Consider the following 288358-nt stretch of genomic DNA (forward strand, 5'->3'; position numbering starts at 1 on the left):
CTGAGAGGCAGTGTTCATGGAGATACCTTTCTAGGAACAAAGGAGCTGGCCATGCCATTTCCCTCCCCCACCCCTAACCACAAACACAGAGCCACCTGAGGGAAGCAGTTCACACTGGCTGCCTAACTTGCATACACCACACCCCACACTCCTGTACTCTGGTGGGACTGCCCTTCTCAGGCAGGCTTGCCTCTGTCCCAGCCTGGTGTGCCTCTCTAGAGAAGAGAAACACAAACCCCTGCCCACAAGACTTCTGACCAAAGAGTTCTGAAGGGCCTCAGTTCTGGTGAACGTGGTGTCAGGTCTTATTTCACAAGCAGACCAGAGCACACCTAGTTGAAACTCACCACATTCAGGCCAGGGACCAAACACTGCCCACATCAGGCAAGGAGAAGCTCTGCGGATGACTAGCATGAAGGATAGAGCAGCCAAAGCACAATAGCAGAGATCACACAGCACACACAGGAGACAATCCCTGAAATGCCAGGCCCTGGGTACTATATGATCTTTCTTCATAAGGCCATTACTTTCAGGAGTAGGAGACATGACTGGCTTTTCTAACACACAGAAGAATGCAGAGACTTACACAGAATGCCAACATGGAAGAATTTATCCCGAATGAAAGAATAAGATAAGGCCACAGCTGGAGATTTAAGCAAAACAGATATAAGTAACACACCTGATGGAGAATTTATTTATTTTATTTAAAGATTTTATTTATTCATTTGTGAGAGAGAGCATAAGCAGGGAGAGAGGCAGAGGGAGAGGGAGAAGCAGACTCCCTGCTAAGCTGGTAGCCAGACGTGGGGCTGGATCCCAGGACCTGGAGATCATGACCTGAGCCGAAGGCAGATGCTTAACCTACTGAGCCAACCAGTTGCCCCCTGATGGAGAATTTAAAGCAACAATCATAAGGACACTCACTGGGCTTGAGAAAAGAATAAAAGACATCAATAAGACCTTTACTACAGAGATAAAAGAGTTAAAAAAAATCATTCAGAGATGAAGAGTGCAATAAATGTGATTAGGAATAGGCTTGATGCAGTGAACAGCAGATGGGAAGAAACATGGGAACAAATTAGTGACCTAGAAGACAGAGTAATGGAAATTAATGAAGCTGAACAAAAGCGAGAAAGAAGTATGCAAAATGAGAATAGACTTAGGGATGGGCGCCTGGGTGGCTCAGTTGGTTAAGCGACTGCCTTCAGCTCAGGTCATGATCCTGGAGTCCTGGGATCGAGTCCCACATCGGGCTCCCTGCTTAGCAGGGAGTCTGCTTCTCCCTCTGACCCTCTTCCCTCTCATGCTCTCTATATCTCATTCTCTCCCTCTCAAGTAAATAAATAAAATCTTTAAAAAAAAAAAAGAGAGAATAGACTTAGGGAACTCAGTGATTCCATCAAATGTAATAACATTTGTATTATAGGAGTCCCAGAAGAAGAAGAGAGAGAAAAGGGGGCAGAAATTTTATTTGAGGAAATAATAGCTGAAAATGTCCATAATCTGGAGAAGGAAACAGACATTTAGATACAGTAGGCACAGAGAGCTCCCATCAAAATCAACAAAAGCAGGCCAACACCAAGACATACTGTAATTCAATTTGTGAAATATAGTGATAAAGAAAAAATCTTAAAAGCAGCAAGACAAAAGGAGTTCTTAACTTAAAAGGGAGAACCTGTTAGCCTAGCTGGAGATTTCTCAAGAGAAACTTGGCAAGCTAGAAGAGAATGGCATGATATACTCAAAGTGCTGAAAGGGAAAAATTTGCAGCCAAGAATACTGCATCCAGTAAGGGCTGTCATTCAGAATAGAAGAAGAGATAAAGAGTTTCCCAGACAAACAAAAACTAAAGGAGTTTGTGACCACTAAACCAGGTCTGTGGTAAATATTAAAGGGGACTCTTTGAGTGGGAAGGAGAGACCAAAAGTGACAAAGACAAGAAAGGATCAGAGAAAATCCAGAAACAATAACAAAACAAGTAATAAAATGGTACTAAATTTATGTCTATAAATAATTACTCCAGTAATTATTATACTGACAGTAATTGCTCAGTCAGTGAAGCATCTGACTTTTGATTTCAGCTTAGGTCATGATTTCAGTGTTGTGAGATTGAGCCCCACATCAAGCTCCATGCTGAGCATGGAGCCTGCTTAAGATTTAAGATTATCTCTTTCTCTCGCCCTTTGCCTCACCCCCCTCTCACTCTCTAATAATAATAATAACAACAATAACAACAACATCAACTTTTTAAATGGATTAAACACTCCATTCAAAAGACATAGGGTGTTGAAATCGGTAAAAAGACAAGACCCATCTATATGCTGTTTATAAGAGACTCATTTTAGACCTAAAGATATCTGCAGATTGAAAGTGAGGGGGTAGAGAAACATTTATCATGCAAATAGATGTCAAAAGGAAGCCAGAGTTGCAATACTTATTATCAGAAAAAGTGAACTTTAAAACAAAGACTCTAATAAGACACAAAGAAGGACACAGTATAATCATAGAGGGGACAATCCAACAAGAAGATCCTACAATTGTAAATATTTATATGCCAAATGTGGGAGCACTCAAATATATATATATTTCATTTATTTATCTGAGAGAGAGAGAGAGCAAGAGAGCATGAGTGAATAGAGGGCCAGGGGCAGAGGGAGACAGAGAAGCACACTGATACAGGACTTGATCCAAGGACCCTGGGATTTTGACACCAAGTTGAAGGCAGACTTTTAACTGACTGGGCCACCCAGGAACCTCAAGAGCACTCAAATATTTAAGACATTTAATTACAAACATAAAGAAACCCATTGATAATAATACAATCATAGCAGGGGACTTTAACACTCCACTTACATCAAGGGACAGGTCATCTAAGCAGAAAATCAACAAGGAAACAATGGCTTTGAATGACACTGGACCAGATGGACTTAACAGATATATTCAGAACACTCCATTCTAAAACAGCAGAATTCACATTCTTTCAAAGTGTACTTGGGACATTCTCTAGAATAGATTACGTACTGGGTCACAAATCAAGCCTCAAAAGTACAAAAATATTGAAGTCATATCATTCATCTTTTCAGACCACAATGCTATGAAACTAGAAATCAACCACAAGAGAAATTTTGCAAAGATCACAAATATATGGAGGATAAACAACATGCTATGTTTAATTGTTTAATTGTTTAAATAAATGGGTCTACCAGGAAATAAAAGAAGAAAAGAAAAAAATACATGGAGACAAATGAAAATGGAAACATAATGGTCCAAACCTTTGGGATGCAGTAAAAGCAGTCCTAGGAGGTAAGTATATAGCAATACAGGCGTACCTCAAGAAGCTAGAAAAATCTCAAATAAATGACCTAACCTTACACTTAAAAGAGCTAGAAGAAGAACAACAAATGAAGCCTAAAGCTGGCAGAAGGAGGGAAATAATAAAGATGAGAGCAGAAATACATGATATAGAAACTAAAACAAACAATAAAACAGATTAATGAGACCAGGAGGTGGTTCTCTGAAAAAAATAATAAAATTGATAAACCCTTAGCCAGACTTATCAAAAAGAAAAGAGAAAGGACCTAAATAAATAAAAATCACAAATTTGAGAGGAGAAATAGCAACCAGCACTACAGAAATACAAACAATTGTACGAGAATATTATGAAAAGTTATATGCTTCAAAATTGGACCATTTGGAAGATATGGATAAATTCCTAGAAACATAAATTACCAAAACTGAAACAGGAAGAAATAGAAAACTTGAACTGACTGATAACCAGCAAATAAATTGAATCAGTAATCAAATAAAAAAATCTCCCCCAAAACGAAAGTCAGGACCAGATGGCTTCCCAGGGGAATTTTACCAAACATTTAAAGAAGAGTTATAAACTATTTTTCTCAAACTAGCCCAAAAAATGGAAGAGGAAGGAAAACTTCCAAATTTATTCTCTGATCCCAGCATTTCCCTAATACCAAAACCAGATAAAGACACCACTACACAAGAGAACTAGAGGCTAATATCCCTCATGAACACGGATGCAAAAATTCTTAATAAAATACTAGCAAACCAAATCTAGCAATACATTAAAAAGAGCATTCACAATGATCAAGTGGGATTTATTCCTGGTTGCAAAGGTGGTTCAATATTCACCAATCAATGTGATACACTACATTAATAAAGGATAAAAACCATGTGATCCTTTCAACAGATGCAGAAAAAACATTTGACAAAATACAACCTCCATTCATGATAAAAACCATCAACATAGTAGGTTTAGAGGGATCATACCTCAAACATAATAAAGGCTATCTATGAAAAACCCACAGCTAATATCTTCAATGGGGAAAAACTGAGAGCTCTCCTTCTATGGTCTGGTCTGGAACAAGACAGGGACATCCACTGTCACTGCTGTTATTTAATATACTACTGGAAGTCCTAGCCACAACAATCAGACAACAAAAATAAATACAAGGTATCCAAATCAGTAAGGAAGAAATAAAATATTCACTATTTGCAGATGACATGATACTCTATATAGAAAACCCAAGACTCCACCCCCCCCAAAAAAAAATGCTAGAACTGATAAGCAAATTCAGTAAAGTCCCAGGATACAAAATCAACTTAAAAAAACGTTGTATTTCTATACAACAATAATAAAGCAGCAAAAAGTGAAATTAAGGAATCAATCCCATTTACTCTTATACCAAATACCATAAGATACCTAGGAATAAACCTAACCAAAGAGGTGAGAGATCTGTCCTTTGAAAACTATAAAATACTGTTGAAAGAAATTGAAGATGACACAAAGAAATAGAAAGACATTCTATGCTCATGGATTAAAAGAACAAATATTGTTAAAATGTCTATATTACCCAAAGCAATCTACACATTTAAAGTAATCCCTATCAAAATACCAGCAGCATTTTTCACAGAACTGAAACAAACAATCCTAAAATTTGTATGGAACCACAAAAGACCTTGATTCGCCAATCTTGAAAAAGAAAAGCAAAGCTGAAGGCATCACAATTCTGGACTTCAAGTTATGTTGCAAAGTTGTAGTAATCAAAACAGTATGACATTGGCACAAACATTGACACATAGATCAATGGAAGAGAAGAGAAAACCTAGAAATGAACCCACAACTATATGGTCAATTAATCTTTCACAAAGCAGGAAAGAACATTCAATGGGAAAATGATAGTCTCTTCAACAAATGGTGTTGAGGAAACTGGTCTACAACATGCAAAAGAATGAAACTGGGCCATTTTCTTACACCACACACAAAAATAAATTTAAAATGGATTAAGGACTTAAGTGTGAGACCTGAAACCATAAAAACCTAGACCTGAAACCATAAAAATCCTAGAAAAGAACACAGGCAGTAACTTTTTGTCATTAGCTGTAGCAATTTTTTTTTTGGATATGTCTCCTGAGGCAAGGGAAACAAAAGCAAAATAAACTATTGGGGGTACAGCAAAATAAAAAGCTTCTGCACAGTGAAGAAAATAATCAATAGAACTAAAAGATAACCTATAGAACGGGAGAAGATATATGCAAGTGACATATCTGATAAGGGGTTAGTATCCAAAATATATAAAGAATTTATTAAACATCCCCAAAATGAATAATCCCATTAAAAATGGGCAGAAGACATGAATAGACATTTTTCCAAAGAGGAGTACAGATGGCCAACAGACACATGAAAAGATGCTCAACATCGCTCATCGTCAGGGTAATGCAAATCAAAACCTCAATGAGGTATCACTTCACACTTGTTAGAATGGCTAAAATCAATACAACACAAGAAACAACAGTGTTTGTGAGGATGTGGAGAAAAGAGAACACTGCTACACTGTTGGTGGGAATGCAAACTGGTGCAGCCACTCTGGAAAACAGTGTGGAGGTTTCTCAGAAAGTTAAAAATAGAACTACCCTACAATCTGGCAGTTGTACTACTTTGGTATTTTCCCAAAGAATACAAAAATACTGATTTAAAAGGATACATGCACCGTGATGTTTATAGCAGCATTATGTACAATAGCCAAATTATAGAAACAGCCCAAGTGTCCATCAAATGATGAATGAACAAAGAAGATGTGGCATATTATATATATATATATATATATATATATATATATATATATATATATATATATATATATAAAGCCCTTCACATATATATATATATTCATTCATATATATTTCTATTCATATATATTCAGGTAGATTTCATTCTTTAAAAGAATTTGCAATAACACGGATGGATCTGTAGAGTAAAATGTTAAGCAAAATAAGTGAGTCAGTGAAAGACAAATACCATATGGTTTCACTGGTATGTGGAATTTAAGAAACAAAACAAAGGCAAAAAAAATAGGGAGACATAAACCATGAAACAGACTCTTTAACTACAAAGAACAAAGCGAGGACTACTGGGGTGGGAAATGGGTGAAATAGGTGAAAGGGATTAAGAGTACCGTTATCTTGATGAACACTAAGTAATATATAGAATTGTTGAATTGCTATCTTGTACAACTGAAACTAATATAACAATGTATAAGTTAACTACACTGGAATTAAAACAAAATAACATTTAAAATAAAACAAAACACTCTCACAGAAGCATCCAAAATAATGTTTGATCAAGTATCTATGTACCCTGTGGCCAAGCCAAGTTAATGCATAAAATTAGCCACTATAGGGTGGTACATTTTCCTCAGCTTTGAAAGTGCTCATCTCTCCCCAGCCTTTTTTTTTTTTTTTTTTTTTGCCTACAAGTCATTCTTCTAAAAAAATCTGATCTTTCCATTCCATGTTGATCAACCATTAACTATATAACTTTGTATTATTTAAATTCTAAATAATGTATATCACCTGCTTCTTTCTTGTAAAGTTCTCTCAAATCCTAACAATAGAACATTTTTTTCTTTAAATAATATCATATTTCCTTTCCACTCAATTGCTATGCATATTTCAGTGTAGAATCATCTTAACTTTTATCATAGTTCCAGATGGTCAGATCAGGAGGTGAGATTAGCACATTCTATCCACATTTTATACTTTTCAGGGTCATCTCTGGGTGAGAATTACAGTAGCTATTAGCTTACAGTGCTCTGGCAGTGTATGGATTTGAACAACTTGCTGTGACAAGTGATTTAAATAATGACTTACCTTAGCCATGATAATTGCATAGATTTAAATTGGTTGTTAATTATATCTAGAACACTGGTTCCTAAACAAGCTGATCATTAAAATCATATGAGAACTTCTTAAAAATGCAGAATCACAGTCTCTACCATTTGGATGTCTGTAATAGAATCTCCAGATTTGAGGTCCCCAAATACATACTTTAAAAATGTTACTTACTTAATTATGATGGTAAACAACTGATATGGAGAATACATAGAATTACAAAATTGTAAAAATCCCTTGATTTTTTTTTTTGATTTTCAGGATTATTTAGAAGTAGACATTATTTGGAAGACATTTCTTTTTCATAATGCAAACTAAAATGAAGAATCCATTGATTCCTTTTCTCAGATTCCTTTAATTCCAAGGGCCAGCTTTTTCCACCACCATCACTGTATTTTAGAGCACTAATGATTGTTGAGCTGGCATCTTACTGTTGACTTATTTTTTAAAAACCTTTTATTATTTTCTTTGGAATATCAAGCAGTGTTCCTTAAAGTTGTTTTAGTTGGTCTTGTGTTTTTTTGTATCTGATTTGTCTTACTTTGTGGATTTTCTTGTTTTGCTCCTTTGGCCAGTTGTACCATTAAAAATGTTATCCACTCCCCCCCACCCCCATGACCTCTTTTGCTTTGCCAGTTATCCATACAGGGATTTTGTTTGAGCACCTGGATTTCTTGATCCTTGGCACACGTTTTGCTTGAGTCTCTAATAAGGTGTTTTAAACAGTCTCCAGGTTTCTGGTAGATTATTTGTTTTTTGTTTTTTTTTTTTTCCAACTCCTTTGCACTTTTTTTCTAATATTCACATTTCGATGTAGGTCCCTTTTATAAAATTGAGTTAGCATGTGTTCAATGATTCTTGGCTTTTCTACTCTCAGCAGAATGTGAAACTTAATAATATACTGATCACTGATATATAGTGGGTTTATATAATTTCTGATTCACTTCCTGTCTTTTATGCAGAACTCAGTATATTTCCTTTCCATATGGGTTCTAAAATTACTTGATCTAAGAAGCAGTTATTTATTCCCCTCCAAAATGTTTATTTCATGTCTCTCCTCGATGAGAAAACTCCATGAATCCAGATGTGAATAATTAAAATTCTATTTGATTACCATCTGTCCTGATTTTGACTATGCACACTTAGGGTTAATATTTTTAGTACTATATATATATATATATATATATGTATATGTATGTATTTGAACATCAGATGAATAGGATTGAAGTAATCATAAATCTCAGTTGATGGTTGATGGTACATTATCTCCTTGGTGTCTCTCTTGATTAACTGATTAGCTGATCATTTCTCTTCTATCCATGCTCTCTATTTTCTCCCTCCAGATAGACAATGATGCTGAGAAGTTTAAAAAATAACTTTTTTATTGGTGTTTTTGCAAAATGTGTATTATTTTATGTGTACTTTTTTTGTTATACTTGTTATATTATAAAGACTATTTTGATAGATATGTCTTTCCCTATTAGTCAAACAATATCATATTTCCTTTCCACTCAATTGCTATGCATATTTCAGTGTAGAATCATCTTAAATTTTGGATAGTCTATGTGTATATCTAACCTGTTGCTTCTAACTGGTGTATAGTATTTCATCCATCACTCCCTTTTTGTCTCCTCTCCTGCTGATTGGTGACTGAATTAGCCTCCGACTCTCCAACATCATTTAAACCTGATTTATACCCACCACTGGTTTCTTGATTAAAACTTAATCAGAAAAGAATAATTCCCCTCCAAGTGGTTTTGCAGTAAAATGCTCATTTACATTAGTGTTTCCCAACTTCACCACTATTAACATTTTGGACTGGATAAATATTGGTTGTGGGAAGTTTTGTGTATTGAAAGATATTTAGCAGCATCCCTGCTCTACCCATTGATACAGAAGCATCCCCAATTATGATGATGAAAACATCTCCAGATGTTGTCAAAAGTCCCCTTGGGAAGGAGAGAGGACAAAATCACCCCCTTTTGAGAACAACTGTTGTAGATCTTTTAAACATTTGGATGCTACTTTTGATAAATTTTACATATTCTTAGTTATCCATTATAGCCTGCGACTCAGTGACACTATATCCTCACTTTTGTTTGTCCACTTGTTCACTGTTGTTTCAAAACGTCCATTACATATGATTACTCCTTCTTGACAATCGTTCCACTTGTCCTATCTTCTTGATTTATATAATTTTTATGTAGCCATCAGGGAAGAAAATCTTGGCTTCCCTAATAACAGAGTTTTCAGTGACTAGCTCATTTTATAATGGACTTTATATGGACTTTATATGTAATAAAACTCATTACATTTTAAAATACATAAGTCAAGCCTGAGGTTAAACAGAGATGTGAGTACTTATCTTTAATTATATCATTTCAAATTTGTAAATAACACAGGAAATCATTACTTGATTTTAATTATGAGCTGAATTGTACAACTATTTCACAGATTTGACTTTAAGCTGTTTCTGTCTCTATTAAAAGCCAAAGGTCCTCAATTAAGTGGCAGATTCATTACCAAAAGGATCCAACCATCCACAGATCTTCTCTTTAATTATTATCAAATATGAACAAGCAAACTATATGTTTAAGTTATGAAATAATGTTTTCTCTCAGTGACTTCTAAAAAATATGAAATGTTATGGTAAAACCTGTAATTCAAATGATCTGAAAGCATACAAGTGAAATATTTTTAAAAGCTTAAATGAATGAAAAGTTTACTAGATTGAAAGTCAGAATATTTGTGTGTAATAACTGGTTTGCCCATTGTGCATTGCGTGTCTTTTGGCTTAAATTCTCAAAATTGAGTTTCCTCAATAAGAAATGGTAGATTTTTTAATTTTTTAAAGATAAGATGAAATTATTATTTTTTAAATTATGTTCAATTAGCCAACATATAATACATCATTAGTTTTTGATGTAGTGTTCAATGATTCATTAGTTGCGTATAACACCCAATGCTCATCACCACACATGCCCTCCTTAATAAGTTAATGCAACTCTAAGACATTATCAAAAAGAAGGGATTATTTTATCATTTGCCAGAATTTCAGCAAAATTTTGAATATCCTCATGTTGAAGACATTATTTGTAATGGCAGGCAGAATTTCATTTGGAATCCATGAAGCTACCGGAAATATGTGGTGTTGTTGATTTTAGGCTCGTCTTTGATGGCAAGTTGATGGCTTTTGGCCTGTCCCCACCCCTGTACTCCTGCTACAGTACCACAATTCCCCAATCCCAGTTTGTCATTTGTTTCCCTCCCTATCTTAACCATCTACCTTTGGTCAACACAGAACATTTACCTATTTCTGAGTTTTGGTCCAGCATCCCTCCACCTTATCCCCCACCCCTCCTCAGATTAAATGATCTTTCTCAAGTATTCCATTAATGGATCTAGTCAAAACCTCTAGATTCATGATCTTGTATAAGGGACTCAAGAATATATATTGCCTATAAAGATCCAGCTCATAAATGAATAATAGTCATTAAAACGGAAGAATCAAGTCCAGATAGTATTAGATTCTCAGATTCTGCAGTGCCTCTAATCATTATCCCCCACTGGATTCCCATTTCAGTCATAATAAAACTCAGTGTTATTGCAGTAACATCCAATGCCCTATATGATTTGACATGTCTATACCATCTGACCTCATCTCTTCTCACTCAACTCAAGAACATTTCACTCTAACCACACTAATTTTGTTACTCATTCTTGAGTAAGTCTTGCCAAGCAACTTGCCAAGTTGCTTTTCTTTCTACTTGGAATATACCTCTTCCATGGTGCATGCTTAATAAATACGTGTTAAATGAACGAACATGAATTCCTCCACCCCCTTTCTTACCTCTATAGCTATTTTGAGGACTAAGGGTGAGAGAAAGTTCTCTACTATGTAACTTACAATGCCACCCCACCTGAATTTTATGTCTATTCCAAGTACTCAGTGATGGTTATCTATCAGACCTTTGTCCAATAATAAGTGCATAACTGTACATCACAATGGATATTTGCATAAACCTAAGAGGAGATCAGTTTGTAATAACATATTAGTATTTCTAACACAAAATACAGTAAAAGAACTCAAAATACTTTTTTTATTTGAAACCTAATCTATTTTGCAGCTGTACAAATCACATAAAGAATCTTTTGAGTTAATAATATATTAAGAAACTGAACAGTTTGTTTGCTCTCAGTTTTGTGAAAGTTTATTAGCCTCTGTAATTATTAATTTTTAAAATATAAATTAATCTTTATGGAGAATGGTTAAAATAATAAATGTAATCATTTATAACAATGTTTAAGTTTGTGGTACAAATATGACTTTTTAAAAAAATAATTACAGGAAACTGGTCCCCTGAGAAGTGAGTTAAATTAGTTTTGATTTATTCTCTCTTTTCTTGCTGAACTTTGCTAATCATATCTAACACATGAAGAAGCTGTGAGCCCAATCTTTGTTATGATCAGAACGTGTAAAGCAGATGCTGCTTTGCAGGCTTATGCAGTACTGTGTAATGTTTCCAGTCAGCTACAGTTTCTCTCTGGCAACCAGATATGTGGAAACACATCTCCTGTGGGATGAAAGAAAGAGTACACTTCTATATTCCAAATGAGCATGTATCCAATTTGAATGTGTTCGTCAATGAGAAAGACTCATACTTCATAATCATTCTTTCTTGTGCTTCCATTTCTGCCTAAAATGGTCCAAAGGAATGAGGGTAGGAAGAGACTGTCAATCATAGGTTCACACAGTTTAGATATAAACTACCTAAATGATGAACACCAACACCTACATGTTAATAGGCCATAGGCTTTGAGCCATCAATACATCTAGACCTCAGTTCTGCCATTTATAAGTGACTTTGGGCAAGTTATTTCATTTTCAGAGCTGGGTTCACAGTAAGTAGATAACATTTAACTCACGGTGCTAATTGGGAGGGTTATAGTTAGGAAACAGATTTAAAGTGCCTAGCAGAGTCATTGACACATATAGAGCACTCAGAAAATTTGGGCCCTGAAAGATCACATCACCCATTATGCAACTGATGATAGATTCAAAGCCAAATGAGCAGCACTATATTGAAGGATTTTTATATGCATTATAGTAGAGAATCATGTCTTGATTGCCTTTCTGTAATTAGGATCTTGCTCTGTGCCTCTCTCAACATTGGTAATCATTAAATGCTGATTGCTGCTGAATGATACTCAGCTGCCCACAGTAAATATGGAGGAAAAGTGTAGGGGAAAAAGAGGAAAGTGGGTCATGACCATTTATTTCCCTTTCTATCAGAGAGTTTGTTGACTCTTTCCATCCTAATGGCTTGAGTGTTCTCCCACCAATACTTAAGTTTCCCAACAGTTATGAATTTAGCAATTTGAACTTCCCTGTCTTTTACTGGCCAAATTCTAAGTTATTTCTCCCACCCCCTGGGTCATGTCCTGGGAGATTAACACTGCACCCCTTTCCTCTAGATCTCCTGCTCTATGAAGCTATACAGAGTTTTTAGAAATTGAAACCTTAGGGGAAATGGTTTCATAGTAATTTATTTGTAACAGAAGTCTGCTGTTTTCTTTTCTGAAATCAATTCACTAAAGAGGCAAGTTTCAGTCTTTGTAAAATTTTTGTGTGAGGCCCAAGGTGAGATGATCAGAACATATTGAACCAATTTAAATGGAAAAGCTTATCCTAGACATGAGTCTTTATCGTCTCTCCTGAATTATATTCTTTCTCACAAGGGAAGGAAGTGAACCAGGAAAGATCTGTCCTAACCATACTCTACCATATTAGATTCCATTAATAGAGCCTTAGGAACCTGCTTGGGGGACACATTGCACTGCACAATTCATGGTGGGTCCTGTCCAGTGCTGTTAGAAGGTCACCTGTGGTTCTGCCTTCTGTCAATAGTGTCTTCACTCCAGTTGGTGTGGGAAGAGAAGATGCTAGAGCTTTAGCAGCAACAAAGGCAGACGTGGAGTAAGATAAAATTACATTTTAATGGTGTGAAGTCTAAGAGGAAATTTTTTTGGTAGGGGGAGGTGTAAGGAGAAAGAAAGTGATTTACTGTTTTTCTGTTACTCTGGAGTTGAAATTGGTTTCAGCAGTTCACTTGTTACTGCTGTGTACAATGAAGTCTTTATTTAGGTTACCATTTGGGGATTTTAGTAGTTTTTTTTTTCATTTAAAACTGATAAGGAGAGAGTAGTATTAGTTCATGAAAGAATAATATCATCCATATCATCCCTCAAGGACATTTTTCTCTCTTTCCAGAGATCCTGGGCTTTTATATCAATTTGCTTTTCTATCTATGGGCAAGTAGACAGCTCTAGGAGACCTTTGCTTGTGGTATCATAAATGATTTTCCTTCATTTTTCACAGTGTTTGTGATTATAATATCCACTTGTAAACAAGTTGTCATGGTTGTGTATGCCTCTCCTCCAGATCAGGTTTCAAAGTGAGTCTGCTTTATACTTTGTCTCTAAAAATGCCCATTGTCTTGAATGCCAGCTGGATTAAAAGGAGAAAAAATTCATTTTATGATTTGTACAGCTGTTTCTGAGCCCATATTCTTATAAAAGGTGCCCCGGTGGCATTTCCTTACCACAAGATTGACAGACTGGGGAAAACTAAACATTTTCTTTTCTAAAGAACTATGGAAAACAGACCTATTTTCAGGATTGGCTTGTCCTTGGTAAAGAGTTTGAAACCACTGACTTGCATCATAGCCAGAAAGTAAAGAAGCTGTTCCAAAGTCTTAATTTCTAGCCAGTGTTTAAGCAGCTGCAACAGAAAAGAAAAAAAAAAAAGAAGAATTTCTTCTAACTTTCCAAGTCACTCCCAATACACTGATTTTGCTGAGAAATTTCACAATGGTTATTTCCTCTTCATGTCCAAACAGAGGTTTAGTGTCTTTAAACCCCTTTCTCTGAATGTCATATGGTACATACAGAATGATTTAGGTGTGTACATAGAATTTGAGAGAATGTAAAAAAAAAAAAAATCAGAGTGTAGGAGCATTGGAACTTTAAGTAGAATTTTTTGGGGAAAACACATATGCACATGTTTCTTAAGGAGCTGACATCATTGAGATTTAGCAGTTGGAGTATCATTTAACCTGGTTCTTTATTTTTCATGATTTTTCTTGCATTCCTCAGTGGGTTTCATTACCATTTGGAGGCCAGCTCTGCATGGGATGAAGAGGCATCATCTTCTCCCCAGGGAGGGATGGAGACTAATATAACAGAATTTGGGGGTATGAGCAACAGTGCAGAAACACAAGCCTCCTGTGAATTGTGGGAAACCAGAATGTTTTTCTTTTGATATTACTCAAACTCCAAATCTAAAGGGAGGAGCAGCATAAAACGACATGTTACAATCCAAAAGTAATATCTTTTTCCAACAGAATAAGGATATGCTATGGTTCTAATTGATAACATACTTGCACTTTTTCCCACAAACAAATCTTATTCCTAAACCTACTGGTTGTAGATTATTTTAGATGCCCTGAGAAACCTACAATTTCTTCTTATGTCAATTCAACTGAATAATTTGTTGGTAAAAACTAAGTTAAAAAAATTAATTTCTTAAAAATTTTTTTAAAGATTGTATTTATTTATTTGACAGAGAGAGAGAGAGAGCACAAGCAGGGGGAGTGGCAGGCAGAGGGAGAAGCAGGGAGCTGAAGAAAGGCAGAACAGCATGAATAGTAGGACCACCTCCTCACTGAGCAAGGAACCCAAGCTCGATCCCAGGACCCTGGGATCATGACCTGAGCCGAGGCAGACGCTTAACTGACTGAGCCACCCAGACACCCCAGTTTCTTAAAATGTTTTAAACACAAGTTGTTTTTTCTGCTTTCCCTATTGATGAAGTACTTAGTGATCTAAAATAATCATCTTAGTTTATTTATGTTTTAATTTTCCTGTCTATGCAATGGAAATTGTAAGCATCTCAATATGAATTTCAACAAAAAATGTATCTCTTTCTCAGTCCTGATGAGTGGTAAGTTCAGAAGGATGAGAGATGAAGAACAGTGAGAGAAACTTGAAGTTGAACTATTGGGCATTTAAAGTGTTGTTGACCTAAGAGAGATTAGAAATTGAAATAAGGATGTAGAACATTAAAAGAAAGAGAATTTACTGCTGAGAATAGGGAAAAGGGTGGGAAGTGGCTGTGAAATAGTGAGAACTGCTTTCCATAAACCGCTTAAAAACCCCATCCCATTACCCTCTAGACAAGGGGCATACACACAGTAAAACCTTTGTAATCTGGCATTTCAGAGGAAATGAGGTGCCAGTTAATGTCACGTTATGCTTAATAAAGACTTAGCTCATGTTGTCACAGGTGGTATCCTTCTTGTACTTCTCTTATCCTCTCCTTAAAGACTTAGACATAGGGGCACCTGGGGGGCTCAGTCGTTAAGCGTCTGCCTTCGGCTCAGGTCAGGATCCCAGGGTCCTGGGATCGAGCCCCGCATCGGGCTCCCTGCTCAGCAGGAGGCCTGCTTCTCTCGCTCCCACTCCCCCTGCTTGTGTTCCCTCTCTCACCGTGTCACTCTCTGTCAAATAAATAAATAAAATCTTAAAAAAAAAAGACTTAGACATAAAAGGCATGAAAGGGCCGTGGTTTCTACACATAAATCATCATTAAAAAAAAAAAAAAGACTTTGGTATAGCAGGGATCTACCTTCTCACTCCACCAGAATGACCACCTGGCATGGTGGTCCTACTATTCACACTGTTCTGCCTTTCTTTAGCATCCTCATCACTGAATCCTTTGAAAATAGCTACATTCATCTCTTGTTAATGGCAAGAGAAAGGGATCAATAAGCATATATGTATATGATTTCTTAGTCTTAAAACAGAACTTGACAATGTGAGAAAAGATGGGGAATAAACCCTAGAGCCACTCAATCATATATTAAGTACAACATCAACTACCACGTCTTTGACCATCTAAATTTTGGTTTAATTCTATGCGTATGAAAGTGAATAATAAACATTTTGCTCTAACATTTTGCCTAGTTCTTTTTACTTGCTGGTCTTCTCTCAGTTACATAGACATTATAAAATGTCTGTGGTCCACTGTTCTTCACAAGAGAGCAACTTTCATTCATCAAGCAATTTTTCAAGATCATGCTTTTGCTAGAAGCTATAGATCCAATTAAGACATCACTACTGCCTTTGAGGAGTTTGATATGATGGCTAGAGGCACTGACTCTCAATTTGCTTCACCCAAATGTTTAGGCTGACACTGGTCCCTCGTATATCTGATAGACCTGTCACATGACTTTAGATCTTTGTTTCTTGAGAACATTTCTCAACTTAAGTTTGAGCGGGTTTTACATATAGGATTTGTTCTGGGGCCAGGGATGATATTGTGAGTCATAAGTTCGTAAAGCTAAATATATGACAGATTATCTGGCTTTCTAAGTCTTTTTAAAAAACAGGCATTCCTATCCTTGGTTTGGCCCACCTGAATTAGATTCTTCATATGTGGGGTTTAATAGATTCTTATACAGATGAGAATCTGTACCCTAAGTGAGGTTTTCATCAGCCAGCTTGGAATCAGGTAAAGACGACATGAGTCCTACTGAATCTATATTTGTATTTTAATCTTTTTAAGGATTGTGTATAAAATATATTAAAAACCTGAAATGGGGAATTATTGTCCAGATGTGAACACATCACATCAATTTTGCTCTTCCTGGTCCTACGCAAGGTCACAAATTCCCATCATGCACAATATAGTGAAGGGGTTTCCTCTTTCGATATATTGCTGAAGGTATTGGGGAAATGCATAAAGATGCAAAAAGACAGAGTAGATTTTCTAATGCATAAACATATATAATCTGATTATGATATTTTACAGAATCAAACTGATCATATGCTATATAAACATATACAATGTGTGTTTCATCAAAGGGTCCCAAGAATATATCCACAGACAACTGGAAAATCTTAGAATATAAACAAATTTTTTCCACCTGCCCCAATCAAACACTTAAAGCCCCCAAAAGGATACATGTGGACTAAATACAAATTTGTACCTCCTGCTGGAATTGCTCAATTTTTGTAGTCCATGTGACCTCAGAAAACTCATCTTTGGTCCATGGAAGCCTAGGGATTTTAAAGGATAGTACAAGTAGATTGCCTACACCACTTTCCCCTGCTCCTCCCAACTCCCACCTTTCCCACCCTACAGAGCAGAGGGTATCAAGGTGGCAGACAGGTCCAGAGTCTCAGCCACTCCCCTAGCCTCTATGTGGTAAGCTCTGTGGGTCTTGACTGAGGATGCTCTAGCTATCACATATAGTTCCATGAATTTAACCATCAGCTTTTTCTCCTTTTCCACCTTTTCCCTAGTTTCTCAGACTTTTTGTGTTGAGGTTGGCCTCTCACATCAACGTGCATGAATCATAAAACTCTCAAATTAAAAGTAGAAAAGACCCAAAGATTTAGTTATTTGTTCACTAATAGGAATCCTTTTGTGGGTTTGCATGTCTGACTCATTTCATAAATTCTGTTTTAAAGGAATACAGGCTCCCAGACTTGTGGAGTATAGTGTGCTTGCAATAACCTCTACATGAGGTACTCTACAGAGGAAAGCTTCTGGATGAAGGCAATACTCACTGGATTCAGAGTTGACTTCAACTCACTCACATATCTCAGGGACCTTATAAGAGTCTCTCTGGCATTTATTTTTTTATCATTAAAGTGAGAAAGGGGAATCAGATTGTCTTTAAAATTATTATTTTGTTTATTATTATATTTTATAATTGTATAAAATTGTTTATGATTCCTGCTAAAAACTCTACCTTTTGTATTTTGACTTAGCTTCTTCATGTTTTATTTCATTACCATGTTCTCCCTATCTTTATTTATTTGAGTGAGAATATCCTCCTTTCTCAAAGCTTGGTAGTTTCCATTCAAATCTCTGCAGACTGATTGCAGAAGTATCCTGAAACAAACATAAGCATTGACCGGTATTTAGAAATTCCTGGCAGCATACCAAAGTTGGTTAAAGAAATAAGATGCTTTATCTCATAGGCTTAGCTAATCTGAAAGGTATGGACCGTCTCTGGATGTGAGGGCTTAATATGGCGGCAAGCTGCAGAGTAACAAATTAAAGCTGATAAGGTTGCTGTTCTGCTTCATTCTCCAAATATCCATACATTTTGAGTGGAGTCTCTCACAGGAAGCTGGGGTCATTAGGAAGATATGTTGTATATTATATTTGCTTGACAAACATGTTTGAACATGAAACATGAACATGAAATACTGGGCAAAGTTATAATCACCTGTTGTCCACATTAAAATTAAAATTTTGTATTAAGCAATTCTTCTCATGGTAGGAAAAATAAACAGATGAATAAGTGATCGTTATGTCATGAACTGGACCAAGGCTTAGTAGAGAAACCCCATGAATACCTCTTTATCACTAGTAGGACAGGTTAGGCTATAGGTGCTGGAGCAGTAAGAGAAAGCCATCCTCAAACAGCAGCCAAAAAAACCGAAAAAGAGTGTCAGTTTCTTTTTTTCTCTCTTAATTTCAACTCCTATATAAAGTCAGTAGTTATTTTAGAAAATCACATTCCATACACTTAGGACTACCATTCAGCACCCTTAGATTAAGGACAGCAGCACAAAAAGAGAATGACTCTTGAGTGACTGGCTTTTCCACAGAAATGAGAACTACGCTTGTGTTGGTCAATTCCCAGAGTCTCAGTTTTTTCCCCTACCGAACAGTGTTAAAAACCTCACTTCCTATGGTGAATTATAATAGAGAGTGTTTGCAAATCCTCTTGTTCACTTCTGGCACATAGTGATGTTATTGATACCAGTGATGTACACCTGCCAGACACCACGCATTGGGCTGAGTGCTTTACATGCGTTATCATACTTAATCTTTTTCTCATACCCTGAAGTAGGTCTTATTCTCATTTCCCCTCAATTCACAGGGAGATTAAGTCACAAAGCTCCTAAATAGCAGAACTGGACTCAGAATCCAGATTTGTTCAATCCCAAGTCTGAACTCTAAAGCACCATAGAATACCTACTCCCTAGATGTCCATAGGAGTTCTAAAAAAATTTACTATTCCCGTTTTATCTCAAAAAATAATAGTAGATTGAGTGAGTTGGAGACTCTAGAGAGTGAAGGGGGAAAATTATACACCTCTCTAACCAACATAGTCCTCAGTCATCATTAATTTATCAAATAACTTCTCAAATGGAAAGATTATGGGTTTTCCAACCTCAGTGAGAGTGGACAAAGTAAAAACAGATCTCTCTCTTGCTTGTGTTGATGTATTTTCTCTCATGTGGTTGGATTTGGATGAAATTCAGAGCCTGGCTTAAACACAATGTAAACTGGTCATAAAACCCCATACAGATGCCGCTATTCATTGCTGACAGGGTATTGACCAAATTTTCATATACGTTGGCTGCCTTATTCAGAGGCTTTAGTAAAGCCACTCCATATGGCCCATATTCTCAAGTGGTACCACTTTCCAGGATGACTAGGATAAGCTTTGACCGAATCCTGAAGGCTACCTGACTCAGAGGAACTATCTCAGAAAACTCTACCAAACTTGAAAATAGAAATAACAATCACTAAAATATATGGGTTATAAAATTGGCCCTTGTAAATAGAGAATACCTTCCAGATTTAAGGATTTGTGGCAGTAGTTTAGATCATTATTCAGGAGGTCAATGCTGTGTACGTTTGCCTCTGGTTCTCTGAAACTATTTTTGGTTTTGTCTGCTGTCTCTCTCTAGTCAATATTCCTGTTGTTACTACCTATAGACAGCCCGTGAGTTAGTACCTCTTGCCTCTTAAATGGTCAGTAGTTATTGAAAAGCTGCAAGAAAGTGTACAGTTTATATATTAACAGGAAAAAAAAGATTTTCCACAGAGTACGTAATGAGATGGAGTCCAAAAATAGAAAAATGTATAAAAAATTAAAAAGCTCATTATAGCATGCATTATTCTTCGAGAATATCTGAATCAAGGTTAATATAATGCTTTTTTGCTGCTACCTTGAGGTTTGAGTTTAGTGGTCCCATTCCTGGCATGAAAAGATGAGAATGAAATGAAGTATTATGAGGTATAACAGACCCTGGCAAAGGGTAGGATGTAAAGAATTCTACTAAAGAGTGAAGGGATGGTGAGGTTTTACTCAACTCTATAGTTTCAGAAACAAGTTAAAGCAGATGTGGCAAGAGGTGTGATTGTTTCCTATTCTGTGTATTTCTCCCTCCCCTTATTAATGACTTGGGAATGGTAGTACCTCATCTGAGGGATACTGATGAATAATTTTATTTTATTTTTTAAAAGATTTTATTTATTTATTTGAGAGAGAGAGAGAGAGAGAAACAGCATGAGAGGGGAGAGGGTCAGAGGGAGAAGCAGGCTCCCTGCTGAGCCGGGAGCCCGATGTGAGACTCGATCCCGGGACTCCGGGATCATGACCTGAGCTGAAGGCAGTCGCCTAACCAACTGAGCCACCCAGGCGCCCCTGATGAATAATTTTAAAAAGTACAGAAAGATTAAGATGAAAAAGCGATGGCAAGTCTGTTTCACAAATGTGAACTGAACATTTATATTCGTGTTTTATGTGTTACCTTGTTTGAAAAAAAAATCTATTTCCCTTTCCCTTTTCGGATTCTAGGTAGACTGCATTTTTCAGGTTCTCTTGCAGTTAAATACATCCACGGAAGTGAGTTTTAGCCCTTAGAATGGGAGCAGAAATGATTCATGACACACAGTTCTCTCCTATGAAAACTTCCCGTGTGAGATCCTCCCTACCCTTTACCCCTTGGCTTCACTGAGATCTCAGATGATCCAGAAGAGGGCAGAGCCTCAAAATCTGGAATAGCTGAGTCACTACCAGAAGAATAACTGCCAAAACCAGGAACACCTCCTTGGTCTTCTGCGAATTGTGTTTTGTTCATCTAGTGACACTCTGGAGTTTATTAGCATTTAACCTATGATCAAGTATAGATAAACCAAGTCCTTTTGAAATTCAGTAAGTGATAACTAGCTTATAGTTCTTGGAAATGTGTGTTATAAATGAAAGTCACATGCCTCCCTAAATTGTATTCAAGTGTGTCCAGTGACCTGGACCCCTAACTACAGGTACCTAATTCTCATAAAAGAAGCATGGGAATGTCTGGGAATATAGCAGAAGTTCTATAAAGTAGGAGGAGCAAGATGGCGGAGGAGTAGGAGACCTAGATTTCGTCTGGTCTCAGGAATTCAGCTGAATAGGGATCAAACCATTCTGAACACCTACGAACTCAACAGGAGATCAAAGAGGAGAGTAGCAACAACTATCTGAACAGAGAAGCGACCACTTACTGGAAGGTAGGACGTGCGGAGAAGTGAATCCGAGGCGATATTCGGGAGGATAGGCGGCGGGGGAGGGGCCTCCGCCAGCCGCTTCTGGCAAGTGCTAGAGCCGCGGAGCACAAAATCGGACCTTTTAGAAGCCGGCTCCGCTGAGGGACGTCGCTCCAGTAGCTAAGCGGGGGTGGAACCCTCGCGGGACAGTGGGGTCTCAGGACCCTCAGGGTCACAGAAAGACCGGGGGAGCCTGAGTGCACCAGAGCTCCCAGGTATCGGAGCGGGGAAGCCAGCTGCAGAGACGGAGCTGAGGCGCGGGCTCTCAGCTTGGGGTTGCCATAAACTGTGATCCGCGGCCCAGTCGGGCCACTGCTCCTGCAGCAGGGACCCAACAGGTGGCAGATCCGGGGAAACTCCCCTTCCTTCCCGGGGCGGAGCGGCGTGGGAACGCACCGCAGGGATCTGCTGGGTTTGGAGACTCCACACGGGGTCGGGTGCCAGAGATACAAACGCTCGGTCACAGGCCGGGTGAGCACGGAGAGCGGCCGGAGACCAGGGACAAGGGAGTGACTGCTTTTCTCTGGGGGCGCACTGAGGAGCGGGGCCCCGATTTCTCAGCTCCTCCGGGTGGAGACTGGGAGGCCACCATTTTTGCCCTGGTCCTCCAAGGCTGTACGGAGAGCTTGCAGGGAACAAAAGCTCCTGAGATCAAACCCGAGCAGCTTGCTTAGCCCGGACTGACAAGGGCGGGGCAATTCAGCCTCCGGCAAAGACATTTGGAAACCACAGCAACAGGCCCCTCCCCCAGAAGATCAGCACGAACAGCCAGCAAGCCAAGACCAAGTTCACCGATCAAGGAGAACGGGAGAACTCCAGCGCTAGGGGAATACTGCACATAGAATTCATGGCTTTTTTTTACCATGATTCATTAGTTCATCAAAGTTAATTTTTGTTAACTGTTTTTTTTTCTTTTTCCCTTTTTCAACCAACATCTTATCAATCTCTTTTAAAAAAAAAAAACATTTTTTATTTTTCATTTTTAGAGTCATATTTTATCCCTTCATAGTAGTTACCCTTATTTTTGGCATATATATATATATAAGTTGTTCTCTCTTTAAAATTTTGAGATACAGTTTTTTCTAACAGATAAAAATATACCCTAAATCGCTAGTGTATGGTTCTGTTCTAGTCTCCTGCCTGATCACATTATCTCCCTTTTTTTTTCTTTTTTAAATCTTCTTTCTTTTTTCAAACAACTTCTTATCTTATCAAATCCTTTTATAAAATCTTTTATAATTTTCATCTTTACAGTCATCTTCTATCCCTTCATTGTATCAACCCTTATTTTGTACATATATGTCTTTCTTCCTTTAAAATTTTAGGAGGTACTTTTTTCTAACAGACCAAAATACGCCCAAAATCTAGTGTGTGGCACTGATCTATGCATTAGCCTGATCGTATTTGATCACATTCTGCTTTTTTTGTATTGTTCTGTTTTTGTTTTTATCTTTTTTTTCTTTTTTCTTTTTTTTTTTTTCCTCTTTCTTTTTTCTTTCTTTCCCTTTCTTTTCCCCTGGTTTCAGGTCTTTTCTGATTTGTATACAGTATATTTGCTGGGGACGTTGTAGCATTTTGTTCTCTCATTCATCTATTCTCCTCTGGACAAAATGACAAGACGAAAAAAATCACCTCAGCAAAAAGAACAAGAGGTAGTACCGTCAGCCAGGGACCTACTCAATACGGACATTAGTACGATGTCGGACCTAGAGTTCAGAATCATGACTTTAAAGATACTAGCTGGGCTTGAAAAAAGCGTGGAAGTTATTAGAGAAACCCTTTCTGGAGAAATAAAAGAACTAAAATCTAACCAAGTCGAAATCAAAAAGGCTATTGATGAGGTGCAATCAAAAATGGGGGCACTAACTGCTAGGATAAATGAGGCAGAAGAGAGAATCAGTGATATAGAAGACCAAATGATGGAAAGTAAAGAAGCTGAGAAAAAGAGGGAGAAACAACTACAGGATCACGAGGGCAGAATTCGAGAGATAAGTGATTCGATAAGACGAAACAACATTAGAATAATTGGGATCCCAGAAGAAGAAGAAAGAGAGAGAGGGGCAGAGGGTATATTGGAGCAAATAATAGCAGAGAACTTCCCTAATGTGAGGAAGGAAACAGGCATCAAAATCCAGGAGGCACAGAGAACCCCTCTCAAAATCAATAAAAATAGGTCAACACCCCGACATCTAATAGTAAAACTTACGAGTCTCAGAGACAAAGAGAAAATCCTGAAAGCAGCTCGGGAGAAGAGATATGTAACCTACAATGGTAAAAATATTAGATTGGCAACAGACCTATCCACAGAGACCTGGCAGGCCAGAAAGGACTGGAAAGATATCTTCAGAGCACTAAACGAGAAAAATATGCAGCCAAGAATACTATATCCAGCTAGGCTGTCATTGAAAATAGAAGGAGAGATAAAAAGCTTCCAGGACAAACAAAAACTAAAGGAATTTGCAAACACGAAACCAGCCCTCCAAGAAATATTGAAAGGGGTCCTCTAAGCAAAGAGAGAGCCTAAAAGCAGCAAAGATCAGAAAGGAACACAGACAACACACAGTAACAGTCACCTTACAGGCAATACACTGGCACTAAATTCATACCTTTCAATAGCTACCCTGAATGTAAATGGGCTCAATGCCCCAATCAAAAGACACAGGCTATCAGATTGGATTAAAAAACAAGACCCATCCATATGCTGTTTGCAGGAGACACATTTTAGACCCAAAGACACCCCCAGATTGAAAGTGAGGGGGTGGAAAACCATTTACCATGCTAATGGACACCAAAAGAAAGCTGGGGTGGCAATCCTTATATCAGACAAACTAGATTTTAAAACAAAGACTGTAATAAGAGATGAGGAAGGACACTATATCCTACTTAAAGGGTCTATCCAACAAGAAGATCTAACAATTGTAAATATCTATGCCCCGAACATGGGAGCAGCCAATTATATAAGGCAATTAATAACAAAAGCAAAGAAACACATTGACAACAATACAATAATAGTGGGGGACTTTAACACCCCCCTGACTGAAATGGACAGATCATCTAAGCAAAAGATCAACAAGGAAATAAAGACTTTAAATGACACACTGGACCAAATGGACTTCACAGACATATTCAGAACATTCCATCCCAAAGCAACGGAATACACATTCTTCTCTAGTGCCCATGGAACATTCTCCAGAATTGATCACATCCTAGGTCACAAATCAGGTCTCAACCGGTACCAAAAGATTGGGATCATTCCCTGCATATTTTCAGACCACAATGCCTTGAAACTAGAACTCAATCACAAGAGGAAAGTCGGAAGGAACTCAAATACATGGAGGCTAAAGAGCATCCTACTAAAGAATGAATGGGTCAACCAGAAAATTAAAGAAGAATTAAAAAAATTCATGGAAACCAATGAAAATGAAAACACAACTGTCCAAAATCTTTGGGATACAGCAAAGGCAGTCCTGAGAGGAAAGTATATAGCAATACAAGCCTTTCTCAAGAAACAAGAAAGATCTCAAATACACAACCTAACCCTACACCTAAAGGAGCTGGAGAAAGAACAGCAAATAAAGCCTAAACCCAGCAGGAGAAGAGAAATAATAAAGATCAGAGCAGAAATCAATGAAATAGAAACCAAAAGAACAGTAGAACAGATCAACGAAACTAGGAGCTGGTTCTTTGAAAGAATTAACAAGATTGATAAACCCCTGGCCAGACTTATCCAAAAGAAAAGAGAAATGACCCAAATCAACAAAATCATGAATGAAAGAGGAGAGATCACAACCAACACCAAAGAAATACAAACAATTATAAGAACATATTACGAGCAACTCTATGCCAGCAAATTAGATAACCTGGAAGAAATGCGTGCATTTCTAGAGAAGTATCAACTACCAAAACTGAACCAGGAAGAAATAGAAAACCTGAACAGACCTATAACCACTAAGGAAATTGAAGCAGTCATCAAAAATCTCCCAACAAACAAAAGCCCAGGGCCAGATGGCTTCCCAGGGGAATTCTATCAGACATTTAAAGAAGAATTAATACCTATTCTCCTGAAACTGTTCCAAAAAATAGAAATCGAAGGAAAACTTCCAAATTCATTTTATGAGGCCACCATTACCTTGATCCCAAAACCAGACAAAGATCCCATCAAAAAGGAGAATTACAGACCAATATCCTTGATGAACATGGCTGCAAAAATTCTCACCAAAATACTAGCCAATAGGATCCAACAGTACATTAAAAGGATTATTCACCACGACCAAGTGGGATTTATCCCTGGGCTGCAAGGCTGGTTCAACATCCGCAAATCAATCAACGTGATACAATACATTAACAAAAGAAAGAACAAGAATCATATGATCCTCTCAATAGATGCAGAAAAAGCATTTGACAAAGTACAGCATCCTTTCTTGATCAAAACTCTTCAGAGTATAGGGATAGAGGGTACATACCTCAATATCATAAAAGCCATCTACGAAAAACCTACAGCGGATATCATTCTCAATGGGGAAAAGCTGAGAGCTTTTCCCCTAAGGTCAGGAACGCGGCAGGGATGTCCACTCTCACCACTGCTATTCAACATAGTATTAGAAGTCCTAGCCACAGCAATCAGAGAACAAAAAGAAATCAAAGGCATCCAAATCGGCAAAGAGGAAGTCAAACTCTCACTCTTTGCAGATATGATACTTTATGTGGAAAACCCAAAAGACTCCACCCCAAAACTGCTAGAACTCATACAGGAATTCAGTCAAGTAGCAGGCTATAAAATCAACGCACAGAAATCAGTGGCATTCCTATACACCAACAACAAGACAGAAGAGAGACAAATCAAGGAATCGATCCCATTCACAATTACACCCAAAACCATAAGATACCTAGGAATAAATTTAACCAAAGAGGCAAAGGATCTGTACTCAGAAAACTATAAAATACTCAGGAAAGAAATTGAAGAAGACACAAAGAAATGGAAAAACGTTCCATGCTCATGGATTGGGAAAACCAACATTGTGAAGATGTCAATGCTACCTAGAGCAATCTACACATTCAATGCAATCCCCATCAAAATACCATCCACTTTTTTCAAAGAAATGGAACAAATAATCCTAAAATTTGTATGGAACCAGAAGAGACCCCGAATAGCCAGAGGAATATTGAAAAAGAAAAGCAAAACTGGCGGCATCACAATTCCGGACTTCCAGCTCTATTACAAAGCTGTCATCATCAAGACAGTATGGTACTGGCACAAAAACAGACACATAGATCAATGGAACAGAATTGAGAGCCCAGAAATGGACCCTCAACTCTATGGTCAACTTATCTTTGACAAAGCAGGAAAGAATGTCCAATGGAAAAAAGACAGTCTCTTCAACAAATGGTGTTGGGAAAATTGGACAGCCACATGCAGAAGAATGAAACTGGACCATTTCCTTACACCACACACAAAAATAGACTCCAAATGGTTGAAAGACCTAAACGTGAGACAGGAGTCTATCCAAATCCTAAAGGAGAACACAGGTAGCAACCTCTTCGACCTCAGCCGCAGCAACTTCTTCCTAGAAATATCACCAAAGGCACAGGAAGCCAGGGCAAAAATGAACTATTGGGATTTCATCAAGATAAAAAGCTTTTGCACAGCAAAAGAAACAGTCCACAAAACCAAAAGACAACCGACAGAATGGGAGAAAATATTTGCAAATGACATATCAGATAAAGGGCTAGTATCCAAAATCTATAAAGAACTTATCAAACTCAACACCCAAAGAACAAATAATCCAATCAAGAAATGGGCAGAAGACATGAACAGACATTTTTCTAAAGAAAACATCCAAATGGCCAACAGGCACATGAAAAAGTGCTCAACATCGCTCGGCATCAGGGAAATCCAAATCAAAACCTCAATGAGATACCACCTCACACCCGTCAGAATGGCTAAAATTAACAAGTCAGGGAACGACAGATGTTGGCGGGGATGTGGAGAAAGGGGAACCCTCCTACACTGTTGGTGGGAATGCAAGCTGGTGCAACCCCTCTGGAAAACAGTATGGAGGTTCCTCAAACAGTTGAAATTAGAGCTACCATTCGATCCAGCAAATGCACTACTGGGTATTTACCCCAAAGATACAAATGTAGGGCCCCGAAGGGGTACGTGCACCCCAATGTTTATAGCAGCAATGTCCACGATAGCCAAACTGTGGAAAGAGCCAAGATGTCCATCGACAGATGAATGGATAAAGAAGAAGTGGTATATATACACAATGGCATATTATGCAGCCATCAAAAGGAATGAGATCTTGCCATTTGCAACGACGTGGATGGAACTGGAGGGTGTTATGCTGAGTGAAATAAGTCAATCAGAGAAAGACATGTATCCTATGACCTCACTGATATGAGGAATTCTTAATTTCAGGAACAAACTGAGGGTTGCTGGAGTGGTCGGGGGTGGGAGGGAGGGGGTGGCTGGGTGATAGACATTGGGGAAGATATGTGCTACGGTGAGTGCTGTGAATTGTGTAAGACTGTTGAATCACAGATCTGAAACAAATAACGCAACATATTTTAAGAAAAAAGAAAAAGAAGAAGATAGCAGTAGAGGAAGAATGAAGGGGAGTAAGTCAGAGGGGGAGACGAACCAGGAGAGATGATGGACTCTGAAAAACAAACTGAGGTTTCTAGAGGGGAGGAGGGTAGGGGGATGGGTTAGCCTGGTGATGGGTATTAAAGAGGGCACATTCTGCATGGAGCACTGGGTGTTATGAACAAACAATGAATCATGGAACACTACACCAAAACAAATTATGTAATATATGGTGATTAACATAACAATAAAAAATTAAAAAAATAAATAAATAAAGAAGTTCTATAAAGTAATATAAAGCAACAGGTAATGCTGGGGGATCTGTTCATAAAGATAATCACATATTGCTCATTTAAAGTATGTCAGGCCCTACACAGATTCTCTACATATGAACTTAATTTTAGCATTCCAGTAACCCCAAGAGTTAAGTCTTTTTCTCCATATTAGAGATGTGAAAACGGACATTTCAGAAATTACGTGATTTGACCTTAGTTAGGCAACTAATAAATGGAGAATCTTGGACACAAATCTGGTTCAGCATGGCAGCTGGGGATACTGTTCCTCAGAAAGTATAAAGTCACCAGAATTCATCTCTAGTATGCCAGATTTCAGTGGTATTTGCTCATGAAGGACATGCAGGGAAGCCTATGGGGTCTCAGTTGTCAGAGCCAGACTACTCAGTCTTCTTGGTGGAAGAGAAGGAAGGCCTAGCTATCACTGAAGGAGAGTATGAACAGGCCTGGGAAGAAAGGTCACCCAGGGCAGGAAACCAGAAGAAAGTGCTCCAAAGAGATGTTTAAGCTATTCTATGATGGGAAGAGTTTGAGAATTCCCAAACTCTTAAATTGCCTTTGTAGAAAAATCTCAATCTAGTTGTGTGTGTGTGTGTGTGTGTGTGTGTGTGTGTGTGTGTGTGTTTTCTAAGCTAATGCAGAGGGGATGTCTTTTTCTAGACTTTGAAAATCCTGTCTTGTCTAACCTGGGATGTATGTAGGCGGTCTGCAAATTGCAATGATCTGACATTAATCTAGAGTTACAGTGTCAGCTGGAGACACACTGTTTAACTGGGCCACTTGTGAATTTATAAATAAGGCTTTGTTGCAGTATAGTAGCTTGTTTTCATTAAAAAATGGTCAGAAATTGTATAAATTTTTTTAAGATTTTATTTATTTGAGAGAGAGAGACAGAGATAGCAAGAGAGAGCATGAGCGGGGAAGAGAGGGAGAAGCAGGCTCCCCACGGGACAGGGAGCCCGACGCGGGGCTCCATTCCAGGACCCTGAGGTCATGACCTGTGCCGAAGGCAGATGCTTAACTGACTGAGCACCGAGGTGCCCCAGAAATTGTATAAATTTACCCCCAAATAATAATAACACGAAAACATTGCAAAGTACAAGGTGCTCAAGAGGATTTATACAGTAATTGGTACATTTTTCTCTTGGATTGCCTTGAAATTTTGCCAGTGTTCCCAAAAGAAAGAGTAGGATATGCAGCATGGCGTTATTAGTTTGGACTGGATGTTCTCTGAGCACCCCTTTCTGTAGAAGGAATACAGCTCTCCTTATGCACAACTCTCCCTGGGACTTGATTAAGGTAGTTACTGAGAAAACATCCTCCTTTGGACATCACCATGTCTGCTGTTCGGTCTTCTGTATCATCTCTGAACCATGTCCTTGTATGAAGGACAAGTGTCTGAAGGAATTGTGGTGGTGCTTCTGTGTCTCTGTCACAGCAAAGCTGTGAAAATTACATATTAAAGACAAAGTCAAGGCTTTGGTTCAAGAGAACTGGGAATAGATTTGAAGGATGGGGGTAAAAAAAATAAGCCCACAGACCACAATGGCTACCTCTCACAAACTTCATTGAGCACAAAGGAAAAAAAAAAAAACATAAAAAAAGGACACTCCTGAGTAAACCCAAAGTTTGTACTGTCTTTTGTGTCTCAGGGACATAGTCATAATAGTTTAGGAGAAAAATGAGGCAAGAAATCTGCCAGAGATGAAAGGTTCCTAGATTTTCTTCCCTCTCCTTCTTAGAGGGGCCATGGATCACCTAGAAACATCTTGCACTGGTATGCTGGCCTCCATCTACAAAGGTCAAATAGGACCCTAGTAAATTTGTAGGGTGTACTGATCTGCAAGCCTCCATCTATTGGCCTGTGAGTAGTGATTTGCCACAGAAATGTCAGGAACTTGCATATTCAGAGTGAGATGTGACCTCTTCCATGCTTTAGGCATTCATCAGCAGGAGTTAAGTAAGAGCCCCAGAACCCCTGGCAAGTTCCCTAATCTTCCTGCCCATAGTACTCATAGACTTTCCACTTCTGTGTGCCTTAGAACCATCAGGACTTTTTTCATCAGTGTCTTTAATCATGTTTTTGTGAGTCATAAGAAGCCCAGATGTCCCAGGTCATCCTTTACCTTTTAGACACTAATTTCCATAATTTCTGTATATTACCTTCCCAATTCCCGAAACCCTTCCACTGTACTCTCTGGAATTTAAAGTCCATTATTAGCAAAATTCCCTAGATCCTCAACTTCTTGACTGTTCCCTTACTATCTGGCTGTAAGTGAAAATTCAGTCCCTCTTGAAGAGGATATTTCCCCTGCAGTTCTCACAAGTGACAGGTTGTGTCACTACTAACCCACCCCTTACTGCTTAGGCCTCTGGGTGGGTTAGTAGTCTTCTTCGCCTCTCATTCCTGCTTCCAGACCATTCTTCCTCTTTTCAGTGTCTCTCCACTCAGCTTTGAATAGTATTTCTTCTTGCAACACACCCTACTAACCCTCCTTGTTTCTCTCACTTATCAATCCTTCAGTCATTTCCCTTTGTTCTTAAAGATTCACTGTCACTCTCTCTGACTATTCTGTCATAATTCTTGGTGAGCTGCTCAGATGTTTCTTCTAGCATCTTGATTTCTTAGGACTCTCTACCCTGCTCACTGTGTTTCAGCTGCCCTGGACTTTTTTCTCTTCTTTAAACATGTCAGGCGCGCTCCTACTTCAGAATCCCTGCCCTTGATACTCTTCCTGCCTGGGATACTTCCCCATGTTTTCACTTGTGTTCCTTCCGTACTTCAGACCTTGACTAAAATGACAGCTGTTTACGACTTTCTTTTTTTTTTTTTAAGATTTTATTTATTTATTTGAGAGAGAGAGAATGAGTGATAGAGAGCACGAGAGGGAAGAGGGTCAGAGGGAGAAGCAGACTCCCCGCCGAGCAGGGAGCCCGATGCGGGACTCGATCCCGGGAGTCGAAGGCAGTCGCTTAACCAACTGAGCCACCCAGGCGCTCTGTTTATGACTTTCTATGACTAAAATTAATCACCCTTCCACCTTACTCCCTATTCTCTTCCCTGCTTCAACTTTCTCCATGTGATACACTATACATTCTATATATTTATTTGTTTATTGTCTCATTCCCTCCCAGAATGTAAGCTCCTAAAGGACAGAGATTTTTGGAGGGCTTATTGCTAACTACTCAGCATTTGTAACAGTGCCTGCCATGTATTAGTCACCCAGATGTATGCTGAATGAATAAATAGTCCTGTTACTCATAAACTGACATCAGCTAGGTCTGACATATGGGTTTTGAGGCATCACATTCTTCCTGAACAATCACTTGGTTAAATCCCTACATGACAGCATAGAAAGCATGCATGTTTACTTAGTATCTTTCCCGGAACAGGCCAGGCCATGGCTTACGATACAGAGCTCTGTGGAGAAAATAATTGAATAGGGGTCTGTATTAGTTTCCTAGGGCTGGCATAACAAAATACAACAAACTAAATGGCTTAAACAACAGAAATTTATTGCCTTACAGTTCTGAAGGTTAGAAGTCCAAGATTAAGGTAAGAACAGGGTTCATTCCTTCCGGGGGCTGTGAGCAAGAATTTGTTGTGTGTGTTACCTCTAGCTTGTACTGATTTTCTGAGACCCTCTGACATTTTGTGATATGTAGAAACAGACAAATCTCTGCTTTTATCTTCACATGACCTACTCCCTGTGTGCATATCTATCTCCAAATTTCTCCTTTATGTAAGAACATCGGTTATATTGGTTTAGGGCCCACCCTAATGACGTCATTTTAACTTGACTACCTCAGTAAAGAACTTATCTCCTAATAAGGTCACATTCTGAGATACTGGGAGTCAGGACTTGAACATATGAATTTTGGAAGGACACAATTCAACGCTTAACAGAGTTTATATCCCTAATATGGAATAGCATGCTACCAGAAGGGATAAGTGTTTAATGATACAGAAAGTCTCAGAGAGAACCAGTAACTTAATTATAAAAAAAGAATTTCCTGAGTTTAGACCCCCTGACTACTTCACCTATAATTTGCACCCTGTTATCTTACCTTCTTGAAAAAAAAAAAAAAAACTATAATAAAGATAATTAGGAGACATAATAATTAGCAAGGAACCCAGGTCAAGATGTATAATTTCATTGATTTCACTTCAAAATTAATTCCTCAGTGTGGAATCAATTTACATACAGAAAAATAATTAGAATATTTAATCCAATTTAACACAGTTTCAAGAGAAGTCTTGAGAGAGAAAGCAACAGATGTCAGCCTGACCAGGCTGACAGAAGTGAAAGCTCCCAGGAGAGACCTCTGGAATGATGAGTAATGAATGGCATACTCATTTTGTCCAAAGGCACAGACTTCTATTCCTTAAAACAAATCCAAATATAGAACTTAGTTTTTTTTCAAGGCTGAAAACATGTAACAGCTGCTGTTACCTCTGAAGTGGTGGAGGAATGGCTTCTCAGAGCTGCAAGTACGTTTTAGCAAAAGCCTAAATATAACAGTGGAAATAAAATGATGTTCACATTGTACACATAAAATGATGTTCACATAAGGTGAACAGATTTTTATGGTAGAGAAGAATGAATTCTGATTTTTGATGATTAGATGATAATGATCATGCATTTATAGAGGTAGTATTAATTACACGCCTTCTGTGTATTAGATATAAGTTATTGTCAGATGAGTAAGACAGGATTCCTGACCTCAAACAGCTCAAATCTAATGAGAGAGCCAAGAATATTATCCTTTCAATACACCGAAATAAGTGACCTAGATAGAGTATTAGGTAAATAGAAAAGAGGAGCACCTTCCTTACCCTGACCCTGGAAGAATCATGGAGTACATCCAGAATGCCTGATTTAAGCTGAGTCACTGTGCAATGCCTGCCTGGCAAAAAGAGGGTGGGCAGGAAATTTCAGGTGGGAGGAAAAGCAAGAGTTACAGAGGCACAAGGTAGAATAGTGTGTACGAAGGGCTGTAAGTAATTCAGTATGGCTGGGATTTATTTTTATATTCAAACTTTATTCTAAAAACTACAGAAAACCATCAAATAATGTAAGGCAGGAGAAAGATATTATATTTGCATCTTAAAAAAGGTTTACTCTGGCATTGATATGGAGAATGAGTTAGAGGGAAGTGAAAAAATAATCAGGACGATAAAAAGCAGAATGATCCATTTTGCAATTATTTTGACAGTGAGGATATTGTCTAAAACGATAGAGATGGAAAGGAAGAAATTTATGAGACTTGCAGAAGATCGAATCAACAGGACATGAGGAGAGTGAATTAAGTGAGAAATATGAAGAAAATAGCTTTCAGTGTTGTAGTTGAGGACTTCACTGAAGATTTGTTGAGTTTGGTGTGCCTGTGCCACATCCAGGTAAAGATACCTGCCATTGGATAGGTGGGTCTGAAACGTAGGGTAGAGACCAAGAATGGAGATAAAAACTTGAGAGCCATGTTCTTAAGAATTGTTGTTGACTTCACCGGGGAGGGTAAAATCATTTACGTTGAGAATAAAAATGGGCAAAGAACATTGTTTGCTTTTTTCTGCCCCTTAACGACCAAAAATAAATAGGTGAAGCAAAAAAACAGGAACAACAGTATTGTGTAACAACTTGTTACCAGAAGGGAAGGAAGTATCATGATATTGAATATTCTAGGGAAGGCAAGTAACAATGATGAAAATGTTCCCAGAGACTGACACATGGGAGATCATAGAAAACCCTGGTAAATAAAGTCTGTCTCAAAAGAGTATCTTAAGGTAACTGAATATGGTTAGTCTATGTGCTGGTGTTTAATTAATGTCTGCGATGGTGAAATAATAAAAAAATCACTAAGATCTCTCAGCTCATGTTCTTTTTTTTTTTTTTAAGATTTTATTTAGTTATTTGACAGAGAGAGCTATCAAGAGCAGGAACACAAGCAGGGGGCGTGGGAGAGGGAGAAGCGGGCTTCCTGCAGAGCAGGGAACCCGATGTGGCACTTGATCCCAGGACCCCGGGATCATGACCTGAGCCGAAGGCAGGCGCCCCTCAGAGCTCATGTTCTCATATAGATGAAATAGAGACACAAGGAAGTGTAAAAGGGAAAAAGGTTATGCATATATCTGCAAGAAAGGAAAACTTGTTGGGAATAGGTTTGTATTTTAATTTTTGTTTTCATATTTTCTCCAGATTATTTTATGGATGATAAAATAGTAGGGGAAAAGCAAGAATGAGAAGAGATAGATTATGATGTGAATTCATGGAGCTGTAGTAATGGAGTGGGTGTATGTCATCAGATACAGATAAAAATTTCTGGCAGATATTTCAAGCTATTCCTTCTCTTCTGTCATCTATTTTCTATTCATATTTTCTCTTTTCCTTTATCTTCTCACCCTTGGCTTTTGCTCTTCTCTGACAGCTTCATCAATAAAAGAACACAGATTAGAGGGAACACAATACAATATAGCAGTTTGGGTGAAGCCAACCTTCCACTGTAAAGCAATATGGACACAGATAAGGTGTCCAACTAGGCCCTACAACCTATGAATTTTAATGAAATAGTTCTTTACAAATCAGTGACAAAATCTTGTGAAGTGAATTTATCCAAGTGTTGAATGAGCTTTATAGTGTTTGGGCCATTTGAAAGGTGATTAAAACCTAAAAATCCACAAGACACATGCTGTCCTAAAGATGCTTATAGATTTACAGATGTACTGAGATGTTGCTTTTACAATGATCGCAGTTGCCAGCGAAAATATTTCCAATGTTAAACTTCTGTTAAATGATAGCTTATATCAAACCAACTTAGATGTCTCTAATGAAACTACTGTCCCAAAGGACTGTGAAGTCCCCCGTGCTATTACATCGTCACACTGAGATATCCTTGATCCACATTCTCCATTCCCCACTTGATGCAGACTCAATCCATAAACTTCACCTACCTCTGGCTACTTATTGGTTGCTATGATTGATTTGTGTTTGAGTTTGAGAGTATAAGCATGTCTTGAAGAGTTCTCTTTCTTACCCACCACATCCTGAGGCTCTCACCTCCATTTCTATATTAAACTTCCAAGTCTTTCTTGATAATAAAAGGAGACAGCTAAGAACAGACCAGTTTTTCTGTAATGGCAGGAAATCTTACTTCAGGGCTCTAATACTTCTAAATTCACTATTGCCACCTAAGTAAACTTTGTCTTTTCCTGCAGATAGAGGTGGAAGAAGGAAGTGGTAGAAGCTGTGCTAAATCAAAAAGGGGAATCAAAGAAAGGGTATCTTGGTTTTTCTTGGATTACTCCTAGTTCAGCCCTGTTATCCCAGCATAATTACATAATAGTACCCCCTTTCATTCTCCAATGTGTCCCACTTTGGACAACAAATTATATGGTAACACTAATTAAAGTTCTGTTCCAAGGTCCAAATAATTGTCAAAGGATTAAGTGAGGTACTCAAGACTATGGTGAGTAAATAGTAGAATCTATTTCTTCTTTTTATGATCTTATGATTTATTTATTCATTTGTTTATTTATTATTTATTTTAGAGAGAGAAAGAGAATGAGCAAGTGGTGGGGTGGTGGGGGAGGAGTAGAGGGAGAGGGACAAGCAGACTCTGCTGAGTGTGGAGCTTGACCTGGGGCTCAATCTCATGACCCTGAGATCATGACCTGAACCGGTATCAAGAGTTGGATGCTTAACTGACTGAGCCACTCAGGCACCCTGAATCTATTTCTAATTGATACTAATAAATAGTAGGGACAATTTTTTTTCCTTTTGATTTTTTATTGCCAATCTACTTTAAAAAACTTACTATGGAAAATTTCAAATATATATAAATAAATAGAATACTGTGATAAATCCATGTATTTCTATGAAGCTTCAATAATTACTGACTTACAGTTAAGTCATATTCTATAATCTTATCTATTTTTCTGTGTGATTCTTTTTCTATAAACTTTATTTTTAAAAACATATTTAGATCGATGGAAAAATTGCTAATATAGCACAGAGAGCTCCCATAGGCCCCACACACAATTTCTCCAATTTTTAACATTTTACATTAGCATGATAGTTTCATTACAATTAATGAACCAATATGGATAACTTTTTTACTAATTAAAGTATACTTTATTCACATTTTTCTTAGTTTTTACATTTTTTTTTCTTTCCAAGAACCAGTCCAGGATACCATTTTACATTTAGTTATCTTATCTCTTTAGGCTACTCTTGTTTGGGACAGTTACACAGTTTCTTTGTTTTTGATGAATTTGAGAGTTTCCAGCACTGTCAAGTATTTTGTAGACTGTCTACTGGATTTTCATGATGTTTTTCTTTTTTCTTTAATTAATTTATTTTTTAAAAAGATTTTATTTATTTATTTGAGAGAGAGAGAATGAGAGATAGAGAGCACAAGAGGGAAGAGGGTCAGAGGGAGAAGCAGACTCCCTGCTGAGCAGGGAGCCCGATGTGGGACTCGATCCCGGGACTCCAGGATCATGACCTGAGCCGAAGGCAGTCGCTCAACCAACTGAGCCACCCAGGTGCCCCTTCATGATGTTTTTCTCATGATTATACTAAAGTTATGAGTTTTGGGGAGGAACACCACAGGGTAGTGTCATTTTCATTACACCATGTTAAGGGAACATGCTATTAATGTTGACTTCCATCACTTAGGTGGGATAGTGTTTTTTTAGGTTTCAGTGCAATGAGGCCACTTTTTTTTCCTCTTTACATATTACCCTCTTGGAAATGAAGCCATTATGCATAACCCACACTTAAGCAGTGAGGAGTTATGCTCTTGAAAGAAATAACATAACATAACATAACATAACATAACATAACATAACATAACGTAACATAACATAGCATATCCTTGAAGGCAAAGTGTCTAAATAAATGATTTGGGATTCTTCTGTATGAGAGTTGAGTCTCATCTTCCTCATTTATTTATTTAATCATTTATTTATATCAATGCAGACCCATGGGTATTTATTTTATAGTTAGGTTACAGTGCAATACAATTTAATTTTGTTGTTCAAATTGTTATAGCTTTGGCTTTTGGGAGTACTTTCAGTTAACTCCTGTGTCCTTTGACATATGTCCATCACTTCTTTACTTTCTCACACTACAAGATGTTTTCAACTTATCTTGTGTATTTCCTACCCAGGTCCTAGAATGAGCTTTTTCTTGAAATGGCTGTGGGGGGGTGGGGGGCGCCTGGGTGGCTCAGTTGGTTAAGTGACTGCCTTCGGCTCAGGTCATGATCCTGGAGTCCTGGGATCGAGTCCCACATCGGGCTCCCTGCTCAGCAGGGAGTCTGCTTCTCCCTCTGATCCTCTTCCCTCTCGTGCTCTCTATCTCTCATTCTCTCTCTCTCAAATAAATAAATAAAATCTTTAAAAAAAAAAAAAAGAAATGGCTGTGGGGCCTTTCACTGGGGAAAGGAAATAGAAATCAAATTATGGAATTAGGTATGCTCATTGCCATTAGGGTGTCATTGGTTCTAGGATCTCTCAGATGGCAAAGCAAGGACTAATCTGTGCATATATACACATCTATAATATTTCTATGGATAATCATATGTATCTGTATTAAATTATATGAATTCATGTGGATAATTCCCACTGTAATCCATTACTGCATGGATTCTTCTAGCTTCCTTCCCTTACTTGTCTGAAAATTCTTTAACAATGAAAAATCTAACTCCCAGAATCTGCCATTCATTTACCTAATTATTTAATTCAGATGCACATAGAATAGTGTTAGGATTGTTAACTCATGCCTGCATGGGAATGAACTTTATCAACTGAAGTACAATACATGTGTGTTATGCAATGTACATGCAGTTTCTTTTGTCTTTACTTTTACAGATTCCATTTGTTTAAAGAGTTACTTAGATCAGCACCTCCCCCCCCAATTCCCTTAGATGAAGTTGTTTCAGATATTTATAATACAGTTAGATTATTTCATCAACCTATATCTCACTGACTTCTGAAATTTTTAAAAAATTTTCAAACAGTAAGTTTCTCTCCGTGTACTGTAAAGTTCTATGGGTTTTCACACATGCGTGAAAGCCATTTATCAAATTATCAAAAATCCCCTGTGCTTCATCTATTCAGCCCTCTCCATCTATACTTGAATGCCTCGTAACCAATGATCATTTTACTGTCTATAATTATGCCTTTTCCAGAATGTCATATAATTTGAATTATACAATATGTATCCTTCTTAGAATGGCTTCTTTCACTTAGAAATATGCAGTTAGGGGCGCCTGGGTGGCTCAGTCGTTAAGCATCTGCCTTCGGCTCAGGTCATGACCCCAGGGTCCTGGGATCGAGCCCTGCATCGGGCTCCCTGCTGGGTGGGAAGCCTGCTTCTCCTTCTCCCACTCCCCCTGCTTGTGTTCCCTCTCTCTCTGTCTCTCTGGCAAATAAAAAAATAAAATCTTAAAAAAAAAGAAATATGCATTTACATTTCCATCTATATCTTTTCATGACTTGGTAGCTCACTTTTTTTTTATCACTGAATAGTATTCCATTGTATGAATTTATCATAGTTTGTGTATGCATTTACCTTTTAAAGGCCATCTTGGTTGCTTTGAAGTTTGGGCAATTATGAATAAAACTTCTGTAAACTCACATGCAGTTTTTGGCATGGACATAAGTTTTCAAGTTAGTTGGGATTATACCTAGGAACACAATACTGTATGGTAAGACTATGTTTATCTTTGTAAGAAACTGACAAACATTTGAAGTGACTATACTATTTCAAACTGTAAATAACCGTAAGTGAGAGTCCTATTGCTCTTCATTCTCATCAGAAATTGATCTTATCTTCTTAATTTTATTTCAGGCATTCTAAGAGGTATATAGTGGTATGTCATTGCTTTAATTTGGAATTCTTTAATGCCACATGATGTTGAGCATCTTTTCATATGCTTATTCGTCTTTTCCATATATGTCTTCTTTGGTGAGTTGTCTCTTCTATTTTTTATTGAATTGTGTTCTAATTGTTGAATTCCAACAGTTCTTTATGTGCATTGGAAATATATCCTTTATTAGATATGTTTTCCAAATACTCTATTCCAATATTTTTTGCATGTATGTTGTCTTTTTTCTTAACATCATCTTTCACAAAGCAAAACTTCTAAAAATTTTAATTTAGTCTAACTTACCAGTTTTTTCTTCTGTGGGTTATGCTTTTGATGTTTTATCTAAAAACTCAACTTCAAGCCCAAGGTCACCTATATTTTTTCTTACATTTTCTTCTGGAGGTTTAATAATTTAGGTCTATGATCTATTTTGAATTAATTTTTGTCAAAGGTGTAAGGTTTACGTTTAGATTTTTTTTTACTTTTTGCATGTGGATGCCCAACTGTTCCATCATCCTTTATTAAAAAGACCAGGGCGCCTGGGTGGTTCAGTTGGTTAAGCGACTGCCTTCGGCTCAGGTCATGATCCTGGAGTCCCGGGATCGAGTCCCACATCAGGCTCCCTGCTCAGCGGGGAGTCTGCTTCTCCCTCTGACCCTCTTCCCTCTCGTGCTCTCTATCTCTCATTCTCTCTCTCTCAAATAAATAAATAAAATCTTTTAAAAATAAATAAATAAATAAAATAAAAAGACCATCTTTTCTCCATTGAATTGCCTTTGCTCCTTTATGAAGGATCACTTTGCTGTATTTATGAGGGTTTATTTCTAGGTTGTTTTTTTTTTTTTGCCCATTTATCTTTTGTGCAATGTTTTACCAATACTATACTGTCTTGATTACTATAGGTACATAGTCAGTTTTGAAATCAGGTGGTGTAAACTCTCCATTTTTTTCCTCAGTATTGTACTGACTATTCTAGGTCTTTTACCTTCCCATATAAACTTTAGAATCAGTTTACCAGTATCTTCAAAATAGCTTTCTGGGATTTTAATTATGGTTGTGTTGAATCTAAATCAAATTGGGAAGAATGAACATCTTTATAATACTATCCTTCAGTACATGAATGTAGAGTAGCAGTCCATTTATTTAGATTTCCTTTGATTTTCACAGACTTCTATGGCTTTTAGCATGTAGATCCTGTGCATATTTTGTTAGATTTGTGCTTATATATTTCATTTTTTTTGTTGTTTTGTAAATGACATTGTTATGCTCTTTGCTGGTATATAGAAAAACAACTTTTGTATACTAACTTTGTATATTGTGGCCTTATTATACTTGTTTATTATTCTGAGAATTTTTTGTTGATTTTTTTGGAATTTTCTACATAGACAGTTATGCCCTTTTTGAACAAAGATGGTTATATTTCTTCCTTTCATTTTCCTACCTCATTGCATTATGTAGGACTTCCAGGATAATATTGAATAGGAGTGATGAGAAAGAACATCTTTGCCTTGTTTCAATCTTAGGTAGAAAGCATCTAGTTTTTTGCATTAGGTATGATACTATATGTACATCCCAGGTTATTTTTAACTGACACTTTAAAAATATTTGAGAACATCTAAGATTGTTGTTAAATTTTTTTGACTTCTGATATCTTTTCTACCTTGTTGATACCAATAAACCACTTACTTAGTACCCTTCAAACTCTATGATTTTGGGGTTGTTTTTAAGGTTTTATTTATTTTTTGAAAGATTTTATTTATTTATTTGACAGAGAGAGACACAGTGAGAGAGGGAACACAAGCAGGAGGAGTGGGAGAGGGAGAAGCGAAGCAGGCTTACCACAGAGCAGGGAGCCCAATGTGGGGCTCGATCCCAGGACCCTGGGACCATGACCTGAGCCGAAGGCAGACGCTTAACGACTGAGCCACCCAGGCGCCCCAGGTTTTATTTATTTATTTGAGAGAGAGAATGAGAGACAGAGAGCACGAGAGGGAAGAGGATCAGAGGGAGAAGCAGACTCCCCGCTGAGCAGGGAGCCCGATGTGGGACTAAATCCCGGGACTCCAGGATCATGACCTGAGCCGAAGGCAGTCGCTTAATCAACTGAGCCACCCAGGCGCCCCCTAGAACTATGATTTTGTTTTAAAGCTAGGATAAGACAGGAAAAAATATAACGATATTCTGCAGAACACTAAGAATAAATAACACCTGATCAGGAACAAGCTCAAGCTGGTAAGCCACTCTCTGAGTCCAAATTAAGAAGAGGGGATTTAAGGTTTGTTTCTTGGTTAGGAGCATCTCCCTCACAATATCTGTTCTCCTCATTCCTTTGGAGCTATAGCCCATTCTTCAGAGTACCTTGTTGTAATTCTATCCCTAGGAAACATTGTTACTAATTAGTAGATGAGTCAATAGAGGTTGAGGGAGTTTGTCCATTACACTGAAATGGGAAAATGGTAAAAGGAGATTTCAACTCTCATTGCCTGGAAGGTGTGTTTCCCATACTCCAAATTGGAATTTTGAATGAATTCCACCATATTAACTATTTATATTCAGTAGTTATTTTCTCTAAAACTCTTGTTAGGATACTGTTCTACATTTCTGATGTTATACATTCATTCAACAAACATCTATGATTATGTTCTTCATGAGAAGCTTTAGAAACTTATCCAGTACGTAAATAATCCCTATGCATGCACATGTTCTGAATTCTAAATCGCTGCTTCCCATATGTAGTTTTGGATTCTGACTATCTGGATCAGCTCAGCATCATTAGCAGAGTTCTCCCTTTGCAGGTACAAGGCAAAATCATTATATAAAAAGGTCATTTTCAGCCCTTATGAGAGTAGTATCTCTGGGCTTATCTTTCCACTTTCCTTTCTGCCAGCTTATTCTGAACAATTATCTTCAGTTTCATTTGGTTATGTTACCTGGTTTGAGAGAGATAGAAGAAAGTGTAATAAATTTATAAGTCATTATGCATCCTCTTGGATTGATTTACATAAGAAAAGGCTTCTGGAAGAAGAGAAGCGATAAGGCAGACACAAGAGAAGGAAAATGCAAGAAAGATCGCAGGGTTTGGACCAGAAGGAGATAAGACTGAAAGAGAAGAGAGAGAGCAAGAGAGAATAAATCTGTCGAAGGATAGCCATGATGAGTGAGACTTTGAGAGAAGAGCAAAGGGGGATTTTGCTGTGAATTAAGCAATATAACCTCTCCATTGTGCCAATTTTAGAATGTTTAATAAATGTTTACATGAATTTTTAAAGTTTTATTATTTTTTATTTATATTATTTTTATATTATTTTTTATTATTTTATTTATTTATTTTTAAAGATTTTATTTATTTAATAGAGAGAGCACAAGCAGAGGGAGAGAGAGGGAGAAGCAGGTTCCCTGTGGGACTCGATCCCAGGACCCTGGATCATGACCTGGGCTGAAGGCAGCCGCTTAACCAACTGAGCCACCCAGGCGTCCGTATTTTATTTTATTTTTATTATCCCACTCAGATAGGTTATTTATTTATTTATTTTAAAGATTTTATTTATTTATTTGACAGAGAGATAGAGCACACAAGCAGGCAGAGAGGCAGGCAGAGAGAGAGGGAGAAGCAGGCTCCCTGCTGAGCAGGGAGCTTGATGCGAGACTCAATCCCAGGACTCTGGGATCATGACCTGAGCCGAAGGCAGGCGCTTAAACGACTGAGCCACACAGGTGCCCCCAGATAGGTTATTTAGTTACACTGCTTTCCTTCTTTCTGCCTAACACCTTGCATATCAACATTCTTATCAGACTGATTGTGATGCTTGATTGCAGCTTTGTCCCTAGAATCTATGACTCACCTGTCTCTTGATTCCAGTCCAACTTGCCTGCTGAAGCAAGCCTGTGCTCATTCATCCCCAACCCATATCCCATGTACTACACTCCCTCTTACTCAAGACTCTTAGACGGTCAGTTGTATTCCCCCCCCCAAAAAAAGCCACATAATTAAATAGAGAAAATAGAATTTTATATGGAGAATTAGCTCTAAAGCTTTCAGAGGGCTGAAAAGCCAAAGAAGGGGCAGAGATTAACAAAAGCAGGAAGCTGCTTGCATTGCTAACACTGCAAAGACATGGAAAAGATGTTACTGAAACTCAAAAACTAGGGCCATGCAGTGAAATCTCAAAACCTATCTGGGGGAGTTGGGATTATGGAGGAAACACAGCTGCTGTTAAAACACTGCAGGAACTGGAAAAAAATAGAAATACTCCGGTTTCTCTTTTTCATCTTCCATTCTCTCACCAGTGCTTCCCTTTGACCAACAGGGACCTGAGTAAGAATTTCTAACAGGACACCCTTTCCAACAGGCTTCCCATGAAGATGCACTAGTGCCTCTGCTGAGGTTGGAGGACAGCATCTGGCTTCCATTTGGGTTATTAAGATCACTGATTCCTTCCCCCCACATTATTTTACCACTTGGTACACCAGTGCTTCCAAGCTATCTGAATGATCTGTTTCTTTGATATACCACCCCCTCCCCAACCTAGAAAGCAGGCAGGAAAAGTTCTGTCCCTACACCTCAGCACTTCAGGGACCCAACTTATATTCTGTCTCTGCCCTCATTCTGAATGTACTTGTTTTGTTCAGATGACTCTCATTTCTACCCTCTTTGTGCAATATTTTACTTTCCCTGCTCAGACATTCACTGTGATATGGGTTTTTATGGTCTAATTGGATATCTGGCTTTGTAGATTTTATTCTTGGCATCTCACTCTGAAACTCACAGACCAGCTTTGACCTACCCCTATACACAGCCCAGATTCTCAGAAACAATGTGGCCAAGGGCCAGGGCTCTAGGCTCTGCTTATGTAAGAGTTCATCCTAAGTAAGGATGGACTACTTATATGCACAAAATGGTTTACACTGAATAATGCTGGCTACTGACCCAAACTCTTGATCAGAGATGGACGTATATGATTTATTAATCTTTACTTTTTAAGTGTTCAGAACTCAAATATGAACACACACACACACACACACACACACACACACACACACACACACTTGGTGTTTCTCCAATACTTTCTTTCCTTCTACCAATCATCCTGGGATGTTAATTAAGATATTGAACTTGGGGAACCAGAGTGGCTCAGTCATTTAAGCGTCCCACTCTTGATTTCAGCTCAGGTCATGATCTCAGGGTCATGAGATAGAGCCCCACTTCAGGTCCCATACCCAGCAGATTCTCTCTCTCCCTCTCCGTCTGTCCCTCCCCCGGCTCACCTCACCCTCTATCTCTCTCTCTAAAAAATTCAAATAAATCTTTAAAAAGATAATGAACTTAATCTTCTTTAAAGAGCACTAAGAAAGCCCTCAAATAGAGTTTTAATTGTCTCTGGGGTCATGTAGTTGCTTTAAAGAATTAAATATGAACAACTTTCTTTTTCCTCACCTACCAGGTAAATATTTCTATAAATTCCATCCTTGAACATTAGTTGAAAATCCAAAAAAAAAAATGTTATGAATTAAACACTTTCTTACTATAATTAGGATTGAGCCACCATAAATATACTTCACCGTCTATGATGTAATAAACTAAAACCCAAAGAAACAGTGTGAGATGTGCCAAGTTTCATTTTAGACTTGTATTCCTTGTATCTTTTTCTTAAGCACCAGTACGTTTATATTCTTTGCACTACTCACCTCTAATCCTAACTATCTAATCCAGTGTTTCTAAAATTCTAATGTGGGTATACATCACCTGGATATCTTGTTAAACTACCGATTCTGAATTATAAGGCCCAGGATAGGGCTTTAGATTCTATATTTATAATAAGCTCTTAGGTGGTGCTGATACTGTTGTTGCAGTCCACACTTTGAGTAGTAAGTATTTAATCAACTTATCCGTATCACCTAATAAGGCAGGAGAAGTATTTATTTTCTCTCAGATGTTGGCATTTTTTTCAGGCAATAAAGCAGAAGGCAAGTAGGAGATCCTGTCTGGTCGAATTTCAGACAGCAGCTCTGGCCTCATGGGAGTCTAGAGGCAATTTCAGGGGCACTTCTGGGGCAGCCCCCTGAACTCCCTCTCCATGGTTGCAGGCAAAGTAGCAGATAGTCTGGTGAGTTGCTTTTGTGGTGGTGTTCTGGTATCATGCAGATGAAGATGTTTTTGTAAGACAGAGAGTAAATTTGAAAAAAGCAAAGATTAAGATATTCTAGTCATAATACCCACTGCAAAGTTTGAACTGTTTGGGGACAGTTTACTTCCACTTGACTGTTAGGAGACAGTTACTAAGTGGCTTTGACTTTTTCACGATATTGGAAACTTACATCCTTTGCATATTGATGCATAGTACAAAAGCAATAGCTTTTGAGCCTTGTGAGAAGTATAAAAAAATATACATTTTCATATGCAATTGTTTTCTCAAATCAAAATTGTAACTGTGATAAAAGAAACACATTTCCCCACATTGGCCTAGGATGAGCAATGCCTCCACGAAAAACTACCGTCAAAGGGTCAAAGGACCAGTGCTTGGGGCCATTTCAAATCTCTTCAGGTCCTTTAGATTAGATCAGTTGTTTAATTTAAATCTTTAAAGCACTTAAATTCTGCTCTTACATTTCTCTTTCTAAAATAAAAACTCTTTGTTTAATGTGTCATTTTATCAGAATTTTACAGCAGTGATAGCACGATGCACACAGGCTTCAGTATCTCTCTTATTAGCATCCCTTAGAGAAGAATGGCAGAATTATACTTTCATGCAAGACACTAAGAAATAAAAGAATGATTTAAAAGCAATATTAAAATTAGAAATCGGCTAGGTTCTGGGACTAGATACTATCTAGAAAATGTGGTAAATCGTCCATGTTTTTCACACAGCATCACTCTGCATTGTGAGATTCCCTGGGTCTTTTGGTGTGCTGGCTACTTCTTTGTAAGTGGCTGAGTAAATTTATCATCTCTGTGTCATATGAGCTCACTGCTGGCACCGTTTCAAGAAATCTCATTATTTTTTGATGTCTGTGATGGATTAAAGATGAGAATATTGCTGGCCTAAGGCTTCGTTAGTCCCGCCTGTCATATTTGTCAGCTACAAAGCAGCTCTGCCACAGGGTTAGGAGGGCATTTGGGATAGTGGGCCATTAAAACGCGGTTCCATTACTTACACTCAGTTAGACTGAGGAAATGGAGGGTAACAAGTGTGAGAGTTGTCCCATGGGAACCATTTTTTTTATTACACACCTAAAAAAGAAAAATCAAGATGACAGCAGAAACAGCAAGAAGCTCTCTCTACATGGGATGGCTGTGGGTGAAAAGTGCTTGTTTGGGTAACCTCACAGGCAACTCTGAGAGTTCTGTGGCCAGGCAATATCCTGCATGATCAGCCCTGATTCTTATAAGGAACTGACCTTGGTTGGCTCTCTGGCCTCTTAGAGGCAGAACAAGGCTGTCTGAAGTCTTTTGAGTCCTCAGAACAAAGACTACCATGGCGTATGTTGAGAATAACCAGTAACACATTGTGATTGGAAAGATATTCTCAAGAATATTTTCAACCCCTAATAGCCTAATTTAAAATGACCTTTACTATTGTAATTTTTAAGTAGCCACTATATTCATAAGTTTTCACAAATACCGTATAGTACAAGGTAAAGCAAAATGATATCTACAATGTTACTGAAAAAATGATGATCTTATTCATGGTAATGCTTTCTGAGTTTATTTCCTTTATGTTCATGTAGGAAATAAGACATATGGGTCAGACTACCCAGGGATGTAGGTGCTTTGGGGATTTCTTCCCTGAACCCCAATAGAATCATTTATTGTACCAACTACTCTACTAGATGATAGGGAGATGGAGGTTTAAAAAGAAGGCTTACAATCTATTATGGTAATTGACATTAAATCAGCTTACAAATAAATAAATATAAACCATGCATTTTGTTCAGTTCATTTCAAGGTATTTGTGGATTTTTTTTTTTCCCAAGATACTATGTTGGGAATTCTGGCTGACATAGACATGAAAAACATCACCTTCTCGACCTGCATGATGATTATAGTCTTTTAGGAAAGAAAGACATGTAAAGAGATCATATAATACTTTGTAATATATTGTCTGAAGCTGTGATTGTCTCTGATTCTGTCGATTCTCTTTCCTTCCCTTCCTTTTCTTTCCCTTCTCTTCTTTTTGTCCTTCCTTCTATTTGATTATCCAACAAATTATTATGTTGATAATATGTATCAGGGACTACGTGCTAAGTGCAGCCAGAGAGGATCAATTGACTGCTTATTATGTGCCAGACATAATGCAAATTAGTTTATATTCATTAACGCAAGCAATTTTAAAAATGGTAGTATTATTTTCTTTTTATAGATAAATTGGGACTGAGAAATATTAAATGATTTGTGCAAATAGTCAGGTAGAAATGTTGGCTTTTGAACAAAGGTCTGTGTGATTTCATATAGTGTGTGATCTTATTCACTATACAGTTATACAGGAGATCTGTGTTATACTGTGAGATATTTTTCAAAGAAAACACAACTTTTAGCCAAAACTGAACAAAGAGAAATTATTTCTAAAAAGTGAAATTATTTATCCAAACCCTGGTCACTTAATTTTAATGCATTAACAATGTCCCAAAATCAATGAACTCACACTGATAATGTATTTCTTAATAATATGTTTTAATGCCTTTTATTAAGTAATACTATAAAATAGTGTGTATATGTACATGTATATGTATATATATACTCATAATAAGAAAAACTTTAGTAAAAATACTTTCATCTTTAAAATCTTAGTTCTGGGCTTAATGGAAAATTACTGGGACCTACTAATTGGCTGCACCAAAAACAGGGGTTGTGAAAGTTTAACTCTGAGAGAGTATGACTTTGGGCAAGTAGTGGGGTGTACTGGGAAAACATTCATAATCATCTCTATCAACTTGGCTTGCACAGCCAGGAGGGTGGAGGGAGGCAACTTGAAGTTTGATAAAGGTCCAAAGTATCTGTCTTTTACTTAACCTTCTTTAAGGCAGTAAAGCAGGATGGAAGGATTATGTTTTCTATATTCACTTGACACAGAGCACAAGATATCACACACTGGCTCTCTTTAAGCCAGGTTTTCAGTGTAGGATAGTCATGCCGCTATGAAGTGTAATGCCTTAAAGCTCTGTCAGTGATGGGAAACTGAATTTGGATATTACCTTTATAAGCCGAGCATCCTCATGTAGTGCTTCTGAGGGAGAAAATCAGTGGAAAGATAGATTAGGTGCTATTTTAGGAAACACACCCTTTAGTAGGACTAAGCTGTTACTCGACACCTGTGAGGACCACAGAGTCTGGTGAAGTGTGACATTGGCCGCTGTAATGAGTTAAGGGCCACTCCTATGTATTTAAATGCTCAGAGCCACCTTAGCTAGGCCTGTTCCTCTCCGTGCACTGTGGACTCAACTTAAGAAACAGCTCACTCACCCATGTGCATGGCTGAGCACATCCATCCTACAGGACAGGCCATTCTCATCCCTTTACCCCCACAGGCTCTTTCAGAGGAACCCAGGAGAACTGTTCACTCAAAGGAAGAATTGGATGTCTAAACCCCCCAAGAGATGTACACTATTAATTCCTTCCTTAAGGCTTTTTTGGTGCCTAGACAAAAATTGTAAACAAGCTGAAATGTGTACTTCTTACTCTTTCAGTGTCATACATAAAACAGTCTGATACCCCCAGATCTGATTTCATGCATCCAGTGTTTTAAACATTTAATCCCACTCTGCCACCTTCCATATTAATCTCTAAAGCTTTGTTTTGTTCATGCACCCCTTGTTCAAAAGTAGTCAGTAATGCACCCCCCCTACACTCCTTGTCCCCTATATATGTGACTGCTGGATGCAGCATAAAGTCTGTAGAACTGTTTCCACAAAAATTTTCATGAGTTCAAAGATTCTTGAGTTCAGGGACTATGTCTATTATTTCTTTTGAATTCCTCAGTGTGGTATCTAGCATGATGCCTTAAATATAATATGCCTTCATTAGCACTTGAAAATATTTGCCTTTTTTATATTTATTTTTTCCTATTTTCAAAGCCACATTTGACATTAGTTAAGTTGCTTATTTGGAAATAAAAGAGTATTAGCAAATGAAGATCGCTTGTCCCAAATTTTTTTTTTAATTAATGCAGTTTTAACATTTAGCTATGCTTTCTCTATGAAATATCATGTTCTGTTAGATTTTCACAATTCATTTTTGGCTATCAGTACTTTTCTAAGAGTAGGAAAATGTCTGTTGTATTTGGTACTAGTAGAGTTACTGAAGCTTAGAATTTTACACAACAGAAACATTGTCTTTTTTCTCCCCTTGCACAGCTTAGCTAGTGTTTCTTCGTATTATTTAGTCATTCTACTTTTTAAGTGCCACAGAACTACCCTCTCAGGGGTGTTTTCTCCTTACTTTCTTCACCCCAGTGCTTTCTCACCTCAAGCATAAAAAGGACAGTCAGTGTTTCCTCTGTACATTTTCCATAAGTTCCCTATGCTTTCCTTCAATTGCCATAACCTGCCCTGGCATTTTTTACATTTTCTATTGAAAAAATGAAAACTCTCAGGACACCTGGCTGGCTCAGTCAGAGGAGCATGTGACTCTCCATCTTGGGGTTGTGAGTTCAAGCCCCATGTTGGGTATAGAGATTACTTAAGTAAATAGAACTTAAAAAAGAAAGAAAGAAAAAAAAAGAAAACTCTGATAAAAAACTATTAGGTTTCTTAATTTGTTTATTTTTATAAAGCAAGGTATAATATAAATTAGATATTTAATATATTCTATTAATATCTATAATACAGTATTATAGATGTATATTATATAAAAATAGAATAAACAACTAGCTATATGCTGAAAAATTTCATGCCAAAATAAATTGCTATACTTCTGAAAAAGTTTAAATCAGGTAAGAATACAGAATTTAGAGACATTCTCTGGCATTATTTGACCAAAAATGGAAGAGGAAAAGACAGAGAGTATCATTCTGCCTCCAGACACCCACTACATGAAAGTGGCAAAATTTTACAGTGACAGAGAGGAGAAGCTGGGAATCTCCAAACCTAGGGTTACTCTAAATCTGACATTTCTTAAATATAAGAAATAAAATGTTAAAGAATAGGGGATTAAACTAAGTGCTTTATTCTCATAAATTAATGTAGCCAGAAAAACCATTTCACTTAATTTAAAACATCACCTGAATATTCAGTAGTTATACTTGTGGAATTATTATAAAAGTTATTTATTAAAAAATATTAAAAGTGTTGGGGCGCCTGGGTGGCTCAGTCATTAAGCGTCTGCCTTCGGCTCAGGTGATGATCCCAGGGTCCTGGGATCGAGCCCCGCATTGGGCTCCCTGCTCTTTGGGAAGCCTGCTTCTCCCTCTCCCACTCCCCCTGCTTGTGTTCCTGCTCTCGCCACCTCTCTCTGTCAAATAAATAAATAAAATCTTTAAAATATATATATATATATTAAAAGTGTTTATTGTAATAATTACATCTTAATAATTTCATCTTTTGAATATTATCTATACTGGATGCAGTGTGCACTTAATAAGTTTCCTAGAAATCTTGAGTGCCAAGACAAAGTGCTGAGCCCTTACTTCAAAGACAAATTACTACATTTTAAAGCTGGCATCATTAAACCAGGGAGTTGGTTACTTCTTAGTAATTGAGATGAATAAATGGATGTATGAATTAAGAATTTAGAAGTTTTCTTTCTCTTTTGGATTTTTCACATAAATTCTACACATAAGTTATATGTATAATACACCATGTAAACCCTGAAAACTTTGAATCACTCTGTATTTATGGTTAAAATCTGATTTTTTTTTATTCATGCCATCTCAAAAGCACTATAAAAACCATATGAATCAAGTCACACTATTGTCTGTAGTTCTTCACCAAACTCATTGATTAGGAACCAAGTGGTAATTTATCCCGATGTATCAGGAAATGATCATTCTGTTTCTTGTTTTGTGGTTGTAATGTCTCTATACTCATAAGGTTCCAGTATAAACATTTATAAATTATCATTGAGTAATAAGAGCAGATTATTTTTCTTTTGTTTTCAAGTGTTATGATATTTTAATTATATATACTAATAGACAGACATTAAAATACCACATGAAATGTGGAAACTACACAAATGGTAATAGCCAAATTAATCCTGCTAAGGAATATGTAGTGGCACATGTGAAAGAAAAGGGAGAAAAGAAAATAAAATTAAAAATAAGACTAACAGATTTTACTTCAAGCTAAATGAATAATGAGGTTAATAAAATGACCCTTAATATACTCAGGGAATTTTCACCAATCACTTCTTAAAGTGTCTGTAACTATAAATCAGTCGCTTATTTCTGATAGCAAATTATTGTTTGAAGGATCATGTCCACAATGACAGCATTTGAAAGCCAACATAATGGCAAGTTACTGTGTATCGAAGATGTGGATCATGCCGTCTTGAGTCTTGTGTGCAGACAGCGCTGATGGAGTTGGGGAAATGGGATTAAAGGAAGTGATTGATCCAGCAAAGGAAGCTTCTATACCTAGATAAATTATGTCCTAGGTTCTATGAAAAACTTACTAAAACTAAGTCAGCTTTCAAGGGCGTCACAATAGATGGGAAAGATATTCAAACATGGCAGAAAGAATACTGAGACACAATTTTCTAAGTGATGTAAAAAGTGGATAATTGACAGTGACCATCCCCCTAAATATTATAATAGATTGACCGATGATCTAAAGACTTAGTTAAGAACCCACTCACTGATCACTGGGAGCAACTGTGAGTTTACTAAAATCAAGTTATTGCAAATCGCTTTACTTCCTCCTTTGTTGAGTTTGTCTCAGTTGAGATAAAAGGAGAGCCTGACCAGCAGGTCTCATTTAAATCTTTGGAGTCAGAAAATCTGGGCAGAGAAAGCAAGCTGACCTCTAAGAGACTGCTGAGTAGAATCAAGTCAGACACTTTTCTCAATAAAGACCTCGTATCAATGTTGTCTCAGAACTGAGAAGGAGGATTTTACGAAGTCATGTTTTGATATTGCAAGTCACTCTTCAAAGAACTCTGTAATTTAACAACACGGAGTTGAGAAGTGAAAACGTTTGTCTTTGGCATATAAATGAGATAGTAAATTACAGATGCTATTTCAGTTCAGTTAAGAACAAAATTCTGGAAACTAGTCCATGAGGTACCATTCCTGATGAGATTTAAAAGCTGATTTTCTTTCTTTTTTCCACTAAATATACATTTTAGTAAGTTTAAATCATTTGGGGGCGCCTTGGTGGCTCAGTCATTAAAGCGTCTGCCTTCGGCTCAGGTCATGATCCCCAGGGTCCTGGGATTGGCTCCCTGCTCAGCAGAAGCCTGCTTCTCCTTCTCCCTCTCCCACTCCCCCTGCTTGTGTTCCCTCTCTTGCTGTGTCTCTCTCTGTCAAAAAAATAAATAAAATCTTTAAAAAAGAAAAGTTTAAATCATATGTTCATTAATTTTAAGATAGTTTTAGGAGTCACCTTAATTTTATAAACAGCATCATTTCTAAAAATTGCAAGATAGGGACGCCTGGGTGCCTCAGCCAGTTAAGTGGCTGCCTTCAGCCCAGGTCATGATCCCAGAGTCCTGGGATCGAGTCCCACATTGGGCTCCTTGATCAGCAGGGAGCCTCCCTCTCTCTCTCTCCCTCCCTCTGCTTGTGCTCTCTCTGTCAAATAAATAAAATCTTAAAATAAAATAAAATAATAAAATAAAATAATAAAAATTTCAAGATAATTTTTGCTGTTCTCTTACCAGTTGTGATTTCAAAAGAATCTGAAAATGATCAAGAATCATGCTGTTTATATCTTAGTTCCTCCCCACTCTGAACTCTGCAACAAATTACAGAGATTTGGGAAACTCTAGTATATTGCACAGGATTTCAAATCCTACAAAAATGGGAAGGGTTAATTAATAGAGATCCTAAAAAGCACAGAAGAGTTTGGTTACTGGCTGGAAAATGTGCAGAAAATATGCTTCAAAATACAGTGTTTAAGGCAAAATATTTACACAAACCAGCCCTAATTTTATCTGTATCAGAAAATTGTGTCATCCTTTTGATTTTTATTTGCCAGATTAAATTTCACTGAACAAAATATATGAGTACCAGTAATTTCCTCAGGAGCATTGTTATTTGAGAAAAGTCTAACTATAAAAGGACTGGATAAATGCACAATAATCAAACCCAAGCTGATTACATTTAAATAAATTTGTCAAATTCTCTCATTTTTAAATTAAGTGGTAAACTAAATGAATAAATACCTGTATGCAAATCAAGGTTTTTAAAAATAAGGACTTTTTTTCATTGACTTAAATTTATCAGATGACCAAAACAAGGAAAATATTAGACAGTAAGGAAATTTTATTTGAAGCTTATATCTCTGGACTCTATCAAAAAATATAAATCCAATTATTTATTACCATGTGTGCATAATATCACTACTTGTTGGCTTAGGCCATGATTAAAATGCAGGTTGGGGAGTAAAGGTGACCTCACCCTTGATCTACAAAACTCTTTGGAAATATCAAGGGACTAAGCCTTGGGTTTCCTTAGCCTTTCTTTCTGCTATCATCAGGAGAGGTAGAATACCTCTGTTTTGCCTCTGGTTTAGACTGAGCATTGGCAAGAATACAGAGAAACCTGAAGCCGCTATTTGGAGGAAAGCTGGAATGTTCTTCTGTAGAGTGACAAAAATTTTGTAACGCCTATACTAAAGGATCATAGCCCATTATATGTCCCTTTAAAGAAAGCTTAGCCTTCATGGATAACCTGTAAGGAGGTAACACGTGCTCTCTGAGGTCTTGCTTAATCTTTTGTAACACATGAATGTGAAGAGTGAAGAGAGATGGAAGATGTCAGAAAATGCAATTGTATCATAAATAAGAAATGAGCAATCACATGAAGAATGTTATGCTCTCTTACCTTACCTGGAGTGACACTCTGTGATTATTTTCTATCTTTCCAGTCATTCTTTTCCTATCATTGTCTCTTCTCCCTATGCTTATTACTTACTTACAGCGTTTTCCCCATTCTGTCCTTATATGGCTTCCTGTTTGAGTTGACCTTCTCTCCCTATGGAATCTCACTTACTATGCACTTTATTCTCTGTATCTAATCCCTTCCAAATCCTACACTTTGCCTTCTGTCATCCATAGTGCCTCATTTGCTAAGCCCCTCAGTCTCCCCTTGGAACATTCAGCTCACCTTCTTGATCTACAAGAGAACTGCCCCTAGGCTAAGGACACTGCTTCCCCTGCCCACCACCGAAGGAATATTCACTTTCCCTCCACCCACTGGGCCCCAGGGTGAGGTATTTCCTATTTTCCATTTTTACAACTTCTTCTTTCCCTTTCACTAGAAGCTCCTAGATACAAAAGTGTATCAGCTATGCTCTCCTGAGTCCCATGTCACAGCCCTCATTTCTGGGAGTACCATTGTCATTCATTGTAAATTTAATATACAAGTAGGTTAGCCTCCAGCACTCTCACCTCTCAATTACTTCAGCTTCTCTACTCTAATGATATGGTCACCCTCACAAATTTATTTACTCCCCCTTTGGTCAGTACTCTTTTCACCCTCCTTCAGTAGTTAAAATTCTGTTGTCATTTATTATATTTATTCCCCTTTATCTTTATCTCCCTTGCTTCTCTCTCCTTTCATGAAGATTTCTTGGCAAAACTAATTATGACAAAAGTAGAGAGGCCTAATTAGATAGGGTGGTCAGAGACCTGATATGGAGAAGGAGCCATGTGCAAAACTAATAGATGAGCGTTCAGGGCATGGGGAATAGTACTGAAAGGTACTTTGTTGGAAAGAGTTTTTACATTCAAGACTCTTAAAGTTTTTGTAGCTAGTGAACAGTGGATTGAGGAGGAGGGGAATGAAATGAATTTCGAAACAAAGGTGGACACTGGATAAGGGAAAACCTAGAAAGCTTTGGTAAGGAATCTGCATTTTATTCTTGGTTCTGTGGAAAGTCTCCAGAAGGATTCCTGAAAAGGATTATTTAAGTCAGATATTTAAACAATGTGATTCTAACTTCTATGTGAAAATCTATTATAAAGATATAAGAATGAAAGCAGAGGGACCACTATGAGATGTCCATGGGATTATTTACAGGTGGGGATTCAAATGGGCTGCTGGATATTCATATCTGGAGTTACAGAATATATTAGTCTGCTTGGGCTGCCCTAATAAAATGCCATAGATTGGTTGGCTTCCACAATAGAAATTTACTTGACTGTAATTCTAGAAGTTGAGAGGTCTGGTATCATGGGGACCATAAGGTAGGTTTCCTTCTGAGGCCTCTTCCCTTGTTCCTTAGGGGGTTGCCTTCTGACTGTACACTCACATAACCTCTTTGTGTGTACAGAGAGAGAGAGAGAAAGAACAAGCTCTCTGGTGTCTCTTCTTATAAGAGCACTAATCCTGTGGAACCAAGGCCCAACCTTCATGACCTCATCTAACCCTAATTAAACCCAAATGTTTCAAATGCAAATACCATCATTTTGGGGATTTATAGCTTCAACAATGAATTTGGGTAGGGAGGGGGGTGCAATTCAGTCCATAATACAGGTCTGGCTAAACATGTGAAATTAGGAAGGAAATTTATTTTTCACCAGAAGAAAATTCAGAAAGTGGGATGTATGAGGTTTCTAATGGTAAGAATACTAGGGCTTTCATTTTTATATCTTTATGATTTTACATAAACTCTTCCTTAGAACTTAAATCTGCTTTCTACTTTGGCTTCCATCAAAGATATTGTAATCCTTTATTGAGTACTGCGCATGTGCCAGGCACTTTATACCCATTAGCTGCCATCACAACTTTGTTGGGTAGGTATTATCATCTTCATTGCACAGGTGAGGACCGTGAAGCCTAGAAAGTGTGAAAAACTTGACCTAGTCCCATAACGAGAATTCTAACTCTGGTTTATAGGACTCTAAATTCCTCACTTTCATCTCTCTCACTTGATTCCCTAAACCATTCCCACAAACCCCAAATCAGATGTTGCCTTCTGCTGCTAAATTTTACTCACAGTTCTTTCTCAAGCTGTTTGAGTGAATTTACCCATCATTTGTGTTTATGTAACATCTTTGCACATCTCCATTTAATAGGTTTCTCATATATTGCAACTAACCTTGAGCATGACGAAACATGTGATGTAGTTTTGTACCACTCCCACCAGTAAATGAAATAAATACCCCAAAATTAATATTTAAAATTTGCAAATGAATTTTTGAGAAGATAACTTGTCTATGCAACATTTTCTTTTGACTTTATTTAATTTACTCTTTATAGATTCTACTTTTTACTTTTTAGTTATTATAATTTTAAAAATTTATCAAAATAAATACTACTTTTCCCTGAGATTTGACTTCAGAATGGGGATTTCTCCACATGTCCAAAATTTATCAAAGGGTAATGGATATGATAGTAATAATAAGCCTACAAACATGATTTACCATTTCCTCAGTTTCATCATCTGTAAAATAGCAATAAGAGTTTCATTCCTAAACAATTTGGTAAATTTATTTGGATTGCATGTTAAACATTCCAATCCAAGAGGGGCAATTACTATTAATAACCACAAAAATAATTAACTGTAAAACAAATTCTTCATTGTGTAGTGCTTACGTTCATATTATACATACACATCAGTTCAAGCATTAAAACTTAAAACATCCTACTGTTTTCAAACTTCTGAATTTATGTGTAAAGCTGATTGTTAGCTTTGAAAAAATGAATGCTCAGAGCTTCCCACAAAACTGAGTACCAAACAAATATTTTTTCTCAAATAATCTCACTCAAATGAGACAATGTGATATGGAGAAAAGAGCGATGGAATGATAAACAGAACTCTATTCTAGTCCTAATTCTGTAATATCTTTATTTGTCTCAGCTTCTCTATGACTCAATTTCTTCACCAGCAATAATTTAATTGTGTTAAAAATACATCTTAGAGCTCTGAGATTCTAATGTTCTGTGATTATTCTTTTAAGGGGGAGGCTCAAATATCCCAACCACTTCTTTTTTAAAAAAAAAGATTTATTTATTTATTTGACAGAGAGAGACACAGCGAGAGAGGGAACACAAGCAGGGGGAGTGGGAGAGGGAGAAGCAGGCTTCCCGCCGAGCAGGGAGCCCAATGTGCTGCTCGATCCCAGGAGCCTGGGATCGTGACCTGAGCCGAAGGCGGATACTCAACGACTGAGCCACCCAGGCACCCCCAACCATTTCTTTAATACAGGTGATTCAGCTTCACCTTATCCTCTTTATAGACCTTTTTGATAATTGATTAATTCATAGTGGCTTTATTGTTACGGTAGAATTATTTAAAATGAGATATTTTCTGTTCAGATTGCCATTTTTCTGTGTTACTTTGTGTAAGTCACTCGGCCTTTCTGTCTAGTATAATGTCTTCTTATCTTTAAAATAGGGATTATTGTGAGATTTAAACGAGTTTGTCCATACAAACACAGCCTGGAACATGTGGCATTTGACACGGTCAACACGCAACTAATGACAACCGTTCTGTCATTCTTATCATTATCATCAGTTGCCAAATACTGTTTCCAAACATCATTTCTTCTGTTCAGCTTTAAATGCCTCATTATAAAAATAGTATGTTTTTTAAAGAGAGAACTGAGATGCCATTCTCTGTGCCTTTCAAGTATTTTGTTGTTGTTGTTGATCTTTTTAATTTAAATTTCAGCATAGTTAATATACAGTGTTATATTAGTCTCAGGTATACAATATAGTGATTCACCACTTCCATATATTACTCAGGCTCATCAAGATATGTGTGCTCTTTAATCCCCAACCTATTTCACCCATACCCTCACCACCTTCCATCTGGGAGCCATCTGTTTGCTCTCTGTAGTTCAGTCTGTTTTTTCATTTGTCTCTCTTTTTTTCCTTTTTTCATTTGTTTTGTTTCTTAAATTCCAGATATAAGTGAAATCATACAGGATTTGTGTTTCTCTAACTGGCTTATTTTGCTTAGCATTATTCTCTCTAGATCCATCCATGTTGTTGCAAATGGCAAGATTTCATTCTTTTTCATGGCTGAATAATAATACTTTGTGTATATATACATGCATCTTCTCCATCCATTCATCTGTTGATGACACTTGGGCTGCTTCCATAGTTTGGCTAATGTAAATAATGCTGCAATAAACACAGGGGTACATATATCTTTTCAAATCAGAGTTTTCATATTCTTTGGGTAAATATCTGGTAGTGTGATTCCTGGGTCATGGGATAGTTCTACTATAAATTTTTTGAGGAACTGCCACAGTGGCTGCCAGTTTGCATTCACACCAACAATGCATGAGGGTTCCTATTTCTTCACATCCTCATCATTAAGGCCAAAAGCCTTAATATAAACCCCAAGTTCATAGTTATATCCTCACACTGCATCAACTTCCCCTCCTCTATTCTGTGCAGATACTGTATTTCAGGATCTCATTTATTACCATATCAGTGCAAACTGCTCTCTTTTGTCAGAGGTAGTAAAAAGTCTTATTTTTGCATTAACCATAATGTAACTCTCTTTCCTTTTCTTAGTTTATAATAAGTCTTCTCTCTTTTGAAACTTAAGTAGAGAAAGAAAATGTATTAACATGTAGTTCCTGAATATACTTATGGCTAGGAATGTAGCTATTTACCCTAATATTCAGAGTTGTCAGATTCAAACTGGAGGTATTTTTGGTTATATATCCACATGTATCTCTCTATATATCTTTTTAAAATCCATACACATGCATATAGATATTATATATTTGTCTGGGAAAGTTGGGAAGTGTTTGCTTTGAGTTTGCCTCAGTAGTGCAAGTTCATGATTTGCCATGTATCTGGGAAATAACATATATTCTTGAAACTGTTTCCTCCTTTGTGCCATGGCATATATAATATAAATAGTGCCTTATTATTTCCTTTTTCCAATTTCAATGGATATCCAAATTTTTCCACTTTCATTTTCACTCTCCAATTTGTCCTTTGCATATTTTCCTCTTTAGTCTCACCATGGGAAATAAGTTCAAATAACATTACTCTTTCAAAAATGTAACTCTAAAAGAAGTAGGCGCTCTGTTTATATATACCTCACATGTAATTAAACCCACCAGGCAAATCTGTCAATTCCCAGTGAACTCCCAGTGACACAGGACCTCACAGTGTATGTGCATGCTCATAAAGGCAGATCATGTCTCTAGCCATGTTGCTGTGTGTTGCCATTTCTTTGAATTACAAAGTATCTTCTTTATATTGCTTTTTTCCCTCTAGTTAATTATATCTTCAGCATATAAGCACATGGTCAAAATTTTTTTAGTAAACGAGAATGTTTTACTTGACCTCTCTTACATGTTTTTGCTAAGAATTTATAAGGAGGAACTGTGAGTCTAATTTACCACAGATATCAGCTTTTATCTCTTAACAAAATAACATAAATGACAGTAGGAAGGATTAGGAATAACATGTGGACAAGGTGAAAATGTAACTACATTTGTGTTTTCAGACAATCACACATAATTCATATACTAATGCAAAGATTTTTCAAGATAGCAACTTTCTTCTTCCAGCACCTCTCCTCTGAAATTACTGAGTGAAAATTAAAAAAAAAACACATAAAACCCCAAAACAACAATTATAATTCATATCCAGACCTATCATGTATCTCCAAAGGTGTAGAAAGGCAGGTAGAGAGTAAATAGATCTCAAATACTCTTGTCATGTCAGGTTTTTCTTACTTTGAAAAGATCTCCCATCTCTCTGGATCGTCTATCTGTGGGTCCCAGGTGTTGCTAAGATTTAGATTAATAAAGACACCTCAAGGCACAAGAAGACATTCTGAACATGATTAGTACATGTCCATTGCTTTCCTGGGTAGACAATGTATAGCCAGTCAGTTTAGGTCTGCACTAAAATGACCTCTAAGGCCCTTTGCAGTCCTGAAATTCTATATGAGGATACAATTAAACAGAGCAAGCTTCCAGTGTGTGCACCTGCTCCCCTTATCTTAAGGAAATGGCAACAATAGAGAGATTAGGCCAACAAATAGACAAGTTGAAGGTGGTATTGGCCCCATATATGAAGGTTTTGCCTCATAATTTTGGCTATTAAAAACACAGCTGGCATATAAGGGAGATTTGTAAGAACAAGTGTTTTTGGAAATTCAGGTTTGGTTTACATGTAGTGTATGAAATCATTTCAGATTTGTATATATAGAATTCTATGTGGAATGTATACAAAGATGACGTGATGTCCCAGAGGTAACATTTACTTTATTTGAAAGAGATATCCCAATATTACTAGCACTACAAAGTACCTGGAACCCTAGAATAAAGTAATCCTTGATATTTTAATGGTTGGGGCAGAAACTACGCATCTCTTTGCATGTGTAAACTGCACTTGAACCTGGAGCCTGAGGAAGCAGGTTCCCAAACACAAGTGAACCCTGTCCTATCCCTGCTCTCTGGTTATTAAGTCTGACTTGCAAAGTAGATTCAAGTGATGAATGCCTAGTCCTATCCGATGAGGTGTTCATTTTGTTGTTTGCCTAGATTCAGAGGTGACTGATGTAAAATACAAGCCAAAAGGACATATTAAAGCAAAACTGTGTCTCTCCACTGATATTGCAATTTGTGGGGCTCCTAGTCAAAGGGTAGATGACTTAAAGCATTGAACAGTAAGATGGGTCATTTCTCTAACCTTTAATATAAACTGTGGTTGAAGAATTAGCTATCAGGCCGCTGGAAAAGAGAAATGCCCTATTGTATTGTTGCTCTGAAAAATGGTGTTAACAGATTATTCACAGAAATATTTGCCAGTTGGAAGCTAGGACATCTTGAGAGCTTTCCCCCTTGTGACCTTTCACTGTGCCCATTATGGATAGCAAGGAATGTCAGGATGCACCGAGGGCAATTTCTAGAGAAAAGTCAGAAGGGGTTGATAAGAATGGGAGTTGACCTTTTCTGTAGCACCATTCCCTTTTCAGTGCTTCATAAATATAGACAAACCAAACTGCTGCCTTTCTTTCAGATGCACTGGTTTTTCCCCCTTCCAAAAATGTAATTATCACTTTTAATTTCAGTTCAGAGTTTTTAATTCTTTGTGAGGGTTAGTTCATACCAAACTGTTCATTAAGTTTCTTTGAATTCCCCTAGCATGGTCATATATATTAGAAGAAGAAGGAGGAGGAGAAGGAGGAGAAGGAAGAGAGGGAAGAGAGGGAAGGGAAGGGAAGGGAAGGGAAGGGAAGGAAAGGAAAGGAAAGGAGAAGGAAGGAAGGAAGGAAGGAAGGAAGGAAGGAAGGAAGGAAGGAAGGAAGGAAGGAAGGAAGGAAGGAAGGAAGTCATCTTTTTCCACAAGTTGTGTGTTTGCACGCCACCTACCTGGAAATTTATTCACCACTACAGATGGTCACAGTGTCACACTTGGGTGTTAATTTCTGTTCTTGCTCCAGCTGTTATTTTTCTAGGAGGGCAGAAAGTCTCTGAGAAACAAGTGCTATCAAGACATGTCTTCCCATCTGTAGTACATAAAGATGTATTTATATCTTGCTATTAAGTGTGCTGTTTTACTCAGCATCTCTCTTGTAAATTTTACATTTCTCTGGCGGAAATAGTTTTCCATATTTCATTTGCTCTATTACCATCTCTAATTCATTGAGGTAGATAATATCAGAGTGACAATTATAATGCAGATAGATCATTCTGGCAAATATGGTACAGATCTGAAACAAGTGAACATTCGTTCTATCCTACTACAGGCTTAAATCTTTTAGGTAAATTATATCTTTTTATACATAAACCCTCATAAATATCATTGACCAGAAGTATTATAAATTCTCTTTTGCTTACATCATGTTTCTAATGAATTAGTGAGATTAACAAGATGCACAAATAAAAAATCTTGGTCTTAGTACATTGTGATGATCAGGCACTCTTCAATGACGGCCAAACGGAAAATTAATTTTCCTTTTTCAGAATTGGCAAAGTGGAAAACAAGACTGGAACATCACCTCAAGGCTTGTTTAAGCAAAGTGTCTCGGGCGCCTGGGTGGCTCAGTTGGTTAAGCGACTGCCTTCGGCTCAGGTCATGATCCTGGAGTCCGAGGATCGAGTCCCGCATCGGGCTCCTGCCGCTCAGCAGGGAGTCTGCTTCTCCCTCTGACCCTCCCCTCTCTCATGTGCTCTCTCTCTCTCTCTCATTCTCGCTCTTTCAAATAAATAAATAAATAAAATCTTAAAGAAAAAAAAAGCAAAGTGTCTCATGCACTCTAACCTTGTTTCCTGCTCCATTAATGCTTTAACATGAAAATCTCTGATGTTCAACACCATCCTATTTTATCCCCATGACAACTCCCTTCTGTAATGGCAGGTTTCCAAACGTATTCTCTGGTAAGAATGCTGCCATTCAGGCTGAAACATAAGGGATATTTCCCCCAGAAGAAACAGGTAACATTACATCAGTGAGACTGTTGGCCATGAACAGAGTGGTGAGCAGCCAGTTTGCTGATTATATTAGTTTGCTAAAGCTGCTGCAACAAAGTATTACAAACTGAGTGCCTTACAAAAACATAAATTTACTGGCTCATAGTTCTAAATGCTAGAGGTCTGAAATCAAAATATTGCAGGGTGGGTTCCTTCTGAGGATTGTGAAGAAAGGATCTGTTCCAGGCCTTTCTCTTTGGCTTGTGAGTGGACATCTTCTATCTACATCTGTTCACATGGCATTTTCCCTGTGTATGTTTCTATGTCCAAATGTTCCCCTTTTATAAGGACACCAGTCATATGGAATTAGGGGCTCACCGTACTACAGTATGACCTCATTTTAATTTAACTAAGTGTATCTGTAACAACTCTAGGTCCAAATAAGGTCACAGTCTCAGATACTGGAGGCTAGGATTTCAACATATGAATTTTGGGGGACTAATTCAACATATAATACTTATGTATTTTAGGAACATTCCTCCTCCTTGCAAAAGAATGTGAGGGTATTCAATATCATATAATCTCAGAAATGAAAATTGAAGCTGTAGAGAAATACATCATACCCCACCATAAAGGCTAAGGACCCGGATATCTTTCCGTACTAGAATAGCTAGATGAGGGGGTGCCTGGGTGGCTCAGTCATTAAGCATCTGCCTTCTGCTCAGGTCATGGTCTCAGGGTCCTGTGATTGAGCCCCACATCAGTCTCCCGGCTCGATAGGAAGTCTGCTTCTCCCTCTCCGACTCCCCCTGATTGTGTTCCCTCTCTTGCTGTGGCTCTCTCTGTCAAATAAATTTAAAAAAAAATTAAAAAAAAAGACTAGATAGATGAATTGTGAGATATTCATAGTAGAACACTACCTAGCAATTAAAAAGGAAAAAAAAAAAAAACTACGACATGCAACATTAACAGTTGAATTATACAAGCTTTGGTGAGGCTCTGGAGCAACCAGACTCCTATGCATTGCTAATGGTATTCTAAAATGGTCCAACCACTCTGAAGAAATGTTTAGTACTATCTTATAAAGTCACTTATCCTATAATCCAGAAATTCCAGTCATAGATATGTACTGAAGAAAAATGAGGGCATATGTGCAGCAAAAGGCATATACAGGAATGTTTATGGCAGATTTATTAATAATACAAGAAAAATTGGAAACAGCCAACATGTCCCTATATAATAGAATGGATAAGTGAATTTTGATATGGTCAGTGGAATACTACACAGTGATTAAAAAGAACAATCTGCTACATGTAACATCATAGCTTAATCTTATAGACACAATGTTGAGCAAAAAAACCCACAACAAATAAATACATACTATAAAATCCTACTCATATGAAGTTCAGAAATAGGTAAAAATTAATAGTAATAAAAATCAGGATAAAGGTTACCTTTGGTGGGGCAGGGAGCACATGAAAGAAAATCTTGTGGTATATTTACTTTCTATATTTGATCTGGGCAGTAGTGTAGTGGGTGAATATGTCCATAAAATTTTGTCACTTTTTTGTATTTGTGTTATACCTCAAAAAAAAGCTTAAATCGCACAAAAATACAATAACAACTAAAAAAGAGATCAGATGACTTGTAAAATACTATTCCCATAAAACCATTAACACAGAATTGATAAAGCAAAAACTTTTACTAAAGACAGAATCTGGTCCTATCCTTCAGTTTTAGGGTTTTATACTTTAGCTCCATAACTTGGCTATCGCAAGCAATGGGGGCATTCCCACTTAACCTGATAAACACCCCTTGCTTCCTCCTTGTTTAAGAAGTAGGGGCAGTGTGATGACTTCTTCCTCCCTTTCTGCCCCATCCCAGCCCTCTCAGACATCATGCCCACACATTCTCTTAATTCAGTATGTATCAGGAAATTCCCATTTTATAATGGGTATTTATGGAAAATATGGGGCTCAGGGGGATGATTAAGATGTTCCTATATGTTACTTTATTTTCAGTCTTTTACATTTGAATCAAAAGTCTAGGCCCAGGCCTGGGGCATTTTCAGTTCATGCCAAAATACCAGAAGGGGAGTATTTCCATTGGAATGACTCAGGCTACTCACCAAATATTTACACATCCTTTCACACCCTTAACTCTGCAATGAAGAATTTGTGAATTTGGAAGTATTCCAGAATCATATAAATCCCTCTATTTTGAATTCAAAACCAAATCTCTTGAAAAAGAAGACTAATCCTTACTGAAAGCATCAGAAACATTGTTTAAAAATGTCAGGCTCCGCGGGAAGCCTGCTTCTCCCTCTCCCACTCCCCTTGCTTGTGTTCCCTCTCTAGCTGTCTCTCTATGTCAAATAAATAAATAAAATCTTTAAAAATAAATAAATAAAAATGTCAGGAAATAAAGATTCTAAATAATTTACCTGGCATTTCCTATGGTTCTTGGTAGAAAGAAAAATATATACCCACCAGCTTAAGAAGTTGAATCTTAAGGAACTCCACATGTTTTTAACATTTGTTGTTCATGAAGGAAGGAAACTTTTCTGGGGCCCACCAAATGATAAGCAGATATATGTTCTAAAATGTTTTAGAAAGTCCTTCTTCTTTTTCTTTGTTCTCTTAATCAATTACCTAATTAATTGCTTTCTTATCAGTAAGCCCTAAGGCAACCACCTCTCCCTCCTAGTGTAGCAGTAACTTGTAGTCTTGATTCCTCCTGAGTCATTTTTCAGAGACAAAGGGACCGACTGATGTGTATCGGGATATTTAGAGGATGAGAAAGTATCAAAAAGAATGGGTCAAAGACAATAAAAAATTTTTAAAAGATTAAATATGTCAATTATCAGGCCATTTATAACATAAAAAATAGTTTTGGTAGGGTGATATTGGAATAAAATCCTTAAGGTTTTGTTGTTGTTAAAATCTGTATAAATGACTGAAACCATTGTCTGGGCTAAGTATGAACTCCACGTAGTACTTTCAAATATTGCTGCTATATATTTTGGATCTGTTTTTCCTCCAAGTCAGTCAAGTGACCATTACCACCTTTGGTAAATACCTCTCGTCGGGATGGAATGATGGTGAGGTTTGGCCCCACCACCCTTCTATTTAGTTCTTGCTCTAAAACCTAGGAACCTACTTCTCAGGGACAACCTCCCAGGCAGGAGTAGCCCACTGTGCAGTCTCTCTGGTCTGAGAGAACATGTGCTCCTCAAATCCATTGCTTTATTAAACCCTCTCTACTTAATCTTAATTCTGCAGAAAACTAAAAGTTAGCGCCATGGGTGGGGGTGGACTAAGGTGATGCCATCCTAAAAATTTACTAATCAATTCAAATGGTCAGCCTTTCATGAAGGGATTTTAGGAACAATTTAATATTGGGGCATTCACACAACTTTAAGAGACAATTGAAAGTGAGGATCCATCTCTTTATCTCCATCTAAGCATACCATGTAACTGTTTGCTGGCTTTACTTCTCTAATGCTGGTCTTGTCTAGAGTATTAAAGATAAAAATGGTAAAAGTACAGGGCAGTGGAAATCGTCCATCAATACATGCTTTGCTTTCAGGGAATCTAGGGCACAGGGCTGTGACATTCTGGTATACCTCTGGTTTTGGCGGCTGTGGAAGTGCAGGTGGATGTCTTCTTGATACTGAGTAGATATGTTATTAAATCAATCCCTTCTCTAGGGATTTCTTCCCTTGAAGCTTCCTGTGACACATGTAGGAGTTTTATGGCAGGAAACAGTATAGAATTGGGCCCAATGGGAATACTTTTATTGGACCCAGCATGCACTGAAATAAAGTCCTACTGCTGCTGGGACAATTTGCAAACACTCTTACTTATGAGTGCATCTCTAATTCCCAAGAGCCCATCTCATTCTTCCACATGAGGCTGCCTGGGGAGAAGTCAGCTGCCTTATGTAAGTAAACCACGATTGTATTTTATTGTGCATGGTCAGTCTATTAAAGGGTAGATTCATTATGTACTAGAGATGAAGGTATTTACCCCCTCCCTCAATACTCTGACATCTGAAGCACTAACAAGGGTTTTTAAATAATATATGAGCAAGTACTGACCCTTTCCTTCCGCAAGGCTCTCCTCAAATCAGATTCTTGATATTAGAGCATGTGGAATTCCCCACTGACTACATCCCTGGACAGAACACAGAACTGAATACAACTGAAATCACTTTACTCTGCAGCTGCAAAATAATGATCCCAAAATAGTTTATCAAAGACAAAGAAAACATGGACTTGCAAGAGCACTTTAAGGGAAAAAAAAATTCTCACCATGTGAAAACTTTTAATTAAAGAAAAATATTTAGAAAATTCAAATGCTTATTTGTTCATTCTTCTGTGTTGATACTTTATCAGGACTCCTGTGGCATGGCAACTTAACAGTATAGGTATTTTTGTTGTTGTTTACCTTTTTACCATGTGCCTGAAAAATGCTGAGCAATTGAGATCATTAAGTGTCAGCCCTTAATTCACTTTATTTCTTGCTAATGATTAGATAGATAGATAGATGATAGATGATAGATGATAGATAAAATTATTGCTGTGTGGGGCAGTCAGCATATAGAGAAGACATAGGCAGCTGAGTATGTCAGTACCAAAGGTTTGGGTTAACCTTTATCGAAAATTAGTGGATGAAAATTATCATGTTACATCTATAATTTTCTGAGCTATCAATTTAGAAATAATTTCTTTGGATTAAAACACATGCTACTTTCTTTTCAGGCAGAGGAGAATGTAATTTAAAAAATGTTTAATGCTAATAGAAGCAATGTAATGAATTTGAAAACCTGTCCATTATCTTACAGAATCTACATATAGCGTGTGCTATTTGCACATAAAACAAACTCTGCCATCAATAAGATGAAAGATCCACAATCTCTGAAGCAGAAAAGGCTTAGTACAATATTGTTCTAGGGAGGAGAATAATAATTATGTGCCATAAAGAATTATGTAAAACTTACAAAGCTAGCTATGGAAATCCCTGTTTTCCCCAAAGTATTAGTCGCACACTGATTGTTGTAATGTTCTAGCCCAGAATTGTGGGAATAAGACACTTAAGGAAGCATGGAAATCTCAGAGCATATTCAAGGGAATTTTTCCATTCCAAACTTTGGAAGACTGAGAAATATAACTAGAAGAGAGGAAGATAAAAGCAGAGAGGACCCCCAGGACACATGAGTGTATTTTGTATAACACAAAATAAGGGCAGAAAAAGAATCTACTCTTAGAGCATTAAGTATTTACTTCTCAAAACAATAGTCCTGTGATTCACCAAAAAGCTAAAAACCATTCATACACTGTATTCATTGTACTGTTAATTGTGATCAGTCATATTTTGTATTCAAGTTCCTTTATTTGGCAATATTATTTTAAATAATATCAAAGTAAAATATAGTTTAAATTGGGACTGAAAAGATAAAAGTAAGTATTGTGCCAATATAATTAATTCTGTATAAATTTAATGGTATCACACCTTAAGGAATAGCATCTTAATGTAAACACGTTTGACACATGCCTTTAGTTTTTGGTATGATTTTCGCATCAAGAAAACTTTGCTTTAGAACCAAGAGACTACCCTGCTTCCAAAATCTGTCTGTAAATCAGTTAGTCATAGTTGGGTTTTTTTGTTTGTTTTGGTTTGTTTTGGTTTGCTTTGGTTTTTACTGCCATTTAACTGGAGAGTTACTGGGGTTGGTGAGGTAAGTGTAACTTTATCACCTCTGGTGGAACTTCCTTACCCAGTCCTTACTTGAATCTAGTGGCCACTCAGCCTTGTCCCTGAATTATTACTGATCCATAATTCTCACAATTATATTAAGTAGATCCATGAAGGAAATAAAAAAAACTGCTCTCAGCTTATTGGTGAAGGCATTATGGGATTATTACCTTATTTTAATGATAGGTTACCCCCCAAATTCAATAATCACGGATTATTTACAACGAAAGCAGCTGCCAATTTGCTACTACCATTCAGTGAAAAATTGCACTTACAAGGGCTAGAGGGTCCCTCAAAAGAGTGGCTCTGTGCTTATTTGAGAAACTCTAAATTATGTTGAAACTACTGCAAATGTATGTAAAAATCATAGGAATATCATGTAAAGTTCATTGTAAACACTATTGTTTTCTTAGTTTTTTTTTTAATTCCACTTATTAATACTTAACTCTGAAACAGCAACAGAGAAACTTTTTGATTCTAAGTGTGACTTCACACGTTTGCGCTTTATTTGCTTTTTGTGTTGTGATGTTTCAGTAATCAACATTTTGTTTCTTAAGGGAGCAGAACCAAATTCTGCAGCATTTGATGCCATAATCATCCTTCATTTACAGTCCTTCCTTTGTCTTAAACAAAGAGGTTCACACATTTGTACTGTAGGTTAAACTTGAATAAGCACATATCCAAAGATTTCATTCTTTGATATTTAATTGTTTACCTTAAGTAATTTGAAACAGTGTCATTGTATTCCTTGAAATGTTTAACACTGTATACTTTAAAATAACTGCCCTGAACATTGTTTGGATATGTCTTAATGGGAAAAAGTCAGATGTCAGAAGAGTTAGAAACTATTTTTTAATGCGAATTTCAACTGTGAGGTTTATACTTGTAAAAAGGCTTAAATTAGAAAGAAGAAAGTTACTATAAGATACACCTTATTTTAAATCTGGATATATAATGGACCTGCCTTATTCTTTTTCTTAAAGGGAAGGTTCCACTTTCGTCTGTGTTCACCCCAAAAAACACTGATCAGTATATTTTACAGATTCCTTGATGGAGTAAATCAGTCTTTCCCTGCCACTTTTTTTCAGAGCTATGTTAACTCCATCTAGATAGATAAACCCAACATTGAAAGAGTTTGTGCCATTGACCAGTGAGTTCAGGTTCTAGAGACATTCATATATTTATTCAACAAATGTTTACTGAGTATCTGCCGTGGACCAGACACATTCTAAGTACTGTGGTACAACAATAAGCAGAGTAGACAAAACCGCCTGCCTTCATGGAGCTTGCATTCTAATGGAAGAGATAGTAACTAAAGAAAAAAAAATTTAGTATGTTAGACATAAATTTTTCAAGAAGGAAGAAAAGCATAAGAATAGAAAAGGAAAATGTGTGTGTGTGTGTGTGTGTGTGTGTGTGTGTGTGTGTGTGATTTTATATATGTTGGCCAAGGAAAAACTGCTTCCAAATAATTCAAGAAATACATTGAGCTAATTCAGTTTTGCCCTGAGAGAAATACACCATTTTACTGAAGAATCAAAATGGATGATTTTTCTTTCACTGAATTCTCATGAAATTGTAAGAAGCATCATATTCAAGAAATACATTGAACTTAGTATAATGCAGAATAAAATTCTTTATTACAATATGTATTGATGAATATAGGTTAGTTTGGTCTGTCTTCCCCATGATCTTTTACAAAGCTGAAGGTTCTGAGAAACAACAAGTAAGTTGTTTCACCTAAGTTGGAGGTCTAGAATTGCAAATGAATTAACAGTAAGGGATAAAAAATATTTTGGCTCGAAACTTAAGTCCACGTGTGTTAGAGTGGATTATAAAACACACAAGAACAAGTGATCTTTCATACTGCTTGGCAAACTAAATCTAAGCATCTTAATATAGAAACTGTAAAATACTATTGCATATTTCTGTAGCTCCAGCAAGTACCTTGCATTATTTTAAATAAAACTCTGACTGAAGGAAAACTATGACATCAATGATTCAAAGCCTACTAAAGAAATAGGGAATGTTTTTCACAGAGAGACACTGGAAATGCATGTGCCTGCCTTTGAAGAGATGTCAGCATGTCATGGTGAAGTCATCTAGTTTTTAGGAAGATGATAAGACATCTTATAATTCCTGTAAGATATCTCATATTCCTTTACCATTTCCACAATACAAGAATTTATAAATCTCCTTAATCCATGTTCAAGCTACTCTAATCTTATAGTCTTTAAACCATCTGCTTACTTCTTGCATCATATGAGGAGAAGGACCCCTTGTGAGCATAAATCAGGACTGTCACCATTGGGGATTACATGAAGAAATAAAAGGAAAGACTTTGACATGGGTACTGAATGCAGTTATGGAGGAGTCAGAGATTGGAGGAATCAGCCCCCTTTTTAGCAGTCTCTTTCCTGAGGGGTCTTTGGCCTGAGATCCATTGGGATGAAAGTCCTCATGGGGTCAAAGACTGCTTTTTCGTATCCAATACTGGGACATGTTTTTAGCAAAAGCCACTGTTCCTTTGACATGATGTCTTTCAGATTCTGGTCTTACCTAAACCACCTCTGGCAAGGAGTGATCTGTATGTGAAATCTGATGAAGTACTCTACGTGCTGCTGGGTACAGATGAGTTTTCTTAGCAAAACATCAAGTCACTGACTGCAATTTTAAGAGCATCACTGTTAAGTTGTTTACAGAATTACCTGCTATTTATCAGAGTCGGGGACCAAAAGTTGAATTTTTTTAGAAGTGTTTCATCTTTCAGACATGATGATTCTTGCTCAGCATACCCACTTCTCTCTCTAAAATTAAAGAGAATATTACCTGTGGGAGTAGTGCTGCCTCTGCCAATTTCATTTTTCATTAGAACCAATCAAGAAAAGATTATGGCATCTTTTCTTCTGAGCAGAGTTCTCTCTTCTTGTACATGAGTCTACTTAGCCAATTATTGTGAACATAAAGATCTTTACTGGATATGATTTAGTATCAATGATGACTCATGTGAAACAGTTCTTTTAGATTTGGATTTTTTAAGAAAGGTAGCAGAGATTTCCTTCTGTAAGGAAAAATCCCCTCCAAACTGTGTACACAGAAGGTATGTTTTCTAAATGTGTGGCAGACACACCCAGCAGTGCCTAACCCCTGCGTCAGTAGGGGAGGGGCCATTAGTGTTGTGCTAGTGACCAGGGTCACTTAGCTAGGTAAGAAATACCAGGTGTACATGCCCCAGGCGACTCTCACAGGCAGCCTCTGTTCTCCCAAATGTAGCTGAGAACAGAATGTCAGTGATGTACAACCTTCAGGGAGCTAGTTCTAACAGTGCTATGTATCCAACTTTGTTGGAAATTACCCAGGGAAGCCTGTTTCAACAGGACTTCTAGCTGCAGTTGTAGGTCCCAAAAGGTTCAAGGGCGTCTTTGAACTTGAGGATGCCTATCATTCCCAGGTTTTGAAAGCTTCTAAGAACTACTACCTGCTGGTCGCCAGGAAACTGAGAAAGGAAGTTAATAAGCTAACTCACTTTAGCCATAATTTATTGCAGTTCATGTTTTTCCTTGTCTCTTTTGCACATTTGGAAATGCAGTGTTACTGCAGGAAGATCTATTCCCTGGAATGTATTTTGAATTTATTTCTAATCCTTGCTTCACAGAATTCCACAGTCTCTGAAAACTACATGACTTTAGTTATTCTTGTTTGTAAAATTTGTATAGGATCTAGCTACAATCCAGCTCATAGTCCCACCTTTAGAGTAATAGGTATATGGTCTAATGGGTTCATCTTAATTCCTACTGACTATTCTAGTGGTGTGTACAGATGATTGCACACTATGACAAGTAAAAGAACTCGAGTACAAGAATCTGAAACTGGAATGTGAGGCCATACTCCACAATTACTATTTTAGGAGTTTTCAACCTCTCTAACCTCCCATTTCACAACTGCAAAATGGTCTTAATAAAATATGCCGTATGATCTCAAGAAGCTGGCATATGAATCAAAGGAGATAATTTATTTAAAAGTACTTTGTTAAGGGCAATATATTACAGAAGTGAACAATTTTTTTTTGAAGATACTGATTCTGGGGCTTTTCAAATTTAGAATGTCTACCATCAAAGATCTTATCTCCTGGGCCTCTTGTATCTACATGATTATATAATCTTCCTCTCTGGGTGATTGTTATATACATAGGATGCAAATCCCTTGACAGAGGAAATAGCAAAGTGAGAGTATTGCCCTCGCTTATTCTTGCTCCCCTGAGGATGCATTGCCCAGCTGACAGGATGGAAGAGAAACACACAGTACACATGCATTGCAAAAACACTTTTGCATTTGTTTCATGTTTTTGAGCTTCTTTTCTGGTAAAAAAAAAAAAAAAAGTTAAAGCACTATGGGAAACATGTTATCTTGAAGTAAAAAGGACCCATTACTTAAAATGGGAACTGAATAACTTCTAATGGGGGTAAACCAGTAAGAGGCAACTAGAGAGATGCCTTCAAAGCGGCTAACGTGCCACATTCTGGGAAAGTACATAAAACATAAGAAACATGATTTTTGCCCTCAACAGGTGTACAATTCACTGTACCAAATACCTCTGACCTTACTGACCAGAAATTAGCCAATGAAATCATTGCTAATAAAGCAAATGAATGTTGGTTATGTTTTATGTTATTACTGCATATTACTTTTGAGTTAATTATGGATGAAAGGGAAGAGTATATAGCTGTTGAATTGACCAATGTGGTTTTAAAATACTACTGATTTTTGCTTACATCTTTGTATTACCCTAAAGTTATCTTATAAAGTTTTCTTCTTCCTTGGAATGATCAATATTTTAATTATATTTGCCAACTATTTCTATTCTATTTCTATTTTATTAGAGAAACTAATAAAATTCTTTGAAGAATCTAAGGTGCTTCTTTTTCCCAAACCTCTGACTTAAGAGTCCTTTCTCCTAGCTCTTAACTATTTTCTTTTTGCTATTTAAGGTTACTTTTTTTTCTTTGTTGGCTATTTCTTCATTTTTTTGGTTTTCTTTTTTTTTAAAGATTTTATTTATTTATTTGAGAGAGAGAATGAGATAGAGAGAGAGAGAGCATGAGATGGGGGAGGGTCCGAGGGAGAAGCAGATTCACTGCTGAGCAGGGAGCCCGATGCGGGACTCGATCCTGCGACTCCAGGATCATGACCTGAGCCGAAGGCGGTCGCTTAACCAACTGAACCACCCAGGCGCCCCATTTTTTTGGTTTTCAAGAGTACTCAGTTCTAACTACAACTTACTCTGAAGATAAGAGTCTTTGTTCTTTTTCTGTTTCAAATACTTAGAAACACAAAGAAAGAACATTGTGAATTCTTAATTTTTTAAAAAATAAACAGCCAGAGGAATGAATATTATCTAAAAAGTAAAATCTTACCTGAAAATAACACAAAAAGTAAAGCTTGCAAAAAAAATAACATTTTTTAAAAAATGAACATAAATCTAAACTCAATGCATTAATAATGGAGAGAAGGAAACTTTTTAAAAAAATTAAATGTGAATTGAGATGGTATTCTTAAGGAGGCTTTACAAAGTAAAGATAATATATTTGCTTTTGTTAAAGATGAAAAAGAAGCTGCTATCTGTCTGCAGAATGAAAAGGATCAACACTCTTACAGAGAATATAATGCAAAGCCAAAATTAAAGAGTTGAAATAGTTATAGGCATTATATTAGAAAAAGATTTAAAAATTCATGTTGAATATGATAAAAATGTATAATTATAAAGAATAGAAGCTCACAGCAAAGTCTGTTAAAGGAATAGAAGACTCTGAATATACTGATATCCAGGGGTTTGAAAAGGTTATGACTGATGACAGGAATTCTTTGGCTGTATTTTTAAAAAGGAAATAAAGAATTGTTCAAATACAAAAGTCACAATAAACCCTTGTCCAGAAAAGATACAATTGCTAAAAGAATTAAGATGAAAGTTCTTGATTTATTTCACTAAAGTTTGAACTTGTATGAGAGGAAGCGGAAATTGAAGAGATGATCATCTTTTCAGGAAAAAGCATAATCTTCAGAAGCTGAAGACCAGGAAATTTCCCATCAGTGAGTGACTGAAAGATTCTGGTCCAAGATGACACCATAGGAGCCTCCTGAATTCACTCCTCCCATATACACACTGACATTTAACATGGAGGATTAACTTGGAGAAAATCCTTCTGAAGGAAATCCAGAAATGAGCAGAGCAACTCCTACACATTAGGTGAATGAGGAAATATGCACATCACCTATATCAAAACAGATAAAAAAAACTGAGGCAAACTCTTACCATGAACCCTACTCCCAAAATAGCTCTATACAATCGGAAGGGAACTCCCAACTCTTAGCTTCTCGCTGGGGAGCAAAAGGTTTGAACTTAACATCCAGTGCACCAACTTTTAAGAATCACCAAATTTTGGGGCCCCAAAATACCTATGTCTGAAAGCCAATAGGACTTACATCCACAAGACCTGCAAGGCTATAGAAAATAAACAGTTCTTAATGGGTTTTCAAGGACTTGATATGACAATCTCCCCAGGGGTTAGCACAGAAGGAATAAGCAAAGAACACCAATCACCAAGTTTCTCCCTGAAAGGGTCCTAACTATATACTCTCCCCGCTGCTCTCTGAGTGTCCATCTTCCAATCATCCTACATCAAGGTGCTGATTATAATCCTCCCCATTGGGACACTAACAGGTCTTGGCACAGCCTCAGCTACTAGGAGCCACTAAGAACAAGGAATACAGTTTAGACAATCACAAAGTTTCAAGAGAAAACCAAGAGCTTGGGCTGGGCTGAATGTTAAGGTTCATCTTCTACATGAGACCACTCTATCAAGACTATGAAAGGTGACTTTTATCTCGGGACCAGAAACCACACAGATTATCAAAGAAAATGAAGAAACAGAGGAATATGTTCCAAACAAAGGAACAAAATAAAACTCCAGAACCAGACCTTAATGAAAAGGACTTAAGTGATTTATCTTATAAAGAGTTTGAAATAATGGTAATAAAGATGCTCACTGAGGTCAAGAGAACAATGCATGAGCAGAGTGAGAATTTCAACGAAGAGAGAAGATATAAGAAAATACCAAATTACAGAGCTGAAGAATAGAATTACTGCACTGACAAAGTCAACAGAAGGGTTCAATAACAGACCAGATCAAGTGGAAGAAAGGATCAGTTAACTCAAAGACAAGGCACTGGAATTCACCCAATCAGAGGAGCAAAAAGAAAAAAAAAAGAATGAAATAGAGGCAACAAGAGCAAAAATAAACAAGTCATGCTACATCAGACTAAAACTGGGGCGCCGAGGTGGCTAAGTCAGGTAAGTATTTGACTCCTATTTTGGCTCAGGTCATGATCTCAGGGTCATGAGATCGAGCCTTACATTGGGCTCTGTGCTCAGTGGGGAGTCAGCTTGATATTCTGTCTCCCTCTCTCTCTGCCCCTCTCCCAGCTCATGCATACTCTCTCTCTCCCTAAAATAAATAAATAAATCTTTAACAAAAAAATCTGAGAATCTTCTGTACAGAAAAGGAAACCATCAACAAAATGAAAAGGCAGCCTATGGAATGAGAAAATATATCTGCAAATCATATATCCTAAATATATAAAGAACTCATACAACTCAATAGAAAAAAAAAACAATCTGATTTAAAAAAAGGGCAAAGAACTCAACAGACATTTTTTCAAAGAAGATATACAAGTGGCCAATAGACACGTGAAGAGGTGTTCAACATCACTAATCATCAGGGAAATGCAAATCAAAACCACAATGAAATATTACCTCACACCTTTTAGTATGGCTATCATGAAAAAGACAAGAGATAAGTGTTGTCAAGGATGTGGAGAAAAGGGAGTATAAATTGGTGCAGTCACTATGGAAAACAGTATGGAGGTTCTTTAAAAAGTTTAAAGTAGAACTGTCATATGGTGATCAAGTAATCCCAGCTCTGGATATATATCCAAAGAAAATGAAATCAAGATCTTGGAGAGATAGCTTCACTCTTGGGTTCATTGCCGTATTGTTCACAGTAGCCAATATATGGAAACAACCTCAGTGTCCATCTTGGATAAATAGAAAAAAAGATGGTGTGTGTATGTGTGTGTGTGTGTGTGTGTGTGTGTGTGTGTGCGCCTTCTTAAAAAAAAAAAAAAAAAAACGTCAAACTCATAGAAACAGAGCAGAAAAGTGATTGCCAGGTCAGGGACATCAGGAAATAGGGAGAGTTTGGGAAAAGGGTACAAACTCTCAGCTGTAAGATAAATTTGTTCTGAGAATGTAATGTATGCCATGGCGACTATACTTGATAACACTATATTGTATACTTGAAATTGCTAAGAGAGTAAAAATTACAATTTCTCATATATTATATATACACATGTATAAATATTTGAAGTGATGAATATGTTAAGAGAGGAACCTTTTTACAATGTAGAAGTATATCAAATCATCACAATGTGCATGTAAAACATCTTAAAATTTTGTCAGTTATACTTCAGTAAAGGTGAAAATATTCATAGCTTGAGATAAGTTAAACCAAAAGATTCAGATCAATAATACACATATTCAAGTGGGCTTACCAAAAAGAATTTTAATGACAATCTAAAAGTTCATTGCATATCAGAGTTAATTAATAGATATGATGAAGATTCAAATTTGTTTAAAGGTACATTAAATAAGGTAGGAAATTTTTCACATATACATGAAGCTAACAACTTCACATAAGTATTCATTATAATATCTGAACATAGAGGAACAACATTAATGTGAATGGATAACTATATAAAATCGTAGTATCTAACTAATGCAAGAGTTTGAAAATAAATGTTTTGGATTTCCATGTTCTTAAAAAAAAGACAATTTTTAATCTTTCTATAGACATTTAGTTTTCTTAAAGTAGGTCCATTTTCAAACTCATAATAGTTCACATATAGATGCAATTCAGTTATGAAGAATAGTGGTTTTCAGACATCTGTACACATTGGAATCATATGTGGAATTTTTAAAAACACTAATGCCTAGACCTCACATCTAGAAACCAGGATTTAATTTGTATGGAGTGCAGACAGGGAGATAAGGATTTTTTTTTTAAGTTCCCCCAATGATAATGTACAGTCACATTTGAGAACTAGTGATATAGAAAGAATAGGAAAAATCAGTTGATGCTTGTTTACATGAGTACAATAAGCTAGCTTAGCACAATCACATGCTCAATACACTCTCTCAATTTATTTTCCAGCTGGGACAGAAATAATTGACCACAGAGTGTTTATGCAACTAGTAACACTCATTCCAATTAAATGTTAGCAATGATTTTCTTTCTAGAGGGTTACACAGTAGTTTCTGATATTCTGAACAGGTGCCTGCATTAATGTGAATTTCCAAAGGCAAATATCAACAGAGCTACTGGTTAACTATGCCAAAGCTACCTATTTATGACGGGTGCCAAGTCTGTCCTTTGGGACTGACTGTCGACCACCAAAAACAATTAATAAAGGGCATCTGCTATTCAAATTTGCTATGTTAAGATTTTCAAAATGATTTTCATACTTCTAGTGATAATAATATTCTTTTCATCAAACAGAAAACATACCTAGACAAATATTAACTTTCAACCGATGAGTAACAGTTGATAATTTTATAAAATCTGCAAGATATGCCTTAGAGATTATATACTCTCCCAGCTGCTTTTTCATCAATGAAGAGTCCCAAGAGATGACATAATTTACCCATTACCACATACTCAAATGAGGTGAAAAAGTCCCACCTGGAATGAACACCTTCTTTTTCTCAGGCCTCTATTCTTTCAGTAATAAATTTGGGGATTTCCAAATACTACAATAAGAAGTCATTAGTTGCTGGAATCAAACATTTCTTTAAATCTAAAAGCCATTTAAAAACCCTGATGAAGGGGTGCTTAGGTGGCTCAGATGGCTAAGTGTCAGGCTCTTGATTTTGACTCAGGTCATGATCTCAGGGTCATGAGATTGAGCCCCTTGTGGCACTCCATGCTCAGCAGGAAGTCTGCTTCTCCCACTCCCTCTGCCCCATGCCCCGAGTGCTCTCTCTCTCTCTGTAAAAAATAAATCTTAAAAAAACCTTGATGAAAGCATAAATTGATTTATAAGAAATAGATTTCTTATAGATGAACTTTAGATCAATCTAAGTCAATTACTAAAATAAAGTGGCTTAACATTGAATTTATCGAAAGCTTGCATCAAATTTCCCCAGGTATAGTTCCATTAATTTCCATTTCTTAAGGAAGATATTTTTTCAGCATATCTCCACTTTGGATCTAGAGTTCCAGTATTCTATCTATCTAATGTCCAAGCCCCAATTTCCATTTATGGAACAGAGTTCATGAAGTATGGCTTTTACCCATGGAACAGCTTACATAGCACTATGGTGGGGCTGCTCTTTATTGTATTTTGGAGGGTTCTCAAGGTCTCACCAATATTTGGGCCAGTGTGGTTAACCTCTAAACTTCTATTTTCATTACTAGTGTCTTCCTTTTGCCCCCACATTCCATTATTTTTGGCCTTAGTTAAATCTTCTTGACAAATATTACTGTATTCACAGTTTCATATTGAAACCAAAATTCTAATCCATGCAGCTGCCTTTGCAAGTCTTTATTTGACCCTTCCTGTGATTATCTGATGATCTTTCAGTGGCAGAATTATGGAACAGTATGGGACCTTATTTCTGTGTGAACCTCCACAATTTTAAACCCAGATGATCATCTCCTATTTCCTTTATACATTTTAATGTAGTAAATTGTATGGCCTCCCATAATCGGGCATTGCTGTGTGTTGTGCTATTTTTAAATATATGATCCTGTATTTCTCCAGTATCCTTTCATTGCTGTTCATTGATTTTTCAACTATTATAGAAAATAAGACCTATTATAAAAATTAAATTCCTATACAACGTTAAAGACTCAAGGTTTTGTTTATTTTGTTTTCCAGAACATTCAGCCTCTAAGTCTCTGTCTTATTTGCTGTTTTAGTTATTGGTGGCTTGTTTGACCCATTATGTCATTCTTGCCTCAATTTAATTTTCCTGGCACCCAAGACCCAAGTTTGAATTTCAGTTACACCATTTCCTAGCTGTGTGATTCTCAGAAGTGTATTTATTTAAACTCCGTAATTTCAGGGTTCCTATTAATACAAATAAAGCTGATAATAGTACCAGTCCCAATGAATTATTACTAGGGCTAAATGTAAAACTTTACCATAGGATGGTATCTGGTGCAAAGTAAATTTTTTAAATGTTAGTTATTTTTATTTTTTGTACAATTGGAGGTAATTGTAACAGTGAAGAATGGGCAGCTAAATAAGAAGGAAGGAGCCAACTCCAATTTTGACTTCTATGACCAATGAAAACCTAATTTTCTGTTCCAAGGGAAAGAGAGGTTCCAAGATTCCTAGTTAGTTGTCTCCCATCACTGTAAAAAGAAAAAAAATTAGTCATTGGAATCAAACATGTCAGTGCTACTCTGGGTTTAATACCCATTGACTCCACACTATTATAAGTACAGATTCTACTGTGCTAGCTACATGTTCTTGAAGTAACAAGAAATTAGCACAGAAAGACAGCAAAGGGTTATATGCTTTCACTTGCTCTCGGGTTTTTTAGGAAACTCATGTATTTCACTCATAATTTTCAATTATTAAGCTAAAGAACATTTCTGGCTTTCTAATGTTTTTAAGATTTATTATCTTTTCTGTTCAAAGTGTTTAATTGATATACACAGAGCCTGCTGTGTTGTAATAGTACAAATAACAAAAAAATATCTAGGTTATCCTTTTCCTAGCAAAAAAAAAAAATCAAATTGTATACCAAGGGCTTTTTTTCCCTCTATTTGTATTATAACCTCAAACACAATTGGATATTTCTATACACTTTCATAGTTTTAAGGTTATATAATGCTTTACCAAAAATTTATACTGTCTGGTAAAGACAATACAACAGAAATCACAACTCCACTGTACTATACTTTGTTTTTCACATTTGTGAAACTACATAACATGACACCTCTCACTTGAGATGACATTGAAATGACAGATCTCTTCATCATGCTTTGAATTCTAACACAAATAGAGCTATATCTTTTCTTCACTGGAGGATCATTTGAACAGACAGAGAATACAAAAATTTGATATGTCTATATGGTTTCTTAAATTCTTCATAAATAACAAAAGCCTCAGCTAAGAAGACAAAATGAAAACCAGAGGATTAATAAGCCTAAAACCTAAATCATTCCTTAAGTAAATGAGACATGATACAACACTGTTAAGGTTTTACTTAAAATAAGAATTAAAAGAGTATCTGAGAAATAGTGCAGAAAGTCAAACTAGAGAGGGGTTAAGCTCCAAAGTGAAAGTGCTAATCCTCTTCCTTCAGTCAATTAAGGAAGAGATCACATTAGTTCAGAGAAGAGGTCAGAAATCTAAGAAAAGATAAAAATAAGGATTTAGGTGTGATTCACTTTAGCACATAACCTGAGAAAATAGAAACTATAGTCTCTCCTGACAGACATTCAGGGATCAGAACAAATCACTTATTTGTACCACAGGCCAGAAAAGTTCAGAAGTCATATGCCAAGGTGACAGTTCGACAGGCTTATGCAGGTGTGGGAAGCTTGGACTAAGAGTTTGTAATCTCTTTATCGATGAATTTATAAGTAATGAAAGTGGGCAGAAATTCACAATGATTGATGGCTTTACTGTCAGAGTTAGGCTGAAATGGTTGCCAGTATCAACAGGAGGTTGAAATAAGGAAAACACCATATATTTCTTTAAAGTTTCCCAGGTTCTGAGATTCTAAAGGATTCTAAAGCAGGTGTGACAGGTATTATAATTTTACCTTTACAAAGAATGAACTGAACCTTAGAGAAGGAGTTTCCTAGGCTAACAGTCATAACCAGAACTCTGACTCAGGTTTTGGTTATTGTTTTGTTTTGACTAAAAGTCTTATGCTCCTTTCAATATGCTCTGCAGGAAGAGAAGGGGGAAGGGTATGTAACTATATATGTTTTATATACACAATTTTTAGGAATATCACATTTGTGATTCAGTTTAATCCTCACTAACACCCCAATATTAATCTATAATAAAGAACTACTATTTATTATGAGCCTATTACGTTATCGCATATCATATACATCTATTATCCTTAAGTGCCTACAATAGCACAGCAAGGTAGTATTAGTATTTCTGTTATAAAAGTCAAGAAAAATGATTCTCAAGAAAGATTAGATGATTAGCTCATTTTTCCAAAACACGCATCTTATCATATCACCTGACACCTTTTGTTGAACTTTCCAGTGGATCCCTGCTGGTGTTAAGATAATGATTTGCTGTGTTAAGGCTTGAACTTCTTCCTTTTCCAACTTGATATCAACCCATGGTCATCCTTGCCATCATTTCTGCCCCTTGTCTTTGCACACAACTCCAGCCTCATTCATCCAGTTAATTCATTTCCTCAGAGAAGCCTTCCTGACTAAGCCAGCCCTTATCACTTTCTCTTATTGTTTACTGTCATACGATCTCTCTTTTATAACACATATAATAGTTATACTTTTATATTTCTGTGTAAAATTATTGGAGTATTATTTCTCTCCACCTCAAACTATAAATTGGATGAGGACTAGAACTCTATGTTTTCTTATCATTTTATCCCCAGTTCCCAGTATAGTGCTGGCCACAAAAGTCTTTTAGAAATATTACTTATTCCTTTATCCAACAAACATTTATAGACTAGTACAATTTAATTTACCATAATAAAATGATAGAATGTACCAACGGAAAACAAACCATATATTGGTTGGATCTGCTCTTTCATAAAGTAACTGTCATTCTTGATGCATATCTTCTTAGTTATTTGACTTTGTCTTATATAGGTGAGAAATTTTTCAACATACTGGTAGAAAAGTTTTTCTAAATCTTCTTGGATGCTTTTAGTTGCCTTCATCCTTCAAATATTAACCCAAATAAGCATTATTTACAGAGATGATGATGATCATCATGATGATTCATTGCTTTCAGCCAACCTAAAGAAATTATCCACTTCTACATCTATAATAACTTGGTGTTACTACAATATTTCTATTTTATAGTATAGCCCTTAAACGTGAATCTTCTTAGCTAGTAAATTCAGATTCTCCATTGCAGAACCCATGTCTAATTCATGTTTCTGACCCCCATAGCCTTAGAAGAGTGACATGCACATAGTCAGGGCTCAAGAAATTCAGGTGAATAGAAAGCCAATAATGGCACAGTCATCATGGTGAGAAAGGTTGGTGTTACTTGTTTCTGTTTCCCAACAGAATTTCATATTTTGTGATGTGTACATTCCAACATCAACTCTCCAACACCAACCGGATGTCCTATACTTCAGTTCAATTCTGACACTAATACCCAGAGTTAGTGTCAGATTCCACAGGTCTAAGAACTTAATCCCATAAGACTGCCCTCACTTCAGAAGCCAAGGATCACCTCTACTTCTTGACTGGCTATAAATCTTGATGTTCCATGAATGCCCGTCAGGTCTGATAATTCACTAAGTCAATTAAAAGAACTCTGGAAAGCCCTCTATCTATGATTACAATTTCATTACAGAGGATACAACTCAGGAACAACCAAGTGGAAGACATGTTTAGGGCAGAATTGTGTGGGTCAGGTGCAGAGCTTCCACACCCTCTCTAGGCATTCACTTTCCCGGTACATCTATGTATTTTCCATTACAAAAGCTCCCGGAGCCTCATTGTTTCAGGAGTTTTATATGAACTTTCAGTACACACAATGATTGAGTAAACTATTGATCACATGATTTAACTCAATCTCTAATCCCTCTCTCCTCCCCAAAGGTCTATCAGGAGGTGGGGCTAAAATTTCCAACTTTTTAATCAAGTGGTTGACTTGTTATGAGTAACAGAAGAACTCCTATCACACAGGAAATTCTGAGGCAGTTAAGAGCTCTGTGCCAGGAGCAAGGACAAAGACAAAACACATATGCCATATGCAGGAATTGGGAGGGAAAGGTGGTTGGAAACCATAGCCCTACTACCAACCTTGCTGCTCATATCTCATGTTGAGGAATTCTGACAAAAACTGAATACATTATCCTCCAAATTTGCCAAAGATTTAAGAATGTGAGTTCAATAAAATGATCTTCATTTCAAATTATTTTTTAATAAACTGTAAAATGCCTCCAAAACAACATAAAAATAAAAATATTCAGGTTTTGATTTCATAATCAAAAATCAAAAATAATAGGTCACCAATTTCAAAATATTCTCCACTAATAAATCTACATATATATCACAGATTCTCAAAACTACTCATGCTTGGGCAGACCACCTTCTGAAAATATGATGGGGGCAGCATACTTACTCTCCTTTTCTCACTAGAAAAAGGAGTGCAAAATGTCTGTTTCCCCTTAAGCCACACAAATATCCAATTTATTAATAGGGTAGTTTAATTTGTCACATTTTAGATTATATTATGAGATTATATTTCCAGTTCAAATCCTTAAATTTGATTTAGTTAACACTGAGAAAAAAAGGAATATAAAAAGTTATGTACATCAAGTTGACACATTTATCCCAATTTCATCAGGCTCTTAATTTCCATTCCAAAGAAAAACTAGAAGTTTCTATATCTGTAAATAATTGTTTACTTTACAATAAGACTCATGCCTTCCGTTTAACCAGTAAGATATGTAAGAAGAGTCACTTTGAATGATACTCATATATTCACCTATTTAGCAGGTGGTGAATTCCCAATTTCAGGTAGATTCACACTCTAATTTTTTTTTAAGATTTTTTAAAAATTTGGGCGCCTGGGTGGCTCAGTTGTTAAGCATCTGCCTCCGGCTCAGGTCATGATCCCAGGGTCCTGGGATTGAGCCCCGCTTCGGGCTCCCTGCTCAGTGGGAAGCCTGCTTCTCCCTCTCCCACTCCCCCTGCTTGTGTTCCTGCTCTCGCTGTCAAATAAATAAATAAAATCTTTAAAAAAAAAAGATTTTTTTAAAATTTATTTGTCAGAGAGAGAGAGGGAGAGAGAGAGAGAACACAAGCAGGAGGAGGGGCAGGCAGAGGGAAAAGCAGGCTCCCCGCTGAGCAAGGAGCCTGATGTGGGACTCGATCCCAGGACCCTGGGATCATGACCTGAGCTGAAGGCAGATGCTTAACTGACTGAGCCACCCAGGCACCCCACACACTCTAACTTTTGAGTAAATAAGGACTGGGGATATTTATCTTTAACAAGGATCCCAAGTGATGAATGAGTCATAAACCATATATTTCTTCAGTGAATAAAATGAGTTAGAATGAATTATAATTAGAATTCTAATTGAATTAGAATGAAACCCTTGGTTTATCTATATTAGTTAAATATAGTATCTCTATTTACCTCAGGGGCTTACTGGAAAATGCAAATTTCAAATAACTTCAGAGACTCCCTGAACAGGGCCCTAAGGAATGGGGTCTGGAATCAGCTTTTTTAGGAAGCTCCCAATGTTATTCTAATTCACATTGAAGTTTGAGACCTCCTTCACTGGCGATTCCTTCCAGCCCTATGATTTTATGATTCTGGTTTGTGACTAATCAGCCTAAATTTTAGTTGGTAGACCACACAACTCCCTGCCAAACTTCCTCCACCAAATATAGCAAGAGTTGACACATGCCCAAGCGGCAGTGGTCTTTGTGTGTGCCCATCCTAGAAGCAGCTGGGCCTTGCGGCCTTAGCCCCAGCTGTCTGGAACTAGGCAGCAGGTGCTGAGAGGGTCAGCTGTTCTCACAAGGCAAGCCTGGCAGCTCTGCTTGCCTGGGTCTCGAATTCTCCCTTGGGTGGCCTTCCTTTTGTGGGTGGTCCAGCTCAACTCTAATTCTAGTGAGTTTGTATTCCAAGGCTGAAATACCCGGGCCAGAGCCTACAGAGAGCACATATGTGTTTTATGTTTATAAATATGTATTCACACATGGGATTGAATGATCACTTAAAATCCCTTCCAGCCTTAAATTCTATGTGTGTGTGTGTGTGTGTGTGTGTGTGTGTTTATGTATAATTATCATGCAAAATGTTCTCATACATGGTTTTTAATTGGAGATGAAGATGGGCATGATCCAATGGTCTCCACTCTTTCTCAATCCTCTTCAGTTTTCAAAATTAAATCTGTTTTAAGAACAGCACTAAAAAAGCAAAACTCAAATACCACCAAAATACTTACTACCAGTCTAAAATAACTGTATCTAAGCAATCTCAGATAAAAGGAAATTTTGTGACAATATACCGTCCATGTGCAAAGGACATAAAAATTCATTAAAATGTAGAGGGATAAAGAAAATGCATCCTTTTGCAAGAACGTAAGTAAATATCATGGCTTTAAATTACTATTCTCACATTTCTTCCTTTTAAATATAAGTAGCAAAATGATATATATTATAACAATATAATGATATATTAAGTTTATAAAATTACCACAAAATTAAGTTTTAACTTAAAGTTATATTTTTAGTACATTGTTTATATATTCTTTACATTTATATTATTCTCATAGTTTGTATCTTCTTGTAGTAATAAACATGAGTAACTCCACAATTTGATATTGTCAGATAAACTTTTGCTGAGATTTCTCACCATTTCAAAATGAATTGATGATTTGTGATTTTATGGAATGAATCAGATTTTAAGGTTTCTGAGTAAAGTATATAATTTTTTAATACTCTGAGTCAATACAGTTCTAGTCTGCTTCACCTACGTGCTAAAAACATGATTGAATAAGGTTGAAAAACCTTTTCTTGTAAAATACTTGGTTATTTTTCCTTTTAAACTTCCTATGTTAAAATGCATTTAAAAATATTATTACAGGGGCACCTGGGTAGCTCAGTTAAGCATCTGCCTTCGGCTCAGGTCATGGTCCCAGGGTCCTGGGATCGAGCCCCACATCTGGCTCCTGGCTCAGGGAGGAGCCTGCTTCTCCCTCTCCCTCTGCCTCTCCCCCTGTTTATGCTCTCTCTCTCTCTCTCTCTCTCTCTCTCTGTGTATATCTGTGTCTCAAATGAATAAATAAAATCTTAAAAAATGAAAAAATATTATTACAAATCTTTCAAGAAACAGTAACTTTGTAAACAACAATTTCTAGGAGTACATGAAATATTAAAATACTTAATGATTCTTTTGGAGGAAAATACTAGATCTATACACTAGCCGTACCAACAAAAATAATTGGAATAAAAGACCTCACATTGCAGTAGAATGAGCAATGCTTTACCTGGAAGAGGACAAATTGTACTTTACATAATTACTGTCAAAAGGAAATGAGGTTTTATATATATATTTATATATGTATATAAACTATACAATTATTCAAATTGCTAATAAATGTCATTATTTTAACCAAAGAGCTTCCTTCAAATGTCTGTAAAGCAATTAGCACAGCTGAAAGAGGCATACACAGATGGCCTGTAATTATAAGTTATAAAATGCAGAGGAAATTTGATGGCTGGTTATTTAATTTGATCAATAAACATGCAAAGTTATGGGAATAAATTGATGTGTAACCCTGAAATGCCCATGGTGTCTACATTGATCCACTTAAGCAGCAAGCCCATGAACTTTACTCCATTTTGTGGGAATTAAGACAGAACTCTTACTTGGCAAAATGTGGCAAAAGCAGCAGTGATTTCCAAGGCCTTCTATTGGGTGTTCTAGTCCTCACCTTTCTGCTCAGGGCAAGCTTTCTAAATCCCTAAAGGTTCTCAGTTCCTTTATACTCTCCCTTTCTACTCCATAAATGTGTTCTTGTTCTGCAGAAGCTATCGCAAATGTAGCCACCAAAATGTAAACATAATGAATATATTTTTTATTGTGGTAAAAAACCTATGACATATGAGATCTGTCTTAACAATTTGATTAAGTATAAGCACATTTTGTACAGCAGATCTCTAGGAATTTTCCTATCTTGTGTGACTGAAAAATTGTAACCCAATGAACAGTAATTCTCCCATTTTCCCCTCTCTCAAACCTCTGGCAACCACTATTCTGCCTTATGTTTTTAGAAGTTTGACTATTTTAAATACCTCATATAAGTGGATCAGGCAGTATTTATCCTTCTGTGACAGTCTTATTTCACTTAGCATAATGTCTTCAAGTTTCTTCCATGTTGTACGATATGACAGAGTTTCCTTCTTTTATGACTGAATAATATTCCATTATATGTATCCATCTACACTGTATATACTACATTTTCTTTCTCCGTCCTTCCACTGAAAGATGATTTATCTTTATCCATTCACCTGTTGAAGTGGTCACCCCCTACTTTCTTATTTTCAGTTGTCTGCTGGTATCCGAACTATTCAGGTTCTGTCAGCACACTGACTGAGTCCAGACAGAAGCCATTTTCTTGGGCAGTCCTCTGAAACTCTGGAATGTTGGAAGCATGCTCCACTCTTCCCTTTCACCCTGAGGGAGATGCGGGCTAGGGTATTTGCTTCTGGTATCGAACTGTGTGGACTTAGGAAAGGGACTGATGTAGGTACAATGAAATTGCCTTTGCTATCCATTTCAGTGAAGCTGTTCCTAGCTTTCTGCTCACCTATAGTACCCTGACTTCTTAACCAGATTCTCTAATCCTTATAAAGGTATTTTGGTCCATATAACATTGTTAAACCAGCGTTTCTATTGGGGGGGAATAAAGGTTTGGGCTTCTTATTCTGCCATCTTGCTGATGTCACTACTCCAAAATGAATGTTCAGAGTATTATCCTTATTAAATGTGTTAAAACAATTAACTTTTTGGTAATCTTAAGCATGAAAGTCTGAATAAAATACAAATCTTACTGATTGTAAGATTTCATTCAGCAGATGAGGAAATGGGGACTTTAGGAGAATTTGCTGGGGAGAAGATCCCATGAACATCTCTATATGAACTCTTAATGATTATTCTCTGCATAAAGCCAGCCTTAGCATACCCATAGCTTTTGTGATGTATTTTATAAAATCCTACCACTCTAAGATTAATTAAGGACTTAGATTTCTTTTGTGAGAGATCATGCAAAAGAGAGACTAAGAGCTGAGATGGAGCCAGCAGCCTAGGTTCATGTCCCAGTATTGCTACTTTCTAATCATGTATGTTTAGGCATTCAAGTAATGCATTAACTACACTGTTCCTCATTTTTATGACACTAATAAAATCCTAATAATTGAACCTCATTCAGCTGCAATGAGTATTAAAAGTACCAATATTTGTAAAGTATTCGGAATATTGCCTAGTTCTTGGTGTTATATAGGTATAAGCTATTACTATTATTTATAAAAATAGCTGCCTAAAAAACATACTGCAACATAAAAATTAAATATGAATCTGTTAAAGATGCCATAAGCAACCTTAAAATAGAAAAATATTTGTAACATAGGTAACAGATAAGTTATAATAATAAATTATATATAACATATCGTATACTAATACATAATACTTAACTAGTAAATTCTAATAGCTTTACACATTGAAACAAAAATGAAATTAAATTTTATTATGATATTGGCAAAAACAAAAATGATTAATGATACCCACCATTAGCAAGAGATCAGATGTTCTTAAATAGTGAATATAAATGAAATCACCAGGGACATTTTAGAGAAAAGTTATTAAAACACAAAAGTATTCATCAAAACATAAAATATCCATATGTATTAAGTGAGAAATCCCAACTCTAGAAATCCCTGCAGAAATCCTTAAAGTATCCTTTAAGTTTGTAAAACATATGCTTATTCATAGTCATTGCAACATGCTTTTAATAGGTAACATTTGGAAATAAACTGACATTTGGTTATCAATTGAAGTTAATAAATTATGCTCTAGTTATACTATGGATATTAAGCAGCTGTTTTATATATCATCCATCACACTCCTTAAATGCGTAAGAGAAAATTTACCAATGTGTATCAAACTATTAACTCTGGTTACCCTGGTTACCACTGGGGAGTGGAAATATTTTAAAGACTATGACACATTTTATGTTACACTCTAATTTTATACCAGATACATTTAATTTTAAAAAAGCATATTCCAAAGAAAAGTGAATTATTTTGTATTAGTAATCAATCAATAGCAAGGTATAAAAGAGTATATGTTGTAACATTCCAAAGGAAGAATAATATTAGTAAAAAACTCATCAAACATTGGTAATTATCACCCTTAGTGGGGTAATAGGTAATTTTTATTTCCTCTTACCTTATACTTTTGTAAAATTTCCAAATTGACTTGCATTATATTTATATTTAGGCAAAAATAACCTAATGTTCTTTTAAAAACTTTAATATCCTCACATCCCATGATTGAAGACTTTATTGGAATAGAGAACATAGCACTCTGATGTAAGTCTAGAATGAAAATGAAACTTCTTCCCATCATTTTGTCCAACTTATAGGGCCTGCATTTCTGCTATTATATCCTTGTTCTCATTTATCTAATGAACCAAAACCACAAAAGATTGTAGGCAGCAAGATAGCAACCTATATGATTTATGGAGCCTGAATATTCCTAACAACATATGGAAATAAATCTATCAATCATCAGGTGGGAGCTATGATTTAGAAAATGTGTTATAGTAAAGTCTCCATAAACGTAATAAAATAAAACTTTTGAAAATCATTCATTAAAATTTCTATTAAATAATTTGGTATATAATGTTCCAGCCTAAGTATATGTCTTCTTAAATGACTATAGGACTATTGTTCACTTAAAAATATTAGCCTCTAAAATTATGTAGCTTTTTTTTTTACTTTTCAGTTTTCTTTTAGATTTTCTTTTTTTATTGCACTTGGCCAAAAACCTCTGAAATTATGTCAGAATTGTAGCTTTTGGAGGTAAAGTCTCAAATGACCAAATGGATCAAATCAAATTTAATATGATGTGATTTTAAAGAGGCCAAGATACTAAATTTTGAAAATCGATGTTTACTCTGGAAATATTAACTAAATATTTTGAAAAAAATTACCGAGGAAGCAAACTTTTTTCTCTTGTACAGCTTTGTTACATTTGGCAGTCATTTCTAAAATCATTTTCTATAACCATATTCAATTTAATGAATATCCAAGAATTGTACCATAGTGACATGGGTGGGAATAGTACTGCTTATTAAAATTAACAATTCATAAATGGGCTACTCTCAATTATCCATATAGCATGAAATTTGAAATTCAGAAAGAAATAGAAGCCTTACTTTCAACAATAGTTTGGAGCCTATAAAATTTTCCTGAGCTTAAAACAAGCAGTCCAATTTACTGATTAAAGTTTTATCTCATTTTCCTGGGGCCCATACATGAAGGGGAGAAAAAGAGAGAAGAAAACTATATAATCCATAGTTTAAAAAGAGAAAATTGTTGGCTCCACAGTCTCACTCTCAAGAGCTCCCAATAAAGTCAGCAATGAAGAAAAATCTCTATGAAAATAAATTGCACAAAGTGAGACTATGTTCTTGACATCAAAGGTATTAATTATTGTGAGAGTCCAAATTCCCTTACCAAAAAAGAAAAATGAATCTGTTCTGCCTGGAAGACAGAGAATGCCATAGTTTAGAGTCTGAGGCAATAATGATCTAGCTGTCATGAATACAAGATATATCAGAAGAGGTGAACCCTTTTCCCCCCCAAAAAATTGACCCCCTTTCCCACACCTATCTATGGGTTGAAAAGAAAATGAATAAAATTAAGTGGAGTCACCTTTTCCTTTTGAGTCGAGAGAGAAAATGAGTGTGATATAGAGACAGAGAGAGAATTCAAAAATAAAGCATAGATTATTTCCTAAACCTCTAGTAATTTTAAAATAAAGTTATTTATAGTATTCTGCCCTACAGCAATTTTTTCTCAAATTTATGCATAAGAATCATTTGATTACCCTAGTTAAATACAGATTCTTATACTGATCCCGGGTGATGCGAATGTTACTGGTCCATGAAGCACACTTTGAAAAGCAATGCCTATCATATTCTCGACAATTATAAAGAAATGGATTGTTTTGTATATATATATTTGGCTATATTGCTGCTATAAACATTGGGGTGCATGTGCCCCTTCAAACCACTATTTTTGTATCCTTTGGATAAATACCTAGTAGTGCAATGGAATATTACTCAGCTACCAAAAAGGATGAAATCTTGCCATTTGCAATGACATGGATGGAACTAGAAGGTATTATGCTAAGTGAAGTAAGCCAACCAGAAAAAGACAAATACCATATGATTTCACTCACATATGGAATTTAAGAAACAAAACAGGGGAATATAGGGGGAAGGAAGAAAAAATAAAAGAAGACAAAACAAGGAAGCAAACCATAAGAGAATCTTAACTATAGGGAACAAACAGGGTTGCTGGAGGGGAGGTGGGTGGGGGGTTGGGGTAACTGGGTGATGGGCATTAGGGAGGGCACTTGATAAAATGAGCACTGAGTGCCATATGCAACTGATGAATCACTAAATACTACCTCTGTAATACACTATATTTTAACTAAATTGAACCTAAATAATTTGTTTAAAAAGGGAATGGATTGTCTTCTGAAAAAGAAATTAATCCCATTTACAATAGCATCAAAAACAATAAAATGCTTAGGGATAAATTTAACCAATGAGGAGCAAGATCTCTACACTGATGAAAGAAAATGAGAGATATTCTCTGTTGAGGGATCAGGATAATTAATATTTTTTAAATGTTTGTACTACCCAAAGTCATCTGTATAGTCCAGCCAATCCATAACAGAATACCAATTGCAGTTTTCCAGAAATAGAAAAAAAATTTATGAAAATTTGTATAGAACCATGAAAGACACTGAATAGCCAAAGTAATCCTGAGAAAGAAGAGTAAACATAGAGGCACCCCACTCCCTGGTTTCAAACTACCTTACAAACCTATCGTAATCAAAATGGTATGGTACTGTCATAAAAATAGGCATATAGGCCAACGGAACAGTATCAAAAGTGCAGAAATAAACTCTTTCATTTACAGTAAACTATTTGACTGGGGAGCCCAGACTATTCAATGGGGAACAGATGGTCTTAATAAATGTTGGGAAAACTTGATAATCACATGCAGAATGAAATTGGACCCCTCTTTAACACCACTCACAAAAATTAACTCAAAATAGATTAAAGACTTAAACATCCTAGAAGAAAACACAGGAAAAAGCTCCTTGACATTGGTCTTGGCATTGCTTTTTTTGGGTACACCAAAAACACAAGCAACAAAAGCAGAAATAAACAAGTGGGAATATATCAAACTTAAAAAAGGCTCTGCATAGAAAACGAAATAATCAACAAAATGAAAAAGTAAACTATGAAACGGGAGAAAATATTTGCAAACCACATATCTGGTAGGGGTTAATATCCAAAATACATAAGGAGCTCATAGAACCCAATAGCATATATATATATATATATATATATATATATATATATATATATATGAAACAAAATGAAATTAATATATATATATATATATATATGAAATGAAATTCAGAGGACCTGAAAAGACATTTTTCCAAAGAATACATACAAATTACCAATAGGTACCTGAAAAGATGTTGAACATTACTAAACATCAAAAAATGCAAATGCAAAAAACCACAATGAGGTATAACCTTGCACCTGTTAGAATGGCTATTATAAAAAAGACAAGAAATGGTTGGTTGACAATGATGTGGAAAAAAGGAACCCTTGTATATTGTGGGTGAGAATGTAAATCGGTATAGCCACTGTGGAAAACAGTATGGAGCTTCCTAAAAAAAAGATTACTATGAGATCCAGCAATCCCATTTCTGGGTATATACCCAAAGGAAATGAAATCATAATCTTGAAGGAATATCTGCACTCTTATGTTCATTGTGGCATTATTCAGTTATTCACAATAGCCAAGATATGGAAATAATTAAAGTGTCTGTCAATGACTGAATGGATAAAGATGTGAGATATCTATATATATCATATAGATATATAGATATATATCTCATATAAACATATATAATATGTGATTATATTTATATGTATATTATATATGTGTATATGTGTGTGTGTATATATATATATATATATATATATATATATATATCTTCATGATAGCATAAAAGAGCCAATATACTTGAGGTGGGACAACCTAACTAAAATTCTGATCTTACTCAATGAATTCTTCACTGGTGTATGTTCCCTCTTCTTGGAAATGAGAATAATAAATTAATCCAAAATCTTTAAAGGCAGTCTGTAGAGTCTGTAGACTAGACAGTGTGAGGGTTCCTAATGTGTTAAAAAAATAAAGAAGGATGTATTATCCAATTTAGACCCAAGAAATTATATTTTGTTCAAAACATTTTTTCAAAGCACAGCAATAATGATTCAGTGAACTGTCTTGCAAAACTTTAGAAACAGCGCCAGCTTATCCATTTCCTAATCTTACAGAAAAAAAAAAACTTTAAAAATTCAGTGAAATGTTAGTTTCAAGGGCGCCTGGGTGGCTCAGTTGGTTAAGCGACTGCCTTCGGCTCAGGTCATGATCCTGGAGTCCCAGGATCGAGTCCCACATCGGGCTCCCTGCTCAGCAGGGAGTCTGCTTCTCCCTCGGACCCTCTTCCCTCTTGTGCTCTCTATCTCTCATTCTCTCTCTCTCAAATAAATAAATAAAATCTTAAAAAAAAAAGAAATGTTACAGTTTCAGAAACGAAGCTTATTAATTAAATATTATCTGGTCAACTATTAAAATATATCATCATAATTCATGATTATCAAAGTATTAGATACTATTTGTTTCATGTAAACTCAAATTTCTATCCTTTTTTTTTAAAGATTTTATTTATTTATTTGACAGAGAGAAACACAGCGAGAGAGGGAACACAAGCAGGGGGAGGGGGAGAGGGAGAAGCAGACTTCCCGCTGAGCAGGGAGCCCGATGTGCGGCTCGATGAGGCGCTCAATCCCAGGATGCTGGGATCATGACCTGAGACGAAGGCAGATGCTTAACGACTGAGCCACCCAGGTGCCCCTAAGTTTTTACTTAAACTCTGGTTAGTTAATATTAATATTGCTTTTGGGAGTAGAATTTAGTGATTCATCACTTACTTTATGAACAAATGTTTAAAGCCCAATGGACTGGAGAATTTTTATATTGTGGAATAAAAAATTATTATATTTTCTTCTAAAAATTCTGTCACACAGTATTAAAAGTTTTTTATGGTATACTTTTTGTAATTGATTTGAATATGATTTGAAAATGGAGTTATCTTCTTAATCAGGAAGAATAATACAATATTCTGGCATGGATGGCAGAAACAGATATTTCTATTTGAAAGGATTTGATTACTCAGTATAATTGCTTTTAAAACACGTTATAACTTTCCATGTTAGTCAAACAGCAACAACAGTGGGGAAAAAAAGAAATTAAAGACAAATCATTAATGAAAGAAATATGAACAATTAAGGAATTAATTCTAACCAGATATTCTTACTTTAATTCTGTTTAAAATAGGTTTTGTTTAACCCCTACTATATATATCTTCTACAAAGTAAAGCAACAAGCACTCAAACTTCATTTTTTATTTACATATTTTTAATTTATATATTTATACCCCTTATAATTCCCAAAAATATTTTGATGTTGCTACATACAAAGATGCATATACATGCAAACACACAGTATAAATTCAGAAAAAGAAATAAAGGAGGTAACAAATACATCAAAAATCTAGGCTAATGTCATAGCCTAGACTGAAGAATAAGTATGAACTTTTTGAAGTAATTTATAGGGGAGGATATAAACTATGAACATTGAATTGGGCACCTGGGTGGCTCAGTCATTGAGCGTCTGCCTTCGGCTCAGGTCATGATCCCAGGGTCCTGGGATTGAGTCCCACATCGGGCTCCCTGCTCGGCCGGAAGCCTGCTTCTCCCTCTCCCACTCCCCTGCTTGTGTTCCTGCTCTTGCTGTGTCTCTCTCTGTCAAATAAATAAATAAAATCTTTAAAAAAAATAAACTATGAACATTGAATAGTCTTCAATAACACTTTTACATAATACACAGAGACATAGATAACTAAGACTAAAGTAGGAGGTTTAACAGAGAAACTTGAACGAGTTAAGAAGATAGGGAGAACTCTGGTGTATCAATTGTTCCAGCTGTTCTTTTGATAGTAACTATGTAATGATTCAAGCTTGTTGTTGAAACAAAATACAGATACTCTATTTTGCTAAGCAAAGGACTATTCATATGCTTTGGCTCTCAAAATTTTAAAAAAAGTTAAGGCACTTGATCTGCTTTCTAGTAGGCATTTATATGAAAGCTAATGGTACAACACTGAAAATGAAATTTCACGACCTGACTTAAAAATGACTTCACTTAGAGGATAAATCTTTGTGTATCAACAATAATACACAGCACAGAGGCAGAAATAAGGCAGTTAAGTGCCTGCAAGACCCCCAAACTCCTTTGCATCTAAGTCTTTAGATCAACATTCAGTTGAGTCACCTACCCTCTTCCCCACCTCCACTAGAAATAACCAGTGATTCAGTGCTTAGCACATGGAAGAGATTATTATATCCTGGAAAATATTAAGACCAGGTTGTTTTTATCAACTTCCTTGATCAAAACATCATGGCTAAGCAGCTAAAGAAAGTGTAGTTTAGAGTAGCACTACATCAAGGAGGCTCCACCAAGAAGAGTTAATTGAGACAGGTATTCTCAGATAATTGAATGAGTTGGCTTTCCAAATTGGCTTATTTAGTGTCATTGGTTTGGATATTTGAGAACATCTGCCACAAACTGATGTTGGTATTAGCATAAGTAATATTAAACTGTTCCTTCTGGATATTTTTGAGCAACAGTATCTTTTGCTTTGTGAAGCTATTTCTGACTGCCAATAGTAAAATTATGTCGTAGAAAAGGATACTTGTTTCCTATTGGTTCTGGCAGGAGGGTATACTTTAAATTCACGAAAATGTGGCATTAATTTACTTAAATACAAGTTGAAAAATTAAGTAAAAGGCAGAGAACCCCACACAGTTTTTATACCACTTGGGTATGAAATTTAATCACAAAAATATTTCTGTTTAATCTGATTCTCACTGGTGTTTTAATCCAAAACAATGGCATCGTGGGTTAAGTTTAGAAAACCTGGAAAATGAAATAAGAGAAAGGAAGGAAGAAAAACAGTAGGGAGATTGATAATTAAAAGCTCCTTGAGGGCAGAACATTTTGGTTCACTCCTTTGGAGACATTGAGTGCAGATTATATGATTACTGAGTGTATCTTTTAAGGCTTTGCTTATAAATCAAAATTACTTCAAATTAAATATATATTTATTTTTGTCCTGTTTGATTCCTTCTTTCTACTTTACATTAAATTATATCCTTCCCACTCATAATTAATAATAACATAAAGTGGTTGAGTCAGAATTGTAGTGTTATACTTACAGTAATGTCAAAATTTTACTTCACAAAATGCTATATGAATGTTTCTGCCCTTTTTGATTAAATTTAAATGTAATTATGTTTTTCTAGCAAAACACAGCAACTAGTTTGATTCTAGTCTCTTGCCAAGCCTGAGATATCAAATGACGATTATCTTGGCAATCAAAATGTATGCAAATATCATCAAGAATGCCTGTGTAGTAAACTTGCATCTGTGTCTATCAAAAGTCTGCCTTGCCATGGTCTGGGATTTTTTTTGTTTGTTTGTTTGTTTACTGTTGTTGTCCTCCATTAAAAAACATATTATCAATAAGTATATTGGCAGATAATGTAAGTTTAACTTTTCTTCTTCCTGGTGGGCCAGATTAATTAACACATGCTCATGGAAATAATTACATGTTTTCTAAATTAGGCTTCTTATGCATTCAAAGATTTTGAGGTATTTTTTTAATACCATTAAGCATTTAGCAACATTTATATCTAAAAAAAAGTTTCTAGTCATTGAAGCAGATTCTAACCTTTATATTTAATTTTTCTCTCTTCATGGATATTACAGCAAAACCTATTTATATCTTCATAAATATTTTGAAGTTTTTCTATATTTTAAGTACAATGAACAGTTTCCTTTTCCAAACTCATCAGTAGAGTATACTGACTAATGTGCAGAATGGAAGCCAACTCTTCTTTTATATGCATATCTAAGCAAAAATGTCTTCCTATATTTTTTATATTGAATATTTCCAAAACTAAAAATATTTTAAGTGTTATTTTTTAACCTGTAAATGCCTTCAAGTCAATTAATATAAAAGACCACTCACATGGAGAAAATGGATTTTAACATGAAAGAATAGTAAATACGTTCTTTGTGTTATAAACTACATATTAGAGTATTTCATTGTCTTCCAAGAGTGAAAATTCGATCTTCTTTGATACAGGAAAATATTATCTACATTTACAGTACAGTCTTTGTATTTAAAAAGTTAACATTTGTATTTTTAACCTTTTTAGTTAAACCTAAAGAATCAAAGTCATGTCATAAATTGTAATTTTGCTAAAGCATTGACTAAAGCATCCACTTGAATTTCCGGCAGTTGTAGGTTATTGGGATGGAACAAATCACTGAGCCAGTAGTGAACCTAGTAGGCTAAGATCGACAACCTTAACTGTCATTTTGTTCAAATTTCCATTGTTGTTTAAAAATAAACTCCAAAAGATGGCCAAGTGTTATTTTTTATCAAAAAGAATATGAAAAGATCCAAAACAGTTATCTTGTTTGTACTTTAAAAATAAGCATTTTAAATAAGATACAGCAATATATCTTTTTTAAAAGATTTTATTCATTTATTTGAGGGGGCGAGAGGAGCAGAGGGAGAGGGAGAAGCAGACTCAACACTGAGCACAGAGCCTGACGTGGGGCTTGATCTCACGACCCCGAGATCATGATCTGAGCCAAAATCAAGAGTCTGACACTTAACTGACTGAGCCACCCAGGCACCCCAGAAGTGTATCTTTTAAAGATTATTGACACCTTATTTTTGTTTAAAGGAGAATTATTCAATAAAGTAATATTTTTGATGGGGAGGTTGCAAAGATCGAAATGTACTTGCAACAATCTAGTAATAGCTTATGACTTTAATTCATTTTATTTTTACTCCTGTTCTTTTTTGTGTTGGGGTGTTTCAGTTCCTATTAAAATATAAATTTCTTGATAAATATTTTTTTGGATGGCCTTTAGCTGGTCTTAATCAAGTCTTGAGGCAGCTATAAAACTGCCAAATACATAAGTCATTTTTTAAGGAAAGTTATCTGATTAAAATATTTACAATATACCTCCTATAAATATCATGTGAGCAATCCCAAAATAGAACCAAATTGAAACCAAAAATTATGTGTCTGTCTGGTTGTTCATTCTATGAAAATAGAAATATCCTTGTGATGTAGAAATTATTATGACATCTAGGCATCTCAAAAACCACATTAAACAAGAAGAGTAAATTATGGGAATATGATCTTTGTGCTGGCTTTCTTTCCCTCACAGCATAATTGTCTGAAACTTTTTCATGGTGGCTTACCTAAATGTCTACTGATTTGTTGGGGGACAAACCGTATGCAGCAAGAACTAAGCCATAGCACTTTACGGAGTCTACAGGTAAATTTTTATGTCCTTGGGTATGAGGAGATAATTTTAGCCCTGATTCTGCATCCCCTTTCTGTCCCCTCCAACAAACATACACCTGGTGAAACTACTATGTTATGTATGTTATGTATGTTATTATTATATATTATTATATATTATATATTATTATATATTACTACTATGTATGTATGTTATTCATTTTTGCATCACCACATGGGCCATAACCACAAGATATTGAAATGCACTGTACCCAAAGTCAGCCTGGTTTTAATCATGTGGTGGGAGACACAGTGTAAGAGGCAATGAACATTGGCATTCTAGTCAGTTACAGGATCTTAGCTATAATCACACTAACAGGGTTCGTATCATTGTTTTGACCTCCCAAGGAATAATCACATACTTTTGTACCAAATCTGTAGAATTTAAAAAATCTTGAATAGAGAAAAAAGAGCTTTTTCTGAGTAATTTATGTCTGCTATATTATATGATATCTTTTCTACTCTTTCTTTTGATATTTCAGTCTTAGGATACCAAATAAGAAAGCAGTAAAGTTTCTGCCAAATGCTGGTGACTTTCTTTTCCGTAGAATTTATTTCTTATAATACCCATATGATTTAATGCTTTTTTTGACTTTTCATACAGTGTTTATATGTTTCACAAAAAAATCACTTTGAAACACAGACACATTTGAAGTTAATCAACCCACCAAAATAATGATGTCACAGAATAAACATATTACATGTCTACCTTGTAACATTCAGAGTACATGCTCTAGAACTATAGTCTCTTATACTTACCTACGGAAATCCCAGGGAAAATGATTATTCTTGCATCAGTGGGTCTTAAAATGTGGTCGTAGGACTACTAATAGTCCACAACATTTTCCCCAGGTGATCCACAAACTGGTTTCTTGAGGGTTTAGTTTTATTATATGACAATGTCCAAATGCCTTACTCTGTTATAAACCAAAAACTGTGATGTTTAATTAAAAACAAACATCATATCATCATACTGAAATAGCAATAGTCTTACTAATGCTGATGTTTACTTGAGTCGTGCTCACAGTGGGAATGAGTGAGATACTGGGTGTGTCATATATTATTTCTTCCTAAAGTCACGTTTGACCTGAAAATTGTAGAATAATTTTAGTTCAAATGCTGACAAATTACTGTGTTTTTTCATGTTTTTTCACTGAATGGCTGTTTTGTTTTTACAACAGTCACCTTTAGTCAATAGCAATTCTCCTGATCTGAGCCTTTTTGAAACTATTTGTATAGCCAGGGTCAAAAATCTTTTGATTTGATGCTAGTTATTCTGGGATATACTTGAGTAAAACTAATAATAATTTTAAAATTCTTGATTATTTGCCTCTCCAGTTTTGTTTCAATCAATATGTACCCTGAAATGCAAAGCAAAATGGAAATAATATAGATTTCAAGCCACATAACTTGGGTTCAAGTCATTTTTTACATTTATTAACTGTGCAAATCTCAGTACATTCATGAACCTTGCACAGCCTTCATTTCCACATTTAAAAATACCTATCATTCAGTGTTCACATGAAAATTAGTAAGATGGCATGTATTAGCACAATACCAAGTATATGGTAAGCATATAGAGTCATTCATTCTCTCTCCCTCCTCCACCTCACAGGTGAATTGATATAGCCACCATAAAGGGCAGTATGATAATGCATATTAAAACTGGAAGTGTGTGAACCTTACGCCCTTGGATGCTATGACCATCAAGTATACTTATATTTGTCTCCCTTAAAAAGAGCTGTTCACATGTACCAAAAGACATCATTGCAGAACTGTAATGCAGTTTTATAAAAGAGAGGCAATCTAGCAGTGATTCAATCCAGACTCTCAATCCAGAATCTAGGTCTATATCACAACTCTCACGTTCACTACCTGGATAACCCTGTACAAGTCATTTAGCACAGACTTTTCCTCATCTGTAAAATGGAAATAGTAACAGTACCTCCCTTGTGTTGTTGTTGGGATTAAATAAATTAATATAGGTAATGCACATAGAACAACTTGTAGATCTCCAATAAAGGCTAAATAAATGTATTACTTTAATACAGGAAAATGTAGGAAAATGAAACCCAAATATATATATATAAGCATGTGTGGAAATTTAAATGATGATTCAGGGTTACCTGGGTGGCTCAGTCAGTGAAGCATTGGACTTTTGATTTCAGCTCAGGTCATGATCTCAGGGCTATAAGATGGAGCCCTGTGCTGAGCATGAAGCCTGTTTGAGATTCTCTCTTTCCCCTTCCTTCTGCCCCTCCCGCTCCCTCTAAAATTAAAAAACAAAAAACAAAAAACAAAAAATTCAGTAGGAATCAGCTGATTTGTTTATTAAATGGTATAATATAATTGGCTATTGATCCAGAAGAAAGTGAAGTTGAAACTGCTAGTTCGTGCAATTTACAAGTGTATGTTTTAGATATATTAATTACTTAAGTCAAATAATAAAACCATTAAAAATATATTACAAGGAAATTAAGAAGGATATTTGTGCAAACTTGCTTGGCATTCTTCCTTCAAGAAACTACTCATTTACCAACATGGCCCTGCCTTACTTAGCCAATGACATTGCTAAAACGTGCTCTATCTCCAGTATAGCTTACTTTCTCTTTATCTGTATCATGGAACTTTTGGTATATTAGGGACATTAAGTCATATATACTACAATTATAGATTCAATTTCCAATCTTTCTCTTTTATCTGTATAATTGACTATAATTTTTAAGTAGTCAAATTACTAATTTTTCTTTGATTATTATGGTTTTCATGTCATGTCTGGAAAGACCTCTTCCATCCAAAATATTTAAAAATTAGCCCATAGATTTTCTTGATTAATTTTGTGTATTTGAATCTTTACATGAAGTTAAAAATCCAGTTTTTATTAGAAATGTCAGATAGATTTTACCCATGCAATTAAATAATCCACTTCCCCCTAAGTGATTTGAATTGCCAACTCTATCTTTTTATCTTATACAAAACTTGATATATATTTTGTTTCTAATATTTATTCTGATCCATCGATTTAGTGCCAATTCTTATACATCAGTATTTTAATTTCTATTGTTTATGATTCTATATTTATATCTTCTTTCCCAAATTTTACCTTATTAGGCATTTTTTTAATTTTAAGTATTTTTCTGGCTACCCCCTCTCATGGCTATACTTCTAAATGTTGCTTAGAAACAGTGGTCCAATTCTACCACCAGCAGTTCCTACCCCTTCACACTCCTCTCCATCCCCAGGTGACCTGAGGATTAAATTGAATTTATATAGCTTTTCTGAGTTCAAAGAGTGTTGCTCTACTTATTCAAGTCTTCTTTTATATTCTTCAGTTAACTTAGAAATTTTCCTTAGATATCTTTTGAAGATTTCATTATGTATGTTTTTGTGGTATTTGTTGTATCTATTGTACTTTCTAACTTTTAAATCATATTTTGTAATTAGATGTTGTGGGTCTATTAAATATCCATTGACTCTTATATATTCATTTTATAAAAAGCCACTACACTGAACTCTCTTGTAGGTTTATGACTGAATATAACTGAATCTTCCTTTCCAATTGTTTATACTTCTTATTTAATGGCCTCATCTAGTGTCAACCAGTTGCATTTCTAGAAAAAAAAAGAAGTTAAATAAAAACAGTGGTGTTAGAAACCCTAGACCTATTCTGGGTAAGATATAGTTTTTAATGTAGGTTTTGTCAAGAATAAATGTTGAATTTTGTTAAAAGTACTTTTGACATCAATCGAAATATTAAATGATTTTTCTGCCTTAGTCTCTTACATAATTTTTATTATACATGTACTATGATTAAATCTTCTGGAAATATTGTATTAAATTTTAGCCCAGATTTTAGCACCTGACCCAAGTTCCAGCCATGTCACTTTATATTCTTTGCTTTTCATTTTCCTCTATCTGTAAATGGAGATAACAATAGAACTGAACTTATGTTTTATGAAGATTAAATGAATTAATACATTTAAACCACTACTAACAAGTTCTAGAAAAAAGCATGTGCTCAAGAAATAAGAGCAGTTATTAGCAGGGTTGATTTCGGTTGCTATTTCTGTCAGATTTAGGAATTTGTTATGCTGCTTATGTACAAAGTCTTAGGAAACATAGCTGCCCATCCATGAAATCTCACACTTTAAAAATCACTTTTCAATTTCTTCCTTTAATGCTCGTTTAGTTGGGTTTCCTATCTCTTTTTAAAACTAATTTGGGTATTAAATAATTTATTTTAAAATGTCCATTTCAGTTGGCTTTCTAAATAAAGGATTCTCTCTAATTAATTTTAATTACTTTTTAATATATTATTTTCCCTTTCTAATGGCAAATTTTGTGTATTTATCTCTTTTTGTTGTTCAGTTTGGCTGGTGTTTCATTTATTTGATTGCCCCTTCTCACAAAAACAAAACAGTACCTACACACCAATTCAGTGAGAATTTCTATTTGTATGTTTGTCATCTAATTCATTATTTCCTTCTCTTTCTTTACATAAAAATTCCTTTCTGTCCGTTCTTTTGTCACCTTTACTTATTTCTATACCTGATCTGTCTTCTTTTACCAGCTTGAGAACAAAATGAGGTCACTTTCCATTTAATAATTCAAATCAAATTGCACAGAGCCCTCATCCTGCCCATCTTAAAAGATGTTTCGTATTTCCTGATGGAGATCCTCAATTCTGTGAGAATGTTCTCTATCTAAAAATTCAGTCCTGTTTACTATTACTTTCAGGGGGAGATAAATCTATAAAATCTGTTCAGGCACATAGAAGCCTTGTGCTCTTCCAGTGTTCTTACCATTAACCTCTCACACAGTTGTGATGGGCGGTCCCTGTCCTCTGCCCTGTCTAAAGCAAACACCACCATCACTGGTCCGCAGCAGTTACCCAGGGGAAGCAAGGGTAAGTGTCAGAGGAAAGGGAGAAGAAATCCGTCTTCTCTAGTACTTTGTTCAATCATGGTTGATACACTTTCTCCAGTACTTTGTTCAATCATGGTTGATACACTTTCTCCAGTACTTTGTTCAATCACAGTTGATACACTTTCTTTATAGGAATTCATTTCTCTCAGTAATATACACATGTCTATGCACATGCACATAAATACCTGCATATATATGCCTAGTGGTAACTAGCCTACCATGGCCTTAGTGAGGTGCTACAATAATTCCATCAAAATCTTATGATAGGATGGCAATATATTTTGCTGATATGGGTTAAGACACAAAAGGAAGAGTTTTCTGAGTAAACAATTAAAATTTACTTTTTTGAGATGTTAAGGTTGAGCTTACCTGTGAATCTAAGTGATTCTAAGAATAGATGGAAAACCAGAAATAAATGGAAGCCAAGAGAGGAGAATGTTTCAGGAAGGAGGGAAGAAACATTTGTTGTCATTGGGCTAGACAGAGAACACAGGGCCAATGCACACATCTGAGTTCTAAGCCAAAGGACAGGGCACAATGGATCAAGGTCAACTACCTCTGTGTCTTGTTCTATCAAGTCCTCTGTTAATACGAAGAGGGATATCAGGATGACCAAGTCCTGACAGGTAGTCACACAGACCATCTGCAGTGTCTATCTCTAGAAATAAAGTACTGTGATTAACACAACTTCTAAAGTGAAAAACAAGAACAAATTTAAAAACAAAATAAATAAAACCCAGAAAAGATTACATAAAGATTTTATTATATAAAGATTTTCCCCTCTTTAACAGATATCTGTGAAGGATTCTGGAACATGACTCCTTATACCTTCCCCTTCCCTTCCACTGCTAATTTCAATATACGTGCCTTTCCTGAGTTAAACAGCTTCTTAGGTATATAGGCAGGTGGGTGCCATTGAGACTGAGGGTCTTTTGGTTAGGGCCTTGGTAGAGAGAAGTGGTATGAGGATTTCTCTCACATAAGTGGAAGAACCCCACAGTTTCAGATTAATATCAAATTCTAGGAAGAGCTTACACTACGGAGAACTCTGCTTTTCTGGGAGAAGATCATCAGCTTCCCATGAGCGTTCTTCTTGGACCCCAGGAGACCAAGAAGAAGCCATACTGATAGAATCATCCTAGCTTCTAAAGCTGGGTGATAATGGGCAACTTTTCCCTATATGCCTCATCAAGGGACAGGAAACCGACTACTTTAAACACTCTTAATTCTCTCTCTCTCTTCCTCCCCCTTTCAGCACCAACCCCCTCCAAATTTAAATATTTGCTGCATTGTATCTAATAGCCAGTGCTGCTGATGAGATAGGTATCTGATGCCATGCTCACGTTTATTCCTAGGCAGTTAACGTCTTTCTTTCTCCTTGAAATCTTACAGAAGCTTCTCTTTGTATCTGTGGTTCTGTCATTACATTAGATAAAACTTGTATTAGACTTTCCATTTGAAAACTTGTTTTTAGCCCAGGCAAATGTGTCATGTTAGATCTTAAATGATCTCTACAACTTTATTATCGCTATTCTCTTAAAGTTCATAATAAATAAAATTTTATATTTCTGGATTTATCCTCCAAGTGGCTTTATTTTTTAGTTCTTATTCTCTATCTTTTTGTCTGTTTCTATGTCAGTAGCTACTGCTGTGTAACAAACCACCCCAAACTCAGTGGCTTAAAACAATAATTATTTATTATTGCTCTCAAGTCTGTGGGTCAGCTGTGTTCATAGATATTTCTGCGGCTACTTCTAGGATTGAAGCAGTAAATGTCCATGATGAGTGTTTTAATGTGCATGATGAGTGTTTTAATGTTTTTAATATATCAGTAGCATGAGAACTATTAAAGACTAATAGAATGTTCAGAGGACTTAGGAGGCATGTTGAAAAGACTCCTAATAACCAAGATGAGACAATGTGAACATCAATAGACCAAGACGAGACAATGTGAACATCAATAGTGCATCAGTAGTGGTAATAACTGCAATTTATCAAAGTCCATTTAATGTGTTTAAGCCCACGAGTACATAAAGATTCCAAAAAAGAAAAACAAAAAAAAAACTAATCACTTTTGAATGGCGTTAGGAAATTTAACTCTGAAAACTAAAAAGAAAAAAAATTAGAGAATCAAGCATTTTTCATGTCTTTCCTATACACACTACATCTTTAGTAACAAAATAATAAATAAAGTGACATTTCTCTTCAGATAGGCATTGCAGTAAATAAATCAAGAAGAAATGGTCAAATTGGAATATCACCATTTTGTAACTGCTAATGTGTTAGTGACTGAGGCAGTGCACATCAGTGGCTGCTAACCTTATAAAAAAGACAGCCAGCCAGACCATGTAATATTCTCATTAAAAAATAAGCCTCTAAATCCAACTCAATTTACTGAAAATGCAGAAGGACATTTTAAACTATACCATATGAACACCATCAACCAAGTTCAGACTATGAGAAACTCTACAAAACAAATGCTCCAGTTTCTTCAACAAATAAATTACTAGGGAAAAAAGAAAATGAGAGGGCAAACTACATTATGATATTTAGAGATGCACACTTGATGATAGAATTATAAAGAAAAGCAAATAAGTGTTTACCATAGAAGTTAGCCTAGTGGCTACTCCTAGAGGGAGGGAGGGATTGTGTTTTGAAGGGAGCACATGGTAGTCACAAAAATCTTTCCTACTTGGGAAGATGGTTAAAGGGTGGTCAAATTATAGTAATTGAGTGAGCTGCATATGTGTTTAGGTGTTTTGCTTTTATGTATTTGTATTAAATTTAAAAATATTTTTAACAAAATGAAATATCAAAGCTTATGGGATAAAGCTAAGCAGGACCAGGAACTTCACCAGCCTGTCTTATCTTAGTAGTGAAAAAAGCCTATAGATCAATGCAGTCCAGAGCTTAACCCTGGCAGTCTGTACAAATTAGACCTATCTGCTAGGGACTGCGGCTTCCAAAGTCCTGATGGTCTGGCAGATGTGTTAACAATTTCCCAGTCTTGCTGGGAAAGCTCCTTGGGGTCCTGATCTTTTCCAGGATACAAAGCAAACATGTCATGATACATTTAGATTTAATTGGGAGAATTTTTCTGGTTATATAGGATATTTAAGAAAGAGCTGCTGTAAGACACAAATGCCCGAGAAACATTTCTCAATCCTCTCCCATAATTTCCAAACACAAGATATGTGCCAATTAGAATCTGAAATCTTTCATATTAACCCATCTTTATTCCATAGTACATAATTCTTGTGAACCTAAGAACAATGAGATAATTCATTTAGAATGCAAAAAAAATTATTACTCCAAGCAATCACTGTCTTTTTTCTTTTTTAAGTTTTTTTTTTAATTCCAGTTCATTAACATACAGCATAATATTAGTTTCAGGTATACAATATACTGATTTAACACTTCCCTACAACATCCATTGCTAGTCTCAACAAGTGAACTCCTTAATCCCCATCACCTATTTAACCCATTCCACACCCACCTGCCCTCTAGTAACCATCAGTTTTTTTCTCTACTTAAGAGTCTATTTTTTTGGTTTGCCTCTCTCTTTTTTTTCCTTTTGCTCATTTGTTTTGTTTTGTTTTTTAAATGCCACATGAGTGAAATTATATGCTATTTGTCTCTCTCGGACTTATTTCATTAGCATTATACTCTCTAGCTCCATCCATATTGTTGCAAATGGCAAGATTTCATTCTTTTTTATGGCTGAGTAATATTCCTGTGTGTGTGTATGAAATGTTTATATATATTAATATAATAGAAAATATTACATAAAATATTAAACATAAATTCATATATATGTATGAAAGGTTTCAGATTCTAATATATATGATATCTTCTTTATATATTCATCAGTCAGTGGGCCCTGCTGTTTCCATAGATAGTTTGGCTATTGTAGATAATGCTACTATAAACATTGGGATGCATGTATCCCTTTGAATTTTTTTGTATTTGTATTTTTGTATTCTTTGGGTAAATACCTAGTAGTGCAATTGCTGGACTGTAGGGTAGTTCTCTTTTTAACTTTCTGAGGAAACTCCATACTGTTTTCCAGAGTGGCTGCATCAGTTTGCGTTCCCATCACCAGTACAAGCAGGTTCCTTTTTCTCCATAGCCTCACCAACACCTGTTGTTTCTTGTGCTGTTGTTTTTAGTTATTCTGACAGGTGTTAGGTGATATCTCATTGTGGTTTTGATGTGCATTTCCCTGATGATGAGTGATGTTGAGCATCTTTTCATGTATCCGTTAGCATCTGTATGTCTTCTTTGGAAAAATGTCTTCATGTCTTCTGCCTATTTTTTTTTTTTTTTTTAGATTTTATTTATTTGACAGGGAGAGAGATAGCGAGAGCAGGAACACAAGCAGGGGGAGTGAGAGAGGGAGAAGCAGGCTTCCTGCCGAGCAGGGAGCCCGGTGTGGGACTTGATCCCAGGACCCTGGGATCATGACCTGAGCTGAAGGCAGACGCTTAACAACTGAGCCACCCAGGTGCCCTCTTCTGCCCATTTTTTAATTGGATTATTCATGTTTGGAGTGTTGAGGTTTATAAGTTCTTTATATATTTCTCTAGAGGAGGCTTAAAACCTCACTTAGTTCATAAGCACTTCTATTTCTTTGTAGGAATGTTCTGTATTGAAGTCAGAAACAATTGAGTAGGCAATCGTAAAGGATGACATTTTTGTTCTTAAATATGTATTTAATCTGAACTGGACAGTCTAGAATGAATATTTTCTTTTCCTGAATTATGTCCTGTTTACTATTATGTTCAAGGGAAAAAAAATCTGTGAAATCTGTTCAGGTACATAGAAGCCTTGTGCTCTTCCAGTGTTCTTACCATTGTCCAATTAAAACCAAATCACTTAAACCTAATAATCAGAATATTAACCTCACAATATCTGTCATTATGCCATTATCAAGTCCACTTAATAACCGTTAGCAGAAATAATTCAATCTTTATTACTCTTTAATATGCTCTGAATATTAACTCTATTTTGAATGTGGAATGAGCATTGAGGTACTAAAGACTATGGCAAGAAGAGCCAACAGTAAATGAAGAAGGGATTTTCAGAAGCTAACACCATAAAAAAAGTACTTTGATAGTTAAAAACTTGAAAGATGCAAATTGAAAGGGGTTTACATCTAACATCCCAAGAAGTGGACAAATATTCTACTGGTAGATAAAAATCAGACAGAAAAATCAGCTGCCTCCTCATGGCACTCCCATTGAACTTTTTGAAGATACCCTGATTTCTAATTTCAGCATTAACAGGAAGAGAATAAAACATAATCCTACATAATTATAATAATGATAATTTAATTTTTCTGCCATCTGGATGTAAAATTTGGAATTATTGGGATGGTTTTAATTAAAACCAGGAATACTGTTTAACATTACTAATAGCAGTTCCCTTACAATAGGTTAGCCTATAAAACAAAATCCAGCTACTGGATATGTATAAGAAGTACATTTAAATGAACTTAAAAGAAAACTGGAAAATAAGTTTCTGTGTAAATACATAACAAGAAAAAAAAGAGGTGAGTCCTGTTAATATCAGATAAAATGGTATTCAAAGCCAATGGTAAAAATGAGGACATAGATTTTTACCTTTAAAATGGAATTTTTCAAAAAGCAATATATGGATTTGATGTAATTCTCATTTGAAACCAAATATTGGTATAGTTTCTTTTATCATGATTAATATTTTAAAATTAGTATGGAAAACTGAAAGAGCAAAAATTGTCAGAAACATTTTTGGTGAAAAAAGAATAATAAAAGATAACTTACAGTACAAAATAATTGAAGCCTATTATAAAGTTACCATAAGAAACATGGAAAAACACTATTAGCAAATAGGTCAATGAAATAAAACCAGAGTTCAAAAATAGATGTACTAGATATGGAAAGCATATGATAGAAGTGCCAACTTAATTCAGAGGGAAATAGATCCTTTCTTTAATAAATAATACAGGCATAATTAATTATTCATCTGAAATAAACAAAAACTGATACACTCTTTTTTATACCATATAAAAATAATTCACATATAGATTGAAATCTAAATATAATAATAAAGATGTTAAAATAAATGTAAGAGAATATTTGTAAACTCTTAGATGAAAAGAGTCCTTTAGAAGACACTAAATCTGAGAGGACAGACTAGTAGATTTGGCTACTAAAATATTTGTTATTATAGTACTGTAAACAAAGTTCAGAGGAAACTATAGAAAAATAATTTTTGCAAAATATATGATTAATTTTCTACTTTCCTACCAAATATAAAAGTAGTAATAGTCTGAGAGAAAAATAGACAAGAGGAAATGAAAATCACCAAAAACTTAAGAAAACATAATCTCATTAGTAGTTGATAAAATGCAAATAAAATAACAGACACCACTGTATATTCATTTGTTGGAAAAAATAATTTTTAAAATGTTAATATCCAATATTATTGAATGTGTACAGAAATGTTGCCTAGTTGATGAAATTGAAATCTTTGCAAATAATAAATAACTTAGGATTTATTCAAAATTGAAGAGGAAAGAAACATGATAACTAAACTCAGAATGTGATTCTAACCTGAATCTTTTTTCTATAAAGGACATTAATGTGACATCTGGCAAAATTCAAAACAGAATTAAATAGTATTATAAATCAGTGTAATTTCTTGAGATGGATAGTTATATTTTGGTCATGATGGAGAATGACACTGTTTGTAGGAAATACAGGCTAAAGTATTTGGGAATATAAGGACATCATTTCAGCAACCTACCCTACTTGCAACTTTTCTCTAAATTTCAAATTGTTTTATACACAATACTCTTTAACACAGAGAACAACGTTTAGGAATATATTCTACAAAAATATAAAAGCAGAAAGGACAAGATTATTTCTAGTGGGGATTAGAAAAAATCTATATATCCATCAATTAATTAAATTATCATACACCCATAATACATAAAGCTTTGCATTAATTTGCACATGTGACCATGAATGGATTTAGAGAGAGTCAATGTGAGGAAAAATCACTGCTGAGTGTCCCTGTGGTCCTGTTTGGGGCCTTGGTTGGCCTGTAGGTGACTATGCAGATAAATAGAGAAATGCTAACAACCTACACTTCTGGACATAAAAACACATCAAGAGAAAAAAACTCAGGTTTTCCATTCTAATAAATCATTTAAATGCTTTTTCCTTTTTTTTTTTTTTTGGAGTAACAAACTAAACCCACTCAACATGATGTAGTTTTCTCTCTTCCATTGAACACTTTCAGACCACTGCAACATAACCATGTAGTCCTATTCTTCAGAGCCATGCACTCCCATAAAGTCAGTAATCTACGTCCTAACACAGTTGATACTAGACTTTTACTAGTTTTATTAAGGTTATGGTCTCCACAAGACAAGTGGGAATGAACTGAGTTAATTCAAAGCAGAAAGCAGAAGTAGAAATACAAAAAAAAAAAAAAAAAAAAAGAAGAAAGAAAGAAAAAAAGGAAGTTTATTGTCCTTGAAAGAGTTACAATATTATTCTTTTTGTAATGGACTGCCAGTCTCTAAGGAAACTCCAGGTTAAATATTTGTTGATTTCAAGACTTAGATTGTTGATGTTAGTGTCATTGAAATGCCGATGACGAGGAAGAGAGAAACACTGCTCCCCAAGTGAGGGGAGGACAGAGTCAGCTCTCGTGGATAAGAGAATAAGTCACAGAAATTTAATCTAAACAAATTTAAAAATCACTTTACTAAATACTTAAGTTAATGAGACATTCCATCTTCTCCTTTTTACTTTGTTCTACCAAACATCAGTTTGGAGCTTCTACCCACTTGAGTGCATTTGGGAATTTGAATTAGAGCCTGAGGAATGCTGGTCTCATCCGGGATGGGTACGTGCCAAATCCCCAAGAGCCACTTGAGCTTTATTTACATTTACTCTAGATTGATCATCAGCCTCACATTCAAGTTTTTGCTGTAGTACACACTCTTGACAACGGCTTACGTGGCCACTTTGAGAAATACTGTGGCCATGCATTTCAAGCTAATGAGTCTGGTCTATGATTCAGAGGCCTGAGAAAATTTTCTTCCACTATGAGAAGGGACAAGACAGGAAAATTATCAGAGTAGGCATTGGATCTCTCCACCCTAATTTGGTATAATTCATTTCAACATGGATACGTTGAGTGTTTACCACTAACCAGATTGTGTCAGGCAAAAGGAAGTACATGACAAAGTTCTCACTCTCAAAGGACGTATAGGGAAAGCTTTCTGGATCACTTCCTAACCCTGAATTTTCTGCTCTTGGTATGTGAAAAACGGGTTTGTACTATGTTCTAAGATGAGGTACAAAATATTTGGGACTTTCTGCTCAAAATACTTAATATGGGTAAGGTTGTATTTGTTTTCCTCTTCAAATTACAATGTAAGTTCCTCAAAAATAGGAATTATCTAGTAACATATAATTCTTTTTTATCCCACTGCTGTGTTCTACTCCCATATGTATGTGCATGCTCACATATTCCTCAGAAGTTCCTATTCAAATGAACTGCTTGCTAAAAATGTAAAAGGGTTTCTCATTAGCTTGGCCTTAAAGTTTTACTCTTTTTTGATACCTAATATCCTTTATTTGGGAAGTCAGATACAGATATCATTTCTTTCAGATTATTAATTTTCCCTCTAAAATGTCAGTTTAACAAATATAAACATTCTTAATTAATTAGTAATTACTTAAAGAAATAAAGCAAGTACTCTTCCTCCTTGAAGAGAAGCCCTACCATTCAACAACAACTCTTAGCTTTATAAAAGGGAAGAATCTTCCTATGGGCACTCCCTGTCCTTCATACTACATCCCCCAACCCCTGCCACCCGTGGAAATGGCCAGTACACATATGCATATGGTTAGGATAGTGTTGGTACACTTATGCTGTTTTTATCATAGAAGAATTTTACACAATTAAATACAGAAATCCTTATTGTATTCCTTATGTATTAGTTTCCTAGAATTGCCGTTACAAAATACCACAGATGAATGGCTTAAACAACAGAAATTTACTTTCTCATAGTGTGGAATCTAGAAGTCCAAGATTAAGGTGCTGGCATGGTTGGTTTCCTCAAAGCTTTCTCCCCTTGGCTTGCAGATGGCCACCCTCCCGCTGCCTTGTGACATAGTCCTTCTGTGCGCCCTGGTCTTCTTTTATAAGAGCAGCAGTCCTGTTGGATCAGATATCACCCTGAGAACCTCATTTTAATTTAATTACCTCTTTAAAACTCCTGTCTCCAAATACAATCACATTTTTATGAATTTTGGAGGACACAGTTCAGTCCATAACACCTTATTAGCAGTTATTCGACTGATAGAGAAGTCAGACAGTCCCTGGTTTCAATGAGCAGAAAGTACACTCTTGCAGGGAGATAAATCAATAAACAAATGATAATAGTAGGCATTATATAAGTACAACAAAATTAAGCATGGAAAATGTTAAGTTTCAAAAAGGAGGGATTATACCCATTTGGAAGGATCAGGAAAGAGTTCAGGAGGCAGGTGGCCTTTGAAGATAAGCCTCAAGGAATCTTTTGGATAGGAAATGAAGATCGGACATTAAGTAAATGGCTTATGAGGCTTTGATCTTCAACACACTCTTTAGGTCGATAGTTTTGTTCTCATTTTTAAAAGAGGAATATTGATATTTAGATGATTTAGTTAAGTTATAATATCAAGCAGCTTTCAAATGAAATGTCAAGATCTGTCTTATTCTACTTTCATTGAGATGAAGAGTTGACAAAGGAAAGTTTTAAAAGAAAAGAATATTTAAAAAGCACAAAATGTATTTATCAAAGTATTGTGAAAGTTTCTAACATGAAAAAACCTGTATATATAACCCATCAAATATTATGTTAAAAGAGCAAACAACATGATCACTGTAAATAGATATACCCAAAATTATTTAATAATTCAACAGTATTTTTTATTAAGAAAGCATTCTTGGTAAAACAAAATTCCTTTATCTAATAAAAAAAATATATGAAAAATCTATAGCAAGCATTAGACTGAATAATGAAACTTTGGAAGAAGTCTCTTTAAAATCTAGAAAAAGATAGGTTTCTACTAAGCATTTTACTGGACATACTGGCCTAAGCACTGAGTCAAGAACAAGAAATAGAAAGCATAAACTTCAGGAAAAAAGACAGGAGTGATATGGTTATTATTTTTAAAAAGTCAGAAAATATGTTACTAGAGGAGAATAGACGAGGAACAGAGAAGGAGCACAGAGATGGATGAAGCTGTTGGGAATTTGTTTTTTAGGTTGACTGCTGAGGCTTGAAATTTTGTTTTGTAAGTTTGCATCATATCTTACATATACACTGAATTCATTTTTATAGTAAATATTATAAAATAATAATCTTGGGGTGCCTGGGTGGCTCAATCAGTTAAGTGTCCAACTCTTGATTTTGGCTCAGGTCGTAATCTAGGGGTGGCTCCATGCTCAGCGCAGAGTCTGATTGTTGCTCTCCTCCCCCTCTACCACACCCCCGCCACATGCACATGTGTGTGCACGTGCTCTCTCTCTCTAAAATAAATATATAACTAAATAAAATCTTAAAAAATAATATGCAAAATTTGCAAAATATGAGTTTTCATTCCAGTAACAAGCTAATATTTAAAAAGTTTCTACAAACTGACCTCCATGCAATGTCCATGCAATATGATCAGTCTGGGCTTACACATGCAAACCAGTTTTATTAAATTCAACATCGTTTCCCACACTTAGTTCTCTTAAAAACAATCACACAGTTGCTAAGTATATGTGAGCTACTGAAATAACTCAGGTATAAACAGTATTTTACACATAATGCAGTGTCCCTACTCCCATAATTTTTTTGAGTTAATAATATTGTCTCTCCCAACCTATTTTTTTTCCTCTTCTCATTTTGATCTAGAAACAATTTCTAAATGTGTTACCTATTCTCAGGGCCATGTAAAAGGTGCTATTAGAAAGAAACCACCATAGCAGGATGTTTTCTATGGTTTTTCTACCCAAATAAGTATGTTCTGTGTGCCTAAATGGTACAGAGACCATGCAGACTAAGCCTTCCTTTAGTGTTTAAGAGGACACAGACACCAATTCTACTGAGGAAGGAAAGGACCCAAGTAACAGCCCATCATGATAATTTTCTTAAATCACATATCATTTGGGGATGCTGCTTTCTATAACTTGTACTTAATTAAGAACTCTATTTACCAGGCACTGATCTGATATACATTATTAAATAATGTATCATGTGTAGTGGGACAGGTAAACAAACCAGCAATTACACACTAAAGTAGGGTAAGTGCTAGGGTAGACATGCTAAGGGAACACAGAGAAGACGCACCTCTCTTGAGAGAATTAGAGGAAAAGTGTTTAGACTATTAATAAGATGTTTGCTGTAGGGATTTTGTATATGCTGTAGTCAGCAGAATGTCCCCCAAATCTGCCCATGCCCTAATCCCTGGGCCCTGTGAAAAATTTATGTTACACGGCAAGGGGAAATTAAGGTTGCAGATTGAATTAGCATTGCTAATCAATTGATCTTAATAATAATAAACATTATTCTAAATTATCCAGTGGGCCAAATGTAATCACAAATGTCCTTTAAATATGGAAGAGGAAGGCAAAAGAGTTGGTATCAAAATGATGCAACATGAGATGTACTCAATTGGCTATTGATGACTTTGAAAATGGAAGGGAGCTATGAGCGAAGGATTGTAGGCAGCCTCTAGAAGTGAGACAAAAAACAAACAAACAAACAAAAAAAGGATTCTCCTCCAGAGTTTAGCCTTGGTTTTAGCCTGGTAATAAAAATTTTGGACTTCTGAATTACCAGAACTATAAACTAATATAAATACATTGTTTTATGCCACTAACTTTTTAGTAATTTGTTAAAACAGTCACAGAAAACTAGTAAAATGCCTTTGATTAAGTTAAGGAAATGTAGTTGATTCCTAGCTTTCTGAAAGTATTTATCATGAAAGAATGTTGAATTATGTGAAATGCATTTCTGTATCTACTAATATGGTTTTTTTTTTAACCTTTGAGTGGTAAATTACACTAATCGATTTTTGAATATCGAACTAGCTTTGCATTCCTGCTATAAATGACACTTGGTCACAATGTATTCCTTTTATATATGGCTAAATTTGATTTATTAATATTTTGTTGCAAGACATTTGTATCTATGTTTATGGGAGCTATTCATATGTAGTTTCTTTTCTTGTAAGGGATTTTATTTTGATATCAAGAGAATGAGGTGGAATACGAAATGTAAAAGAGTGTGTAGAATTGGTAGAATTTGCCCCACCAGATCATCTGTGCCTAGAGTATCATGAGCCCTCAGATAATAATAGTTTTTTCGTATTTTTTGTGTGGATTTTAGCTGTAACTAATGTAATTAATGTAGCTATACCATAGTGGTCTTACTTAATATTTGCTGAGAGTAGAGGTATGTGTAGCATTTGTTTGGTTTGGTTTCTGCTTGATACATCATGCTTCTAATATCTGGGAATTTGTATCTTGGATTATTTATGGAAAATTTTCAGTCACTTTTTCTTCAAATATTACCCTCCTCCTTTCATTTTATCATCTCTTTCTGGATTTCCAATTAGACATAAAATAGAACTTTTTTATTCTGTCTCTTAACTATTCTTTCAATTTCCAATTGCTTATATACCTGGGTAATTTCCTCAGATATATATTCCACTATAATAATTTTCCATTTAATTCTGTCTACTTTGCTGCTAAAATTTCAACACTTTTCACTTTTTCCTTTAAAAATTTATTTTATTTGTTATTGTGATGTTTAATTTTATATGTCAATTTGGCTAGGCTATGGCAACCAGTTGTTTGGTCCAAAATCAGTCTTGTTGCTGTGAAAATATTTTGTACATGTGATTAACATTTACAACCAGTTAAACTATATGTAAGGCAGATAAATCTTCACATGTGGTTCGGCCTCATTTAATAAGTTGAATGTCTTAAGAGTAAAACCAGGTTTTTTGAAGAAGAAGGAATTCTACATCAAGAATGTAACATAGAATTCCTGCCTAACTTTATAGCTTGGTAGCTTGTCCTATAATTTATAAACTTGCATGCCTCCACAAGCACATGAGCCAATTCATTAAAATAAATCCAGATAGCTAAAGCATTCAATTAATAGGTAGATAGATAGAATATTATTTATCATAAATACCTGTTATTAGATACAAGGTATCAAGATATATATATATCTAGATATACATAATCTTATATAGAGAGAGATTTATGTATAAATGGCATATATTCTTATAGAAAGAGTGATTTACATATTTCTGGATAGGTATATAAGATATGTGTGGGGGGGGATAGATAGATGATAGATGATAGATAGACAGATAGATAGAGAGATAAATCCTATTGTTTCTTTTTCTCTGGAGAACTCTAAATGATACCATTATCAAATATTTGGACTTCTCTATAGTTTCTTAATTTATCATTTTGTTACACTATTTTTATTTTGGTAAACATTTCCAACATAGGAATTTAAAAGTTTATGTCTAATAGTTGCAATTTTTTAAGTCTTAGGGAATCTAAATTTGTTGTTTATTGTTTTGATGACGATTCCATGGTGAGTTAGTTCTGTATCTAGTGATCTTTAATTGAGAGTTCACATGTGATTAATTTTATTATATGAATAATACACTGACAAAAATTGAGAGTGTCTTCTTCTTGACAATATTTATATTTCGGTCTGCTGGGAGCCAGGCAGTGTTACCAAACTAGGGTCACTTCTGCCCCCTTTCTTGTTTTCAAGTTGCCTTAGAGTCACATATTCAGCTCTGTCTACTTTATGTTATTGGCCCAAAACCAAATTTTGGGACCACTCAGCTAATATTGGCACCTGACCTCAGATAGTCATACTTTTTGTGGATTTTTATTGTTGTTGGCTGTATGAGAGTCTCTTACTCCTTGTAAGTATTCATGCACATATATACATAAATACATACTTTATGCAATGTCTAATCATTTTGTGCCAAGAAAGTCCTTTCTTAATATATGGTCTGGTATATTGCCCTCAGCACCTTGCCAGTCCTGAGGATTTTCTTAACAAAATCTGCAGATAATTAACAGATAATTTGATAGTCATGGAAATAAAATATAATTTTATGAAAATCAAAAACCTACAAAATTTGCTTAAAAGAGGACTTTCAATACACTGAATTATTTTTATGTAATGCTTTGAACTTTGTTTCTAATAGAATGTCAGAGAATTCTGGACTTGGATATAAAATAGGGGGTGGCTGAACAAAATGTATCTCTAGAATTCTATAAATTCAACCTTGGGTGATTTACCATCTCAAACAGCAATGTTGAGTGTTATATTTATCACTTGGAGACTTACAGAGTCAAAAAGTCTGCTTGAAACATTTTTATACTTAGAGGAATCTTATTTTTGGTGGCAGGAGGGAAACAGGGATTGGAAGGACCATCAGTCAGGAGATAAAACAATTTCTCTTATGTATGAATCACAGACTCATGGAAACTAAAGTTTGAAAATGACCCAATAAGCCATCTCGTCCATCTCTTTGTCAAAAAAGAATTACTTCCTCACGAATTTAAAGGAAAGAGTTTTGTTCCATTCATTTTTTTAAAAACTCCCTTAAGGCCTATCTTTTTTCCTTTTAAACCATCCTGGTTATATTAAGATTTGCTTGGTATAACATTCCTTTCAAAATGCCATAGTTAGAATGGTAATGTTCTGGGAAGATGTTTGGAATGACTGATAAATCAAGAATAAATGTTATTGTATGAAATTTAGAAGTTTTATATCACCTAATATTATGAAATATCATAAGTCCCAAATAAAAGAATAACAATGTCCTAAATAGATACTGTTTTAGATAATAAATAAGTTACTCACATTCCACCTAATCATAAATATGACATATTCAAAATTTACAACGTACATTATAGCTTAATTTCAGAGCAACCACAAGTGAATATAAATGCTATCTTTCCAGGTCATAGTCAAAATAGTAGTTCAGTAACTCATTTCCTCTTATAATTTAACTGGATTCCCTGTTTCTGCCCACCCGCTATTCCCATATTTAGTGACCCTAAATCATAGATCTGATCTTGTCACATGATAGTTCAAAAACTTCTGATGCCTCCAGTTTATTACTGAATAAAATTGAAATAATTCAGCCTAGAGAATGTTTTCTACCTAACTTTCCAGTTTCACTTCCCACACATCAGTGTCCCTTCTCCCTTCTAAGTTCCCTAAGTTTGTTTATCTCAGTCCACCTGCTGTTTCCTAAACATATCCTTCATTCTCTAGAGTGTTGTCTTTGTTTGAATGTTGGCCAGTTGCCTCTCCCCAGCCCCCAACCAACTCTATAATCACCTGCTGGAGGTTTAAAAATACGTGAAATCTCGTTTCAACTCAAATCTTATTTGAAAATCATTGCATAGACTAACAATGTAACTGAAGAAAGAGAAATTAAGGAATCAATTCCATTTACAATAGCACCAAAAACCATAAGATACCTAGGAATAAACCTAACCAAAGAGGTAAAGGATCTATACTCTAGAAACTACAGAACACTTATGAAAGAAATTGAGGAAGATACAAAGAGATGGAAAAACATTCCATGCTCATGGATTGGAAGAATAAACATTGTGAAAATGTCTATGTTGCCCAGAGCAATCTATACTTTCAATGCAATCCTTATCAAAATACCATTGACATTTTTCACAGACCTGGAACAAACAGTCCTAAAATTTGTATGGAACCAGAAGAGACCCTGAATCACCAAGGAAATGTTGAAAAAGAAAACCAAAGCTGGGGGCATCACGTTGCCTGACTTCAAGCTTATGTTACAAAGCTATGATCATCAAGACATGTGGTATTGGCACAAAAACAGACACATAGATCAATGGGACAGAACTGAGAACCCAGAAATGGACCCTCAACTCTGTGGTCAACTAATCTTCAACAAATCAGGAAAGAATATCCAATGGAAAAAAGACAGTCTCTTCAATAAATGGTGCTGGGAAAATGGGATAGCCACATGCAGAAGAATGAAACTCGACCATTCTCTAACACCATACACAAAGATAAACTCAAAATGGATGAAAGACCTCAATGTGAGACAGGAATCCATCAAAATCCTAGAAGAGAACATAGGCAATAACCTCTTCGACATCAGCCACAGCAACTTCTTTCAAGACGCGTCTCTAAAGGCAAGGGAAACAAAAGCAAAAATGAACTTTTGGGATTTCATCAAGATAAAAGCTTCTGCACAGCAAAGGAAACAGTCAACAAAACTAAGAGGCAACCCACAGAATGGGAGAAGATATTTGCAAATGACATTACAGATAAAGGGCTGGTATCCAAGATCTATAAAGAACTTCTCAAACTCAACCCCCAAAAAACAAATAATCCAGTCAAGAAGTGGGCAGAAGACATGAACAAACACTTCTCCAAAGAAGACATACAAATGGCTAACAGACACATGAAAAAAATGTTCAACATCACTAACCAACAGGGAAATACAAATCGAAACTGAAATGAGATACCACCTTATACCAGTTAGAATGGCAAAAATTAACAAGACAGGAAACATCAAATGTTGGTGAAGATGTGGAGAAAGGGGAACCCTCTTGCACTGTTGGTGGGAATGCAAGCTGGTACAGCCACTCTGGAAAACACTATGGACGTTCCTCAAAAAGTTGAAAATAGAGCTATCTTATGACCCAGCAATTGCACCACTAGGTATTTACCCCAAAGATACAGACATATTGAAAAGAAGGGGCACATGCACCCCAATGTTCATAGCAGCAATGTCCACAATAGACAAACTGTGGAAGGAGCCAAGATATCCTTCAACAGATGAATGGATAAAGAACATGTGGTTCATATATACAATGGAATATTACTCAGCCATCAGAAAGGATGAATACCTACCATTTGCACTGACATGGATGGAACTGAAGGGGATTATGCTAAGTGAAATAAGTCAAGCAGAGAAAGAGAATTACATGGTTTCACTAATATGTGGAACATAAGGAATAACACAGAGGACCACAGGGGAAGGGAGGGAAAACTGAAGGGGAAGAAATCAGAGGGAGAAAAACCGTGAAAGACTCGGGACTCTGGGAAACAAACAGGGTTAAAGAAGGGAGGGGGATGGGGGCATGGGGTAGCCGGGTGATGGGTATTAAGGAGGACACGTGTTGTGATGAGCAGTGGGTGTTATATGCAACTAATGATGTACTATATGTTGGCTAACTGAACATAATAAAAAGAAAATCATTGCAGAGCCCTCTAGTTAAAATTCATCTCCCCTCTGTAACCTCCACTAATATTAATTTCTTCTTCTATTATAGCACTTAGCAGAGCATTGAATTTAAATTATAGATGTAAAAATGTTTACCTACTAACTTATAAGCTCTTGAGTTGTAAATATCACTTAGTAGTCATCTTTTGTTTCTTCTGTAGAATGTGCATTGTGTAAGTTCACTGAGCATCAACATTGCTACAGTTAATTAATTGTTCATGTGACATAAGAGTGTGGACATACATAAAAATACGGTGTTTGAGTTACACGTATGATTTCTGGAGTCAGAAATATAGAGATTAGAATCCCTGTTTAGCTACTACGTAACTAGCCTTAGACAATTTAACCTCTCTTTGCATCAGTTTTCTCATCAATAAGATGAATTTAGACACTAAAATCTATGTCGTGACAGAATTTTAGGCATGAATTTATGCTGAAAGAAACTGTATATGGCAACCAACAATGTCCTACAACAAAGCAGGAATGAATCATTGCCATAGAGTCCATGTCCCTGTAATCCAGCCCTGTGTTAATTGGCAAGCATTCCTTTTGTTCCATTTTGTACTAAAAAGTATTTAAACAAATATAACTCAGGCAACCAAGAATTGGGATTCCGTTTCAGATCTCAAGAGCTAATTTATTTGGGAGGAACAATATACACGTATACAGTTCTCTCTTACTTTCTCCAGGGAAATATTGCTTTGTTATATAAATGCTTTATAAAAGTTTGACAGCATATGCAAGTTTAAATTTATTATCCTGAGCTCATAAGCAGCTAAGCCCTGTTTTAGAGTTTGCCTCGCAGGGTCTCCCAAAACAAGTCTGTGACCTTTTGCTTCACCTATCGTTATCTAACAGAAATCCCAGCCTAGTTTTAAGGATCCTGCCCAAATACCTCTCTACAGTAAATTTTTCTAGGACTTTCCTGTTCTTCCCAGAATAAGAAGTTTTACAATATACAGAATTTCAAATGTATTAACCAATTAATCAGCTCTTAAACCCTGTTGGCCTTGCCTCACAGGACCTCCCAAAATAGAATCCATGACACCTTGTCTTACTCTTAAACAATTGAAAATCCTAGCTCTAGAACTTCATCATTTCAATTCAGAGGCATTTGGAATATAGAGTATGTTTCTGCCTTCGATAGCAGTCCATATGCTATAAAGGGTATGAAAGAGGCTCCCCACCAACAATCAAAACCAAATTAGGAAATAAAGAGGGCTGTGTGCTAACATCAGTAACAACAAAATGATAAAACATGCATGGTATAGGAAAAAACGTGTCATCCAGCTTCAAAGATGTAAATTAGTTCTTTTGAAGACGCACAGATATTTGAGGCTGTAAATTACCATGTCAAATTAGATAGAAATCTTCAATATAGCTCAGTCACAAAAAGGTGCAGGGTTCTTTTGAACTCAATACCGAAAGAGATTGTATCACTTGTGTCATAAAACTGAGAGACGTGATGTGATATCATTTTCCATATGAATGATGGGTCCACACCTGGAATAAAGCATTCAGTGTTTTGCTTATAGGTGTCCAAAAGATCTAGATAAATTGAAAGGAGTTCAGAGGAGAGGGAGAAAAAAATGGTGAGTAAAGTGAAAGATCTGATGGATGGACTAAAAATAAAAAGTACTACATTTGAGATTTCTAAGCAAAAACCTTGAGGGAGAGTTTGGTTGGGGCAATTCCATGGATACCAAAAAGCTCTAACCTTTGGTTTGAGTGAAGAATAAGAGCTTTGGGATAAATAAATTTATGTTATTTTAGACATATGATAAAGTAATGAGGCAAAATTATGATGAAGCACATTATCAGTGAAAACTTTACAACTTCCAATTAATGACCATCAAGTGCTACTCAAAGTGTGGCCCAGGGAAATGCAACATCAGCATCCCCTACCAATGCAGAATCCCAGGTCCCCACCCAGAGCTCCTGAGCCTAGATGTGCATTTTAACAAGACCTCCAGATTACTTAAAGACGCACATTAAGACTTGAAAAGCACTGGCAAATATCCGAAGAACAAATTTTAGTCAGGGTTGAGTTTAAATTTTGGCTTGCCACTTATTAGCTGTGTGGTCATGAACAAATCATTTAATCTCTGCATGCTTGAGAGTCCTCCCCTGCAAAACAGGTATAGTAATAACAACTTCAGACTGTTATGTTGAAGACTGTTGAAATAATACCTATTAAAGTTGTAAGGGACATATAAATAGGAGCATACATAAATGATACAATGGTTTACTATCTCTGAGGGAGGAGAAAGAAAAAGGGAAGAGTAAAGAAACAGTAAACGTTTATGTTCTGAAGATCAGTGGGAATACTTTTCCATCTTTTTCTCATGAATTTCAGTCTCCACAACGCAGGTGAATTTTTGCTTTATCATCAAACCTTTTGTGCTCTTTCTTTGACATAAATATTCTTTCATTTTAATTCTGTGATTCATACATTGTCCCAACATGTCACACCTATGAGACCTCCCAGAAAGGAGTGGTAGGGGACCTGCTTAAACCTTGGAGTGAGGAAGTTGGGAAATCATTGCATCCATTGCCCTTCTCCACATTCTTATTAACCATAGCTCTGAGTGTGTTGAACACGCATGCAGTATTGTTTCTACATCACTCTGCAAACTGCAAAGAGAAAGTGCACAACACCGTGAGAGGATGTTTGGTCCCTGGAAATTCTACAGGGTAAAATTTCCAGTTCCATTTGACTTCTGATTGTAGGACCAGAATTAGGCTGAATTGTTGATGATGGGAATACTACGGAAAAATATTTCTGACACTCATTAAAGTGGAAAGGAAAAGTTCATTCAGAACTATTTTGATAGGTGTCAAGACTATTGCAATAGGGGAGAGAGAGTGACTTAACTCCAAAGATAGCAAAGATAGCTGGGGATTTATAGCCATTGGGCAGAATGGGGGGGGGTGTCAGTGGATGAAAAATTCCTAAGAGGCATCAAGATGAGGACAGTTCTTCCCAAACAGACTTAAGAGGATTCTTGCTGAACACAGGCCAGAGTGGTCAGATATCAAAAATGGGAAATGAGAAATTTGGTCAGATAAGAAGAGTGAGGGATTCTCTCTAAGGGAGATTCTTGCTAAAACTGAGCTGTGCAGGTAAAGGGCAGCAGAACATGCCACACCAAAGGATGCCTCTTTTGTATATAAATTATTTTGAGATGAAGGCAATTGAAAAGAAGTAGATACAAGAAAAGCTCTCTCCTCTCCCACTATTTGCCTAAAAGTGGACATAAATTTATAAAGATGTCTCCCTTCCCCTCTCCTCCACCACAAAGGACAGAAGTCAATTACTAGAGACAACTCTAGAACTTTATCGGCCCAGATATGGCACCAGAAGAATGTACATAATAGACTTTACTAACAAGCTCTTATCTTTTCTTAGTTCTCCATGTATTTATCTTCCCACAGTTTGCCATCTTAGAAGTTCAAAGTTCTTTTCCTTTGTCTTGCCACTTCTTTACAAAATTACTATTCTCTGCTAAGATGCTATATAAGCTCAAGCTCTAAGCATCCCTTTGAGTTACTCATCACTGCTCATTCCCATGTGTATGTGCAACATACACGTTAACAAACTTTTGTTGAAGTCATGACCCAAAGATGAGGTCTAGTCAAAAAGAGGACTCAGAGGAGCCTGAATAAAGTTTAATAAAGGAGAGAGACTTCGTCAGGGATCAGAGCCCACAGTGTATACACACACACACACACACACACACACACACACACATACACACACATACGCATGTGAGCTTGCACACATATACGCATATAGCCTATATGCAAATCCAGCTCCCTAATTTTCCATCTGGCAAACTCTATTCTCTAGGATATCTCTGCCATATATATATAAGATATATATATATATATATCTTATTCATATATATATATGAATAAGAAGAAAAGCCTTTAAAACTTTTGAAGAAGCTGAAAAAGTGAGGCAAACAACATACTGAATAATTTCAAGATCAAAGGAATGACTTGCTACTGCTGGTTATAACCAAAATAAAACAGAGCAAAATAAACAAACAAAGCATCATCATGGCTTAGAGAAGCTGGGGGAGGCTGGTCATGTTAGAAGCAATACCGGTGTGTGTGTGTGTGTGAGAGAGAGAGAGAGGGAGACAGAGACAGAGACAGAGAGATTGAAGAGTTCTTACAAAATTTAAAATAAAATTACTAGTCAATTCCTTCAGGGTTATCAAGTTAAAAAAAAGAGAAAACAAAGTAACTCCCTGATTTACTATCATATTGAAATACATTTCACCTAACATCAAATAAATAAGTTAAGTATGATATCAAGGTTAATGCTATTACTGTTTTTATGGGTATTGAAACTCCAATGACAATGTCTCTAGGGCAATGGCTATTATCACAAGTCAGAGTACTGTAAATTTATCAAAAAACTATAAACTTTATTATCACTTAGGAAACATCCTTTTACAGATGAAAAACCTCCCTTTGCTAGCAAAATAGCAAAATGTATTCCAAAGCACATTTTTTACTCCAGTAAGGCTGTTTTCTAAGATTCCCATTTAGCTTGTATCTGAAAATGAATTTCCTTAAAATAATTCACATTGTTATTTAAAATGGTCCTGGAATGCTAAAAAGAACTCCTGAAATAGAATTCTCTGTGAGTAGGCAGCCTCTTAAAATTATTTTGTAATGTAAAGGGGTGTAACTATGGAGGCAGCAGTGATTTTCATTAAAATAAAATCAAGAAACATAAATTTCTTTGGCACAGGACCTTATATTCCACAGATATGTCTTGGGCTTGTACTTCCTTTTAAAGGAAGTTGATAAATGCAGCCTTCATAATTCAGATAGAATAAGCTTTAACAAAAGAAATAACATGTGCCTAACAGCTGTTGCATAATTAAAACTATGCTTTGGATATAATAGTGAGAAAGGGTAAGTAATGTCAAAAAAGGGAAATAAATAATAGTCTCTTCTTTGAATAATAGCAGTTTAGTATTTGGATCCACATCAACAACTATGTAACACAAATTTGATGTTCATTTCAATATTTGCTATTTGCAATGTAGATATGTGTAATAAATTGGTATTTTTAAATTTTAAAGTCATGGATTAGTACTCAGACTGTTGGGTGTACATAATCCTTGCTTCAGTGATCATATTTTTCCCACTCACAAGTTGTTTCAGTGATCATTTTCTTTTTAAAAATTCAGTAAACATGGCAACAGCATATCTGAACACTTTTCTATTTCTTAGTGAGAGAGGGGAAAAAATGATCACTTGAGTTCTAAAGAGAAATTAGAATTCCTATGAAAAGGCTTGTATTTCAAGTTCTGGAAATCTGTGAAGCCAAATTTTACATGGAAAGAAACTGAAAACCTAAAATGGTGGGGTGAAAAGTCCCTCAGAATGCATCTTAATGTCCACTTTAATTTCATTGCCATTATAGACATTTTCACAGGGACTATCTCTGGGAAAAGCAGACAGTAACTCTATCAAATATTAAAGCTCATCAATTTCATTTATCTGCCCCTTTGCCCCTGGTCATATATACTGATGACTTCCTAAAGTCAAAAATACCTTGTTAATGGAGCAATGCCGAGTTTATTTACTAAAGTAAGAGAGGTCACTATCTTGAGAGTCTTAGGAGAATCTTGAAAGCAAAGGATAAAATTGGGAAATCCGTCGGTTTGGAAGAGCTATTTAAAAGATTTTTGATGCTGAGGGCCTGATGGGAACTAAGTTAAGGATATGATATGATAGTTTAAGATTAGTAAACACAGAGATATGAGAGTTTGAATAGAAACTTGAAGAGTAAAAAGCCTAAGTTTTTGATGATTCCAGTTTAGCCAACTATTTAAGAATAATCCGTTGTTCAGATAGATGGATTTTCAGGAAGTATGTGAAATAAACAATACAGTATTTGGAATGTTATCTTCCTGAGCAAGAATTTCCAGGAATAATAAAGTCATGTTAATATAGATGGTATGTTGGTGGCTATAGATGGTTTCAGTTTTCTAACTGTCTTATGGGGCTTAAGAGGCTGATAGTTTCATTATTAAGGATGGAACTCTAGGATCTTTGATTTGTTGTGCATCCTTATTGTTCTTATCTTCACAAGCTTCCAGAAGTGATGCCTAGGTCTCACCACTGTTAATAGCGTTTGACAAAGAGTAGAATGTATACTGCTTCTTTGATCCTGGTCATGAGTTCTGGGAAAGAGAGAATTCAAAATAAGTAGCCAGAAATTATCCTTCACTGATACCTCCTCTTTCAACACACTGTAACTCCAACATGCTATTGTGCAAGATTGGAAGTACACAGCATATTTTTAAAACCTTATGTTGCCTGGTAGAGGTGACATTTATCACTAATACTGCAGGTCTGATCTGACTTTGAGAAAGGAGTTTGGCACACAAGAACTATCAATGTCTTTAAACAAAGAAGACTCTTCGATGAAATGATAATCTGCATGATCAGGAGGATTTCTAAAGGGGAAAATCAAGAAAAAAAGAATGCAAGTAACATTTTTCACCTTACTACATTTCTTTTCATTAATCAGTACATATATATTTTGCATAAGAAACATAATACTGCTATATAGAAATCTTTGTGAGTCAATACATCTCATAATACACACAGATTGTTTAATTCACATTCACTAAATCAAGTATATGCGCCATCTCCTTTATTTAATAAGCAGCCTGGAGAAAATTAGTGCAGTTTTCTATTTTTATAGTTCTTATAACTCTTGAATATATTTTTTGTACATGAAATATGATTTTTAATAAAGTTTTCTTTACATAAAACCCAGCACAATAGAAAATGTAATTGTCATTTTCAAGGGGGACTTGGATTTTTAGCTTTCTCCAACACATCAAGGGAATGAAATGGAATTGAGGTAGGGATGAATGAAAGCAAGTTGAAGCAGGGCTCTCTTTTACAGTAAGAACACTAAGTTACTCAGGTTTCTGTAATATTTTATCAGCCTCCAGGCCACTAATTCATCCTTTTAAATAAGACACTGGAATTCTATCTCCAAATTCTGAAATTATATAATTTGGGCCATAGTCAGCATTACGCAAGTCAGAGCTGAGTACAGCCCCAACATTTGAGGGAAATAAAAGCCTTGCTTTGGAGGCTGGTTGAATGAAGAATGGAGAGGTGCAGAGAAGAGACTTAAAAATGGCAGAAACTTAGAGAAAACAAAGTCGGCACCACTAGATAGAAGAGAAGGAGCAGCCTAAGTTCATGAATTTCCTTCTGACTCTACTGGTGCGTCCACCTGTGTCTCCTTTTCTTGTCCTGATTCCTCATAAGGTTTCCCTGAGCTTTAGCTGGCATAGTTTTCATTTGCGGTTGCCAAGGACCTTAGGTCCTTAACAATTTGAAGAACACAAAATGTCACCTCTGAAATGGAAAGTTGTATAAAATGGATACGTCCATGAGCTGAAGAAATGCCCCATCCATACAGATAGCTGAAAAACTTGTAGATGATAAAGGCTTGGCAACACAAATATCAAATCAAGTAAAATATATTTAGTCAGAGGACAATCAAAGCAGAAAATATTTGCATTAATGAATGCGACAACTCTTTGCATAACTCAATAGTTATAGCCATAACAGTTTGCTGGTAACAAGCAAAGATTTGAGGAAAATGGGAAAGTGTAAAATTTTCAGTGCTCATCCAAAAATATCCAGAGGAGAGAGTACTCTGATCCTGCACAAGGGTTGGTGTTAAATGTTCTCCCCATTTTAGCTTTAAAAATCTATGGCAATAGACTAAGGGTGAAATTGTATTACTCTTTTGAATAGACCTTTATTCTTGTCAAATGGCTTCCAAGAACATTGCCTCATGAGATTCTCATCACTCCAATGCATAGTTGAGATTGTACTTCCATTGTAAAATTTAAAAACTGAGATTCAAAATAGTTAAATAACTTATTACTCAGAGTCTGACAAAGCGTTGCAAGAACAAAATAAGAACACTAGTATTTTTGTCTCGTAGATCAGTGCTGTAATCTGTAGCCTGCCAGAATAAATTTAATGGAATCTTGTAGTGAAGAAAATTATATGTCTACTTTAAAATTTTAACAACTGATGAAAAATATTTATTAAATAATGGTCAACCTCACTTCACACAGTATTGGCCTCTAGGACAACTACTTCTATGTCTCTCATTAAATCCCCAAGAGCAAGGCTAATATGGAGGTGCAAGAACCAGGGCAGTTTTGAGGCTTGGTGCTAGATGTGGAGTTTTCTGTTAGATGAAGGAAACGGCTGCATGGCCATCGAGTCTCTCTTACTTATCTTTTCTTGAAATCTACCCACCTTGCCTTGTTTCTTTTGACTGTCCCTTTTCTTGACTAGCATATTTTATATAGTAAGAGAAGCCTAGAATTATTTCATATTTGTGGGGAGGTCTCTCTTCATCACTCTCTCATCTTAGATACTTAAAACTAAGTGGCAATTTCCAGGATATAGTGAGCTAACAGTGTTGTGCCCATGCTTATAATGAGAAAGAGCTGGATTAACCTAAAATTCATTTTTTTGACCCATCAGAAACCTGAGTTCACAGAGCAGATCGATGGCCCAAAGCCTGAGAAGACATTAGTGCCTGCAAAGATAGAGGAGAGGTGAGCACTAGTTTCCATGGATTAAACACACCCCTAGCCAGACACCAGTCATAATTGATGAAGGCTTATTGTGGGTTGGTGTGACACTGTGAAGCCCAGCAGAGAAAAAAACTGGGGGAGATAGCACATTATTGTAGGCTATCTGCAATGAACTCCAAAAGATGCTCACAGAGAAGATCCAAAAGAGACTCAAGAATGTGTTCATTGAGGAACATGAGGAACATGTGGACTCAGAGGAGGGGAACAGGAGCCTTGAAAGATGGGAAAGAAATTCTTGTCCTTAGCTCTCAGCCCTCCGCTCGGGACTGAGAAGAGGGAGAGGGAAGGAATTAGAAGACTCCATCCTGGAGACCCAGGATTTAGAGTCTGCCTAAGACAGAGACTTCATCAAAACAGCAGAGAATTTCCACTAATAAACTAACACACTTAGAATTACAAATTACAAGTAAGAGCAGAATATTGCAGGGAGTGGGCAGAAGTGCAACACACACATTGCCGAGAAATGTTTTCTGAGGAGAATCTTCAAGAGGCAACCTGCAGTGTGGCACCCAGATGAGGCACTCTTCTGGCATAGAAACTTCCACACCAAACACAAAGTATGATTGCAGAAATTTGAAGCCCATGGCACACTGAGGGTAACCACAGCAGCAACAAACAACAATTCAACTGCTAACTGAACTCAAATAGAAACCATATGTAGTATGTTTTCAGATCATAATGGAATTAATATAGAAATCGGTAACACAGAGATTTTGGAAAATCTCCAAATATTTGAAAATTGAACAACACAATTTTAAATAATCCATGGGTCAAAAAAGAAATCTCAAGGGAAATTGAGAAATAATTTGAAATGAGTGAGTATGAAAACTCAACATATCAAAATGAGATTCGCAGTGAAAGCAGGGCTTACAGGAAAATTTATAGCATTAAATGTTCATATTGGAAAAGAGGAAAGGACTCAAAGCAGTGATCTTACTTCCTACCTTAAGAAAGCAGAAGAAGAAGAGTAAACTTACCACAAGCAAAATAAAGGAAATAATAATGAGTAGAAATCAATGAATTTGAAAATAGAAGAGTGATAAGTGAAAATCTGTGAAACCAAAAACTGGTTCTTTGAAAAGGGAAAATTGGTAAACATCTAATTGACAACAACAATTTTTTAAAAACACAGAAAAATGCAACCTACCAATATCAGGAATGATAAGGGGATGTCACTACTGACATCATAGACAGCATCAGGATAACACAGAAATACCACAAAAAATTCTATGTCCATAAGTTCTAAAACTTAGGCAAAATTGACCCATTCCTTGAAAAACAGATTACCAAAATGCACTCAAGAAGAAATAGATAGCTAGAATAATCCTTCCTCTGGTAAAGAAATTGAATCTCCTCCAAAAAAGAACTCCATGCCCAAGTGATTTTATTGGTAAATTCTACCAAATATATAAAGAAGAAATAATACCAAGTTCATGCAGTCCCACATCCAGAAAATAGAAGGGAATACACTTCCCAGCTCATTTTATGTGTCTAACATTATTCTAATGTCTAAAGCAAACAAGGGTTTTATAAGAAAAATACTGAAAAATATCTCTCATGAATATAGACATGACTCCTCAACAAAATATTAACTAATTAAATATAGCAACATATAAAAAGGATAATCTATCTTGAGCAAGTAGGATTCATCTCAGGAATGCAAACTTACTCAACATTTGAAAATTGATCAGTGTAATTCACCAAATTAACAAACTATAATCCCAACAGTGGTTTTTTTGGGGTTTTATGTTTGTTTGTTAGTTTTACTTAATCATGAGATTATTCTAACATTTGTACGGAAAGGCAAAGGAACTAAGGTAACTTATATGATTTTGAAGCAAATGAACAAGTTGGAGGACTCACACTACTTATTTTCAAAATTTACTAAAAGCTACAGTATTCAAGATATGCTATCAGTAAAAGAACAAACAGGTCAATGGAACAAAATAGGAAGCCCAGAAATACATCTATTTTAATACAGTAAAATTATTTTGAACAAACTGCAAAGACAAATCAAGAAAGAAAGTATAGTCTTCCAACAAATAATGCTAATACAACTCAATTTCCATGTGCAAAAAAGTGAATTTGACACACAACTCACACTTTACACAAAAATTAACTCAAAATGGATCATAGACCTTGATGGTAATCCTAGAGTTGGAAAATCTGTGTGATTTGGGTTTTGCCAGTAGTTTTTAGATATGACTCCAAAAGCAAGATTCATCAAGGAAAAAAATTATGACTTGGATAAATTATCAAAATTAAAATATTTTGCTTTATGAAAAGTACTTTTAAGGTAACAAAAAGAAAAGTCATATGACTATCCTGGAAGGAAATCTATGCAAATCACTTACCTAATAATAAGCTTGTATACGAGGTGTATAAAGAACTTTATAATTTTTTAAAATTAAAAAGGAGGATGCATTTGAACTGATACTTCATCGAAGAAGATATACAGATGAGAAATCAGCATATGAAAGATGATCCACATCATTAGTCTTTAGGAAAATACAAATTAAAACCCCAATGAGATATCACTACTCATATTAAAATGACTAAAATTAAAAAAAATTACAGCATAAAGTGTGGTGAATATAAGGAGCAACTTGGTGGGAATGCAAAATAGTATGGCAACCTTGGAAGGTATTCTGGCAATTACATATAAAGATAAACATACTGTATATTTACCATATAACCATATAACCTAACTTTCCTACTTCTAAGCATTTACCGTAGGGAATTATAATCATAATAATTTATGAATACTAGTATGTTTACATTCATAGCAACTTCATTCATAAGCTCCAAAATTTGGAAACAATACAAATGTCCTTCAGCACAGGAATGGATGAGTAAATAGTGCTACATCCATGCAATAGAATACCTCTCAGCAAGAAAAAGGAAAAAAAACCAAAACGATGGCTTCTCACAGCAATATGCATGAATCTTAAATGCATTTTTTAAGTGAAAGAAGCCAGACTAAAAGACTTTCATTTTCTCTGATTCCAAATATATGGCATTCTGGGAAAATGCAAAGCCAGAAAGCAGATAATCATTGCCAAGGTTGAGTCTGAGAGGAGGGGTTCACCACAAAGGGTAGTCAAGGGAATTTTGGAAGTGATGGAACTATTTGGTACAGTACTATGGAGGGGAATGAATGACTCAGTGCTTTTGTCAACACCCAGAGAACTGTATGCCACAGTGAGGGAATTTTGTATGTCAACTTTATTTTTTTTATTTTAATTTTAACTTTTTTAAGTAGGCTCCATGCCCAATGTGGGCTTTGAACTCATGACCCTGAGATCAAGAGTTGCATGCTCTACCAACTGAGCAAACCAGGCCTCCCTGTGGGCACATTTTTTAAAAAAAATGAGTTAGAATGTCAGGGAAAGGAGCACCTGGGTGGCTCAGTGTGTTAAGCGTTTGCCTTTGGCTCAGGTCATGATCCCAGGGTCCTGGGATCGAGTCCCGCATTGGGCCTCCTGCTTGGTGGGGAGCCTGCTTCTCCCTCTCCTTCTGTTGCTTCCCCTGCTTGTGAGCTCTTGCTCATGCTCTCTCTCTCAAATAAATAAAATCTTAAAAAAAAAAAAAAAAAGAATGTCAGGGGAACCCAAAAGGAAATACAGATTCTGATAATTGAATTTAACTGTATTATAAACCCACACTAACACAAATGGTAAAGAAAGGAGCTGAGTTAAGTAACTGAAAAATATTGTCTTGACTGGATAATATAAGATGAAAGGTGAAAATCACTGAGTACAAACACTGTGAAAAGAATACACATAAAAACAGAGTCAGAGGAAACACTGCTAGGATTCCATGGCTCATTCTTGCGGTTTCCCTTGCCTTGCTTCCTGCCTCTTCTCATTGCTGGAATGGTAGGGTCATAAGAATATGAACCCAGGTGAAAGTGTTCAACATGCCCCTTGGATTAATACTGCCTAAGTATAGGCTGATCTCTTGCATGTCCAAAGGATTTCCTATAGTTTCATTGCCATTTCACAAGGCACTCAAAGCCCCATCTTGTAATTTCATTTGCCTGGCTTTGTCACTGTGTCTGGTTACCCTCCTGGGAACCAAAGTGATGGCTGGTTGAAGAGACTCAGTGTTTTTGTTTTTGTTTTTGTTTGTTAGAGAGAGGGAGAGAGAGCCTTGGGGAAGGGACAGAGGGAGAGGCAGAAAGAGAATCTTAAGCAGGCTCTATGTCCAGTGTGGAACCCCACACAGGGCTCCGTTTCACGACCCTGAGATCATGACCTCTGCTGAAATCAAGAGTCAGACCCTCAACTGACTGAGCCACGCAGGCACCCTAAGGACTCAGTGTTTCTAATTCTGGGATTCCATGAATTAATTCTCTCTTTCTCTACCACTCTTGCCCATTTTAAAGACAAATAGACATTTCACATATGAGACAGGAAACAGTTGGAGAGACAGATCTATCTACTTAAGCTAGGCTGTGGTTAGAATAAAAACATAGAGTTAGAAAATGCTGACCTGGATCTATATTGCTTCAACATTGCCTTTTCATAAACCAATTCTATTTAACTCATGTGCAAAAATCAGCAGTGTCATCGCAGCTCTTCTCCTCTAGATGAAATTCATACAGATTCAGCAATATTTCTAGGGAAATTATATAATAGAAAAAAGATTATATGTGGCATGCTTAGAACTGTGTACATTTAAGAATTTTAAAAGGAATTCACTCTTGGGGAGCCTGGGTGGCTCAGCTGGTTATGCAGCCCACTCTTGATTTCAGCTCAGGTTACGATCTCAGGGTCATGAGATCAGGGCCCATGTCTGGCTCCACGCTCAGTAGGGAGTCTGCTTTGGGATTCTCTCTCTCCCTCTTCCTCTTCCCCTACCCCGCTGGTGGGCGCATACACTCTCCTCTCTCTAAGATAAATAAGTTGTTTAAAAAAAAGTTAAAAAAAGGAATTCACTCTTCTAGCAATATTACCAAAGTATTCCATGTGCAGTATAAAAAAATCATAATATTTATGCTCTCTTTTTCAAGAATATGTCAGAACACTTCAGCAATTTCATTTAGTTCTTATCTTTATGTCCATCCAATATTATTTTGGATTAGCTTTTGCTCAGATTTTGCTTGCAGGCTTGACCTCTTTACAAATTTAAGAAATCCCTAAGCACCTATTTCTCAGCTTCTTTCTTTCTTTATTAGCTTCTTCTAAGTATCTTTGTTCAACACTCTGATGTTTCGGTGACAGTTGCCGGTTAACTAATTTGGGATATGGTTAAGTGCCAAATCCCTCCAAGGCAAGGTTAGATGGATGAAGGACTTTGGTGCAGAACAAATCAGAGCCTTAACCTCATTTCAAGCTGATAGAAACTTGCAGTTTTTTTGCGTCTGGCTGACCTCCTTCTCAGCTTTCCTCGTGGAAAGCTGCAACCTGTGCTTCCTCTCTTCCCAAGACGTCTTTTTCTTTGGCTACAGGTGGGATTTTGTCCATAAATAAGATAGTTTTGTACTTGTCTCTGCCCACTGTCTACTATGAACCTCAATAGAGAAGCCTTAGCAAACACCCCTCTTCGGTAGACCCACTCTGGGTTTCTTCTTTTGATTTGAATATCTGTGGAAGTATTTCTCTCTTTTCTTCATTTTCTGGGGAGGGATTTAGGTGATCAGATTTTACTGCTATAGCTAAACCAGGATCTTTCAGGCAAAGCTTCAAGAGATATGCCACACAACTCCAGCTGTTTCAAGGCTGTGGAGACCCAAAGGTTCCAGTCAACTAAACCCCTTCAGGTATCAGAGAAAGTCCCCCAAAGGCAGCAGCATCAAAGGCAGATGACTATTTTTGTCTGTCTGTTTGGTTTTTCTTTTATATTTTGTAGAATTGACCCCTTTGTTCTCTTTTTAAGCTAAATTTAGTCATTGTCATTGAAGAGTTAAGGGGATGAGTCAAAAGAGAGAAGTAGGAGAGACTGAACCTGAAGAGAAAAAGCTTAAGTGCAGTGCTGGCAAACCCCTTTTTAGATTGAAGATGAATAAATAAAGGCATAAGCGTAGTCTTCAATCAAAAAAAAAAAAAATGGAAGTTCTTTGTCCCAGAGGTTACCATCCCGAGGTCACTTTTTACTGTGACCACACACAAGTAGAGAACCCTTGGCCAGAAAAAGTAGAATAAAATGGGACAGGACTTAATTCTGTGTAGTTCTGTGGATTTTTACCTTACCCTTCCATCTCAGCATGAGATCTCCAAAAGCATACTTCTTTAAAGAGTTCTTTTTATTTACTCCCCTTAGTTAGAGCTAGGTGTACCATATATGGTCACTTTCTCTCAGGGTAATTGCCTCCATTGTGCAGATGCTCAGGAAATCTACAACTCAATCCAATGACATTAACTTTTCTGAGAAGCAGAAGTGCACTGAACTTTACTAAATAGAAAAATGGAAAGGACCCTCCTGAGAGGCTTGGTGGGTGCTCACACTCAGCTAACTCAAGTTGATTGCTCAAGCAATAGAAAGCCACAGGACAAGCATGCTGGAAATGGGCATTTGCTTCCTGCATGGTTTAATTGCCACCAAATATGACCCCTCCCAGGAGACAACATTTTATCAAAAAAATATTCTACCAATGACTTATCTTTGTTTTCATGTCACTGAGTCTTACCATTTTAGCAAACAAGCATAGAAAGTACTCACAGATTAGAAGATAGGTTTAATATCTATGGCGGTATCATGACTAAAGGAAAAATACAAATCACCCACCTATCTATCTGTAACAGTATCCTGGCACTGTGAAACTTCTAACTTTACCAAATTCCATACAGGAATGATGGAAAGAAAGACTGTTTGGTTGAAAAATAATATATAAGGAAGAGTACAGAAAAAACCAAAAAAGGAAATTAATCAGATTATTTTCTTACCTTCAAGTGGTTGTTGCAGATGTTTTCACAGGTCTCGGGACATCTGCTGTTCATCAATTCTCACAAATACATGGTGTCACTATAAAGCACAACATTACTCTTATATTTACAATCTGGAGGTTTCCTATTTTTCTTTCATGCTTTGCTTCTGTAACTTATAGTCCTTAAGAAATTAATTAGTTAATCTAGGCAGCTTTTTTTCATGGTAGTGGAAATAGACGCCCTTAATTCAAGGTATCAAAGATGGAGAAATCCATGCCCTTTGGTAAGCAAAAAGAAGCAGTGGTTAATCTATTTTTATTAAACATCTACTTTGTCTGCTTTTTGTTCTGTTTTTTGATTCTGATATGTATTTCCTTAAATTAAGCACTTGGCAGTTAACTTGAGCTGCATAAACATTCATTACAGAAAACAATTTAAAGAAGAATTGTTTGTCCTCAATTTATTTGCTGCCAGACTTTTAGCAAAACTGTTTAGGATGGCTCTTTATAACAATTCTATCTTTATAGTTGTTTAATACTCAGATATGAAAGAACATTTTTAATAGAAGATTTTAGTTAGAAACAATTAAATTTACAGATCCTGGAAATTATATATGTGAATTTATATAGACCGTTTATAAATCAAAAAATGTAAAATATTATATAGGGGCATTAAAAAAACTGAAACCAAGAAACAAAGTTTAACTTATATAAGTGATATAGGATTTGATACAGGGTTATAAATACAAAAAGAGAAATCTTAACCCTTTCATTTTATGATTTAAGTAAAAAAAATAACAAGGAAAGAAGCAAGTCTATGTGTTGATATGTAAATATAATTGCAAATGTGTTCCTTGGTTGTTTAAATCACACATTATGAATAAGTGCTTTTGTTTTCCAAGTTCCTGTGGGATGTATCAGGTCAAATGTCAGCTCTGGCCTCAAAATGTCCTCTTAAAATCCTGTCTCTCCTTCCTCCAAAAGCAGGTGCATGAAATAAACCAGCAGGCAGTCAAAGTTGAAATTACATTTGTGTGTCCTAAATCATGACATTCAGTCTTTAAGAGAAAAAAGAAAGCACAGATGTCTTTTCACCAAAGGACCTATCTCTGTGGAAAAAAATAAAAGTGGGGGGAGGGACAGGAAATCACAGAGACACACCACATTCCTGTTTATTCCAACTGAGCACTTCCACAGACCTTCTTTGTATCAGACAGAATGGAGACCAGACTCTCACAAGAGTTCAGGCCAAGATTAGGGCTGCAAATTCTCAGTAATTCTGTGTTCACCCTGCTCTCCTTAAATTACCAAAATATTAGGGCGCCTGGGTGGCTCACTTGGTTAAGCGACTGCCTTCGGCTCAGGTCATGATCCAGGAGTCCCAGGATCGAGTCTCGCATTAGGCTCCCTGCTCGGCAGAGAGTCTGCTTCTCCCTCTGACCCTCCCCCCCTCATGTGCTCTCTCTCTCTCTCTCTCTCATTCTCTCTGTCTCAAATAAATAAATAAATAAAATCTTTATAAAAAAATAAAATAAAAACAAAACAAAATATTAACAATCATTTTTATATTTGATCATTATGAATTTCATCTCCTGGGTAAGCAGGGAAAAGTTTTAGAATAATAACAAAGGGCGGGGGGTGAACACTGCTGAGATGTGCATGTGGGACCCTTTGGGACCACATCTTTGAATACAATGTGCAGTACTGTGGTCCTCCCATACAAATAACCTCATCGATTTCTCTAGAATGAACATTTGAGCAACTTTTAAAGGAAGCTTTTTAGAGATCTAGACATGTAATTTGAACATTAAGGTTAAACTGTGTTGTGTACTTTCATTTTCTTCTATCTTCAAATGTAAAATTAGGAATATTTCCCAAATTATGCTGTTGATTTATGTTTTATTTTAGTTATTTATGTTTTGAATATGTATTTTTAACTTTTTGAAAAAAGAACAGAAAAATGGAATGAAAACAAAACAGAAAACAAAATGAAAATAAAATTCACGCTTAACCCTTCTTCTTTTTTAAAGAATACATTCTAGAAGGGAAAGTGCCACTCCTACCCCACTCCTATCCCCCAAAGTTATAATTACTAACATTTCGTTCTTAGCTTTCTAGGCATTTTTTTTTCTTGCTTATAAGACAACAGGCCCAAAATGGAATCACTTATGCTATGCCTCTATTAGCAAACCAAGACTTAATACCTAACCTAATTGCAGTTTCAACCTCGCAGGGATGTAATCTTAACCAGTCACTCGAGAAATCAGCAGTGGTGAGGTAATCCATCTGATAGACCCTTTCTATCCCCCAAAGAAAGCTCCTTAGAACTCCTTTCTCTTTGCTAGATGGGATGCTGCCTGATTCATGAATCCTTGAATAAAGCCAATTTGATCTTCAAATTTACTTAGTTGAATGTTGTTTTTTAACAAAGGATATGTGTGTGCATTTGTATGTATTTATACATATATATTAATAAATATACTCGTGTATATTTTACAAAAAATGATCATATTTTATCTGATATCTGTATTTTAAATTTTTTAACAAAAATAACCTAAACATGTTTTCACAGAAAAATATATGCCTCATTTTACAGCTATCTTATATAGTATTTTTAAACATTCTCCTATTTTTTGCTTGGTTCTAAATTTTGCTGTTACAAATGTTGCATTTTTTTAGGTAGATAATCTTTGTGCATAGCTGCATATTACTTAAGGATCAAGTCCAAGAACAAAAAAAAAAACAAAATTGCTGTGTCAAAGTGTTTGAGCATTTTAAAATTTTCATGAGTTTTCCCTCATTGTCCTCAGCCCGCAGGACTATGTGAAAGTACCCCCTTTTCCTCCGTATTTATAACTGGATATTACCAATCTTACAATTTATACTAAAACTGATAGGGGGAAAAAGTTTTCTTTTGTTTTGAGTGTAAGTTGTTTTGTTTGATTCGTTCTCTTCTCACTTAATGAGATTTAATATTTAATCATATGCCCAGTGACCTTTTATGTTTCTGTGAATTTCCTGTTCAAATTTTGCATCTTATTTCTAATGGGCTATTTTTCTATGATTGTTTTATAGGCACTGTTTATATATAATGAACCAAAACCTGACTTGCTAAAGATGTAAATATTTTCTGAGTCTGTTCTTTGTCATTTAAATTTATGTGAGGTATATTTATCATTCAGAAAAATTTTAATTCAGTGTCCCTAAGCATATAGACTTTCTGAGTTTTGTAGTTATATCTTGCTTAGGAAGGTCTACCTTAATAAAGAGTATACAGTGGGGTGACTGGGTAGCTCAGGTGGCTAAGTGTCTGCCTTCGGCTCAGGTCATGATCCCGAGGTCCTGGCATCAAGCCCCACCTTGGGCTCCCTGCTCAGCAGGGAGTCTGCTTCTCCCTCTCCCTCTGCCTGACCCCCCACTCCCTGCTTGTGTTCACTCTCCCACTGTCTCTCAAATAAATAAATAAAATCTTTAATAAAAAAATAATAAATAATAATAAATAAAAATAAATAGTGTACAGTAGCCCCCTCCACCCCCTGCCTTCTCTTTAATCACAGTTTTGCTTTCCTCAGTTTCAGGTACCTCCTGTCAACCAGTCAACCAAGGTCTGGAAGCAGATAATCCTCCTTCTGACCTATCATCAAAAGGTCAATTTTAGCCTAACACTACATCATTCCCCTCACTTCATCTCATCACATAAGAATTTTATCATCTCACATCATCATAACAAGAAGGGTGAGTACAGTACAATAAAATATTTTGAGAGAGAAAGAAAAACCACATTTGCATAACTTTTATTTTAATATATTGTTATAATTTTTATATTTTATTATTAGTTTTTACCATTACTCTCTTACTATGCCCAATATATAAATTTACTTTATCCTAGGTATGTATGTATAGGAAAAAAAACATAGTATATATAAGATTCAGTACTGTCTGCAGTTTCAGACACCCCCAAGGGGGTTTTAGAATTCATCCTCCACAGATAAGGAAGACTACTATAAAATAGTCTCCTTTTTTTTACATTTAGAAATTTTATTCATCTGACTTGTGTGTGTGTGTGTGTGTGTGTGTAATGAGTTAGACAGGCACCTAAATCTATTTATCTATTTTATTTCAAACAAATTACCAATTAAAGAAGATTTTAAAGAATGAGAAACACTTGACAGAACAAGTTCCCTCTAATTATTTTCCTACCTTTCCAAACAGATACACACACACACACACACACACACCCCACCACCACCACCACCACCACCACCCTATAGATGAAATTCTAAATGCAATTTAAAAAATCACTTATATCAAATGATGAGAAATTGATCTATTTATCATGTTGGGTCGTCCCATTCAGGACTATGGTAGGTTCTGCTATTAATTCAAATTTTATTTTATGACTGTCAATTATTTTAATTCTCTGTGCATGTTGCGTTAATAAGAGATATTAGTGTATGTGGAGCCTATCTCATGATATCAGAAATAGGAGAAGACAGCGTGGAGCCTGAAAACTAGGATTGTGCAGAACAGATTAAGGGATATTTATGGCATCAACTGTCAACCCCATGAGTTTTTAAAACCATGACTCCTAAAGTTACTGACAGTTGGTTTGGTCTTGAAGTAACAAGGCCCATCGTGTTCTGCCGTCCCTCACGTACATCCAAGGGTAGTCCACATGGAAACAACCACCCGGCTTGTAAAGTCTCAGGCCACTGACTCAGACCGACTGTAAAAATGTCCTGCTGCTTCCTAGTTCCAGTTCCTACACAGAGCATCAAGTTTAGGCTCCTTTTTCAAGCAACTGGTACAGTTTTTAACTCCTAATTACATACTATGGTGCTTTAGGCCCTTAGCTTTCTGTTTGCAGGATTTGAAAAAGTGAAGGAAGGTCTGACCACAGAAAGAGGCATCAAGCCTTAGAGAAGCAACCAGAACTAAATTATGTTTTAGAGGCCAATGGGTTTACTGAGTGGTGATACCTATTGGATTCTAAAAACAAAAACAAAAACAACAAAAAAAAACACACTGTTCACAAAACTGATTCCCATACAAAACAGACTTCACTATGTGTGATCTTCACAAAAGTTTTCATGAGAGATTATGTTTAAATGCCAATCTAACAAGGAAGGTGTGTCTTAAGTTATCCGGTATTTTCCTACCCACTGAACTTTGTCAGACAGACACTGTTGAGGTCACCATACCAGAATGTTTTATTCCATGCTATCCCATGAGGTTTGTAGAAACCTGAAAAAACATTTTCAAAAATAAAAATCTTGGGGCACCTGGGTGGCTCTGTCGATTGTTCTGACTCTTGATCTCAGTTTTGATCTCAGGGTCATGAATTTCAGCCTCATGTTGAGCTCCATGGGCATGGAGCCTACTAAAAAAGTTTTAAAAATAAAAAATAAATAAAAATCTTAAGAAAAAAATAAAAATAAATTTATTTTGGTTTTCCTTTTAAAACTCTTATATTGGTTTTATATTCCTTAATTTAAAAAAAAAGATAAACAACCCGTAGTACAATGGAATATTATTCAGTGATAGAAATGAGCTATCAAGCCATGACAATGCATATGACATGTGAGAGAAGTAAATCTGAAAAGGATACATACTGTATGAGTCCAACTATATGCAATTCTGAAAAAGGCAAAACTATAGAGAGAGTAAAGAGGTCAGTGGTTTCCAGGAGTGCAGGGGTGGGAGGAAGGATGAATAGGTAGAACACATGTTATTTTCAGGGCCTTGAAAATATTCTGTATGATACAGTAATGGTAGATATAGGACATTATGCATTTGTCAGAACCATAGAGTATACAGCACAAAGAGTGAACACCTAGGTAAACCATAAACTTCAGTTATGAACAATGTATAAATATTGGAACAAGTGTCCCCTGTACTGTAAGATGTTGGTAATAAGGTAAACAGTATGTACCTATGAGTTGGTAGAGTGGGGAGTGATATGGGAACTCTCTATGCTCATTGCCCAATTTATCTGTAAACCTAAAGCTACTCTAAAAAAAACCTATAAATTTAAGGAATGCAAAAAAAAAAAAAAAAGTCAGCTTGAAGGTGAAGTGTAGCATTCCCTCAAGCACACTGTTGAATACAATGTGAGATAAATTCACAACCATATTTAGAATTCTACAGTGGAATGAACTGATGATCTCTTTCCTACCAAGTTTTCTAAGGTACTCTATCAAAGAACTTCCTTCTGGGTTCTCTTTTGATAAAAGGAGAAACAGAAGAAAATTATGTCTGAATCAATTCACGACATTGGCTAGTTTGGAAGGTATAAAGGAACAGGAACAGAGAAGAGATTGTGCCTGAGAAGAGATGTGCTGGGTTGTGCTTAGGTTGCCTCTCCTTTCAGGGTCTTCAGGCTTGTTGGCGTCAGCTTGTTCCATTTGTATTATAGATGTTAAAGCAAACTGTCCAGTTTAGTGGAGTTAGGAGTTAGTGCTGAAATCTGGGTGGTAATGACTAGTCTCAGGCCTGCCCAAACTGGTGTCCGGAAAATGGATGGAATCCCAAAATGCATCTTTATATAAATAAACATCACAGTAGATGTGAACGAGGGATGCGAGACTGGGAGATGAAGTGCAGTGCGGGTTACCTTTCATTTAAGAGAGCTGTCAGGCTGGGGATTGAGTCTGTGCAGTACTGAGATGTATGGTCCCCCAAATGTTCCCAGCTCTAAACCGCTCAAAAATAACAAGGAGAATCTTTCCCCCCCCACATTCCTGCAAGTGGCAGAGCTCAAAAAGGAATGGCTGATTTTAAAAATACATCTTCTCATTCACAAAACTTCTATATGATGATGTGCTCTATTCCAGAAGTTTTATCTTTATCACATCACCCTGTGTGCAATCTCATTGCTGGGGTAACAAAACAGACAAAATATTTTTAAAAATTAACAAAGAAAACCTCACTGTTGCCCTTGTTGAAAATCAATTTTTAATTTAACATTTTGGTATGTTTTTCTCTTATCTAAGTTTATTTTAAAATATGAAGTGGCTTTGTTAAAATTGTGCTGTGTCAGCACTTGGGGTATGTGCTTCTGGGGAATGAAAATTAAGATGACCAGATATTGTCTGCATTACAATAGTGATGGCACTAAGTTTCTGTCCACTAACTTGAGGAACTTCCATTGGATTGCGATTTCAGGGTAGCTGTTTTTCTCTAAAACTTCTAGAATCTGCCCAGAAACAGCCCAGGAAAATATTGGCCCAAAGTACTCTGTAACAATCATATACAAAAATATTAACATGTAACTTTAAGGGGCACTCAGATTTTTCAGTCATATCCAGGGTGCCCTTAATTCTTCTGTACCTCCTAAATGAAATGAGTTTTAAAAAAATCAGTCTTAAAAAAACCTCAGATTCTTAGTGTTGGCATACACTTTTGGGATTAATCTAAATGTCTCTAATTCCCTCTAAACCAGAGTTTCTCACTCATGGCTCTATTGACATGTGCCAGATAACTTTATGTCGTGGGGGGACTGTTCTGTGTGCTGGAGGTTGGTTAGCAGCATCCCAGGCCTCTATCCACTTGATGCCAGTATCATCCTCCACCAGGGTGATAACAAAAAATGTCTCCAGACATTGCAGAATTTCCCCTGGGGTGGGGAAAGGAGGTAAAAATCATCTGAATTGAGAACTGCCCTTCTTAAACTCCCCCTGTGCTCTTTTTTTTTTTTTTAAGATTTTATTTATTTATTTTTTAGACTGAGAGAGCGTGTGAGCAGAGGGAGGAGCAGAGGGAGAGGGGCAGAGAGAGAATCTCAAGCAGACTCTGCCCTGAGCTGGGAGCCTGACTTGGAGCTCCATCCCAGGACCCTGAGATCATGACCTGAGCAGAAATCAATAGTCAAATGCTCAATGGACTGAGCCTCCCAGGCACCCCTCCCTTCAGTGCTTTTCATCCTGAATGTGCTTGAACACATCTAGAGATAGGAAATTGTGATAAAGTGAGGGTTCCAATTTAATGTTTCTAACTTTGAGCTACACTCAAATCAAGGTGACTGAAATGTCATTTGGATCACTGCCCTTTATCCAACACCCTCTACTCCTACCCAAAAACAAACCGCTCATCTTTCAAGATTGAGAATGAAGGTGCAATCTTTGGGAAGCCCTTCCCGATCTCTCCTCGAATTTAAAAGTGATCTTTCACTTCCAAGTGTCTCTCCTGAATCCCCTTCTCCCTCCCTCCTCCCTCCCTCTCTCCCTTCCTTCCTTCTCCTTTCCCTCCTTCTTTCCTTTCATTTATTAAAAAAATAAATACAGGGGCGCCTGGGTGGCTCAGATAGTTAAGCATCTGCCTTTGACTCAGGTCATGATCCCAGGGTCCTGGGACTGAGCCCATATCGGGCTCCCTGCTCAGCCGGGAGTTTGCTTCTCCCTCTCCCTCTGCCTCCCCCCCTCTGCTCAGGTTCTCTCTTTCTCTCTCAAAAATAAATAAATAAAATATTTAAAAAATAATAAATACATATGTACATGAACTTCTACTATGTTCCAAGCACTTTTCTAAATTCTGGAATTAAAATACTAAGCAATACCAACAAACAAACCTCCCTCATAGAGTTTATTTTCTATAATGAACATGGAGGGAGAGTGACAATTAGATAGTGATAAATTCTAAGGAAAAATAAAATGGAAAGTGAAAGAACTGAAATTTTATAGAGAATCATCAACATCTCACAAATCATCAAGGTGCTGTTTTGAGAAAAAGACAGGAAAGAGGTGTGGGGTGAATGGCAGCTCAATGGGATGGAAAAGCCTTGTCAGCCTGAAGGAACAGCAGGCGTAAATGGAAGGCTTCACTGTGTTTCATTCTTTACACACACAGGATAAGATAAGGAGATTAGTTTTGGTTCTCCACACACTTCTTGGAATATAAACAGTGAATATAAACAATGCTTAGCATACTTTTTTTAATGAATGCAAATAATATTAATGACCTGTTCCAAATACAAGTATCTTAAATGCACGAGTCAGAGAGTATTTACTCAATTCAGGCTTCTTTAATTTGGAACTATACGAAAATGTTTTAACGTACATATGCTATGGAATTCTTATGGAATTCTTTACTATCTCTCTATGCTTCCATCTCTCTGGATATCTATCTACCATCATCTATCGGTCTCTATATCTATTTAACCAAAGCAAATGTATGTGTAACAAACTAGAGTGGCATGCATTCGGAGCCTAGTATTAAGTTTGAACTTTTTGTTTTGTTTTTTTATTGTTCCACCAACAACTGTTAAGGGCTCCCATTCAGGTGTTACCATGTGTGGCCTTTCTTCTGGCCCAAGCTTCTCTTCCTCTTGGGTGGCTCAGTTCTGCTGGAACTTTGCATTTGCCACTTAGGGCCGAGGTTGACCTGGTGTGGACTCTTTCTTCTTGTATTGAGGGACTTACCACTATTTATGAAAAAATCTTCAGCCTCTTCCTCTGTGACCAGTTCACTCTAGCGATTAACAATCTTTCTGAGGTGATTCACTCTGTTGTCAGCACAAAATCCTATTTCCTTCCTGGGCCCAGCTTTCCTTTCTCTCTCTGTGATCCTGTGATCTCTCTCTCTCTCTCCCTCAGCCTTCAGTGCTCTCTGTGGGCGCCACTGTTGTCCATCCACGTGGCCCAGGGCCATGTGAGGTGTGACAGCTCGGTGCCTTCTGGTCAGGGAGAGGAAGTTCCCAGCTGGTGATGGAGACAGAGTGCGTAACTCCAGCATCCATCCCAGGCAGCGCAGTATCTATTGGTCCGTCTGTGCTGCAAGCCTCCAAGGGTTTGGATCCCCAGTCCCTTAAGATCCCAGCAGGACACTGATGTCACACAGCCTGGAGTAATTTGTAACGAGTCTAATAAAGGAAATTTGCCAAGATATGGTCAGAAAGTAAGGGAATCCCAAAGCTGAGGGTGGCACCCGAGGGCCAATCACATGGGCTGGGTAGGCCTGTGGGAGCAAGAGGGGAGAGCAGTTACTATCATTTGGAGAAGGCTGACTGACAGGGGCAGCAGTCTGCAGTCACACAGCCAGCCTGTGGTCATGCCCTGCAGGGAGGAATATATTCCTCAGCCTCACTTTTCATACCTCCCTTCCTCCTAGCTTCACTCTGAGAGAAAGAAACTCTATTGATGTGGCCTCAGAGCACAGCAATACCTCCAGAGGGGTGGAATGTGAGCAGCAGAATAGAAGATATTCATCACATATCATGGCAGCATCTCACCCCTGCTATCCTTCAGTCCACATTTGCACCTCATGGATGGATTGTCCCCAATCAAAATACTCATACAAGTGATGTTATAAATGATTGAAACTAAATAGGATCTTCATAATCAATCATTTAGTCAGAAAAAAACTCCAAGCATATGAAGAGATGGAATGCTTGCCCATCATATAGTGCCACATCTGAGACAAGAAACCAGACCTCCTAACATACAATGTGAAATATTCTCATTTTAGAAGGAAAAAGAAATCTAAAATGGCAAATGCAATTTAGGCCTTTTGGCAGTATGTGGTGTGTGTGTGTGTGTGTGTGTGTGTGTGTGTGTGTGTGTAGGTCTCTCTCAGTCAGCAGATATTTAGAGATAAATAAATATAGATATTTATCAAAGCTAGAGTGTCAGAAAGCATAGATGGCATTTCAGTATGTGCCACCAAAATGCACAGGCAGAATTTCAAAGTTGAGTGGAGTTCCATTTAATTCACCACAGGCATTGAACTTGACATTGAATATTATATGACTTCAGGAAATAGGGATATTCTTCTTTTTCAGTTGAATATCTTTATATTTCAAATTCAATACATGCTTCTGATAATTTTCTCTCCTTTGTAACATTTAAAAGCAGTATTACTATCACATCCTTATTTCTACCCCATCAAAAAAATTTGATTTGAATATAATGGCATATAGTCTTTAGCAGTCTGAATTATTTGCACAACTGAAAAAGTATCTTATTTGTTTGTTACTCTTGGAGAACAATTGTTACCATGCTATTACATTTCTTAGAAAACTTAAAAAATACCATATTAAGCAGCATGTTTTTATAAGTTTAAATGTGTGGATTGAGGACATTTATGAACTGTGTTAAAACTTACAAAATAAAACTTTAAATGATATTACTTTTACTTGGTAACACACAGTTTTAACTATAAGTATAAATTATTAAACTGTGATCAGATTCCCCTTGAGTTAGAAAGAAAAGGGCTATTTGTCTCCACGTGAAATAATCCCAAGGTATTGTGTTTTTTTTAGTTTTTATATCTACTCTCTGTAGATATTTGGCCTTCTTAAGCACTTCTAGGCCATGAACTATCAAATTTTATTGTCAAGCTACCTGACTCTTGTATCAACTTCTTCACAAATTAATACCACCAATTTAATTATGTATTTATTCAGTCAACAATATTTATGGAACATATTCTAAGGAAACTTAAAGGAGACAAATTGAGTCAAGATAAGTGATTTTCTAACAAAATTATCCAAAGATAAAATAAATTGCCTCAAAAAATATAAATTTCCCATCATGGAGTATGAAGAAATTTAGTATTATAAAGGCATGTTATCAGAAAGGCAAATTTGTGATATTTTTTCCAAACATGAGATGTTGTAATTCTAGCTATAATTATCACAAGATCTACCCTCTCTTACTCATAGACTTAACCCACTTTCCTAGTTTTCACACTACAATTAGCAATGCCTGACCTAGGACTATGAGGTTGCTTATTTCTTGGTTTTTGGCTATTTCAAGGAGGAATAGTTTACCAGTTAACACTATTCAGAAGTAAAGTGATAATATAATTCTTCAAGAAACATTTCATATTTCTTTTACTCTGTTATTAATCTTAGTTTACTCACTGTTCGATACCATAAAAAATAATCAAGAGCAATAGTGTGTTTTGTTTGATTCAAGTCTAAGTTAAACTCTAAGAATCCCCCAATTAGACAAATCACAGGTCAACACTTCTATAAAGCCTTTGACTGGCTGTCTAGGAGAAGGTTGTCAACCTCTATGTTCTCTGCTTGTGAAAAGATGTGACTTCTTTTCCCACAAAGTTTTCTTATTCAGTTGCTTTTCAGAATTAATGGATACGTGACTAGCACTAAGACTGAGAAGAAGGCATCATGTGAAAAATGGGGCTTTACTTGGCGTAAGATGCTATGAAACCACGTGTTGGACTCGGAAGAGAGTCATTCAGGCTCATTGATTCCCTAATGATTGTGGGGTCTCTATCTTGGCCCATGCACTCTTCCAGCACAGACAATGCCTCTTTGAAAAAAAAACAGGCAAAAATCTCTGCCCTCGGGGAGTCTGGATTTCAGGAGAGGGAGCAGAAAATAAACAAGATAATTGCTTTTTTAAAATTTATTATGTGTTATTAATAAGTGCTAGAAAGAAAAACATAAAGCCGAGAAAGAGGACAAATGTGTGTCTCTATGGACATATGTTCAGAGGGATTCCAAAATTTTAGTTATGCTGCCCAGCATTCATGTCACCAAAAGAGTGACTTTTGAGTAAACATGGATTAAATGAAGGTTTAGCCCTGTGGATATCTGGGAGAAAAGCATTTGAGGCATAAGATGGCCAAGTGTGAAGGTCCTAAAGCAGGCCTGCCTCTCAATGTATTTGAGGAAGAGTGAAGAGGCCAGTGTGGCTGGAGCACAGGAAGTAAGGGAGCATAATAGGACACATGGTTGGATCGTGTGTGGTTTCATGGTCAGAGTGTGAATTTTTGCTTCCACAAAAGTGAGATAAGGCATCACTGGAGACTTTTCAGTGGAGGAAAGACATGACCTGGTTTATGTTTATACAGTATCATTCTGGCAACACTATTCAGAATAGGCTAAAGGGGGAATGAGGTGGAAGAAAGAATGCTAATTAGTAGATATAATAATGATGCATGGGCTGGATAATGGTACTTTGATCAGGTGGATAATAGTGGAGGTGGTGAGAAGTGGTTGAATTATTCTACACATTTTGAAGTCACTGCTGATAGATCCAATGTGAAGGATGAGCAGCAGAGTGAGTCCAAAGATGACGCCAAGCTTTTTGGCCTGTGCAAGTCTAAGACTGGAGTTATCATTAACTGAGACTACATCAGGACCTAAGACTTAGTTTGGCTGACATTGAATCATCATTCACCTATCCAGGCCCCGATCCCATCCAACTGAGAATAATCCAAAAACCTATCAGCATGTTACATGTTTTAATTTATTAAAAAAAGTTGCAAAGTAGACTCCTGTAAACCAATGGGTAGTATGCCGTCAACAGGGAGAAAAAGAGAAGATAATGGCTATGGAGAGGATTTGTAATAAAGCAATATGACTAGTGATCTTTACCTCAACATGTAATTCTGAACATTGCCGCATTGGCAGACTAAAATGTCTGATTAAAATTAGTTATTTTATTTCCAATTAGTTCCCCATCAATTGCACTTTTTCTGCTGTCCTTTCCCAGCATCCCTTTAAGCAGTTCTTGGCTTAGACTGAGGGTTCACTCCGGGGAGATCCTAACTAACACAGTCACTTCCTTTTCCTGTTTCTCTATTTCTTGCCTTTTTAAAGTATAGATGACATACAATATCAATTCCCAGAGTACAAAATAGCAATTCGCCATTCGTATACATTATGAAATGAGCACCCTGATAAGTCTAAATACGTGACTTCTACCAAGCCATTTAAGTGGTATGCGCAAAGTAAACTAAAAGCACTTGCAAAATGGTTTAGACTAATTTGGTGGCTGCAAAGTATTCAGAAGAGTTGGGTGGAAGGGTATCTCAGGAGGGCAAATGATGTTCCTTTTATTTTAACTGCCTGAGTTAAGCTCTGCAACATCTTGTAATGGTATTCTATTTCCTGTCACTGGTAGAGATTTATCGAAACGAATCTGGTGAGATAATCCCTGGAATCATAATAGTCATTATGGAGCAGTTTCATTGAAATGTGTTACAGAATGGTGACCACTTATATCTTTCTGTTGCCAACAAATATGAGTCTTTAATTGACTGAATGGCAATAACACATTTCTCCTTTCTTCCCTCAGCGCAGTCTGTTCTGATCAGGGGGAAAATTATTAAAAATGTTCCATGGTATCACGCTTCACTGGAATACAACACTGGAAACAATAAGATGTAGGACTCCTCTCCATTGGAGGAGATATACTCTCTTCTTTTTACTGCTTTTGCCTGCTTAACACGCTGCTCATTCTTAATGACACACTTGGGATCATGGTGACCTCTCCACAACTCTTGCAGCAGATGTAGCCAGACTATGACCAAAACAAAATATCAAACACAGGAGTATAATTCTATTTTGCATACAAAACAGCTGGGTATTAACTACTTCAAAAGATTCTGAGTATTAGCTACTTCAAAAGAAACCTCTCTCTGAAAGAAATGTCTACATGTGTTATGACTGGTGAAGTGGTAGCATTGCTCTAAATGAGATTCATTTCTAATTGCGTCCTTTCCTTCATAACTTTCTCTACCAACCTCGGGCCTGAAGCTTTCTGTTTGTTTTTTATTATCTCTCCATTTCTTGTATTTCTTGAATTCCACTCCCAAGGCCAAAATGACCATTTTTTTTTGTCTTTTGGGGTTAAAATTGATTCCCTTTTTCCACCTTTCCAAGCATGTTTCATTAAAACCCAGTGTTAATATACCTCCACGAGGGAATTGAATCTGTCCTCTACAAATTAAAGTGAAACTTGGGGACGGAACTGATGTTGGCACCGTGAGCCTTCTTCATGGCCCTTCTGTCTCACTTTTCTTTACAAATCTGAATCTCAAAGCTTCCCTGAAATAATGTTCCTGGATATGTTGCTGGGTGTACAGACTCCAAAGGCAGTATGCAATAAATATGCACTGGACTCCTACTTCATATGAGGCATTATGGTAGATGCGAATGTAAATACTGCGAAGCACTGAAATGCCTCCTGTCCTGAGAGAGCTCCAATCTGCAGGAAAGTCTGAGAAAAATAAGCCAGCAATGGCTTTACAGGGGCTATCTGGGTGCTGGTGAGATTAAATCCATAGAGAGCATAGCTTATTCAGAATGCATTATAATATTTCCTACACTATTGGATCTGCATGATAGCTCTTTGCTCTAATTAGAGCATATGCCACTATCCCTGTTTGATAGATGAAGAAACCAAGCCTCAGCACGTTATTTACAGAGTAACTACGAGTAGAAACAAGGTCTAGAATCTTTGTGTATATGCTTCCTAAGGTAGATGGATAAAGGGTTCTCCTGGGACTCAAGCTACACCCCTTTTACCTTCACTCTGTAAGTTTTTAGTTATTATTGGAATTTGAAACCACTCTGTATTAATATCTTAGTTCTGTTTCCCTGGGAAACAGAGTGTGAGGAAGATAAACACATGCAAAGTTTTGATGGGGTGTGTGCCCCTGGGATCAACATCTGTAAGGGAATGAGAGAAATAAGAGTTGGCAGAGGGAGAAGTTGAGTTTAAATGCAGTTGCTCTAGGGAGTTTTGTTGCTCCTTCTTCAAAGCTGTTCTCTGTCGAGGCAGCGGGGCTGGGTCTTTATGCTGCCTCATCTACCAGTCACGGAACTCAAGGTGTTCAGCTGAGAGCAAGCCTTGGGTCAGGAAACTTTCTGTAGCTACTGCAATTCCCAGAAAGGTATTCAGCCATGAATAGCTAGCAGCCAGTTACTAGAGAAGTGAGCAAAGTTTCCAGAAGTGAAGGTCGACATGGTACATCACAATCTCTCCTACAACTAGTCAAGAGAGGCTAAGTTAATGCTATGAAAACCAGTTAAGCTCAAGATGCCGGTGACAACACAATATAAGTTTATTTCTTGCTCACAGAACATATCCAGTGAACATTAGGTATTAACTCTCCTGAGCGGCTGTCCTCAGGGCAGCGGTTCAGCGATCCATGCTGCTCCTTCTTACGTCTCACCATTTCCACACGTGGCCCCCACAATTATGCAGGGGCTTTTCACTGCTTCATTCTGAAAGTGACATGTCACTTCTACTCTTAGCCTGTAGGGCAGAATTAGTCACAGAGCTCTGCAAGAGGACCGGGCAATGGGTGTTTCCTTGTTCCCAAGAAGGAGAGAACCAGATGAGGGTCAATGCCAGCAGCCTCTCCACATACCCTTCTTGGGTTTCTGGGGACCAGGATAAATCACACTACAACAATAAAACCTCGGGCAATTAATTAATAAGTACTTACTGATCACATTTTATGTAACAGTCCTGCATTATAAGTTTTGACAAGTAATACAGCAAGAACAACAAACCATTAAAATCTAGATGGGAGAAAAGATGATCACATTAGCAAAATAAAAGAACATTATGCAAGGCAGTATGTAATTGAGAGTTAAATTGTGAGTGACACTAAACACTGTTAAGAGCACAGAAGACAGATGTTAAAGAGAGAAGTCAGAAAAGACTTCACGAAAAAGACTAAAGTTGAGTTGGGCCTGAAAACGAAAAACCCTGTAGAAAGAAGAGCAGTTTGCCTCCTCAGTTAAAGTAAGGTCCAAATCATGACCAATCTAAGAATTTTTAGATGCTTCTTTGTTCTGAAAGTCTCATGTTCTCAAGGATATGCTGCCATAATTAGTGCCAAATAATTCCTTAGCATGAGAGAGGGCTGATAAATGGTGAAACAACCTCTCACAAAACAAGTTATTGAACAACAAAAATCAATGAGGTGCAAATGTGTCCACAACAGAAAGCACTTGGCTGAAATGCCTGCAGAATTCTTACTATTTCAAGACCCAAACTCAACTGCTAAATTCATTGGTTCCTGTAGTGCTCATCCCCAAAGCCATCTGATTTCATCGCTTGACTAATTCGTGACATTGATCTAATTTCTCCTTTCCACTCCCCAAAGGATCCCCCTGCAAAATGAAGCAATCTAATCTTTTGGATGTTTTTTTTAAAAGAGTCATCTCAGAATATGTACTAAAATGTCATTCACTCATTTTTATTGAGGAAAGAGAGCTAAAATATACACCTGCTCCATTTCTGTTAAGTCACATGTTCTCTAACTAATCCTCACAATCCCTGAGGTTGAACAATTTTATCCCCATTTTGTATATGATGACATTGAGCTTTGGTGAGCTTAAATCACTTTCCCCAAGGCTGGAGTTAGTTAAATTGCTTGCCCAAAGTATAATTCAAACCTCTATCTGTCTAAGATCCATCCTCTTTTCACCATGAAATTCCAAGCAAAGTCAATAATTCTATCAAAATTAGCCTACACTGGATCGCAGCGTTACTGCAGAATTTTGCATAAGGTGAACCCGATTTTGAATTTTAAAGTAATTCAATTGCTAAAGTTCCTAAAAGAGTATTTCTCTAAGTGTTTGTGCCATATGGCAGTCCTCAGCTCTCAGAAACCGCATTATGGAAGCTCAAACATAATTCACTCTGTGGTTGTCAACATATACTCCACATTAGTAATCTGTAAGAAATTAAGCTAAGACCACCCAATCTGTGAGATGGATCCTTTAGCTGTTTCTGACCTGAACCATATTCACCAGCAATGACCATAATGTTGACCATGCTGTGTTCTATTCTCTCCCTACTGGACAATGCTCTTCCTTTTGAATACTTTGGAAACCACATGCTTTCAAAGCATCTGCCCACATTACTATGCAACAGCAGTTTTCAATGGACCATGCTTGCGATGAATGGAGCTCAGGATATGTCTATCACATATAGCAAGGCACTAGAGATTAATGAGACCAGATGTTCCTAGGAGTCGTGGGGAAAGAGCAATGGAATGTTGCTCTGCTTTTACTATTGACTTTTCCCCTCTCTCATGTTTGCTGGAACAGACAGTATAACTTAGTCTAGTACATAAGCAAAGCTGCTCCAAATAATTCAAAAAGTGTTATAATGGAGTTGCTAGGTGACCATATAAACAGTCTGGGACCTTAGCAGGAAATTTGAATAATCTCTTTATCAGTTAAATCAATAAATAAACACACACACATAAAAATGAGCCATCAACAACAAATAAAAGAATTTAAGAGGAGAAATGACCCAAGTGACACCAAAAATGTAAAATTTTAGAAGCTCCATATTTGTTGGAGGTGGGAGGAGGCATTAAAAACAAAACTGCAAAGGAATTTGAATTTTGTGCTAAAGTAATAAATGATCTAAAGCAATGATTTTGTTCTTTATAGAGCTCCCTTGGTAAACACCACTCTATGTGGCCTTGCCTTTGAGAAGGGGGCCTCTGCTGAAATTCCTAGTGAGAGGTATCTCACTCCTAAAGCTCCAATTCCATCAAAAATAAAGCAAGCCATGAAAGGGTTGAGTCACAGAAGCTATCAACACTTGCCTTTCAGTCTCCGGCACAGCCCAGAAGCCAACGGGAAGACTAAGTGGATGAGGGGAAGATACAATCAACCCCTTTCACCATGCTGATCAGAGTCCCCTCCGTGGTAATCACCGGACAGCCGCTGGGAGAAAGGGCATTTAATCTAAATGCAAAATGGCACGCACTGCTGGTTGTCTGGGCTTCAGTCCACTGCGGGGAAACATGCCATCTTCTTACCTTTTCCTTCCCTGGAAATGAATTAGTGTGTTCAGCTTTGAACCTCATCAGCACACCCCTGTTTTCACTTTCCCCACAAATAGATAAGGCGTCTATAATTTTGACTGAGAGTGAACACCTTGCAGACATGATGATTTGTGTCGGATAATGCAATTGGTTCCAACAGTGTGATGTGAGATCACAAGCAATGTGAACAATCAGTCTGCAAAACAAAATGTCTTCAGGTCCAGTACTATGTTATTACTGCATTCAGAAAACAGCTCATGCACAAACAACTCTAACCACAGGTAACCGGCTCAACTTATGATGTCTGTTTGTTGATGGCATCATATAATAGTTGCATCAAAATGGAGAAGTGGGCCAACAAGGAGTCTACATTTGCGGTGTGAAGAAGTTTGCGGGTATTAGTATATGTTAGAAAGGGAAACTAAATCTGCAATGTAGGGAGCAGCTTCTCTGCTCAGATTCACAACAACGCTAGGAAATTCATCTGCTTTTTCTGCTAATATAACTTTTTATCTAAAATGTTGCTTTACCCTGTTATGAGAATTAAGTCACTAAAACTTTTTATATTCTCTCTCTTCCCCTTAATAAATGAAGTTTTCCTTGGAGTAAGTCTTACCTTCCCCCCATCCTCCCCCCCCTTTCTGTGGCTTCCTTTCATGCAGCTACATTGGTGTGACAAACCTCTACCCTGTCCACCTATTTGAGACATGGCAGAGACTGGTAGGTACAGTGGAAAAGAATGAACTAGACACAATAGGCTCAACGCCTCCTCTTCATGGAGCTGAGTAGCCTGCGGAGGGCTGATGCTTTCTTCTGATGCTCCCGCTCTTACTCTAATCTGAGCCAGTCTGTCTAAGTGCAGAAGACTAACCTGAACAAAAGAAGGTTCCATGGCTCTGAAAACAACTTCTTTCTGCACTCTCTCTCATGCTCTCTCTTTCCCCTGTGTATGTGTGTGTTGTATGTGTTTATCCCCCATCTCACTGGTTTTCCCAAAGGCAGCAGGAATTCTCTGCCATGCCTTCAGGATCAAGTATATCAAATGTCATGTCCAGCATTTCTAGGACTATTAAGGGTGTCTAGACCTAGGGTCTGATATTAGGAAATTCATTTGCTTTTCACACTAAGCTACATCTTGCAATTTACCTTTATCAATAACACAGGTAATATTTAGATTTCCTATCTTCCTTATTTCTTCTCTTATTTCTCAATGTATTTCCCTCTTAGGGAAGAAATCTTAAAGGCTACACCTTTATAAAAACTGTATTAAAATGCCAGATACAAAATTTTGGCTTTTGATTAATGATATCCTAGTATATATGGTTACATACATTGATTCTCTAAATTTGCTTTGCTTTGCTGTCCTTTAGACCATCAAATTGAGAGAACAACATGAATTGGTGCAGGACTCAGTGACTTCTAAATAGGATGGCCACTTTTTGTGGGGGGAGAGCATGCACATGCGTGGGGGTGGGGGAAGGGGCAAAGAGAGAAGGAGAGAATCTCAAGCAGACTCTACACTGAGCATGAAGACTGATGGGGGGATGGGGGGTGGAGGGGATGGACTCAGTCTCACAGCCCTGAGATCATGACCTGAGCCAAAATCAAGAGTCGGAGGCTCAACTGACTGGGCCACCCAGTCGCCCCTAGGATGGCCATTTAATTCAAACCAGAAAATACATGAGAGTTAAGGGGGTAAGAGGTGAGACAGTTAACAATGACACTATGACAAATGTTATATAGCAGGGATATTCCAGGAAATAGGACTTACTGGACCCTGCTTGTATGGGACTTGCCACACTGAAGTTCTATTTGTTCTTTTTGCCTTATTGTTTTCTCTCCTCCTGATGAATTGCTAATGCAGTGGGCTAGCTTAAACGAGAAGCTCTATTAGCAAAGTTTTGAATTAACTCAGTGCTGTTTTAAGTAGATCAAAGTATCTGCACCATGTCTGCACCATGTCTGCAACATGCATTTGTTTATGTCCCTGGTTTTTCTCTATGAAAATTCCCTGAAAGTGAGTGTTTTACTTGCCAACAGGAGCATTCTAAAGGTTGGAGCTCCTGTACAACGTCAAGATACAGCCCCCCACCACCCATCTGAAAGTAGAGCATTCCTTTGAAACCTTTCATAAGTTAAAATGGAGTAAAGCAGAGAAGCAATTACCATTCATTCATATGGAAAAAAATTCTGAGAATTGACAGACTCAAAAAATAACCTCTCAGGCTTTTCTGATATCTTATGACACATCTTGCTAACGGATGCATAAAATAAATCGAGATAAAGCACAGATGTTCACAGAAAAGCTCAAGTTTTTGGTGGCGTGATGCTTAGTATGGTTCCCAGAAAGAAGCTTGGCAGTGACAGTCTTGCAGCCTGGGGTGTATGGGGCCTTGCTGCATGACAAATACTCAATACTATTTTTGCTTCTCACCTGTTTTTTTTTGTTGTTGTTGTTTATTTTGTTTTGTTTTTGTTAAAGTGAGAATGCTCTTTGGATTTCTTTCAGTTAGTGAAGACAGGAGCTAATGTAGGTCTTTCATAAAAGCAAAGTAGTGTGAGGCAAACTTTTGGATAGCAGGGGATACCTATAATTGAGGCCCAAATTGCATTGTGATCATCATTGTCTGGAATGCTGCTTCAGTTCCCCATCCATCTTGAGGTTGACATAACTATCATGTGTGGTTTCGAGAACATCTGTTCCCATAATTCCCAAGGAGAGAATGTCATGAATCACTGCTCCCCCATAGATTTGCATTTGGCTGAAAGTTGACTTCAGTTTTACTTGAGGTCTTAAAAGTCCTAAAAGATGTATCAGAAATTCAATTCCAGGGTATTTATAGTAAACAGTTAATATTTTGTAGCACAAGACTGCCAAGAGTTTCCCTTTTATGCCAGGAAAGAAAAGCAATGGGGATTTTCTAGGGCAATGGCATATTATTTCATTTTCCCTTCCCTCTCTGAAGACTCAATAATACGTAGAAGACTCCCAGGGAATCTGAAACTCATAAAAGTTATATTCTGCTGTCAATGAAGTTGCAATTCTCTCCTCTAAGAAAAGTTAGATATCTTTAGAGAGAGAGAAAAAAAAAAAAAACAGGACTTTTTTATATTTTCATGTCCTTGAGGAAGTTTACGTTTTAAAAAATAATAGTTGTAACCCCATGTAAAGGTTGAAGATCTAATGATTTCCTCCATCCTATGCGTGAGGAAAGAAATACCTTGGATAGAAATATTGTTTTTACATTGAATTAAAGCTGTAATACCAATGTGTCAAGGCAGTTTGCTTAGATTCTTAAGACTTGATATGGTGTGGGATGGAACAACAAGTCTGTCTTTAAAATTACTTCCCCTTCCCCTGCTAAGATTTATTTTCTAGATAAATTATAAGCAGTACTGTTGAACTTATCTAGCATCAAACCCTTATCTGATATAGAAGGGCAACAAAATTAAAAATAAGATATTATAAAAATTGTCCCTGCTCAGTTCTGCCCACATTTACCCCTGGAACAAGATTATCATTTTCATTTCTTCTATTTATTGTTACCACTTCATAGTTTCTCTGATTTCCAGGAATAATTATAAACAGAAAAAGTGAAACTTTTACCAACTTGATTTTTATGGAAACTATTTTTTTAGGTTTTAGAATAGTTTTATAGTTCTATAAATGTAAAGATAGGACAGAGGGAATATTGGGTTTCCCAGATGTTAAACTCATGTGGTGTATTTGGCAAAACTAATAACATATATTGGTACATTACTCCTAGTTTTTCTAATAGCCTTTTTTTTTTTCTATTTCAGGGTCCCATCTAGAAAATCACATGGTGTTCTAGTCTTTTCTTTTTAACCCCCTCTGCTCTATGACAGTTTTCCTGATTTTCTTCAATTTTGGGGGTCTTGGGGGGTTTGGGTTTTTTTGTTTGTTTTGTTTTTTGATGACCCTGATGGTGTTGAGGACTACTGGTCACATATTTTGTAGAATGCATCTCAGCTTGGGGTTTGTCTGATATTTTTCTTGACTATAGTTTTGGGTTTTTGAAAGGAAGACCACAGAAGTAAAATGCCATTCTCATCACATCACTTCAAGGGTACATACCAACAACATGAGTTATCACTGGCGATGTTAACCTTGATTATTAGGCTGAGATAGTATTTCTCAGATTTCTACACTGTAAAGTTAACACTCCTCCTTTTTCAGACCCTTCTTTAGAAGCAAGTCACTAAGCATAGACTGCACTAAAGGAAAGTGGAGTTAAACTCCACCTTCTTGGCTGTGGTTGAATTATTTGGTGTTCTTCATAGGAGATTTATTCCTGCAATCATTGATTTATATCGGTAAGGAATCATGGATGTTTATTTTATAATTTGGTTTATAATGCAGTAAAATGTAATTTATATTGTTGCTCAAATTGTTTCATCTTTCACCATTGTGAGCTCTATCAGTTGCCTCCTATGCCCCTTCTGCATACCCCCATCATTTTGTTTTGAGTGCTCCCTTACTTCTGACACTGTAATATGCTTCAGGTTCATCATGTATATTCCCTGCTATAGCTCTAGGATCAGTCATTTCCCTAAGGGGCCATGGTTTCCTTTTTTTGAGAACAGTTTTATTAACTAAGATCTCGGGGCCTCGTTGAGCTCCTACACCCAAAGTGTCACGGCTCCCAGGTCTCAGCAGACAGGGCTAAGAAATACATGGATATGTGCTAAGATATATGTCTGTTTCTAATTATTTCTTTATCAGTTTGTATCTATATTAAGCTAAACATGAGTTCCTACTGACATCTTCAATTTTCATCCAGTACTGCAAGGCTCACACTGGCTTTCCTCCCTTACTTACCTGTAATCTCCTACTCCAACAGTAAGAAACTCCCACCAACCTCATTCTTTTACTTATTTGCTCAATCCCAGCATATATGTGTAATAGTTTCAGAGTTATTCACATGTACCCACTTGAGGGAAAAAAAAAACAACTTAATACCTAGAATACAGTGTGTATTTTCAAAGTTAGTTAATCAGAGACTTTCTCCTCACCTCCATGGAGACTATGTCATACATGTGTAATACGATTAGTCTTTTGTCACATTCTGAATTCCATTTTGGGACCTCTGAATCTCCTGATTGTTTTTTCTTTTAATTTGCATACTATTAAGCTACACTCTTTGGTGCTGTCAAGTTCTAAGAGCTATGATAAACACCTAGTGGCATGTGGGCACCACCACATTACCATACAAATTAACACTACTACCCAAAAGAAAGAAAGAAAGAAAGAAAGAAAGAAAGAAAGAAAGAAAGAAAGAAAGAAAGAAAAAGGGAGAAAGATATGAAAATAAAATGGAGGGAGGGGCGGAGGGAAGGAAAAGAGGGCAGGACATATAGGTAAGTTAGCCATTGAAATCCATGATCTTATTACACATTCCCTCACAATTTTTCCCGATAAATCATCTTACCAACTGAGACATTTCAACTGGATAAACTCCATTGTGTCCTTTCCTTATATGCAATGCTCTTATGGGCTGTCATTTACACAGGAAACCTTTCTTATGGTTGATCTAAAGAAAGCATTAGATGGCAGTCGGAATAATGCATCTTTTTCCCTGTTAGATGTATTGTTTCTCTTATTTAGTGCCCTCCTTAGACTGTATTTTCAAAACATGGAACGTTGTACAAACTGTCACTTCAGGGTCCAAAAGGATTTGTCTCTTTTAGAAAGTAATGTCTAAACTTAAGATTACAGTTTATATCACTTATATTCTTTTCTTACTAGAATACAGAAGGCATCTGGGGCACAAGTGTAGGTATTTTGTGCATATTGATCAAACCAACCATTTTGGGTTGTCAGATTCTCACGTAGACTCTACTGCAGCTGGACTAACAATTTGAAGAGTTCAGCCATTATTCTGCTGAAAACTTCTAACTGACAGAGATAATATAAAAACATATATACACTATACTTGTGGGGAAAATGTCTTTGGACAAAAGAAAATTAGAACTACAAAATGGTACAGATGCTGCTAGTACTTAGTTGTGTGATTTTTACTCTTACTATTCACTGGGCCTAAAAGTATCTTACCAACCCATCACCAATAATAAAATTCAAAGACATAGATGGCTGTTTACATGATTATTTCAGAAAGTACATATGCAGATGCTATACACATAGCTTTGCCAATTAGTTTTAACACTTAGTTTTTACTCAACAGAGTGACTATGAGTCATAGACACTCTCTTTTCACTTGGACAGCTATCTTAGGTCATTCGTGTGCTGAGTAAGAAAGTATTCAATGAACATGTGGTAGTAAACATAGATTCTTTTTTTAAAATCTTGTGTTTCAGTGGCAAGAATCAGAGTGGCGCTTGCTACTGGTCCCTTTCATTTCTTGCATTTTTTTCTTTATGCTAAAGCTCACAGTGCTTCCATGTTTCCCTCAACTGCCTCAAATTTTTCATGGCAGAAAATATGTTGATTCCATGGGAGTACTTGGTGGAATAACTATTTCCCTTCTGCCAAAGGAAGAGCTGAAAACTTTATAATTTCAGAACAGAAGCACACTGGACTGAGTATTAGAAAACTTTGTGTCAAGAGTTCGGTCTGCTCCAAACTGGCTAAGGAACCTGAGGTTAATCACACAACCGAATATCTACTTTTTATTTTAAAAATGTGTAACTTGGATTATTGAATGATTATTGAATTTCTTTTTAGCTCCAACATTCTAAGATTCCAATGTTTTGTATTATCAAATTATAGGGATTGCATAAGGAAAAAAAGTATTTTCTCAAAATGTTTGCTGAAATTTTGCTTAAATATGCCATGTTAACCTAATGTGATACATATTATTCATAAAATGAGAGATACTTGTCTTGCCTCTGTTTATACTTCTCCACCGTCTCTATCACAGCATGACCCTAACGGACAGCTATCACTCAGCAATCAATAATGAAGTGGAACCCATTCAGTCAAGAGATTAAATTTGAAAATCCCACCTATAGTCATTTTCTTCTGCTTTAAAACCTGGGGTTCTTTGAATTCTTACCTTCTAAAGATACAAGTTTTCCATAAGTAGAAGTGATTCCCATAAAAAGGAGGGGAAATAGAATTCATTTATTTTGAAATAACATTGTCTATAAGGTTCAGTATTCAAAACTGGTGTAAAACTTTATTTGGAAATTTAAAATAGCAGGCTAGTGTCTTGAGGTATCAGGACAAGGGGGAATTGTCTGCATATCCAAGGGAACAATTATTGTTTATGACTTGGAAGCATGTCATGGGCTAGTTCTAAGGATTGAGTCTAAAGGATTCTACAGCCTTTCACCAGATACCCTGAACTGCTCAAACCCATGAGGCTTAATGGGATCACTGGCTTCATCTCACATATATCTTTTTCAATGTAGCATCAGTGTAGCAAGGACCCTTTCTTCCCCAAGTGACAGGATGTGCAGGGGACCCATATAATATTTGCAACCACTCTTGATCCTTTCCAAGAGGATCAAAAAGAATAAAAAAAAGAGTTGAGGATCACATGGTCAGGCTTACCACAACTAGAAAAGGCAGGGAAATAGGGGAATTTAGTAGCAGTAGTGTTGTACATAGAACCTTCCAGAAGAGAAGACAGTGGGCTCATAGTTGTGCAGCTGGAGTATTGAATAGGTACCCCTTGGCCGTTCATCAGCAAATGAGTGGGTAAGACCTGAGACAGAAAGCTATAGGAGGTGATAGCCTTCCATAAACTGTTTAACTTTGCAGGAGGAACTCTGCATGGCTTTGAAGAAAGGGTGAGTTAGATGAATTTTTAAAAAGCCAAAATAGCGTTGAGAGAACTATAAAACTTTTCTTCTACGACCAAACCCTAAAAACACAAGATTATTTTAAACTATCAAAAATGAGCTGGAAATAAATCATTTAGGCAAGGGAAATAGGATTACTGAGTTTAATATAGCTATCAGGAAATTGTTTTTTATTATCTCAAAACTAAATTCTGAGTGACACAAACTTAGACTGAATGAAAATATATCAAATGTGCAATCAAATAAAAATGCTATAGCTTCACAGAATATTATTGTTGGCACTTATCTTTCCCAGCCTACATTTAATCAACTAGAATTATGTTTAAAGAAATAAATTATTTCTTCATTTATGCAGTGACTGGATGCCTTCCAAGTTTAAATCTTCTGGGGAAAATTGAGGTCCCCATCACCTTGCTTATTTCGTGCAGAACCTACCAGTGTGGCCTGCTTAACACTAGTATTTGTCTCCCTCTGCCCTCCACGTGTCCTCTATCCACAACCCTTATTCAATTGCAAGAGGCTCTTAGGTCCCTATTCCCCACCCTGCCACCGGCTTTGTCTAAAGCAAAGCACAATCCCTTTACTTTTTAGAAAATCTTAATGTTTCAAAGGTTAAAAAAATAAATAAGGAAGCAAGCAAACTGTAAGTAAAGTGGGAGTTGTAACAAATCTTTATTTGTTATATATAAATTCCCAAATGGGAATGGGGCGAGGTGGGCTCATTTGAGACTGCTTTTACCATCTTCCTCCCCACTTCCTTCCGCCCTTCCTACATCAGATGGTAACCCAATCCAGATCGAAACTGGCACTGGCTCAAGGTATGGAGTCAAATTAAGGGATCCCAGTCTCTTCCTCTTACTCTTCTATTTGTGTTTCAGTCCAAGGAAATTTCTGATCTGAGCTATGCTGCGTGTCTGTTATGTCAACTCTTTGATGTTCTTACTTCCTGCCTTATCACCTGTGTTCGTAACGAAAGGAAGGCAATTCTCTGTTGGCCAGCTAAGGTTCCCACCTTAAGTTTTCTTTTTATTATGACTTTACTTTTTAGAGAAGTGTTAGGTTCACAGCAAAACTGAGGGGAAGATACAGAGATTTCCCATATATTTAAATATGCATAGTCTCCCCCATTATCAGCATTCTCTACCAGAGTGGTACATTTGTTATAATTGATGATACTGTGTTAACACATCAAAATCACCCAAAATCCATAGTTTACTTGAGGGTTCACTAATGATATTGTATATTCTATAGATTTGGACAAATATATAATAACATGTATCCAACATGGTATCATACAGAGTATTTTTACTGCCTTAAAATTCCTCTATGCTCCTGCCTATTCATCCCTCCCCTCTCCCCAGAAATCTCTGGCAACTACTGATCTTTTTATTATTGTTATAGTTTTGCCTTTTCTGGAATGTTGTATAATTGGAATCATAAAATCTATAGCTTTTTCAGATTGGCTAATTTCACTTAGTAATGTGCATTTGATGTTCCTCCATGTGTTTTCATGGCTTAATAACTCATTTCTTTCTGGTGTTTGAATAATATTCCATTGTCTGGATGTACCATAGTTTATTTATCCATTCACCTAGAAAGACATCTTCATTGTTTCTAAGTTTCGGCAATTATGAAAAAAGTTGTAATAAACATATGTGTACAGATTTTTGTATAGATAATACTTTTTCAACTCTTGTAGATAAATATCAAATAGCATAATTGCTGGATCATATGGCCAGAGTATGTTTAATTTTGTAGGAAACCACTAAACTCTTTTCCTAAGTGGCTGTACCATTTTGCATTCCCATCAGCAGTGAATGAAAGTCCCTTCTGTTCTACATTATTACCAACATTTGCTGTTGACAATGTCCAGATTTGGGGCATCTTAATGGGTGCATAATAATAGCTCATGTTTTAATTTGCATATCCTTGATGGCGTGTGATGTGGAGTATCTTTTCATATATGTGTTTGTCATCTGCCTATCTTTTTTGGTGAAGGTGTCTGCGAAGGTTTTTGGCCCATTTTTTAATTGGTTTCTTTGTGTGTTCTTATTGTTGAACGGTAAGAGTTCTTTGCAATATGGAAAAGAGCTCTTTATCAGATGTGTCTTTTGCAGATATGGTCTCCTAATCTATGGCTTCTCTTCTCGTTTGACGTTGTCCGTTGCAGAGCAGAAGATTTTCATTTTAATAAAGTCTAGTTTATCAACTCTTTCTTTCACGACATACCTTTGGTATTAGATCTAAAAAGTCATCACCGTGTCCAAAGTCACCTAGGTTTTTTCCTGTATTATCTTCTAGGAGTTTTATAGTTTTGAATATTACATTCAGGTCTGTGATTGATTTTGAGTTAATTTTTATGATGGTTGTAAGGTCTCTGTCTTGATTCATGTTTTTTTGTTTGTTCGTTTGTTTTTACATGAAGATGTCCAGTTGTTCCAGCGCCAGCACCATTGGTTGAAAAGACTCTCTTTGCTCCATTTTATTGCCTTACCTCTCTTGTCAAATACTAGTTGACATCTATGACTATATATGACTATATATATGTACCTTTTATTCTGTTCCATTGATCTATTTGTCTGTTCTTTTGCCAATACAACACTGTCTTGATTACTGTAGCTTTATTGTAAGTTTTGAAGACATGTGGTGTCAGTCCCCTAACTTTGTTTTTTTTCTTTAATATTGCATTGGCTATTGTGGGTTTTTTGACTCTCTATGTAAACTTCAGATTCAGTTTATCAATATTCACAAAATAACTTGCTGAAATTTGATAGAAATATATTGAATCCATAGATCAAGTTGGGAAGAACTGACACCTTGATAATATTGAATCTTCCTATCCATTAACATGAGCTTTCTCTCCATCCATTTGGTCTTCTTTGATTTCATCTATCACCGTTAGGTAGTTTTTTTCATATGAATCTTGTACATATTTTGTTAGATTTAGTCATAAATATGTTATCTTTGGGGGCACTAATATAAATGGTATTGTATTTTTAATTTCAAATTGCAGTTGTTTATTGCTAGTCCTGCCCCAATTTCGAAGTCACCTCCTTTGTTTTTTGGGGGGATCAATGGGCTCCTGAAAATTCTAGCTTACCAGTGGTGCTATGCAGTCTACTCCATCCAGTTTACTTGATGCACTAGCCAGTTTTTTAGATGGTGCATTTTTTTATTTAACATTTATTTATTTAACAAGTGCAGTCCTTATTGATAGTTGCTTATGGGCCAGGCACTCTACTAGACTTGGAGAACACTATAGTGAACAAAAAGATATAGTGCCCATACTGATGGAGCCTAATAAAAATATTTATCTATGAATATTGATATAAATATAGATAGAGATATGTAGATACAGATATTACAAATTAAATACACTGGGAGATAAGAAAAGGATCCTATGAGAGACAAAAAGAGGGATCTAGTTTAAATTGGGTGTCCAAAGGAACTTAACAAGAAAAAGTAAGATTTTTAACTGAGATATTAAGGAGAAAAAAAGCAACTCTGGAAATGAGTGGGAAGTATAAGTATTAGGGGCACTGTGAATATCTGAGACAGTCCTAAAGTACATCAGGGTGTCTTCATACAGTTGCTCAATTTATGCAGTGCACAAGTTGCTGGGGATATAGCTTATTAACAATGATTAGATCTTGTTGTCTTCTAATGGATCTTAACTTCTACTCTGAGTTGGGGTTTGGAACTATCTCACATATGAACTGGCTGCCTGATGCCTTCATCCGTGAGGTCAGACTAATGTACACCTTTGACAATACCAGTAGCAGGCTTCTGTCTCTCTCTGTTTTAAAATTTGTACCTCTAGTAGTTCTCAAGCTCTTGTTCAGGTTGACAGCTCTGACCCTTCCCCCATAACCTTCCAGAAGGCTAAAGTCTCAAGCTCTTGTTCAGGTTGACAGCTCTGACCCTTCCCCCATAACCTTCCAGAAGGCTAAAGTCTGTCTATAATTTCAGCCAAATAGCAGACAGTATGAGCAATATTTTAACAAGCACAATTTTGGTTGAGAAAAAAATTTGCATTTTAACTTAAAAAATAGTTTTTATTCCTTTCTGGAGATGGTCCATATCTCATGGACAATAATCTAAGGACTCAGTTTTAAATATATACAAATATAATCATCTTTCTCTAGCATACAAAAGTAAGTCATAATAAAAATTTGAGTGTCATAAAATAGAATTTCAAAGTGGCATATAAACTTAGGGGAAAAAAGGTAGAATGGGTAGTTAATGCAATTAGAGTTGTTGATTCAGTCTGAAAGTGGATAATAAAATGTTTAAGCAATCAATAGACACAATGGGGCATTTTTTTAAAACTTTAAAGAATATGTCAAATATGTAGTAGAGAGAATTTTAAATTACAGATATGGTTAATTAATGAAAGTGTTTTTATAAACTTACTCTAGAAATACAAGTAAGTTTCATTTAAAAATTTATTTAAAATCCTATTAATGACAACATCAATAAAGCTGGCATATTTGTAATTAGGAATGACATTTCTCAATATAGAAGCATATGTCTTTGCATTTCATGTTTATGAATATTGATTGCGCTATTTCCTCATGCCTAAACTATGATGAATATACTGATGCTGTGACAACAGAGTAAAAAACCTAAGGAGATTATTGATTTATTCGCTTTTCCAGTTTATTCAGAAATACCAACTTTTTTTCCAAAAGAGAACTAGATTATGTTTGTTAAGTTGTTAAATCTCTGAAATTGAAGAAATATAATTTATAAAATATCTACCTTTGTATACATGTTTATTTTTAAAAGAAATTTCATTCTTGAAATATTTGCTGCCTGTGAAATTGAACTAAGAATAGGTCTTTTCCCAATTAAGTAGGACTTTAAAAAGAAAAAGCTGTATATCATCAAGACTACAAAGATCTTTGAAATTGGTTAATTATATTAATAAAAGTAATACATGAGGAATGAAGTAATGGCCACAGCACTGGTTGGTAGAGCACAGATATTCCTGTTGAAACTGTAATCAGAAAATTTTCTAGGTGTACCAGGCTAGGTAGCCACCTCTTACATGCATTTAAAATGCATACGACCATATGTTTTTCTCCTGTTTGTTGCCCTGGAAACCCATCATGAAACTGGAAACCTTCCCTGGAGTTGACAAGCTCCTTGACTGTATGTCTCCAGGGCTGGTGCTAAGCCGGAACTATAGTGGAGGTCGTTCCTCGCTCTGCATTTCCATCTCAGTCCTATCACCATCTTGGGCTTCTTTCTCTTCTGGTTCTCATCTGTTTGGGGGTTTTGTTTTGAGTCCCACCCCTAATCAGGCTACATACCATCCTTTTAAATTCTACTTAATTACAAAGACCAAGACAGAAAATGGAAATATATAACTCTTGACAACTCAGGAACTCTGATTTTACACAAACAAGATTTTCAGGTGGCAACAGGGAGGAAGTGAACAAGATAGAAATCGTACTCCTCCCAGTCCACGCAAAGCCATGGGCCCTTTTCTGGCTCCCCACACAGTTCTTTTTTTTTTTTTTTTAATTTAAATTCAATTAGCCAACATATAGTACATCATTAGTTTCAGACATAGTGTTCAGTAATTCACCAGTTGCATATAACACCCAGTGTTCATCACATCACGTGCACCCCTTAATGTCCATCACCCAATTACCCCATCCCCCACCCACCTCCCCTCCAACAAGCCTCAGTTTGTAAGAGTCTCTTATGTGGTTTTTCTCCCTCTCTGATGACTTCCCCCACACTTCTTGCGCCAACACACGCTACATGCTCAGGATTTTTACACCTTGACAACTTCTCAGAGGAAGACCAAGGGGAATTACAACACTGCTGAGACATACAGCACATTTGGTGGCTTCATGGCATTAGTAACTAGATGTCTGAAGCACTAAATGATAACTCACAAATTAAAAACCATTGCTTCATTGAATGAACTTTGTGAAAAGATGAGTAGTATTGATGAATGGAGATTCTGATGTATAATCTTTTAAATCAATTAATTTAATGCATGGAACTGATTACACAAATAAGCATTCGGTCAGAATAGCAAGCCACAAGCTGCAGGGTTCTACCCATTGTCTATTTCCAAGATGGTAAAAAGACCACCAGCGACCTGCGCCAGAACAAAATCCTTGGCAGTACCAGAGCCTAAATTTGTCTTTACAGCAGCTGTGAGGAGCATGGATATTCACATTTAACCTTTCTGAACTCTGAATTCTGGTCACAGTTTTACAAGCAGACTTGCTCCTCTATAATGCAATTGTGTCTGACCCCAGCACTTCTCAGCCTGTTCACTTCCCTCCACACTGACTTTATTTACCAATTATCCCATCTTCATGCAAGGACTGAGTCACAGCTTCTCACATTTAACAGCCTAACACATAATTTGAGAAATTAGAAATAATTATGACAACTCTGGAGGCAAGGTTTTGGAATTTATACTTATTTTAGATAGTTTCTAATGTCTATAAAATTTGAGAGGACCTATTTCTGAGGTTGAATGAGCAAAATGTATGCCTGTTAATAATGACATCTTTTTTGTGTGTGTGAATGCCAATTTCTTTTTTCTTTCTTTTTTTTTAAATTTTATTATGTTATGTTAATCACCATACATTATGATATCTTAATTCTAGGTCTGTGATACTTGATATCATTACAATGAAAATGACTTCCAATGTTATAAATTTTAAGGGTTTATAATGAAAATTTCATCAATAGATAATCTCTTGCCATACCTTTTTTTTTTTAAGGGAGAAACTAAATATTTGTTAAATCTCCAGGATAGGTTTCTATAATAAATTACTCCAGAGCCAGATTGCCGTGTATGAATCCTGGTTCTCTCATTTATTAGCTGAGTAACCTTAGTTAATTATTGAATCTCTACATTTTTTTGGATTCCTCATCTATAAAGAGAAAACAGTAAGAGTATATTATGATGCAAGTTTTCTAGGGGGCTGAATGAGTGTATGTATAGAAAAGTTAAAGAATCCTTGTCTAATACTATAAACTCAACAAATGTTAGCTATTATCAGTGTCAGTATTTAAAAATACACAATAGTATATTTCAGCTCTTGAAATGGCAAAGTAGTGTAAGAAGCTGATGAATGAAAGGAATTGTGTAACTGTTACCAGTAAGAATAAATTAAAGATAGGAATCAGGATCTTCAGAGTTCAGAAAATCAGTCATGTAAATTTCTAATCCATAGAAATAGCTCAAAATATACAGCATATGACTTAACAAATGGTAGGCATGTTTTTGTTGAGGAAGGCATTTTATAAATATCTAAACTTAATTTCTCTACATGTAAGATTTTGACTTCCATATTGTCTCCTCATTCAAGGGAAAACTGCTGAATTTTCTGTCTAATGAATTAAAAAATACTTATTTTAAACAATAAGTAGGAGCTGTTCTCCATCATCCCTTTTCACTCTGTCTTGTGTCTTCTCTCCTTCCAAAATTGAACATCTACAGCAAAGTATAAAGTCTGCTTGAGCAACGAGTCTCTTGCAGTTTGAACTCAAGATCTTTTTATACTCTTAGAAATTATTAGGGACTCCAAAAGCTTTGCTGATAGGATTATGTCTATCAATATTTACTATAATTCAAATGAAAATTGAAAAATTAAAATTACATACTTATTCATGTATTTAAAGATAATCATAATAAACCAATTACATGTTACTATAAATGGCATATTTTATGAAAAATAACTTCATATCCGAAACCAAAAATAGTGAGAAAAGTGTTATTTTAGATTTTTACCAATCTCTGAAATGTCTGGAGAAAAGAAAGAAGACAATTGGATTCTCACATCTGCTTATGCATTTACTCTGTTACTATATCACTAGTTACATAGCCTCTGGAAAATTCCACAATACACTTGTGATAAGTATGAAAAAGGCAAATGATATCTTAATATTATTATTAAAATTGGTTTGAACTCTCAGATTCCCTGAGAATGTTTTAAGGACCTGAAAGATTCGCTGAACTCTACTGTAAAAACCACTGTCCTTGAGAATTCATTTATTATCTACCAAGTATTTATTATGCAGTGCTGCACACTGTGGAGTATACAGAAAAAATATGATATACAAAACTCTTCAAAATACTTACATCCTTGTTAAGGAAAATATACATATTCAAAAGGAAATAGTATTTTAAGACAGGTCCTTTTCTTCTTTCCTATCCTATGCAATGCTAACAAGTTTATATATATTATATCCTTAAGTGAGATTATATGCCATATCATTAAGAACAGACCCATATAGTCCAAAGGAGAAAAAGATCACTGTAGCCTGAGAAGACTTTAAGAATGTGGAAGAAACTTAAGTTGAACCCAGAATAATCAATAAGACATAAATAGGAATTAAATATTGGGAAGGTATTTCAAACACACCATGGCTATCACAGTGTGGCATGTTCAGAGTACTTTCAAGAGAATCAGATGGTTAGAGTGGAAAACATAGATAGAGGCAAAGTGAAAGATAAGATTAGGCTGGGACTTAACTGTGGAAAGACTTCAATTTTACAGTGAGGATATGGGGGTTTCCTCTTGTAAGTAGCAGGAATCACAAATGCTTTTGAGCATTAGGGTAACATGAAAAATGTATGGTCTAGATAGGAAAGAAGGAATTGGAAAGTGGGAGAACAAGTTGGCAGGGGAGGAAATAATGTAAACATTGTCTGGCCATTGAAGAGCATTTTAAGGAATTTTAGATCCCAAGGAATATTCCACTATCAACTCGCTCCATTTTCCCATCATCACTGACCAAGACCTCTCACCATACAAAGTTGAGAAAGACTGAAGAGCATATATTATTATTACTATTACTATTATTATCACTAGCTAGCATGTATTGAATACTATGGGTCAGCTGTTTTCCTAAACAAAGGGAACCAGAATCACATTTTTCTCTTTTAAGGTGCTTTTCTAGGCATACTAATTAGTGAGTTATTTTATATTCTATTAGCTGTAACTGAATGCGTGCTATTCCTAAGAGAATCCAGGAAAGACAATCTTCTAGTCTGTCAAACTTTCTAGTAGAGGAAATCAGGGAAAAGGTGGATGGGAATGAAGGACTTTGATGCCAAAAATCACAGAGTCTGTCATAGTACCTAAGGCAGGACAGCATTATAACTTTTGTGGACACTTGGTACATGAATGAAGAATAAATTAGGCAAGAATAAATTAAGCAACTCCTAGGCAGTGATTGTTAATGGTTGCTAAACAATTGGATCAAAAGCTATTGAGATATTCTATAGTATATGAATCAGGCTGACAATACCTGGTCCTACTTACCAAAATTAATATCATAAAAAGAGAGTCACCTAGAACGTATGGACCTCCTGATATGGTGCAAAAAAGAAAACACATAATGATTCTCATAAAATATTCTGCCAAAAATTTGACCTTAATCTGCTCACCCCTCTAGATCTTCCTCTAAGTTTGCAAAATAAATGAGGACAGAGGAACGTGTTAAGTGGCAGTAGGAAAGTTTCTTTATAAACAACTTGCAAGGAAAATAAAAGAGAAAGATAACCTATGGATTAAAATATAGAAGGTGGGAGGAAAATGTCAAGAAAAAAACAAATTGAAAATTGAGGATAATTGAACATTGGATAACATTAAGGAGTTACTGTTATTTTTAAAGCCGATAATATTTTGCTTATGTTAATAATAAGTGAAACAGAACCCCTTGTATTTTATTTTATTTTTTTAAGATTTTATTTATTTGAGAGAGAGAGAATGAGAGAGACAAAGAGAGCATGAGAGGGGGGAGGGTCAGAGGGAGAAGCAGACTCCCAGCAGAACAGAGAGCCTAAGGTGGGACTCAATCCCAGGACTCCAGGATCATGACCTGAGCCGAAGGTAGTCACCCAACCAACTGAGCCACCCAGGTGACCCAGAATCCCTTGTATTTTAGAGACCCATATTGAAGTATTTGCAAATTCAGTGATACAGACTTGACTTTACTTTAAAATAATTCAATGGCACAAAAAGACTGAGTAGAGATATAGGAGAAACAAGATCAGCTATGTGTTAATAATTATTAAAGTCATTTGATAGGTATATAATGATACTTTGTACTTTTCCTTCTACTCTAAATGTTTGATAGTTTTTTAAACATCATTTGATAAATATAAAATTCCATCCAGCATAGTGTAAGCACTTAATAAATGTTTAATAAAATGTGCCCCAAAAAGCATTGTATGAGTAGCATTTACATGGATCTGTTCACTCTGTGCATGTCTATGTATAATTTATATTAACTTTTTTAAAGTTTACATCTCTCTTCTAGTAATGGAAAAATAGCTTGCCTCAGACTGATGCTCCCACGATAATTAATATAAAGTCTGAGCAAAATAAATATAATTATATATATAAAGCATATATATATACACACATACTCACCCACACCCACACACACACACACACACACACACACAGACACAATACTAGAGGGGAAATAATCCTTAATAGAAGGGAAGCCAATTAAATGAGCACCACATTAACCACTGCTCTCCTGAGGGCCCTTCCCAGTTTGCCATGGAGTCCAGTGTAATAAAGCTCTGACAGAAAGTTGCAGCCCCGGTAGGCTGAGGAGAGATAGATTAGGCTGTCAGGAAAATTCTGGAAAGGAGGTAGCCGTAGAGGGGAAATACAAAATCTGCCTAAAAATTATTTCAAATTATTGGCTGACTATGGAGCTGCTTATATATAAGTCAGGACCCAAAAGACCAAAAAAAAAAAAGAAAAAATACCCAAAAGACAGCAATAGGTAGACACTATTTCATTAGCCACATAATTCTAGGGATGCTTAGTTTGGTTTTTAAGTTTTATGAAGTGTGGTAAAGACCTCAGGATTTCCCTCCTCAGAAGGGCCATACCTTAGGAGTAAGAGCAGGACTAAGGACTATGCCCTAGAACTAAAGACAAAAATAATGGAAACCCACACTAACATGACCTAAAACCAGTTATCGATAGGTCAAGATGGCTCAACAATTTAACTGCCCAGTAGAACAAAATTCAACACCTTCAGAGAAAGATAACAAAATTCAGAGTTCTACAACATAACGAACATAATATCCAATAGTCAAATAATCCTAGAGATACAAAGAAGCAGGAAAATCTGACCCATCATCAAGAGAAAAAGAGCATCAATAGAAGTCATGCCATAAATGGCCCAGCTGTTTGAATTAGCAGGCAAGAACTTTAAAACATCTGTTACAAACATGTTAAAAACTTTGTAGGAAAAGGTGACAGAATGGGAAATCTTGGCAGAAAACTGGAAAGTATAAAAAATTGAAAATTTATTTTGAAAAGGGATTATTTAACTTAGCAGTCAATCAACTAGTAAATAAAGACCCAGCACAATGCCTGTGAGTGGCGGTGTTTGGCAGCACATGCATAAGTAGGGCTGCGGAGAGACCACAGTAGCTTCTATTTCCTCTTCTCTTTTTGCCTGGCAGGCCTGGTCTTTAATAAGACTCTACTCTGGGACAGAGCCAGGTTGGTAATAGCCTATAGGTTCCACACCAGGCCGGTGGCTTTCATGTTTTCATAAATGATTGAAATTAAATATTAACCATAGCAATTTCAAGTTATAACAATAGATCCTCACATCCTTATACTATTTTATATTTAGCAAAGACTATCATATGCCTCTCCCCAGTGTTTCTCAAGGGTCACGGATAGTATGAGTAGCATGGTCTCTTTATAAAATACTTGTGTCCCTCAGAAAAGGTTTTAAAAAGATGGTCATGTCATAACCTAAAAGGATCGCTAGACAATTAATTGGTGAAAAGCCCAAGCTTCATTAGAAAGAATGGCATTAGCTTTGAGCTTGGGGACCCTGAGCATATGGGGGTACCAGGTGATTTATTTACTTTGCAATTATCCCAGAGTGCATGGCTAAAAGGTAATTGAAAATCCCTCAGGCACTAGATGTTGATTTACTTCACAGTTTCAACTGTAGAACCTGGCCTGTACCCAGCTCTTATCTCAGAAATCACTGAAAGAATAAATCACTATAAACTGACCTACAAATCCCCACATAGCTGAGTCTGAATTCTACCATCTTCTAGAATTTCTAAGACTGTCTTTAAGACCAGTAACAATCACTAAATGCTTTTTATCAAGCCAATCTATAAAGTCCAATGTTTCATTTGGAAAAGAACAATACACAGTTCACAAGATAATACCCCTGATGATGCCTTGCCTCGCCATTATGAGACTGGAGGGCATTCTGAGTTAGATTTCTGATAATAGTGACAGCAAGTAAGGAGGTCTGAAAGGCATGAAGTCACATAGGAGGAAGTGGCAGTTTAGATTGAGTCCACAGGCAACCAACGTTAAATGCCCTCTTCCAAATGGCACTTAAATTCCTCACTGAGAGATCCAGTTAGGTCTCTTTATGACAGGCCAGTCCATTGAAAAGCTGAGTTTATTTGGTTCTATATTAAAATTCTCAAAACAACTGCTGTTGGTGCAAAAATGTATATTATAATTTCCCATAAGCCATATGAAAAAAATAAGACTTTTTTTCCATGATCTCCTTACCATGGGATAGAGTCATATTTCTGGGATGCTTACAAAAATGTAATATATGAACATCCTGAAATATCTGTGTATAATTTTTTAAAAGATATTTTCTCTAATTGTCACTTGAAAAGAATTAATAAAAGTGATTAACCATTTCCTCATAGGCCTTTCTTCAACTTAAAAATCCAATTTCAATGTTCAGAGTCACAGAGCAACTCTTATGCCCTTAAGGTAAATGTTGATGAAATCTGAGGAAAACTTACTAAAATTTTATATACCCTCATAGCAGATTTACTGTCTTAAAATGAAGTGCATGAAGCCATCAAGATTTTGTCATCTTTTTTTAAAATTCATTTACTAAAAACTTCATAATGCAAAGTTCTGCTTAATGCCAGCTCTGATATACAGAAATATACACAATTTATTATTATGTGTACACAATACCAAATAAATTACTAATTTATTTTCTAAAGAATAATCAGAGGATAATAATCATTGAATTACTTGTCCTATATGTAGGGTAAGATTCCATTCCTCTTCCCTAATTACTATGAACCTTACTGGGAAGCTCTAAATTGAGTTATTTTCTAAAACAAAGGAAAAGCCAGAAAACCATTTCCCCTGAGCTTCTAGGGAGGTCATTTCCTCTTCAGGATGGACCTGTGGCAGTCATAAATTCAATGTGCACTTAGGTCTTGGAGTTGCAAGCAATCTCTCAAGTTACTCAAGAAAGAATAAATATTCTTTCTTAGTCAAAACTATTGTCATTAGAAACCCATTATGTCTACTGCCTCAGTGACCATTTTCCGCCAACCCTGTCTGTCCTGCAAATTTGCAGGCAAGTGACAATATTTTTAAATCCACCAACAGAAGATGTATCAGGTAATTTCAGAATAGCAACAATTAACTGAATCAGTTTCCAAAACGAATCACAAAAAAACACTGTGTTCTGAGACAGAGGACTGATTTATAATATATAAGAAGAGTAAAATAGTTTCTATTGTTTTCTTTGTTCCAAGTTGCAATGCAGAAGTCTAGCATTGCGGAGTTTTCCCCTCACACTCCAGTATTAAAAAAGATATGCCATGACAGTTGATCTTTTCATAGTGACAAAGCCTCAAATGAATTACAACTGAGAAAAATAATGTGCAATAAAAACCACATTAGAGAGTGACAAAAAGAGCATTGCCTGAGAAATATTCTTTTTTGTGGCATTTGTAACTGGCTGGATATAGTTTATTTGTTCTTTTTGTAATGGGACCAGATGCCACTCAGAATGTATCCTTTATGCCACTTGCAGTACCCAGACTGAAATGAAATGAGGATTGTCTGTCCCAGACAAAGAATGCCACTCTAAGAGGTAGGACAGGATCTACATAAAGTGATGACCACAGAATTATTGGTTATGTCTCTTTGGGTCTATGTTGCTTTCAAAGAGAAAGATACAAACTTAGGTGGAGGCAGGTGGTATAGAGAGATGTAAGATCGAGAAATGGCTGATCTCGTCTGTATTAAGTCATGCTTGGAGGGTTAAGCCCAGGAAGTAAGAGGCCACAGGTCAGTCACACAACAGAAAGTAAGAAAGTGCCCGGACTGAGAGATTCCTTGACCCTAGAAATTTGAGAAATATTTAGAAGCTTGCAACATTTCCTCACATCTCCCAGAAAATTGGAATTCAAAAGAAAGGGCAATAATTGGTAACAAAATAACAATAACTATACCTCACATGCGGGTCGCTCTATATGGCCAACAGACACATGAAAAAGTGCATTTAATTTCATTTTAATACTTACTATGATTATATAGGGTATTAGTTCTCCACTGTGAAGATGAGGAAATGAGCTCAGGGAGACAGAATGGCTTGTGGTACGCAGCTGGTAAACAAAAGGTTCAAAAGAAGAACTTCTGTTTCTAAGTTCATACTCAGTGCACCATAGCAAAGCTGCCCTCTACAAGCAGGAGAAAACAAACAAAGACTCAAAACATTATTTCTTCTTTTCATTCAAATTCTGTACAACTCAATTACTATGTATTGAGCACCTACTATATTTTAAACATTATGTTATGCACTCTAAGAATCTTAATGAAACACAGCTTCTTCTCCCTTTCAAAGACTTTTAAAACAATTCTGAGAAGAAGATATTGATAAAGAAAGAGATATAAGTTTGGATGTAGATAAAAATACCAAAACTTATGTGTGAAATATATATATATACACATTAAACATAGAGATTTATTTTTATAAACTTCTGGAAAATTGCCAGTTCTGGGTTGGTTGTAAGGAAACTTAAAATACATTTCCCAAACTGACATGGCAATAATAATAACAAAATAGCTACTGCTTCTTAACTGCTAATCATTAACTCATTTCATTCTCACAGTAATTCATAAGGCAGACAGCATTAGACCCTATTTGATACATGATGAGGTAAAATAATTTGGCCAAGGTCATACAGCTAATAAATTGCAGAATCAAGATTCAAACCCAGACAGAAAGATGGTCCAACAGATGAACTCACCTTATAAAATATAAAAGATAAAATATTAAGTCCCAAAATATACCCAAGAAACTCCAAAATTCTATTAGTTTCCCTCTCTTACTAAATCAGCAATGAAGGTAGATAGCTATAACCCTTATATTAAAAAAAAAAAAAAAAAGATTGAATGTCTGCCAGGCCCCAAACTGCATCTGAAAAAATCAGTCACACTTATTTCCTTTTCTTTAAGTGATCATGCTTTGTAACTTTGGAGTCAATATCCTGACATATGATTTCAACTAAATGGACCACATTTGGTGTCTGTGTCAATGGTAGCTGTCTGTGGGTGAGCCAGTGGCAAGAAAATCCTGAGTAGTAAGCTTGCCCAGTACTGGATAAATTAGAAACATTACAAGAAATTGGTCAGTAGAACATTAGAGCATGGACAGACTTATCCAAGAAGTGAAAGCTACTCTTTTGTTGGAGACAGTCTTTTGAAGACCTCCCTTTGCTTTTTCACTTCCCCATACGTTCTTAAAATACATCCTATAACTTTGGAGAGCAAAAATGTGTTTTCCGTCTAAAAAATTAGACTGAATCAGTCTAATTAGCACAACCTGAAGAAAATTATTCCAATAAAATATACCAAATTTTTCTTGAGAAAACACCATTTCTTTTAGGCTAAAGCTCATTTTTTTAGTAAATTTACAAAACTGCACAAAATGTATTTTCCATACACAGTGTTATATTCTTCACTAGAGCATTCACCATTCTTTCATTTTTTTAAAAGAAATTAAGATATTCTCCAAAATAATAGAAAATAAATTCTCCTTCTTTAAGAGAATGCTAATTCAATTTCCCACCCCTGTTTATAAATTCTGGAGAAAATGAACTAGAGAACAAAATCGAGTCACTCGTGGGTCATAATTCTTGCTGCCATTTCTTCTGTCACTGCAACATGATTTTGCTTTTTTAATACTGGTCCCACCCACCCAACATGCATGACCTTGCTTAGTGCTGCAAGGATGTTCTCGAAGATGAAGATATCTAGAGAGGCCATGATAATGTCCCTGGGAACCCCAGGATTACACCTCTTTGGTTTACATACGCAATCCAATAATTGTTCGAGAAAGACATCAGTTAAGCCAGGAGGTTGAGTTAACAGAAAGTTTCTAGTTTATTTATCTTTACCTAGCTGAAATTAAAAGAGACCACTCAAATGATTTTTTACAAAACAAAGAACAATTCCAGGGAAATTTGCAGTTTCCCTCTAAAGAGAAAAGGGTCTGGTTCTTCTTGCCTAACCATGTACTACCTAACCAAAATTCCGCAATCCAAGAATGTCCATGTAACAAGGGATTATTGTCACTCTTACGGTACTTAAGAAATACTAAACTTGACTCACTGAACTCACAATTACAGATATCTCCGTAGCAAAAAGAAATGTAAAATGCCATGGAATTTACTTCTAATTCTGGCCAACGTGTGATAACAGGGACTGAATTTACTCTACTACGTGGAACAACCAGAAAACTCGACAAATTATATAAAACAATGTTTTTCAAGACTCTGGACATCAGGCAATGGAAGACATTGATCTCTGAGAGATGAGAAACAAATAAGGTATTCCGTATAACTGGCCCAGATTCAGGCTTTGGGAGAGTTTCCAGGCCTTGGAACCAAGACAGGTAACTAAGCTAGAGTCTGAGGCCTCACCTGAGCTGAGAAGGTGCCCTGAGTAACCAAGAGGACAGAGAAGCATAGAGGGAGCTCTAGAGATCTGTGTTTTCCTCTGTTTCATTTTGGATCATTTCTATTACTGTATCTTCAAACTCACTAATTTTTTTTCTTCTGCAATGTCCGATCTGCTATTCCTATATTTTCTATAACAGGCATTGTAGTTCTCATTTCTAGAAGCTTCACTTCAGTCTTTTCTATATATTCCATGCCTCTACTTAAATTTTTGAAATAGTGAACACAATTATAAAACACATTTTAATCTTTGTAACTGCTAATTCTAACACCTGTGTCAGTTCTAGGATGATTTTAATTGATTGGTTTTTCCTCCTTATAATGGGTCATATTTTTCTGCTTCCTTGTGTCCCTGGAAATATTTCATTAGATAACAGACATTGAATTTTACCTTGTTGAACTAGATATTTTGTATTTCTACAAATATTCTTGCATTTTTTCTTAGGGCACAGTTAAGTAACTTGGAAAGAGTTTGATCTTTATGCATTTCATTTTTAAGATTTGGTATGTGAAGTCAGTATTATTTACCATTACTGAGGCAAGACCCTTTTGACTACTATAGTCATTGTCCCATGAATAGTTTTTCGTTTTGACTTATAGGTAGAAGTATTATTTTAAGCCTGCAAGGGCATCAGGTACTGTTCCCTCTTGTGCTTTCTGTTGGTCCTTTCTGCAGTCTTGGATTGTTTCTTCACGTGCATAGGCTGATCTATAAATATCAACACTCTTTAGAAAATAGATTGCAGAGTCTCCACAGTGCAATAGTCACAATGCCCAAATACAATCCAAAATTAGTCAACATACAGAGAACCAGAAAAAAAATATGACCAAGTCTCAAAGAATGACAGTCAACAGGGCCCAATCTTGCGATAGCCCAGATATTATAATTATTAACACAAAGATTTAAAAGCAATATTCTAATTACACTTAAGGGAGACAATGGAAAATATTCACAAATTAAATAATGGATGGAATATAGCAGAGAAATGGGAAACATAAAAAAGCAAATGGAAATTTTTGCATGAAAAAGTGTAACGGATGAAATTAAAAAATTCACTGAAAGGGCTTTATAACAGAACAAAAATGACAGAGGAAACAATCTGTGGACATGATAATCAAAAGAAATCCATTATATTAAATAGAAAGGGAAAAAATTGTAAAGATAGAAGAGCCTCAGGATTCTGTGGGGCAATATCATAAAGGTAGTTAGAATCTCAGAAGGAGCAGAAAGAGGTAAATTGAAGGAAAATACAAGGGAAAAAATGTCTAATTTTTTCCCAAATTAGGTAAAGATATAAATTTATAAATTTAAGAAGTTCAAATTACCAGGCAGCAAAAATAGAAAGAAAACCATGCCTAGATATATTAAAGTGAAATTGTTGAAAGCTGAAGATGAAGGAAAATTTTTGAAAGCAGTAGAGGATAAGAACCAAGATTACATACAGCAGAACAAAGACTTGAATGGCCACTAGCTTCTCATCAGAAAGTATGGAGACTGAAAGACAGGGAACAACATCTTTAATGTACTTAAAGAACAAAACTGACAACCAGAATTCTACATCAAGTGAGAATATTCTTCAAGAATGAAGGTGAGGTAGGGGCACCTGGGTGGCTCAATCGTTAAGCATCTGCCTTTAGCTCAGGTCATGATCCCAGGTTCCTGGGATCGAGCCCCGCATTGGTCTCCCACATCTGGCTCCCTGCTCGGTGGTGGGAAGGCTGCTTCTCCCTCTCCCACTCCCCCTGCTTGTGTTCCCTCTCTCACTGTCTCTCTCTCTGTCGAATAAATAAATAAAATCTTAAAAAAAAAAAAAAGAATGAAGGTGAGGTAGAGTCATTTTCAGATAAAGAAAACTAAGAAAATGTTTCTTTACCAGACTTGACACTGGCAGAAATGCTAAATGAAGTTAAAGAAAATTATACTAGATGGATGTTAGACCTTAAGTAGTAGATAAAGATCACTGGAAATATGTATCGTTGATAAATTATACCTCAAAAAGAAAAAAAAAATAAAGGAAATTAGCTAAACTAATATTATGGTACAAATTAGAAAAATAGCAAAAATGAGAGGAATGAGGGAGAAGTATGTCAATTGTTTTGTATCAAAATAACCCAAAGAGGTTGAACCTAAAACCAGATTTTAAGCTTTCTTTGATCCATTGTTTCTCAAAGCAAAACTATTCTTTCTATGTCAAGAAGAAATATGTGGTTTGAAATTATTGTTATAATCTAACTGTACTGGAGGCAAAAGGCATTTTATGTCAGAGAGGTTTTCAAACGCTGGTAGAACTTAGCTACTGGAAAAGAATTAGAGAAAAGCTATGGCAGTCTATAGACCCTGCACAAATTCTCGTTCTTTGACCAGATTGCTTAAGAAGTATAACTAAGGGCTAATTGTAGAACTAAGAGATTAAAAATGTTGCAAATTCATTGGAAGAGTTAAAAAAAAAAAGTGTCTTTAAACTGTTGACCATCAGAGGTGCCTGGGTGGCTCAGTTGGTTAGGCATTCAACTCTTGATTTCACGGTTCAGGTCATGATCTCAGGTCATGATCTTAGGGTCATGAGATCAAGCCCCAAGGTGAGTCAGGCTCCCTGCCCCTGCTCAGCAGGGAGTCTGCTTCTCTCCCTCTCCCTCTGCCCCTTCTCTCATGCTCTCTCTCTATCTCTCTCTCTAAATTAAATAATTAAATCTTAAAAAAAAAAACTGTTGACAATCAAAACTTTAGAAATTGAATTTTGCAAACTAAACAAGACAAGAAGTTTAAATGATAAGATCATGAAAGAAAAAAAAAATCCAAAATTAGGAACTAAAAAAATGAAATAAATTGACTAAGGACAGGAATCAACAAAGTACTATGAAACCGGTGGCAGGTAAAGAGACCTCTCAGAAGTGTTTCCTAGTCTGCAGTCTGTGCAGTGCCCTGGGGGGTAACAGCCTTCCAAAAACCATCTCTTCATTTGCCAAACTCCTGTGGAATCCAAGTTTGCAAGCTCCTGTGGCTACCAGAGCCAGGTAATTAAGAGGCAACCTCTGAGCAGCAGCTGCAAAAACTGGGGCACCAAGATATGAAAACCAGGGCACCAACCATGTGTAAATCTCCCTCCAGGAGACACTGGCACTCTGGGGTGCAGCAAAGAGAGAGTGTAAAGACAGCACCTACATCTGAAGTCTCTGGAAAGGATTACAGTCAACCCCTAGATGAGTGTTTAATTAGAAGCCTGCCCTCAGGTCACAGCCATGATGATTAGCCCTCTTCACAGTAAGACAGAGCTCTTAGGTCTGTTGCCTTTTACTCTGCCCTGGGGTGGTAGCTGTTTAAGAACCTTTCTCCCGTGGTAACAGTCCTATGGGACCCCTTAGCATAAGCCCCATTGGCTGCCAGAGTCAGGTGATGTAGAACTACACCTTGGTAGCAACTGCAAAAATTGGGGTGCCAGACAAGGGTATGAGCTCCTTTCTGAGTGGCACAAATTATTACCGTTCTGTGGGACCAGGAACACAAGCTCCCCTGGTTTCTAGAACCAGGTAGTTAACAGATGTCCCCTACGTAGAAACCACAAAGATTATGGCACCAGACACATGTAAAACTTCCCTTCCAGGAGATACTGATGCTCTGGAAAATGAGAAAGGGAAAGCATGAAGATGGCATCCACAGTCTCTCTCCCCAGAAAGTATTCCAGAAGGCTCCTAGGTATGTATACTAAATTAGATGCCTGCCCCTAAGGCCCATGCTTTAATATAAGCAGGTGAGCCTTCTTCACTTTAGGTTTGGGTATAATCAGCTATCTCTGAATTGGGCCCTGGAGTGGGTAAGTCTGACCATGTGGGCCCTTTTAAAGCTGTCTCCCAGATTGCTACAGTCTTGTGGGTCTCAGGACATGAGACCTGTTGGTCTTCAAAGTTAGATATTTTGGGGGCTTGTTTCTCTGGTGCAGGTCCTAAAAGTTGAGGTGTTCAGTGTGGGATTCAAACCCTTTGTTCTTTAGGAAGAAGCTCTCAGTTTTGAGATTTTTCAAAGTTGTGGGTTGCCAGGCTGGGGTGTGGTTTAAGGCGAGACTGTGTCCCCGCCACTCCTTCCCATTTTGATGTGGTTTTCTTGTTTCTTTGGTGTGTAGCTGTCACTCAGCCAACATTTAGGGGTTTTTGTTGTTGTTGTTGTTCTTGTTGCTGTTTTTCTTTAGATGAAATTGTTTTATATGTACCTAGAGACTTTGTATGTCTTTGGGAGGAGGTAGGTTCAGGATCTTCCTATGTCACCACGTTGAACTGGAACCTCTACCTTGCTCCAGCTTGCCAGTATCTCCTAGAAAAGAGCTTATATGCTCATCTGGAGCTCCAGTTTTTGTGACTAAAACCCAGGGAACACCACCAGATCACCTGGGCAGTGGGGCTCACACTAGCAATCCTACAATCCAATATATATTTTTGCATACTTGTAAAAGCTACTGCTGAAGGTCTGGCTTTCAAATGGCCTGACTAGGTACTGAAATCCTACCCGTAGGGACATTGGCATGTCTTGGCCCATCCTCAACTCCTGGGAGCTATTAAATATGTAATAGGCTATTTGGACAGCACAAAGGTTTGAGAGGGGAAAAAAAAAGCAAGGGCAGGGTTAAATGTCAAAGTTTATCTCCTACATAAGGCCACCCATTCAAGACTGGGAGAGGTGGTTGTTTCATCTACTGTATAGAAACTAACTCAGAATGAAGAAAAATGAAGAAACAGAGGGATATGTTCCAGGTGAAAGAATAAGATAAAACTTCAGAAATAAACCTTAATAAAATGGAGATAAGTGATTTACCTGATGACTGGTTCGCTGTAATGGTCATAAAGATGCTCACCAAACTGGGGAGAAGAATGCATAAACACAGTGACAATTTCAATAAAGAGATGAAAAATATATAAAAAAAGTACTTAATAAAAGTCAGAGGTTAAGAATACAATAATTAAGCTGAAAAATACACTAATGGAGGTTCAACAGCAGACTAGATGAAGCAGAAGAAATGATGAGTCAACAAAAAGACAAAGTGATAGAACACATTCAATCCAAGTAGCAAAAGGAGAAAAGAATGAAAAAAAGTAAAGATACCTTAAGAGGCCTATGGGACAACATCAAAAGGACTAACATTTGCATAACAGTACAGGGATCCCAGAAGGAGAAGAAGAGTGAAGGGATCAGAAAGCTTCTGTGAACAATGGCTGAAAACTGCCCTAGCCTGGGAAATGAAACAGACATTCAGATCCTGGAGACCCAGAGATTTGTGAATAAAGTGAACCCAAAGAGACCCACACCAAGATACATTGTAACTAAAATGTCAAAAGTTAAAGACAAAGAATATTAAAAGCAGAAAGAAAAAAACCAACTTGTTATGTACAGTGGAATGCCCATAAGACTATAAGCAGATTTTTCAGCAGAAATTTTGCAGGCCAAAAGAGAGTAGCAAGATATAGTCAAAATGTGGAAGAAAAAACACTTCCAACCAAAAATACTTTACTCGGCAAAGTTATCATTCAGAATTGAAGGAGAGATAAACAGTTTTCCAGAAAAGCAAAAGATAAAGGAGTTTATCACCACCAAACTGGCCTTACAAGAAATGTTAAAGAGACTCCTTTCAGCTGGGGAAAAGAAAAAAAAAAAGGACAAATTAGTAACAAGAAAACATATGAAAGAATAAATCTTACTATAAAGGTAAATATATAATAAAGGAATGGATTAATCCCTTATAGAGAACCTTAAAAGACAAATGCAGTAAGAATAACTAATTACAATAATTAAAGAAGAGATACACAGGATAAAAAGATGTAAAATGTGAAATCGAAAACATAAAGCATGCAGTGGTGTAATAAAACTGTTGAGCTTTAGAATGGAATCAAACTTAGTTATCAACTTAAAATAGACTGTTATAGATAACAAGTTGTTAATGTAAGCCTCATGGTAACCCAAAGGCAAAAACCTACAGTAAATACACAAAAGATAAAAGGGAAAAAAATATAAGTATACCACTGGAGAAAGTAATCAAATCAGGAAGGAAGAGAGCAATAGAAGAAAAAAAGGAACACAGGGGAACTAACTACAAAAACAGCTCGTAAATAATTAACAATATGGCAATAAGTACATAACTATCAATTATTACTTTAAATGTAAATGGAGTAAACTCTCCAATCAAAAGATGTAGAATGGCTGAATGGGTGAAAAAAATCCATCTTATAAACTGCATACAAGAGACTCACTTCTGATATAAGGACAAACACAGACTGAAAGTGAAGGGATGGAAAAAGAAAATTCATGCAAATGGAAACTAAACAAAAGCTAGAATAGCTATACTTAGATTAATAAACTTTAAAACAAAGACTATAATAGGAGACAAAGATAAGTGTTATAATGATAAAGGGATCAATCCAATAAGAGGATATAACTTTTTGTAAATATTTATGCACCCAACATAGAGGCACCTAAATATATAAAGCAAATATTAACAGACATAAAGGGAGAAATAAAATAGACAGCAATACAATTATAGTAGGGGATATTAATATCCTACTACATCAATGGATAGATCGTTCAGTCAGAAAATCAATAAGGACACATCAGCCTTAAACAACATGTTAAACCGATGGACTTAACAGATATATACAGAACGTTCCACCCAAAAGCAACAGAATACACATTCTTCTCAAGTTCACATGAAACATTTTCCATGATAGATCACCCTTTAGGCCACAAAAGAAGTCTTAATAAATGTGAGAGGATTGAAATCATATCAAGCATCTTTTCTGACCACAGTAGTATGAAACTAGAAATTAATTACACAAAGAAAACTGGAAAATTCACAAATATGTGGATATTAAACAATATGCTACTGAACAACCAGTGGGTCAAAGAAGAAATCAAATGGGAAATCAGAAAATACCTTGAGAAAAATGAAAATGGAAATATGCCAAAATTTGTGAGATGCAGCAAAAGCAATTCTAAGAGGAAAGTTTATAGCAATAAATGCCTGCTTCAGGAAACAAGAAGCCTCAAATAAACAACACAATTGTATACCTCAAGAAACTGGAAAAAGAATAACAAAGAAGTGCAAAGTTGATAGAAGGAAGGAAATAAAGATTAGAGCAGAAATAAATGGAGGCTAAAAAAGACAATAGAGAAGATCAATAAAACTAAGAGCTGGTTCTTTGAAGAGATAAACAAAATTGACAAGCCTTTAGCTAGACTCACCAAGAAAAAAACAAAAGAAAACCCCCCAAAATAAAATCAGAAATGAAAGAGGAAACCTTATAACTGATACCACAGAAATACAAGGGATTGTAAGAGACTACTATGGATTATTATTTGCCAACAAATTAGACAACCTAGAAGAAATGGCTAAATTCCTAGAAACATACAACTTACAAAGACTGATTCAAAACGAAATAGAAAATCTGAATAGACCAATTACTAATTAAGAGATTGAATCTGTAATAAAAAAAAAAAATCTTAACAAACAAAAGTCCAGGACCAGACAGCTTCACTGGTGAATTCCACCAGACTCTCAAAGAAGAATTAATACCAATCCTTCTCAAACTTTACCAAAAAACAGAAGAGGAGGGAACTCTTCCCAATGCATTTTATGAGGCTAGCATTACCCTAATACCAAAACCAGGCAAGGACACCACAAGAAAAAGAAATTAAAGCCAGTATTCTTGATAAACATAGATGCAAAAATCCTCAACAAAATATGAGCAAACTGAATTAAGCAGTACATTAAAATGATTACACCATGATCAGGTGATATTCTAGGGATGTCAGAATGGTTCAATGTCCATGAATCAGTCAGTGTGATATACCACATTAACAAAATGAAGGACATAAATCATATCATCTCAATAGATGCAGAAAAAGCATTTGACAAAATTCAATATCCATTTATGATGAAAACTCTCAACAAAGTGGGTATAGAAGGAATATACCTCGACATAATCAGGGTCATATATGATAAGTCCACAACTAATGTTGCACTTAATGGTGAAAAGTTAAAAGCCTTTCTTCTAAGATTAGGAATGAGACAAGGATGCCCACTCTTGCCACCTCTTTGCAACATAATATTGGAAGTTCTAGCCAGAACAATTACACAAGGGAAAGAAATAGAAAGCATTCAAATTGGAAAGTAAGAAGTAAAACTGTCACTTTTTGAAGAATACATGATATTATATATAGAAAACCCTAAAGATTCCATCAAAAAACTATTAGAATAAACAAATTCAGTAAAGAGTTGCACGATATGCAATCAATACACAAAAATCTGTTGTGTTTCTATATACTAATAACTAATTTAGAATTGCATCAAAAACAATAAAGTATCTAGGAATAAATTTAACCAAGGAAGTGAAAGATCTATATATTGAAAACTATAAGATATTAATTATTGAAATTGAAGAAGATACAAACAAATAGAAATATATTCCATACTCATGAATTGGAAGACTCAACACTGTTAAAATGTACATATGACCCAAAGCAATCTACACATTCAGTGTACTCCCTATCAAAATACCAATGACATTTTTCAAAGAAATAAAACAAAATTTCCTAAAATTTGTACAGAACCACAAAAAACCTCAAGTAGTCAAAGCGCTCTTCAGGAAAAAGTACAAAGCTAGAGGTAAAACAACACCCGGTTTAACACTATATTACAACGCCACAGTAATCCAAACAGTGTCGTATTGGCATAAAAAGAGACATAGATTAGTGGAACAGATAGAGAGACCAGAAATAAACCCACTCATATGTAATCCATTTATGACAAAGGAGCCAAGAATATATAATGAAGAAAGGACAGTCTCTTCAATAAATGGTGTTAGGAAGCGGGACAGCCATACGGAAAAAAATGAAATTTGACTATCTTACGCCATGCGTAAAGATTAAAATAGATTAAAGACTTAAATGCAAGACTTGAAACCATAAAATTCCTAGGGAAAAAAAATAGTAAGCTCCTTGACATAGGTCTTGGTTATGATTTTTTGAATCTGACACCAAAAGCAGCAAAAGAAAAAAATAATAAGTGGACTACATCATACTAAAAAGCTTGTACACAGCAAAGGAAACCATTAGCAAAATGAAAAGGCAACCTAGTGAATGGGAGAAAATATTTGCAAATCATATATCTGATAAGGGGCTGATATCGAAAATATACAAAGAACTCATACAACCCAATAGCAAAACAAAACAAAACAAAAGCATCAGATTAAAAACTGGGCAGAAATAGATATTGTTCCAAAAAAAAAAAAAATACACAGATGGCCAAAACAGGTAAATGAAAAGATGTTCAATACCTTAATCATCAGGGAAATATAAATCAAAACCATAATAAGGTATCACCTCATACATAAGCAGTCTCCAGCCTGCTTAAGATTGTCTCTCTCTCTCTCTCTCACTCCGCTCTGCCCGCCCCTGCCCTTACACTGTCTTTCTCTAGAAAAAAGAAAATGCCTCTGTAGGAAAAAAAAAGAAGAAGGAAAAAGGAAAAAAATAAGTGTTGGCGAGGATGTAGAGAAAAGGGAACCCTAAAGTTGTGGGAATGTAAACTGGGCAGCCACTATGGAAAACAGCATGGAGGCTCCTCAAAAAAATAAGAATAGAGCTACAATATGATCTAGGATTTCCACTTATGGGTTTTTACCCAAAGAAAATGAAAACATTTACTCAAAAAGATATAGGTACCCCTATGCCCATTGCAACATTATTTACAATAGCCAAGATAGAGCTAACTTAAGTATCAATCACTCTATGAATGGAAAAAGAAAGGATGGTGTATATGTATACAGTGTAATATTATTCAACCATAAAAAAAAGAATGAAATTTCACCATTTGCGACAGCATGGATTGACCCTGATGGTATCAGACTAAGTGAAATAAATCAGAGAAAGATAAATACCATATGATCTCTCTTATATGTGGAATCAAAAAAGAGCTCATAGATAGAAGAGACTGGTGGTTGCCAGAGGCTGGGCTGTGGGTTGGGAGAAATGGGTGAAGGGGTCAAAAGGTTAAAAAAGAAAAGATAAAAAGAAAGAAAATATGGGCGCCTGGGTGGCTCAGTTGGTTAAGCGACTGTCTTCGGCTCAGGTCATGATCCTGGAGTCCCTGGATGGAGTCCCGCATTGGGCTCCCTGCTCAGCAGGGAGTCTGCTTCTTCCTCTGACCTTCCCCCGTCTCATGTGCTTTCTCTCATTCTCTCTCTCTCAAATAAATAAATAAAATCTTTAAAAAAAAAAAGAAAGAAAATGAAATGAATGAAGAACACCAGTCACAAAGCACCCAGAAGCCAGTGAATTTGGACCCAGTTTTCCTTTGTTATCCCAGTCACTATTTAGTTAAAAAGCAAAAGCTGAGTAGCTTGACATTTCAGAGATTCTGCTTGAAATAACATTAGGTGTTGTTTCCAAATGGATTGCAGAGCTTTTCTGGATAGGAATGATTTATTTCCCTTGTGCTTTAAATAAAGTCATTCTGGTATCTATTTGAGTCTATGTATTAGTGTGGGACAAATATTTCTAGCCCCTTTGTTCATTTGTAACCCCCACACCTCTCGAATAAAAATATGTTCGTCCAAAGCAGGCTTTCACAGTTATGAATACATATTGCTCTGTAAATTAATTGTTCATATGTGTACCTCCTGTGTTATGATGAGCCCCTAAAGAGAGGAGTAGTTCCTTATTTACCTTTGAGTTGCCAGCCCTAGCACAGTGCCTAGTATGCAAGAGATGTTCAGTAAGTTATTGTCAAATAAAGTGCATTCTGTGCCTATTTATGCGGAACTGGCTACATAATTTGAGAGTCCGGTGCATAATATGGAGATCCTTATTAAGGAAAATCCTTAAGGATTTTGAAATGATGACTGCAAAGAACGTGCAAGCGCCACAGGTCACTTACCCAGTAAGCCTCCCTACATTCATGCTGTCAATTACCCATGGGCTTTTACTTCTGTTCCTGAGTAGGAAGTAATTTAGAAAAGACGTTATTCCGTAATGGCTTAAAAAATAATGGCAAGGATACAAAAAGAAAAAAAGACGAAAGACAATAGCTTTGGGGCTATAACTTACAACACAATAAAGACCAAAGAGAGTTCCCAAATAAGAAGTGCAAAACAGTGAAAATTGTATAGTGAGGTGGCAGGAATAAATGCTCGGCATTTTTTAGCAAGGTTTGTAGCTTTTTTCTTCCTAAACTACCTATTTAAGAAAACTTCACAGTTCACCAAAATATTTGATGAGTTTAAACATTTTCAAATAATTTAAAATAAGTCCCCCATATTCACACACAGTATTGCAATGCCAAATATTTAGAGTACAATAAAATTTCACTGATACTAAACACATTAATGATTTCTGGCATGATTCAAAAGGCCCTTCAGGCTCTTTCAAGATCATTGTTAAAAGATAGCATTTTCCCTTGACCCTCAGGTGCCAAGGATTGAGTTAATCAGGGTCCATAGCTCATGATGTGTTATTAACACTGGTCATAAAAAAAGGCCTCTCTTTGTTTTATTCATTTAGTTCCTTTTATGCCCTTACCTGCCTCACATTTACTACTTCCTCTCCAGGCAGTCATTCCATTCTGTTCAATGTATTTCTTTTTGCTTGTATGTCTTATTATGAAAATGTGATTTAGTTTGTTTTGGATGAATGGATTCAAATAATGAGTTCAAACAGAGGATATATTTAGGTACATAATTTTGTGTGTTACTCATATTTTTATTTACTTTTCTAAGCATTATGTTTTTAAGATTCATCCATATTTGCTACATGAACAGAATTCATTGTTTCTAACCACTACATAGTGTCCCATGGTATATACCAACCACTATTTATTATCTGTCCTCCCAGAGATGGACCCCCACTAGAAATAATGCAGCAATGAATATCCTTGTACGTGCTCCTTAATGGATCAGTGTGAGACTTTCCTGGGGATATATATTGAGGAAACGAATAGTTTAGACATAAGGTATAAGGAAAATTATTTTGAGTAAGTCAGTTAATATCACTCTTTGGAATGATTCCCTCACTTTTATCTCCTACTAGCAATAAATAGGGACTATTCTACCCCTACATCCTACTCAATACTTGGTAGTACCTAGCTTTCTAATTATTGCCAGGGCTATCGGTATAAAATGATAGTTTATTTTCCTTTTGATTTGTGTTCTTAACATTACACAATGAATTTGAGCATCTCTTTGTTAACTTATTAAGTTGCGTCTTTGTAAATTTCTTTTCAGATCTTATGCACAATTTTATTGGGGTTTATGCCCTTTTTTTGTTAATTTGCAAAAATTCCTTTTATATTTTAGATAGTAACCCATTGTCAGTTGTAGATATTACAAACCTTTTCCCCCTTTACCATTCTGTTATCTGTGAATTACCTTTTTCTGTGATGTCCTTCATTGAATAGTTCCTTTATACTGATAAAAATATGTTTTCCTCTTATGTTTTACAATTTAAAAGTTTTATTTAAAAAAACCCTCCTAGTCCCTAACTCACAAAAGTACTCTTCTGCATTGTCTTCCACTACTTTTTTTACATCCATTTTTCACAGGCAACTATTTAACTAGATGTATGTTGTTAGGTCCTCCATCTGTTTAGAAAACCAGTTTTCCTTACACTACCAATAAACAATCTATCGTTTCCCATTGATTTGTGCTGCAACATCAAAATATCATTGTGTTAATTAAACGCTAAAATATGCAAAAAATAAGTGTTAAAGTGGTCTATTACATTTCAGATAAAACAATACATTGTTTTATGATTTCCTCCTAAGAAAGAAGGAATTTAAACTTCGCTAAAGGGAAATTTGTATAACAATTTAAGACACTCAAATGTATGGGTAGTAGCCACAAGAAAAAGGAGCTCTCTGTCACTGAGGTATTCAAGCAGAGGTTGATTATCTACCCACTAGAGCCCATATAACAAGTGTTTGGTGTATAACGTGGTTCTCAGTTCTCTAATGTGCAAAATAAGAGGATCAGGCTATCTATTATCTAGGAGCCTGCATGAACTTAAGTTCAATGATTCTGTAAGTCTACACCATCTAAACTTCCTTCCAACGTAATGAAGCTGTGATTTTTTTTTAATGTTGTCGTCTCTCCTTTATAAAATATTCCAATAATTTTATCAAATGCCTTGCCCTGGAAACTTATGAAGTAATTATGCTTTTATATATCTTCATATATAAAATACGAGCTTTGACTGCAGTTCCTATGTAAATGAGATGAATTATACGCTATATCGTTATGCATCAGGCTTGCCTTTGTTCACCTTTGCCAACTCCTTGACTAATTTCCTCAAATAAATGATGTATCTCCTGCAAGGTTTTCCAAAGAATTATAGAGCTGTCCTTTCAGGCATAAAAAGTGAAGAGAGGCACACTGATTCATTGGGGAAACACCTTCCTTCTTTCCTTTCCTCCCTTTCCTTCCTTCCTTCCTTCCTTCCTTCCTTCCCTCTTTCCATTTGAACTTACTAAGAATTCATTACACATATAGGGGAGAAAAAAAAATCTTTTCTTCCACCCATCTTAGGTTCTCCAGCTAGAGTCCTAGAAATTAGACTAGCTATAGACAGATAAACAAGAAACAAAACTTTATCAATATGTGCATCCTACATGTACACATGTGAGTACTCAGTGATGAGTAACCTAAAGGAGTGTTTAGAAGTCGGGCTTATATATCCTCTTAGGCTAAGCAAAGGAAAAGGAGTCTGGGGCTTCTGGGAGATGGAAGCAAGTTATGAGAAAGTAACTAAGAAAAATTTGGTAAACAAGGATTGTTTAATTAATTTTTTAATGCAGATTTAAGTGCTGCCTACTTGTTAAGAGTGCTCTTCTTCCTGGTGCTGGGAAGAGGGAGACATCTTTACAAATGGAAATTCCCCTTACAAAAGGAAAACCTGTACCCAGTTTTTGAGCTTTTCCTGCAATTGCTTATTCTCAATGGCCTTTACCTCAAAATAATCCTTGAAGTGGTATATTCTGGTACCTGTCACACACATCAAGTACCTAGTAAATATGTCTACATTCCACTACTTTTTAGGTTTTTGTGTTTTTAAAAAATCCTAGACTACATACAAAAATCTTGTATATAGTGGTGGAGTAAAAAGTCAAGTCTTGATTTCAAATACTATTCCTAGTATTTGAACGAGAAAGGACATCTCTCAAAAGTTGATGTTACTAGCCTCAAGACCATGCCGGAGTCTTGACCTGTTCTGCCTTTCCCCAGATATTTGCTTTTTATAAGATACTGAAAATTAACACCCAAATTAAGCATCACATTGTTTTTGTCTCTGCTAGAGACCTTCGTGATACAGCTCAAGTTAGAAAAATGTCCATAAAAAACTGACATTTCCATTCAAGTCTAAGTAGGAGATTCTGAGGACAATGAACCCATTAGTAATGAATAAGTGAATTTGCACAATAATTATGTTGAGAAGGTTGTATCAGAGCAATATATCACTCTCCTTGCACTATTTGAGCCAGGGTAATTACACTGCAATGAAATGACTAGAGCAACAGTAAGATGTTGTTTGATTTTCTAATTATTACTGAGGAATGCCTCCTGAGCCCAGCCTTGAAGGCTTCTCTTTGGAATTATCAGCAGCTCATGCTGTTTCTCATGCATTATACATTAAGCCCATATGGCTGTTTGAGGTGGAGTTTCTCTAGAGGGAAGTTCCATACTGCTCTTTGCACTGTGGGAGGGAGAAAGTTAGGAAAAACAAGAAAGAGGGGAGAAGGCTAGGACTAGTGAGACAGAAGGAACACCACTGGGCAAAGTACAGAATTCAGGCAAAGGTGAGTCGAATTAATAGCCATTAAAAAGAGATAGGAGCCACTTCCAGAAGGTTTTTTTGTATTTGGGTTTTCATTTCTAAGCTTGAAGAAGCTCTTGAACAAGGCTTCTCTCTGAACCTGTCAGTTTCTACTAAGAACCTCTGTCCTATCATTTGCTAAGGAGAAAGAACTAGAGCTATTTGGCAAAACGCATCAGTGCACTTGAGGCTTGATTTTAATGGAATCATGTTAAAAGTTGATACTTAAAGGTATCTATGCAATATAGTAAATATAAAAATATTTTCATTTGACCAAATGTATGCAATTTATTTTAAAAAGAAAGTATAGAAATTTTTCAATAGGCTCAGAATCCACCCCCAACAGTGTCCGTTTTAAACAAATAGATTATTAATTCCTTGGAAATAAATTACAGAGGGAATTCCTTCAGCTCTTCTCAACAGAATATTGCATCTCAATTTTAATTTATGCAAACCTTGAAAGTTACACCCATTTATTACTCATATTCATTTTTGTTTCTCTGCCTTGGAACTATAGTCGTCAGATTCCATAGACTTTAAAGATCACCTAATAATATAAATAAGAATTGAGCCGGGCACAATTACAAGTATTTAAAACTACTTATTTTATTTATTTCTCATTAAAAAACAATCAAAGATATGTTTTTATTACTCTTATTATTTCCCCTTACAGATGGGAAAACTGAGGCTCAGAAAGGTGATATATTTATATAAGACTCAGCTCTACATATTAAATGTTATCATTTAAATATTAAAGATTATAAAATGCAGGGATTACTTTTGTTCTTGTAATCGGATCCATGGTTTGATGCAATTTTACTTTTAATTTGATTAGTCATCTTGCCTACAGAAATAAATACAGCCTTGAAGCCTGGCAGGACATTTTCATGGTGCTTCCTTTTTCACAGAAAAACAAAACTAAACAATAATTTAAAAAATCATATGAATTGAAATATTAATGACATTTCAGCCAGTGGGCTGTTAAATGTCATCCCACTCACATTTTAATTATCAACACCTCTTTATAAATTGGGTAACATTGTTTCCTGTCTGTAAATGTTAACTTTCCAATTAAATATCTACCATTTAAAAAATATTTTTAAAAGAATCTGATATAGGTTAGTAAGCACAGGCTTGATGGAAGAGAAGCCTGCAAATAGCTCTGAGCAGATTCTCTGTATTTATTTTGAAATGGAGCAAGGCTCCAAGAAGACATTTCATTTTACTGTTTCCATAAAGATGGTGTTTTTCTCTTTCCAATTCTGGCTTCTTGCCCTGTGCTCCTATACAGTTAGGAGCCTCAGGGAGCTCCAGATCTCCGATTCTCACTCTGCCTTTTGTCAGTGACAAATTAAGTCTCTCCCTCACCACCAGTCTAGGGTTCGCCCTGTGCTTCGTGCACTATCCATCCCTTATTAGTCAGGGTGAGACATGCATCTGCTGTCCCCAGTTACCAAGCATATGAATTATAATATTTGAATACACACTGAAAAGAGTCATTAAAAATATGAAGCTGTCTGGTATGCAAAGTCCTGAGCACTTTTTCTTTTAAAGTCATATACTCAGAAATATTTTTTTTGCTTGTTTGTTTGTTTCTCTTGAAGACAAATGGTCCTCAGAAAATATTAGTTGAATTACACTGAGAAAAAAACCAAAATTTTAAAAAGAGGCATATAACTATTCTACTGCTCCACTTTTTAAATTAGGAAACAGGAGCTTAAAATTCTGTTTAATAAGCATAATTATAAGCAAGTGTAGGGGAAAAACAACACTTTTCCCTCTACCCTTCTGAATTCTTGGGTGAGACCTCCTATAAGAAAAGATGGATTAATAAGAGAAAAATCACAGGAGTTTATTAACACGTATACCTCATAAGTACACGGGAGATACATAGGGAAAAAATGAGTAACTCCCTGAGGTGGCCTAAACTACCAGCTTAAAGTCATCTTCCACTACAGACAAAAGAAAGAAAGGGGTGTGTGTTGGCAGGTGGGGAAGAAGCCAATTGTGAGAGGTTACTAGGAAAAGCATGGGTAAACAAGGTCCAGGTTTATTATGCAAATTTAAATCTGTGCCTCCTCCATTAGTAAGATTCTCTTGCGATTTAGTGTCATCCTTCTGTTCTTGGTACACAGAGAGAGACACCCTTACAAATGGAGATTTATTTTATAAATGTATATTTCCCTCACAAAATGATAACTTACACTGTTTTCAGAGCTTGTCCTGTGTCTGCTGTTTCTCAAAACAATAAGTTCAAAATAATCTATATGCCAAAGAGGCAAATTTTGGGTTGGCACACTCTGCTACTCTTCACAATGTAGTTATCTGTTTCTGTTTGCACTCTTCACTAGACTGAGTTGAAACTAGGAAGCATTTCATGTATCTTTGTATTCTCCCCCGACTCCTACTAGGGCTTCCCACATTATCTGGTAAATAGTAGATACTCAAAATTTATTAGATGATGGAGTGAATAAGTAGATAGATAAATAAAATAATTAGTCTATAGAATTGTACAAAAGAGAGCTTTGGAGATTATTTTGCTCAACAAATGGGAAATCCAATGCCTTTAAATGTAAAAAGTAAAACTGTAAAGAGAAAAAATCTAAGATCTGATTGGTGGCAGGACAAGGACCCAGTCTTGGTTCTCTCATCATGCTTTTTACTATTCCACACTTAAACTCTAAGGTATATCCACCTAACAGTGAAATACTAAGAAAGGATTAAGGAGTAGAAATGTGCATGCATAGACAGAAAGAAACCAAGACAAACAGGAAAAGACACAAGGAGAGGCATAGAGATACAGTCACTTAAACGCACAAGCCCACAGAACAGAAAGAATCAAACTCAGAGATAGACTTTTATGACCTGGTATCCCCACCTTGTGGTGTTTTGTATAATTCACCTAAAGACTTTGAAGTTACGTTGCATTTTCACAACTTCAAACTTTAAAGTACTGTTTATCAGTTGGTATGCGCTCTGAGGTATCTATCAATAGAAAGCAATTAAATGGGGTCACTTTGGTGGCGCAGTTGGTTAAGCATCAGACTCTTGATATCCAGATTGAGAGTTCAAGTCCTGCAAGCCTACTTAAGAAAAAGAAAAAAAAAAAGCAATTAAATGAATCATGATGTAGGCACATGATAGAATACCATATGGACCAAACTTTGTTTTAAAAACTAACTGTAAAAAGCAAAATATACAGTAGCAAAAATCATATCTTACTAAATGGACGAAAAAGGAGGTATAGCTATGTTTGTACATGTTTGACAAATATCTCTGAATATATATATATACACCAAAAATAGAAAACAGGTTGACTTTGGAGAGGAAACTAAAGGACTAGAGATTAGAGCATTTTGGGGGGCATTATTATGATGTGTTCCCCTTGGCAATGTTTGAATTCCTCACTAGATACAGATAATTTTCTAAAAATATAAAAATGGAAATAAAGAGCTAATCTGGCTCATAAAGTAGTAGAATGCCATTACCAATACTTTTTAAATTCTTCAAGTTTTACCAGGATTTTTGAATACCAAGAGTCACAAATCAACAAAATAAAATTAAAGGAAATTATATTAGAGGTCATAGATTGAATAAAACTGTGCCTTTTAGTTCAGAGCATTGTGCTTAACATCAAGTGAGCAATAAGTCACAAAATCTGATGCTATTCAATGAGTTACAGAGAGGGGTTACTTTCACCTACTCTTTTCTACCTACATCCCTCCCCGAGGTCTACCCACTACTCCTCAGAGACTGCAACTCAAAAAGTAATTATTTTCTGCTTTGAAAATATATCCTATCACTCCTTGCATAAGCCTCTGACTAGTGGACCTGGCGACATTATTACACATATGACTTGATGTGAGCATTTCAATCAACTCAGAGACTGTGCTAGATACTTCGCCTCTAAGATGGCAGGTATAACTCTTGAAAGGAAGAGTACTCAGCCATACAAAAGAATAAAATCTCGCCATTTGCAACAACACGGATTGATCTAGAGGGCATAATGCTAAATGAAATAAGTCAGAGAAAGATAAATACCATAGAGTGTCACTCATACATGGAAATTAGGAAACAAAACAAATGAACAGAATAAAAAAGAGACGAACAAAAAACAGACTCATAAATATAAAGAACAAACTGGTGGTTGCCAGAGGACAGGTAAGTGAGAGAATGGGTGAAATAAGTGAAGGGGATTAAGAGTACACTTATCTTGATCAGCACTGAGTAATATTTAGGATTGTTGAATCACTATATTGTACACTTGAAACTAAGATAACACTGAGTTAATTATATTGGAATTATCACACACAAAGAAGTGAATACATAGAAAAAATAAAAATTAAAAATAACTTTGAAAGGAGATATTTCTGAAAGGGAGCAGTTGGAGCAATAAGGAAAGATTATGTTGAAAAAAACGCATGCACCTAGTTAGGAAAATAGGTTCAGTGAAGTGTACATTCTGAGGACTTCAAGCAGGAGCACCATAAAATATCCCTAGCTGACTTAAATCTTTCTTGGAATAATGTGAAGATGTAAATGAACAAGTATTTATTTATTAGCTCTTATTGATTATATTATACATCACCAGTAAAAAGGGAAGCATGCATTTCACATCTCCATGACATGACCTGATTGGACAATATGTCCACCCTACCCATTGATGCGGGAATGGCAAGTCACATTGCAAAAGAACATGTGCGTTGGGAATTACTACTACAAGCATCTTTGGAAAATTCAATAAGCCACACTACAGTGTCTTCCAGAACTGATACTATGTGCTCATGGGCTGTAATTGTGTTTTAGTAGAAGGACCACAAGCTTAGGAGCCAGAAAACCAAGTCTTAGTCCCACCTTGTAATAACTTCATTATTTGTCATAAACAAGTCTCTTAATTAAATAATTTTGCTTGACTAAAATACAGAAACTACTGACTACACAGTAATTTTGCAAATTTAAAAAGTTAACAATAGTTCTGAAAATTTAAAAAGTTAATATAAAATTACCTTTAAGATTCTCTCCTTGATTGAACTTACTTCTTATTATCTCTTTCTAGAGTGATCTCACCTAAAATATTGGCTTAAGAATATCACTTCCATGCTAGTGAGTGACTCTCAAATCTACATTTATCACAATGAATTAATGCTGTAGCTCTATACCAGAATCTCAATATGGATGTCCTTCCAACAAAATAAAAGCTATAAAAGACATTATTGTGAATATTGGGAAACTGTGTATAGATTTGTAGATTAGATAATAATATAATAATTTTAAATTTCTTGAGAGTTGGGGCACCTGGGTGGCTCAGATGGTTAAGAGTCTGCCTTCGGCTTGGGTCATGATCTCCATGTCCTGGGATCCAGCCTCAAAGGGCTCCCAGCTCACTGGGGGGGTCTGCTTCTCCCTCTCCCTATGCCTCTCCCCCTCCTTGTGTTCTCTGTCTGTCTGTCTGTCTCAGATAAATAAATAAAATCTTTTAAAAAAATGAATTTCTTGAGAGTGATAATTATATTTTGAACATGTAAGAGAAGGGACTAGTTATTAGGAGATATATGCAAAAAAATATTGAGAGGTAAAATGTCTGAGAGAGAGAGAAAGAAAGATCATATGGGCAAAATGTTGATAGTTGGTGAACCTGGGAAAGGTGTAAAGGGCAGTTTATGGTATTTATTGTACTACTCTTATACTTTTTCTATAGGTTTTAATTGTTCAGAAATAGGATCGAAAAATAATACACATATCTCTTTCCTTTCTCCTCTAAGGATAACTAGCTCAAAAATGGATCCTTCTTTAGTTTTTCTAGGTTTGGTCACTGACACCTCCATCTGTCACTCCTCATAGTCAACCAGTCACCAAATCCTGATGACTGCTTGATTCCCATTTTCACTGCCCTAGCAGAAATCTTGATAGTCATTCACTTGGATTATTGAAGTTAACATATTTTAGTGTCATTTCTCCATTCTTCTTTCTCATCCTAGATTACCTTTCTAAAACATGTCCTTGTCTTCCTGGGGAAAAAAAAAAGTCTTCAATGTTCCACATATGCCTAAAACAACAATGTCTATAGTCATGTACCCCTTCCTACATCCCTCCACCTTAATATATAAACTGTGCAGTAAATATCCACATATATCTGAAATCACCGTCTGCTTGTTTCTGTGACAAATTCACTTAGTGCTACTGTGCTAAATCAAGAACAGTTGTATTTATAAATTGCCTTTAATCTATTACTGAACATTTAAGAAAAATTAAACATAAGCTAAGAAAATGTATTTATGTGTCTGGCTGCCTCAGAAATGAGGACCCTGCAAACAGTTTGCAATCTGGATGGGCGGAGCCTGTGTGAAGAAAGATGTGGATTTCTAATACACTCTATGGGATTAGGCTCTGTTGCCTGGTCGCATCATTAATCAAAGCTGAAAAATTACCTACCAGAAGCCAGCAGTCCCAGACACCAACCATCTATTTCCTTGCTGCTTTCTGGTACAAGCATGCCACTGTGAATTTGATGAACACATTTCTCTAATCTTTCTGTTCAGCTCTACCACCTGTTTTATAAATTATTATTACTATCAGTCAGGATTGGGATTGGCTTATTTGTCTTCAGGTAAGACAGATCAGGGGAAGAGTTTTCTGGCCTAATCACATGTTTTTTAAACAAGTACACCCACATATTCTTATGGACTTGGCAAGCCTTTTGCCTACAAATTGTGATGTTCTGATATGCAGTAAAATTATTTCACCTGAAGTAACTTTAGATTGAGCCATTTATCTCAGAACATCAAGTGCTGTCTTAAAAGATAAAATGAATTGTGGCTCAATTGTCTAGTTAATTTCCTAAAAATGGAGAGCCCTTGTCAGAGAGAGTTACTCATGTACACACATCCAGTCTCCCTCAATTAGACTCTATGCACTTTGCTGGTGATTTCTTCTAAGTCATTTGGCATATTCTGCGTTGATTTCTGAATTATGTGCTGGCTTATTTCTTTTTCTAGATTATAAACCTTGAGGGCAAGAACCGTAAGAGCAAAGTAACAATGCTTTTCATTTAAGTGGGAATCAATAAATACTTGCTGGATTGGATTGAATTACTTTTAATTGAGAAGTAGCTCATAAATGTGTAAGAAAACCCAGGTTACTGAAGAGTTACTTAACAAACCACCGTTCTAACTCCAGGTGTTTTTCTGAGTCATCGTGACATCTAATTGACTCTAAATTTAAGCCAAGTTGCCCTTCCTAAGTTTCTATTCTACAATAATGTGAAAGTTTAAGAGCGTTATCACTCATTTCTATTCTAAGGGTGGGATGACCAGGAATCAGGCTCTCCAGGTATGAAATGGAGTACAGACCCCAAAATACATAATTTCCATGTAGCCAGATATGGATATATAAGGTCATATACAAGCAGTAATTAATACAAATATAACAAGTCATGAGGGAAATTTATTATACTCGGATCGAAAATACTCTAACAAGCCTTTTTGATGTTCTCTTCCTCATTATTACTGTCATTCCACAAATACTGTCTTCATTATTGTCCACAAATATTGATCACAGCTTTCAGTGGCTTGGTATCATACAGAATATAGTTTGCTTTTGACCGTATTGGAAAACTGTATAATTAATTTGTTGGCAGACAAAAATACCTAAGAAATGAAGATAACTTTCTCAGAAATTTGAATGGAAGCCAGCTACTTAGCAATGTTAAATATGTTATAGTCACAAAGTATTTTAGTCATCTTCTGTGACATCACACAACAATACTTTGAAAAGATATTTACTATTTTTTCTTATTTTTTTTTTTTTTGGCTGAAGGGACTTGTACAGGAAGTTTTCATATTGCTAGTCCAAGGTTAATAATTAGCTCATTCTGAAGCTAAAGCTAGAATTATAAACTTTCTTTTTGTATATAACTACATATCAGGGGTGCCTGGGTGGCTCAGTTGGTTAAGCGTCTGCCTTCAGCTCAGGTCATGACTTCAGAGTCCTGGGATTGAGCCCCACATCGGGCTCCCTGCTCAGCGGGGAACCTGCTTCTCCCTCTCCCTCTGCCCCTTCCCCAGCTCATGCTCTCTCTCTCTTGCTCTACTCTCTCTCTCAAATAAATAATAAGAACTTAAGAAAAAATACAGATCATAAGACAATTTATAGAAATGTGAAACAGTTTCTTATAGCTACTTCTATAACCTCTATTTCCATTTCCCATTGCATACTCTTTTTAATTTGGAAGAAAAACAATTGATCCAAAAATATGATTATATATATACATACTTCGTATGTATTCCCAAGTCTCAATAGTATGTATTCCCAAGTACCAATAGTTTTCAAAAATGTTAAATATGATCCAGGATTAGAGATAACACATAAAACCTGGAAGAAAAGTTTTATAAAATAATACCCTTATGATGTGCAATGCATTTGGGATATTTTCTATTAAATACTATTCTATTTCATTTTTTAAAAATGTTTATCATACACTCAATTGATTTCACATTCATTAACGAGTCACAGCTTTCAGGGTTCTTTTTTAAAGCCATAAACATTAGAATAATGACAACAGGGGCGCCTGGGTGGCTCAGCAGATTTAAGGGTCTGACTTCAGCTCAGGTCATGATCCCAGGGTCCTGGGATTGAGCCCTATGCCCAGCTCCCGGCTCAGTAGGGAGCCTGCTTCTCTCTCTCCCCAGCTTGTGCTTTCCCTTTCTTGCTCTCTTTCTCTCTCTCAGATAAATAAATAAAATCTTTTAAAAAATAGAATAAGGATAGCACTAATTAGACCTGAGCAGTCCTTAAATATATCATTTTCTCTAGAAATTCCTTATATTTCTAAAAATTGCTATTTCATATTCTAGCAAAATTATGCTATTTCATATTCTAGCAAAATCATGGCCAGAGAACGTTTCATTGCATGGAAATGGAAGGTGGTACAGGTATTTTGTTTGGGGTGTGTAGTATATTAGCTTGGTTCAGGACTGTAGAATAAGGCAACTGTTAGTTACAGATACAGATATTGAGTGGTTCTTTCCCCACCGAGATGAGAGTTCCTGACATAAACAGTAAGGTAGGAAACAGAGATAAGAAGGAAGACTATGAGATGCAGTGGAACAAAGCTAGAAGTGACAATTAATCTCTCCTTCCCAAGTCATAGCAAATGAGATTATCTGGCCACACTTTTAATATAATTCAGTACCTATCCTTATGGAGAAAAGTGAAATTCCTCCATAGACACCATCTGCTTGCAGTTTCAAGACAGAAACTTACAAAATCAGGGAAAAACAAATAATGAGGGAGGAATATTTTATTTTCTTAAAATTTGTACCTATAAATTCAGGGAATAATAAATAATTTAACATTTAATTTAACAATTACTGCCATGTTGCTAACATTGTATAGAGAAAAATTTATTGTGGTAACATTTGTTGAATTAAACATCAATTTTTGTGTGTCTAATGTCTACAATAAATAGTAAACATTTTGTTAATGAAAATCTTTTAAATCAGAGATTTGCAAGTAATTTTTAATATTGCTTAGTTTTCTTACAAGATAAAGTCATATTTGAAAAGGAAAGTTCAGTTTCTCTAAATATGTCTATTTATTAGGTTTTTTTAGACTCACTATGTACAATTGTTAGGTTATTGAAATAGTCTCTTCATCCCAGTGTCTTCTTGCCTCTACTTCATTCAGCTCCCTATCACTGGATCAAATAATATACTGGAAGTCCAGGTATTTATTCCATTACTCTTTTGCTTCATATTTCCAGTGTTCTATGGTTCACATCCTAGTCCCTAAAAGAGGCTGTAAAGAAAGACTTCCCTAACCTCGACCTACCCAATTTATTCTGCCTAAGTTCTCCTCGTATGCTCAACCTTGTGGACAAATTTGTACCTTTGAACACAGATGCATCTTCCTTCTCATCTCTCTTTTGAGAAAAGTTTCTCATTGCCTCAGCGCCTATCAGACCCTACCCTTTACTTGTGGTGCAATTCATGTCTTATCCAAACTTTCTCTTCATGCCTTTTTTAGCGTAGAAGTAAAAATGCAGAAATTTACATTAGCTATCTTTTCTGCATAGCATATTACTCTATAATTCAGCGATTTAATCAAGAGCAATCATTACTATCTCTCTCTGTTTCACTGGGTTAAGAATTGGAAGAGGGTTGCATGAACAATTCTGTCTCAGTCTCTCGTGAGGTTGCAGTCAGATGTTGGCCAAGCTGTAGTCTTTTGAAGGTTTAACTGAGGCTGGAAGATCTGCTTCCAAAGTGTTTTATTCACATGGCTGGCAAATGCTGATTTTTTTTTAAGATTTATTTTAGAGAGAGACTGAGAGAGCGCACGCACACAAGCAGGGAGAGGGGCAAAGGGAGAGGGAGGGAGAGAATCTCAAGCATACTCCCTATGGAGTGTGGAGTCCAATGCAGGGCCCCATCCCAGGACCCTGAGATCATGATCTGAACTAAAGCCGAGAGTTGGCTGCTTAACCAACCGAGCCACCCAGGCACCCCTGGCAAATGCTGATTTTTTTTTAAGATTTTATTTATTTATTTGAGAGAGACAGAGACAGAGAGAACACAAGCAGGGGGAGGGACAGAGGGAGAGGGAGAAGTAGACTCCCTGCTGAGCACAGAGCCCAATGCAGGGCTCCATCCCAGGACCCCGAGATTGTGACCTGAGCCGAAGTCAGACACTTAATAGACTAAGCCACCCAGGTGCCCTGGCAAATACTGATTTTTTGATGGGAGGCCTCAGTTACCCTCTCTGTGGGCCTCTCTATAGGCTGCTTGAATGTCCTTCAGACATGGAGTCTGGCTTCTCCCAGAGTGAACAGTCTAAGAAACGGAGGTGGAATCTGCATTACCTTTTATAAGCCACTTTAGAAGTCACACACCATCACTTTCACAGTATTCTGTTGGTGACATAGGTTAGCACTCATTTACTGTGTGTTTGCTTCAACACAAGGACATACATATGAGGAACCAAGGAATATTAGGAGGCATCTGAGAGACTGGATAACACAACATTAATTGTAATAAACATCCTCTTTAGGGCTCTGCCTTTATTCAGTATTTGGGATCTTTAGAATCCTTTAAAATCTCCCCTAATTATTTCTGAAAGTATCTCACAATGAACACAGAGTTCTTTTAAATAATGTGCAATCATTGGTTTTTCCCCCCTCTTTTGTTCCATTTCTGGCTCTCAGTGATAAACTCTGCTACCCAGGCTTGAGGCTTATAAAATCTCATAAAGACCTTTTTTTTCTGGCACAAATCCTCATAATAAATATGCACTATGCAGGTGCCCTGCTGGGCTAAAGCCTTTCTGCTGTGCCAAACATGATGCAGTGCCCAGTGTTACTGACATCATGGGAGCCACCTGTTTGCTGGATGCCTTCAGGGTGGCCGCAGTGCCATGCTGTATGTTCTCTCAGAGGTAGGAGAGAATCCCCAGTCAGCCTACGTGTCCTACTCCATGACATGAGCACAGAGCTCCCAGTGATTTCAGGCTTTTTGATGCAAATCTCTTTCAAAGTTTACCTGGTTCTTTCTAGCACTTTACCTGAGTCCTTTGGGGCTGACAGACTGGGCGATAGACACCATTCTATGTGAATAATGACTCTTTCTCTCCAGTACTGATGATATTGGGCATAGATATGTGCCAGATTCCCTTCTTCCTTGCAATAGTTACTTCCTAGGGGGGCTTGCTTTCTCAAAAATATCTGCCTTTGGTAGACCTCTACAACAAGAGTCTTAAAGTGCATTCAATTTAGATTCATTTGGGACTCTTGCTACACTCCTCCAAGTAATATTCCTAAAAGGTCTCTATCCCCAGAAATGAACAATTTTTTTTTTTTTTTTTTTGAATAAACATCCTCTTTCTAGGCTTGATTCTGAGAGATGCTGATACAGTAAATGGCTGGGAGCTAACTGTGTAAGTTAACTGTGTAAAAACTTTCCAGAAGTTCTGATGACAGAAGTAACATAATCAACCTTGTCTGTCTTTGGCAACCTTACCTGTGAAAAGTTAATGCCTTTTAGAAGAGCCTTCTCCATTAGCTTACGGTACCATTTAGGGAGGCAGAGTAACTAAGGAGGTAGCCCACAAGCTTTGAAGTCAGGCTGAGATTAAAAGCCAAATTTGTCCACATAGTAGTTAAATAAAATTGGTTGCATTACTAAATCTAATTTTCCTCATCTGGTATTATATGGTTATTGTAAGAATTACATAAGACTGTCTAGGTCTGTGCTTTACAAATAAGTGCTTAAGAACATTAGCCATTATAATTTTCAAAATAATTATTGGTGCTGATCCTTAATAAAGCTTCTTGGCATTCTGGAAAACTCCCCTCCATAGCCTGTGACTCCTAGTGAACCAACACCTAGCCCTGAAGTTATGCTCTAGGCCACATCATCAGCTACAACCTTTTTGCCCCTGAGTCAGATTCCTCTTTTGGATCTTCAGAGTGTAAATAACTGGAGGGGTGAATCCCTACTTACCCTTTGTCTTTATTGTGGGTTCTCGAACATTAACAACAGAATTCTGCCTATGAATCAATTTCAAAGGCAGGTTATTAAGGTTCCTGGTAACATTCTGCTCTGCATTTTCCTTTTCTGAAGGTTGCCTTCACCCCACTACTATTCCTCAGAATTCATCAGTCAAAAAGACCCTAGAAATATGTTCTCAAAGAATAGTCCCCATATCACTTTGAGAAGGGAGATATATTAGCTAAAATTTAGATTCCTGGGCCCCATTCCAAACTTATTGAATCAGAGTACAAGGAGGTGGGATGCAAGAGTGTATATATATATATATATTTTTTTTTTCCCAACTTTCTCTTAACATGATTGAGATGCAGGGAACTTGTGTCCAAACTTTGGCTAGTACCAGTTTACTACAGAAAAGTTTGAGAAACAAGAAATCAAAACATCATGATCTAAGTCTTATTTTTTTATTATGTTATGTTAATCACCATACATTATATCATTAGTTTTTGATGTAGTGTTCCATGATTCATTGTTTGCATATAACACCCAGTGCTCCATGCAGAACGTGCCCTCTTTAATACCCATCACCAGGCTAATCCATCCCCCCACCCCCCTCCCCTCTAGAACCCTCAGTTTGTTTCTCAGAGTCCATAGTCTCTCATAGTTCATCTCCGCCTCCGATTCCCCCTCTTCATTCTTCCCTTCCTGCTATCTTTTTTTTTTTAACATATGATATATTATTTGTTTCAGAGGTACAGATCTGTGATTCAACAGTCGTACACAATTCACAGCGCTCACCATAGCACATACCCTCCCCAATGTCTATCACCCAGCCACCCCATCCCTCCCACCCCCCACCACTCCAGCAACCCTCAGTTTGTTTCCTGAGATTAAGAATTCCTCATATCAGTGAGGTCATATGATACATGTCTTTCTCTGATTGACTTATTTTGTTCAGCATAATACCCTCCAGTTCCATCCACGTCTTTGCAAATGGCAAGATTTTGTTCCTTTTGATGGCTGCATAATATTCCATTGTATATGTATACCACATCTTCTTTATCCATTCATCTCTCGATGATCATCTTGGCTCTTTGCATAGTTTGGCTATTGTGGACATTGCTGCTATAAACATCGAGGTGCACATGCCCCTTCGGATCCTTAAGCCTTATCTTTAAAGAGCCAGAAAATCTAGATATAACATGGCTCACCAAGTAGAACTGGATCTCTAAGATTTGGCTTTTCCCATTGTCACGTGCCCAGGGGAAAGTTGTGCAGATGAATCAGTTACAAAATGGTTGATAGTTCCAATTCTAAGTTCCATATATTTATTACAGATGACATTAGAGAAGGGATTAATCATCAACCACTAGTTTGGATGGCCCTCAAAGTTATTTCTAGGATGGTGCCTCGAAATGCTGGCTAATTTGGTAGCTATTCCAATGATTGGTGCTCCCCCCACCTATTGGATTTTGCTTTTCCTAATGCTAAAAATGGCTTCCTTTTCCTTCCTCCTATTAGTATGTAATAATTATGGGAATCTAGGGTGCTGTACATTTTTTCCCCTTGCAGTCTAAGCCACTTTGAAAACATTTTACTACAGCACTGAGCCCCATCTCACCTCCTGTGTCTATTATTGCCTATTAAAGGTTTTATTCCTACAACACACAAATAGAACTTTCCTGCATTCTGATATATCTTAAGAAATTTAATCCTTATGGTCATGTGAATTTCCATGACTTAAAATGCCTATTTATACATAATCAGGCATCTCCCCATAATTGTAAGCATTCTCTGCCCTGAGAGAGTAGCTGTTATTTACTGTGGGCCCTGCAGGCTTCAATCAGCACCCTTCTCTTGGTACTCCCCATTCCTACCTCCTTTTACAATAGAGTAGAAAGCTCCAGCCAGGGTCAAAAGGTGCTTCCCCTCAGACTGGCAAAGACATCTCTGATCTCTCAGAGAAGAACACTGCTTTTCCCCCAGCCTTTCCTACTACCTGCAGCAATATTTTTAATCAAGTTTTGTAGTGCCAGGCCCAGGCTTGGAGCTGTATAAATAATCTCTGACAATAAACAGTATTCTCTCCATGGCCCTGCCACTAGCCATAATGCAGGTCATTCTGATCTCTGGGTAGTAATTAATCCATGCTACAAACAGATGTTGTACTAGGATTACTAAATACCCATAGAAGTCCAAAGTATATAATTGCTGTTTCATAGGCCATACCAGCCTATGGATAAAAAAAAAAAAAAAAGAAAAGTCCTAATGGTAATATATTATTTCTCCATTTTGGCTTCCTTTCATGACTGTGGAATTTCCAGCCTTCCTTCTCCTAGTTGCTTATAAACAGACACCTCAGCTCTTCATGTTGCATCTGTCAGTCCCTCCTTTCCTGCTCTGGCTCTGATATCCACAGGGGCCCAGATGACTCATGTCTGTAAGACCCTCTCTGGGCCCATCCCCACTGGTAGGGAAGGCAGTGCCATTTCACACTGATACCTGCTAGGGTCCAAGGTGCTTTAGGTGCTCTGAAAGGCCAGAAAGGGCCTCTCTTCCTTATGGCATCATCACACCATGGGAGCGTGAGGCAGTGCTGCTTTGTGGTCAGTATATCATCTCTCAGAAGTTTTGGTAAAACTTTTCTAGAAGTACTTTTGTTTTGTTTTTCTCAAGCATCCTTAGCAATTTTGGTTTTTTCCGATCAAGCGTTTCATTTAAGTGAAGTACCAAACCGTGTTCACTCCTTTCCTGACACTAGGGCTTGGCTAATGGAACAACTGTCCTTAGGAAGAGTTCATTTCCAGAAGGCTATTAAGTTTCCATGCAAGTATTTTCTCAACGCAAACTCCTTACCAGGGTCATAGGTATACCCTGGATTTTTTTTTAATTTTTTATTGTTATGTTAATCACCATATATTACATCATTTGTTTTGGTGTAGTGTTCCATGATTCATTGTTTGTTCATAACACCCAGTGCTCCATGCAGAATGTGCCCTCTTTAATACCCATCACCAGGCTAACCCATCCCCCTACCCTCCTCCCCTCTAGAAACCTCAGTTTATTTTTCAGAGTGCATCATCTCTCCTGGTTCGTCTCCCCCTCTGACTTACTCCCCTTCATTCTTCCTCTCCTGCTATCTTCTTCTTTTTCTTTTTTCTTAAAATATGTTGTGTTATTTGTTTCAGAAGTACAGATCTGTGATTCAACAGTCTTACACAATTCACAGCACTCACGGTAGCACATACCCTCCCCAATGTCTATCACCCAGCCACCCCATCCCTCCCACCCCCGACCACTCCAGCAACCCTCAGTTTGTTCCTGAGATTAAGAATTCCTCATATCAGTGAGGTCATATGATACATGTCTTTCTCTGATTGACTTATTTCACTCAGCATAACACCCTCCAGTTCCATCCACGTCGTTACAAATGGCAAGATCTCATTCCTTTTGATGGCTGCATAATATTCCATTGTGTATATATACCACATCTTCTTTATCCAGCAATTGCACTACTGGGTATTTACCCCAAAGATACAAATGTAGGGACCTGAAGGGGTACGTGCACCCCAATGTTTATAGCAGCAATGTCCACTATAGCCAAACTGTGGAAAGAGCCAAGATGTCCATCGACAGATGAATGGATACCCTGGATTTTTTAAACTCGTTGGGTAAACAGAGCTTTGCCTTAGGCTCAAATGCCCCACCCCTTTCCCAACTAAGCCTTTAGTGACTTCTATGAAGTACTCAAAATCCAACAGTTCAAAGTGCAGACTTGAGTAGTTTACTGTTTGTTTTTTTAATAAGAATGTAAGGTGCTTAAGGCTGACATATTAGTTATCTATTGCTGTGTAATAAATTACCCCCAAAACTAGTGCCTGAAAACAACCAACATGTATTATCTCATGGTTTCTGTGAATCAGGAATCTGGGAGTGGTTAGGCTGTGTGAGTCCTGAGGCTGCAATGAAGGTATTGCCAGGGCTGCATTTATCTCAGGGGCCAGCTGGGGGAGGATCCGCTTCCAAGCTCACTCATAAGGCTGTTGGCAGGCCTTTATAACTCTTAACTGAAGGAATTAATTCCTCACCAAATGGGCTCTCCACAACGTTTCTCACAGTATTGTAGCTCGCCTTCCTCAGAGTGAAGTCTCCAAGAAACAGAGAGACAGAGAGACAGATAAAGAAAGAGAAAGAGAGAGAGCAGTGCTCAGAATTCCTATTCCTGGTTACATGGGTTTTGTGTGTATGTAACTTCTCCATTGTAAATTGACAGTATTTCAGGATGGAGTCATTTTACAGTGTTTATTAGGAAATTCTAATGAGTGCCAGACTAAAGTAGAAGTCTTAAGAGATGGTACATGAGAACTGTGTGAATATTAAACTAATTTATTGCCCTAACACTGAACAGCAAAATACCAAATATTTATAAAACAGTCTGTGATTAAACTGTAAACTGCTTGTTGGTTTAGCAATAGCAAAATAGGATAGTTTTATACTGAAAAATTTTACAAAATATTTCTACCAAAAAAAGAGTTCCTGAAATGATTTGTGAAAGACTTTGAATAAAGCCATACCACAAACAAGGGCATCAATTTCATGCTTCAGCATTTATGCTTTCTTGTTGTAGACCAAATAATGCCCACCACCAGAGATGTCACTTCCCAATCCCCAAAGCCTGTGGTTGTTATTTTACATGGCAAAAGGGACTTTGCACATATGACCAAATTAAGGATCTTAAAGTGGGATTATTCTAGATTATCTGAATGGGCCCAATGCAATTATAAGGGTTCTCGTAGGAGGGAACCTGGGAGTTGTCCGAGTAAGACAGATAATGATGTCATGACAAAAACAAAAACTAGAAAGAGATTTAAAGATGCTACAATCACTGGCTTTGAAGATAGAGAAAAGTGGCCACAAGCCAAAGAATACAGTCAGTTTCTAGAAGCTAGAGAAGTCAAGTAAATGAATCCTCCCATGGAACCTCTAGAAGGAAGCAATCCAGCCAATACCTTGATTTTAGTCTAGTGAAATTGATTTTGAACTTCTGGCCTGCAAAATTGTAAGATAATAAATTTGTATCATTTGTCTTCAAGTGATTTATAGTAATTCATGACAGCTGTGATAGGAAACAAATACACTTCAAAAAGAAAGAGGGAGAGGTCTCTCAGCATTTTTATGTGTTTCATGATGGATTGAACATCTTGAAGGTTTTTAAATAAACATGTACCCCAGTTCTCCAAATATAAAGATGACACTTCTAAATGGTTAAAGATTTAGACTGGAAGAAGCTTCATCCTAAGGCAACTTGTCCCACTTTCAGGTGGAGGTGGACCCTGTGGAGAGCCCAAACATCAGCCATGGCATAGATCCTTTATCAAAGGGTCAAAATGTGAAAGACCCTTGCAGCAACCCATTCTGGGATCCCCAGTGGGGAAGAGCCTGGGGAGCATAGTCACTACTGTATATGTAGCAACCCATGGATTTTGGCGGATTATACAGGGGCTCTATCCCTAAAGATAATTAGGGTTATTCACCCATGTCCATCTCTACAGATAGGTATAAACTATGGAGTACAAAACATATCCATGTCTTCAATGGCCCAAGTTATTCACTCCAATCCCTCCCTAAGCTATTCATTATATACTGAATTGACCATGAAATGAAATTTCAAACAAGGTTCTTGGAACTGATGTTAAAGAGAGTAACTTGAAATATGAAAGTATTTATTTTATGAAATATGTATACCTTCCCCAAAAGCACTTCATACAATCTCAAAGAATTAAAACTAATTTGAGAGGAAATTTAAACATATCCCTAGCCATTGTGGGCTGAATTATTTTATTTAGAAACAAAGACATTTTAGTATTTCATCTAGAGATCCACTTGCTCATGGAAAGATGAATGGTGGATAGATCCCTTTCTTGCAAAAAAAGAAAAGAGAGAGAGAGAGAGGTCTCCAAGGGCATCTCATAAAATCCTTAGAATTAAAAGTATGTGGCAGGGCGCCTGGGTGGCTCAGTTGGTTAAGCCACTACCTTCGGCTCAGGTCATGATCCTGGAGTCCTGGGATCGAGTTCCGCATCGGGCTCCCTGCCCAGCGGGGAGCCTGCTTCTCCCTCTGACCCTCCCCGCTCTCATGCTCTCTCTCTCTATCTCATTCTCTCTCTCAAATAAATTAACAAAATCTTTAAAAAAAAAAAAGTATGTGGCAGCCCTGGGAAGGGGGTCAGTGAAGCTATTAGGGAATGAGGTTAACAGGCAGAGGGCATTTTCAGTTCATAACTGGGTTTTTTTGTTTGTTTGTTTTTATTATTATGTTCAGTTAGCCACCATATAGTATTTCATTAATTTTTGATGTAGTGTTTAACAACTCATTAGTTGCGTATAACACCCAATGCTCATCACAACACATGCCCTCCTTAGTACCCCTCAACTGGCTACCTAGCCCCCCCACCCCCCCTCCCATCTGAAACCCTCAGTTTGGTTCCCAGAGTCCAGAGTCTCTCATGGTTTGTCTCCCTCTCTGATTTCTACCCATTCAGTTTTCCCTCTCTTCCCCTGTGGTCCTCCACTCTATTCCCTATGTTCCACATATGACTAAAATCATATGATAATTGACTTTCTCTGCTTAACTTATTTCACTTAGCGTAATCCCCTCCAGTTCCATCCATGTTGATGCAAATGGTGGGTATTCATCCTTTCTGATGGCTGAGTAATATTCCATTGTATATATGAACCACATCTTCTTTATCCATTCTTCTGTAGAAGGACATGTCAGCTCCTTCCACAGTTTGGCTATTGTGGACATTGCTGCTTGAATATTGGGGTGCAGGTGCCCCTTATTTTCACTACATCTGTATCTTTGGGGTAAATACCTAGTAGTGCAATTGCTGGGTCGTAAGGCAGTTCTATTTTTAACTTTTTGAGGAACCTCCCTACTGTTTACCAGAGTGGCTGTACCAGCTTGCAGTGGCTTGGTTATGGTAGTCCTAACTTAGGAAAAGACTGAGTGCTCATTGCATGAAAAAGAGTCTAGAAGCCCAACATGGAGATTCATGCACTATCTCCTATGTCACTCAGATTCTTTAAAAAGGAAAGAGATTTATTAGATATTTACCCCCAAAAAAACATTCTAGCATTTGGCATCCCTGTCTGCTTATCTTATTTGTAGTTTACTCTAATCCAACCCAGGACATCAACAATAAAACTAATTGCCCCAACATCAGAGTGGAGCCATGCTACCTTCACTCTGGGCCTGCATCTTCAGTATCTTGGTCCCAGTCATGGACATCTGCCTCACAAGGAAGTAGGAGTTTCTGGTCATTAGAGACATGACCAGAAGGTCAGGTGATATTATATGATACACAATCTTATCACTGCTGCCTTTACTGTTGAGGCAAAGGCAGACACGCTGAGTCTTTGCTGGGTAAAATGGGAATATTTTTTAAATGCTTCAGCTCTCAAATAATTTATGGGTCAGGCTGCATAGCCACCTAGCAAAGGATTGGTTTTGTAAGAGGAAGAACAAACAGTCACAGAGATTGCCCTACATTCCCCATCTTCTCAATATAATATTCACTAAATACTGTGGCTGCCTGCCAACCTGGTCAAGGACTGATGTGAAGGCAAAAGGGCCAATAAAACTTCTTGTTGTTACTACTTGTTCCAGGACATTACCATAACCAACTTTGGCAGGGATTTCCCCCTCCTCCATGACTTGCTGTCATCTGGGTGGTGGTGGACCTCTTACCAACATGCTGCCTTCATCCTGCACCTTATATTCTGTTCCAGTCACCACTACACTGCTTCCCAAGGAAATCTCCTTCTTCCATGTGCCATACAGACTTCTGAGCTATCACTATGGCTTCGTTTAAGACTTATTCTGAAAAACATTGTTCAGATTCTTTGGCTTTTATACTCTCCTGTCTGCCAACCTTTAGATACAAACCTATAGATGGATAGTGTATATTAACCCAACCATGCGATAGAAAGAGCACCCATTCAAACTGACCCCACAGTCAGGGAAAAAAATGTGAAATATGTGACCAGAAAAGCAACTGTGAGCAGGACTAGCTATATTATTTGCAAGGTCCAATGCAAATTAAAAATGTGGGGCCACTTGTGAATAAAATATTAGGAATTTCAAGACAGGGACAGCAAAACCAAATATGGGACCCTTCTAAGCATGGGATCCTGGGCATTTGTGTAGGTTGCACACACATGAAGCCAGCTCTATCATTTTCCACTTCCCAAATTACCACTTTTCACTAAGGATTCACCAGAATATGTCAGGGCTTTCTACTCAGCAGTCTGTGAGAAGCCTTAGCTTACCTCAACTGGAAAAAAGAGCCTAGAGATTATGGGATGGGAATCTGAGCCTGACCCAGCAGTGCTACACCTGGGCTGTTATATATATATATATATATATATATATATATATATATATATATATATATATATATATATATATATATATATATAAGATCCTTATCTGCAAAGAAGTTCCAGACACCTCCCATCTATTCTCAACTTGCTTATGCTTGTTCTAGTCTTTGTAGTTTCTGCCTTTCTGGCTCCATGACCCAGCTTTGATATCTGATTCTGGCATCCTCTCTTTGGTGACCATCCAGATGCACCCTTCCGACTTCTTAGACTCCAGTTTCTGGCACTGGCTTCAGCTCTGCTGGCTCCTCAGGTTTTAATATCCCACATTTCACATGAGAAACTGTCTGTTCCCTCCCCTAGTTCTGTGTAATTTCACTGGCCAGACCAGCCCTTTCTCCTCTACTAGCTAGGAGAAAAAAAACCATAAGCAGAAGGTGTCATATGTAGCCTTGGCCTCGTAGTTAATTTCATTCAAGAGTTGATAAGAAACCATTACCATATTCTTTCTTTACTTGTCTGTTTACCTCCTTGAAATTTTTTTTACCTTCTCTGACATACTCTCCTTGTCTTCCTCCTATCTCACTGAAATGTCTTCTCCTTTTTTCAGTTAGTCCTTCTCCTAATACTCTGTCTCTGCCATCTTTAGCAGCACAACTACCATCTTCTTACCTTACTTTGCCATAAATGTTAGGATGGTCCAGTGCTCACCCCTGAGCTTTTCTATGACCTTTCATCACATACCTTTATCAGTTAACGACCTCCAAATATTTATCTCCATCCCTGACTTCATCCCAAATTCCAGATTTGTATGTTTCACTGCCTTTTTCATGTATCCATATGTTTTACCTATCACTAGACACATACGGGTATATTCCCTGACTCTAAAAAATACTGTTCAGGGTACCTGGGGTGACCATTCAGTTGAACATCCCACTCTTGGTTTCGACTCAGGTCATGATCTCACAGATCTTGGGATGGAGCCCCATGTCGGGTTCCATGCTCAGCAAGGGGTCTGCTTGAAGTTTCTCTCCTTCAGCCCCTCCTCCCCTCTCTCAAATAAATAAATAAATCTTGAGAAAAGAGAAAAATACTTATTCCTTCAGTCTCCCCAGTCTCAATAAAGGGCACCTTCAAATTTCTCAAACCGGAAATTTGTTGTCCTTTATTCTTCTCTCCTTTATGCAGTCTATCTGCAAGGCCTACTGGCTGTACTTCCTCATATATCTTTTATCAGTGCACTTTTTGCCAAAACCTCTGCCATTATTTGCCTTACCTGGACTCCATTAATTCTTTCCTGAATTATAGCAAAAGCCTTCTAAATACTACTGTCCGATACTTTTTCCCACTAGAATCTTCTCTCCAAATAGGACCAAGGTAACCTTTTTAAAAATAAATTAGACAATGTAATTGCTCCACTTAGAACGCTCTAGTGTCCTCTGACTGCATTTAGAATGAAATCTAAATGCTTTACAATTCTTATACTTTCCTCTCCTACCTCAAGTCTTAACACTCTCCCCTTTAATCAGTTTGTTCAATAATACTACATTGCTGTCTTTTCTGAGTCACACCACAGGGACTTTGAACTTCCTTTGCCCCATTACTGAAGTATTTTCCCTTGATCTTCACATAGTTGAAATCTTCTCATTATTACCTCCGCAAAGTATTTTCTGGCAACCCTAGCAAATGTTGCCTGTCCTACCATCTGATTTCTCTTTATCATTTCCCCCACCTCTTATTTTCTTTTTTCCTTCCTTCCTTATTCTTTCCTTCCTTTTCTCCTTCTTTCTTTTTTTCTTTGTTTCTGTGTGTGTGTGTGTGTGTGTGTGTGTGTGTGTGTGTGTATGTCTGTGTTTTGTTTATTTGTTTATTAAGGCAGGGGTCTTTATTTGCTTTGCCCAGCAATGTGAGCATTTAGAAGAGTTAGCATGTAATATGTACTCAATAAGTGTTTTCTGAACAAACAAGTCTACAAAGTTATGAGGATGATCCAATAATATGTGGGTCAGTTTACACAAACTCATAGGCCAAATCTGGCCACTGCCTATTTTGATAGGTAAAATGTTATTGAAACAACCATATTCACTTGTTTACAAATTGTCTGTGGTGACTTTTGAACTACAACTGCAGAGCTGAGCACATGCAATGAAGACCAAAAGAGCTTGCAAAACTGAAAATATTTACAGTCTGGCTCTTTGATGAAAGTTTGCTGACCCCTGCAATAATATATGCCAGGCCAAGTTGCCATTCAAATTCAATGAAACAGACATTGTCTAACCTAAATGTGCCAAGGAAACTAAAGCCATGTGCCCTTTCTGGAGGTGGAGAAGACAGTACTTGAGAAAAAATTCAGCTAAGCAAAGTATGATGCGAAATAGAGGATTCTAGAATTGAAGAAGCTAGGGCAAGAAGTTTTTATTGGCAGTTTAAATCTACTTAAATATTAAGCTAAGACTAAAAACCAAAAAAAAATTTTTTATTAACAGAATACAAAATTTGGTAAGCACGACAAACCTTGATAACATGACCAACAATAATCAAGGAGGGAAGCATACTATTCTCCTTATTAATAATCACAGCCAGTTGACAAGTGTTCCATTTCTCAGTGGAAAAAAAAAATACTCTTTTTCAACAAATGGTGCTGGGCAACTGAATACCCACATGCAAAAGAATAAAGTTAGAGCGCTACCTCACAACATATATAAAAATTAATTCAGCATGGATCAAAGACCTATTGTAATATAAGAGCTTAAACTATAGAACTACTAGAAGAAATTATAGATAATACAAATTTTTGTGACCTTGAATTAGGCAATGATTTCTTAGATAAAACACCAAAAGCACAAGCAATCCAAGAAAAAATAGACAAATTAGTCTTCATCAAAATTTTTTAAAAAATCTTTTGTTTTTCAAGGATGTTATCAAGAAAAGGAAAAGACAACCCAAAAAATGGGAGAAAATATTTGCAAATCACATATCTGATAAAGTCTGGTATACAGAATATATAAAGAACTCTTACAACTTAACAATAAAAAAATCAAATAATCCAATTTTTAAATGAGCAAAGAATTAAAATAGACATTTTTTTCGAAGATATAAAAATGGCCAACAAAAACATGAAAAGATGCTCAACATCATTATTTATTAAAGAAATTAATGCAAGTCAAAACCATAATGGCATATCACTTCACACATACGAGGATGGCTATAATAAAGTAGAGAGATAATAGAAGGGTTGACAGAGTATGAAGAAATTAGAGCCCTTACATATTGTTGGTGGGAATGTAGAATAGTTCAGCTGCTTTGGAAAACAATTTGGCATTTCTCTAAAGGTTGAACATAGAGTTATCATGTGACCCAGCAATTCTAGTAAGTGGAAACAATCCAAATGTCCATCATCTGATGAATGGATAAAGAAAAACAATGGATAAAAATGTGGTATATCCGTAGAATGGAATATTATGTCACAACGAAAAGAAATCAAGTTCTTACATTATACAACATGGATGAACCTTGAAAACATTGTTTTAAGTCAAAGAAGCCAGACACAAAATCCATATACTACATGATTTCACTTTTATGAAAAATACTTGATTGGACTTGTGATAGTCTACAAAATTGAGCTAGTAATACCATTTAATTTGACTGTCAGAAAATGGATGAGTCCTGAAAAATTAAATGGTGATATAATAGACATCACCATCCCTACAGTCTTTAGATATGTAATTGAAGCACTGATCTCCACCTTTGCCCCCAAGATGTGGTAATTTTTTTTAATTTAATATCTTACTCAGGGAGTAGGACAGAAAAGTTTCAGAGATTTCCACCTAACGTTGGCCTTCTTCACTATGATGACTCTCATTGCACAAGTCAAGAATTCAGTGTAGATATTATCCAACTGCAAAGAATATCAATTCTTATTATACACTCAGAGACTGGGGAAACAATAACCAGGTGGTTCCACCCATAGACTCAACAGCCACTGTAAGCTTGACTTTAGTGAGGACTCCATTTACTACTTGGATTCCTGTTACTCCCTTCTTTCACAAGGGAACCATAAAAAGCCTTGAGTCTCTTACTGTAGATGTTAATTCAAGTACTGCGTACGAGAGTTCTCATAATGTCTGGGTATTCCCCTTTGCCCAGTGAAGTAAGTGACCCCTTTTGGGGATGAACCAGGGGAATCATTACAGTATATACTTGCTGTGGTATAGCAGATCTCTCCTCTTCTCTTAATAGACTCTATATTTGGAAAACCAGCTAAGGTCCAGAAACTGAACAAACTTTTGAAGTGTTTTTCCATTCTTACCATCTTCTGGTTGTAGATATTAAGCAGTGCTCTTGCTAGCCACCCATCTATTTTGCTCATATAGGTACTATCCTATATCAACCATGTCTACAAATCTTCTTGCCTGCCCTGCTGATCCTTTGGTTGTTACAGTAATTGTGACCTCTTCGTTTCTGGCTGTAAGCAGTGCCCCCGGTGTCTTACTTTGGTGCCTCATAATTCATCTGGATGTTAAAATGCCCAGGTCTGTGAGTCCCTCTCCTTCTATCAGTTCTGGTCTAAAGAAAAGACCCAGCCCTGATGCTGGTACCCCTCTCACTAGCACATTCCTCATGGCCGTAGTGATGGGACTTAATCATCAGGAGGGTCTTCTGGCTTTACACAATACATCCATTCCAAGATATCCACCTGCTTGAGATCTTACTCCTTTCTCTACTATATACCAGAGACATTCAGGAATTTTCTCTTCACTCAGCATAGACCTTTGTTTTTTCCTTACATCTAACAGCTTCCTCAGCAGTGAGTTTGTTCCATTCCCTCTGGTCTTTGCAGGGTATTAAATCACACATCCTGAGAAAGTACCACCAAGCAAATGAATTTTTGCTTGCTCTATCTTGTATTCTGGCCCCCTTAATCGAACAACCATAAAGCCTAATCCCAGGGATTCTTTGCATGTCCTGTAGAGCTCTGTGACTCTGTCAAATATACAAGTTAATTCTTGTCTCCTTCTTGGTATATACTCTCTATCCTCCCTCACGAAGCCCTGCATTCCCTAGCTAGGAGAGGAGATGGGATAGCTCTTGATGGGTAAGTATTACATTGCTGGGGAGGCCTTTGCTGTGTCTTTTTGCAGAGTTCTTCAGGGAAAGCTAAGCCACCTCTGAGAGTTCTAGGAATTTAGAAAGGTCTGCACAACCCATCCAGTTATCTACAACATATGTTTCATGCTCCCATGTGTGATACTGTGATTTATACTAAGAAATAAATATTTGGTCTTCATCTTGTTTCTGCACAGAGCTCCTAAAATTCTTGGAATTTCCTAAGTGATGAGAGCAATAAATGTGTCTTTTGTTATGTTAATGGGGTGACTTTCGGAAAGCACCTAAGTTTAGGAGCTGGTTGCTAGGAGAACCAACCCTGTAATTAGATGGTTGAAACTTTCAGTCCAACCCCCACCCCCACACACACGTACTCTCCTGTGAGGGGAGAGGGGCTGGAGGTTGAGTTCAATCACCAATGGTCAATGAGTTAATCAATCAGTCCTATGTAATGAAGCCTCTGTGAAAACCCAAAAGATTGTGGTTCAGAGACACTCCAGGTTGGTGAACATGTGGAGATTTGGGGAGGGTGGCATGCCTGGAGAGGGCATAGAAACTCCATGACTTTTCCCTTTATATCTCTTCCATCTGGCTATTCCTGAGTTATATCCTTCTATAATTAACCAGTAAGCTAGTAAGAAAAATGTTTCTGTAAGTTCTTTGAGGCACTGTACCAAATTAATTGAACCCAAGGAACGGGATGGGTGGTCATTGAAACATCCAATCTGTAGCTGATTGATTGGAAGTACAGGTGACAGCCTAGGCTTCTGAGGGGTGGATAGGGGAGGCAGTCTTGGGGAATTGAACCCTTAACCTATGAATCTAATGCTATCTTTGGGTAGAGAGTGTCAGAATTGAAGTGAATTATATAACACCCAGCTGGTATTAGAGAATTGCTTGGATGTGTGGGGCAAACCTTCTGTGTACTGAAATTGGTGACCAGAGTCCTTACCAAATTTTTCTAAACAAGGTCTTGACCTTGGCATAACAGACCTGCTTTGACTAAGCATTTAGCATCTCTGGAGTTTTCTGACTCTATCAAATCCCATGTCAGCTTTTCACCAATTATGGACTGAATTGTGTCCTCCCAAAATTCACATGACGTCCTGTTTCTCAGTGTGACAGTATTTGGCAATAAGGCCTTGAAGGAAGTAATTAAGGTTAAATGAGGTTATAGGGGTGGGGTCCAAATCAGACAAGACTGGTCCTTACAAGTCTTTATAGGAAGAAGAAGAGATGCCAGAGATCTCTCTTCCGCTGTGCACTCAGCACAAGCAATGAGGAGAGGACCCGTAAGGATGCAGTAAGAAGGGGGCTGTCTGCAAGCCAGCAAAAATGTTCTTACCAACACCAACCCTGCTGACATTTTGATTTTGGACTTCTAATCTTCAGAACTATGAGTAAACAAATTTTTATTGTTTAAGCCGCTCAATCTTTCAAATCCTGTGATGGTAGCCTGAATACATCACCCCTGTCTGCTCTTCCTCTGAAGGAGGAAAGGGGCTTTTTGTAAGATTCCAAAGTATTTAACCGTCTGTTAACCACCCTCAGTTTCCTGTTTTCTCTTTGTAAGGTGTCAATACAACCTAGTAGTAACCAGACAACTCCACTGTCCTTGAAGGAGTTGCTTTCCACATATCTGTCAAATGCCAGAATCATTGCACCAGCAGGGTGTTTTTCTATACCAGGACATTTTCTCAGAGCACCACTGCTAAAATCTTTAGCAATTAGGCTGCCATCTTGTGCCAAGGAGGATCTATGCTCTACATTCCACTTAGGACAAAGTCCTCTTTGTCAGCCAGTTAAGGAATGAGCCATTCTCAAAACTCGTCTTGCACCTAAATTCTTGCAAAAGTACTATTTGCATCAGTGTCAGTCCTTCCATAAGCAAGCATCAAGACAGGATTAGACATTCAAGAGGTTCACTATGGTATCTCTGAAAGATAAAAGTGAAAGTAGAAGTAGACATGAAGAGGCTTCAGACCGCTATATAGGTTTGACACTTGTGAAAAGAGAAAAAGAAAAGAAGATTGGTTAGGACCAGCCTCTGAATGCAGTGTAGTTCTAAGAAAGTCCCGGGCAGGCCAATGCACGGACTTAAAGCACAAAGTTGTTCTTGAAAGAAACTGACATTGAGTGTAAATAGTCTGGTTCTTATGTCCCCACCAAGCTCAGTCATTGATTCAAAGCAGTTTGGGGAAAGTATTACATATAACGGTTGACTCAAAGTTATAACAGCTGGGATTGTCAATCAGTTATGCTCCCTTCATCAGGTCCTTTTGGAGGAGATCAGGGTAGCCTACTTCCACAACTGCCGTAGGGTGCATATTAATCCTTTGACTTAAGAGTGAGGATAGATGCTGATTTTTTCTTGTCAAACTCCTTTCCTTTACCCCCTTCTCCCTGGCACTACATTATCCTGCCTCATTCAAGTTATTGGGCTACGTGACTCAGTTCTGGTGATAAAATGTGTACTTTCTCTATGCCTGAGCCCTTACATTTCTAAGCATTTCTCCACTCTCTTTCAAATTCTGAGGCAAACTTGAAGATTTTGTGTTGAAGAAGCACCACAAAAAGGAGGGAGCAGCTGGGCTTCTGAAAAACCACTTTGAGGAGAGAGACCAAATTGCCATGGACTATATGATGTGGGCAAGCAGCAAATAACTAAATTAAGATTCGGGCACTTGAGAGTTTATTATTTCAGTAATTAGCCTGCCTTTTTTGTTCCGGCAGACAACTTACTTTCTTGATAGAAATATTTTAAAATAAGCAATTTTTTAAAGTTCTGTTTTAGATTACTTAGCTAGAATCATCATGCAGAAGCGTGTGTTTAAATGATTGCATGAAGAGGCGATGGAACGCAGAAACTGAATGACTCCTTATTCTTACCCACTTTTAAATAATATTCTTCTAAATAATATTCTGTAAAGCATAACTGAACTCTACTAAGTAAACAAGTCGAGTTCTCAATAACTAATATAATACACACTTCTAAATTTCTTAAGCAAATTCTTTGAGATTAACTTGCCAAAGTATTGCTCACTAGTATCCTCTAGAAAGGTTTACCCAAATGATGACTACAATTTCTAAATGATATCCAAGTCATTCTTGTTCAAATTATCTCTGAACCAAAATAGCATTTTTTTCTCCAAAATAGCATTTCTTGTTTTCTCCAACGATGTATGAGTGAAATAAGTCTTTACTTGATCCCTCCACAATAACTGGTGAAAATTGTGTGCAATGTTGCCAGACTGTGAGAATAGTTCTAGGAAATCTTTCTAAGCTCAGTGAAACAGATGCAATCAACGCTATTGCCACACTGTTCTAGTTTTTAATATGCGGTGGTTGAATTATTTTATATGATTTTGTATCTAAGAAGCAAGTGCCAAATCACATGTGAGGACATAAAATGACTTGCAATCATCCAAAATCTACTGTACTTTACCTTCTCATGAAACTAGGATCTTAACACTTTGCAGGTTGTCAGAATTGTATGTGTTCAGCTTATTGTAAAAGGCACAAAATCTGTTATTGTATTCCATGCTTTAAAAAGCCTAGGTCCCTCTTACCTATCATTCTAAAGACACAAAATGTCTATTAATGCTAGTAATGTTTCATGGGTCTACTTTTAGCAATTTTCTCCAGTAATTACAACTAGATTGACTAACCAATTACTCTGTTTTAAGTTTTCCTTATTTCTTTAATGTATTATTTATATTTATTAGGTGCCTAATAAATACCAAGGTGCTTTGCAAACACTGGAGAATCCTAAGTAAAAAAGATTGGCAAAAGTTTGGATTTTAGTAACTAATAACACCAATCATTAAAAAAAAAGGAAGGAAGGAAAGAGGAAACAAACACAAGAATATCAGATAATAACTGCTTTGCAAAGAATTAAGACTGGGAGGTGAAATGGATAGTGACCTTGGGCAGTGAGGTAATTTTATTCTATTTTTTTTATTTTTCATTTTTTTAATTTTTTTAAAGATTTCATTTATTTATTTGAGAGAGAGAGAGTTAGTACATAAGCAGTGGGGAGGGGCTAAGGAAGAGGGAGAAGCAGATGCCCTGCTGAGCATGGAGCCCAATGCAGGGCTCCATCCCAGGATGCCGAGATCATGACCTGAGTCAAAGTCAGATGCCCAACTGAGCACCCACTGAGCCACCCAGGTGCCCTGGGAGAGAGAGAATCTGAAGCAGGCTCCATGCTCAGCGTGGAGCCCAAGGTAGGCTTGCTCTCACAACCCTGAGATCATGACCTGAGTCAAAATCAAGAGTCAGACACCCAACCAACTGAGTGACCCAGGTGCCCCAGTGGGGCAACTTAAAATATGTGGTCCAGGATAGACTCTCTGAAGGAGAAACTTAAATTATAGACTGAGGCAGCCACATGAAATCAAGGAGGGCTGCATGCCTTGGAGTATATGGAGAGAGCAGCTGGTGCAAGGGCTCTAAAACAGAAACAAACTTGGACAATTTGAGGACAAGAGGGAATGCTAGCATGATGGAGCATATTTATATATATATATATATATATATATATAAAAGAGGCTGTTGAGGTAGAAAAAGGACTTTTATATAGAATTTATATTTTTAGATAGGTTTGGGCTGTTATATAGAGTTTGGATTTTATTCTAGGTAACCCAAGAAGCCATTGAAGAAAGCAAAAGAATGGTATAAAACAAACTATATTTCCAATGTAAAGGAATATTTTTGTGGGGATTTTTAAACATGGGATGATTTGTGGATACTTACTGGCATTACCAAAAACAATACTAACAAAATCTTTAGAAGATAAGGGGATAACTTCTGACCTAACACTGTACTTATTCATTCATACATGACTAGAATAAGTTATGATAGTCTATAAATTTTGACAAATAGGTAAACTATAGTTAATGTACACTGAGCTCCCATTTTCCACATAAGAGAGTTAGACTACTTTGGATAAAAGAACTTCCTTAAGATCACAGAGGAGTAAAACCCATGTGTTTTTCACCCCTCTTCTCAGTCTAACCACAATTGTAAACTCCACTGTGCTTCATAAGAATTAAGGATGTCAGTTGTTAAAAGAAGGAAGAAGAGGAGAAGAAAAGAAAAGTTTCATTAATTGACTCAAGATGGAAGTTAAAACTACATTAGTCTTTGTCTTAATTCAAACCACTTTAAACCATTACCAAAGATTTATCTAGTGTCTTCATTTGTTTATGTTCCATTGTGTCTCCATTTATCTTTTTCCAAACTTGATATGAGATATTTTTTAAAATATCATTATTTTTTATTTATTTACTTGAGAGAGAGCACAGAGGGAGAGGGAGAAGCAGACTCCCCGCTGAGCAGAGAGCCCAATGCTGGGCTCCATCCCAGGACCCTGAGATCATGATCTGAGCCGAAGGCAGAGGCTTAACTGACTGAGCTACCCGGATACCCCTGATAGGAGATATTTTTAACAGAAACATTATATAATATTACAGGAGAAAATAAATAAGAAGGAAAAAAGGGGAATGTGCAAATAAGGATAGAAATATGAACCAAAGATAAGAAAATGCAGCAGACTGTAAAAAGTTAGTGGCCTGGTTTTATCTTATTTGCTGGCTAATTATTTTGAGGAATATTTGGGATTATGCAAACAAAGCATGTACAGATGAATGGAAGACGTTCCTCTAATCATCTTAGAAATAGAACCAAGAGGTTGATGTAATTATCAAGTGTAAAGCATCACAATGCCAGTGACATAAGTATACAACAAGTTTGACATGGCAGATTGACTACAGACATTTATCTTTACCACCCTCCTGCCAACAACTTTAAAGTAACAGTAAATAAATTTTAAAAAGAAAGTGGACAAAACAGTATAAAACATATTGGACAAGAAATTGCAACAAATTTTTGGAGGCCAGGGGAAGATCAGGAAACTGACAGAAAATTGAGAAAGCTACAGAAATACCATTGAGAATAAGCTAGTTTTAACCAAAGAATGCTCAGGACTTGGAAGTATCAAATATACTGAGAATGGATAAGAGTTAGGTCTGAAAACAGTTATTAAAAACCTGAATAAAAAAATGTTTGGACTTCTATTTTTTTCCTCCACTCCTAGAGAACTATTTATGCTCAGCACCACCATCTTCCTCCCCAAAGTGTAGAGTTCCAGTGAAGGGTGGGAGGGAGGAATGAGATTTAAAGCAGAAGAGGAGGGAACAATGAAGTAAGGTGTAACTGAGCAGTGGGACCCTCACCTTCTTACCTGTGCCCCAGAACCAGAGCCCTCAAAGCTAGACACTACCCTGATGCAAGAGACCAGTGGCATCATTCACTAGAAAAAACGAGCTGGTCCAGATTAAAAACAAAAATGAAAACCATAGATATATTTATCTGGGGGATATCTCAGTAAATAAAAGCTGATTTTAATTATAGAGATGCCTACTTTTGATAAGCACCATCCACACATTCAAAGCATACTATATGTTTCCTCACATTTAAGTATGAATAGGGAGATATGAAATTACCAGAGATGTGACCAGAAGCTCCACATATAAGACAGAATAAGAAAAGACACAAAAAGGAAAAGGAGACCAAGAGAATATAAGAAACAAAAGAAAATTTCAGAACTTCATGAATAATATCCTGAGATAATATGAGATATTAAAAAAAGAACACATTATTAAAAATAAGAAAAATTCGGAGAACAAGAAAGAACTTTTGAAAATTTTTATAGTGTACCGAAAATTTAAAAATTGATTTCTAAAAATCAAGAATATTTTCAAGAAAGCCAGGCAAGAACTCCAATAGATGGAACTATGGAAAGAAAGTGTAAGCAAATAAGCAGACCATTTTAGGAGGTTCAATATCGAACCAATGGGAGTTCCTGAAAAAGAAAACAAACGAACAAAAAAAAATGGAGGGGAGGGTTTTTTTTCCCTAAAATAATATAAACACACCTAAGAAAATTTTCTATAACGTAAAGATGTTAGACTTCTAATTGAAAGGGCTCACTGTTACCACAATGAATTAAGAAAGCCCCTAATTAAAAGATATTACTGTGAAATTTTGAGACCAAAATTGGGAAAAGAATTTAAGAGCATACACACCCATGGCAGTCTCATAGAAAGGATTTAGGAAATCAGAATGGCACTAAATTTGAACTACAGAGCTTGAGGTTAAAAGATAATGGAGTAATGTATTTGAAAATTAGAAGGAAAATTATTTTCAGGTTAGAATTTAACCAAAAGATCAATCAAGTGAGAGTATAGAATGAGGATATTTTCTGACATGTAAAATATTCACACTTTTAATGATAAAAATCCTTTCTTAGGAAGTACACAGTAAAAAGGATAGAAACCGAAACAAAAGAGATGCAACTCCAAAAAATAATATGCAACACACAAACAGAAGGAAAAGAAGTTCCTGGGTAATAGCAGTGCAAAAATGTTGAAAGCAACAACTATGGATTTAAACAGAAGGAGAGAGAGCTCTGTAAGTGGGGGCTTTAGGGTAGGAGGTGATGACTAACTCCTGAACGAAAAAAATCATTGTTCAAAAAAAATGTGAGGGGCAAATGCTATAAAAGATAGTATAGGATCACTTGACAAAATTGGAATATGAACTGTATTTACCTTAGAGAAATAGAAAATTTATGTTCACACCAAAAAACCTGTATAAAAATATTCATAGATGTTTCATTTGTAATAGCCCCAAATGGAAAATAACCAAAATGTACTTTAATAAGTAAATAGATAAACTGTAGTATATCCATACAATAGAATGTTATTCAGCAATAAAAAGAGCAAAGTATTGATAGACACAGCAACTGGGATGGATCTCAAGGGCATTATGCTGAGGGAAAAAGCCAATCCCAAAAGATTTTATTATGTATGATTCCATTTATAAAACTTTTTTGCACTTCTCAAATTAACCTTGATGGATGTTACGTTCATAAACTATTGGAAGAAGGTGTGCTTGGGTGCCTCAGTTGTTAAGCATTTGCCTTCTGCTTGGGTCATGATCTCAGCTTCCTGGAATCGAGCCCTATGGTGGGCTCTCTGCTCAGCGAGGAGTCTCCTTCTCCCTCTCCCTCTGCCCCTCCCTGCCCCTATTCCTGTTCTTTCTCTATCTCTCTTTCTCTCAAATAAATAAATAAAATCTTTAAAAATAAAATATTGGAAGAAGAACTAGTAATCCATGTTGTTTGATATGTTTTTAAAAAGTTTTTAATTCCAGTTAACATAGTGTTCTATTAGTTTCAGGTATACAAAATAGTGATACAGTTCTATACATCACCCAGTGCTCATCACAACAAGTGCCCGTCTTAATCCCCATCACCTGTTTAAACCATCATCCCATCCTCCTGCCTTCTGGTAACCATCAGTGTGTTCTCTATAATTTAGTCTGTTTCTTGATTTTTCTCTCTCTCTTATTTTTCCCCTTTACTTGTTTCTTACAGTCCACATATGCGTGAAATCATATGGAATTTGTGTTTATCTGACTGACTTATTTTGCTTAGCATTATACTCTCTAGCTCCACCCACGTTGTTGTAAATGTCAAGATTTCATTCTTTTGCATGGCTAAGTAATATTCCAGAGTGTGTGTGTGTGTGTGTGTGTGTGTGTGTGTGTGTGTGTGTGTGTGTGTGTCTAAGCTTTTTATTATGGTATAGTCCCCAGAGTTTATTTTTGGTTTTGTTTCCCTTGCCTGAGGAAATATATCCAGAAAAATGCTGCTATGGCCAATGTCAGAGAAACTGTTGCCTGTGCTCTCTTCTCAGAGTCTTATGGTTTCAGGTCTCACATTTAGATCTTTAACCCATTTTAAATTTATTTTTGTGTATGGTATAAGAAAGTGGTCCAATTTCATCTTTTGCATGTGGCTGTCCGGTTTTCCTAACACCATTTGTTGAAGAGACTGTCTTTTTGGATATTCTTTCCTGCTTTGTCAAAGATTAAGCGGCCATATAATTGTGGGTTTATTTCTGGATTTTCTATTCTGTTCCATTGATCTATGTCTATTTTTCTGACAGTACCATACTGTTTCGATTACTACAGCTTTGTAATATAACTTGAAGTCTAGAATTGTTATGGTTCTAGCTTTGCTTTGCTTTTTCAAGATTGCTTTGGCTATTAGGGTCTTTTGTGGTTCAATACAACATTTAGGATTATTTGTTCTAGTTCTGTGAAAAATGCTGTTGGTATTTTGATAGGGAATGCCTTAAATGTGTAGATTGTTTGGTCATTATAGACATTTTAACAATATTTGTTCTTCCATTCCATGAGCATGGAATCTTTCCATTTCTTTGTGTTGTCTTCAATTTGTTCATCAGTGTTTTATAGTTTTCAGAGTACATAGGTGTTTCACCTCTTCGGTTAGATTTATTTCTAGGTATCTTATTATTTTGAGTGCAATTATAAATGGGATAATTTTCTCAATTTCTCCTTCTGCTGCTTCATTACTGGTGTATAAAAATACAACAGATTTCTGTACATCGATTTTGTGTCCCGAGACTTTGCTGAATTATAATATTTTCTTGAAATGACAAAACTATAGAAATAGAGAACAGATTAGTGGTCACCAAGGATTAGGACTTGGGCTAGAGTGTGGGTATAAGGGCTAACATGAGAGAGTTTTGGAGGGTTGATGGAACAGTTCTGTGTTTTGATGTGGTGGTACTTAAATCTATAAAAGGTGATAAAATTTCATGAAATAATACAAAAACAATGCATGTCAAAGCTGCTGAAATCCCAGTTAAGGTCTGTAGTTAATAGTTTTATACCATTGTTAATTTCCTGGTTTTAGTCATTATTTAGATGTTAGAGGTAAGATGTTATCATTGGGTGAAGCTGAAGACTAGAACACAGATACTCTCTATACAATTTTTGAAATTTGTATGTGAGTCTAAAGCTATTTCAAAACAAAATATTTCTTTTTTTTAAATATAATTGACTAAATAAATTTATTTATGTAAAAGCATCTAAAAAATCAAGAACACTACATAAATAAAATTGCTATTTTCTTGAAAATAGTACAAGAGAACAAACCAGTTGAAAGAAAATGGATCCTTGTTTTTCACCGGGATTATGATACTAAACATATTTTCCAACATGCATAAAATTTCCTTTGAGACTTCTTTGACCCATATTTATTTAGAAGTGTGTTGTTCAATCTCTAAATATTTTAGGATTTTCCTTTTTTTTAAAATTTTTTATTGTTATGTTAATCACCATACATTACATCATTAGTTCTTGATGTAGTGTTCCATGATTCGTTGTTTGTGCGTAACACCCAGAGATCCACACAGAACGTGCCCTCCTTAATACCCATCACCAGCCTAACCCATCCCCCCACCCTCCTCCCCTCTAGAACCCTCAGTTTGTTTTTCAGAGTCCATCGTCTCTCATGGTTCGTCTCCCCCTCTGACGTACTCCCCTTCAATCTTCCCCTCCTGCTATCTTCTTTTCTTTTTTCCTAACATATCTTGCATTATTTGCTTCAGAAGTACAGATCTGTGATTCAGCAGTCTTGCACAATTCACAGCGCTCACCATAGCACATACCCTACCCAAGGTCTATCACCCAGTCACCCCATCCCTCCCACCCCCCACCACTCAGCAACACTCAGTTTGTTTCCTGAGATTAAGAATTCCTCATATCAGTGAGGTCATATGATACATGTCTTTCTCTGATTGACTTATTTCACTCAGCATAACACCCTCCAGTTCCATCCACGTCACTGCAAATGGCAAGATCTCATTCCTTTTGATGGCTGCATAATATTCCATTGTGTATATGTACCACATCTTCTTTATCCATTCATCTGTCGATGGACATCTTGGCTCTTTCCACAGTTTGGCTATTGTGGACATTGCTGCTATAAACATTGGGGTGCACGTACCCCTTCAGATCCCTACATTTGTATCTTTGTGGTAAATACTCAGTAGTGCAATTGCTGGATTGTATGGTAGCTCTATTCTCAACTGTTTGAGGAACCTCCATACTGTTTTCCAGAGTGGCTGCACCAGCTTGCATTCCCACCAACAGTGTAGGAGGGTTCCCCTTTCTCCACATCCCCACCAGCATCTGTCGTTTCCTGACTTGTTAATTTTAGCCATTTTGACTGGTGTGAGGTGGTACCTCCTGGAGGTTTTGATTTGGATTTCCCTGATGCCGAGCGATGTTGAGCACTTTTTCATGTGTCTGTTGGCCATTTGGATGTCTTCTTTGGAGAAATGTCTGTTCATGTCTTCTGCCCATTTCTTGATTGGATTATTTGTTCTTTGGGTGTTGAGTTTGATAAGTTCTTTATAGATTTTGGATACTAGCCCTTTATCTGATATGTCATTTGCAAATATTTTCTCCCATTCTGTCGGTTGTCTTTTGGTTTTGTGGACTGTTTCTTTTGCTGTGCAAAAGCTTTTTATCTTGATGAAATCCCAATAGTTCATTTTTGCCCTTGCTTCCCTTGCCTTTGGCGATGTTTCTAGGAAGAAGCTGCTGCGGCTGAGGTCGAAGAGGTTGCTGCCTGTGTTCTCCTTTAGGATTTTGATGGACTCCTGTCTCACATTGAGGTCTTTCAACAATTTGGAGTCTATTTTTGTGTGTGGTGTAAGGAAATGGTCCAGTTGCATTCTTCTGCTTGTGGCTGTCCAATTTTCCCAACACCATTTGTTGAAGAGACTGTCTTTTTTCCATTGGACATTCTTTCCTGCTTTGTCAAAGATAAGTTGACCATAGCGTTGAGGGTCTATTTCTGGGCTCTCGATTCTGTTCCATTGATCTATGTGTCTGTTTTTGTGCCAGTACCATACTGTCTTGATGATGACAGCTTTGAAATAGAGCTGGAAGTCTGGAATTGTGATGCCTCCAGCTTTGCTATTCTTTTTCAATATCCCTCTGGCTATTCGGGGTCTCTTCTGGTTCCATACAAATTTTAGGATTATTTGTTCCATTTCTTTGAAAAAAGTTGATGGTATTTTGATGGGGATTGCATTGAATGTTTAGATTGCTCTAGGTAGCATTGACATCTTCACAATGTTTGTTCTTCCAATCCATGAGCATGGAACGTTTTTCCATTTCTTTGTATCTTCTTCAATTTCTTTCATGAGTATTTTATACTTTTCTGAGTACAGATCCTTTGCCTCTTTGGTTAAATTTATTCCTAAGTATCTTATGGTTTTGGGTGCAATTATAAATGGGATCGACTCCTTGATTTGTGTCTCTTCTGTCTTGTTGGTGTATAGGAATGCCACTGATTTCTGTGCATTGATTTTATATCCTGCTACTTTACTGAATTCCTGTATGAGTTCTAGCAGTTTTGGGGTGGAGTCTTTTGGGTTTTCCACATACAGTATCATATCATCTGCAAAGAGTGAGAGTTTGACTTCCTCTTTGCCGATTTGGATGCCTTTGATTTCTTTTTGGTGTCTGATTGCTGTGGCTAGGACTTCTAATACTATGTTGAATAGCAGTGGTGAGAGTGGACATCCCTGCCGCGTTCCTGACCTTAGGGGAAAAGCTCTCAGCTTTTCCCCATTGAGAATGATATTCGCTGTAGGTTTTTCATAGATGGCTTTTATGATATTGAGGTATGTACCCTCTATCCCTATACTCTGAAGAGTTTTGATCAAGAAAAGATGCTGTACTTTGTCAAATGCTTTTTCTGCATCTATTGAGAGGATCCTATGATTCTTGTTCTTTCTTTTGTTAATGTATTGTATCACGTTGATTGATTTGCGGATCTTAAACCAGCCTTGCAGCCCAGGGATAAATCCCACTTGGTCATGGTGAATAATCCTTTTAATGTACTGTTGGATCCTATTGGCTAGTATTTTGGTGAGAATTTTTGATCCATGTTCATCAAGGATATTGGTCTGTAGTTCTCCTTTTTGATGGTGTCTTTGTCTGGTTTTGGGATCAAGGTAATGGTGGCCTCATAAAATGAGTTTGGAAGTTTTCCTTCTATTTCTATTTTTTGGAACAGTTTCAGGAGAATAGGTATTAATTCTTCTTTAAATGTCTGATAGAATTCCCCTGGGAAGCCATCTGGCCCTGGGCTTTGTTTGTTGGGAGATTTTTGATGACTACTTCAATTTCCTTAGTGCTTATAGGTCTGTTCAGGTTTTCTATTTCTTCCTGGTTCAATTTTGGTAGTTGATACATCTCTAGGAATGCACCCATTTCTTCCAGGTTCTCTAATTTGCTGGCATAGAGTTGCTCGTAATATGTTCTTATAATTGTTTGTATTTCTTTGGAGTTGGTTGTGATCTCTCCTCTTTCATTCATGATTTTGTTGATTTGGGTCATTTCTCTTTTCTTTTTGATCAGTCTGGCCAGGGGTTTATCAATCTTGTTAATTCTTTCAAAGAACCAGCTCCTAGTTTCGTTGGTCTGTTCTACTGTTCTTTTGGTTTCTATTTCATTGATTTCTGCTCTGATCTTTATTATTTCTCTTCTCCTGCTGGGTTTAGGCTTTATTTGCTGTTCTTTCTCCAGCTCCTTTAGGTGTAGGTTTAGGTTGTGTATTTGAGACCTTTCTTGTTTCTTGAGAAAGGCTTGTATTGCTATATACTTTCCTCTCAGGACTGCCTTTGCTGCATCCCAAAGATTTTGAACAGTTGTGTTTTCATTTTCATTTGTTTCCATGAAATTTTTTAATTCTTCTTTAATTTCCTGGTTGACCCATTCATTCCTTAGTAGGACGCTCTTCAGCCTCCATGCATTTGAGTTCTTTCCAACTTTCCTCTTGTGATTGAGTTCTAGTTTCAAAGCATTGTGGTCTGAAAATATGCAGGGAATGATCCCAATCTTTTGGTACCGGTTGAGACCTGATTTGTGACCTAGGATGTGATCAATTCTGGAGAATGTTCCATGGGCACTAGAGAAGAATGTATATTCCATTGCTTTGGGATGGAATGTTCTGAATATGTCTGTGAAGTCCATTTGGTCCAGTGTGTCATTTAAAGTCTTTATTTCCTTGTTGATCTTTTGCTTAGATGATCTGTCCATTTCAGTCAGGGGGGTGTTAAAGTCTCCCACTATTATTGTATTGCTGTCAATGTGTTTCTTCGCTTTTGTTATTAATTGCCTTATATAAATGGCTGCTCCCATATTCGGGGCATAGATATTTACAATTGTTAGATCTTCTTGTTGGATAGAGCCTTTAAGTAGGATATAGTGTCCTTCCTCATTTCTTATTACAGTCTTTGTTTTAAAATCTAATTTGTCTCATATAAGGATTGCCACCCCAGCTTTCTTTTGATGTCCATTAGCATGGTAAATGGTTTTCCACCCCCTCACTTTCAATGTGGGGGTGTCTTTGGGTCTAAAATGAGTCTCTTGCAGACAGCATATTGATGGGTCTTGTTTTTTAATCCAATCTGATAGCCTGTGTCTTTTGATTGGGGCATTTAGCCCATTTACATTCAGGGTAACTATTGAAAGGTATGAATTTAGTGCCAGTGTATTGCCTGTAAGGTGACTGTTACTGTATATTGTCTGTGTTCCTTTTTAATCTGTGCGGCTTTTAGTCTCTCTCTTTGCTTAGAGGACCCCTTTCAATATTTCTTGGAGGACTGGCTTCGTGTTTGCAAATTCCTTTAGTTTTTGTTTGTCCTGGAAGCTTTTTATCTCTCCTTCAATTTTCAATGAGAGCCTAGCTGGATATAGTATTCTTGGCTGCATATTTTTCTCGTTTAGTGCTCTGAAGATATCATGCCAGTCCTTTCTGGCCTGCCAGGTCTCTGTGGATAGGTCTGTTGCCAATCTAATGTTTCTACCATTGTAGTTACATATCTCTTCTCCCGAGCTGCTTTCAGGATTTTCTCTTTGTCTCTGAGACTCGTAAGTTTTACTATTAGATGTCGGGGTGTTGACCTATTTTTATTGATTTTGAGAGGGGTTCTCTGTGCCTCCTGGATTTTGATGCCTGTTTCCTTCCTCACATTAGGGAAGTTCTCTGCTATTATTTGCTCCAATATACCTTCTGCCCCTCTCTCTCTTTCTTCTTCTTCTGGGATCCCAATTATTCTAATGTTGTTTCGTCTTATCGTATCACTTATCTCTCGAATTCTGCCCTCGTGATCCTGTAGTTGTTTCTCTCTCTTTTTCTCAGCCTCTTTATTTTCCATCATTTGGTCTTCTATATCGCTGATTCTCTCTTCTGCCTCATTTATCCTAGCAGTTAATGCCCCCATATTTGATTGCACCTCATTAATAGCCTTTTTGATTTCGACTTGGTTAGATTTTAGTTCTTTTATTTCTCCAGAAAGGGTTTCTCTAATAACTTCCACGCTTTTTTCAAGCCCAGCTAGTATCTTTAAAGTCATGATTCTGAACTCTAGGTCCGACATCGTACTAATGTCCGTATTGAGTAGGTCCCTGGCCGACGGTACTATCTCTTGTTCTTTTTGCTGAGGTGATTTATTTCGTCTTGTCATTTTGTCCAGAGGAGAATAGATGAATGAGACAACAAAATGCCAACAGGTTAAGAACTTCCCCAGCAAATATACTCTATACAAATCAGAAAAGACCTGAAACCAGGGGGAAAGAAAGGGAAAGAAAGAAAATAGAAAGAGAAAAGAGAGAAAGAAAAAAAAAAACAAAAAGTAAAAGATTAAAAACAAAAACAGAACAAGACAAAAAAAACGAATATGATCAAATATGATCAGCCTAGTTCATAGATCAGTGCCACACACTAGATTTTGGGCATATTTTGGTCTGTTAGAAAAAAGTGACTCCTAAAATTTTAAAGGAAGAAAGACTTATATATGTACAAAAGAAGGGTTGAGACAATGAAGGGAGGGAAGATGACTGTAAAGATGAAAATTATAAAAGATTTTATAAAAGGAATTGATACAATAAGAAGTTTGAAAAAAGAAAGAAGAAGATTTAAAAAAAAAAGGGAGAGAATGTGATCAGGCAGGAGACTAGAACAAAGCCATAAACTAGTGATTTAGGGTATATTTTGATCTATTAGAAGAAACTGTATCTCAAAATTTTAAAGAGAGAACTTATATATATATATATGCCAAAAATAAGGGTAACTACTATGAAGGGATAAAATATGCCTCTAAAAATGAAAAATAATGTTTTCTTTTTAAAAAGGGATTGATAAGATGTTGGTTGAAAAAGGGAAAAAGAGAAATTAAAAAAAACAGTTAAAAAATTAACTTTGAAAAACTAATGAATCATGGTAAAAAAAGCCATGAATTCTATGTGCAGTATTCCCCTAGCACTGGAGTTCTCCCGTTCTCCTTGATCGGTAAACTTGGTCTTGACTTGCTGGCTGTTCCTGCTGATCTTCTGGGGGAGGGGCCTGTTGCCGTAGTTCCCAAATGTCTTTGCCGGAGGCGGAATTGCCCCGCCCTTGTCGGTCCCAGCTAAGCAGGCTGCTCGGGTTTGCTCTCAGGAGCTTTTGTTCCCTGCAAGCTTTCCGTACGGCTTTGGAGGAGGACAGTGAAAATGGCAGCCTCCCAATCTCTGCCCCAGAGGAGGCAAGAACTCGGGACTCCGCTCCTCAGTGCGCCCCCAGAGAAAAGCAGTCAGTCACTCCCGTGTCCCCGGTCTCTGGTCGCACTCCGTGCTCACCCGGCCTGTGACCGTTTCTATCTCTGGCACCCGACCTCGTGTGGAGTCTCCAAACCCAGCAGATCCCTGCGGTGCGCTCCCGCGCCACTCCTCCCCGGGGAGGAAGGGGAGTCTCCCCGGCTCTGCCGCTTGTTGGGTCCCTGCTGGAGGAGCAGTGGCCCGACTGGGCCGCGGATCACAGTTTATGGCCACCCCGAGCTGAGAGCCCGCACCTCCGCTCTGTCTCTGCAGCCGGCTTCCCTGCTCCGATACCTGGGAGCTCTTCTGCACTCAGGCACCCCCGGTCTTCCTGTGACCCCGAGGGTCCTGAGACCACACTGTCCCGCGAGGGTTCCACCTCCCGTTTAGCCACTGGAACGACGTCCCTCCGCGGAGCCGACTTCTAAAAGTTCCGATTTTGTGCTCCGCGGCTCTAGCACTTGCCAGAAGCGGCCAACGGAGGCCCCCTGCCCCGCCGTCTAAACTCCCGAATATTGCCTCGGATTCACTTCTCCGCATGTCCGACCTTCCAGAAAGTGGTCGCTTTTCTGTTCAGAGAGTTGTTGCTACTCTCCTCTTCGATCTCCTGTTGAGTTCGTCAAAACAAAATATTTCTTAAAAAATATTCCTCTCAAAGACTATTCCCAGAGATTCTGATCCAGTAGGACTGAAGAGAGGAACAGGAATTGTATTTTAACAAGCTCACCAACTGGTTTTCATGAGCTGTCACTTTTGAAATCCCTTCATAAAGTGCATGATGCCTCAAAAGGTCCCTTGGCAACGAAGACAACAGCAATTTCTACACAACAGTTCCTATAATGCTTCTTATTGCGAACTGAAGTTATCATGCCAAAGGACAAATAACAAATCCATAAGAGGCCAAAACAGTGTATATCACATCCCTGTGGCATGGCTTGATTACCAGATAGCAACTAGATGAAGATTAAACAGCTTCAGATCTTTCAAGCAACACTTGATAAGCATTGTTTCTTACCTTTAAATGTCTCATAAGATGTTTCATGATGCCAGTTAAGGGCAGATGAACCTGCTTTGATATTACACCAAATGGAGAGGAAGGGTGAAATCCTTTTAAGAGTATTACAGAAGATCCCTACTTGAAGAGTAGTCCTCCCACCTTCAAACATGTATAAAGGACCAAGATTTTAATAAAATCTACATTAGAATTAAATGAGTAATTGAGGCCTGAGGCATTATCTTTTCATTATAAGGAGTCTAAAATGTGGTTTATGCTAATGAATATCAGCTGAATTCAACAGGAAAGGTCTATAATGTGGTAAAGGCTCAACACTTTTGTACTGCTTAATTAACATCAACTTTTATCATTTTACAAGCATGAAAATTTTATTCTCATGAAGAGGATGACTAAGTCTAAATATTTTCTCAAAGTTATTTTGTTAATATTAAATTAGATTGCTAATATTAGTAATAATCTCTTGGAACTTTCTCTAAGCATATATATTGTAAGGAAAGAAGACTATTCATTCAAAAGACCAATTTTTTAGCATCTCCACTATATATCAGTTACTATATTAGATATTGAGATTCAAAAATGAATAGCATATTGTTTCTTTCCTTAAGAAGCTGGCATCTATTGGAGTGAAAAAATATTAAACCAACAACTACAGTATATTAATTGATTACAGTATAGGTAGTTTTTGATCTGAATCTTGAAAGCTGAGTAGAATCTAGCTACATGAAGAAAAGATAGAACATTACAGGGAGAGAGAAGAGTTTATGCGAATGCATAGAAGAATTTGTGATGATGATGTGTTCAGGTTAACAGTGACTCTATCTGAGGTAAATGACGCATTTGGGTGTAGGTTTGTGAGCAGCAAGCTAAGTACCTGAAGCCAGATCATGGTGAGGATCTTTTTTATGACAGTCTGGCATTCAAGGCCCTTGAAAGCATTCAAGCATTTTGAAAAGAGCTCCCAAGTTGTAGTGTTGACATTGGATTATAGTATGATGAAATAAAAGACAAAGAGAAAAATGAAATTATTGAAACCAGAAAATGGTTTGGGGTGCAGAAGAATTATCCACTGTGATTATTTCCATTGTCATCACAACTTATACTGGTTTTTGCACAATGGAAAACCACTCATTTATTTTTTAAGATTTTTATTTATTTGACAGAGAGAGAGACAATGAGAAAGGGAACACAAGCAGGGGGAGTGGGAGAGGGAGAAGCAGGCTTCCTGCCGAGCAGGGAGCCAGATGTGGGGCTCGATCCCAGGACCCTGGGATCATGACCTGAGCCAAAGGCAGACGCTTAACCACTGAGCCACCCAGGCACCCCAGAAAACCACTCGTTTTTAAAGCAGCTAAAATTAATTAGTCAAAAATCCCAAAAATTGATCACATTTCACCTATACCAAACCATCTGTATACAATAATTTGAAGAAAATTTTTACAATTTCATGTGTAGCCAAGTCTCTGTTAAAAGAAAAACAAGTGTCCTTTGGATTGGAAACACCATCTGGATCACTTCAAACCTACCAGGCACTAAATGCAGCACTAAAAGGCCTACAGTCTGATATATATAAACAACAACAACAACAAAACCTTAAAAGAAATTTAAGATCTTTAAAAACTTCCCTCCAGTAAGGCAGGTTGGCATTTTCTACATTGCACTTGCGTACATTAAAATGTCATGTGACTTTCTAGAAGGGATATCGTGAAGGTTAACAAGATTGTGTTTTAAAGCTTTTTGAGTTCCTCAAAGATTGAAGCTCTATGAGTTCAGGTGTAACATTCATTTTTCACTGCAGAGTCATTTGAATCCCAGTGATATCAGAGTGAAGTAGACCCAACGTCCTTTCAAAGATATTACTACCTACATGAAACAGATAAATAAAATTCAGTGAGGAATTAGAACTATTAATATTTGAATTATTGAACAAGAACTGTGCTAAATAATTGCATCCACATTCCTTATAAGTGTCTTGAAAGGCCCTTAATCGTACAGAAAAAGATTTTTACCCATGTCAGGATAATGGAGGGATTTCCTCATTGATTATTTAGGTTGAGAGAAGGAAGCAGTAGTATTGCAGGTAAGAAGAAATGTAGATTAAAAAATTAACTTTTTAAAGTACGGGCAAATCAAATTTATTTATTTTAATCAATTCAAACAGTCAGTAATATGTATCCAATAGTCCTTGATGCTGAGTATTCTGAGAAATTTTTTAAAAAGCAGTCAATTCAACAAAATAATCAGTCATTTGGTTTTTTGAAGAGTCTTAAATTTTACTGGTGAAGATATTATAAAGACATAGGTACATTCATAAATAATGGAAATATTACCTGGTGTCTGCTAATAATACTGTCCATAAGGTCTGTGCCAAAGGCTGCTAAAAGTGAAGATCTGACCTTTTTTCACTTCCATTAATTCATTCAAACAACATTTATTGATTATTACCTGACATAAATCCTTTTGTAAATGGGCTAATATGGCCTGCATTGTAATTCCTTTGTTCATTCAAATACATATTAATACCCAGACACAAGGGCAAATACAAAATAAAGTAAGCTGTAATCAATGTCCTTAAGGTCCTTTTGCAGTAGTGGTAGAGTCAGATATATAAATATAAATGCATCTTATATATAAGGTAGAATAGTAATTAAGATGTATAAATAATATAATGAAGGCTAAATGCTAAGTCAAGAGTTCTCAAACCTGGGGACATTTTAGAATCACTGAATTTTTTTTTTCTTTAAATACAATGCACAGCCCCTCCTTCTGCCAATTCTAGTTTAATTGGGCTAAAATGGAAAACTAGAAGGTTTTTTTTTCAAAGTTCTGCTGATTCTAATGTGTATCCAGAGTTGAGACAAACCTAATTGTTTGCTTAAAAGATTAGCAAGAGACAGGTAAAAGACAGTGTCGAAACTGCTGTAGCTCCTGAAAAATCCTATGGGAGACAAGGGAAATACCTAAGGATAACTATCACCTAAGACGAATGAAATATGGTAAATCTATTCTAATGATTCAGAGGAAGATAGAAGATCCACTAATAATAGCCATATAATATCCTCTCAGTCCATGATCCCAAAGCCAGGGCCAGGTAAAACCAAAACCTATGTGAGTATATGCTCTGGGGGTCTCAATCTCTAAATTCTTCCAATTATTCAAGCTCATAACTAATCAAAGCCTCTAAGGAAAGGTTCTGCCATATGTTATATTTGAAATAAGAGTGATCATGTGAAATGTTACATTCAAGGGGCTGCGTTTAAAAGCAAACTGAAATTCCAGGCATCACCAAGAATAGTCGAGATTCTTATGCACCATCAGACCTTCCTAGCCATTGATTATACCCAGAAGGCAATAGTCTACATTGACAGCATATTCCATCGGGAACTCTAGTTGTACAATTTGGAGTTCTCACTCAGTTTTCCTTAGTAATAAACAGAAGCAAATAAAATAAAAACACAAGGGTGTCTCGATTTCAGTGTTTTTCAAGAAGTTCAACTTCCAGGTTTTTGTGAGTGTTAGATTTACCACGTCGACAGCAATGATGAGCATACAAATCAGGTAAAGGGTCATCTTTTATTGAGCCAAGCAAAGAGAGGCTTAACATAAATAAATAAAACCTCAGGACCAAAATGTACTATACTGAAATTCTCAATCATGAATTATCCAGAAAAGTCTGAGACCAAAGTTTTACAGCCTTATAAAAATATTTTCTCAGTATCATCACACCTCGATGTAATATTTTAAAGTATGCCTAGTAGGTTGGATTCAGCACAGTTGGAAAAAAAGAACCGTATAAAAGAATAGGTGAGTTTCTTCATCAGTGGATTTTAAATATGCCTAGGCATTCACCCCCTTCACTACTCTTTTTGAAGCTTCTGGCCTTGAATTCAAACATGACTCTGTTTAAGACTCTCTAAATAATAAACATAAATACATCTTTAGAATATACAAAAAAATGTATACACTTAGGATTGTCATCAAACACCCATAATGTCATTTTTCTAATTCAAATTGGCTGTGTACCGGTAGCTTATTAACAAGGTATTTTCTTGCTGTTTAGGATGTTAGAGCAAAATATGGGATTATGTAAACATGTGTAGATAGAATTTAAGGACTATTCTTTATAGCTAACCTGCATGAGTAGTCAATACAAAGTCTTTTAATTATAAGTTTTATTCATAGAAGAGCTAATAAAGATGTGCACTTTTTTTCCTTTTCAAGGTAGATCATTGTATAAGTATGTTTGTTATTGAGTCATATCATTGTTTGTCATTGGCCCCCATGAGGTGTTTAGTTTTTATTACTCATCTATTGCTATAAACCTCTTTTTTTTTTTTTTTTGCATCAGTCATACAACCCATTCTTAATAGTATAGCAGCATCACTACCAAAGGAGATATTGGGAGGCTGGAAGTCCATTCCCCAAGCAGTTATGATCACAGAAATCTCCAGGTAACTCAAAGCTGCTGTATAAGGAGTCCCATTCAGTGACCTGAAGCAGTATCTTGTATTTAACAAAAGTGTCAATTCCTTGAAAACACTCAGGAATAAGACTAAAAAGACACAGTGCAATTAGATATGTAAGGGATGTTTTTTACTAGGCTAGATATCAGCTATAGACAGTATGTGGCAGCAACAACAATAACAAAATAAAAGGACAAAATGTGGAAAGGACACTTGGTCCCACTTTAGAGCTTTTAATTTCATTATTATCCAAAGATAGAGATGGCCATCAAGGGTGGCATCTTATGAAACAAAGGACAGAAATTGATATCTTCCTGAGCAGGAGGCAATGTCAGTATGATATCTCAACCCCTTTTCTGAAGATGGCAAAAGTGGTTTTCTCAAGCAGCTGCTGAAATCCATTTTGCCTAATTTTCACAAACAAAAAAATGATAGTTTCCCTTCGCTCACTACACTCTTACATGTGGCTGGCTTTCTTCCCCCGTCCTCTAATCTGTGCCCAAGTGACAGTCCAACCCCTCAAATTCATCTGTGCATCCAATGGGCAATCACGTGGCAGGTGGACACAGGTGCTCCTTAGGTCATTATTGTCATACATTATATTAGAGATTGCAAGGCTAACAAAGCTATATGTCTTAGTCTATTTGGGCAGCTATAGCAAAATACCACAGACTGGGTGGCTTATAAACAACAGAATTTATTTCTCACAGTTTTGGAGGCCAGAGGGTAGAGGGTGCTGGAATGGTAGTGTGAGGACCGTTTTTCAGGTCCCGGACTTTTCATTGTATCTTCTCGTGGTAGAAGAAGTGAGAGATCTTTCCCTGGTCTTTTCTATAAGAGAGAGCCCATTCATGAGGGCCCCACCCTCATGACTTCCCAAGGGTCCCACCCACCCTCCTTGCGGGTTAGGGTTTCAACATACGAATTTGGGAGGGACACAAACCTTCAGACTGTAGCACTATGGCTTCTTAAAGGTTTGGGCTTTCCCGGGCTTTAGTAATAGAAAATGTTTGTCTGATAAAATAGCAGATACAAGATATTTTATACATCCAGGGTTTTTTTTTTGTTTTTTTTTTTTAAGTGTTTCATTTTGTTTTGTTTTTGCAGTGTTGGTGAACAACATTGCCTTGGGTAAGTAGGTAGCATATGTATGTAAAATAGAAATGGATTGGAAATCAAGTGTGTCCACTTCATGACAGAAGTTGTCTTTGGGAAGGGAAGGAAACTAATGGAATGACAAGGAGTTGTTACAGGAGACTGGCTACATTTGTAATGTCTTGTTTCTTTAAAAAATTATGGGGCAAGGGGTTCCTGGGTGGCTCAGTCGTTAAGCGTCTGCCTTCGGCTCAGGTCATGATCCCAGGGTCCTGGGATCGAGATCCGCATTGGGCTCCCTGCTCTGCATAAGCCTGCTTCCCCCTCTCCCACTCCCCCTGCTTGTGTTCCCTCTCTCCCTGTGTCTCTCTCTGTCAAATAAATAAATAAAATCTTAAAAAAATGATGGGGCAAATATAACTAGTGGTATGTTTCAATGTTGTTATGATGGGTGTTTATGTTGTTCTTTCATTTTTTCTGTATCTTAAGACCTCAAAAAAATTAAGAAAATAAGACTATTAGCTAATCACATGTCCATTGTGCTGTCTCTTTTTGAAGGAGATGTTTGCAATTAAAATACCCATCCTTGCTGTCCAATTAGCAGTTGCATCAGAGAAATTTTCAATGGGCATTAACAATTCAAGATCACAATTTTAACGTCACTAGTCATCCTGCTTTTAAATAAATACATTAATATTCAAATTCGTGTGTAAGTGCCCCATATAGCTGATTAACTGGAAGTTAGACAAGCCTTAATATATGCAGAACACCATTCATGTACTCTAAAAAGCAAATGAAGGGGCTGGAATAAATATATTATGAGTTATATGTGTCTGTCTCTTATGGAAATGAAGAAAATTTCCCTCAGGAAGAACCCAAATACTTGGCTGTTTTCATATTTTACAAGGTATAGTGCTAAGCACTGTACCTGGCAAAGCATCAGTAAGGATAAGAATGAGTACATTCATTTATAATAGTAAGTTATGAACAACATTTATATTACATATATGCATCACACATAGCAACTACATGTGTATAGAATTTCTTTGAGTACTGTGTTGTTTATAAGAACTTTCCAAATAGGATCCCAAAATTATTGATGACTGTTTACTTTCGGCCCATGAATCATTTCCTGAAGATATTTTACAATTGTGATTCAGCCGGGCTTTTAGCTGACTTATTTTTTTTGTTTGTTTCCTTTTTTAAAAATCACCATTTTTGTTTTCAGATTATTCACAGGTTTGGCCCATCTCACCAGACACATCTGTTGATTTCTCCCCACATGACGATAGTAACAAGAGTGCACTTACAAAATAAAGGCCAGAGAGAGCGAGCGAGCAAGACTTTTCAAAACACAACAGGGAAAATCACCCGAAATGAGAGAAATGAGATAACCAGCAGATGCTCCAGAATATGGAAGTCATCTGTAAGCATTTAGTGAGATGGAGAATGCTCAAACAGTTCTCGATTTGCCAGACACCCAAAATAGAGACAGATGAGCTATTTCTCTGAACTTCAACAACAGCGCCAGCTGAAAAAGCAGACCCTTTCTGGCAAGGGTCACTTGTCGAAACTGTTGACTGTAAATCAAAGTTCTCTTTTTGGCCTTATGGTACCCAGAAAATACAGCCGAAATGTCCGTAAGTGCATCTACCTGGGGCAGAAAGATGATCATCCTTGGTTGCTGAAGGTCTGCGGGGATGGGGACAAATTGTTTACGTGTTTTGAAGAAAGATACGTTTTAGGAAACCCACATGTTGTACGCACTGTTTCTTACCTTTCCTTGACGAGTAAGAAGTGTTCCCAAACAAATAACCCACATTTCAACTGCATTGGTAAATAGCAGTAAGGATATTTAGATCTGGAAATAGTCATGAAAAGGCCCTTTATGTACTTTTTTTTCCCTCCCTAAAATAATTGCTGCTGCATTACACCGTGTCTTTTAACCTGTTTTAGAAGAAAAGAATGTCTTTGTGTGAAGTGTATTCTCTGGAATCCTTCTCCTCATATTGTTTAGATCATGAGTCCCCCCCACCCCCCGCACTTGCTCCCAGGGTGTCTGAAACATTTAAAAAGAACAGCAGGTAGTCAGAACTGCTCGTGCCTGCAGCGGTGCCTTACAGTTTGCCATCATATAAATGTCAATTTTGTTTTCATTTGTGGAGCTAAACAGAGATAAATCCCTACCGGGGGTTTACTGGGCACTGAAAGAGATCTCTAGATTTCATAGTTTGCTTCATTTCTGTGTGTGACCTGACTGGTCAACCCCAAGCCTCTCTGTTCCTCTCCATCCTGTTTAAACTCCATTACTCTTTTCCTTTAATTTTTCCAGCTCTCTCAAGAAGCTAGGGGGGATCTCTAGTGGGAATGGAATATATTCTAAGCCAGTGATTCTTATGCTGTGGTCCCAAGACTAGCATGGGAACAGGCTTGGGAACTGTTAGAAATAGAGATTCTTTATATCTCACCTATTGAAACAGAAACTGTGGAGTTGAGGTCCAGTAATCTGTGTTGTAATAAGCCCTTCAGGTCATTCTGACACACACCAAAAAATTTTGAGAAACACTGGTCTACATCACAATGCAGAATTTCCCCTAGGAACTCTGTAAACCATCACCTTTGGAACACTCCACCAGTTTTCCCCACGGAATTCCCCATGTGAGAGCCTGAACATTTTCAGATGCCCTTTTTGTATCTAAACTATGGTGATCTCAAGGTATAAAAGGAATCCCATTTCAGCTAAACCTGGTGTCACTCTTTGCAGTAGACAGTGGTAGATTAATTTGCATTAAGAATTTATCCCAGATCAGCAAAATAGATTAGTTAAGCTATAGCCCCAATGCCTTCTAAAAATGACACTTCTTTGATTTTCCTCTCCACTAATGTATACCAAAAGGGAGATTTGAAAGCCTTGCAGAATAGCAGGGCCAGCTGTGCCGAAAACAGGCACACCAGTTGGTTGCTGAAGGGATTATACCTGCCAGCAAAGTGTCCTTATTGGTGGATTAAAACAACTGATTCATTGTCTTCCTTAATGAGCTTTGATTGTACAACTCAACTGAATGAGGTTTTGCAGGATTTTTTAGGTTATATCTCAAAAGAATGGGTGCTCAGAGTATGCAACTGAGGAACAGCAAAGTCAGGGTTTTATGACATTTAATCTAAAAACTGATAACATTACAAGCACAAAGAAAGTATCAAAAGGGATTTTGTGAAGTGGCAAAGTTTATGAATCACCTCAGAATAAAAGTACTGAACTTACCTTAAGAAAACAGATGACTGTCTACTTTGTTATTGTACCTCTGAAAGGTATTATTGTTAAGATCTATTGAGAATATTTCCTCAATGTCACACATAAGCGTCACAAGACCCACTGTAGATTCCCATGTAGAAATTACATTCTTTTTTTTCTCTCCTCCACTCAGCCTGTAGGCCAGATAAGTGCCCTCCCCACAGCACATCTGTAACCTCTGGAACCCAGGTCAGAAAAAGGGGAAAGACTAGAGTGAAGACTGGCCTAAGGAAATGCTTACAGGTGGAGAAGGACTCAGTCATCAAAATCAATCAGCAGTCCCTTTGCTTTCAAAATGGGAACAAGATTTACTTTTTTAAAAAATGATTTTATTTATTTGAGAGCGAGAATGAGTTGGGGAGGGGAGTTGCAGAGGAAGAAAGAGAAACAGACTCTCCGCTGAGCAGGGAGCCTGACATAGGACTTGATCCCAGGACGCTGGGATCATGACCTGAGCCGAAGGCACTTTACAGACTGAGCCACCCAGGCGCCCAACAAGATTTACTCTTTATTCAAGAAACCTAACCATCAAGTATTGTGGCAATGTCTTTCAAAACAAAAATACCATTTCATTCTGTATTTCTCATTTTTTAAGGCTTGAGAAGACCAGATTGTTACTTGGCACTTTACAAACACTAGCTGAGTTCTGGAGTTGGTGGTCCAAAGGTAAGTTCACCCCCCTCTCATGGCTCAGACCCATAGGCTCAAGCTGTTTCGCCCAGAAGCACATGCAGGTCACAGGCTCAAGAATCCCTGAAGGTTTCTTAGCAGGAGGCAGTCACCCAGCCAAAAGAATTTCTAGGCTTCCATGATGATTGGAATATAATATACGGTGTTTCAGCACTGAAACGATAGCCTTAATTATTGAGAATATACTTGAATGCCTGCTATTTGCAGAGATAACCTCAATGCACTGAAACAGTAAGTAATACATAAAATACATAAAAACATTCCTGTCCATTTCAGGAATAATTTGCACCTCAACTGGGAAGAACAAACTAATAGGAATGAAATGGCATCAGGATGCTACAAAGGAGTGCAGTCATTTCAAGTCAGGGTATAATAGCACCACTGCTTTGCACCCAATCCGCTTTCTACACCCTTCAACTCTCTGAAAGAAGAGAGTATGCTACGGAGACTCTGTTATCTGTAGGTCTTGGGGACATTAATGAAACATGAACAGATACAACAGGCATTAAAAAAGAATAGGGACTGCCTTGCGCTTCAATTACTTTTGACAAAATAGTCTGTGCCACACTTTAAGCTCAGAAATGCAGTCCTTGTTGCAAATACAGAGATATTCCATCCTAATGATTAATCTGAATAGTCAAAGAAAGGGGAAAATTCACAGGGAATAATTTATATCCTTCTCTTCTGTGCTAAAGGTAAATCAAGTATCACAGAAATTCTGCCTCTAAATAAAAAGTGAAAGTATTCAGCATTCTAGTTTTTGGTGGTTTTTAAAAATGGTATTTTTTCTCTTCACCTCTTTAAGTCAATCCAAAATTCAGAGCATTTATACACACACACACACACACACACACACACACACCATGTATATAGTATGTGTGTATGTTTGTAGTACACACACATAGTATTTGGTTGCTTATTAGCAACTAAAATCCCTTTTGTGAAATGAACGTTCCTCAGTATGACGCTGCATCCCCTAACAATACACCACAGTGTTTTCAGAACATAACATTATGTTCTGAACTTAGAGCTATGTGAACAAATTCACACCCAAAGGAAAACCAGCAAAGTGCATGGCTTGCTTCCAGTTTTACTTTCCTCACTGTTTTGCAGGAATGAGAGCAATTTTGTGGTTGAAAATGAAAATGTCTTTTCCCAACTGTGATCAGCTCTTCTGATCTGGCAGAAATGACTTCAAGCCTGTGCCTTTCAGGCCTTGAAGTCTTCTGCCCCAAAACAATTTCTGCTCAAGAGGACACTCTCTGGAAGTTTTAATGCATCTCAAGTCCTGGTCTACATTTCCTGCTTGATCTTACCTTGCTTTCTTGCATATGCAACTTCTTGCTAGAGTATCATAAGTTCTCTTTTATCCCAAGGCTTCCCAAGAGGAAACGTACTATCTGAGGATGTGAGTTTGGGCCATTTCAGGATGCACAGGTAAGAGTTAAGATTAATCAGGTCTTTAGGTAAAAATACCTATGGGGCTAGACTCAGCACAATGTGGTCCTCATATAGCATATAATTTAGACAGTTCAATTCAGGTCAAAATAAAAAATCCTAATTGGTTCCAAAGCTGTGCTTTTGTCTCTTTTACATGGTTTGTTTTATTGTCACAGAATAGCGGACTATATAGGGGAAAGCCACTCTTGGATTACAATACAATTTTTTAACAAATTATGTAATCACTTTGATTTCACATTAAATATTTACAAAGCAAGTTAGTTACGTAAAAACAAATGGAACTGAACTTTGGAGAATTAGCTACTAGAATCTTATTGGTGATTAACTGAACTGGTTGACATTGGTATCGTGTAAGCTACCTCAAAAAGAAAAAATTAACAATAGATAAAAGTTACTGGATGGAAGTGTTTTTTTTTTCTTTAACATGTAGAAATGGAAGAGTGAATTAGTTAAGAGTTCTATGAAAAATGATATTAAATATGAATTTAAATTAGTGATAATTATTTAATCTATGGTGTTCTAAAATGTTAACATTATTTCAGTTTTAGCAATTACAGATGGAGTTAAGTATATATTTTAAATTCAATTCCATTTAACAGAATTCAAATTTGAAAGTTTCCCAAATCTCTAACGTTTGAAATCATTCAAAATGTGATACGATATTTTGAAAACTAGACAAAATCAATCAAAATCTATATATTATTAAGATTTTGGGATGAAAAAGCTAACAACAAATCTGTCCCTCCCACCATCTCTTTTCTTTATATGCCTCTCTCTTCTGGTTCACCCCTTTCGGTGCTTAAATGTTTTTTTCAAAGTACAAGATTCATAGTGGGTTTTCATTTCTATTTTCATAGGCTTCTTTGGTATCTTAAAAATCCCTGAAAGGGGATATCTGACCATTTTCAGGGCCCAAACACTTTATATTGCCTCTCCAGTCCCCAAAATTAATTAATATCATTCAGTACCTTGAAAAATGAAGAGGTAAATAAATGGTGTTATTATAAATCCAAACAAATTATAAAAATTCATTAGATTCTCCTATTAAAAAGGATACAACTACTAGTTAAATAACTTAAGGAACTGACTTTGACTTGTTTTAAAATATGCTGAAAATTGTAATAGAATCTATTGGCTTTTTGAAAGAAGGAAGAGCTTGCTTGGGCCTCTTGACTCTCACCTTTATTAGCATATATATCACTGCTGGGCAATGTATGCAATCTACGGAATTTAGCAAGATTTTACCCCGTAGAATAAAGTAGAAGCTGAAAAGAGAACTAAGGCCTATGAATGTTCTTGCTTTTTATATTATGGAAAGCTCAGCCATAATATGTCCCTCTATAGTAAGAACAGCCACAAGCATAAGATGGAAAGAAACATTGTATGTCAATCATCTCTCTCCTTGCCTTTCCTAAAATGTCAGAAAATTCTAGAAATGTGAAGCCAGAAGGGATCTTCAAGATCACCTAATTAGACTGCATTGTTTAAAAAATTATGGGAATGAGAGCTACATAAATTAATTGACTTATCCAAGGTCATACAACTATGCTGTGAGAAGCAGAAACCTAGCTTCTCAACTGCTTCACCTTATAGAAGCAGAGTAGGACACTTCCCAGCAAAGAGCCAAAGACAGAGATAGTCTAGATGTACTATTTCAATGGGAAATGGTGCTGTCAGATACTTCATGTCTCCTTCATGACTACCTGGCTCTTCTATTTGGCAGAAATAGCAAGACAAGAAGGAACACAAATCTCTTTCTTTGGTCAAAGTTTTTAACATCCAATTCAAATGATGGTTTTCCCCTCTAGCTTAAAAGTTAAAATTCAACAATTTTGTTGTTAATGTAAAAGTAATGGAAAATATTACTTTGCTTCTTACAGTATCTAAATTTCATACACAAGACTTCAAGCCTCAGGGATAAATTACCAGTGGCTCAATATGTTAATATTCCATAAAGCCAAATAGCTTCACACCAGGATATTGGGTAGGCAAAACCCAAAGAATGTAGCTTTCTTCATTTATTGCATACCATGCATCCCCTCACCAACAAAGATATTCACCCTGAAGCCAAAGGGTAAAATAATAATAATAATAGTAGTAGTAATAATAATAAAAATACCTACTACATGCTCAGTTTCTATGTTGGGCAGATGATGGGATGCGTAGGGAACAGACCTTCCCCTCAGAGAGTTTACTTTTGAGCGGGTGAGACATGCTGGCATGCACACAAATGACCACAGTTCAAAATACGTCACTTCCGTTACAAGACTCTAAAGGGACTTGAAAGATAGAGCTTTCCAGGGAACGTGAAAAGCATTATGAAATAAGTGGCCTATGAGATAAAACTTGGAAGCTCCCATAGGCCTGGAACTGGCAGGGAAGACTGAAATGGTCCAGGGCTGATGTGGCCTGAAAGCCGCCTCAGACCCTCTCCAGTGTTCTTTGTCATTTCCCACCTCTGTGCCTTGGCTCAGGATGTTTCTTCTTCAGAGTTACCTGCCCCCCACTTCTCCACTCCCTCACCTCCTCCATTGTTTGTGGAGCAGATGGGTGGATGGGTATTGAGGCTGAACAGCTTTAGGAATGCAAATAACTACTTGCCAAAGGTTCTATCCCCTCTCAGCCTTTAGTGCCCCCCCCCACCAACAAGGCCTAGCCAAGTGCTGCACACGGAGCAGCTGAACAATATTCAGTTACTCGTTCATTCATATATGTTTACTGAGCACCTATTAAGCGTGAGAGACTATGTTCGAGGTAAAGGATATCAAAAAAATTAATGCGGTCCTCACTTCCATGGAGCTTATAGATATCTAAATAAACAGCTGCAACAATATGGTAGATGTGGTAACAGTAGACGCACAGGACAGTACGGGGTACAAGACAAGGACACCTCCCCAGATTAGGAGGGTCAAGAGAGTTTCCCAGAGAGAGTCATCATGGATGATTAGGAGTTGGTAGGTGCCCTTGTGCAGGAGAGACAGGGAATTGCCACGACTCAGGAAGCAGGAAGCGAGTGTTTTTGCAGTGAGGCACCTATGGAGGCAAAGACGAGTGGGAACATCAGGCAGCCTACCACCTGCAAGAAATCTCACAAATGCAGTGGGATTTTGAGTTTACCGACCAAAGGTCAAAGGAAGGGGAGAGGGAGCTAAAGCTTTCCTAGGGTCTTTGAAAGGAAGGACTGCCGAGGAGATTGGGGGCGGGGAATTTATTAACTAAAGGGACAGTTAGAGATAAAGGATGGGGGATTGCAGCCTTTTGAAGCTCTCTAGTTGCTAATTATGACCTGAGGTCAGTCCATCAGAAATCAGAACAGATAAAGCTTCAAATGGACAGGACTTGTTTTCATGCAAATGTCTCTTGAAATGCAAACTAAAGGGGAAAAAAAGAGTGAGAAAACACAGCTTGAAAGGCAGCAGCGTTCGGCAGCAATTTCTTTATACTCAAAAAAAAAAAAAAAAAAAAGCAACCCTGCAAAAGTGGTGGGAAAAACAACTCTTTGCAGCAGATTGCAAAATCTATTCCCTGTAGGTTATGTTCATCTACATGTTCTTTAAATTCCATCTTTCAAAACATTACTCTAAATTCTGTCTTTTAAAACATCCCAAATAGAATAGACCTTATGAACATCTTCATTTTATAATTTTAACAGAACAGGGATTTAGAGCCCGCCAATGCAAAGGAAATATTCTTTATATAACGGGATGACGGCTGTGTGAAAAAACGGTATGAGGTATCCCGGTTAGGGGCTTAGAAAAGAAAAAAAAAAAAAGTAAATTTGAAGATAGGGTACTTGACTCCAAAAATGGTGCTGTGAGACTGAATATTGTGGGCTGAGGAAATGTGTTTTGCTCTGTTCTGTTTAATTCTGAGGTTAAAAGCAGTAGTCAAACCATGACAGCGAGGAGCTTTCTGCTTTGTTATATTACAGCTCACTCATTTCCCTCCAAATATTAAACAATGCCAAAAAAACTTTTAGTTATTTGGGATGCGATCCATTTTCATTTCACTCTTGTCCTTTTTTGGTTGTGAGATGACAGTTTAATATTCCAGGCTCCAAACTAGAGCTTGGCAAATGGATTTAAAAAAAAAAAAAAGAAGAAGAAGAAGAAGAAGCTAAATGCTGTAGGGAAGAAAAAAGGTATGCAATTAATTTTCCACAAGAAACTGTGAAACTGGTGCTGAAGATGACTATGTTTATTATCTATTTACCTCATACAGCTCTTGAAATCTTTCAGAATACCATAGCATGTAACTAATTTTACTAAAGTTAGTTAACTCTTGGTTTTATAGTATAAAAATTCCCATTTATTATCTTCCACTTCAGCATCTTTTTTAAAAGTTGATATGTAATTATCTGAAATTAAGTGCAGTATAGTGCAGAGATTAAAAACCCAAGTTTGAGGGCCACCTGGGTGGCTCAGTTGGTTAAGTGGCTGCCTTCAACTCAGATCATGATCCCAGGGTCCTGGGATCGAGTCCTCCACTGGACTCCTTGCTCAGCAGAGAGCCTGCTTCTCCCCCACCCTCTCCCTCTGCGGCTCCCCTTGCTTGTGCTCTCTCTCTCTCACTATCTCTCTCTCTCTCTCTGTTAAATAAATAAAATAAATAAATAAAATCTTAAAAAAAATAACCCAAGTTCGAGAACAGAGTTGAGTTTCAATCTCACTCATGACTCATAAGTTGTATCACTTTGGGAATGTTATGTAACCTCTCCCAGCTTTAGTTGTATCATCTTTAAAAGTGATGATATTAATAATTCTAAATTCATTGTGCTTCTCTGAGGATTAAGTAATATAAAACAGAGCTGATGCATATGGAAGAGTGGCTACATAATGAGCTTTCAGTAAATAGGACCTCTTGTTATTATTGTTGTTAGATGAATGTTCTTGTGCTGAAGATTTGGAAGTTTCCTTGGCCAAGATCACCTTTTTGTTCACACCAATAGTTTTCCAGGTATTTCTGTATTTTATTCCATTGCAAATCAATGTGAATCCAAATATGTGGACAACATTATAACTAGCTCCAAGGATGAAACACAACATTTTACTCAAATGATGGCTTTTTGAATATACCTAACCTGTTTAAGAGCTGGAAGTTGGTCACTCAGTCCATATTCAAATATTGCCCCCTCACAATCCTGTCTGCACATTTCCAAAAATCAAACAGAAAAAAACTCATTTACCAGTTGCTTAACACCTAACATGGTAGGGACCAATTGCCCCCCCTTCATTTTTCCCTTCCTGCTATCTTCTTCTTTTTTTTTTTTAACATATAATGTGTTATTTGTTTCAGAGCTACAGGTCTGCGATTCAACAGTCTCACACAATTCACAGCGCTCACCATAGCACATACCCTTCCCAGTGTTTGTCACCCAGAAATCGCAGTCTTTTTAAGCAAATGTGGCTTTAGGCTGACTTCCCCGTAGCACCTTCACTGTCCTACCAGTTGTCATTTTAAATCCTTTCTGTGTAATCAAACACAACCATGCTGTTGAGACTCTACTGTGAAATAAGAAAAATAATTATTATAACCCAGAGCCTCAGGCCCCCAAAACTTTTGGTTATAATTTTACTTGCAGAAACTAGTTAAATCCCAAACATGAAATCAAATCCTCAGCACCAGGGGAAATTGAGAACTCTTGACTAGCTAAATATTCGTCATCTCTAACAATAGAGTTTTGAAGAAAATGTGTCAAATCATATTCAATATTAACTTAGTGCTAGCTCTTTGGAAGTTGTGACGCCCTTTGTTTGATCCAAGTTTGTTTCTCAGCTTCTGGTTATCTATAACTATCTAAGTCCATCCTTGACAATTAATTTTAAAGAAGTGCTTATGAGGGATGCCTGGGTGGCTCAGCTGGTTGAGCGTCTGCCTTGGCTCAGGTCATGATCCCGGGGTCCTGGGATCAAGCCCCACGGGCTCCCTGCTCAGTGGGGATCCTGTTTCTCCCTCTCCCTGCTGCTCCCCCGGCTTGTCTCTCTCTCTCTCTGACAACTAAATAAATGAATAAATCTTAAAAAAAAAAAAGGGGGGGTGGAGGTGCCTGGCTGGCTCAGTCAGTAGAGATGCAACTCTTGATCTTGGGGTCATGAGTTCGAGGCCCATGTGTGGCATAGAGTTTACTTAAAGAACAAAAAAAGAGGAAGATAGAGGAAAATAAATCTTAATTATGCTGCCGATCTTTTCCCTGAAGTACTCTATAAATATGTCAGGAAGCTATTCACACAAGAGGAGACTTACTAATGATATTCTTATGATTCTTTCATTAAAACTAAAGAACAGTTCAACCCCTTGGCCCCTTCATTCCTGTTAACTTTCTGATCCCAATCAATGGGAAGGGTCTTGACTTATTGACTAGTTGCCCTTTATCTGTTATAACAGGAAGAGAAATTATGCACACTTATTTAATTTGGTATCTTTGACAGATATTTTTATCTCAATTTAGGACATCTAGCCGATGACAAGGGTTGAAATAAAGGTGCAATGATTTTGAAATTGATGCATATCTAAATATATGTATATACCCAGAGTATAATCTCCTTAAACAACCTTAAATCTTTTCTGGAACAAGGTAATAGTAAAGTTATAAGAAAAATTTACACAGATGATCACACATGTGCAAACACACACACACACACACACACACAAGCACACACACATCCTTGGTGAAGGGCCTAAACTGAGTATGAGAAAAGTAGAAAAAATTAAGGAAGCAGTTACTCTTTATCAAGCCTCAGTTAAGAAGCCGTCTTAAAGTCCATTATGTGAGGGACAAAATAGGCAGTGCAATGATTTAAAAATTAACAGGACTGTCTTGAAAATACCCAGTGGAATAGGGCAGTGGAATATGTGGAAGCCAAAAGAACTTAATTTTATTTACAGAAAGGTCTATTTAAAAATGAAAGCTTAAAAAACCCTATCTACGGCCATACCACCCTGAACAGGCCTGATCCCTAAAAATGAAAGCTTATTTGACATCAACGTGTTTTTCCACTTTTGTGCAATATTTAGAAGAGGAAAATAAACTATTTTATTTAATAGAGTTACAAAAGTACCCTTAAAATACCCGCATGGTTTAAAGGCAGTGTTTGTTTAGATCAAGTCAGAATAAGAGAGTATAAGTGGGACATTTTGGGACACAGGTGAGTCCAAATGATTTGAAAACTGCTACATTAGAGCAGTGCCCAGAGGCAACACAATGCCAGAGATGCTTATGTATTGTTTCAGCCTCAAGACATCCTTGGGTTACAAGGTTACACACAAATGAGATTAATCCAATGTGCCATTTAAATTTCAGCCATACTCTAAAAAGCACAAGTCCTCAAGAATTTACCTAGTTTTACGAAAAGGAATATCAATTAAGGACTTAGGATAAAATATTGGTTGCTCCTGAGTTGGATTGAAAAAAGAGAAAATTGAGTACTCCAGATGAGATTTTAATTATTTTTTCATCAACAAATACTCATTTCCTATTAATTTCCAACATTTTACTTGATGCTAGGGCTACAGCTATGATGCTGTGATGCTGTGATGCCCAAATATGTTTCTGCCTTCATGGAAGCAAAAATCTTATTTAAGTCTTTAGTAGCACTATATACGCTATATATACATACACTACACACACACACACACACACACACACGTATGTGTGTATATTCTTCCCTCCTGGATATGTGTGTGTGTGAACCTTAATCAATGCCTTGACTATGCAACTATATCTTATTGTGTGAGTCGGGGTTAGAAAATTGGCACTCATTTTTTTTTTTTAAATTAGAAATTCAGTTCAAATTTCTGTAGCCAAATACCATGTACATGGCACTGTGCTAAATTGTAAAGGAATGTTCACCCAAATTCAATAAACAAACAAAAAGATTGTTTGATTGGTTACTCACTAATATAAATAGGAACCTCATTTGCTTGCACAAAAAGTAGCTTTTAAAATATTGAACATTAATATATATCAGGAAGAAGATGGCTCCTGACATAGAGGGAGTCAAAATCCAGTGAGAGAGACCAGTAGCAGAATATGGAAGGAGGGATAAATTTTGCCCAAATGTTCAGGGAAGTCCTTCCAAAAATGCAAAATTTTGGCTGAGATTTAAAAGATGAATTCAGAACCCCATGCATAAAAAATAAAACAGAGTTCTAGGCAGGGCATAGAGGGCAAACATAACATAGAGATCTGAAAACATCTGTGTGGCATGACTGGGAAAAGACTGATTAAAGAGAAGAGTATAGGGAGAGAGAAAAGAAATGTTTTAGAAATGGTTTCAAGGTTAGATTTAAAATAGCTAGAATGACAAGCTTAAAGAATATGGGTTAGACTCTATGAAAAAGTAGGAATCATTTAAAGTTTTTGAACATAACTATTCCATAATCATAGCTGTGTTTTAGGTAGGATGAATGATAAGTTGGAGTGGGAAGAGAAGAAAAGGAGAATCAACCAGGATGAGAGAGTTTTCCAGGTTAGGGACAATGAGTGCCTCACCTTGGGTCTGAGACTCGTGCAAATACTTGTGCATGAGTGAAAAAAAAATAATGTAATTAAGTGACAGTGGAGATAGATTTAAGAGTCATTACCTAAATAAAACTTATGTGATTTGGGAAGCATATGACACAGGAGGTGAACGAGCAAGAGGAAAAAGCAATGATTCCAGGGTTTCAAGATGAGCTAAGAGGGTAGGTTGTGTTGCCATTAACTGACTTTTGAACTAGGATGAGAAGGTGGTTATAGTGATGGTGAGAGGGTGAGAGACTGACAACGTCTGACAGCCTATTGAGTTTGGGCTGATAGCTTTATAAAGATGTGCTGCACTAGATATGAGATCAGTATCTGAAGGTTAGAAAAGAACTCATAGCAAGAGAAAGAGTTGGATATCATCTGAGGTTAGTCGAGGTACAGAGAGCTTGAGATTATATCAGAAAGCAGTGTAGCATGAGGAAAAAAAAAAAAGATGACTGTCACAGGTTGGGTGCCCAGGGAAGCAAGCTCTGAGAGGAACATTAGCCAGCATGATGTTTATTAGGGAGAATGGTTGGAGTCAACACTCTGGGGGTCAAGGTGGAATACAGGTTCAACAGAAACCTTAGCTAATCCTCCAGGGTTTTCTGAAGGTGGTATGACCCTTTTCAGTTGCCCCAAGATGGAGCAGAGGCTGAGCCTTATACCTCTGTACCAATCAGTCACTGGAAATGACTGCCCTGGAAACGAGGCACGATCTTTGGCTAGGTGACTCTCTTCAACTGAGGTGTCTCCTAAGAGGTGCTAATAGTGGAGGTCTGTCTTCTGTTAGTGCACCCAGAAGCAGGAGTTATAGTTACTTCTTATCCAAAAGATGTTCTTGGTGGCACATCACATATCTGCCAGGATGGGTAAGCACAAAATATTGTAGGAAAGACTATATTGAAAGAAGTGGATAGTGAAGGTTGAAATAGAGCAAACAGAGTTCTGGAGGTGTAAGAACACTGGGATACAGTTGCATTTTGGAAGCCAAAATTCAAGAAGGAAGAGAAACACAACAGATGTAATATCTGCAGAAAGTTTAAAGAACAAGAAAAGGACATTGGAATTTGGCACAAAAATGCTTTTTTTTTTTTTAAATGTTACTATGTACAAGGGGAGAAAATAGAAGAAAATAGAAGAAAACTGTGTTTGGCCCAAAGTGATCATTGTTGAAATCAGAGAAACAAAGGGGAAGTCAATATGCTAAGGAAGAAAATAACAGGCAGCAAAAGAATGTGTTCTCTTTCTATTCAGAAATTCACCTGCCATTACTAATCTCCTACTCTGACCTGATTTCATCCAACACAAGAAGTAAAAATGCTAAAATCTAGAAAAGCAGATTAATTAAACTGGCTCAGCAATAGGTTCATTTCATATGAGAAAACCTATCTAATGAAAAGAGTTTTCTTTACTCCTGTGATTTTGCTGTTAACAGTCCCGTTGAAAGGTTCCAAGTTATGTTTCACTCAGGATGTTCAAGAAATGCTTTCCTAGATATCCATTTAGAGTCCTAAAATTCTCTAAGCAACTTTATGGTCTGATAAACCTCAAGCTATTTTCCAGGTTAAGCCTTGGATAGAGTGAATGCCTTTGTCTGTTGGAAGCCCAGTTCTATGGAAATGCATAAATAAATACCCTTATTTAAAGTCACATAGAGCTTGACAGCATTCTTGACAGCATATTACTAAAAACAGTCCAAGTATCTTCAAGAAAGATAAAAGACAAAGAAACATTTATTGACCAATTATTATGCTCAAGACACTTTTTCAGATGTTTGCACACACTATTCCATTTGTCTTCACTCCAATTCTCTGAGCTATTCCCTGTCTTATAAATAACTTTTCTGTGTTTCAGTTTTCCAAATAACATGCCCAATGTTACATAGTCTATAAGGAATAGAACTAGGATTTATTAAATATCTGAAAGACTGATTATTTCATTCATTCAACAAGTATTATTGAACATCTGTTTTTTGCATTATCAGAACTCAAATCTGTTTTTGATAGCAAAGCTCATATCCTAAATTTTTATCTGCATGATTATTTTCATTTTCTCATGTACTTATTTTTATACATCATAATATTTTAGAAACACATTCAAAAAAAATCCAGCATAGCTGTCTGCAGTGGTAACTCAAGTCACATGAATGAAATGACTCAGGTGGTCAGCATCACTCCGCAAGGATGCAGTTGCTCCGTAAGGCACATTGGGGGACACCAGGAATAGTGCCTGGAAGTGGTGAAGACTAATACATACTGTTTTTCAAGTGACTTATATAGCACAAAATAGTCACTCTTTACTCAGCAAAATTGGTAAGGTTTTGTTTCTCTTTTTTTTTTAACTTTTTTTTTTCAATTAAGACAATTAGAAAGAGTGAGTAAATCGTAGTATGTTAGAAAAAGATAAACCAGCAAAGAGTAAACAGAGAGATCTCTCTCATTTTCCTATTGGCCATAGAACTTCTGTGACAAAGAAAAAGATGTTTTGGGACCAAGTATATACAGTCAACTCATTTAAATTATTGGAGCATTCATGTAGGGTCTGTTAAATTAATTAAGGTGGCCGGTAGACTAAGAATGGTTATAATATATGCTAGTAGCCTATGTAAACAAACCAAAACCTAAGCCTATAAATGCCTCAAGTTTAAAAAAAAATCAAAACCTAAGGACAACCAATCACAAACAGCTAACTAAGCTTTTTCAAATAATGTCACCTCTTAAGCCATATCAAATAAGCCAATCAAATAATGTCCTTACTTTGCTTCCACCACTTCTGTAGACAAGTCTTACCCCTTGCTCCTGGAGATGGAGGGCTCCTGACCACTTACAGTTTGGTGATGTCTTATTCCAGTCAACTTTTGCTCAAATAAACTCTTAAAAATTTTATATGCCTCAATTTATCTTTTATCAGCTGAACGGTATCTAATTCAATTATCTTTTATATTTACATGTTGAGTAATGGAAGTCTCTTCTTATTTTAACATCTATGTGGTAAAATTATATAACTTTCCACATAATGATGGTTTTTCAATCATATTATTTAGAACTAAATCTGAAGAATGAATTGCTGAGAGAAAATATGTGGTATTTTCAAAGTAGGATTTTGGTATCAGTTGTTGCAGGTGGAAATGAGTTAGCAAAGTCTATTCTTTTTTTTTCTTAAGATTTTATTTATTTATTCATGAGAGACAGAGAGAGAGAGAGAGAGAGAGGCAGAGGGAGAAGCAGGCTCCCAAGGAGCAGGGAGCCCGATGCGGGACTCGATCCCAGGACCCCGGGATCATGACCTGAGCCGAAGGCAGACGCTTAACCATCTGAGCCACCCAGACGCCCAGCAAAGTCTATTCTTAATAAGTCTATTCTTTATGCAGAAATGTTTGACCTCTGGGTATTTCTATAGTACCAATAAATTGATAAGTTAATACAATATCTATTTTTGGACAATATGTGCTACATTGTACCCTATTGTTCACCAGTGATCTTTTCAGTACACCTGAACACACAGAAGTTAATTCCAATAATTGAAAATATTCTAAAAAAGAAAAAAGAATATATTCTTATGTAAAAAGTTAAATGTATAATTCTACCTAATCCTGAATTCTCACAAGCATTTGTATGTATGTCTACTTTGGATAATATGTAAGAATTGGCTAGTGTTGTTCAGTGATTTAACAAATTACGTTAACACATTAATCTCCTGATTATCTGTTCTCTTCACAAATGCTTAAAGTAGCTTTGAAAATTGTTTTAGTGCTTCATAAATGTAAACCAGGAGAACTTGAGTAGGAAATAGATTAAGGATCCATCCTATAGATGAACAGCTGTATTTATGATCAAATATATAACTCAATATTTTTCCCCAGGGAATGAAACATATTTGTAGAAGTTAGGAAAAAAAAATTCTTGGATCTGTCCAATTTGACATAGACAATCTGTCACCAGTACTTAGTCTAGGAAAATAAGCATATCTCATTGGTGAAGCTCTTTCACTGTTTTGTAAATAGGCTGACAAGTAGAGGAGGTTACATCATACAGCTAAAGTTAAAAAAAAAAGGGTATTCTTTTACGAGGACTGGTGGTGAGTACTCAATGCATAATTACTTATAGAACTAATGCTAAATGGGGGTTCAAAAGGAGACATTCTAGTATATAATACTATAATACTCTATGTTTGACAATGTAGGTATAGAACAATTTTATATTTTATATATATATAAATATATACTTTATACACACACACACACACATGTTTCTTTTTGAGAGAGAGAGAGAGAGAGAGAGCACAAGTGGGGGGGCAGAGAGAGAGAGGGAGGGAGAGAATCTTAAGCAGTCTCTAAGCCCACCAGAGAGCCCAACACAGGGCTTGATCTCAGGACCCTGAGATCGTGAGCTGAGCCCATATCAAGAGTCGGATGCTTAACCAACTCAGCTACCTAGGTGTCCCACAGGAAAATTATATTTTAGAAGAATGAACAGAATGGGGAGAACAAATGAAAAAAACAATGATTGCTTTTATAAATGTTGGTGGTAACAGTATTATCATCTGTACACAATATGTATGTGATATGGAATAAAAGAAATGAGAAATTATGGGATACTCTAATTCTAAGATTCCCTGTGTCCTTGAGAACTAGTGTTTCTAAGGAGAATGTGAAAGGAGAAACAGATGGAACGTAAAAGAAATTAAGTAAAAACTATATTCTAAAATTTGTATAGCAAATATCAGTATGAGCTCATGAGATATTTTATCTTTAAATGCATTTACATAATATATAAATTATATACATATACATACATGTATATAATATATGTAAAATGTATTAGCTCTGTCCACTAAAAAGATTACATTAACTCTGCCCACTGAGAAGCTCTAGAAACAATGATCTATCCAATTGCAATGAGCAAACTAAATATTGCCTGCCTCCCAGTGAAAAAGTAGAATGCCCATCTGTAGTCTTGCCAAAGGATCAAATGGGTAGATTTGGGATAAACGTTATGAGTTCAGCTTTGACACGCTGTGTGGAAGAGCATGGTAACCATCTGAAAATATACTGAAGGCTTTATAAAACTGGAATAAATATTTGAGGGTTATTTTTATGGTGTGGTAGTTGGAACAATAAAAATCAGTGAGTTGTATGTTAAGAGAAATAGCAGAGGTCTAAGGTGTGAACTATTAGAAATCATCAAGAGTCAAAACACAGAGGTGGGTGGGGAGGATGGGTGAAATAGGTAAAGGGGATTAAGAGTACAGTTATCTGGATGAGCACTGAGTAATGTACACAAATGTGGAATCATTATATTGGACACCTGAAACTCATATAATACCATACGTTAATCATACTTCAATAAAAATAAATAAAGAAGCAAATCAAAAACTAATGATGTAATGTATGGTGATTAACATAATAATAAAAAATAAAAATTAAAAAAACGCAGAATGTTAAAAAGAAGAATCAAAACATAGATAAACAGTAATAAAGAAGATCCAGGGCGCCTGGGTGGCTCAGTTGGTTAAGCGACTGCCTTCAGCTCAGGTCAGGATCTCGGAGTCCCGGGATCGAGTCCTGCATCGGGCTCCCTGCTCGGCCAGGAGCCTGCTTCTCCCTCTGAACCTCTCCCCTCTCATGTGTGCTCTCTCTCTCATTCTCGTTCTCTCAAATAAATAAATCTTTAAAAAAAAAAGAAGAAGATCCACTGCACATTTCAGAGAAGGAATAAGAGAAGTAATAAGAACATAGGGGTCATATAAGGAGAAAGTTTAAAGAAGCGAACTTTGTGAGGTATCAGTTTTCAGCCAAAGACCTAAACGTTCAAGATGTAGTCATCAGTTCCATGGCCTTATTGCAATGAAATGTTAATAATAATTGCATCTTAAAATTGTTAAAACCAAACAAAAAAATTTCAGAAACTTCATTTGCACTTTAAATTTAAGTAACTATAAAAATAAAACCTTTGCAAATGTACATTGTGCAACTATTAACATTCCCATTTTCCAAAGGAGAAAGCTGACACACAGAGATAACAAGTGACTTTGGCAATCCAAATTAATTGAGAATGAACCCAGTTTTTTGGTGTTTTTTTTTTTAATTATTAGCATGAGGGTCTTTTTAGACCAACCTATCTGTATGATTTCACATTTGGATTAAAATGTTAAAGAATCCTCCTACGTGTATTTATCAGTTATCGGTGTCCACTTAAGAAGAGATTGCAAATTCATAGCCTGATTCTCTGCTTTGAGGAAACATAGATGAAGCATCATAGCAAGATGGACAACAGAGGGTGCCCTCCACTTTGTGTATAAGATGCATTGACTAATCATTTCCTGAATCATTACTAAGTGATGCTTCATAAAATTCTTGGCCACTGTGTGTTTTAAACTGCAACAGATGTGAAATGGTGAGTAATATACGGAAGTATATTAAGTATATTAAAGGCAGTTGAAATTCAAATCATCAAAGTCAAAGCAAAGGCAAACTGACTATATTTAATTAAATGTTGATGCCAATGGAAAGCCTTATACAATATCTGGAGATGTTAACAAAAAAAATCGTACAAAATGAAATCAGCAGCTTCTTGGTGTTAACTGATTTCCAAGTCAAGAGAGAGGGGCACAAGTAGTAGGCAAACTTCCACGCTGATCGTTAACGACTGACTTCCAGGGAAATGTCATTCTTAAACAGTGCCTTTGCTAATTGCTTATTTTAGATTTTTCCGCTGAACAGAATTACAGATTCCTCCCACAATTTCCTAGGAAAACATTTACTTAAACCTTCCTTGACTTTTCAGTGCAATAACAATAAAAGGCATCACCTTCTGCTACTTAAGTTGAACAAAATGCTTTCAGCAAAGTCATCCTCTATTTGCAACAGACTAATTTCTCACAAAGGATCAAAGTCCTCACGTATGGAAAAAGTAACCAGCCATTTTGAATATGCTTTGTAACAGATGCTTTCACAAGCAAAACGAAGCATAGAATCCACAGGTTTCCAATGAAGAACTTAACTGAAAATAATGTGAACAGCTGCCAAACTTTCTGATTTCCCCAAGAGGCACATGCTGAGAAGGCCATCGCAGTGTTTCTCCCTCCCTCCAAACATTCCTACCACCGCCACTGAGCTCCTAACACACGCATGCCAACCAAGCACTGGAATCTAAAAATCACTGGATTCTGTCACCAAGACCCGATGTTCTGGGAGCTTACTCAGAACTCCTGTTAACAGTTTACTTGTCTAAGTATGTAAATTTTATATTATCGATTATTTCAAAGCAGGACCATTCATACCTCCAATCCTTTTACTTTACATTCAGAAGCAAACCATGAATTTCTATTTTGTTATTTTCAGATTCTCCCAGACATATAGCTCTATACACCAGTGATATAAGGAACTCTTCAGATGTTCTCAAACTTTTCATGCATAGAAGTTTCTTTTTAATATCAAAAATATCATCTGCTCATGATAATAGTTGTATTTTTATTATCAGGTGATTAAGGACTTACAATGATGGCAAAACGTTACAAGGATCCAGTGTCATTTTTTTTAATTATTTATATTTTATTTCTAATATCAACATCTGTATGCACTTTAAAAAATAACATACTTATTTCATAATAATGAGATTTTTACCCATATATTTGCAAGTATTATAAAATATAACTCTACCCTCTAATTTTACTTTTCCCATTCTGTTCTCAAGAGCACCAATATGATTTTCCAGAGGATGCATTTTTGTCTTAAGATCTTTCATGTCTCAGAAGAAGATTCAATAGAGACATAAGCATTATGGTCAGAAGGCCGTTTTCTCGCTCAAGTTCAGTGGCTCCACCACACATATTACAGACCTAGGCTGAAAAGGCCAGATGATCCTTTAAGGTTCTTCAAACATGCTACTTCTCCTTTCTCACCAATTGCAAGTAATGATATGCATCATTCATATCCTGGATGCATCCAGGTTTGCTCAACCTGCTCAATCCATCCCCAAGTTACGCCTACTGCTACTTTCCAGTTGAGCCTCTATTTTCTCTGCTGAACAATTATGGAGATGTCTTCCTCTTCCTCAGCAGAGGCAGCATGCAGTCACAGATCTCAGTCCATATGAGTAAGTCCCTCCCCCTTACGTTTCTTAACTCCTGCAGCAAGTCTTAGCTACCTTGTTGATCACTGAAGACTCAGAGCAAATGTAACTTCCCCTGTGAGGTTGCCTCAGTATCTCTAAAAGTATTTGCTCTCATGGAATCTACACTTCAAGTCACCTACACAAATGATTTCAAAACAATGTAATCTCTCTGACTGCAGTTTGCAAGCAACACAGGGCAGGAACTGTGTAATAATTACTACAGTCTATTCAATGCACGTCCTTCAGTGGTTGCCAGCAAGTGTCTCCTAGCTTTTAATAGTTCTCTCAGATTGTATGAAATCAAGTTCAAGGAACTTAGGTTTGTCAAAACCTTTAATAAGTGGCTCCAATCTATTTTTTCATTCACATCTCTCTACCATGGGCCTTATACATGCCTACGCTTTGCCAGGAATTACCAGACATTTTAGTCACATGACTTTATTTTCTGTCTTTCAAATGTTTCTTTCTTTTTTTGTTTTTTGTTTTTTGCTTTCACAGAATGTTATCATTATTCGGTTGATATATTTCCTCTTATGATATCCTTACTGATCCTATTCAACTTCATCCCCTGATCTTACTATGGAAGTATTCCTCATCTTTTATACACAATTAAAATATTACTTCTTCTGTGGAAACGTCTTTAATTTGCCAGTCAGAATTGTTTTTCTTTTCTCCCGTGTCTCAGAATACTTCACATATACTTCATTTAAAGCAGAAAATACAGGGTAGTCTGCGACTTGCTGGTAACAAATAAAGCCTGAAATCTCAGCAGTTAGCCCAGTAAAGTTGATTTGATTTCTTGCTTTAGAAAACCTAATGTAAGTCTGGTAACTTCCCAGGTTAGCTATTCTCCATCAAATGACTTCATTAGTCACCAGGCTGCTTCCAAATTGTGTGTCTGCTATGGCAACATGAGGCTTCCTCAATCATTTCAAGAGGGAAGAAGAAACCTAAAGGCTGTGCGGGAACTTTTGATGCCTCAACCCAAAAGTGACATGTGCAGGATCCAGGGGAAAAATTAGGTACGCAATCCAACTTAATGCAAATAGTCTCGCGAGAGAGTGGATGACTGGATATTAGTGAGCACTTATATCAAGTACCAGAGAGACTTTCTTGCCTCATATAGATATTGATGTATTTACTTGTCTTCCTTTGCTAGACTGTGAGTTTCTTGAGGGAAAAGTCATTATCTTCTTCATTTCTATAACCCAAAACTTCATGCTTTGAGAATGACATCAGAGTTATTGTTAGACAGAGCTGAATTAAATCACAAGGGAAAGAAGGTTGTGTTTATCTCTGAGGAGAAGAAACAAATTCTGTTCTTCCTCAAATACGTGATAGATTCTCCCTCTCATATTCAGAGGGGGATCAACAATTAACATTCCCTTCCATTCCACTGTGAGCATTAAACATTCTTTTTTTAAAGCATAGCAGAAGTTGCCACATGAAATACGATAATGGTTTTGTTACTTTCTGAATATTTAGATTCTGCAGGTGTTTATAGTGCATGAGAAGTCCAAGACAAGAACTGTGCCACTCCTATAGAGAGAAGGCTTCAGAGAAGTCACCCAAAATCTACTACATGGCCAGCTTGCTTGAGAAGTTTACCCTTATTTTTTTAAAATAGTAATTATACAAACTTGTCACAAATATAATGTGTCTACATAAGGAGTCCAACTTACCCAAATTCAATGCAGAGGTGTTTTAACGTCTATCCATTGAATCTACCTCTGTATCACATATTAAAATATTAAAATGATGATGATTAAGAAGTGATAAAATAGTGTTTCAAGTTTGCTAAAAAGATAATGACAATATAGTATAGGAGAGAGTGCCCCGAATTAAAAATTAGGTGACTTGATTGTTTAATGTCAAATCCATCACAGTAGCTTGTTTATAAAATAGGTAGGTAGGTGGTGTTTAAGGTCACTTCTTAACCACCAATCTGTAACAACAGTATTTATTTATTGAACCTTTATTATACTACTACTACTAACATTTAATTTTTAATATAGGAATTTGTATAGGTATCAGGCAGTTTCATAGTGCTTTCCAGATTTCATTTATTTCTTACACAAACCCTTTGAGGTCAGTACTACTATCATCTCTACTTTATAAATGAGGAAACTGAGGCACAGAGTGTTTCAACAGTTTGTTGTTCAAGGTTACATGGCTACCACTAGATTAAAGCACCATCTGACTATGAAGTCTATACTCCTGACCACTATGCCCCACTTTCTTGCTAAGTGCCTCACCCATATTATCTCACTTAATATAAAACGTTGTGGTAGTTTCAACCTCAAGTACTAACTAGAGTAACCAACTAAAACTGACTTAAACAAAATGCATATGTATTATTTCACATAAAAGAACTTTTCCAGGGTGGTAATGTCATCAAAGCTTCACACTGTCCGTCCTTCAGCTCTGCTATGCTCGGTGAGTCAGTGATCCCTCCCCTCATGGTCAGACAAACTGAAGCGATTGCAGACATCACACTTGGGAATGACCATACCAAGCAAAGAAGACCAGCATGTTTGTCCATGAATATATTTTGGAGGGGAGAGGACCTTTCCCAGAAGATATTCTGGTATTTCCCTCGGTCCTGTGACCAGGACTAGTTTGACTAAGGGAGGGCTGAGAATATGAGGATCAGATATTTGGAGACTGTAGAGGGAGAGATAGACTCTGATAGAAAATGCATGTTTGTAAAAGAGAAAGGGAGCATGGGCACGGTGGAGGAAGGAAAGCCATAGAAGATGGTGAGATGGCTATGGGTAAGTGAGCAGCAGCAAGTAATTCATAAATAAATATTACTACCCTTATTTTATAGCTGAGAAAGCAGACTTCAAGAAGTAAAAAACTTGCCCAAAGTTACTGAAGTGTTAAGAGACATAGTTAGATTTAAATCCAGAGTATGGCAAGACAGTGTGAACTCCAACCACTACCCAACACTGATGCCTTATTAACCTGTAGTCTTTGCCACGATGTCTGCGTTTATCTAATTCACTGGTGATTGATGCTTTGGTTTGTAACTTGGTGTCTTCATGTTATATTCAGCTTCCTCTTCTCACAAAAGCCATCTTAGCTCTGATTGTTACATGCAACTTAGACTACATTTTGTCAATATATCATTCAATGTTATGGCTTTTGGTATTTTTTAGTTCCTAAAAATCATATCCTGCAGTAACTTAGAGAAGATCAGATACAAGATCAAGCTACTTATTGAGCATTGCCTTTGCAACCATGACTGATTCATCCTTTTAATTTTAAAAAGACCACTGCATGAACATGAAACAGCATAGATGGTTAAAATAAGTTTTTTTATTTGTTTTTCTAAAATGTAATCACGTTAAAAAGTCATGTCATAAGCTTATCATCCTAACTTGGAATTTAAGGGCTTTTCCTTCCAGTCAATTTTTTCAAAAATATCACTACATAATTAGAGTCATAGTTTATATTAACATTTGGTATCCTTATTTTTCACTTAACGTTACAACAAAAATACTATTATGCTTGCCATATGCACTTCAAAATCATCATCTAAATATGCAATATTTCATCAATTAGATGCATTGTACTTAATTACTCCCTAGTGTTGGACATTCGGTGTTTTCCATTGTTTTTGCTATTATAAGCAATGTGTGACAGGCATCTCTGGGCATATTTTGAATTATTTTCTTAGATCAGATTCCCAGAAGTAGAATGACTAAGACTGAGAACATCAAGGTTTGTTTTTTAGTTTTTGTGTTTGTTTCTTTTTGTTTTGTGGTCTTCATGGATTCTGCCAAGTTACTTTTGGAAGGGATGGGTCATTTTATAATGTGATTAGTAATGTATGGGAGCACTAATTTTCCTGTGCTCTCACCCTCGGTGGAAAATATATTTCTAAGTTGATACATTAAAATGAGTCTTCATTTTGTGATGCGAGAAAGAACCATACCACTCTGCTAGAAGCTCAGAGTTTACAGGAGACAAAATAAACACAAATATCAATAAAGCACTTGTGGATAGAGGCACAATGTAATGAAGGAAACATGTCCTGATTATTGTGGAAGCTCAGAAAGGGAAACAACACTTGAAATACCTCTTTAAAGAGCGAGGAGAAGAAAGATGGGTGATGAAGGCATAGAAATTCTGGGCATGTTCAAGAGCACAGAGAGTTGAAATGGTGAGATATGCAGCTTGAGGTGACAGTAGAAGCAAGTGGGAGTCAGAGAATGGGAGAGAGAATCCTGGTGAAGTACAAAGCATAAGATTTTGGAAAACATTATATGGCATAATAGGAAGCTTAGGTCTAATCCTGCAGGTTATGGGAAACCACTGTGTGGATTTAAGAAAGGTGTGGATGCAGTACAGACTTTTTAAAAACCAGGGGTTTTCGGGCAAGATCATGTGCGTTCAGGGTGGTATGGCCATAGACAACCAGGGGTTTTCATTGTGTAGTCTAGAACAGTAGCATCAGCATCATCTAGGAACACAGAAATGCAAGTTCTTAGGTCCCACAGGACAGTCACTTGGTAAAAATTCCAAGGGTAGGACCTAAGAATCAATATTTTAATAAGCACTCCAAGTGAGCCTAATGTCCAATAAACAATAAAGTTTGGGAACCACTGCCTTAAGCTGACATTCTGGCAACTGGGTAGGAGGTACCTTTGATGGGGTAAAGTTGAAGGCAGGAAGGCCAATCAGGAGGCTACCATGAAGGTCAAGTGGAAAAATGATGTGTCCTGAACTTGTTCAGTGAGATTGAAACTAATCAGGTTTAAATGAGTTTATGTAAGAAAAAGTAGACAGATTGAGAAGTTTGGGCTGAGGACAGAGCCCTCAGATATACAAATTCTAAAGGGGCAGGGTGAAGAAGAAGCATTCTTTAAGTAAAAGAAAAGACATAGTCAGGGAGGTACAAAAAGGAAGAGGAGGGTAAGAGCCATGAAACCAAAGAAGTAGAGAGCTTTAAGAGAGTCAGATGGAGAATAGTAGCCCCAAAATGTAAAGACTCAAAAGCATGTACTGGGTTTTGCAATTAAGGGACCATTTTTATCCATAGAGAAAGCAGGATAATATAGTCCTAAAGATGGAATCAGACTGAAGGAAGAGAAAGAAGAAATGAGATTTGAAAGAATTCAAGAAATTGTGTTAGAGTACTATGTTGGAGAATGCTGAATGTAAAAAAAATAATAATAATAAATAGGAGTTAGATCCTGAGGTTGGTAAACATTTTCTGAAAAGACCAAATAGTAATATTTTTGGCTTGTGGGCACATGATCTCTATGGCAAAGGTGCAATGGTACCATTGTAGGGCAAAAAGCATCTATAGGCAATACATAAATGAATGTGCATGGCTCTTCCCAATAAAACTTTATAAAAACAGGGAGTCTGTCCGTGAAGCATAATTTGCCAATTCCTGCTGTGGTTCCCTGCAGGGTGTGCCACAGGGCAGAGAGAATGATTAGCACCTGTCATAAAAAGACAAAGGTTAGACAATTGCTGTCAGAATGAAGGAAAGTTTTATTTTTCTTTTATTTGTTTGCTTGTGTTGTTTTTAAGATGGGACCATAATGCACATATTTACAGGCTAGAAGGAAAGAGTATGTAGAAATGAAGATAATGGAGGATACACTTTTTTATTTAACAATATTAACTGAACTCCTACTATGTTCCAAGCATTATTCTAGGCACTGAGAATAAACAAGAGACAAGGTCATTGCTCTCAAGGAAGTAAAAAAAGGAGTCAACCAATAACACATAAATAAGGCATACCAGATGATAATAATTGCCATGAGAAACAATAAAACAGGTGATGTGATGGAGAAAGCCAGCTGTGTTAGTCTAGGTTTACAATAGAAAAGTCTTCTCTGAGGCAATTGTATTTAAGCCTTGACATGAATAACTACAAAATGGAGTAGAGAGAGGTAGTAACTAGCAAGACAAATACCTAACAAGGCAGAAGAAGAGGGGCCAAAGAGATAAATTGAGTTTGAATGGAGAAGACCTACTCATCCTTTCAGACAAAGAGTAGGTGGAAAGGCTGAGCATTTAAGGTCAGAGATGAGGACAGTGAGAGGTTGAAAATTCATCCTGGAGTCAAATAAAGGGTTTGATCTGACTAGTGAAAAATTAGGTGGTAAGAAAAGGAAATTCGCCAGAGTCAAATAAAGAATGGGTTGTGGCAGTTAAGGTCCATCCACATTGGATACATCTATGCAAAATGTCTGCCTGTAGGAATGCTGCCAACAGTTTCAAGAAGAGAGATTTGTGGCATGTTCTGTAGAGCATGTGGTGTACTTCAGACACACTTAGCCCTGCCCAAAGAACTACATCCATGTTATATTCAAAGATTCGATTGTATAAGGTACAGATTTCCCAGGGATATAGGCTCACTCGAGAGTATGTTTCAAGAAACGCATTCAAACACTAGGAATTATGGAAGTAATTGACATCACCTAGCTTGGTTATTCATAATTATTAAAAGATAGTGCAACTGAGGCCCTATATAATATTTAAAAAAAAAAAACACTGGAAGCTGCTATGGTTCACTGCAGCACATGCCACAGGGCAGAGAGAGTGATAACATCTGTTGTAAAAGGGACATAGTAGAAAACTCACAAAATCTAAAAAAGGGGAAAATCAGAATAAGTCCAGAGTCTGGCAAATAGGATAAAGGGGAAAAGCAGGCCTTAGCCAATGGGAATGAATGCAGAATTGCATACCCTAAATTCTAGGGGCTATTTAGATAGAAAGAAGACATAGAAACCCTGATACCTGGAACTCAATTTTTTACTAAATGAACCTTGAGAGTTGACCCTGACTTGTAGCATCCTAAAATTTTTAGTTCCAAGAAAATCAGGGATGAGATTTTATTTTTCCAAGTGTTAGCTTGGAAAGAGTTGAAAAGAAAATCCTAGAGATGAATTCTGGGGAAATGTTGAAACAAAACTTTGGGCATACCAGCAAAATAAGCGAATAATCTCATCAGTTAAAGGACAGGAGGACTCAAAAACTGAGCCAAAGAGAAATAAGACACAGAGAAAAAGATTTTGAGGGGAGGGTGGTAAAATATAAAAGTTACTTTCTGTTCCAGTGAGAGTAGAGCAACTGTGGATTTTTCTGTAATGTTTGAAGTCTTGATGTAACCAGGAAAACAGCCCTGACTGTGGGCATGAGTGAATCCAGGATTCATCCCAGCCTCTCAAACATGCTGGGGTCACTGCTCAAGGAATATTTCCATTCTTAGTCATAGAGAAGCCATAATTTATTTTTAAACCCAGCTGGCATGTTGAACAAGAGCTACCTCTCTACTGTTTTCATGGTTCCTCCAGTTTCTAGATTAGGGCTGATGGTCCTGCTACAAAAAATGGAAATGAGACCAGGACAAGGCAGTAAATGGCAATCAATCACAATGATTGCATATTAAGGCAGAATTGATGATTTTAGGTAAGAATTTCTATTACTCCTAGGATTTTCTATTACTCTATTGAGATTTCCTGCCTAATCTAAACTATAAATGATATATCGAATTTCATTTATGTGTCAAAAGGTCACAATTAAAAACCCTATATAGTGCTATAGCATGGATGCAATAGATTAGTGTATCTAAAATGTGTTCAGTGGAGTATTGGTACCATGAGATATTACTGGATATAATGAACAAAAAGCATTCTGTGATCAAAATCCATGGGAGCCACTAGGTTCAATAAAATTGAACACTGCCTGTATTGCAGGATTTTTCAGAGCCATTGATATGCTAATTTTACTATGGCTTTCCAAAGGAGGTACATAGAAAAGAGTACTTACCACTATTATTTGACCATGGGACACATTTTGAAAGTGTGGTTAATGAAACTAGTTTTCCATAGAACATACTTGATAAAATCTTTTACATTGAAGGGGGAAAAAAAGATACTTAAAATGTGTTCTACTATCACCTTCTTTTCTACAGCATCAGTGTATTGCTCATTCAAGACGAAAAATCCTAGAGAAAACTTGGTACATCAACAGAGAGGTGTCTGTAAAAGCCTTATTCATAGCTACCCTACCTAAAAGTCCATCTGCAGAAGAATGGACAAATATGTTCTGATATATTCACACACAGAAAAACTATACAACAATGAATAACACTTCACACAGCAACACAGGTGAATCTTGGAAACACAACATTTAGTCAGAAAAGTCATGTTTCAGAAAACTACATACAGTATAAAACCATTTTTATATCAGCAAAATTAAATATTCTAGGTTAGGATACCTAATTACATGATAAAACTATTTTTAAGAAACAAGGGGATGGTAGACACAAAATTTAGAGTGGCTAGGGGAGGCAAGGACATTGAATAAAGAAGGAATACACAGATAGATACAACAATAATGATAAGTCCTAGTTATTGTTGGGGAATCGTTCACGGGTATTTAATTTTTATGTTTCATAATATACATGTGTTGTGGTTTTCTTTTGCATTATCAAATATATACTACAACTGTAATTTTACAAAAAAGCACATAGTTAGCACTCAATAAATATTTATCTAATGAACAAAGTTATTAAGCCAACTGGGATACCAAAGCAACAGAGCTGACTACTAGACATTTAGGTGGTTATGAATGACCCAATGTCCAGAGGGATGCTAAGATCACAGAAGCCCTTGCATGGCATAGAGGGTGGCAGAACCAAAAATTGACAGACTAAATTTTCTGCCATCCCCTCTCCCCCAAAATGGAGGACTCAGACAGAGACCTGGAATATTTACATAAAATTAAGAAAAGTGATATCACACACACCTAGATTCATTGGCCAATATTCATACTTGATACATGTTTTGCTTTTTAAAATAGTCAACTACTATAGAGCAAATCCAATACCCAGTGATATAAGGTATTGAATTTGGCAATAGAATCCCAACCTTGGAGTACTTTCTGGATGTCAACTTTTGCATCATCGTGGTGCATTATGATAAGTTAAATCACTGAACCTCTTCTCCTTTTTGTAAGTTGGAGATATGTTCAGCCACAAAAAGCTGGATGATGCTGGGACTCCATCTATTTACTCAAAGAACCAGAAATCACAACAGAACTAAATCATAAACACAGTAAGGAAAGCTGTTTTGCCATTGCAAGCATCAAAACTTCCAAAAATGTCTTTTTTAAAATTAAGATATAATTGAAATATGAAATTATATTAGCTTCAGGTATAGAACATAGTGTTTCAATATACATATATATTGTGCAATAATCACCACAGTAAGTCTAGTTAATATCCCTCATCACACATATTTACAAAATTTTTTCCTTGTGAAAAGAACTTTTAAGATGTACTCTCTTAGGAACTTTCAACATGGATAGATCTTAAGGGCATTACGCTAAGTGAAATAAGTCAGTCAGAAAAAGATAAATATCATGACGATCTCACTTATTGTGGAATCTTTTTTGAAAAGTGTTTGTTATTCATTAAGTAGAGCTCCTCAGTTTCCAGGCTCCCTACTGTAGTGGTTCTTTTATTTTTTATTCTATTTTATTTATTTATTTGAGACAGAGAGAGAGTGTGTGTGCATGAGTGGTGGGCAGGGGCAGAGGGAGAGGGACAAGCAGACTACCCGTGGAACAGGGAGCCCAGAAGGAAGGAGATGGGGCTCAATCCCAGGACCCTGGGATCATGACCTGAGCCGAAGGCAGTCACTTAACCCCTTAACCAACTGAGTCACCCAGATGCCCCATGTAATTGTTTTTAAAATGTGCTTTCCTAGATCAGTAACATCAGTGCCACCTAGGAAGTTGTTAGAAATGTAAATTCTTAGGCCTCACTCCCGACCCACTGAATCAGAAAATATGAAGGTGAAGCCAATTTTTCTATTGCCCTAGAATAATTGAGAAATCCTCACATAAAGAATAACACTTTATTGGTTGGATTATTATTTTAAGTAGGGCACCTCAGTGTTTCCTATGTTTTTATCCTTCTTAACTTAATTAAGAGTTTGTCCAGAATGGCTTGCATCCCAACAATGACTCAAAGTTTTATATATCCCTTACTGATTTTGCTAATCAAACATAATGGTGTGACATGTGAACTTCCCAGGAACCACTGAGGAGTATTCTGCAGACAAGGGTAAAGTAGAATTTTGAAACAAATTTAATAATAAATCAAGTGCTTGCATGGGTTTTTCCAAAAGCTGAGATCTTCTGGGTGGAAGGGAAAAGATCTCATTGCTGTGTTTCTTCCAAAAGGCTAATGTGAGTGTAGAATTTTCTTTTAATTGTTAATGTTCAGGGTAGGCTATCCACAAGAGGACTGGAGTAGTCTGGGAATGAAGACAAGACCCAGCACAACGTGGGGCATCCTCCTCTCAAAAACATTAAAGATTGTCCAAAGCAAATACAGACATTTGGGCTTTTTCCATGTGTAAAAGAGATCTCCCTTTTCCTCAGGAGCCCTGGCTTTGCGAAATAATTTATATAGAAAATTAGGAATTCCATGGGGGAAAGGATACAAAAAATTTACAGTAGAGGGAGAATATAGATAGAAATTCTTGCCAAGAAAAGTTGACTTCAAGAGATCTATAAACAAGGGCTCTTAGAACACTTGAAAAACTATTTTAAGTTTTAAGAAGTTCTCAGAATTTCCAAAGAACTCAGAAGTTCTAAAGCAAAGATATGAGAAAGCAGCATGGGATTTGTAAGTATCTGTGAGGTAGCAAGAAGGAAGTATAGAATAGTGGGTAGAATATAAACAAGCGATCTGACAATTATGTATTACTTTAAGACATCTTCCTACTTTAAATCTGTTGTTCTTGACTACATTATCATTCAGCATCAGTGTGAGCTTGTGCTTTGTGCTCCCACTAAACTAATAGGCAAAGACCACATTGCCATAGATATGGTCTTTTCTTGCCATCACAAGACACTCAGAGAAAAGCTGTAGTCAAGGAAATCTTTGCAAATCAAATTATAGTGTTCCATAGCTCCAATGCTATAACTGAGCAATAAGTTCCTGTCCATTCTCAACATCAGATGCATCATAGGCCTTAAGGTCAAAGATACGATTATCAGCCTCACTGATTATTATCAGAACTGCCATTTTCTGCAACTTGAGGCCGTCATTCTTATTGCAGTGCGTTTGAATAAAACTCCTGGAGCTAAACAGCACTCGGCTCCCAGATTATTTAGAATGCCATAAAATTGTAGGACATTAGAACTAGAAGCTTAAAATCCATCTTATGTCATGCATCCATTGTGTTGATGAAGAAACTGAGACTGCCGAAGTCACATGGTTACCTGAAAAAGTTAGAATCGAAGAACAGATTTTGTGACTCATGTCCAGTAAAAACAAAGCCTCTCCCTCTCTCCTTCACCATGGCTTTTACTACTCTCCCCTTTTCTTACTATGTTCTGGCCACAGTATGACGGCTAGATGCCAAGGGTAGGTGTCCCTTAAGAGCCAGCAGAAGCTCATTAGCCCTTCATGACCTAACTTCTGAAGTCACAAAGCAATATTTCCACCATAATCATCAAGATTCAAGAGAAGAGAAAACAGAACCAACCTCCTGAAAGAAATGTCATAGTCACACTGAAAGAAGAGCATAAGGGATTGGAAATATTGTTGTGATCATCTTAGGAAAACACAATCTGCTGCAGATTGAACACAAACATCTAATTTTGTTCCCTCCGGAAATTTCACTCAAACAATAATAAATTGATTCCCCATCCGAGGCATAAACCCACCGGCACAGGGAAAATGAAAAAAAAAAAAAAAAGCAAAAACAACAAAATTTTAGAAGCTAGAAAGCAGATGTTCAACTGGCAAAAGACTTCAGAGAACCCAGAAAATGGAGTCTTAAACCAGCAATGGGGAAAGTTTCGAAGTTTTCTAACACAGAATTCCCCAAGGGCTAAAGATATGGTAGCATCAGATACCATTAGAGGTGAGTTGAAGGGAAGAAAGAAAATAAGGAGGATTTTAAGTAGCAGTCAAACCTCTAGATTCCCCTCCCCGGATCTGGACAGCCAAATGCCTGCACCCCCTAAATGTTTGCCCAATAGCAGAGGCATGTTCTCTTAAAGGAATGAAACAGGGACGGCTTAAGACCCCTTTCAGGGTTGAAGACAGAGGTAACGTGATTTAAAAAGGGGGTTCAAATATGCACAGTGATGACTGTGACCTCCTTTCCTAGTTGGTTCCCTGATAACTAGCAGCTAGGCCCTTACCCTCTGGATAGAGGACTAGAATCACTTTCTCTGGGAATCTGATCCCTTCAGGATAAGGTGTCTAAAGGTCATGAAGCTAAAAACTCAGCTGCATCACCCTACTGTGATGTTCACAGATGACAAGATCCACTCATGTCTCAGAACTTCCAATGGAGTTTTTTGGTCCCCTAGAATTACCAGTTATCCGAGGGAAGCAGGCCACGTGGAAAATACAGAAAAAGCAGCTAGGAAGAAACAGACGGTGTAAAAAGGAGAGAGCTTTAAAGATAAATGTATTATTAATATCCAGTGAGACGTAAGAGGAGATATTGTAACTGTGGAAAAAAAGAACAGGATGTTATAAGAAACATCCTGAGAACCAGAAGAGCTCTAGCATATTAAAAATATGCCAGAAGACAGGTTTAAACAATCTTTCAGTCCAAAAAAAAAAAAAAAAAGCAGAACAAAGTGCTAAGTAGACGGTAATAACTTCCAGGGCATTTGACTTGAAAGGAGTTAATGCATTTGAGCTGGTAAACTGAAAAACATAGATATAATAAAATTGTATCAAATCAAAACCCAACAATTAATAGAAATAAAAACGTCTCTAGACACCAATTATCAAAGGCAAGAATATAAAGAAAACACTGACTTCATTTGGCATAACAAAAACAAGAGTAGCAAGAAATGATTTTAAATAGAGAAAAAACAAAAATAAGAAGAAAATGAGAAGATCAATCCAGAAGGTATAATGACAAACAAACAAACAAACAAAAAATGTGTTCCGTAAGTGAAAAGCTGGAAAAAAAGAAGAAAAGTAAAAGAGTTTTTACCAATTACATGCTTAATGTAATGGACGCAAAGAGACCTGTATTAGAGTGTATCATTGCCATACTTCAGAATACTGAGGACAAAAAGAAAATGCAGCGAGCTTCTAGAGAGGTGGGGGAGGGTGGGAAGAGGGTATAGAGAGAGACTGGAGTTCATCTGAAGAGGATTAGGAATTAAAATGGCTTCCGGTTTTTGGGGGGCACCTGGGTGACTCAATCGGTTGAGCCTCCGACTCTTGATTTTGGCTCAGCTCATGATCTCAGGGTTGTGAGATCCAGCCCTGCATGGGGCGCCACACTGAGCATGGAGCCTGCTTAAGATTCTCTCTTTCCCTCTCCCCCTGCCTCTCCCCGCATCCCATCCCACTCATGCACTCTCTCTAGTAATAATGATAATAATAATAATAACAATAATAAAAATGGATTCAGATTTTTGTCAGCAGCAAATTTGGAAAATGGGAGCAGTGAAAGTCAAAAGAGAAGTACCTTCAGATTTCTGATGGAAAATTGATAGAGAATTCTATAACAAGATGAACTATCAATAAGATGGAATAAAAGTAATGGCACTTTCACACAACACAAAGCCTCAGAAGTTTCCCCTCCATGCATCCTTTGTTGGAGCTCCTAGGTGGTTATGCTCTACCAAAAATAAAAGACAGAGGGAAAGGAGGGAGGGTGGAAGGGAAGGTGCGTGGGAAAGATAGGCCTAACAAACAGGACAGAGCATAGGGAAGAAAAGGTGAGTCCCTCAGATGGTGGTGACAGAAGATCCCACAGCAGCTGGGTCACCGGGCAGAGCAGGGCAAGCAGCTCAGTTTGCAGCGGGTCAGAAGGCTCAAGGAAATACTTCTGGAATACTAAATTAATGGAATACTTGATGCACAAAGTTTGTGGTTAAAGAGATGATAAAGAAAACCAAGCAAAACTAGACAAGTTTTCATTTCATAGAAAAATTTAAACTTGTGCCCAAAAGGAAAAGTAATACAGTTTCCTAGATGGAGCAGCTGTGGTAAGTATTTACATAGACATAATAATGTAAAGCAAGGAGTATAGATCTATTCAAAATTACCATATACCTTTAACAGGCTGATGGAAAGATACAAGGGTAACCCTATTTTCTAGAAGTGCAGGGAGCAGTGAGGTGAACGACGACATTTTAGTAGTGGGAAGTCGATAGGTTATATAACCTGACACTGAAAAATCAAGACATAGCATACAAGTCTATTACTAGCAACAGGGCAAGAAGTGCCAAAAAAGTCAGCTACAAGTGGTTTTGTCTGGGGTGGGTGGTAAGACTGTTTTTCTTAACAGCCCTTAAAACCTTTTTGACTCTTCAGTCTATGTACATGCGTAACTTTGATAAAAATAAAGAAGAATATGGGCCTAACATTGAGAGAGCAGCATTCGGCCAGGAATGGACACACCCGCTGATTCCGAAATGTAAGAGTTGAAGCTTATTTCCAAAGTGGTTTAACCATGCCGGCAAAGAACTACAAACTATCAGACCTTAGCTTCCTGAGTTCTCTATTATCTGGATCTGTGTTATCCTGGCAGGAATCTTCTCTTTAAAAATCAAAGGCACTATTTATATTTTCAGCTGTTTTCAAGTCCGTTTCATCATGGTATCTTATTAATTCTTTCTCATATTTTATCAAATAAGCATTCATTGGCAAGCTGCATCCAAGGCAACCATGAACTTAAAAGCAGCAATATCCAATTGATTATGCAGGTATATGTCTTACAACAAGGATGGATTTTCTTATCTAATCATGTAGTTATTCATAAAGTTTCTAAATTATCTGATAAGGATAATAGTAACGCACTTGAAAAGAACACTTCTTGGCCATTTCTTTGAGGAATTACATGTTTCCTTGAGTCTCTCCCTCCCTTTAAGACTATTGCATATGCAATTCTCTGAAAGGTCCCCAAAATTCTGCTTCAACATACTTGGAATAATCTAGTTTTTGAACATGCTAAGGCAAGAAGGATATTCAACGCCCATCAAATTTTAGAAAGACTTATTTTCCCAAGTAACAATAAGCTAAATGTTAAATTGTGGAATTGTGTATTTTGCATTTATGTTTTGCCCAGAGTAAGAGTCCTCTTACTAAACTTTCTCTATGCCATTTCCATCTTAGCATTCGGGTTAGGTTCAGCTCAGTATATTCCATTTCTCTTGAAAGCCCTGTCAGTAACTGTTCATTTCATGCCCATGAGCGTAATCTTCCGACTGCCTACAGCCTGGTTGATTCGTTCATTTTGACCATCTTATCAAAGGTGCAGAAATGATAATAAATGCAACCCAAATGAAAAAGCTGTTTTTCCCCATCTGATTTACCTGCAGAGATTAAGCACCCTCTGTGGCAAATGAATGTCATCCTCATTTTCCAAAGGCAACTTTAATATGTTTACCGTCGTGGATATTCTGTATTTCTGAACGACAGAGAATCTGGAAACCTGCTTTAGGTTGATATACCATAAAAACGGGCATCATTTCATTCCCTCCTAAATCAAATCCACTATTGTTGCTGAGATTTTCAACTTTCTTTGCTTTTCACATGACAGATTTAAGTGAAAGATAATGCAAAGCCGCATAAAGTATTTCACCACATTAAACTTAACTCCCCAAGCATACCAGGAACTCTTGCATTTCCTAGAACTAGAACTACACTTCTTGTGATTTATTTTAAGATTATATTTTGTGCACTCCTCAAAGAAAGCATTCAGCTGCTTCTGAAGGCCAATTGGGGTTTGAGAGATTAATGAATACTGAATCCTCAGTCTTAAAAAAAGAACAGTCAGACAGATGTTAAAAACATTTTGGGCATGAAAACTATGCCAAAAGTCTCAGTGATATCAATATAAATGGATGCTAAATCGTGAAAGACTATGTCCCAGCATCCTCTCTTCTGAAGGATTTGATTATAATCCAGCATGTATCCCTCAACCTGTAAATTATTAACTATAGCTAAAAGGAGATTTAAGGAATTTCACAGTGACTCATAGTCACTCCTGATATCTGATATTTGCATAAATAAACCCTTGGAGATTTAAATGTCATCTTGTCCATATGAAACAAGAGGTTGAATTTTGACTTAAATCACCCTATTCCAGGATGTCAAGCAAAGTCTGTACTGGGCCAAAATCTGGTTAATGTGAGGGAAGTGAGAGAAAACAGTAACTGCATGAGTAAACATGCTTAGAAGGAGACTTTGGCAAGTTAGATCTAAAAATGGATGAGAGAAAAATAGGAACAGGAAATGAGAGCAAAATAGAAAGAACATTGCAAGTTATGGTATAACTCAGAAGGTCTAGAAATACTCATCGCCTATCTCTGTCCACTTCTTTCTCAGTGACATGTCTCTGTTTAAAGATAGCCGATGTTGTGTTGACTGTTGTATATGGATTACACTATAAAGTAAAAAAAAAAAAGTATGTTTGAAAAACATTCCAAATCATTGTTGATTGGTCACGTAAATCAACAACACGCACACGTGTGTGTGTATGAGTGTGAGAGCACTAGCATATGCGTATATGCATGTACACGTGTATACAGATCCACTGTCCCAAACAAAGTATGAAATGGCTCATGTACTAGGACAATTTGCAAGCCCCAAATACAAATAACTAGCCCCACAGTGAGTTTCTTAGCCATGAACAGATGCTAGCGAGAAGTTACCATGCGCAGAAGACTCCAATATCTATAGTCACAAGCTGCCTGTCGTAAGTCCATAAACCGAAAGAAAAGAAAATCTTTAGAAATAGTTTAACTATGTGAATGACAGTTTCCAGCTTTATACTGCAGGCATGCAAAAGAATTAAAACACTATCTTTTGTTTTCTTTTTTATTTTCTTTTTCATGATCTTTTGAAGCTTTCTCTTTTCAATTTCTGGCAAGATCTAGTTTAGGTTTACTCTGACAGTGAAATATTTAGAAATAATTCTAATTTAACTGTTTTCATTTTATCCTGGAGCCTAATTATTTAATAAATATGTTTCATTTTTATTATATTATCAGGAATTAATCCTAATCATATTTCAGAACAAAACATATATGGGAAAGGTCTATGATTTTTCTGATTTCTGAAACTTCCCCTCAAGTTAAATTTTGTAAAAAAGATTTCTTCTTGCTAATTTTATTCAGTTTTTTAAATAAAGGGGTGGCCTTAACATTGCAATTTCATAAATATTTTTGAAAGTGCATTGACAGATTTGTGTTAAAGTTTAGAGAAAACAGAGTGTTACATTTAAAAAATATCGAGATTGGTATTATATATGTGCACACAGATAAGAATTCAAGATTTCAGTTTGTTCATCAGTGCATTAGTTCCTTATGCCCCAAAGTTTAACTCTTTAAATGCAATAACTTCCAAGTCACTAGAAAACATTATCATCCAGAACATTCTATTGCCTACCAATGCTAGTCTTTCCACTCATTTAAATAATAGCAATGAGAATAGCTAATAACCTGTGGTAGACAGAATTTTGGTTCCTATAATCTTTACCACCTCATGTTGTGCCTGTAAATATATTGTGTTTCATGGCAAAAGAGACTTTACAGATGTAATTAAAGTTACTAATCACCTTGATTAGAGACCTTGAAATAGAGAGATTATCCAGGAGCCTCTGGGTATGCACAGGTATTCACAGGAGCCCTTAAAGGCAGAAGCGGAAGGCAAACTAGAGAGCTGTGGTAGAAGAAGATTCAAAAGCACAAGAGACTCCAAGGATGATACACAATCAATGTGCCATCGCAGGCTTAAAGTGGAGTGACCCAAATGTCAATGAAATAGTGACCACTGTCCTACGATAATAAAGAACTGATTTTGCCGCTCATCTGGATAAACCAGGAAGCAGATTCTCTTTCAGAGCCTCAGGTAAGAGCTTAGGCCTGCCAGTACCTTTATTTCAGCCTTGTAGTCCCCCAGCAGAGAACCCAGTAGAATTTATCCAGACTCTGATCTACAGAACCGAGAGATAATAAATGGCTGTTTGTTTAGATCACGAAGTATGTGGTGATTTGTTACAGCCGCAAGAGGAAACTGATACCCAACCACAGAGCACTTACCATGTGCCAGACTCTAAGCACGTATCTATATAAACTTATTAAGTATTTACAAAAAGCCTTATAAGATGAACACCATTTTTTAGGTAGAGAGTAAGATGCAGAAATTGTAAGTAAACAGGGACATAAGTAATAAATGGCAAGGCCTGATTTGAACCCCAACAGTCTGACTCCAGAAACTGTAATATTAAAAATTCCGTGTGCTGTTGTGGAAGTGAGGTTGGGTTCAAGCAGATGTATGGATTAGCTTAAAAATCAAGGGAAAGAGAATGAGAAGGATTACATGGGGAGAAGAGAGGAAAGGAAGACGACTAGGAAAGGCAAAATAGGTGGCTGTCAGAAAACTGGAAGGAAAAAATCAGAATTCCAACTACTTTTGTCTAGCTCTTTGCCACCAAAACTAAATGATTCAGTAATGAGGTACTTATGAAATTTTGGATTACTCCCCATGAATTTGACTATTTTTATTATGGCTTCTGAGTCAACACATATATTTCCCTGAAATAAATGTATCACAGCACTGGATTCCATGGTCACGTCCTATCTGTTCACATGTCTGGATCCCCCAGTGGACTCAAAGCCCCTTGAGGGAAGCGAATGACTTCCACATTCCTATCCTTAACATTCTCCGTATTTCAATAATGGGTTTGTAGGATAAATGGAACAAATGTTTGAACTGTAAAGCGTTAGTGTTTCTTTTTTTTAAGTGAGGCTTATTATCCTGTTCTTCCAACGTCATTATTCCAAATTACTTTAACTCATAAAGCTAGGAAGCCAGTTACCAAACATATTTCCTCCAGAGATTTCTGACATGTGCAGCTGATCCAGTTAGAAAGAGCTCTCAATACTTATTTTTGATGCCTGTGTAGAACTTCCTCCATAGCTCATGCTAATTTAGTCCTGAGCTCTATACATAAAAAATTCAGCCCACTAGTATATTGGCATCATCAAGGCAAAGGGTAGGACAGCCCTGAATCATTCCATGAGTTTCTTAGGTGGCTCTTCACATTTATATGAGACCTGAATGTCCATCATAACTTTCCGTACAACAGGCAGCTACAAAAGTTAACTAAAAAAATTTTTTATTTTAGTTATGAGACTTGAGTTCTACCTAGATACCACTGACACACAGGAGATAAAAATGGACATATCTGTGGTGCTTACTTTCTATATTTAAGATGATTTGCTGGTTTGTGATTGCCATTTCTTACTGGCTTACACACTGGCCCCTTCTGGGTTTGTTCCTGCTTAGACATCCTTTTTTTTTTTTTCTTTTTCCATAGGGCAAGGGAGGGAAAAATAAAATAAGACAAAATCAGAGAGGGAGACAAACCATTAAGAGACTCTTAACTCTAGGAAACAAACTGAGGGTTGCTGGAAGGGAAGGGGGTAGGGCGATGGGTAACTGGGTGATGGACATTAAGGAGGGCACATGATATAATGAGGTGTTATACACAACTGATGAATCACTGACCTCTACCTCTGAAACTAGGCATCCTTTCTTGACACAATTCCTCCATCTTCTCCAAAATATCTCTCATCCTCAGGCTGATATAATACTCCACCAGTCCATCTCCTATTAAATGAATCTTTTGGATTTACAACTTGACCTAATTTTTCAGCTTACCTAAATCCTTTTTTTATTGTTTTTGGAACCTCAGTCGCACTGTTTTGGTCTGTTGGTCTATAATATTTTCTTACACATTTTTATTATAAAAAGTGATGTTTCTATACAAAGAGAGTCCAATCCTATTTCATTGTTTTTATATAAAGGTTTCATTTTTTTTTACCTTCCCATAAAACATTACAAATTCTGTGTACATATACTCAGAGATGTTCCTAAGCTCAAGGTAAATGCAGTGATATTTCTTCCAACTACACTTAGGATCTTGCCTTGCCTAAAACGTCTTGCATTCATTAGGGTATTGGCAGTAACTATGACAAATAAATCCTGAAATTTCAGTTATCTAATACAATAGAACTTAATTTCTCCCTAGGTCTAACCTGGTTACTCCTGATGAACAAACAGCTTTTCTTTATGTGGAAGTTAGAGACCTGTGTTCCATCCTTGTTGGGAACATGCATCTCTGAGGGCTTGATCATGATTTCTATCTAGCCAGCAGAAAGGAGGGTGGCACATACCATTTCTGCTCTGTTCCATTATCAAGAATCAAACACAAAGCCTCATCTAGACGCTGGGGTAGCTGGGAAGTACAATCTCTCACTAAGCAGCTGCTTTCAGTGATAATTCTACCCTGGAATAAATGCAGGGATTGGTGGGCATCTGAATGATTGAATGAATTAGAAAACCTGCAACTAAAGTGGCCTAAGGATCAAAAAGCAGGCGCCAGAACCAGTTTCCTCCCTAAGTAGAAAAGGAGGGCTAGGGAGGAGGACTTTTCAAAAAAAACATAAATACAGTCCGGAGAGAGAACGGGACAGGCATAATTTGTGGCTTAGATACAAACAGAAATTATACAGCCAAGTAAAACTTATCAAATTTCTTAGCATTAAAGAGAGACTTACATAAGTTACCTATGTATAGATTGTATTGCTAGCACCCACACAATCTGGAATAAGTGAGAAACTGCCTCGTGACGCTGATAGTAGTGTTACACACAAAAGATCACATAGAAAGAGCACAGTTGTGGGGCACCTGGGTGGCTCAGTTGGTCGAGCGTCCGACTCTTGGCTTTGGTTCAGGTCATGATCTCAGAGTCATGAGATCGAGCCCCGTTATCGGGCTCCACACTCAGCATGGAGCCTACTTAAGATTCTCTCTCCCCCTCTCTCTGTCCCTGACCACCCCTGCTCTCCTCCCTCCTCTAAAATAAAAAAGTAAATCTTTACAAAAAGTTATTAAAAAAAAAAAAGAGTGAGATGTTTAACCTTGTAATAATAGCCTGGACTTAAGTGCCTAACTTTTTCCATGTTCATCTAGAATATCAGCAGAGTTACTAGAGGCAGTTGATCTACCCCATAGATAACCTGGCATTGTCACCTTTTTATCTGTGGTACAGTTAGGTGAGTCTGAGGTAGCAAGACAGAATTCACCTGCAAAATTTGCTTCTTAAGCCATGACCCTGCATACAGGAAATTCCACCCTTAAGAGATGGCGTGTGCTTGATAGGCTCTTCAGACTGTGGGTCCTCATTTAGTGTCTTCAGTACAAGGATGCAAGGCTGATACAGGGAATGAGTCCCATGTTGCTGTGTAAAGGGAGCCTCCTCAGAAGATTCTGCTCAGAGATTTCAAAAGCATCTAAAGTGAATCAATAGATAAATCCCCAGAGATACTTTGGCATGAAACTGAAGAAATGTTTGTCAAAACTTGCATATATCCATTATAAATGGGAAGTCCCCGTTACAGGAACTCTACTGGTAAGGGCACTATGAAAAGATGATTTAAGTCAGAACAGTGGGTAGAAAAGTGGTTAGATAAATTTTAATATGAGAAAAGCAAGGTAATGCATTTAGCCATAAATAATGCAAACCCGAAGCACAAAATAAAGAGTTCTCAGCTAATAGTTATGATCAAGAGAAAGGACTTAGAATGTGTGGAAATTGTTTGCATTAGGTTGCCATGGTTTTGAAAGTAAACCAAACATGAGGTGTCTTTGGGTGATTTTAGTTGACAAGGGGAAAAAAATCAAGTAATTATTATTTTCCCCCTCTAAAGTTACGGTGTGTCCACACCTGAAATTCCACTGTGGCAGCCATTGGAGTGTGCTGCCAAAACTCCTTTCGAGAGAGACTCTGCTGTGAGGGGTGTGTTCTTTGGACAGCCTGTGGTGTTGCACCGTATAATCCACCACAGCATTCTTGCTGAGGCCATGCTATTCCTAGACTGCTTATGGCCAGGGACAGAGCACAGGGGGGGTCGTAGAGCTGCGCCATTCTTGCCCCAAGTGGGACTCTTCTAACAGGGCCATCTTTTCTCCAGGGCTACCTTTCAGTCAGCCCAGCGCCTTCTCAGAGCTGCATCACATTGTGAGGCTCTTTCCATCCTATCCTGCTCTTTCCTTATCTCCATTTACAGGTGTTGGACGGGCATCACACTCCTGCATAATCCTGCTCATGGTTCTCCAGCCTGGTCTGGTCCCTCTCCCCCTTTATCTCCTGTGGACCGTTCTCCAAATAAAAGTCTCACACACCTA

The sequence above is a fragment of the Eumetopias jubatus genome, unplaced genomic scaffold (genome assembly GCF_037043125.1).
Source record: "Eumetopias jubatus isolate StellerSeaLion01/CBP00866 unplaced genomic scaffold, mEumJub1_p1.0 scaffold_5, whole genome shotgun sequence".
NCBI classification, from domain to species: Eukaryota; Metazoa; Chordata; class Mammalia; order Carnivora; family Otariidae; genus Eumetopias; species Eumetopias jubatus.